Below are 288,358 nucleotides of genomic sequence, written 5' to 3'. Positions count from 1 at the left end.
TCCTTAACTTCTCCTAATTCATTTCTGATCTCTGCATGGAACGTTCTCATTTCTTCCTGATTTTCAGCTATTTTTTCTTGTGTTTGAAGCAGTGTTTCCTGGATCTTTTGAAACATATCTTGTATTACATTAGGTGCCATTTCCAGTTTTTCTTTTTCTTTTTCTTTCCCCATCATGCTATCTATTGTTTTTTGTTGTGAGGGGGAGGGAGTCATTACTAACGTACTAGTTGTAGGTTTTTTCCCTGTCTTTGTTATGGTGGATGTTGTATACATTTTTAATATTCGTGTAAAGCTTTCCAACCTTAGCATCAATTATTAAGTTATTCCTTAATATCTCTTTTCCCCTCCAAATACTACTTATACACCACACAACTTATATATAGTTATATTATATTATATTGCCAGTTATCCCGATTAAGCAATTAATTCTTGTTCACAGTATAAATCTATTTACTTATCAATCAAGATTTTAATTTAATTTTCTTATTTTCCTAATTAGCAATCTTTTCAATTACCCCCTTTTTCAATCAGTCTATCTCAGAGATACAGTCAACTCATCTGTTATTTTATATAAAAATCAGTCTTTCGCTTTAACAATAATTCTTTGTCTAACTACAATTCCACAATACAATTTATAGCTATAAAAATATTGTCAACTTATATATTTCTTTCAAATATTAAACTTATTAACTAATTAAACAGTTCAAAATTAATAATTCACTTAATTTTTATTTTCTTTAGTCCTTATTGTCTTCTTGTTTTACCTCTCTCAGTCTGTTCTTTCACAATCATGAAAAACGCAATCTGTGTTGTCTCAGTCTTTTTTTTTTAATTTCTTCTCCCAGTAATCGGATCTCTGCATTCAATTTTCAAATCTTTTTTTTTTAAACTTAAGTTCTTATTATCCAAAGTTATTTGTAAATCCAGAGTTCGAAATCCCGACAGATCTTCTGTATCCGTGAAATTCACCACTTAGTCCGGTATTTCAGTCTCTGTATTCGGTTTCCGATGTTTGGGGTTTGAATCAGTTATAATTCCCAAGATCAAACAGCTTGTCTCTATATCCACAAAGTCCACAGGCTGCTCCCTTTGATCAGCTGTAAAGGTCCGCAGTCAGACCGCTTCGAGCGCTATTTCTCCTTTTCTGATGTTTTGCTTAGTCATTCTATGGGATTCTCTCTTCCGCGCTGTAGTTATTTCCCCTTTTTTCCTTCTCCTCTTGTATCGCCGCTGTTGTAACTCACTTGTCTTTCTCTGATTCGATCGCGCGTCCCGTTTGCTGTCTCTATTGTAGGTGATCTATCTGACAGTCACTCGGAATTGCTTCCACTTTTTGCTTCGATCTAGGCGGGCGCCATCACTCCTGTCTGCTGATAAGGCCGACTTCTTCTCCACCAATTTAAGAGGTTGATCATTCGACCTCCCTGATGACAGCGCAACACCAGGGGGCTTCGCGAATTCCTCTTTCGTTTCCCGATCCCTCCAAGTTCGGGAATGCCCCTAAAGAGCAATTAATGAGGAAATTTGGGTTTCAGAGACGGAGCCTCCGTTTCCTCACCCGTTCGTGATGATGTCACCACCAGAAGTATATAGATTTTATAAGAAATAATGGATAAATTAATAATCTAATATTGGCAACAAATTTGTCCTGAAATATCTAATCTATATCAGTGAGGTAAAACAAGGTTTGCTGATTTCTAGATGTTAGTGCAGCATTTGACTCAATAAACAGAGAAATATGATGGAGAAAATGGATGACCCTCAAAATGAAGCTCAGACAGTTGCAAAACAAAATGGCAGCTCAGAGCTGAAACTCCGAGGCTAGGAGGGAGATGTTTTGACATTTTCAAGAGTGTGGGGGTCAATTAACCATCCACAGACCCCCCTCCCAGCAAGCTGAGGTATTTTCAGCTCAATAGAGCTGTGGATGGAGCCCAAGGATAAAACCCGAGCCGAGCCCGAAGATCAGCTGTTTGTTGGTAAAAAGACTGAGGGCGGTGCGGAGGATGTCAACATCAAAGCCTGGCTGTCACGACCGGGTCAACCACTGAGTCTAATACAGCTGATGAAATGGTTGGCGAGACGGTGGCAACATCAACTCAGGATAGGGTGTTGATAATGATGCCTGGGCTAATAGGCGCTGCATGTAGCAACACGGCGGCGATGATGTCTACGGCAAGGGGGGTTACCACAATGGCGAGGGGAATGGCGCTAATGGCAGCGACGGCAACACCAGGAGGCTACAAGGAAGCCCTCGTTGTTAATAGAGGAGAGGGCAATGCTGCAAAGGCTATAAATGTTAGGATCCCTTCAACCTCTAGGGATCTGTTGCACTCCTCTTTCTTGAAACTCTGAGGACTTATTAAACTAATTGAACTAAGTAGCCTGAGTAAGGTGATGGATAGGGACTGAGGATTACAAACTGGAGATGATGACTTACTCTCCCCCTCAACTGTCCCTCTCTCCTTTATCAGATCTAGGTCTATTACGACCACTCAGCGTTAACTTGCAATCTTAGATCGATCTGCAGCTTTATTTACCACCTATTCCCCAAGATTACCCTGATTATTTAACCCTAAATACTTTGTCCAGTGGCTCTGCCTTACTTTTTTGATCTAATCCTCGGCCATCGCTGGTATCAGGACTGGAGGAGATACAGACATCGAGAGTCTTGGATTATGGGGAGATAGACCACCTTCTCTTTGTTTGTTTCAAATGGTTTGGTCGCTGTGAGAGGACAACCCTTTGAGACCTTTACCCCCACCTCCTTTGGATGGACTTACTACAACCACAAGACTTCCCATCGTCGTGAGAGGGTGATGATGTTCCGATGTATTGACATTTGTAACATACTGGTCTTCCTTTAACATCTATTTCCTCCCTTATTTTAAATTACCTGTCTTAACCATCTCTAACACTCTTAGAAGAAAATGATCCTTCATCTCCTTCAACTCGCTCCTATCTTTGATGTATTCAACTGCGGAGCTCCTTGCACTGCGAGATTCCCCCCTCTCGCATGTCTGGCCCTCTCAGTTATCAAGGGCCGCCCTTGAGGACGGGTTTTGGAACCCCGAGAGGTGGTTTGCAAAAAACCGACGGCTTTGGGGGTTTTTAGATAAATCTTTAAGTTCTATTTTAAGGGGTTCTGGGAGGGATTGTGGGAATGGATCTGTGGGGATCCATAAATCCACTGAAAGGGGTAATGGGTCTGATGATCATGGTGGGGAGGATGGGGACAGAAATCTGACAAGGATGCAGGGGGATGAAGCGATGGGCATTAGTATAGTAAGTGGGAGGGGCAGATATGACGGCTGCAGGGGGCCATATTATGTTTCGGGAGTGCGCACTCGTTGTTTACGAGCGATTGCCCACTCCGACCTCCAAAGCACTGCTCGTTTCCCGGGTTGTTCAGAGTCTCAGACCCTGGGTCTACGGCTGATGTTATATAATGCCAGGTCAGTGGTAAATAAAGCCCCCCTCATTCATGATCTTATTTCAGAGGGGGGTGCTGACCTGACAGGGATTACGGAGACCTGGTTAGGCCAGGAGGGAGGAGTTCCCCTTGTGGAAATGTGCCCACCAGGTTTCCGTGCATTCCATCAGCCAAGGACTCAGGGAAGGGGTGGGGGAGTGGCAGCAATCATTAGAGAAAGTCTTTGCCCGAGGGAGGCCACTGTTCCTCAGATAGCCGGATGTGAGTCCCTCCTTGTGAAGTGGGGTCAGGGGATTCAGATGGGCCTACTGATTGCGTACCTGGCTCCCTGCCACGTAACAGCGGTCCTGCCTGAGCTGCTCGACATTATAGCCGGGGTGGCAGTGGAAACCCCCAGACTTATTGTTATGGGGGATTTTAACCTGCCATCCGCTGGTGAGATGTCGGAGACGGCTCGGGAGTTCATGGCTTCCATGATGGCCATGGACCTGACCCAGGTAGTTCAAGGCCCCACCCACTTGGGGAATCACACTCTGGACTTGATTTTTGTCCCTGATCAGTGGCTGAATGATCTAAGAATAGGGGATATAGACATCAAGCCCTTGTCATGGTCTGATCATTCTCTCCTTCACATGGACTTTCAAGTCACTTCCACCCACCGCAGGGAGATGGAACCAACCAAATGGTTCCGTCCCAGGCGCCTGATGGACCCTGAAAGGTTCCTGATGGAGCTTGGGCCATTTCCTGAGACTCTGGCTCACGACTCGACTGAGGACCTGGTGGTCGCCTGGGACAGGGCGGCTACTGCGGCCTTGGATCGCGTCGTGCCTTTGCGGCCTCTGACCCGATGCTGATCTCGTCTAGCTCCTTGGTTTTCCGAGGAGCTGAGAGAAATGAAGCGTCGGAAAAGACGCCTGGAGAGCGATTGGAGGACAAGCCGATCTGAATCTGACTGAACACAGGTGAGATCTTATATTAAGACCTACCTAGTGGCGATAAGAGCGGCGAAGTCTAGCTACTTCTCCGCTCTTATTGCATCTGCAGAGAACCGCCCAGCCGCGCTGTTTAGGGTGACCCGCTCCCTACTTCAGGTGGGGGTACGGGAAGATCCCTTAAAGGGTCGAGCTGAGGATTTTGTACAATTCCTGCATGATAAAGTCGCTCAGATTCGGGAAGGCCTGGACTCTGATTGGGTAGATCCAGGGGAGGAGACAGGGGCAGGTCTTGAGAGCGTTATCTGGGAAGAGTTTGACTCTGTGACTCCTGAGGACGTGGACAGGATTCTGGGCAAGCTTAACGCTGCCACATGTTTATTGGACCCGTGTCCCTCCTGGTTGGTACTGGCCTCCCGGGAGGTTACACAAGGCTGGCTCCAGGGGATTATAAATGCTTCTCTGAGTGAGGGTGTCTTTCCCTCTGCCTTGAAAGAGGCGGTTGTGAAGCCCCTCCTCAAGAAGCCTTCCCTGGACCCGGCTATATTATCAAATTATCATCCAGTCTCCAATCTTCGCTTTGTTGCGAAGGTTGTTGAGAGTGTGGTGGCGCGACAACTACCCCGATACCTGGATGAAGTTGTCTATCTGGATCCGTTCCAGTCGGGCTTCAGGTCACGATACAGCACGGAAACGGCATTGGTTGCGTTGGTGGATGATCTCTGGAGGGCTTGGGACAGAGGTTGCTCCTCTATCCTGGTCCTATTAGATCTCTCAGCGGCTTTTGATACCATCGACCATGGTATCTTACTGCACCGGCTGGAGGGGTTAGGAATAGGGGGCGCCATGCTTCGGTGGTTCTCCTCCTTCCTCTCTGACCGTTCGCAGTTTGTGTTGGCAGGGGGGCAGAGGTCGACCTCGAGGCACTTTATTTGTGGAGTGCCGCAAGGGTCAGTCCTCTCACCCCTTCTGTTCAACATTTATGTAAAACCGCTAGGCGAGATCATCCGTGGTTTCGGGGTGAGTGTTCATCAGTATGCTTCAGAGAGTGCCAGTGGCTCTGAGTGATAAAAGTCAATTCCCCTTTTTCCACCGGATACTCCCCAAAGAAGGATTCCAGTACCCAGCAATTGTCCACCTGCTTCTCCATTTCAGATGGACCTTCATTGGCCTCTTTGCTTCAGACACAGAGAAGGGAGAGAATTTCATGAGGATTTTTCCTCCTATGCTTGTCAGGAGTGGAATTTGTGTTGTTATATCACAAATATTCTCAACAACTGGATACACAACAGCCCTCAGGGATTCCCTCTGTAACTGGAGACAAGTCAACGTCTTTGTTCACTTCATGGAATATGAGTCCATTTGGGAGAGAATTCTTCCTTTCCATTTAACATTAATGCGTCTGCCAGGACCCATTGAAGGGAAAATCTGGATCCTCACAAATTTTGCAGGGTATCCAATGAAGAAGCGTAGACTTCTCAAATACATCCATAGTGTTTGGATCTATGGTTTTCTGGGGAAAAAAAGGCCAAAAGATTCTGCCTTTGAATCCTATTTGTTTGTGGAAGAAAAGTTTCAAGATCTTTATTTTCTCTGTTCTCTTTCAAATAACGTCTTTTCTGTCAAAGGCCGCAGAAGATGCACCCAGAAAGCCCCACTGGAGACCCAGGAGAAAAAGAACAGGATCCAGGCCCCAAATTACTATCATCATTACAGTATGATGAAAACTCTGGCCCAGGCCTTGAATGCCGCTTATTCCTCCAGATCGAGGAGGAGAAGAAGGAAGGAGGGAGAAAAGACTTTGTGGTCTCCAAGGTTGCAGCCATGGCAGGTATGGGGGTCCCAATATGGATCCATTAATTTTAGATCCTTTGGAGAAGGAATTCAGAGGAGAAGGAAGGGAATAAACTCAACAGATCTGGCCAATTCAATTACTCAGGGAATAATGGTTGCAAAGAGTAGATACCATGGCATTTTAATAGTAAACTCTGTTGATTTGAAAAGGCTGTATTCTTTCTTAAATGAATTCCTGTATTTGTGGGTTTGTGATGAGCATGGTGGAATTTCCCCTTTGTTCAGTCCCCACTGCAGGTGGGTCTGTGTGCAGCTCAACAGGCAGCTAACCCCCCCTATTCTCCTCCAGTGAAAGGGAGCCTGGGGTGGATCTGGGTGTTTCATTGGGAGAAAAGGGCACGGAGAAACTGAGAAAATGCAGAGTGAGACTCAAATATAAATAGGAGATAGGCAGCATTAACTATCAGCCAACAAAGAAGCAGCTGGGACCTCTCCGGCGATGCTCCATGTGAGGGACGGAGGCCTCTGGATGACCATGTGTCTCGGTCAAACCGGCTGCTTCCGTCTCCTCCAAAGGCTGAGAGAAAAGGGAGTCTGGCTTCAGACCATACAGTTAGGCTTATCTGCCCCCGGCCACTAGGTGGGGCTAGAGCAACAACAGCACAATAGCTACATATTGTGGCATGACAACCTTTATAAAGGGCCATTCCCCTGCCCTGTGGAATGAACTGCCCCTGGAAATGCATAAGATCTCCGACCTCCGTGTATTTCGCTGTGCCCTCAAGACCCTGCTGTTCCGCCAGGCTGGGCTATCAACGTAATGATTTTAAATTAGGTCTTTTAAATTTTTGGGGTTTTAAATCTGAGCCGAAACTATTTAATTATTTTAATTATTTTTAATTGATGTCTGTCTTTCTGCTTTTAATAGGCTGTACACTGCCCTGAGTCCTTTGGGAGAAGGGCGGTATAGAAATAAAATTATTATTATTATTATTATTATTATTATTATTATTATTATTATTATTATTATTATTATTATTATTATTATTTAATCTTTAGTGAGATTCACAGCCTTTGAGGCTGGTTAATAGCTCAGCAGCTCGAGTCCTAACCAAGGACCTAGGAACTGTTAAGGTATCGTCGGAGGATGTAAGCTGTTCCGAGTAAGGTGGTTTTTTGTAGAGTCAAAATGTTCAAGTCCGGCAATTTTAGAATTTCTAAATAGCGGGGTAGCCCTTTGGGTATTGCTCCAAGGGCTCCAATTACAATCGGGACAACACTCAATTTCTTTTTCCACAGTCGCTCAACTTCAATTTGCAAATCCCGGTACTTTGTGATTTTTTCTTGCTGCTTATCTTCAATCCGTGCATCACCAGGTATTGCAATGTCAATGAACCATACTTTTTTCTTTTCAACTATTGTTATGTCAGATGTGTTGTGGACCAAGTGCCTGTCAGTCTGAATCCTAAAGTCCCACAAGATCTTGAGTTTCTCATTCTCTAAAACTTTCTCAACCTGATGTTCCCAGTGGTTTTTGCTGTACTCAAATCCAAACTTCTGGCACAATTTCCAGTGAATGATCTTAGCAACACGGTCATGGTGTTGTAGGTAGTCAGTTTGTGAAATTTTGCTGCACCCACTGATCAGGTGGTTGACTGTCTCATCTTTCTCATTGCAGAGGCGGCATTTGCTGTTGGTGGTAACATGTTGAATTTTTGCCTTCATGCAGTTTGTGGCTAGGGCTTGTTCTTGAGCTGCCAAAATAAAGCTTTCTGTTTCTTTTTTCAGTACTCCTGATTTTAACCAGTTCCAAGTTAGTTTCTGGTCAGCTTTGCCTTCAATATTTTTCAAGTATTGGCCATGCAGAGCTTTGTGTTTCCAATTTTCAGCTCGCTGCTCAATTACTTCTTTCTTATATTCTGCTTTTGTTTTAGTTGTCTTTAAAAGGCCTCCTTTATTTACTTCCTTAATCATTGGTTCTGTTATGTCCTTATAAGGACATCCGCCCTGATTGGCTGCCAGCCATCGGGTGGGAGATTTGAATCCCTGTCTAGGGGCGGTGCGTCTGCCGGGAGCGAATATAAGGAGAGCTCCGGCAGCGCGCCAGCAGTCTTCTTTTACTTGTTACATTGTAAATAAAGCTATTACTTGTATCGAGCTGGTCACGTCTTCTGTTCCTGCGCCTGATCTAACACTGGCGACGAAGGACTAGAGAAGAGAACCTGAGAAAGACTCACGGCACGATCGCCCACCGAGCTGAAGTCACTACACCACAGCGACTTCCAGAATGGCTACCCCGCAAGCCCCAATGACTGCGCTGAACCCGTTCGACCCATCCCGGGAGAAGTGGAGATCATACATGGTCCGATTCCGACAGTTCCTGCGAGGCAATGGCTACCAGAACCTCGACGATGAGCGGAAAAGAGCCCTCTTCCTGGCTCATTGCGGATCGGACGTCCTAGAGATGGCGATTGACCTCGTGGCACCCAGGGACATTGAGGAGATGTCCTGGAACGACCAGCAGGAAGTCCTACAGGAGCACTACGCACCTACAGGCACCCCCATCGCAAACAGGTTCACCTTCCAGCAAAGAAATCAGCGGGAAGGTGAATCCATCAAGGAATTCGTGGCAGCGCTTCGCCAAATCGCTGCCAACTGCGAGTTCGACAACGTTGATAACGCAATCCGAGACCGCGTTGTGTTTGGGATGCGAGATGTGGGGCTGCAGAAGAAGTTCCTCAACCGGAAGAGGATCCCGCTCAAAGACGTCCTCGACGAAGCAACGGCGGCTGAAACATCTGAGCAAGCAGCCGCCGCGATGGTAAAGGCAAGAGGGATCCATAAGATCCACAAGTCGGGCCTGACCTCATCAGACGAGGCAACCACCCAATCCGAGTCGGATGAGGAAATGGCCGTCCACAAGGTCTCCCGCCCCCCCAGGCGGGAAAACCCACAGCATGGCGACCGGGGAGAACGATGCGGCAGCTGCAGAGGCGACCACCCCAGGGCGACCTGCAGATGGAGGGACGCGACCTGCCGCCGATGCCTGAAGAGGGGGCACATCGCAGAGGCCTGCAGAGCCACCGATCCAGCCCCGGAACCGCCCAGACCACGATTCCGGGAGAATCGCAAAGACAACCAGAGGACATCCAAACGGTCCTCAAACCAGTCCCGGCGTGGGGAGGAGGACTATCCCCGAAGCAAAACGGTGCATCAGACTACCATCGCTCACACAAGCGACGAGGGGACCACCAAGTTCCACGTGACGCTGATAGCAGAGGGGGCACCGTGCAAGATGGAGGTAGACTCCGGATCCGCCTACTCCATCATGGACTGGCAGCACCTACAGCAGCTGAAGCCCTCCTACAAAAAGACCCAGCTGAAAACCCCGAAGGCGAGGCTTGTGGACTTCAATGGAAACCCCGTCGAAATCCTGGGCAGAGCCACCATCCACGTGAAGTACAACGACTTCAACGGAAAGCTGCCCATCACCATCGTGGAGCACAGCCGACCGAACTTGTTAGGCGTGGAGTGGTTTAAGCCGCTGGGACTTTCAATTCAGGGTATCCACGAGATCCACAGGGACGAACTCGACACCATCATCGAAGAGTTCAAGGAAGTCTTCGATGGTAAGCTGGGGAAATTTGTGGGGAGGCCAATTTCCTTTAATCTGGACAAGGGAATCACCCCAATTAGGCTTAAGCCCCGCCGAGTTCCGTTTGCCCTGCGGCCTAAAGTAGATGAACAGCTGGATAAGCTGATCGCCCAGGGCGTCCTGGAACCGATCGATCATGCTTCATGGGAAACCCCCATTGTGACCCCACTGAAGCATGATGGGTCTGTGCACATCTGCGCCGACTACCGTTGTACCATCAACAAGGCGTTGGCACAAAGCGCATACCCAGTCCCAGTGGTGCAACACCTGTTGCATTCCCTGGGGTCTGGCTCAATTTTCGCGAAACTGGACCTGGCCCAGGCTTACCAGCAACTGCCAGTGGATGAAAAAACGGCGGAGGCACAAACAATTGTCACGCACAGGGGGGCATTCAAATGTAACCGCCTCCAATTTGGAGTCAGCGCTGCCCCCGGCATATTCCAATCTATGATGGAACGCCTTCTCCAAGGCGTTCCAGGGGTGGTGCCTTACTTCGACGATGTGCTCATCTCCGGTGACTCAAGAGCTCAACTCCTTGAAAGGCTCAGGCTTGTCCTGCAGCGATTCAAGGCCAAGGGCTTGAGGGTCAGGCGGGACAAGTGCATCATAGGAGTACAGGAAGTCGAGTTCCTGGGCTACCTCATTGATAGCACAGGCATCCACTCCACCAAATCAAAAGTGGAAGCAATCCATGAAGCTCCAAGCCCAAAAAACAAAACGGAGCTTCAGGCTTTCCTTGGGTTGCTCAACTTCTACGCCATTTTCTTAAAACAGAAAGCCACAGTTGCTGAGCCACTCCACCGCCTGCTGGGGAAATCGGCTGCCTGGAAGTGGGGCCAGGAAGAGGAAGCAGCGTTCCGGGCCATCAAGGGACTATTGACGTCCAAAAGCGTCCTCATTCAATACAGTGAGACGCTGCCCATCAAGCTGACCTGTGATGCGTCGCCATATGGGGTGGGGGCAGTCCTCAGCCACGAACTGCCCAACGGCACGGAAGCCCCCATCGCCTACTTCTCAAAGACCATGTCCGGCGCAGAACGGAACTACAGTCAGCTGGACAAAGAAGCCCTGGCCATCGTGGCTGGAGTGAAGCGCTTCCACGAATACCTCTACGGAAGACGCTTCACCATAGTCACCGACCACAAGCCACTCCTGGGACTCCTCGCAGGCGACCAACCCACCCCGACCTTCATGTCTCCACGGATGACGAGATGGGCCATCTTCCTAGCCGGCTACTCCTACCGGCTCGTGCACCAGCCAGGCACAGCCATAGGAAACGCCGACGTGCTCAGCAGATGCCCGTCGAAAAATCCAGTCGAAGACCCAGCCCCCACGCTCCACCTATTCCATATTGATGACGACGCCAGCTGTCCGGTGTCATCCGCAGATGTGGCCGTTCACACCCAAAAGGACCCCACACTCCGTCAAGTGAAGTCCTGGATCCTCAGAGGGTGGCCATCGGAAAAGCCAGAGGAGAAGTTCAGCCCATTCGCCAGGAAACAGAAGGAGCTGTCCACCATAAAGGGCTGTTTGCTATGGGGAGACAGAGTGCTGATCCCAAGCACTCTGCAACGGCGGACGCTAGAGACTCTGCACAAAGGGCATCCGGGCATCGTCCGCATGAAGGCCCTGGCACGGAGTTACGTCTGGTGGCCCTCCATGGACAGAGACATTGAACAATGGGTCTCCAGATGTGACCCGTGCCAAGAAGTTCGCCCAGCGCCGCCGCAATCCGAAGTCGCAAAGTGGGAGACCCCCAGCAACCCCTGGTCGAGAATCCACATCGACTTCGCGGGTCCGATGCAGGGGCGACACCTCCTCATCGTGGTAGATGCCCTCTCCAAGTGGCTCGAGGTGATACCCATGGCATCTACCACAACTGAAGCGACGATCCGAGCCCTGCGCCGTCTGTTCGCCACACATGGACTTCCGGATGTGCTAGTCTCGGACAACGGCCCCCAGCTCACATCCCTGGCCATGGAGTCCTTCCTGGCAGGACTGGGCATCCGCCACGCCCTATCCGCCCCCTACAGGCCGGCCGGAAACGGACAAGCGGAACGTATGGTCAGGCTGACCAAAGAAGCCCTCACCAAGATGGGCCCGGGAGACTGGCAAGAACGCATTGATAACTTCCTCCTCACCCAGCACATCACGCCACATGCCACCACCCACAAGAGCCCGGCCGAACTGCTGATGGGCAGAAGGTTGAGGTCACCTTTGGACCGGCTGCACCCCCGATACAGCCCAGAAGTTACCGCAACCGCCAGCCGCCCGCTTCGCGCCTTCAGCAAGGGAGATTCAGTTTTCGCGCTGAATTTCAATGGCTCTCCTAAGTGGCTGAAGGGGAAGATTGCCAGTACAACCGGCCCCAAATCCTACACCGTCGAGTTGGAAGATGGACAGGTCTGTAGACGTCACATCGACCAACTCCGGAAAAGGTGGGGGGGAGCACACGAAAACCAGCCTGACGAGGGAGGCCTACAACACCCAGACGAGGTAGGCCTCCAACACCCCGGCGAGGTAGACCTACCACACCCAGACGAGGTAGGCCTACGACACCCCGACGAGGTAGGCCTACCACACCCCTGCGAGGCAGAGCAACGCCATCCCGACGAGGTCGGCCCAGCACACTACCAGGTACTGTCACGTCGGCAGTCCAGCGAGGTAGACCGGGGCCAACCGCACGGAGGATGGCAACACCAACCCAGCCAGGTGGGCACCGGGCACAACAGGGCCAGGGGCCACCAACCCAGCCCTCAAGTAGACCGGTACCTGCCCAGAGGAGGAGCAGCGCACCCCACCAGTGACGGCAGCCTACGCCAGCCCAGCCAGGGAGACCGCAGTTCCAGGCGAGTTGACCGGGACCCAGCCAAGACGGGCACCCCACTACCCATGGGTGAGGGTGGCACATGACTCCCCGGCGAGAGGGACCCCCGCCCATCACAAGAGGCAGCCAGAAAACAACAACCCGACCCGGATGACCCCAGGCTCCACCCGACGGTAGACCAGGGACTAGGGGGAAGGGAAAGCCGACAACAACCCGGCCAGGGAGACCTGCACCACCCCGGCAGGGGAGACCTCCGCCGCCCCGCAGAGGTAGTGCCGCAACAACAGCCCGGCCAGGTTGACCACCACCAACCAGACGGGATAGACCAACGCCAGCCCGACCTAGCAGACCAACACCACCCCTGCGAGGTCGGACAACACAACACAGGCCAGCACCACCAGCAGCCGGCGGGCCGGTCCAGAGGGCACCGAACAGAACCACCACCCACCCGGCACCAGGCCGAACCGCAACCGAACCGCAGCGCCCAGGAGACCAGGGAGGAGCAAACGATGGACTTACCGAGACTCAGACGCTCTTCCCGGGTCGGAACCGAGCCACCGAGACGAGGCGATAGATCCACAGGCCAGGAGGAACACCATCAGAACCAGCCATCCAAGGTCTGCGGTCCGGCCGGAGGCGCTGGGGGTGACCCCGCTCACTCGACAGCCGAACCAAGCCCGGTTCCGGAGAGGGAGCCGGGAGACGACAGAGCCCCGTCCACCCAGGCCGGAGACGGAGAACAAGTGAGACTGCGCAGGTCAGCTAGGGTGCCGAGGCGTCCTACGTACCTGCGTGATTACGTGACTTTTGTGGACGAGATTTGACGGTCCAGACTAAGGGGGGAGGAGTGTTATGTCCTTATAAGGACATCCGCCCTGATTGGCTGCCAGCCATCGGGCGGGAGATTTGAATCCCTGTCTAGGGGCGGTGCGTCTGCCGGGAGCGAATATAAGGAGAGCTCCGGCAGCGCGCCAGCAGTCTTCTTTTACTTGTTACATTGTAAATAAAGCTATTACTTGTATCGAGCTGGTCACGTCTTCTGCTCCTGCACCTGATCTAACAGGTTCTTCACTTTTCTGGATGTAACCATTCAAGCTGCATTTTTCTTCTTCGACAGTCTGCTTTACTTGTAGGAGTCCTCGACCACCCTCTGCTCTTGGTAAATATAATCGGTCAACATCACTTTTAGGGTGCAAGGCATGATTCATTGTCATAAGCTTCCTTGTTTTTCTGTCCAAATTGTCTAACTCCATCTGGGTCCAGTCAATTATTCCTGCAGAGTATCTAATCACAGGTATAGCCCAGGTATTTATGGCTTTTATGATGTTTCTTCCACTCAATTTGGACATTAATATTAATATTAAATTAATAATTAACATTATTATTATTATTATTATTATTATTATTATTATTATTAAATAATTTTAACCAGCCTTTGAGGCTGGTTAATAGCTCAGCAACTCAAGTCCTAACCAAGGACCTAGGAACTGTTAAGGTATCATCGGAGGATGTAAGCTGTTCCGAGTAAGGTGGTTTTTTGTAGAGTCAAAATGTTCAAGTCTGGCAAATTTAGAATTTCTAAATAGTGGGGTAGCCCTTTGGGTATTGCTCCAAGGGCTCCAATTACAATCAGGATAACACACAATTTCTTTTTCCACAGTCTTTTTGCAGCTGGAGATCTCCCTAAACCAGAGGTCTTCAAACTTGGCAGCTTAAAGACTTGTGGACTTCAACTCCCAGAATTCTCCAGCCAGCTACTGTACATGTAGCTGGCTGGAGAATTCTGAGAATTGAAGTCCACAAGTCTTAAAGCTGCCAAGTTTGAAGCCCCCCCCCTCCGGCAGCCCGTTTTTGCTTCCAGGGGGCTGCAGGGAGTCTTCCTATGCACCCCCCCTCATGCCCCATTTTGCCCTTAGCAAGCCTCCCTGCAGCCCCTGGGAGCCAAAACGGGTTGCAGGAAAAAAGGCATTTTCTCCTCACTTGAGTATAAGCCGAGGGGGACTTTTTTCAGCATAAAAAGAGCCTTGATAGTACAAGGGTTTAGTGCACCCTGTTATTAACACAGCTGCCTGCAATTTCTGCTGGTTCGAATCTCTCCAAGGCTCAAGGTTGACTCAGCCTTCCATCCTTTCTAAGGTAGGTGAAATGAGGACCCAGTTTGTGGGGGCAATAAGCTGACTTTGTATAAAATATACAAAAGAATGAAGGCTATTGCTTAAAGCATTGTAAGCCGCCCTGAGTCTCCGGAGAAGGGCGGCATATAAATCAAATTAAAAAAAAAAAAATGTGCTGAAAAACTCGGCTTATACTCAAGTATATACGGTAACTACGATTCTGAGATCATTTTCACAAACATAAATATTAAGTTTGGTATCCCTCATCTTTCTTCCAGTCCATCATTCATGTTCTTATACTGTATGAGACGCTATTGTTAGTCAAGTCGTAATTGCTAAAAATCAGATATTTTTCTACTGCTTTTTACATATGCACCCTTCTGTGTGTGCTGATGATAAATATTGTTTCTCGAAACTTGATATTCCTCTCATTAAATTTTATTTTATTCAGAAAGGTAAAATGCAAACTTCAAAAAATAAAACTATTACAAAGACAAAACAAAATTAGATGAAACATTTTTTTAAAAAAATTGTGCACTAAAAACAGATAAAACCACGTACGCATATATTGTTCCCCAGTTGAATACTGACAGATATACATTTCTCCCCCTTGCAAAATAGGCCCACAATTATAAACTTCTACCGATATATTTGCAACCACTTGACTTGTCATCTGTCTACTGTATATAAAAAATGTATTTAACAGGCAATCCAATAAATAAATAAATAAATAAATTTCAAAACTTCAAAACTGTCTGTTATCTGCTATTATATTTAACCCTCAGACAATTTGCAGGGGCTTATTATGTACCACAAACCACCACAATCATTATCTCTGATCCATCCTGAATCTGTTCATGATTCAATATCCTTGTTTGATTCTTAATAATAATTCATTTCCTGACTTCCGGTGGCTCCGCAGATCGTCGAGGACGGTCTTCATAGACCGCCAGCCACCCGATCTGTTAAAACCGCCCTGACAGCGCTAAACAGCTGTCCGGCGGTTTGAAAAAACTCTCCTTCGGGCAAAGAAGGAGAGGAGAGCCGGAGGGGGTGGGTAGAGCTCCCCGAAAGTCACTGGATTAATTCCAGGGACTCGGAGGGTGAGAGCTCCCCAGCTCACCCCTCCCATCGCTCCGGATCGCTGGTGCCTCTGTCTTCAGAGCAAGACGTCTGCGTCCAATTCTGCCGGCAAACAGTGAGTTTTAATGATTTCCAACAAGGCAGACAGAGCGGAAGCAAGAGTGCAAGCTTTTTAAGAGAAACAGAACTTAACTCTGTGAATACATTGTTGCAAACGGAGCTCTCTGGAGCTGGAGGCTGGGAGGAAGCCTTTGTTATGGGCGGAAGGGAAAGTGAAAGTTAAAAGGAAACTGCTTGTTAATAGCCCTCTGCCTGAAGAGAAAACTACTGGGTTTTGAGTATAGTTTGAAGAGAGGATTGTTTATTTTGGAAAAACTTTGGAATATACTTTCTAAGACTGTTTACAAGATTTTTTGGCTGTAAAAGGAAAACTTTTCTTTAAATAAAATGGCTGCTAAACAACTAAAGCCACCAACTTCTAAAGGGGGAGGAGGTTCCCCTGTAGTGACTCAAAAACAACAACTTCCGGCTGATACACAGTCACAAGACCTTAAAGAATTTATAATGGGTGCCCTGAATAATCAGACAGAAATGATGAAAGGATTCTCAGAGGAGTTAAAGAAACTTACAAGTGTGGTGGAGGAAAAACATGATGAAATAAGAGATGACATTGTTTATGCAGTTTCAGGATTGGCTACTCACATGTTAAAAATTGAGGAGAGAGTGCGGGAAATTGATGATGCTAATTTGGAGATTGCAACTAAACTGGGAGAGGTTATGATACAGACAGAGAAAGTGGATGACGAGATGGTTATGTTACAGTACAGGTCAATGGAATTTGCCCTGAGGCTGAGAGGTTTGAAAGAAAAGAGTGGTGAAAATTTAAAAGATGTTTGCTCCAATGCTTTAGCAGAGCTGATTCCAGAAAGGCCAGAAGATGTGGCAATTCAAATGGACAAAATTTACAGGGTCAATTCCTGGCTGGCAAAACAAAAGCAGCTACCAAGAGATGTGGTGATCTACTTTACAACAAGGAGAGTTAGAAATGACATTTTGCAAGCGTCTTATAGAAATAAGATTAAAGTGGAAGGACAAGAGCTGGTGGTCCTGAAAGAGCTTCCTCCTAAAATGTTAAGAGATAGAAAGCAGTTTGGCTTTTTGGTGAATGAACTAAGAAACCAGCAAATTCAGTACAGATGGGATGTCCCATTTGGGATAATAGTGCCATACGCTGGGCAAAGACATCGTTTAAACACAGTTGGAAAAGCAAAAGATTTTTATGCCAATGTTTTAAAGGTTGGAAGGCCACCCTCACCAGGGGGTGCTAGAAAGCAATTGGAAATTACTCAACAAGAGAAAGATGGAGGGCAACCACAAACCTATGCTCAAGTGTTAGCTGGAGGAGCTATTCTGGAAGAAGATCCATTACTGACTGGGGGTCCACCACCAACCTTGGAGTCATTAACGATGATTCAGCTGCCAAAAGATCAACGACTGACAAGGGCTACCTATAAACAACATATGGCACAACAGCCTCAAGATTCAACTCAACAAGCCCAAAAAATGCAAGCAGTGGGAGGAGCTAGGCCGAAGTCTAAAATGGCGGAGGAGGTTCAGCTGATGCTCTCGAAGCTTGGAACGCCCAGAGATGGCAAATAAATTTCTATCTTGGAATGTTAACGGTTTAAATTCTCCACAAAAAAGAAAGAAAATATTTCATTATTTGAAGCAATTTCAGAACGATGTTATTTGTTTGCAAGAAACGCATATTAAATCTTCAGATCAAAAGTACTTGATAAATTCGAAATTAGGTACACACTTTGTGGCATCAGCACCAGAAAAGAAAAACGGCCTAGTAATATATGTTAAAAGAGGCTTAGTGGCCAATTTAATTGAGGCTGATACTCAAGGTAGATATATTGCAGTTGAATTAACAACACAGAGTGGGAAGCTGCTTGTAATTGGGGTATATGCACCTAATCAACAACAAGATAAATTTTACAAACTTTTACATACTAAAATACTACAATGGGATTATAGATCCTTATTTTTAATGGGTGATTGGAATGGGGTATTAGATACCCAGAAAGATAAGAAAAGTCTTTCCAAGATCTCAATGCGTGCTAAGTTGCCTAAATCTTTTTTTGATATTTTGGAGGATATGGAGCTTAGAGACATTTGGAGAGAAAGGAACGTATTGGAGAGAGATTTTACTTTTTTCTCAGATAGGCACCAATCTTTTTCAAGGATTGATTTTATATTAACTACAAACGATCTTTTTTCTAGGGTGAAGAGTACGAAGATATGTCCAAGAACTTTAACTGATCATAGCCCGGTTTGGGTGGAACTAGAGCAGGAGAGAGGGGAAAGGAGGTCTTGGAGGCTAAATGAGAATTTATTCAGATATGAAGACAATTTGTGTGAGCTTAAAAAACAAATGAAAGAATTTTTTATTAATAATATGAACAAAGGAACTTCGATGGAGATGGTATGGGATGCGTGTAAGGCTTATATGAGAGGAACATTAATTTTTTTGAATAATAAACATAGATTAAAACAACAAAATAGACGGAAAGAGATAGAGGAGGAAATTAAAAAGAAGGAACAATTGCTTATAATTAATCCGGGAGATAAAAAGGCAAAAGATATGATTAATATTTTAAGAGAGCAATTTAATATGTTAATGGCGGGGCAAGTCGCAACTAGCATACAATATGCCAGACATAATACATTTTTTAATGCTAATAAACCTGGGAGATGGTTGGCTTACACGATGAGGAAAAAACAGAAATCACGTATTATAGACAAAATAGAATTTAGAGGTAAAGAGATTTATCAACAGAATTTAATAAAAAAGGCTTTTTTGGAGTTTTATACAAAATTATATGCTAAAGATGCAATTCAAGATGTTGATATTGATAGATATCTAAAGATGGAGATTCCTGAATTAACGTTGGAACAGAGAGATAGATTGAATCAACCTATAACTTCTGAGGAAATTGTTGGAGCAATTAAACAATTAAAAATAGGTAAGGCTCCGGGAACAGATGGACTAACAGCTGTTTATTATAAACATTTACAATCCGAAATGTTAGAACCATTAAAAATTTTATTTAATAAAATACAATTAGGAGGAGGAGTACCACCTTCTTGGAAAACAGCCTTTGTTTCACTAATTCCAAAGGAGGACCGAAATTCCATTAAGCCGGAGAATTATAGGCCAATTTCACTTCTGAATACTGACTATAAGATTTTTGCTAAAATATTAGCTAATAGACTAATGCCAGTTATGCAACAAATAATTCACAATGATCAATCTGGGTTTATAAAAGGTAGACAAATGAGATATAATGTTAGACAAATTGTAAACTTATTGGAATATTTGGAAAAACATAATCAAGTCCCTGCAGCGTTTATATTTTTGGATGCAGAGAAGGCATTTGATCGTTTGAACTGGCAATTTTTGTTTAAAATAATAGAGAAAATGCACTTTGGGGAATATTTTACACAATCAATTAGAGCGATATACCAGCAGCAATCAGCACAAATCATAGTTAATGGAGGTTTAACAGAGGCTTTTAAAATTGAGAAAGGAACAAGACAGGGGTGTCCTCTGTCCCCACTATTATTTATTTTGACTTTGGAGGTATTACTGAATAAGATACGTGATTCACAAAAATTGAAGGGTATTGTAATTAGACAACAAGATTACAGATTAAGAGCCTTTGCAGATGATTTGGTTATTACCTTATCTCAACCTATAGAGTCGGCTCCATACATATTGGATATAATTAATCAATATGGGAAAGTATCAGGATTTAAAGTTAATTCACATAAGACAAAGATGATAGTTAAAAATATGACTACATTTGAAAGAGACAAATTAGCAAGATTAACAGATTTTGAAATAGTTAAAAAAGTTAAATATCTAGGGGTATACATAGCAGCTTCAAATACAAAATTATACAAAAACAATTATGAGGTACTTTGGCAGAAGGTACAGAAGGATATGGTAAATTGGAAAAAATTACAGTTGTCTTTATTGGGAAGAATTGCAGCAATTAAAATGAATGTTTTACCTAGATTTTTATTTCTGTTCCAAATGATACCTGTGCTTAAGAAAGATGAAAATCTGAGAGAATGGCAGAAAGGTGTTAATACTTTTATCTGGGCTGGGAAAAAACCCAGAATAAAAATGAAAATTATACAAGATACACGTGAAAGAGGGGGTCTTAAAATGCCTAATTTAAGATTATATTATGAAGCAGCGGTTTTATCACAAATCAGTGATTGGTTTAATTTAACTGAGGGGAGAATTTTGAATTTAGAAGGTTATGATTTGTTATATGGATGGCATGCCTATTTGTTATATGACAAAAAAGTGGATAAAGTATTTAAGGTTCATATATTAAGAAATGCTTTGTTAAGGGTTTGGAAAAAATATCAATATAAGTTAAATTATAAGATACCTTTATGGGCAAATCCTAGACATGCAATAGAAAATATAAGTATAGAACAAAAACAGGAGGTGATTACCTATAAAGAGCTTCTTATTATGGAAAGGGGGGTAATGTATTTGAAATCTTTAGATATACTGAGAGAAGAAGGTATAACTTATACATGGTTTCAGTATGGTCAACTTCAAGCTAGATGGAAGGAAGATCAAAAAATTGGCTTTGTGCAAAATGAGGAGAATCTGGTAAAACAAATTAGAGATCAAAAACAAATGCATATTAAAAGGTTGTATAATGCTTTATTGGAAATAGATTCTGAGACGGAATTGGTTAAAGACTGTATGATTAAATGGGCACAAAATTTTCAAGAGCCAGGAATGATGGAAACTTGGGAAAAGATTTGGATTAGAAATGTGAAATTTACACAAGCACAAAATTTAAGAGAAAATTTTTATAAAATGTTTTATAGATGGCATTTAGATCCTAAAAAATTATCATGTATGTATTCTAATGTGCAAGCTAAATGTTGGAGATGTGACTGTGATGATGCAACTTATTATCATATATGGTGGACTTGTAGAAAAATCAAAGCATTTTGGATAAAGATTTGGTGGGTGATGCAGAATATTCTCAAAAAGAGACTGAAATTTACTCCACAGTTGTTTTTACTGGGTATAACTACGGACTGTACAGTTGCAGAGACTAAATTGATTTTGAACTTGATAACAGCAGCAAGATTGTTGGTAGCACAACACTGGAAGAAGGACTTTTTGCCTACTATTGATGACTGGATATTGAAAGTAACTAATTTAGCTGAAATGGCTAAAATTTCAGCATATCTGAAGGATCACACACAAGAAAGGTACATACAGGACTGGAGAAGATGGATTGATTATATACAAAATAAGTATCAGACCAAAAAATATCAAATAGCTTATGAATGATTTCTTTTATTTGTATAAGCGTTATATAAGTGACATTAGAAGTATTATGTTTAAGAAATAGGATTTTATATATGGGGGGTTAAGAATTTTTTTTTATAGGGATGTTAGTTTAATGATTGGTTATGCAATTTAGATTATTGTTAAAGATCAATAGAAATACCTTGTGTTCTGCTCTGGGAAGTCGGGGAGGGGGAGGGGGGTTGGGGGGGGTTGTGGGGAAAATATGTTTGTTTTTAAAACTTTTTCAATAAAAAAAAAAAAATAATTCATTTTGTTAGATCAGGCGCAGGAACAGAAGACGTGACCAGCTCGATACATGTAACAACTTTATTTACAATGTAACAAGTAAAAGAAGACTGCTGGTGCGCTGCCGGAGCTCTCCTTATATTCGCTCCCGGCAGACGCACCGCCCCTAGACAGGGATTCAAATCTCCCGCCCGATGGCTGGCAGCCAATCAGGGCGGATGCCCTTATATGGACATAACACTCCTCCCCCCTTAGTCTGAACTGTCAATCTCGTTTACAAAAGTCACGTAGTCGCGCAGGTACGTAGGACGCCTCGGCACCCTAGCTGACCTGCGCAGTCTCACTTGTTCTCCGTCTCCGACCTGGATGGACGGGGCTCTGTCGTCTCCGGGCTCCCTCTCCGGAACCGGGCTTGGTTCGGCTGTCGAGTGAGCGGGGTCACCCCCAGCGCCTCCGGCCGGACCGCAGACCTTGGATGGCTGGTTCTGATGGTCTTCTTCCTGGCCTGTGGATCTGTTGCCTCGTCTCGGTGGCTCGGTTCCGACCCGGGAAGAGCGTCTGAGTCTCGGTAAGTCCATCGTTTGCTCCTCCCTGGTCTCCCGGGCGCTGCGGTTCGGTTGCGGTTCGGCCTGGTGCCGGGTGGGTGGTGGTTCTGTTTGGTGCCCTCCGGACCGGCCCGCCGGCTGCGGGTGGTGCTGGCCCGTGTTGCGTTGTCTGACCTCGCAGGGGTGGCGTTGGTCTGCTAGGTCGGGCTGGCGTTGGTCTACCCCGTCTGGTCGGTGGTGGTCGACCTGGCCGGGCTGTTGTTGCGGCACTACCTCTGCGGGGCGGCGGAGGTCTCCCCTGCCGGGGTGGTGCAGGTCTACCTGGCCGGGTTGTTGTTGGCTCTCCCTTCCCCCTAGTCCCTGGTCTACCGTCGGGTGGTGCCTGGGGTCATCCGGGTCGGGGTGTCGTTTGTTGGCTGTCTTCTGTGATGGGCGAGGGTCCCCCACGTCGGTGATTCGTGTGCCACCCTCGCCCGTGGGTCGTGGGGTGCCCCTCTTGGCTGGGTCCCGGTCTACTCGCCTGGAACTGCAGTCTCCCTGGCTGGGCTGGCATAGGCTGCTGTAACCGGTGGGGTGCGCTGCTCCTCCTCTGGGCAGGTCCCGGTCTACCTGCGGGCTGGGTTGGTGGTCCCTGGCCTTGCCGTGGCCGGTGCCCACCTGGCTGGGTTGGTGTTGCCATCCCCCGTGCGGTTGGCCCCGGTCTACCTCGCTGGGCTGCCGGTGTGACAGCATTTGGTAGTGGGCTGGGCCAACCTTGTCGGGGTGGTGCTGCTCTGCCTCGCAGGGGTGTGGTAGGCCTACCTCGTCAGGGTGTTGTAGGCCTACCTGGTCTGGGTGTGGTAGGCCAACCTCGCCGGGGTGTTGGAGGCCTACCTCGTCGGGGTGTTGTAGGCCTCCCTCGTCGGGCTGGTTTTCATGTGCCCCCCCCACCTTTTTCGGAGTTGGTCGATGTGGCGTCTCGTGAACTGTCCATCTTCCAACTCAACGATGTAGGATTTGGGACCGGTTGTGCTGGCAATTTTCCCCTTCAGCCACTTAGGGGAGCCGCTGAAATTCAGCGCGAAGATTGAATCTCCTTTGCTGAAGGCGCGGAGCGGGCGGCTGGCGGTTGCGGTCACTTCCGGGCTGTATTGGGGGTGCAGCCGGTCCAAGGGTGACCTCAACCTTCTGCCCATCAACAGTTCGGCCGGACTCTTGTGGGTGGTGGCGTGTGGCGTGATGTGCTGGGTGAGGAGGAAGTTGTCTATGCGCTCTTGCCAGTCCCCCGGGCCCATCTTGGTGAGGGCCTCTTTGGTCAGTCGGACCATGCGTTCGGCTTGTCCGTTTCCGGCCGGCCTGTAAGGGGCGGACAGGGCGTGGCGGATGCCCAGTCCTGCCAGGAAGGACTCCATGGCCAGGGATGTGAGCTGGGGGCCGTTGTCTGAGACCAGCACATCCGGTAGGCCATGTGTGGCAAAAAGGCGGCGCAGGGCTCGGATGGTTGCTTCAGTTGTGGTAGATGCCATGGGCACCACCTCGAGCCATTTGGAGAAGGCATCTACCACGATGAGGAGGTGTCGCCCTTGCATCGGACCCGCGAAGTCAATGTGGATCCTCGACCAGGGGTTGCTGGGGGTCTCCCACTTCGCGACTTCGGATTGCGGCGGCGCTGGGCGAACTTCTTGGCACGGGTCACATCTGGAGACCCATTGCTCAATGTCTTTGTCCATGGAGGGCCACCAGACGTAACTCCGTGCCAGGGCCTTCATGCGGACGATGCCCGGATGCCCCTTGTGCAGGGTTTCCAACGTCCGCCGTTGCAGAGTGCTTGGAATCAGCACCCTGTCTCCCCATAGCAGGCAGCCCTTTATGGTGGACAGCTCCTCCTGCTTCCTGGCGAACGGGCTGAATCTTTCCTCTGGCTTTCCTGCTGGCCACCCTCTGAGGATCCAGGACTTCACTTGGCGGAGTGTGGGGTCCCTTTGGGTGTGGACGGCCACATCTGCGGACGACACCGGGCAGCTGGCGTCATCATCAATGTGGAGTAGGTGGAGCGTGGGAGCTGGGTCTTCGACCGGCTTCTTCGATGGGCATCTGCTGAGAGCATCAGCGTTCCCTATGGCTGTGCCTGGCTGGTGCACGAGCCGATAGGAGTAGCCAGCTAGGAAAATGGCCCATCTCGTCATTCTTGGGGACATGAAGGTCGGGGTTGGTTGGTCGCCTGCGAGGAGTCCCAGAAGAGGCTTGTGGTCTGTGACTATGGTGAAACGTCTTCCGTAAAGGTATTCGTGGAAGCGCTTCACTCCAGCCACGATTGCCAAGGCTTCTTTGTCCAGCTGGCTATAGTTCCGTTCTGCACCGGACATTGTCTTTGAGAAGTACGCGATTGGGGCTTCCGAGCCATTGGGCAGTTCGTGGCTGAGGACTGCCCCCACCCCGTAGGGCGACGCGTCGCAGGTCAGTCTGATGGGGAGCGTCTCGCTGTATTGGATGAGGACGCTTTTGGACGTCAATAGTCCCTTGATGGCCCGGAATGCTGCTTCCTCTTCCTGGCCCCACTTCCAGGAAGCCGATTTCCCCAGCAGGCGGTGGAGTGGCTCAGCAACTGTGGCTTTCTGTTTTAAGAAAATGGCGTAGAAGTTGAGCAACCCAAGGAAAGCCTGAAGCTCCGTTTTGTTTTTTGGGCTTGGAGCTTCATGGATTGCTTCCACTTTTGATTTGGTGGGGTGTATGCCTGTGCTATCAATGAGGAAGCCCAGGAACTCGACTTCCTGTACTCCTATGATGCACTTGTCCCGCCTGACCCTCAAACCCTTGTCCTTGAACCGCTGCAGGACAAGCCTGAGCCTTTCAAGGAGTTGGGGTCTCGAATCACCGGAGATGAGCACATCATCGAAGTAAGGCACCACCCCTGGAACGCCTTGGAGAAGGCGTTCCATCATGGATTGGAAGATGCCAGGGGCAGCGCTGACTCCAAATTGGAGGCGGTTACATTTAAATGCCCCTCTGTGCGTGACAATCGTTTGGGCCTCCGCCGTTTTGTCATCCACTGGCAGTTGCTGGTAAGCCTGGGCCAGGTCCAGTTTCGCGAAAATTGATCCAGATCCCAGGGAATGCAGCAGGTGTTGCACCACTGGGACTGGGTATGCGCTCTGTGCCAACGCCTTGTTGATGGTACAACGGTAGTCAGCACAGATGCGCACAGACCCATCATGCTTCAGTGGGGTCACAATGGGGGTCTCCCATGAGGCATGATCGATCGGTTCCAGTACGCCCTGGGCGATCAGCTTATCCAGCTGTTCATCTACTTTAGGCCGCAGGGCAAATGGAACTCGGCGGGGCTTGAGCCTGATTGGGGTGATTCCCTTGTCCAGATTAAAGGAGATTGGCCTCCCCACAAATTTCCCCAGTTTACCATCGAAGACTTCTTTGAACTCTTCGATGATGGAGTCGAGTTCGTCCCTGCGGATCTCGTGGATGCCCTGAAGTGAAAGTCCTAGAGGCTTGAACCACTCCACGCCCAACAGGTTCGGTCGGCTGTGCTGCACAATGGTGATGGGTAGCTTTCCATCGAAGTCGTTGTATTTCACATGGATGGTTGCTCTGCCTAGGATTTCAATGGGGTTTCCGTTAAAGTCCACAAGTTTGTCTTTCGGGGTTTTCAGCTGGGTTCTTTTGTATGCCGGTTTCAGCTGTTGTAGGTGCTGCCAGTCCATGATGGAGAAGGCGGATCCGGAGTCTACCTCCATTTTGCACGGAGACCCCTCTGCTAGCAGCGTCACGTGGAACTTGGTGGTTCCCTCGTCGCTTGTGTGAGCGATGGTGGTGGTCTGGTGCACCGTTCTGTTTCGGGGATATTCCTCCTCCCCGCGCCGGGACTGGTTTGAGGACCGTTTGGATGTCCTCTGGTTATCTTTGCGATTTTCCCGGAATCGCGGTCTGGGCGGCTCCGGGGCTGGGTCTGTGGCTCTGCAGGCCTCGGCGATGTGGCCCCTCTTCAGGCATTGGCGGCAGGTCGCGTCCCTCCATCTGCAGGTTGCTCTGGGGTGGTCGCCTCTGCAGCTGCCGCATCGCTCTCCACTGTCGCCATGCTGTGGTGTTTCCCGCCTGGGAGGGCGGGACACCTTGTGGACGGCCATTTCCTCATCAGACTCGGATTGAGTGGTTGCCTCGTCTGATGAGGTTGGGCCCGACTTGTGGATCTTATGGATCCCTCTTGCTTTTACCATTGCAGCGGCTGCTTGTTCGGACGTCTCCGCCGCTGTTGCCTCGTCGAGGACGTCTTTAAGCGGAATCCTCTTCCTGCTGAGGAATTTCTTTTGCAGCCCCACATCTCGCATTCCAAAAACAATGCGGTCCCGGATGGCGTTGTCCACATTGTCGAACTCACAGTTGGCAGCGAGTTGGCGGAGCGCTGCCACGAATTCTTTGATGGATTCACCTTCCCGCTGGTTTCTTTGCTGGAAGGTGAACCTGTTTGCGATGGGGGTGCCTGTAGGTGCATAGTGCTCCTGTAAGACGTCCTGCAGGTCGTTCCAGGACATCTCCTCGATGTCCCTAGGTGCCACGAGGTCCATCGCCATCTCTAGGACGTCCGATCCGCAATGAGCCAGGAAGAGGGCTCTTTTCCTCTCATCATCGAGGTTCTGGTATCCATTGCCTCGCAGGAACTGCCGGAATCGGACCATGTATGACCTCCACTTCTCCCGGGATGGGTCGAACGGGTTCAGCGCGGTCATCGGGGCTTGCGGGGTAGCCATTCTGGAAGTCGCTGTGGTGAAGTGACTTCAGCTCTTTGGGCGATCGTGCCGTGAGTCTTTCTCAGGTTCTCTTCTCTAGTCCTTCGTCGCCAGTGTTAGATCAGGCGCAGGAACAGAAGACGTGACCAGCTCGATACATGTAACAACTTTATTTACAATGTAACAAGTAAAAGAAGACTGCTGGCGCGCTGCCGGAGCTCTCCTTATATTCGCTCCCGGCAGACGCACCGCCCCTAGACAGGGATTCAAATCTCCCGCCCGATGGCTGGCAGCCAATCAGGGCGGATGCCCTTATATGGACATAACACATTTCCTTAAAACTTTAATTAGGATCTTTCCCAGCAACTGCTTTCCATTCCCCAAAGTCATAGGACCTCCTGTAAATTGAAACTCAGTGACTTTTAAGATTTGTTTTCCAGTTAAATATGACAAGTCCATTCCCCAATCTCCCTCAATCTTCTTGAAAGAATCCATTTCTTCAGTCATCCGTTCTGTCCACTTTGAGTCTTCAGGATCCATGGCCTCTCCAGCCATCTCCAAGCAGCCTGCCTTCAAACCAGACTCCTCCTTCAGGGATGCCGGCAGCAAATTCAGTTCCAGTCCATACATCCAATCCATCCGATTCAAGAATTGTTGCTTGCTTCTGATTATCGTCTTTAAGTTGATTTAAAACCATTGTTATTTTATCAAATTTTTAAAATGAAGTTTCAAATAAGGTTTTTAAGTAGAAAAACTTTATATTCTTTAAATTAAATGACATCAAATTAGCTTACTCTAGGATCTACATCCTAGATCAAATCTTGCGTGAAGTGGATTTATCAACTTGACCGTATTAATGATAACATAGAAAAATATATGTCCAGTAGCAAAAAGTTATCCCTAACCTTCAATCCCTGGCCCATTAATTAAAGTATATAAAGTATATAAATTAAAGTATATGCTCTTGTATGGAGCAGAAGTTTGGGATTTATACTCAACCACAGTACTAGAACAAACACAGTCCCAGCACCTGAGCTGTATTGTGCGGGTAGATCTAAGGACATCTGCTGCAGCAGTTAGAGCTGAATTGGGAATGTATACAATTCATCCACTATCCAAGATCAAAGCATATAACCACTGGCACAAAGTCAATGAAATGGAGACTGATAGACTCCCCAAGTTATGCTTACTCAAGCAGATAAACTCACAATCACAAACCTCTTGGATCACTAAACTGATTAATTTTGGAAGTAGCTGTGGCCTTCCTGTCTCTTGCGTAACAGGAGAACAAATCAAAAAACAGCTGCCCAAAGAATTAAGGATGTAGAAGCACAAAATGACATGGCTATTCTCAGTAAGGTGGGTAAGTTGAAATGGCTGAGCAAATACAAACCTACTTTTTAACTAGACAACTATTGAAAGTTACAACTGCCAAAACATCTTAGGGAGAGATTTACGCAAGCGAGATTCAAACAGCCGGACACAATGGTCAGATATGGGAGATTCCACTCTAGACCTTATAATGGACGTCTCTGCATTTGCAGAGTGGCAGAGGCAGAAGACCTGGCTCACATCCTATTTGATTGCTGCCTGCATAAGAGGGTGAGAGGCAGGTACCTTGGTCCATGTTGCAATATTTTCGGGATCAGACTCAATAAGATTAGTGAGAGTTAGAGGTTTGAATATATTTTCTTTTATTTACAGCAGGCATTCTATATTCACTGAATATTCACAGATAGAAGCAAGGAAAAAGATGCAGACAGCTCCTTATATATACAATGGGAGGAGCTAGATGTGGGAGTGGTGAATTATGAATACATTAAGGAGTGAAGAATAAATTAACCCCTGATACCCCGTTCATATACTATTTACACATTGGAGAATAAGGCATTTACATCTGACAAATCCCCCTCTAAATGCCGATTCGTTATGCAACACCAATTACATTCAGATTCGGGACAATACAAAACATGCAATTTAGAAGTTAAATATTTGTGCTGCTTAGAAGGTAAAGGCTTTGTCAATATGTCAGCTAATTGTTCTGAAGTATCACAATGCACTGCTTTAATAAATCCATCCTGAGATAATTGCCTCACATGTTTAAATTTTATATCTATGTGTCTGGACCTTTGTCCAATGGCGTCAGATCTAGATATTTCAATGGCTGCTTTGTTGTCTTCATGCATAACAAAAGGCAAAGCAGGTTTTTTCCAAACATCTGAAATTAAATCATTAAACCATACAAGGTTATTTGCAGCTTTGGATAAACAAACATATTCTGCTTCTGTCGTTGAAGTGGCCACTAGTTCTTGTTTACCAGTGTACCAGTAAACTGGACAGTCATTTAAGAGGAATATATAGCCAGATGTGCTTTTTCTACATGAGGTGTCTCCAGCCCAGTCCGCATCTGCGTAACATGTGAGCTTTGGTTCTTTATTATCGTTAGGTTCTAACATTAAACAAAAGTCTAGTGTACTTTTCAGATATCTTAAAATTCTTTTAACAGCTTCCCAGTGATACATTGTTGGCTTGCTGACATGTCTGGATAATAAATTGAGTGGTAAAGCGATATCTGGTCTTGTCCAATTAGATATATAAAGAAGTGAACCTATGATTGATCTATAAAATGTGTTATCTTTGAATTCGGGAGAAGATTCATCAGTATTTCTTAGAAAGTCAGTTTGCATAGGAGTATCACAAGGTTTGGCATTATTTAGATTGCATTTATTTAAAAGTTCTATGATCTTATCTCTCTGAGTAAGTTTGAATCCTCTTTTAGTCTTATTAATTTGAACACCAAGATATTTGTTTACTTTGCCTAGAGATTTTAACGAGAAATGTTCATTTAGCTTAGTTACAAAAGTTTCTCTTCTCTCTTTATGTTTTCCTATGTATAAAATGTCATCCACATAAATCAATACAAATTCTATGTAATCATCACCCTTTTTGACAAAGAAACAGTTATCAGCAGTGGTAGCATTGAAGTCCATGGTTTTAAGTACTTTTACTAAACAATCATACCATTGTTTACCAGATTGTTTTAACCCGTATAAACTCTTGTTTAACAACCAAATCTCATTTTTGTTTGTGTATTGACTGTGAGGTGCTCTTACATATATTTCCTTATCTAGTTTTGCGTGTAGATACGCAGTCTGTATGTCATATTGGAATACATCAAGATTGAGTGCTGATGCTACCACTAGAGCTGTTTTGACACTCTCTGTTCTTACTGTGGGGGAATACGTGTCAGTATAGTCCTCCGGATATTTCTGTGCATAACCTTGTGCAACTAGTCTAGCTTTGTATAGGGTATTGCCTCCCTCTAAGTTCTTAATTTTATATATCCACCTGGTACCAATAATTGTTTTATCTTTAGGTGCAACTGCAGGTGTAAATACATTTAGTCCTTGTAAACTTTCCATCTCTTTTTTCATCGCTAATTCCCATTTTTCTTTTTCTTTACTAGGGAGTTTTAACACTTCCTCATATGTATTAGGTGTTGTTGGCTCACCATCCATATGCATTATATAATCCTTGTATTTATTTGGTATTTGATTTCTGGTGTTTCTAATAGTTTTTTTAGGTTTACTATCGTTATCATGCAAATATCTTGCTTCCTTTTTTGTTAGTGTATCTGTTTTTATTTTGTGTTGGCTATTTGTCCATGTTTTGGTTTTGTTTTTATATTTGTTGATATCTTGATTTTCTATAGTCTCTTCCTCATGAGATTTTGTATCTTTGTTGTTATTTGGAAATATTTCATTAAGATGTATTTTAGACCAGTTGGCCTGTTCATGGAACACAGCTGTTCTGGAGACTATAAATTTGTTATTATTATCAATGAATCTGTATCCTTTAGTGCCTGTCTCGTAACCCATAAATCTGAGTCTTCTGGATACGTTTTCTCCCTTTCTTCTTAATTGCTTAGGTATGTGTACGTCTGCAGTGACTCCAAATATGTGCATGTGTGCTAATTTTGGTTTCCTATTATACATCACTTCATATGGTGTCTTATTTACAATGCTGGACCTGGTTCTATTCTGTGTGTAATTTGAATAATGTAAGGCTTCTGACCAGAATTGTTTGCTTAAGCCAGCATCTTCCAATGTGCATCTAATCATGGTTTGTAATGTTGAGTTCTTCCTCTCCGCAATCCCGTTCTGGAACGCAGAAAATGGGCTAGATGTGTAATGTAACATTCCTTTGTCTTTTAACCATTGGGAGAATTCTTTAGACATGAATTCACATCCCCTATCTGTCATAATTTGTTTTATTTTGATATTGTGTTGTGTTTCTATGCGTTTGTAAAATTCTTTAAATTTTTGAAAGGTTTCATCTTTGTGTTTTAATGTATAAACAAATCCATAGCGGCTATAATCGTCTACTATTGTCAAGAAGTAACGTTTTCTATAAGTGATTGATGGAGTTAATGGACCAACTAAGTCCATGTGTACTAAATCAAAAATTTTGTTGGTTGATCTAGTAGATTTTCTTGGTCTGGGACTAGTTTTTAGTTTTGTAGATTTACATACTGAGCATTCCAAATAGTTTTCACAATTTTTTATTTTAACACCTTCTGCGTGTTCAGTCATTTTTTGTACTACAGGAAAACTGGCATGTCCTAACTTCCTATGTAAGATGTGAGCACACTCATCATGAATTGGCTTACCTATTTTTGGTTTTTTTTCATTGTGTGTATCTATGTGATCATGAGATATTTTACATTCATCATTGTCACTGTTGCTAATATTTTCATTATCTACTTCAATACAATCTTCCATATTTGAATCAATGTTATGCAACCATTTTTCCTTTGTTATCAGATAAGGTAGGCCTCCTTTAATCATCACAGTGCCTATATTTATTTTATTCTTCTCCAAAGTCGCTTTTCCTTTAGAAAAAACAATGTTAATGTCAGAATCTCTACTTAGTTTTATGGCACTTAGTATGTTATGAGGTATTTCAGGTATTAACAATACCTCCTCTATTTTTCCTAGACCAGGCAGGGTTACATTCCCTCTACCTAATACTTGAACCTTTTCTTGGTTAGCTACCTTTATTACAAATTTATCTTCTATAAATGAAGACAATATATTTTTGTTATTAGTGGTGTGATTAGTTGCTCCAGAATCAATAAGCCAATTATTGTTCTCATTTTGCTGTATGTTAGTGTTGTCTTGTTTATTTAATCCATTTAGTGAACCAGATTTTTTATCCTTTGAATTATCTCTGCCCCCTCTATTCTCTTTGTAATTTGGTGGGCTTCTATATCTATGTCTATCTATGGAAGACTGTCTATAATTGTATTTGTTTCTATATTCTGACCTATGTCTTTCTTTTGAAATCTTGGGGCAATCTCTCCTATTGTGTTCCCTGGATCCACAGTTATGACATTTAAATGTTTCATTATATTTTTCTTGGAAAGCTACTTTCCTATATGGTTTGTGTTCTATGTGATTGTTAGAACGATTCCTTCTTGAATTGTCTTCTGCTATTAATTTATTGGATAGACTTTCTATGGATAAGTATCCTAGATTGATTGTGTCTAAATGTGTTATATAATTGTCCCATGATGGATCAAGTGAGTTGATAATAACACTTTTCATTGTTTGGTCTGAAATCACCTCCCCCCTCAAATGCAGCTCAGCTCTTATTTTGTTTAAAGATATTAAGTGCTCACTTATGGAAACCCCTGGTTTTATCCTAGAAGAAAAGAAATCTTTAGACATCCTTGTGGTGGTAGCTACACTGTCACTGTGAAACAAATTAAACATGCATTGAATAATTTCTGAAACAGTCAGATTTGGCTTAATGCTGTAATACATTGCAGGAGACACACTAGATATTAATAAGAAAAATGCTCTATGGTGTAAACAATCTATTTTTAGAGTCCAAGGTCTTTTTGGGGGACTAGTGATAAAAAACAGTAAGTTTTCCTTCATAAAGACAACCTGGAGCTGTTGATACCTTTCTTGCAAATTAATGCCATCTACCCTTAGCTTTGGGAAGTCACTGGGTAAATTTCCGACATTATTAGGTCCATTACTTACAACCTGAGGTAGTCCGTGGTCTCGTAAATGCAGAAAGTTACAAAACGGCATGGGGATGCTCGCAACGAGCCTGCACGGTCTCCTCGCCAGTTCATGTCTTCCCGGGCCGTCTGCGTAGTCTTGCGCATGCGCGTTGTCCATTTCTTCCTTGGAGTCGTCGTGAAAGGTTCTCCTCACCGCGGCTCGCTCGTTCCGCTCCTCCTCAGATGAATCGGTCTCTGGTTCGATTTTGGGAGTCCTGACGACGGCGGCTGTTCTTCCTTTTCTTCTGAGGGCGTTGGTGCTTGCTTCGGTCTGTGGCGTGGGGCGGTATCGGCAGGGCTCTCTGGGTTCGGGCGTCGGCGCTCTCGTAGTCAGGATGGGAGCGGGCAGGTCTTGAGGCATTGGCTTGCTCGCTCGCTTCTTCGTTAGCTTTTTAGTAATTTTTAGTTTTGGCCCAAATGCAGCAAAAAGCGTTTTCATTGCTGATTTTATTTGGTAGTTTGTTGAATCACCTTCACTTTCTGATTCTGATTCTTCTGAGGAGTTTGAATCTTCTTTTTCATTTTCGTTGTCTGATAACGTTTTTCGCGCCAGAAATTTTGAATTGAGCTTTTTGATTGGCTCTGCTTCGCTCACCTTGGAGGCCTGTTGAAACCAAGATGGCTGCCATTCAAAATTTCACGCTGGATCACCGTTTTTCTTCTTCACAATATTTTTTTCTGCAGTCATATCACTCACTGTTTTTGGGTCTTTAGACTTTTCATTAGTGATGTTTTTCTCTCTCGCTGCTCCGCTGTTCTTCAGCATATCTTGGAGGTTCGCGATGAGGCTTTCATCGTTCTTCTGGCTCTTTAATAGTTTTAATATTTCTGACCTGAGTTCGTTATTCTCTATTTCGATTTCCTCCTGGTCATCATTTTCATCTATAATTTCTTCGTCTTCAGTGGTGTATTCTTCGGATTCTCTCGAAATTGCGTTTGTGGATTCGTTGATTATTTCTTGTTCTGTTTCCATTTCTTTGCTGTATGCCCTGGTGTTGGGCCTATCTTTCTTAGACATTTTTAAGTTTTTATTGAGTCAATTAACCATCCTCTGCTACCAGCTTGTTGCAATATTTTCGGGATCAGACTCAATAAGATTAGTGAGAGTTAGAGGTTTGAATATATTTTCTTTTATTTACAGCAGGCATTCTATATTCACTGAATATTCACAGATAGAAGCAAGGAAAAAGATGCAGACAGCTCCTTATATATACAATGGGAGGAGCTAGATGTGGGAGTGGTGAATTATGAATACATTAAGGAGTGAAGAATAAATTAACCCCTGATACCCCGTTCATATACTATTTACACATTGGAGAATAAGGCATTTACATCTGACAGTCCATATACCAAACGAAGGATCCATTGGGAATCCCATATCAAAACGACTCACCTTATCTGCAGCCAGAATTTGAAAACAACATTTAATACAGCTCAGTACTTGAGCAAAATGGCTCGGTTGAGATCGGCATATGTGGGGCTGATTGGGGTAGGCTGAAGGGGTGATATTAAAATATAATTTTATCCTATTTTATTTATCCACATATTATTGTATTCTATTCCAATCTCATTTTAAATTGTTTTTATCGGATTTTAGTAATAATTTGTGTTTGGAACTCTGCACTTTGATTTGGCCCATGGACTAATCAATCAAGTAAACAAACATAACCTTCAGGTGTCGTAGGAAAAATTTAAAAAGATTAAAAATTATTGAGTTTTAGATCGGCGCAGGAAATGGAAGACGCGACCAGCTCGTTACATTAATAACTTTATTTAGAAACAGTAGCAAGACTGGCTGCGTGCTGCCGGAGCTCTCCTTATATTCGCTCCGGGAGTCGCACCGTCCCTGACAGTGATTCAAACTTTCCCGCCCGATGGCTAGCAGCCAATCTGGGCGGATGTCCTTATAAGGACATAACACTCCTCCCCTCTTAGTCCGAAAACAGTCAATGTTCATTAATAAACGTCACGTAATCACGCAGGTACATAGGACGCCTCGGCACCCTAGTTGACCTGCGCAGTCTCACTTCTTCCTCGTCCCCGACCCGGACGGACGGGGCTCCTGTGTCTCCTGGTTCCCCCCCCCGGAACCGGGCTCGGTTCGGCTGGCGAGTGTGCGGGGTCACCCTCAGCGCCTCCGGCCGGACCGCAGACCTTGGATGGCTGGTTCTGGTGGTCTTCCTCCTGGCCTGTGGATCTATCGTCTCGTCGAGGCTGCTCGGTTCCGACCCGGGAAGAGCGTCTGAGTCTCGGTAGGTTCCAGGCTGTCACTTGCTCCTCCCCGGTCTCCCGGGCGCTGCGGTTCGGCTGCGGTTTGGCTCGTTGTCGTCTTGGGGGTGGTTCGGATTGGTGCCCTCGGGTCCGGTCTGCCAGCGGTGGGTGGTGTTTGCTCGGGTCGTGATGTCCGACCTTGCAGGGGGGGCGCAGGTCTCCTTGGCCGGGCTGGCGTTGGCCTACCCCGTTTGGTTGGCGGTGGTCGACCTGGTCAGGATGTCGTTGTGGGGCTACCTCTGCGGGTCGGTGGAGGTCTCCCCTGCCGGGGTGGCGCAGGCCTCCCTGGCCGGGTTGTTGTCGGCTTTCCCTTCGCCCTCATCCCTGGTCTACCGCAGGTTGGTGGCTGGGGTCATCTGGGCTGGGTTGTTGTTGCCGGGTTGTCTTCTGTGCTGGGCGGGGGTCCCACTCGCCGGGGTGTCGTGTGCCACCTTCACCCATGGGCTGTGGTGTGCCCGCCTCGGATGGTCCCCGGTCTACTTGCCTCGAGTGGAGGTCTCCCTGGCAGGGCTGTCGCTGGTTGCCTTTGCAGGGTGTGTGCGATGCTTCTTTTCGGGGTATGTCCCGGTCTACTCGTGGGCTGTCTTGGTGGTCCCTCACCCTGTTGTGCCAGGTGCCCACCTCGCTGGGTTGGTGTTGTCATCCCCCATGCGGCTGGCCCCGGTCTACCGCTCTGGACTGTCGGTGTGTTAGCGCCTGGTAGTGTGCTTGGCCGGCCTTGTCGGGGTGGCGGTGGTCTGCCTCGCCGGGGTGTGGTAGGCCTACCTTGTCGGGGTGTCGTAGGCCTACCTCGCCGGGGTGTTGCAGGCCTACCTCGTCGGGGTGTTGCAGGCCTACCTCGTCGGGGTGTTGCAGGCCTACCTCATCGGGGTGTTGCAGGCCTACCTCGTCAGGTCGGTTTTCTTGCGCTCCCCCCCCACCTTTTTCGGAGCTGGTCGATGTGCCGTCTACAGACCTGTCCATCTTCCAGCTCTACGGTGTAAGACTTCGGGCCGGTCTGGTTGTCTATCTTCCCCTTCAGCCACTTAGGAGCGCCGTGGAAATTTAGCGCGAAAACTGAATCTCCCTTGCTGAAGGCGTGAAGCGGGCGGCTGGCCGTTGCTGTCACTTCTGGGCTGTATTGGGGGTGCAGCCGGTCCAATGGTGACCTCAACCTTCTGCCCATCAACAACTCGGCCAGGCTTTTGTGGGTGGTGGCATGCGGCGTGATGTGCTGGGTGAGGAGGAAGTTGTCTATTCTTTCCTGCCAGTCGCCCGTGCCCATCTTGGTGAGTGCCTCCTTGGTGAGTCTCACCATCCGTACCGCTTGTCCGTTCCCAGCTGGCCTGTACGGGGCGGACAGGACATGGCGGATGCCCAGTCCTGCCAGGAATGCCTCCATGGCCAGGGATGTGAGTTGGGGGCCGTTGTCGGAGACCAGCACATCCGGCAGTCCATGGGTGGCGAAAAGGCGGCGCAGGGCCCGGATCGTCGCTTCCGTTGTGGTCGATGCCATGGGTACCACCTCAAGCCACTTGGAGAGGGCATCTACCACGATGAGGAGGTGTCGCCCCTGCATCGGACCTGCGAAGTCGATATGGATCCTTGACCAGGGGTTGCTGGGGGTCTCCCACTTCACTGTTTCGGTTTGTGGTGGCACTGGGCGTACTTCTTGGCACGGGTCACATCTGGAGACCCATTCTTCGATATCTCTGTCCAGTGAGGGCCACCAGACGTAACTCCGTGCCAGGGCCTTCATGCGGACGATGCCTGGGTGCCCTTTGTGTAATGTCTCTAGCGCCCGCCGTTGCAGAGTGCTTGGGATCAGCACCCTGTCTCCCCATAGCAAACAGCCCTTCATTGTGGACAGCTCCTTCTGCTTCCGGACGAATGGGCTGAACTTTTCCTCTGTCTTCCCAGATGGCCACCCCCTGAGGACCCAGGACTTCACTTGGCGGAGTGTGGAGTCCTTTTGGGTGTGGACGGCCACGTCTGCGGATGACACCGGACAGCTGGCGTCGTCGTCTATATGGAAGAGGTGGAGCGTGGGGGCTGGTTCTTCTACTGGATCTTTCAATGGGCATCTACTCAGCGCGTCGGCATTTCCTATGGCTGTGCCTGGCTGGTGTACGAGCCTGTAGGAGTAGCTGGCTAGGAAGATGGGCCATCTCATCATCCGCGGGGACATGAAGGTCGGGGTGGGTTGGTCGCCTGCGAGGAGCCCCAGGAGTGGCTTGTGGTCGGTTACTATGGTGAAACTCCTCCCATAGAGGTATTCATGGAAGTGTTTCACTCATGCAACGATGGCCAGGGCTTCTTTGTCCAGCTGGCTGTAGTTGCGTTCCGCGCCGGACATGGTTTTTGAGAAGTAGGCTATTGGGGCTTCGGAGCCGTTGGGCAGTTCGTGGCTGAGGACTGCCCCCACCCCGTAAGGTGACGCATCGCAGGTTAGCTTAATGGGGAGCGTCTCATTGTACTGGATGAGGACGCTTTTGGAAGTTAAAAGTCCTTTCACGGCCCGGAATGCTGCTTCCTCTTCTTGGCCCCACTTCCAGGAAGCCGCTTTCCCCAGCAGGCGGTGGAGTGGCTCAGCAACTGTGGCTTTCTGTTTGAGAAACATTGCATAGAAGTTAAGCAACCCAAGGAATGCCTGAAGTTCCGTTTTGTTTTTGGGGCTCGGAGCTTCATGGATTGCTTTCACTTTTGATTTGGTGGGGTGGATGCCAGTGCTATCTATGAGATAGCCCAGGAACTCGACTTCCTGTACTCCTAGGATGCATTTATCTCTCCTGACTCTCAAGCCCTTGGCCTTGAAGCGCTGCAGGACAAGCCTGAGTCTTTCAAGGAGTTGTGCCTGTGACTCTCCGGAGATTAGTACATCGTCAAAGTAAGGCACCACCCCTGGAACGCCTTGGAGAAGGCGTTCCATCATTGATTGGAAGATGCCGGGGGCAGCGCTGACTCCAAACTGGAGACGGTTGCATTTGAATGCCCCCCTGTGCGTGACTATTGTTTGTGCCTCCGCCGTTTTTTCGTCCACTGGCAGTTGCTGGTAAGCCTGGGCCAGGTCCAGTTTTGCAAAAATTGAGCCAGTTCCCAGGGAATGCAGCAGATGTTGCACCACTGGGACTGGGTATGCGCTCTGTGCCAACGCCTTGTTGATGGTACAACGATAGTCGGCGCAGATGCGCACAGACCCATCATGCTTCAGTGGGGTCACAATGGGGGTCTCCCATGAGGCATGATCGATCGGTTCCAGGACACCCTGGGCGATCAGCTTATCCAGCTGCTCGTCTACTTTAGGCCGCAGGGCAAATGGAACCCGGTGGGGCTTCAGCCTAATTGGGGTGATTCCCTTGTCCAGATTAAATGAGATTGGCCTCCACACAAATTTCCCCAGCTTACCATCGAAGACTTCTTTGAACTCTTCAATGAGGTTGTCGAGTTCATCCCTGCAAATTTGATGGATGCCTCCGATGGATAGCCCCAGCGGCTTAAACCACTCCACTCCTAGCAGGTTCGGTCGGCTGTTCTCCACGACTGTGATGGGAAGCTTGCCTTGGAACTCGTTGTAGGAGACTCGGATGTTGGCTCTTCCTAAGACTCCGATGGGGTTTCCCCCAAAATCGATGAGCTTGGAGTGTAGTGGCTTCAGGTCTCGCTTGCTGATGCTGGGTTGCAGGCGCTTCAGCTGGTGCCAATCCATAATGGAGTAGACTGAGCCCGAGTCTACCTCCATTGAGCAGGGTGAACCTTCCACGTGGATGGTCACGTGGAACTTGGTGGCATTGTCCGAGTTTGTGTGGGCGATGGTCGTCTGGTGGACCGCTCCGCTCCGGGGAAATTCGTCGTCTCTGCGTCTAGATGGGCCAGAGGACCGTTTGGATGATCTCTGGTACTCTTTTCGATTTTCGCGGTGACGGTGGCTGGAGGGTTCTGGGGCTGGTTCCTCGGGTCTGCAAGCTTCGGCGATGTGACCCCTTCTGTTGCAGCGTCTGCAGGTCGCATCTCTCCACTTGCAGGTTGCCCTGGCATGGTCCCCTCTGCAGCTGGCACAGCGCTCCCCCTTGTAACTTCTTTGAGCGGTTTCCCACCTTGGGGGTCTGGATACTTTGTGGACGGTGGACTCCTCGTCCGACTCCGATCCAGCTGTGGAATCCTCAGTTGATGATTGCTTTGTGGTGCGAATCTTGTGGATTCCCTTTGCTCTGCTTACCGCGGCTGCCGCTTTCTCTGAGATTTCGGATGCGGTGGCTTCCTCCACCACATCCTTGAGCACGAGTTTCTTCCTGCTCAGGAATTTCTTTTGCAGGCCTCTGTCCCTCATGCCGAAAACCACGCGGTCAGCAATGGCGTTGTCCACATGGTCAAATTCGCAGCTGGCTGCGATTTGGCGCAGGGCGGCCACGAATTCTTTGATGGTCTCACCTTCCTTCTGATCCCTCTGATGGAAGGTGAAACGGTTCGCCACTGGTGTTCCTGTTGGGGCATAATGGTCCTCCAGGATCTGCAGCAGGTCCGTCCATAGTACTTCTTCGATGTCTCGTGGTGCTACGAGATCGATGGCCATGTCGAGAACTTCGGAGCCGCAGTTGGCCAGGAAGATGCCCTTTTTTCGGTCATCATCAGCATCCCTGATGTTTTTGCCTCTCAGGTATTGCCAAAATTTGACCACGTAGGATTTCCACTTGTCCTTCCCTGGGCGGAAAGGAGCAAGGGCTGGCAAAGTGACTTCAGCGGATGCCATGCCTTCGGAAATGCCTACTGGTGGTTTCAGGTGCCGGTGTCTTGGTCTTGTTGGCTTGGCACCACGAGGTTCGTCGCTTGCTCTAGTCCTTCGTCGCCAGTGTTAGATCGGTGCAGGAAATGGAAGATGCGACCAGCTCGTTACATTAATAACTTTATTTAGAAACAGTAGCAAGACTGGCTTCGCGCTGCCGGAGCTCTCCTTATATTCGCTCCGGCAGTCGCACCGCCCCTGACAGTGATTCAAACTTTCCCGCCCGATGGCTGCCAGCCAATCCGGGCGGATGTCCTTATAAGGACATAACATTGAGTATCATTTTGAAGACAGTTTTTATCCACTTAGTTATCATACCATCCGCCCCTCAATTTTCTAATCACATCACACAATTGTTTGGGAGTCCATTACTGAAATCCAGTGATATCACCAGTCTTCCCATAATCTAATTAGGAAGTGGAATGATGTGTGAGAATGACTTTTGGGATGAGGAGAAGAGAGGCTGCCTAGGGAAGGATCAGAGAAGAGGGGAGAATTCAGGGGTATAATTCACTTACCTTCCTTACCAGTTCGCGAATGTGTGCGCACTACCACAGAGCCCTCATCAGAGCCTCCCCCAGACTCTAGGACTGGCCCATGTCCCTCCCCAACCTCCTCACTGTCCGAATCTGCTGCCAGCTCCACTGGCCGCTGGTGGGCCACAACAGCTATACGGATTCTTGCTTTGACTTCTGTCAATCCTGTCTCCAGGCGCAGAAGTGCGACACAATGTGGCATCTGGAGAATTGATCTAGTGAATTTGGATTGAACTACTTCTAATGATGTAAAACATGAAGCTGATGGTCTGAGCAACGTCCCATAAAGGAGCTGTGCTAGCGACTTGGGCACAAAAAGCTTAATAGCAGCAGGGACATAGTATCCTCCCTTTGTGCGGAAACAATTAAGAATGGTGCTCACTGATCTTTGGCCCAGGGCAGCTGCATGTTTCTTGAACCCTTGGCCTGAATGGCCACCCCCAGGGATTTGAAGGTGCTTATCTGCTCTATTTTGTGGCCATTTAGATACCATGAATCAAGTTTTGGCCTTTTTGATCTTTGTTTTCTCATCATTTATGCCCAGTTGATTGTAATTACAGTACTGGAGAAGGGCTCGCAAGGCTCTTTTCAGGCCTACTGGGGTCCTGGAGAGGATCACAGGGGCATCTGCATAGAGCAGGAGGGCGATGCTTCAGTCACCTATTTTTGGGGGGGGGGATGATTTGGTTTGTTTAGCCATTTTACCATGCCAGTTATGTAAAAGTTGAAAAGCAGGGGGGCCAAAATGCCCCCGTTTAACCCCCTTTTGAGTTTTAACTGACTTCCAGAGGGACCCCTGCATATCACACCTCACCTTGAGGGATGTTTTAGTATGTAGGGCAGGTAACACATGAAGAAGCCTGTGGTCAATTGAGGCAGCTTCCAGCTTCTCCCATAACTTAGTCCTGAGAACCGTATCAAAGGCTGCCTTGAGATCTATAAAGCAGGCGTAGAATGATGCAGGTCTATTTGATATGTATTTTTCAATCAGTTGATGAAGAACTAAGCACTGATCGGTAGTGCCTCTCCCCTCTCTAAACCCGGCTCCCTCTTCAGTGATCAAATTCTCCAGAGCCAGCCACTCTCCATCTGGAGGTGTTTTCCATCAGGATGACCAGGGAGAAGATTAGCCTGACAACTTTCTTCTTGATCAACCCATGCTTTCTGGGAATCAACCTCTTGTTTTCAAAGAGTTTGTGAATCATCTTCTTTTCCCTCTGCTCATTTTATTTTCATCTGCTCTAGAATGTTCCCTATAATTAAACAATTGTATCAAGTATATTTTCTCTATGCTTTGTCAGTATATGATGGACAAATATTTCTCAAAGTTTCTCATTCACTTATGAAGATAATGATAATATTTGTATCCTAATTAAGCATACTTGCAGATCAGACAATTGTAGAAGAAAGATTCAACGTGGGATAAAAAACAAAGTTTTCTACTTTTCAAATTCCTGGATGTTCCCATTCTAGTTTCATCCCTTTCTGGAGAAGAATGAATTTTGGAATATTTCTGATAGAAAACTGTACTTGGACCAAAATGGAGAGATAACAGGAGATCTGGGCTTTCACGGCTTCTTGGTGCTCCCCAAGGAGGATGTCAGGAGAGAGATTCTGGCGTATTTTGAAAGACAGAGACTTTCTATCAACCAAGATGCTCTTTCACAGCTAAAGTTGCTCAATAAGGTGGGAGAAATTTTGGTGTCTTTTCTCTGTTTTCCAAAGCCTGAGGTCCCATTTCAACTGGGCAAAGCCGAGAGTCTCCAGGGTGGTTGGCCTCCCATGCCAGGTGGTGTCATCTAATGGAAGTTCTTCAACAGACGGGACCTAAGTGGAGTGGCTTTGCCATGTTTTAGGAAAATCTTTGAAGATCTTACTGGTCAGAGGTTTCTTTCTCCATCAATGTTTAATTTCATATTAAAAAACCTAATAGAATAAAATTTCCTAAATCTTTTACAGTAAACTTTATTCTCAGTTTTAATATGAATAGATCATCATATTTAAATCTTTTTTCAATTCCATCCCTCTAGACTACATTAAATAGAAAAGTACTTCATTGTAATGTTAAATTCCGAAAGCAAAAGGAACTAAATGAGTGAATCTGCCAGTTACTATACCTCCTGCATCTGTTTAGAAGTAGTCAGAGGTTTCATATTTACCCCAATTAAGACCAGAGGCTACTTATCTCAATCCATTTCTACCTCCGTTTTCCATGGACTGAGAGTCCTAACATATTTTCTTTGGCATTCCTTTTCTTCTGCTCAGTCCCTGCCTCAGTCCAAATGTGTGGAAAGTTGTCATCCTGGATTTGACAGGAGGGCTCGAGAAGGAGAGCCAGTTTGCTGCTATGACTGCGTTCCTTGTCCGGAGGGACCTTCTCCACTCAGGAAGGTGGGTCACACTGAGGAAAATGGGAGGCTTTCTGGAACTGGATCCAAATTAAAAAACAGATTGAAGCTCACCTGGTTTTTTATTTTTAACCTGAACAATTTCTTATCTAAATGGAAGTAAATCAAAAAGATTTGGAAGGAGGGGCTGGGAAAGAGATGGGAGGAGGGGGTGGCAGACTGAGCAAACTTTACTAACAGCAGAGGAAATATCTCTTCTGCTTTTTAGTTTGGATATGTGCTGCTAAGTTCACCTTTCTAGGAACATCTTTGAAACTTGATGAATTGTTATACGTCCACCTTCTGAAAGGCCTTCAGAAGTTGTGGGAGCTTCATCACTGGAGGCTTTCAAGAAGAGACTGGACTGCCATCTGTCAGAAATGGTGTAGGGTCTCTGCTTAGGCAGGGAGGAGTGGACTAGATGACCTATAAGGTCCTCTCCAACTCTGTTGATCTGTAATCTGTATATTGGCCTCCCCTTGAGGATCACTGAGAAGGTGTCACTGGTCCATAATGTTGTGCTGTGGATAGTTATGGGGGGAACTCATTACACAAATAGTCTGCCAGTCATGTAGATCAGGGGTGTCAAACTCAATTTCATTGAGGGCCACATCAGGATTATGTTTGTCCTTGGGGGGCCGAGGTGGGCATGGCTGGGGGGCTGGCTAGCTCGATATCACTCGTGTCGAGGGTGCCTGTGGTGGCCTGAGTGCTCTGCCAGTGAAAGTGGAGCTCAGGAGGGCTGCGTGGCCTTGAGTTTGACATCCCTGATGTAGATCAATCAATCAATCAATCAATCAATCAATCAGAATTGAGCTAGAAGGGACCTTTAAGGTCTCTTAGTACTACCCCCTGCTCAAGCAGGAGACCCTATACATTTCAGACAAGTGACTATCCAGTCTCTTCTTAAAAACTTCCAATGTTGAAGCACTCACAACTTCTGGAGGCCAGCTGTTCCACTGGTTAATTGTTCTCCCTGTTAGGAAGTTTCTCCTGAATTCCAGGTCGCTTCCAGATGTTACAAGATACAATTCCCCTTTTTCCACCAGATGCGTCCCAAAGAAGGATTCCAGTACCCAGCAATTGTCCAACTAGTGCTCCTTTTCAGATGGACTTTGATTGGCCTCTTTGCTTCAAACACAGAAGAGGGAGAGAATTTCAATAGGACTTTCCTTCCTGTACTTGACAGGAATTGAATTTGTCTTGATATATCATAACAATTTTCACCATCTGAACACACAGCCCCCCCTCAGTGATGCCCTCTCTAAGTGGAGACAAGTCAATGTCTTTGTTCTCCTCGTAGAACATGTTTCCCCTTGGACCAGAATTCTTCCTTTCCATTTAACACTTAGGTGTTTGCCAAGACCCATTGAAGGGAGAGTCCAGATCCTCATAAATTTTAAAGACTATACAATAAACAAGTGCAGTCTTCTCAAATCCATCCATAGTATTTGGAAGTTTGGTTATCTGTCAAAACAAAAGGCCAAAAGATGATACTTTTGAACCCCATTTCTTTGTGGAACCCTTGTCTCCATCCATTTCTACCTCCATTTTCCATGGATGGAGAGTCTTAACATCTTTTCTTTGCCATTCCCTTTTTTCTGTTTAGTCCCTGCCTGAGTCTAAATGGAGGAAAATTGTCATTGTGTCGGTTTGCTGCTAGGACTGCGCTCCTTGTACACAGGGGACCATCTTCATTCTGGAGGGGTTGCGAAGACATGGGAGGAGGGGGTGGCAGACTGGGCAAGCTTTACTAATAGCAGATGAAATATCTCTCCTGCTTTTTAGTTTGGACTTAGGAACATCTGAATTCTTTGAAACTTGATGAATTGTTTCAGGTCCACCTTCTGAAAGACCTTTCAATCCACTGTATATTGGATCCTCCCCTTGAGGATCACTGAGAAGGTGTCACTGGGCCATAAACTGGTGCTGTGGATAGTTATGGGGGAACTTATTACACAAATAGTCTGCCAGTCATGTGCATCAATCAATCAGAACAGAGCTGGAAAGGAGCTTGGAGGTCTTTTAGTCCTACCCCCTGCTCAAGCAGGAGACCTTATGCCAGGGGAAGTGATAATTATCCATCCATCTTGCTCTTCCCTGGGGTCTCTCCCTCCCCCATTTTTTGCCCCCCCCCCCCCCCGGACTGTTGCCTGCCTGGTTCGGCCTGTTTGTTTTACTCATCTTCAGTTGTCTGTTGGGACTTTTGTCATCTCCCCTACTTGAACTGCTATCTGACTCCTGGCTCCTCTCACACCGTAAAGTGTTACATCTTATCTTTTCACCCCTATTACTGCCTTATTGGTCTCGTTGTATTGGTCAGAGTTATGGAGTTACAGACTGATGAACTATGAATCCTGGTGGACTGCTGCTGCATCATGTTCCTAGGAACTGCTCTATGACTCCGCCGGTGGATGTTCCCCACCTAGTCACCGTGAGAGGGTGGCTGCGGCTGGTTCCGCGGGACTCATTCATTGCAGCTTTGGATTCTCCACCGCTGTGAGAGAGCGGTGGTTATGCCGGCCTGGGTTGACTCCTATTTTACCATCATTATCCCTCTTGTTTTTCATCTCGGTTTCCTGTTGCTATTTTCCATCCACTTCTCATATTTATTATGGCTTACACTTCGGCGACCCTCCTTGCTCTGCGAGATGCCCCCCTCTCGCAGACATGGCCTTCGAATTTATCGAAGGCCTACCTCAAGGACGGGTTTTGGAACCCCGAGTGGTGGCATGCTTCTAAGCGTGGTTTGAGGGGTTTTTTAATTAATGTTTTTAATCAAATTTTAAGGGGACCCGGGAGGCGGGTGGTAAGGGTTGAGCCGGGGGCGGCTCCTACGGTTCAGCAATTGGGCCCGTCGGATGGTTGTGGGGGGAGGGAGGGAGGAGGAGGGAACAAAGAGGCTCAGCGGAGAGAGGGTCTTCCAATCCTTGTGACAGTTGGGAGACGCAGAGGTCGGGAGAGGGGGGGGCTAGGAGGGCGCCGCCGCTTCGTTCAAGCGGTGGTGCCCTCCTGCCCCCTCAGCTCATCCTGCTCCCCCGACGGCGACAGAGTGCGGAGCCCTGGACTCCGACTGGTGTACTTAAATGCCAGGTCCGTGGTGAACAAGACACTCCTCGTCCGAGATCTTATAGACGAGGAGGACGCGGACCTGGCTTGTATCACTGAGACCTGGCTGGGGCCGGAGGGCGGTGTCCCTCTCATGGATTTGTGTCCCCCAGGTTTCCAGATACTACACCAGCCACGACTCCAGGGGAGGGGCGGAGGAGTGGCGGTAGTTATTAAGGAAAGTCTTAGGCCTAGGGAGGTCACTGTTCCTCAGGTTGGCGGGTGTGAATCCCTCCTTTTGAGATGGGACCCTGGAGTTCAGTCTGGGCTGTTGATCATGTACCTCTCCCCCAGCTGCGTGGCCTCAGCCCTGCCCGCACTACTAGATGTCTTAGCCGAATTGACGGTGGAACTCCCCAACCTTTTGGTTGTGGGAGATTTCAATCTGCCATCGGCCGGTGAGTCATCTGAGTTGGTGCGGGAGTTCATGACCTCCATGACGGCCATGGACCTGACTCAGATTGTACAGGGCCCAACTCATATTGGAGGACACACACTCGACCTTATTTTTCTCTCTGGACAGTGGATAAATGATCGTGGGGAGGGGACTCTATCTATTGACCCTCTGTCATGGACCGATCATTCCCTCCTTAGACTCGACTTTTCCTCCGCCACCCCCCGTCGCAGGGGTGTGGAACCAGTAAGATGGTTCCGCCCCAGGCGCCTGATGGAACCCGAAAGTTTCCTGATGGAGCTTGGGTCATTTCCCGCCTCCTTAGCCCACGATTCATCTGAGTCCCTTGTCGCGGCCTGGGAACAGGCTGCGGTGGGGGCCTTGGATCGAATCGCGCCTTTGCGGCCTCTGATCCGACGCAGATCCCGGGCGGCTCCTTGGTTTACCGTGGAGCTCAGGGAAATGAAGCGTCAGAAAAGACGCCTGGAGGGTGGTTGGAGATCCTCCCGATCCGAGTCCGACCGAACACAACTAAGAACCCATATTAGGTCTTATCTTGTGGCGATGGAAGTGGCGAAACGTAACTATTTCGCCACTCTCATTGCATCTGCAGAAAATCGCCCAGCAGCCCTGTTTAGAGTGACCCGCTCCCTCCTTAATCAGGGAGCGAGGGAGGACCCCTTACAGGGCCGTGCTGAGGATTTTGCACAGTTTCTGCAAGATAAAATCACTCAGATTCGGACCGGGTTGGACTCCGACTGGACAGAGTCCGTTGAGGTGACAGGGCCTAGTCTCGGTGGAGACATCTGGGTTGAGTTTGAGCCTGTTTCATTGGATGACGTGGACAGGATTATGGGTAGGTTGGGGTCTTCCACATGTTTACTGGACCCTTGTCCCTCCTGGCTTGTTTCGGCAGCCAGGGAGGTGACTGGAGACTGGATCCAGGCTATTGTCAACGCTTCACTAAAGGAAGGGGTCTTTCCCGCTGCGCTTAAAGAGGCGGTGGTTCGACCCCTCCTTAAGAAGCCTAACCTGGATCCTGACATACTTAACAACTACCGTCCAGTCTCCAACCTTCGCTTTTTAGCGAAGGTTGTTGAGTCCGTGGTGGCACAGCAATTCCCTCAATTCCTGGAGGAAACTGACTACCTGGATCCTTACCAATCTGGTTTCAGGCGTGGCCACAGCACGGAAACGGCATTGGTCGCCCTAGTAAATGATCTCTGGCGGGCCAGGGATGGGGGTTGCTCCTCCATCCTGGTCCTTCTTGACCTCTCAGCGGCATTCGATACCATCGACCATGGTATCCTGCTGCAGCAGCTCAGGGGGATAGGGTTAGGAGGCACTGTTTTACAGTGGTTCTCCGCCTATCTCTCGGGCCGTCTGCAGTCTGTTTGGGCGGGGGGTCAGGGATCCTCCCAGAGGCCTCTCACTTGTGGGGTGCCTCAGGGATCTGTTCTCTCCCCTCTGCTCTTTAATATCTATATGAAACCGCTGGGTGAGATCATCCGTGGTTTTGGGGTGAGGTATCATCAATATGCTGATGATACCCAGCTTTACATCTCCACCCCTGACCACCCTAGGGATGCCCTTTCCGTGATGTCCCACTGCCTGGAAGCGGTGCGGGTTTGGATGGGGAGGAACAGGCTTAGACTCAACCCTTCCAAGACTGAGTGGCTGTGGATGCCGGCATCCCGGGATCTGGAGGTTCCATCCTTAATGATCGGAGGTGAAATCCTTGCTCCCTCCGACAGGGTCCGCAACTTGGGTGTCCTCCTGGATTCTCGGCTGTCTTTAGATGACCATCTGACGGCCGTAACCAGGGGGGCCTTCGCACAGGTCCGTCTTGTGCGCCAGTTGCGCCCGTTCCTAGACCGGGATGCCCTCGCCACGGTCACTCACGCCCTTGTTACCTCTAGGTTGGACTACTGTAACACCCTCTACATGGGGCTGCCCTTGGGATGTGTCCGGAGGCTTCAGCTAGTCCAAAATGCAGCCGCGCGGGTAGTTACGGGGGCGTCTAGATACTCCCGTGTAACACCTCTCCTGCGTGAGCTGCACTGGCTACCGGTGGCACTCCGGATACGTTTCAAGGTGCTGGTGCTCACCTATAAAGCCCTTCATGGCTTAGGCCCGGGGTACTTGCAGGACCATCTCCAGCCGTTCTCCCATCGTCCTGTGCGCTCTCACAGAGTCGGCCTCCTCAGGGTGCCGTCGGCCAAACAATGTCGGCTGACGACCCCCAGGGGGAGGGCGTTCTCTGTGGGAGCCCCGACCCTCTGGAATGGATTGCCCACTGAGCTCAGGACAGCCCCCGACCTTCTTTCCTTCCGTCGCGAGCTGAAGACGTGGTTCTTCCGCCAATTAAACTGATCCGTTTGGGGGTACACTGGTATAATTTTAAATCATTTTTAATTGGGTTACTGATTTTAATTTGGTATTGTATTGTGATTTGTATTGAAGTTGTCATTTTGTAAGCCGCCCTGAGTCCCTAGGGAGAAAGGCGGCATATAAATCGCAATAAATAAATAAATAAATAAATAAATTTCAAAGGAGTGACTGTTTAATGAAATTGTTAAGAAATACTTCTTGGAAAATGCCTGGGGTATCAGCTGTTATCCAAAGAAGGTATTTTCTGTAAGATAAAAGGATAGAATATTAAAGAAATATTGCTTTTTTTTGCTTTCTCAAATACTGAAAAATGCACCAAGTACCCAGATTATAAATACCCAAATAAGGACCGAGTTCAGTGTTTCCTCAAAGTTATAACCTTCCTGTCTTATGAAGAACATCTGGGCATCATCCTGGTCTCTTTTGCTCTACTCTTCTTCCTAACCACAGGCCTTGTTTTAATCATCTTTATTAGATATCGGGAAACTCCCATTGTCAAAGCCAACAACCGGGACCTCTCCTACATCCTCCTGGTCTCCCTCCTGCTTTGCTTCTTGTCTCCTTCTCTCTTTATTGGTCAACCAAGGAAAGCCACCTGCCTTCTCCGACAAACGGTTTTCAGCATCATCTTCTCAGTAGCCATTTCTTCTCTCTTGGCCAAAACCATCATGGTGGTGTTGGCCTTCCTGGCCACAAAACCAGGAAACCGAGCGAAGAGATGGTTGGGGAAGAGCTTGGCCAACTCCATCATCCTTTCTTGTTCTGCTGTCCAAATTATCATCTGCTCCACCTGGATGGGAGTTTCTCCCCCCTTCCCTGTGGGAATGCGGTGGCCATAGTACATGTATAGACCAGTCTAACTGGTTGGACACTGTATGGAGCTTAGCACCGAAATAATCTGACTATGAAAAGCGGGTTCATATGGATACTCTCTGAAGGGCCCTATTCGTTCTCTCTTTGTTCATAACATAGACTGTATTTGCAAAAGTAGAGACATCTCCTTGAAGAACGGGGCCTCTCTGTTGGCAGGTGATGGGATGCTGGGAACAAAGCCAAATATGATAACATAGCCAGAGTTAAGTTTTGTTTTTACCTTTGGTATCGCTTTCCTAGAATTCACGTGATTTACTGTAATTGGTAAGAATGTGAAACTTATATGGAGAATATATGGATGCTTTTCTATTTCTTGTATGTAATATGAGATGTGTAGCCATAATAACGCCTTCTGATGACGCTGTATTTGGATAACTAATAAAAGAGATGGTAGCCTTTTGTTCACTGCTTCCTCATCCCGAGAAAACACTTGTCCTGTGTTTTTTCTAAACTGGACCTCCCATGAGAAGCCCGCCAGGATGAATGCAACATCTGGTGACCCCGACGTGATAACCCTGGTGGCTATATGTCTCTTGGCATTCTCATACTCATTCGGCTGGAAGAAGCCTCTGCAAACCAGGGCCGGTCGTCTGCGGACGAAGCACCCTCCCATAAATCGTAAGTATGGGGGCAGAATTGCCAAGTACCCCGACATGATAACCCTTGAGGCTATACGTCTCTTGGAACCCCTGTTCTCACTGCCTGGAAGAGGCTGTGCACCTCGATTTCGCCTGAAACACGGCGACAATCTTTCGTGAGTATGGGGGGGAGGTCTTTCCAAGCAGCAGATGCAGTATCTGAAGAGCTTGGTGAGATATCCAAGACTAATATTATTGTTTTTAAAAGATAACGGGAAAGTTCTGCCCGTGATAAAAAAGAATTTGATTTACCTTCTAAAATACTTTTGGCAACCGGAAAAGGGCTCTTTAAAAGTGAAAATGGAAGCAGATGGGAACATGCCTCCACAAACCTCCCCAGCCCTGAAAAATTTTTTGCACTCTGGAGATTAGTTATAGAGTGTTTAATGATACATTAAAAAAAAAAAAAAAAAAAGCCTTCAGGACACTGTTAATAGTTCCTTTTCAGACTTTGTTGAGAGACTGCAAATTGCGCTCTCGCGTTAAATCACCCACGCAGACGCACGGCATGAAATTAAACATCAGCTCATTCTGAAGGAGTCAGTTACACCCCCACTAAGCAGAATTTAAAGAAACAGTCAGACAAAAAAGGGGGATGGAATATAGAATAAATTGCTGAAATGCTTTCTGTGTGTCTACCAGCTGCAATTTTGCAAGTTTCTTCTGGTGTGTCAGGATATAGGAACATCGTATAAAACTAATTTGTTAGCACTGCTTTATCATCAGGCAGCAAACCTTAAGGAAAAGTATTAAGACATTTTAAATGGAGCACAAAAAATACAATCTAATTGGCCTTTTGAAATACAAAATGATTTATGTGTAAATGAATTGCACATTGCCCCAGAAAAAATACAGCTGTACGCTTCTTATCTGTATGTAGGGCATAAATTATTGCAATCTTTTTCTACTTCAGGCTTTTCCTTGTTTAAAGTTACCCAAAGTTAAATTTGCAACAATTACTGGGTACTATTAATTGGGACTGCTCATATTTTTCTTTACCTATGCATTTACTTAGCCCATTATTTGAGTTATTGACCAAAAGAAAAAGCCAGGAGATTTAATTCTGTTTTAGAACAGCAAAAAGTACATTGCTTTATTTGTCTCATTACCATCTAAAAATGTTTTACCCTTTATTTAAGCTATTGCTGAAATTATAACCTTGGGGCGTACGCCAGACTGTCGAAGAAATGGAACTGATCTAATAAATATTATTCTTTCTATCTCAAAATCTGACTTTCACTTTTATCTTCAGAATAATTCATCTCTTCAGTGTGCTCTAACTGACTATGTAGGCTGTATTTCATATCATTTGCCTAAAGATCCTAGGTTTACTTGCTTAATGATTTCCTCCAGAGGAGCCATTGCTTACAAGGATACTCATGACGACATCTGGAAAGAATCTTACACTAATTGTCTGCGACTATCTTAGCTTTCACACTTTTTCTCAACAAGCTTTTAATCTAATCTATGACTCTCAGTATTTGAACTAATCAACTTGAAGTGATTTCTGTTAAAAATATTTTGTTGATGTGCATCTATAATGATAGTGTGTGGAATTGTATGTGGTTGAAATAATTTTAATTATGATATTTTTGGCTGGCCAGCAAAAATTGACTGGGCTTGAACTTGAAACTGTGGAAAACCGGACAGTGGTTATGGGCCCATGTCACCTTTTGTGATTATGACTCCTGCCTATGTTTCCACGGTTTTTGGGAATAAACTAGTTCATTGAAATAATTTGAATGACTGATTTGCATGAAGGACGTATTATACAAAAGGTCTGATTGCAGTACAGATGTGAATGGGTGTGTATTGGATTGCATGAAATGTAATTTTGTGTATAAGCACCTTTCTTGTCTGTTTTAAAAAAAATTTCCTTTCCCTCACCCCCTCCTTTTTTCCCCCTGGGAGATGAGAGGCACGAAAAAGGGGGGGGGTACGGGTTTTTTGTTACTTTTTTGTTACTTTTTGTTACTTACCATTTTTTTTTCTCTCAGAGAACCAGCCAGAGAAAGGCGGGAGTGAAAGGGTGATATCTGATACCTGCCTTTGCAGAGCACTGTCTTGGCTCAGAATGCAATATCTTCTTTTTCCTTCTGGAAATTTTTGACATTTCAAATACTTTCATACCCAATTCTATTTCAGAGTATTGACTCAAAATACTCCTTAATGTTTTTATGTCTGCGTGCATTTTGCATACTTAACAGATGGCATGTTTGTTCTTTGTTTGTCTGTTGTTTATTTGTTTGTTTGTTTGTCAGCAGCCTAAGCTGCTGCCTTTTTAGGAATTATCACAGAGATGAGTTAGAAATTACAATATGTAGACAGAGAGATAAAATACATAGGACATTTAATTAATGAAAGAAGATAACACCTGAAGAGTTGAGGAAATTTTTAGGATTGACTGGATATTGTAGGCTGTGAATAGATAATTGTGCTATTTTGAATAAAGACTGGTATGCAAAGAACCCAGTGTTACAGGGAATGTAAGAGAGAGTTAGTGAAGGAAAGCAGAAAGTTGACTTTTGGAAGTATGCTTGTTTACAAGGAGATTTAGAAGGACGATCAGATATTGGTGCAGAGAAGGAGTTGAATTGTTTAAGAGAAAGTTGGTTTGCACAGACTTGGGCTGGAAATCAGAATAGCAGTGGGAGAAGGACTTGGATGTTTAGTGTTATAAGGAGATTTGTTTATTGAAAGGTTATAGATGTTGTGGGTAGCAGAGACAGAGATTGGAAGAGGGAAATGACAAAGCTGCAACTGCGCTCATGGTTATATCTTCCATCACACCATGGGACAGTCATGCCTATTTTCATCAAAATAAAAAAGCATTAGCGAAACAATTTGGTCTCACGGCAGCCGAAGCGACTGCCATCATACAACAATGTCCTACCTGTAGTCAACAAGCTCATTCTATCCCTATGGGTGTAAACCCTAGAGGACTCAAAGCTTGTGAAATTTGGCAAATGGATGTGACTCAATACCTTTCCTTTGCCCCATGGAAATATTTGCATGTTTCCATGGATACTTATTCAGGATTTATTAAAGCATCCCCAAAAAGGGGGGAAGCAACCAAACATGTAATAAATCATTGTATTCGGACTTCTGCATCGATGGGATGCCCAATTGAACTTAAAACTGACAATGGACCTGCGTACACCAGTACTGCCTTTGCAGACTTTTGTAAGAAGTGGTCCATCACACACAAATTTGGCTTATAAAATTGAAAGAGGAAAAATGCCTCGGCCTCCCAGCCATGCAAAACAAACTCAATCTTTGTTTATATACTTTGAACTTCCTTAACCTGACTGGACAGCCTCCCACATCGGCTGCGACCCGTCATTTTTCTGCTTATCCATCAGCTGCCCTAAAACCGAAGGTCTATTTCCACCAACTACCTGATCCTGCATGGAGAGGGCCTGCTGACCTTATTACCTGGGGCCATGGATATGCTGCTGTCCAGGACAATGATCGCATCATTTGGATCCCCAGAAGACACGTAAGACCATTTCATTTACAACAAAAAGAAGGAGAAACCCCTGGTGCTGAGATTTAAGAAGAAAACAGCCTTGCTGAGTCCTCCTGGCAACAGACTCTTAACGCACGGTGGTGACCATCAGCTTTGCAGGACTACACCGGAAGCTAGTCCCCTGTGCACAGTGGAAGATTCATCAGGAGAAAAACCACCTTCACATTGTACATATACATTTTAACACTTTCTTACACATACTAATGTTAGTAGAATTGTTTTTCTAATTTTGCTAGTAATTTTGTTTCACACGTATAAGTGACTATGATTTGTTTATGACATTGTTAGCTTTGGGACTCTCAAGTGACTATGTAAGGAACATCAAATCCCCACATACATACACTTCAAGTCAAGTACGCTCCCGCCACAAACGCATTGTCTATGCACAAGGTCCTTACTTTCTACCTAAGTCTACTCCACCACCTAAGGTTCCCATATTGACATTTCCAGCTGAGAGGGGAGTGGATAAGAACAATGGGCCTCTGTAACAATTACATAGAGGAGACTATATATCACGGATTCTGGAATTAAGTCACGATTTTGCATCTATTGCCCCAACATCTCATGATCCTTCATGTCAGCAACCTCTACATTCAATCATGATGGGACAGTAATAAAAGACATTCAAATAGCTGCTAATCAGACAAACTCCACTACTCCTATTTCTCAAACCACACCCACCACTGACACCAGGTGGCTCAGTAAAAACTCAGATATCCAGAGACATATTGCCCAATCTCGGGTGGCAATGAACTATCGGGATCTTCATTTATTAAATAACTGGACAGTACATATGTTCAACGAGACTATCAAGGTGCTGAAGCTGATGAACAAAGAACTGGTTGAAATCAGGGAGGTAGTCTTACAAAACCGATATGCCTTAGATATTATGCTAGTAGTTAAAGGAGGCGATTGTGCCCTCATGCACTCACATTGTTGTACCTATGTATCTGATTATCAGTATAACATCACTCACACCATAGAACATATGGAAAACTTGATAAAAAAACAATCCCTTATCATCCAATGGATCTGGCGCCATTGACATCTGGGCTGCTCTTTGGTCATGGCTCCCGGATGATTCTTGGTTGAAATCAATTATGCCAATTATTGTATCTATAATTGTACTGCTTGTTTTGCTTTGTTGCTGTATCCAATGTCTCCCCTCCCTTCTGCAAATGTACAAAGGTTTTATTCCCTCCAATAGGAAGGACGTCCTGAAAAGTGAAACCAAAGCCCTTCTGGAACTGGAGGAACAAATCAGGTGTGGTCAGAGAAGGTGCTCGGGACTTGCAAGATAGGGCTTCCAAGATAACTCAGAGGTTACAAACTCCTGACATGTGGTTTTCTTGGGTGCCTGAAACCGGATGGATTTACAATTTGTGTGAGCGATTTGTGGAAATGTATAACTGGAATACACCTCAGAAACATGATGGCCTACCTCGCTTGACATCTCCTGGCCACTTTTCCACTAACTTTGTTCACCGTAATAAAAGGATGGGTGAGCTAAAAACATTTGCAGAAACCAGATGGCTGAAGAACATATTGTCTACTGTACTCATGATCATTGCTTTGCTTATTTCTGTATGTTGTAGTATTCAATATATTCCTGCTTTGTTTGCTATGATGATAGGCATGTTTCCCAGGCATAAAGAGAACATCATAATAACAACACAGCTGAACCCTGTTGCAAAAAACAAAAACAGAGGAAATGTGGGAATGCGGTGGCCATAGTACATGTATAGACCAGTCTAACTGGTTGGACACTGTATGGAACTTAGTACCGAAATAATCTGACTATGAAAAGCGGGTTCATATGGATACTCTCTGAAGGGCCCTATTCGTTCTCTCTTTGTTCATAACATAGACTGTATTTGCAAAAGTAGAGACATCTCCTTGAAGAACGGGGCCTCTCTGTTGGCAGGTGATGGGATGCTGGGAACAAAGCCAAATATGATAACATAGCCAGAGTTAAGTTTTGTTTTTACCTTTGGTATCGCTTTCCTAGAATTCACGTGATTTACTGTAATTGGTAAGAATGTGAAACTTATATGGAGAATATATGGATGCTTTTCTATTTCTTGTATGTAATATGAGATGTGTAGCCATAATAACGCCTTCTGATGACGCTGTATTTGGATAACTAATAAAAGAGATGGTAGCCTTTTGTTCGCTGCTTCCTCATCCCGAGAAAACACTTGTCCTGTGTTTTTTCTAAACTGGACCTCCCATGAGAAGCCCGCCAGGATGAACATTCCCTGACTCTGACCTCCACTCCCAGCCTGGAGAGATCATCCTGCAATGCAACGAAGGGGTCGTTTTCATGTTCTATGTCACCCTCAGCTACATGGGCTTCCTGGCTGCCATCTGCTTCACGGTGGCTTTCCTGGCCAGGAATCTGCCTGGGGCCTTCAACGAAGCCAAGCTGATCACCTTCAGCATGCTGGTCTTCTGCAGTGTCTGGGTGACTTTTGTGCCCACCTACCTGAGCACCAAAGGGAAATCCATGGTGGCTGTGCAGGTCTTCTCCATCCTGGCCTCCAGTGCTGGTCTGCTGGGCTTCATCTTCATCCCCAAGTGCTACATTATCCTTCTGAGGCCAGACCTCAACACAAAGGAGCAGCTTACAGCCAGAACAAATGTAAAAACATGAGATATAAGACAAATATGATAGTGGAAGAATTATTAAAGTTTCTTTTATTTGAAAGGAGATATTCTTTCCATTTAGATAGTATGCAGGAAAAGAAAATCATATCTCTATGTTTCAAAATGGGAAATTGTTGAATGACTGGAATTCTTCTAGCTTTCTTCCCTTTCAGCTCAATAAAGAGAACTCTGTAAGAGTCATTCAGCGAAATTTGCTGTTCAGCAACAGCTTCTGAATGTGACACCTTATAAAAAATAATTAGGGCACTTGTTCCTACAGCTAAAAGTGTGTGTGAGAGAGAGTGAGCAGGAAAAGAGGCCAGGAGGAAGCTGCGGGAACCAAGCACCCGCCTGGTTGCCTGATCACCTCCGTCAGAATGCCGGAATGATGTGAAATGCCATGTTTGACCGGCTCTCAGCTGGGGAGGGAAATCTTCATCCCTCTTATATAATTCTTTGTTGATTTGCTGATTAAAACCTCCTTTGCAGAAAGTGTTCATCAGAAAAGCTTCTGGGATTTCAGTTTGGGATTGGTTTGGGCTTTTTTTTTTTGTTTTGGTATGTGCTTCACACCAAAATAATAAATAAATATTAAAGTGTATTAAGAAATTGCTACTGTATTTTTTTTTCTTTCATCAACCGTAGAATTATGTAAAGCCGCTGGGCGAGATCATCCGTGGTTTTGGGGTGAAGTACCACCAGTATGCTGATGACACTCAGCTGTACATCTCCACCCCAGACCACCCCAACGATGCCCTTGAAGTGATGTCCCTGTGTCTGGAGGCCATGCGGATCTGGATGGGGAGGAACAGGCTCAGGCTCAACCCATCCAAGACCGAGTGGCTGTGGTTTCCGACGTCCCGATATAATCAGTTGATGCCATCGCTGACTATTGGGGGCAAATTGCTGGCCCCCACGGAGAGGGCTCGCAACTTGGGTGTCCTCCTGGATTCACGGCTGTCTTTAGAAGAGCACTTGACGGCCGTGACCGGGAGGATTTTTCATCAGGTTCGCCTGATACGCCAGTTGTGTCCCTTTCTGGATTGGGACTCCCTACACAAAGTCACTCATGCCCTCGTCACTTCCTGCCTGGACTACTGCAACGCTCTCTACATGGGGCTCCCCTTGAGGAGCACCCGGAGGCTCCAACTGGGGCAGAGTGCGGCCACGCGGGTGGTTATGGGAGCAACATGGCGCTCCCGTGTGACACCTCTCCTGCGCGAGCTGCACTGGCTCCCGGTGGTCTTCAAGGGTGCGCTTCAAGGTTTTGGTCACCACCTTTAGAGCACTCCATGGCTTAGGACCTGGTTATTTATGGGACCGCCTACCACCACAAGCAGCCTCCCACCGGCCGGTACGCTCTCATAGAGAGGGGCTCCTCCGGGTGCCGTCAGCTAAACAATGTCGACTGGCGGCCCCCAGGGGGAGGGCTTTCTCTGTGGGGGCACCCACTATCTGGAACGAGCTCCCCCCAGAGATACGTGCTCTTAAGATTCTCCTATTCCAGCAAGCCGGCCTGGCCTAATTTTCTCCCCTGTTTTAAAATTCTTTTAAATCGAAATTTTAATCTGTTTTAAATTATTGGGATTTTTTAATTGTCTCAGGCTAAATTATTTAATCTGGTTTTAATTATGTCTTTTAACTTTTGTATTTATGTATTTTATTTTGTGCCTGTTCACCGCCCTGAGTCCTTTGGGAGTAGGGCGGTATATAAATCTAATAAAACAAACAAACAAACAAACAAACAAACAAACAAACAAAATAGCAGTTTTAGCAGAAATTATAATTTCTACCTTAAAGCAATTTCTCTGCTCCTCTTCCAAGATTGTCTTGTCTGTGAAAGGCTGGAAAAGATGTCCAGAGAAAGGGGACCTTGAGACTCTCCCCAGGAAGAGGTTGAGGGGATTCTGTCTAAAGGCAGCCGCATCATTGACCAGGTCACAAACCTTCAATGCTGCATAATATTCATCCAGGTCCAAGAAGGGGATGAATAGGGGGTGGGGGGACTTCCAGGTTTCTAGGAAGAGGCACCCATGGAAGCTGTTCTGCTCTCCAACCACACAAATTGCTGATCAATTGGGAATCAATTTTTATGTCTTATAATGGCTCCTAATTGCAAACAGGATCCCTTTGCAAATTCCATTCTAAAGAGATAAGAAAAGCTCTGATGGATCAGACCAAGATCAGTCTAAGATTCACAATGACCACACAAATTCCTCTGGTTTTCTCACAAGCAGAAGGCAGAGAGACTTATGGCTTTGCCCAACATGGAAGTGGCGTTTTCCCACAATTTCACTTTCCTCCATCACACCACACAATATTGGACACTCAGCCATCTCACATTCTAGGAATCCCCAATTCTGATATCCCACATCAATCTGAGAATATTTTTCCAAGTTTCACACCCCAATCAAAAAGTACTAAGGCAGGACTGGAACAGAGGTGGGTTTCAGCAGGTTCTGACCATTTCTGGAGAACCGGTAGCGGAAATTTTGAGTAGTTTGGGGAACCGGTAAATTGCACCTCTAACTGGTGCCACCCCCATTTATTCTCTCCCTCTGGAGTCCCAGCTGATCGGGAGGAAATGGGGATTTTGCAGTAACTTTCCCCTGCCACGCCCACCAAGCAAAGCCAACTCTGGTAGCATTTTTAAGTTAAGTCTTGCTCTCTTTCCTTGCCACACATATTTCCACGTTATTTTCTTCAGCTTTTCAAAGTATTTTTTTCTCCAGTTTTATTGGTATAATTTGAAATAAAAATAATATTTTTGGTAATATATTCATTTTTATTAATGCTATTCTTCCCATTAGTGATAACTGCAAGTTTCTCTATTTCTCCAGGTCTGTTTCGATTTGTTTTTTCAGTTTATAATAATTGTCTTCCTTGAGCGTTGCACATCTTGATGTCAGATGGATGCCCAAATATTTCACTTTCTTCACAATTTGGATGTCCAGTTTCTCCGTCATCTCCTTCTTTTGATTTTCTCTCATACTTTTAACTAATATTTTTGTCTTATCTTTGTTGATTTTCAGTCCTGCTACTTTCCCATATTCTTCTATTTGCTCTAATAGTTTTGTCTCTATTGGAGCTTCCATGATAAACACCAAATCATCCGCAAATGTTTGTAATTTATATTCTTCTTTTTTGATTCTCATTCTTTTTATTTCCTTTTCCTCTCTCACTTTTCTATTTAAAATCTCTAATGTCAATATAAATAATAACGGAGATAAAGGGGATCCTTGTCTTGTTCCTTTTCTCATATCTATTTTCTTTGTCATTTCACCTTTGCCGCTTGGTCTCTCTATATAGTTTGGATCATATTTATGAATCTGTCTCCAAAATCCATTATTTTCAACTGTTTTATCATAAATTGCCAATTCACGTTATCAAACACCCTTTGTGCATCTAAAAACAGCAGCGCTATTTGCTTCTCTGAGGGTAATTCATAATATTCTAATTCTGGGGAGCCAGGAGGGGATCTGCGGGGAGAAGCTCTGGCCTTGGGACTCAGGGGCTCAGCCGGCCTGAGGGGGAGACAGGGAGGCCCTGAGGAAACTCCGGGGCTTAAACCAAGATGGACTTTATTCAAGGAGCCAAAAGAAGAGATTAAGTTCCACACACAGAACAGAGTCTGAAAAGGGATGAAAAAAGCCACGAAGAGAATTCTAGCTACATCCATTTTCCTCCTTTCCCTCTTTCTACTAGAGGTTCCCTCCACAAAATGGAGGAGGCTGCGCTTTAGCTGTCCCTCTCACTGCCTGTAGGGGGCAGTCTGTGGTCTGGACTTTAAGTCACACCTGGCCTCCGCAGGCAGCGAGAGGGACAGCTAAAGCTGGAAAAGACCCCGCAACCTCCATTTTGTCGCCCAAGTCCCTTTTTGGAGAGGATTCTTTTGCCCTCCGTAAAGAGGGAGGAGTTAGAATAATAGACAAATGGAGTCGAAAGAGACCTCAGAGGTCATCCCTCCAACTGCCCAGTGAAGGGTTTACTAGAGCATCTTTCTCAGCCTTAGCAACCTGAAGAGGTGTGGACTTCAACTCCCAGAATTCCAGTCAGCACTCAGGGTCCTTCCTCCACCGGGTCCTTCCATGAGTTAGCGGTCCCTCTCACTGCCTGTAGGGGGCAGCCTATACTCTGGTCTTTTAAGCCATACTTGGCCTCTGCAGGCAGCGAGGAGAACACCTAAAGCTGGCAAAGACCCCTGTGTTCCTTTAGGTACATTTTCACAAGGCCTTTTGGATACGAATAATATTTAATCTTTTGTGGTATTTCCCTCTCACCTCCCCTTCATCATCTGGGCCTGGAGAGGAAAACCTGGACTCTCTGGAGCTTTCATTCCAGATCCAAGGGGCGACATTTCAATCTGGGCTCCATCCCCACAGAAGGGGCAGAATCTGGGGCTCCCCGACCTCTCCAGGTGGCCAAAGTTCCCCCTTCAGAGGGAGCCGCTCTGGCTGAAGGGAATTCAGGGCTTGAAGCCCCTTCAGGATTGGCTCATCTGTGGATAAACCACACCCCAGGTGAAGGCAGCCGTTGGTGGTTATTTTTCAAATCTCAAGTCCAGGCCAATCAGAGCCTTGGCTTGTGACGTCAGAGGCTCCTCCTGAGCTCATTGGCTGGAGCTCACCATGGCAACCGCCAGCATCCATGGGGAGTCTGGACCACATAATGGAGGCTCTGCTCAACATCCCTGGAAAGTGGCTGGATTGGATGGCAGCACTGGGGGCATCGCAGGGCCTCCCTTGCCTGGGTTCCTCAGGAGGGAGAGACCCTCCCCTTTAAGGCAGAATTAAGGGGGGGAAAGAAATGAGTGAAATGGGGTTCAACCAAACACGACAGACGTGCTGATACCTGCCGTGTCTGCAGCCTCCATACCTGTCACCAAACTCCTCATCCACCATGTCGAAGGTCCTCGTCTCAGGAAAGGGGCTGGGGCCGGGTGGCTGGCAGTGAAGTGCGCTAGAAAAAATCTGCAAGGCTTAAGGCCCAAAAATTGGCTCCAGGCTGTCCCATTTGGATGGAGATTGTGACCCCAAAGCTAGAGGTTGACCTGCTTAATGATTTGGGGAAATTAACCTAAACTGTGATTCCGTTGGCCAGATAGCAGTTATTTCCCAAACACACTTGGCTTGGCAACTGAAGTATTCATTTATTTTCATTTTTTATTACTTAGGTTTTTATACCGCCTTTATGATTTCTCTAAATAGCTCAAGGCAGTGAACCTATCTAAGATTCCTTCATCCCCACAAGAACAACCATGTGAAGGCTGAGAGAGGGAGGGGTTCCAGGTCACCCACCTGGCTTTCGTGGCTGAGATGGGACTCGTAAGTACTTGGGGGGGGATCTGTCTTAATTCCAATGGTCATCACCTTTTCCTGGTATCAGAAATCATAGCAATACAAAGATGGCCAAATTGATGGAGCGCCAATACCGGCTCCTTTGGAGGATTTTGAGCAATGACATGCCTTGAGTTGGACTTGGAATCAAATAGGAAGTCAGGAGAGTTTGAAGAGAGATCAGTACTGAGGGATTCTGTTGGTGTTTCTTTAAAATATGGGGGGAGACTTCAACTCCCAGAATTCTCCAGCCAGTCAGCATGCAGAATTCTGGGAGACCATCCATGTGTTAAAGGGGCCAAGACTGTGGTTTTTACACAAAGTTGTTATACTGTAATTTAATGACTGCTTTAGGCTATTGTCATTTGATTGTATTAACCCTCATCTGTTCCCTATTTGCAGGTTAAGGTGACAAGGAAAAGGAAGTAGTCAATAGAAGCCTACAGCTGAAAGGGACCTTGTAAGTCAACTGCCTGCCTGCCTGATTGATTGACTGATTGATGGATTAATTCTATGTCATCAAGTTGAATGTTGATGCCTAGCAGCCCATAAATGATTTTCTCCATGTAGATCTGCCCCAACCTGGTCCTTTGGGTCTCCCAACCTTCTCCCATCCCCACTATAGCTGCTTACTAGTGATCCTTCCCTTCTTTTCTTTCCTTCACCCATGCCAGCATTACCAACTTCTCCAGGGAGCTTCATCTGCATTGATTGACAGCATTGAAACTGTGTGGACTCTGAGTGGCCAAAGAGGTAGATGGATGACCTGTCCCCAGTCTGGATTTTCAGGTCTCCCTAAAGTTCACCCATCCACACAATAATCAAATCCACTAACCTTACCCCAAATTGTCTCCTTCTTCTCTTCCCTTCCACCTTTCCCAGCATTAGGAACATCTCCAGAGAGCTGGTTTTCACTTGATGTGCCTCAAATATGATATTTTGAGAAAAAATGGTCATACGGTCAATATCCTTGGGCGATCTCTCAGCAACCACTGATGGTTCCAACCTCCAGGTTGATGAACTGAGAGACTCCTTTGACTTTCAGTCCCAGAAATTCCAGAAAGAAAATCAATGGATGAAAGATCAGCACAGCTGTCTCCAGGAGAAAGTGGATCAACTTAAGATCACAACGGAAGATTTGGAGAAAACCTGAAGAAGATCATGCCATCAGTTAGAGCTAGAGAACAAATCTTTGGTGAAATACATTGAAGAATTCCACAAAGAACTGCATGAGGTCACTAGCCAAGTGTCCATCTCAATGAAGAAAAGGCTGACTCAGAAAGACCTCCAAGAGGTGAGGAACCTTCTGCCAGAAGGTAAGAAATTCCTCCAGAGTCTGCAGCATGAACTGGCTGAGATGGACCACAGTTACCATGTGGAGAAAAGCCACTACAACCAACTGAGAAAGCCAACTGAGAAAGCGTGCTTCAGAATATGAGGGAAACCAAGAAGAAGCACCTCAAAAGTCTGCAGCAACCACATCTGACCTCCCAGATCCGGCTCTGGCCAGACTCACCTGGCACAATAGATAGCAAGTCCCCCCATCATCTCCTAGGTACACCAGATGAGAAACATGATGTAACTCTGCTTTATTGGAAGGGCACATAAGAGAACCTTGCATGTCTGAAAGTACAAATCTCCCACCAATGCTTTTGAAAGCCTGAAAAGTGAGGGAGGGTCCTTTCTGAGGTTCTTTCTCTGCCAATTATGCACCTGGGGGCTCCCCTCCCCCCTTATCTGATTATTCCCTGTGCAGCATCTTCTCCATCTATTCTTCTATATTGTCATTAATACAGGTGGGATAGTTGAAGAAATAGGATTTTTTCAGGATGCAACATTTATATCGACTCTTAGACAAAGCTCCTTTGATGTTGTTTTAAAAATACCACCCAGTTTTTAGAACAATATCTATGATTTCCTAATAGAGTGCATAAGTAAAATCCAGTAGAAAAATATACAATTTTTAGCAGGAGGACTTAACAAGCTCTCCTATTTTATATAAGAACAAACGAATGGCAGCTACAATGTGAATCTTTCATTAAGATTTCATTTGTATTTTTTCTCATATCATTTCTTTTTTTTAAATCAATTTTTTATTTCATTCAAAACCTCCAAAAAATGAAAAAAAAAAAAGACAAACAAGCCTCCAAAGCTAAATAAAACTAGATTAAAAAGTGCATAAAAAGAAAAAAGGGAAGAAAAGAACCAGTTCAGGTGAGGAAACCAGGAGCAGGGGAAAAACCCCTGTTGACTCTGGCTGCCATCTTGGGGAGAGTCGGAAAAGCACTTTCCTTCCAGTGGTTCAGCAGCTGCCACCCCTGGATGCTCAGCCAGCAGTCTTGAGTCCTGCAGGTCATTTGCCACCAGATGTCCAGGAATTTGAACCCCTGGCACGGTCCTTCCTGACCTGGGCAACTAGGGAGCCAATCTGGGTTTCTGTCATGTGTGTTTTTCCCTATTGTTTATGGGAGAGACATTCTTTGTCCAGTTCCTCTTATAAGGATAAAGGATAAGGATAATTTTATTTCTATACCTCTCCCGAAGGACTCGGGGCGGTGTACAGCCAGGTAAAAACACAATACAAATATCACAATTTAAATTTAAAAATTATTAAAAGTATTACATTCAAGGCCAATTAGCTAAAAAACCCCAAAAATTTAAGAATTCCGAATTTAAAACTCAATTATGAAGCTAGCCCTGCCTGTCGGAAGAGCAGGGTCTTAAGAGCACAGCGGAAAACTCAGAGGTCAGAGATCTTGCGTATGTCCGGGGGCAGTTCATTCCAAAGGGCAGGTGCCCCCACAGAGAAGGCTCTCCCCCTGGGTGTCACTAGCCGACATAATTTGGCCAACGGCACCCTGAGGAGTCCCTCTCTGTGGGAGCGAACTGGTCGGTGGGAGGCTATCGGTGGCAGAAGGCGGTCTCATAGATACCCAGGTCCTGAGCCATGGAGCGCTTTAAAGGTGGTAACCAACACCTTGAATCGCACCCAGAAGACCACTGGGAGCCAGTGCAGCTCGCGCAGGAGAGGTGTTACATGGGCGCAACAAGTTGCACCCATAATTACCCGCGCGGCCACATTCTGGACCAGTTGGAGCCTCTGAGTGCTCTTCAAGGGGAGCCCCATGAAGAGAGCATTACAGTAGTCCAGCCAGGAGGTAACAAGGGCTGAGTGACTGTGCGCAAGGCGTCCTGGTCCAGAAAGGGATGGAACTGGCGAATCAGGCGGACCTGATAAAAGCCCCCCCTGGCCACGGCCGTCATGTGCTCTTCTAAAGACAGCCGTGCATCCAGGAGGATGCCCAGATTGCGAGCCCTCTCTGTGGGGGGTAGAGCTTCACCCCCTATAGACAGCGATGGTGTCAGCTGACTATACCGGGATGCCGGTAGCCACAGCCACTCGGTCTTGGAAGGGTTGAGTCGGAGCCTGTTTCTCCCCATCCAGGCCTGCACGGCCTCCAGGCAGCGGGACATCACATCAAGGGCATCATTGGGGTGGTCTGGGATGGAGATGTACAGCTGAGTGTCATCAGCGTACTGATGTACCCTCACCCCAAAAACACAGATGATCTCGCCCAGCGGCTTTACATAAATGTTGAACAGAAGGGGCGAGAGGACCGACCCTTGCGGCACCCCACAGACAAGGCGCCTCGGGGTCGACCGCTGCCCCCCTGCCAACACAAACTGCGAGCGGTCGGAGAGGAAGGAGGAGAACCACCGCAACACGGTGCCCCCTATTCCTAACCCCCTCAACCACTGCAGCATGATACCATGGTCGATGGTATCAAAAGCCGCTGAGAGATCTAATAGGACCAGAACACACGAGCAACCTCTGTCCCGAGCCCTCCAGAGATCATCCACCAATGCGACCAATGCCATGAGTCCTGACAGTATGGTTGAATCTCATGTGTAGCCCTCATCTTCCTCTGAGCACACAAGCCCCACAACCACGTCAAGGTCCTGCCTCATGGGAGGATTGCGGTTCTTAACACAGTCAGCCAGATGTTCAGACTGGATATCAGCTCTTCCAAGGAAAGCTGCCTTTGGCAATTGACTGATATTGACATTGTCAATGCCATGGGTGTCCAAATGGGGATCCAGTTGTTCTGGGATTTCACCCCAGCTGCCAGTTAGTCCTGGGGCAAAACAAGCACCAACTTAATATTTTAATAATAAAATAATAAATAAGCAAGAAGCAAACTTAGCAACCAAATTAGTATTTAAAATTACCAGGCTCCCACTCTTCTTTCTTTTTAGCTTCCAAGGCCAGCCATCCCCACCCAAAAACCCAAAGCAGGAAATGCAAAGCAACCAAGGACACCAGGTGACCTCAAGAGACCCCAAATCCTCTCCCTTCAGCTAGGACTCTTCTTTCGGACAAGTCCTTGGTCCACTCACTTCTTGCCGCCTCCAAGGTGTCCACTGACTGCAGTCACCTGGGGTTTTCTGCCTCTTGAATGGAATCCATCTAAGAATTAAATAACAATAATATCATCATAATGGGAAAAACCTGACAACCAAATTAGTACAAACACTTACCAACCATCACATTGTCGTGCAAGGTAGAAAGTCTACAGACCCCATTAAAATCCTGGGACGTTTCTGAGGTTTCTGAGACACCAAAAAAAAAAAAAAAAAAAAAAAAATCAGACCAAAATAAATCTGAAAGAAAGAAGATCTAAAAGAAGAACCGGTAAGAAATATTTAGAGAGCAATCTTGAATTTAAAATTAATTTATTGCAGCCTCAAATACACAAACAGAAGAAAAGGTATATTACATAGTTATATATATTACATGTATAATACATATTTACATACAGAACTGCTGCGGCCATCCAGACAGAAACCCCCAAAGTTCCTTGGAGACCCTGGAAAGTGACCTTGTTCCTCTTTGGGGTCCATGCTTGGTTTGGCCTCTGCGTTGAAGGTGTTGCAAGCGTCATCAGAAGCACCAGCTGAAGATGAGGAGGCGGCTTCAATCACTGTGGAACCTCCATACCGGAATCCATCAATTCCCACATCACCATCATTGATGAAAGACGATGCCAGACGTTCAGCCCTAGTCAACAATGCGATGGTTGGCATCTCAGCCATGGCCGCTGTTTGTCCTGGGGCAAAAGAAGCACAGATTGAATATTTTAATAACAATGAAACAGTAAGCAAGAAACAAAACAAAACTGAGCAACCAAATTAAGATCAAAGGCTCCTAGTTTTCTTTCCTGTTGGCTTCCATGGTCCAACCACCCCCACCCAAAACCCCAAAGCAAGAAATGCAAAACAAAAGGCATTAAGGATTAAATAATGTTAGATCAGGCACAGGAAATGAAGACGTGACCAGCTCGATACATTTAGTAACTTTATTAGCTACAGTAACAAGACAAGACAAGACTGGCTGCGCGCTGCCGGAGCTCTCCTTATATTCGCTCCGGCAGTTGCACCGCCCCTGACAGAGATTCAAACTTTCCCGCCCGATGGCTGGCAGCCAATCCGGGCGGATGTCCTTATAAGGACATAACACTCCTCCCCTTTTAGTCCGGGAACAGTCAATGTTCATTAATAAACGTCACGTAATCACGCAGGTACGTAGGACGCCTTGGCACCCTAGTTGACCTGCGCAGTCTCACTTCTTCCTCGTCCCCGACCTGGACAGACGGGGCTCCTGTGTCTCCTGGTTCCCTCCCCTGGCTCGGTTCGGCTGGCGAGTGCGCGGGGCCACCCTCAGCGCCTCCGGCCAGACCGCAGACCTTGGATGGCTGGTTCTGGTGGTCTTCCTCCTGGCCTGTGGATCTATCGTCTCGTCAAGGTTGCTCGGTTCCGACCCGGGAAGAGCGTCTGAGTCTCGGTAAGTCCCAGGCTGTCACTTGCTCCTCCCCGGTCTCCCGGGCGCTGCGGTTCGGCTGCGGTTCGGCTGCGGTTCGGTTTGTTGTCGTCTGGGGGGTGGTTCGGATCGGTGCCCTCGGGTCCGGTCTGCCAGCGGTGGGTGGTGTTGGCTCGTGTCGTGCTGTCCGACCTCGCAGGGGTGGCGCAGGTCCCCTTGGTCGGGCTGGCGTTGGCCTACCCCGTCGGGTCGGCGGTGGTCAACCTGGTCGGGATGTCGTTGTGGGGCTACCTCTGCGGGTCGGCGGAGGTCTCCCCTGCCGGGGTGGTGCAGGTCTCCCTGGCCGGGTTGTTGTCGGCTTTCCCTTCGCCCTAGTCCCTGGTCTACCGCCGGTTGGTGACTGGGGTCATCTGGGTTGGGTTGTTGTTGCCGGGTTGTCTTCTGTGCTGGGCGGGGGTCCCTCTCGCCGGGGAGTCGTGTGCCACCCTCACCCATGGGCTGTGGTGTGCCTATCTTGGATGGTTCCCGGTCTACTCGCCTGGAGTGGAGGTCTCCCTGGCAGGGCTGGCGTAGGTTGCCTTCACTGGCGGGGTTCTTTCCTGCCAGTCGCCCGTGCCCATCTTGGTGAGTGCCTCCTTGGTGAGTCTCACCATTCGTTCTATTTGTCCGTTCCCAGCCGGCCTGTACGGGGCGGACAGGGCATGGCGGATGCCCAGTCCTGCCAGGAATGCTTCCATGGCCAGGGATGTGAGTTGGGGGCCATTGTCGGAGACCAGCACATCCGGTAGTCCATGGGTGGCAAAAAGGCGGCGCAGGGCCCGGATCGTCGCTTCCGTTGTGGTCGATGCCATGGGTACCACCTCGAGCCACTTGGAGAAGGCATCTACCATGATGAGGAGGTGTCGCCCTTGCATTGGACCCGCAAAGTCGATATGGATCCTTGACCAGGGGTTGCTGGGGGTCTCCCACTTCGCTGTTTCGGTTTGTGGCGGCGCTGGGCGAACTTCTTGGCACGGGTCACATCTGGAGACCCACTCTTCGATGTCTCTGTCCAGTGAGGGCCACCAGACGTAACTCCGTGCCAGGGCCTTCATGCGGACGATGCCCGGGTGCCCTTTATGTAAAGTCTCTAGCGTCCGCCGTTGCAGAGTGCTTGGGATCAGCACCCTGTCTCCCCATAGCAAACAGCCCTTCATGGTGGACAGCTCCTTCTGCTTCCTGGCGAACGGGCTGAATTCCTCCTCCGTCTTCTCAGATGGCCACCCCCTGAGGATCCAGGACTTCACTTGACGGAGTGTGGGGTCCTTTTGGGTGTGGACGGCCATATCTGCGGACGAGACTGGACAGCTGGTGTCGTCATCTATGTGGAAGAGGTGGAGCGTGGGGGCTGGGTCTTCTACTGGATCCTTCAATGGGCATCTGCTCAGCGCGTCGGCGTTTCCTATGGCTGTGCCTGGCTGGTGCACGAGCCTGTAGGAATAGCCGGCTAGGAAGATGGCCCATCTCGTCATCCGCGGGGACATGAAGGTCGGGGTGGGTTGGTCGCCTGCGAGGAGCCCCAGGAGTGGCTTGTGGTCGGTTACTATGGTGAAACGTCTCCCGTAGAGGTATTCATGGAAGCGTTTCACTCCTGCTACGATGGCCAGAGCTTCTTTGTCCAGATGGCTGTAGTTGCATTCTGCGCCGGACATGGTCTTCGAGAAGTATGCTATGGGGGCTTCTGAGCCGTTGGGCAGTTCGTGGCTGAGGACTGCCCCCACCCCGTAGGGCGACGCATCGCAGGTTAGCTTGATGGGGAGCGTCTCATTGTACTGGATGAGGACGCTTTTGGAAGTTAAAAGTCCTTTTACGGCTCGGAATGCTGCTTCCTCTTCTTGGCCCCACTTCCAGGAAGCCGCTTTCCCCAGCAGTCGGTGGAGTGGCTCAGCAACTGTGGCTTTCTGTTTGAGAAATATGGCATAGAAGTTAAGCAACCCAAGGAATGCCTGAAGTTCCGTTTTGTTTTTTGGGCTCGGAGCTTCATGGATTGCTTTCACTTTTGATTTGGTGGGGTGGATGCCAGTGCTATCTATGAGATAGCCCAGGAACTCGACTTCCTGTACTCCTAGGATGCACTTATCTCTCCTGACCCTCAAGCCCTTGGCCTTGAAGCGCTGCAGGACAAGCCTGAGTCTTTCAAGGAGTTGTGCCTGTGACTCTCCGGAGATTAGTACATCGTCAAAGTAAGGCACCACCCCTGGAACGCCTTGGAGGAGGCGTTCCATCATAGATTGGAAAATGCCGGGGGCAGCGCTGACTCCAAATTGGAGGCGGTTGCATTTGAATGCCCCCCTGTGCATGACAATTGTTTGTGCCTCCGCCGTTTTTTCGTCCACTGGCAGTTGCTGGTAAGCCTGGGCCAGGTCCAGTTTCGCAAAAATTGAGCCAGTTCCCAGGGAATGCAGCAGATGTTGCACCACTGGGACTGGGTATGCGCTCTGTGCCAATGCCTTGTTGATGGTACAACGGTAGTCGGCGCAGATGCGCACAGACCCATCATGCTTCAGTGGGGTCACAATGGGGGTCTCCCATGAAGCATGATCGATCGGTTCCAGGACGCCCTGGGCGATCAGCTTATCCAGCTGCTCGTCTACTTTCGGCCGCAGATCAAATGGAACCCGGCGGGGCTTTAGCCTAATTGGGGTGATTCCCTTGTCCAGATTAAATGAGATTGGCCTTCCCACAAATTTCCCCAGCTTACCATCGAAGACTTCTTTGAACTCTTCGATGAGGTTGTCGAGTTCATCCCTGCGGATTTGGTGGATGCCTCCGATGGATAGCCCCAGCGGCTTAAACCACTCCACTCCTAGCAGGTTCGGTCGGCTGTTCTCCACGACTGTGATGGGAAGCTTGCCTTGGAATTCCTTGAAGGTGATGTGGAGGGTGGTTCTGCCCAGGACTCCGATGGGGTTTCCGCTGAAATCCACGAGCCTCGACTTCAGGGGTTTCAGCTGGGTCTTTTCGCAGGATGGCTTAAGGCGCTTCAGATGCTGCCAGTCCATGATGGAGTAGATGGACCCGGAGTCTACTTCCATTTTACACGGTGACCCCTCTGCCAGCAGTGTCACGTTGAACTTAGTGGCACCCTCGTCGTTTGTGTGGGCGATGGTAGTCTGGTGCACTGCTCTGCTGTGGGGATATTCCTCATCTCCGCGCCTGGACTGGTTCGAGGACCGTTTGGATGTCCTCTGGGTTTCTCTGAGGTTTTCGCGGAATCTTGGCCTGGGTGGTTCCGGGGCTGGATCTGCTGCTCTGCATGCCTCGGCGATGTGTCCCCTCTTCAGACAGCAGCGGCAGGTTGCGTCCCTCCATCTGCAGGTTGCCCTGGGGTGGTCGCCTTTGCAGCTGCCGCAGCGTTCCCCCCGGTCGCCATGTTGGGGGTTTTCCCGCCTGGGAGGGCGGGAAACCTTGTGGACGGCCATTTCCTCATCGGACTCTGATGGCTTGGTCGAGTCATCTGATGAGTTCGGGCCGGACTTGTGGATCTTGTGGATCCCTCTGGCCTTTACCATCGCGGTGGCTGCTTTTTCGGACGTCTCGGCAGCTGTGGCTTCTTCGAGGACTTCCTTGAGTGGGATCCTCTTGCGGCTCAGGAACTTCTTCTGGAGACCCACATTCCGCATTCCGAAAACAATGCGGTCCCGGATGGCATTGTCCACGTTGTCGAATTCGCAATTGGCAGCGATTTGGCGAAGCGCTGCCACGAATTCTTTGATGGATTCACCTTCCCGTTGATTCCTCTGTTGGAAGGTGAATCTGTTGGTGATTGGGGTGCCTGTGGGTGCGTAGTGTTCCTGTAGGATTTCCTGCAGGTCATTCCAGGACATCTCCTCAATGTCCCTGGGCGCCACGAGGTCAATGGCCATTTCCAGGACGTCGGTCCCGCAGTGAGCCAAGAATAGGGCTCTCTTTCGCTCGTCGTCGAGGTTCTGGTATCCGTTCCCTCGAAGGAATTGCTGGAATCTGACCATGTACGACCTCCATTTCTCTCGTGCCGGGTCGAATGGGTTCAGCGAGGCAATCGGTGCTTGCGGATTTGCCATTCTGAAGGCAGCTGCGGTTGAGTGACTTCAGCTCGGTTGGGGCGATCGTGCCACGAGTCTTGCTCAGGTTCTCTTCTCTAGTCCTTCGTCGCCAGTGTTAGATCAGGCGCAGGAAATGAAGACGTGACCAGCTCGATACATTTAGTAACTTTATTAGCTACAGTAACAAGACAAGACAAGACTGGCTGCGCGCTGCCGGAGCTCTCCTTATATTCGCTCCGGCAGTCGCACCGCCCCTGACAGAGATTCAAACTTTCCCGCCCGATGGCTGGCAGCCAATCCTTATAAGGACATAACAAATAACAACAACAATAATAACAGAATATCTTTAAAATAGAAAAATAAAGAAAAACTGACAACCAGATTAGTTCAAACATTTACCAACCATCACATTGTCGTGTAAGGTAGAACATCTGACATCCTCCTTTGTTCATCAATGATGGTGATGTTGGGGTTGATGGGTTCGGGTATGTAGGGTTCCACCGTGATGATGGCGGCCTCCACATCTTCAGCTGGTGCTTCTGGTGATGCTTGCAACACCTTCAATGCAGAGGCCAAACCAAGCATGGACCCCAAAGAGGAACAATGTCACTTTCCAGGGTCTCCAAGGAACTTTGGTGCTTTCTCTCTGGATGGCCGCAGCAGTTCTGTAGCCCTTTTTCTGGGGATTGAAGAAGAAAAAGAATAAAATATAACTGACGGGTAAATTGTTTCTTTAACAATGATAATAAACATATTCTTTTTTTTTTTATTGAAAAAGTTTTCAATTACAAATTTTCCCCCCTTTTTTTCCCCCCTCCCTAACCCCCCCCACCCCATCCCCCCTGTGACTTCTTCAGAATAAAAACCTAATACATAACAGATTATGTAATATTTTAACATCCCCTTACTCCTCCTCCAAGTACTGACCCCTACTTCTAGTGATATTATTAATATTATTACTTCCCCCTCTTACCATACACTTCAAAATAACATTCCATTACAACACTATATAATAACTTCTGATTTAACACAATAATATTATTATTATAACTCCCAATTTATCAATAATCTGCCTTTTTTTCTCCTCCCCCTTACTTATGTCTGTGTATTAATATATAAAAACAACCTTCCACTTTAGAACTATATAATAAATCCTACTTTAACATTTAATCTTTTGTGTATATTAACATGACATTTCAAAGCAGCCTTCCCCATAAATTCTAGTTTTACATTTATTCTACTCTATCCATTTCCTCCACTCCCATAAATATATCTCTTAAGCATCCCTTTTCTTAATCTATACAATCAGCACACTAGCCTGTCACCACCCACTTTCCTACAAAATTACCATACACAACAATTCTTAATATCTTTGTTCTTCTGCCCATCCTACTAAAAAATATTCCCTTATATAAACAAAATCAATGACTTTAAACTTATAATCCATATAATATCTTCTTTGATGTCTTTCCACTGGATTGCTGACTCCATCATCCGGATTAGGGTAACATAACATCCCAATTGCAACAGAATATTCAAAATCCTCAATTATCATCTGCCCCCATCAATAATGAATATCTTCGTATATATATATATATATATAAAAAAAAAACCACCCGAGTGACTTTATAATTGTAATCCATATAATATCTGTAATAGTGGGTTTCTTCAGGATTAATAATTCCCATCGTCATAATGGGGTAACAGCCAGATCTTCTGCATGCCCCAGCATGACTCTCTTGCCTTATAGCTCAGCATAGATATAATACGTTAATCAATGAAAAGAAAACCAAAAATAGATAATTCCAATCCAACAATTTAAGGCCCTTTTCACATCCCAAAATTACGGTATTGCAGAGGTCTGTCACTCTCCTCAGGATGATATTAACCACTACTTCGCCTCAACCATCTTTTCATATATTCAGTCATGTATTTTTTAAAAATAACTGGCTTCGCTGTTGCTTAATTTAGAAATTTTTATTTTTGTGAGACCTGTTTCTCTTTTTCCTTTCTTTTTGTGGGTTTGATCTCCATCCTAATTTCCTTTCTACAAGTTGTGTATCCACTGATCGGTTTTCCTTCTGATTTATAACTTGATCTTGTTGGTTTTGCTTTTGTGAGTCATATTTCTTTTCTGTAAGTTGTGTATCAATTAGTTGATTTCCATGGTTGCCTGTATCTTGGTGAGTCGTCACGTTGGGATCCAATGCCACATCTCTTTTATTTGTGGATAGTCCAGCTGAGGTACCTAAAGAATCCAAAGGCAATTCATCTACAGAGGCCTCTGTAGCTCGATTTTTTTCCCTTATTTCCAACTCCTTCTGCTTATCTTGTGTTGTGCATAAAAATGTTGAACTCATTTTCAAAAATTTTTGGTAAAATTCTTCCGCTTTTTCAACAGTATTTAATTGATATCTTACTCCTTGATATCTCAATATTATACCAACTGGAGTGTCCCACCTGAATATAATATTTCTCTTTTTAAGCTCAGTCACCAGAAAACCAAATTTCTTTCTTTCCAATAACATCTTAGGTGGCAGCTCTTTGTATATCCAAATCTTTCTTCCAAACAAATGCAGAGTAGAATTAAAAGATTTTTGTACAATATTATTTCTTATTTCTTTGTCTGTAAAATAAATCACCACATCTCTTGGTAATTGCCTTTGTTTTGCAATCCAGGAGTTTATTCTAAAGACTCTATCGATCCTACAAAATACCTCCTCAGGTTGGATTTTTGTGGAGACTTCCGGGTTGGCTCCGCAGCACCATTGACGGTCTTTTTAGACCGCCGCCCCCGTGATTCCGTTGAGCCGTTCTGACAGCGTTAATCAGCTGTCAAACGGCTTGAAAATCTCCCCTTCGGGAAAAGAAGGGGAGGAGAGCAGGTGGGTGAGGGTAGAGCTCCCTGAAAACCCCTGGATTAATTCCAGGGGTTAGGAGGGTGAGAGCTCCCCGTTCAGCCCACTGAAGCTCCGGATCCGGGGGGACTCTGTTTTTTTTTTACAGAGCTAGGTGTTGCGTCCAATTTCTGCTGTCAAACAGAAGATTAAATGATTTCAAAAAAGCAGGCGGAACAGAAGCAGGAGGACAAGCTTTTTGCAAGTATAACACTTAACTCCGGGGATACAATGTTTCTAATTGGATTTTCTGAGCTGGAAGTTAAGATGGCGTTTCTTTGTTGCGATTTTAAAAGGGAAAGTTAGAAAAAGTTTTTGCTAACAGACTCGTGCTCAGAGACTGGCTTTAAGTTGCTGGAATAGATTTTGAAGAGCTGTTTGGGAAAAGATTGTTTATAAAGAAATTGCTGAATGCTGCTCAAAAGGATGGCTCTGACTTTATGATTTTATGGTTGTGGGAAGAAAGAAAATTTCTTTAAAATAAAATGGCTTCTAAGAAAGGAGATCTTGAAAGTGCTGGATGCTATTTGGAGGTGTCAGAAACGAAACAGTTGTCTGATTTACAGAGTTGTAAGGATTTTGATGCAGAACTTACAGAATTTATAAAAGAAGCCATGAATAATCATACTGCAGCTATAAGTAACCAAATAGCAATTCTTAAAGGGATAACAACAGAAATGACTGAGGAAATCAAAACAACTACGGAGCATGATGACAACTCAGGAGATATTGCAGCAGAGAGGGTGGAAGAATTTTCTCAAGAATTTTCGAGCTTACTCTCTGCTCTTTTCGGAAAAATTGATAGAATCCTTCAAAATTATGACTTGGTTTGGAAAAAAGTAGTAAATGACCAGACTTTCGAAGTTTCAGAAGATGAAGGAGACTTGTCAGTGGCATCTATACATTTAATAGAAAAGAAACAATTGAACTTTTCTTCACAAACTCTTGACAAACTTTGGTTTTACAGACGAAGGAATGAACTGATTTATATAAGCATGAAGAGGCGATTTGGGGGCTCTAAATCAGAGGAAACTTTTTTAAAAAGGGGACAATTTTTGCAGTTATATCAACCTCAAATTAAAATGAAAAACCTCCTCAAAATAGAAGTAGGAGGGATGCAGAAAGATTGGAAAAAATATAAAAAGAAAGCAAGAATGGAAGATTAACCTTTTCTTTTGGCTTTGTAGTTGTTCTACTCATGGTTAAAAATGATTATGTTGTAGGTATTATAACTACTGAGGGGGGAAAAAGTATAAAGTTAAATATTGATTTTTAAATATGATGTACTAATGGTTGATTAATCCTTTTTGGTTTTTTAGTTTATGTATTAATGGTTAATTATGTTGTTGATTATCTTTTAAATTTTAAAAATTGGAGGGAGGAATAATGAAGGGGGGAAATTTAGAAACTTAAAAAATGTAGAAAATGGTTGATTAATCTTTTTTGGTTTTCTAGTTAATGTACTAATGGTTAATTATAAAAATGTAGAAATTTAATTAGTGAATATCTAAGGTTTATTTTTTGTTATGAGATTTCAAAATATCTGAACTTTGAGAAAAATAGGAGGGGGAAAAATGTTTTTAGGTTTGAATGTTTAAGATTTGTTAATGGTTTTAAAATTCTTAGAGTTATTGGATTACATGTTACTTTGTGTTTATATAAAGGGAGGTTGATGAAATTGTAAAAGGGGAGTTAAGGGGTCTTGGGAGTTATTAAATCTTGCAGTTAGCTAGTTTATTTTAGCGAATGTTTGGTGAAATCTATGCCCTGTTTTTGTTCTGGGAAGTCGGGGGTGGGGGGTGGTAAGGAGGGGTTGAAGATTGAGTTTACCAAATTGATTTTTTTTTCTTTTTTTCTGATGATAGTATGAATGATTGTTTATATTGTATACTTGTTTGATCAGAAAATAAAAACTTTTTTATTAAAAAAAAAAAAAATACCTCCTCAGGTTGAACCTTTAAAATCCCAGCCAGAACTTCAGAAGATATTTTCCTTAAGTCATCTCTGTTATTTTCTTGTAATCCTCTCAGTCTAATCGCATATTCAGTAAAATTATATTGCATCATTAAAACTTCCTTTTCAATATGTTGTTGTATATTTTCTACATTACAAATCTTTGGATCAGCTTCCATTTTGGGTTTTTCTTCTAGACTATTGTCTTGAGTGTTTATCAAATCATTTTCAATTTTCTCTATTTTATTTTCCAAATTGTCCTCAGTTTCCTCCATTTTAGACTCTAATAGATTAATATTTGTATCCAACTTGATCATAAATTCTGAGAAACCATTAGCCATTTTTATGATCTTTTGTTGCAAAAAATCAAACTTTAATTGCACCAATTCTTTAGTTTCCTGCTTAAACTTCTCAAAGTTCTGATTCATAATCTCATCCCTTCTTACAATCTCCTCCAAAAGAAATTCAATTATATTAAAATCAGCTTTCTGAGACTGTCAGTTAAGAACTTGTTCATATAGTTTGTGGATGGGGGAATCCCCCCCCCGCTTGTTTGTCCGGCTTTGTAAGCCTAAACACCATATTTCCACACAGGCAAACTGTTTTAGAAAAGAAAAAAAAAAGCAAAGCTTCTTTCCAAACGAGATCAATATCAAATCAAATCTCCAGGAAGGAGAAAACACAAAAGTGGAGCTTTTTCTTCAATTGTAGCCAGGAGCATTTATTCCGCTACTTTGTGGCTTAATAAGAAACGGAAGGACTTTCCCTTTTCAGCTTCCCTGCTCAAATTTCGGCAGTCGCCATTTTAAAAGTCCTTTTTTACTTTATTCAATATCCTTTACAAAATAAGTATAAATACTTGCAATTTAGGGTCACAGGTCCAGATCCAGATCTCATCCACTTTGCTTAATCTGTTAGTTATCTTGAAAAGCTTGTTTTCGTAGCCTTGCTCTGCATTTTGCAGAGGTCTCCCAACGCCCGGAGCAAACGGCAAGTGATATAGGGAGCCTCATCCGCTCGCCCCCAAGAGTAAAAAAAAAACTCTGGGGGCTACGCGGAGAGCTCTACCTACACTCACCTGCTCTCTCTCACATTTCCTCCTGGAAATGGCGGCCTCCACATCTTCACTTCGTTGCTCTGGTGACACTTGCAGACACCTTTTCCTGGGGATTGGAGAAGAAAAAGAGAATAAAATATAACTGACTGGTACATTCTTTTCTTAACAAGGATAATAAACATATTCTTAATGGGGGCTCCATTAGTGGAGATTTTCAAGGAAAGGTTGGGGGTTGGACTAGAAGACCTCCAAGGCCCCTTCCAGCCCAGAGGGATTCTATCCTTTCTCCTGTTAGTCCCACCAACATTTTGGGAGGCTTTCAGTGCCCCAGGGCTCCCCAGGTTGTGGTGAGGCCACTCCCCTGATCAGGAGCAACTTACCTGCACTGGTGGAAGAAAACGCAGAGGCCAACCAATGCATAGACCCCAAGGACAAACAAGGTCACTTTCCAGGGGTCTCCAAGGACGTTCTGGGGTCTGTCAAGGGTTGGCCGCAGCAGCTCATTTGGGTCCATCTCTCTCTCTCTTTCTCTCTCTCTCTTTCTCTGATCCACTTAAGCTTTCATAGCCTGCATGGCCCCACCCATCAACGGAAAAGAGTTCAACAAAATCCAGCAGGGGTGAGATTCAAATAATTTAACAACTGGTTCTGTGCCCTAATGACCATTTTAAGTATAAAAAAATGGATATTAGCCTTATTTTGGGGAGATATCTTACAGGCGGGGGGAGGGAGGCTGCACAGAATTCAGCACCTGGTGCCCAGATTGCTTCTGTTTCTGTCCATTTGACTCATATGATGGACAGTAGAAATCTTATGATCTGTGTGAAGGTTATAGAGAACAGCAGACTTAACAGTATCAGAATGAGGATGGTATATATTTTATACAGTTTGTCCTGAGAGCATCAACCAGGCAGGGCAACTGTGCAGTGTTGAAAAACGAATAAAAGTAGTAAAAACAGTAAAAGTCTGGCTCTAAAGAGACTCATTATCATCTGAAGCATAAAAAAAACACCCTGTAATTCACTTAGTAATGGCCGAATCAGAAACCTACGGCTGGCGGAATCCAACTTCCCTTCCCGATATAAATTGACCTTTTGTGCAGCACAAGATTCAAAGATTGAAAGAGTCTTTCAAAGGTTTTCAAAGGTTTCAAAGGTCAAACTGGTGTTGAACTAACACACTCCATGCTCTTTTTCATGACCAGGAAGCCTACATTGAAAAGGAGCTTCTCAAGGGGTTTAGGAAGCACCGGGGAGGCTTCCATCCACAGACCCCTCTGGAAAAGCCAGGCCTTGGCTCTTCTCTGCCCCTCCAGCCAGAAGGACCTTGGGAGGAAAGCATCCAAGGGGGGGGGGTGGAGAGATCAGTTTGAGGAACTAACAGGGGCTGCCAGATCCCCCCCTCCCCATTGACTATGTCAGCCACAACGGAGGGTGAAGGAAGGAATGGGGTTATCAGGAGACGAGGGAAATGGTGGATATCAGAGGAGACTTTAGGCTGAGTTCATAGCTGGGATGAGACAAAGATCAGACACCAGGACATTGCATGAAAAGGAGTTACAGGTAGTCCTTGACTTACGACCACAATTGAACTTCAAATTTATGTTATTAGGGGAGATGTTTGTTAAGTGAATTTTGTCCCATTTTATGATCTTTCTCACCACAGTCATTAAGTGAATAATTGCAGTTGTTAAGTGAATTACCACAGTTGTTAAGTTTGTATCATGGTTGTTAAGTGAATCTGGCTTTCCCCTTGATTTTGCTTGTGGAAAGGTTGCAAAAGGGGATCCCGTGACCTTGGGACACAGCGACGGTCATAAGTCCGAACCATTTGCCAAGTGTCTGAATTTTGATCAAACGATCATGGGATGCTAGAAAGGTCGAAAGTGTAAAAAATGGTCATAAGTCACCTTTTTTCAGTGACGCCGTTGTAACTTTGAACGGTCACTAAAAGAATTCCTGTCAGTCGAGGACTTACCTGTACTATATTCATTAGGGGAAACTAAGGAAGACCCCTGTATGAACCCGTACCTGCCTGGTATTTAACCCAGAAGGATTTCTAATTTCTAGATCAAAGGAGGGGGAATCCTTTGGATTCTGTGCAAGATCAGTAGGATCTTGCCAATCTCAGGGAAGAGATCTGCTGGGTCCTCAGCTGGGAGAATCCGAAGAAGAAGGAAGAGGGAAGCCAGCAGCTCAAAAAGAAGCTTGAAGCCACCACAGCCTTCGATTCTCGGTTCGGTCAGGACGGGGATTTGGATGCAGTTTCTTCTGCAGCATTTTGGAATTTAGAGGCTGGTTTTGTGCATTTTGTGATTTGAATTAGTTTGTCTCGCAAAGGCCGGCAAGGAGTCTGAAAAGTATATAACTGTCACATGACCATCAAGCCATGCCCACAAAATAAGCCACGCCCGCAGAACCGGTAGTAAAAAAGTTTAGAACCCACCCCTGCCCCACTGGTGCCCCCAAAGGCTGCAAAAAAGGGAGTGAGTGAAATTGGAAGGGATGATTAAAAAAAAACTCTTCGTCCTTGTGAGAAGAGAAATTCCTGTATCTGTACAAGGCTAGGACAGATTCCATGCAAACAGAAACAGGAAAGACAGTTTTTATTTTTGTTAGATTTTCCCCCAGGGTTTTATTATTTTTTCAAATAACTAAAAGAGGTGAACATGTCCAATTCTTCTTCCTCTTCCTCTTTTCCCCACAACAATCACCCTGTGAGGTGGGCTTGTCTGAAAGAGAGTGTCTGTCAGCAAAGAGGCTTTCAGGGCTAAGGCAGGACTTGAACTCAGGATCTCTTGCTTCCTAGCTGATGCCTTAACCATTGTCAATGTTAAGGCAGGGCGGATTTTGGGCAAAGGCCCTGCTGGTCCCCACTGCCGCCTCTTCTTCCAGCAGGACCCCAAGTCCCCCCCCCGGGTCTTTCTGGGGTAGAGCAGCCCCATCCGAGAGCAAAGGAGAGAACCTCCTGGACACAGAGAGCCCCCCCCCCCATCAAAGCCCCTCCCTCTTGCCAGGGTTCAGCTAAGACTCACTGCCTGTAGGGGGCAGCATAGAGTCTGGCCCTGAAGTCCTAGCTGGGCCCTGGGGATTGAAATCGGGGCCTCCTGGTGATTGGCTCACAGCCCCCAGCCACCTTTGACGCCTAAGGCGGGACTAGAACTCAGAGTCACTTACTGATTGGCTCAAAGTCACTAAAGCCCCACCTTTTCTTGATAGCAAGATAGGTTGGCCACTGCCTTCTCCTCAACCTACCCCTGGCATTTCCTGGTGGTCTCCCAGCCCTGCTTAAGCTTTTCCAAATGAGACTGCTGCTGCATCCTACAGCTAGTCCTCCACTTACAACCAGAATTGGGACCAGAAATGGCATTGCTAAGCTAGGCGGTTGTTAAGTGAGTTGTGCTGAATTTTACCATGTTTATTGCCACCGTTGTTAAGCGAATCACTGGGGTTGTTGAGTGAATCCTGCAGCCATGAAACAAACGCCGTTTCGCCCACTGATTTTCCTGGTCATAAATCCATGTTGATTGCCAGGCACCCAAATAGTGACTTTGTGACTATGGGGATGCTGCACTAGTCGTAAGTGCGAGGACCCATCATAGATGGCTTTTTTCAATGGCCGTGGGACTTGGAACTGTCGCCAAATGAATGGATATAAATCGAGGATTCCCTGTAGGATACTTGGTTAGGGACTGTACCAGTGGTGAAATGTAAAATTTGTTACTACCAGTTCTGTGGGCGTGGCTTGGTGGGGGGGGGGGGTAATGTGACTGGGTGGGCGTGGCCAACTTTTTTTTTTAAACTTTTAAAAGCATTTTTCAGGTTGTAGAAAAAATGTTTTTAAAAGTAAAAAAAAAATAGCCTCTGCTGATCACACAGCTGACCTGGCCTTTTGAGGGGGGGGGGCACAGAGATTTTTGCTACCGGTTCCCCGAACCACCCGCCGCCATCGCTACTGGATCAGGAGATCCGGTCAGAACTGAGAGCATTTCACCCCTGCCTTGGGGGGAGGAGAAACAGGGTCAGAGCCTGTTATATTTATACATTCCAGGAAAGAAGGAGAAAATGACAACCATACATATGCATATTTCATTTAATAGATGTTGTAAGCATGAATATTCAAAATTAGCAAACTCAAGTTACCTCCCCAGCCTTGTATTGTTGCTACCCTCAAGAAAGAGTTATTGTGTAAACAAAAAGAAACGTCTCAGTTGTGTTGCCATAGCAGTTTGGGTGAAATGTATTGAGAAATGAGGGCATCAACGTTGCTCCATACATTCCTTCTGTATTTCTGTCTTGCTAACATGCTCCCATTTCTCCAAGAAATTTGTCTCCTCACAATATTCCACACACCCTTTATTTATTTCAAGAAAAATAGTTGGCCCACTCATGCTTGGAGAAGAGCTTGGACCATTTTCTATGTTTGGACTGTGGAAAATGTTAAAGGTTGAAATTCCTCAGTCTCACATTTACACATTTCTTCTGGCTGTAAGCTGCTCCTTTGTGAAGAATTCAATAATTTCCAAATTTGAAACATATACATATGATTTTCTTTGACTCCTGCATACTATCTAAATGGAAAGAATATCTAATTTCAAATAAAACAAACTTTTAACAATTCTTCCAATATCACAATGGTGTTATATCTCATGTTTTTACATTAGTTCTGGCTGTAAGCTGCTCCTTTGTGTTGAGGTCTGGCCTCAGAAGGATAATGTAACACTTGGGGATGAAGATGCAGCCCAGCAGACCAGCACTGGAGGCCAGGATGGAGAAGACCTGCACAGCCACCATGGATTTCCCTTTGGTGCTCAGGTAGGTGGGCACAAAAGTCACCCAGACACTGCAGAAGACCAGCATGCTGAAGGTGATCAGCTTGGCTTCATTGAAGGCCCCAGGCAGATTCCTGGCCAGGAAAGCCACCGTGAAGCAGATGGCAGCCAGGAAGCCCATGTAGCTGAGGGTGACATAGAACATGACAACGGTCCCTTCGTTGCATTGCAGGATTATCTCTCCAGGCTGGGAGTGGAGGTCAGAGTCAGGGAAGGGGGGAGAAACTCCCAACCAGATGGAGCAGATGATAATTTGGATAGCGGAACAAGACAGGATGATGGAGTTGGCCAAGCTCTTCCCCAACCATCTCTTCACTCGGTTTCCTGGTTTTGTGGCCAGGAAGGCCAGCACCACCGTGATGGTTTTGGCCAAGAGAGAAGAAACGGCAACTGAGAAGATGATGCTGAAAACCATTTGTCGGAGAAGGCAGGTGGCTTTCCTTGGTTGACCAATGAAGAGAAGAGGAGATAAGAAACAAAGCAGGAGAGAGACCAGGAGGATGTAGGAGAGGTCCCGGTTGTTGGCTTTGACAAGGGGAGTTTCTCGGTATTTAATAAAGATGATTAAAACAAGGCCTGAGTTTAGGAAGAAGAGTAGAGCAAAAGAGACCAGGATGATGTCCAGATGTTCTTCATAAGACAGGAAGGTTATGACTTTGGAGATACATTGGATTCTGGCTTCATTTGGGTATTTATCATCTGGACACTTGATGCATTTTTCTGTATCTGAGATAGCAAAAAAGCAATATTTCTTTAATATTCTGTCCTTTTCTCTTGCAAGAAAAACCTTCTTTGGATAACAGCTGATACCACAGACATTTTCCAAGAAGTATTTCTTAACTATTTCATTAAAAGGAGCATAAGAAGGATTTTTTTTAATTAAAAAATATAGCTAGTTATATGAAGTTGAGGGAAGTCCTAGGATGTTAATTATTTGTGTAATGTGTAGAATCTTCATAGGAAACTACATTATTAGAGGTAAATATTGAATTATATAATCTTTTTAGGCAAACATCCTGAGTCCTGCCACATGGCAGTTAATATCCTGGACTTGGAGGATACCTTGTAACATCTGGAAGCAACCTGGAATTAAGGAGAAACTTATTAGTGAGAGCAATTAACCAGTGGAACAGCTGGCCTCCAGAAATTGTGGGTGCTTCTACATTGGAGATTTTTAAGAAGAGACTGGACAGTCACTTGTCTGAAATGGTCTAGGTTCTCCTCCTTGAGGAGGGGGTAGGACTAAAAGACCTCTAAGGTTCCTTCTAGCTCTATTCTGATTGATTGATTGATTGATTGATTGATTGATTGATTGATTGATTGATCTACATGACTGGCAGACTATTTGTGTAATGAGTTCCCCCCATAACTATCCACAGCATCAGATTATGGACCAGTGACACCTTCTCAGTGATCCTCAAGGAAGGCCAATAAACAGTGATTTGCAAGGTCTTTCAGAAGATGGACCTGAAACAATTCATCAAGTTTCAAAGAACTCAGATGTTCCTAGAAAGGTAAAATTAGCAACACATATCCAAACCAAAAAGCAGGAGAGATGTTTCCTCTGCTGTTAGTAAAGCTTGCCCAGTCTGCCACTCCCTCCTCCCATCTCTTTCCCAGCCCCTCCTTCCAAGTCTTCTTGATTTACTTCCGTTTAGATAAGAAATTGTGCAGGTTAAAAATAAAAAAACCAGGTGAGCTTCAATCTGTTTTTTAATTTGGATCCAGTTCCACAAAGCCTCCCATTTTCCTCAGTGTGACCCACCTTCCTGAGTGGAGAAGGTCCCTCCGGACAAGGAACGCAGTCATAGCAGCAAACTGGCTCTCCTTCTCGAGCCCTCTTGACAAATCCAGGATGACAACTTTCCACACATTTGGACTGAGGCAGGGACTGAGCAGAAGAAAAGGAATGCCAAAGGAAATATATTAGGATTCTCCATCCGTGGAAAATGGAGGTAGAAATGGATGGAGACAAGTAGCCTCTGGTCTTCACTGAGGTAAATACGAAACCTCTGAATACTTCTAAACAGATGCAAGAGGTACAATTAGCAGATTCTTCATTTATTTCCACCCTTTTGCTTTTGGAATTTAACATTATAATAAGATACTTTTCTATTTAATGTAGTCCAGAGGGATGGAGGTGAAAAAAAAGTTTAAATATGATGATATATTCTTATTAAAATTGATAATAAAGTTTACCGTAAAAGATTTAGGAAATGTTGTTCTATTAGGTTTTTTAATATGAAATTAAACTGTGATGAAGAAAGAAACCTCGGTCAAATAAGATCTTGAAAGATTTTCCTAAAACATGGCAAAGCCACTCCACTTAGGTCCCATCTGTTGAAGAACTTCCATGAGATGACACCACCTGGCATGGGAGGCCAACCACCCTGGAGACTCTAGGCTTTGCCCAGTTGAAATGGGACCTCAGGCTTTGGAAAACAAAGAAAAGACACCAATATTTCTCTCACCTTATTGAGCAACTTCAGCAGTGAAAGAGTATCTTGGTCGATAAAAAGTCTCTGTCTTACAAAATACGCCAGAGTCTCTATCCTGGGAGACTTCTTGGGGATAACCAAGAAGCTGTCAATCATCAGATCTGCTGTTATCTCTCCATTTTGGTCCAAGTACAGTTTAATGCTGGAAATATTGCAAAACTCGTTCTTCTCCAGAAAGGGATGAAACTAGAATGGGAACATCCAGGAATTTGAAAAACAGAAAACTTTCTTATTCCACACTGAATTTTTCTTCTACAATTGTCTAATCTCCAAATATGCTTAAATAGGATACAAATGCTGCCATTATCTTCAAAAGTGAATGAATGAAAATATAATTGACACAATTGGTCAATTATAGGGAACATTCTAGAGCAGATGACAAATAAAACGAACAGAGGAAAAAAAAGATTATTCACAAACTCTTTGAAAACAAGAGGTTGATTCCCAGAAAGCATGGGTTGATCAAGAAGAAAGTTGTCAGGCTAATCTTCTCCCTGGTCATCCTGACAGAAAACACCTCCAGATGTGCTAATTCTATTTAATTTTAATGCAACATTAACAAAATGTTGCAGATCTCAAAGAACAAATCTCCCACCAACTCTTTTCTCAGCCTGAAAAGTTAGCCAGGATCCTTTCTGAATTTCTTTCTCTCCCATTATGCAGCTGCAGGATTCTCCCCTCTTCTCTGATCCTTCCCTAGGCAGCCTCTCTTCCCCTCATCCCAAAAGTCATTCTCACACATCATTCCACTTCCTAAATAGATTATGGGAAGACTGGTGATCTCACTGGATTTCAGTCAAGGACTCACAAACAATTGTGTGATGTGATTAGGAACCTGAGGGGCGGATGGTATGATTACTAAGTGGATAAAAACTGTCTTCAAAATGATACTCAAATAGTTTTTAATACTTTTTAAACTTTCCTGTGAAACCTGAAGGTGATGGATAACAATTTGCTATTACTCATCAATTATTCTATGTTGTCATTAATACAGTAATTAATACGATCTTAGAGTAAGCTAATTTGATGTGATTTAAAGAATATCAAGCTTTTCAATTTACAAGCCTTATTTGAAACTTCATTTAAAAAATTTGATAAAAGTTTATCAAAGGCGATAATCAGAAGCAAGCTACAATTGTTGAATCGGATGGATTGAATGGATGGATGGACTGGGACTTAATTTGCTGCTGGCATCCCTGAAGGAGGAGTCTGGTTTGAAGGCAGGCTGCTTGGAGATGGCTGGAGAGGCCATGGACCCTGAAGACTCAAAGTGGACAGAACGGATGACTGAAGAAATGGATTCTTTCAAGAAGATTGAGGGAGATTGGGGAATGGACTTGTCATATTTAACTGGAAAATAAGTCTTAAGAGTTCTCATGTTTCAATTTAGAGGAGGTCCTATGACTTTGGGAAATGGAAAGCAGTTGTTGGGAAAGATCCTAATTAAAATTTTAAGGAAATGCATTATTATTAAGAATCAAACAATGATGTTTAAACCTGGACAGATTCTGGATGGATCAGAGATGATGATTGTGGTGGTCTGTGGGAGATAAGAAGCTCCTGTAAATTTTCTGTGAGTTAAATAGAATAGCAGATAATAGATAATTTTGAAGTTTTGAAATGTAACTTTATTGTTGGATTGCCTGTTAACTACGTTTTTTATATACAGCAGATAGATGACAAGTCAAGTAGTTGCAAATAGATGTGTAATTTATAACTGTGGGCCTATTTTGCAAGGGGGAGAAACTATTATTGCTGTGTTGTATTCAACTGGGGGGACAATATGCATGTTTTTGTCTGTTTTTAATGCACAATTTAAAAAAATGTTTCATCTAATTTTGTCTTTGTAATAGTTTTATTTTTTGAAGCTTATATTTTACCTTTTTGAATAAAATAAAATTTAATATGAGGAATATCAAGTTTCCAGAAACAATATTTATGATTAGGACACAGAGAAGGGTGCGTAAGTAAAAAGCAGTAGAAAAATATCTGATTTTTAGCAACTAGGACTTGACTAACAATAGAGTCTCATATAAGAACATGAATGAGGGATTGGAAAAAAGATGAAGGATACCAAACTTGATATTTATGTTTGTGAAAATGATCTCAAATTCATAGTTAACTGGAAACAGAATCTGAGTCAGCAGGGAGATGTTCATGGAAAGAAGGCAAATGCAGCCATAAGAATCTCAGGAAGTGAACGTTCTAGTTTGGGGAGACCTCAACTCAAGGACCAGGTCCCCTTGCAGGCACCACGCTTGGAGGAGAATTTGCACAAAGTCTACGTGAACTTCAAGGAAGGAGAAATAAGCCAAGGCAGAGATCAAAGGAGCTGCTCTTAGCCTTGAGGAAAGAGAACAAGGAGAAGAGCTGAAGATCAGGAGGAGTCTGGGAGCCCCTTTTCCAACTGACACAATCTCTCGGTTGGAGAAGGGAGGATGCAGCCCTCTTCCAATCACTGACACAGGTTACACACGAGTGTAAGTTCTGCTTACTGTTATTCCAGAGTGTCAAACATGGAAAAATGAATTCAGTTACAAGAGAGGAGATTTTAGCTGAAGGAGAGAAAAAAATATGATAAAAGGATGAGCTGTTTTAGAGCTGAGCCAGTAAAGCAGAGAAGTTCAGTCTCCTCTTCATGGATTGTCTGAATGCAAAGACTGAGCAGCCATCATTCAGAGAAGCTTTAACTGGGATTCCTGCAGAGAGGAGGGGTTGGGCTAGATGGTCTCAGGGTCTCCTCCAAATTTATAAAGGTTGTCATGCCACAACATGTATCTATTGTGCAGTTGTTGCTCTAGCCCCACCTAGTGGCCGGGGGCAGATAAGCCTAACTGTATGGTCTGAAGCCAGACTCCCTTTTCTCTCAGCCTTTGGAGGAGACGGAAGCAGCCGGTTTGACCGAGACACATGGTCATCCAGAGGCCTCCGTCCCTCACACGGAGCATCGCTGGAGAGGTTGCAGTTGCTTCTTTGTAGGCTGTTAGTTAATGCTGCCTATCTCCTATTTATATTTGATTCTCACTCTTTGCATCTCCTCAGTTTCTCCTTGCCCTTTTCTCCCAATGAAACACCCAGATCCACCCCAGGCTCCCTTTCACTGGAGGAGAAGAGGGGGGTTTAGCTGCCTGTTGAGCTGCACACAGACCCACCTGCAGTGGGGACGGAACAAAGGGGAAATTCCACCATGCTCATCACAAACCCACAAATATGGGAATGTATTTAAGAAAGAATACAGCATTTTTAAATTAGCAGTGTGTAATATTAAAATGCCGTGGTATCTACTCTTTGGAGCCATTATTCCCTGAGCAATTGAATTGGACAGGTCTGTTGAGATGTTTCCCCTCCTTCTCCTCTGGATTCCTCCTCCAAAGGATCTCAGATTAATTGATCCATATCAGGACCCCATACCTGCCACGGCTGCAGCCTTGGAGACTCCAAACTCTTTTCTCCCTCCTTCCTTCTCCTTGTCGATCTGGAGGAATAAGCGGCATTCAAGGCCTGGGCCAGTCTTCATCATACTGTAAAAGTGATCATCATTTGGTATCCTTTTTCTGTTCCTTTTCTTCTGGGTCTCCAGTGGGGCTTTCTGGGTGCATCTTCTGCGGCCTTTGACAGAAAAGACGTTCTTTGAAAGAGAACAGAGAAAATAAAAATTTTGAAACTTTTCTTCCACAAAGAAATAGGGTTCAAAGGCAGAATCTTTTGGCCTATTTTTAAACACATAACCAAAGTTCAAAATACTATGGATGTATTTGAGAAGTCTGTGCTTTTTTAGTGTATACAGTATAAAATTTGTGAGGAGCCAGACTTTCCCTTCAATGGGTCTTGGCAGACGCATAAACATTAAATGGAAAGGAATAATTCTCTCCCAAATGGAATCAAGTTCCATGAAATGAACAAAGACGTTGACTTGTCTCCACTTAGAGAGGGCCTCCCTGGGGGCTGTTGTGTATCCAGTTGTTGAGAACAGTTGTGATATAACCACACAAATTCCACTCCTGACAAGCATAGGAGTAAAAATCCTCATGAAATTCTCTCCCTTCTCTGTGTCTGAAGCAAAGAGGCCAATCAGGGTCCATCTGAAATGGAGGAGCAGGTGGACAATTGCTGGGTAGTTGAATCCTTCTTTGGGATTCATCCGGTGGAAAAAGGGGAATTTGCTTTTATCACTCAGAGCCTCTGAAACAATTGTATGACTGATCTGAAAAAGCAATGAAGAATGCTGTTATATTTGGGGTCAGATCAAGTCAAAAATATTAGATTTTAATAAATCCAACCTGGTTCTCATGAATGTATTAGAATAGTTTGTTAATCAGACATTGTTTAAAATATTAAAGTTTGTCTTAACTTTTAATAAAATATTAAGATTTGTCAGTTGCATAATCCAAGTTTGGTCTTTAATTGAAGTTTTGTCTGTTCCAACAGCCACAATTTTCAGAGTCTGTCAGTTTCCATATGTTAAATTTAATGCCAATGCCCATATTTTCTGAATTTAGACAAAGCAGAAGTTGTGTAAATTCCCAAATCAGCTCTGAGGGCAGCAGCTGGAGTCCTTTTACCCACCCCAAGATCCTCCTCAGAGGCTGAGATTGGGTTGGTTCTGCTGGTGGTTTCTCTGTGAAGCCCCAAACATCAGATTGATGTAAGAACATGGGGGGAAACTGCGCCTCCGATACTTTAATAATTGGGGCTGAGGAAGCTGGAGAGCTATGAGGTTTTCATTTAAGCACCACTTTCACTCCTGCCCTTTCTCTAACTGAGCTCCTTGGATGATGAGGGAGCCAAGATTCAGGCTCAGAGAAAACAACCCCAGGTAAGGAAAGGTGTTACTTGCTCTATTGTCTGACCATCTATGGCTATGATGTCATTTCACAAAGATCATAACTTTTGAACTTGATTTATAAATTATCAGATAATTATTAAGACAAAACAATCCAAGTCTATACAATCCAATGTGTAAGTATGATAATTGTCGAGCGTCAAGAAGCACTCGACATCATGTCCATGCACCGGCAGAACATGGATACCCGACTGGAAGGGGGGGGGGTTGAGCCACATGGGTGATGGTGGTGGAATAGGCTTCCGAGTAGGCGTTTATGTGCACGGGTGCCTTATGGGGTCGCGTGGGGTTAGCTTACTACTCTGAGAACACTCTAGAAAAATGACGGCATCCCAGTACGTCCGAAGGAAATGAGGAAGTACGAGACCTTCCAGCTGAATGTAATCTGGAAGGAACTATATAAGGACTCGCTTGCAAGGGCGTGACAGCTGCGTCTTTGTTTTGCTAGCTTTGCATTCCGGTTTCTGTAAGCGCTGATTGCCACGATTAAATGAAGATACACCAGCTTGCCTTTAAGCGTGTTCTTTGAGCGTGGACACGGTCCTAGGGGAGCCGAGAGGAAGACGCAGCTCTCCCTTTTCACAAGCCGTTTTGGAGCCGCCCCCCCCGTGAAGGAAGGAACGGGATGGCAGAGGGCGTAGCGGCCGACGTGCTGCCGGAGGATACAGCGGAGACCGTGGGCGAAGCGGAGGAGGAGGTTGACGCCGGGATGGATGGGGCGGCCAGCCCGCCGGTGGTGCGGCCGAAACAGCATGAGCCCGGGGTCGACGGCGCCCCTAGTGAACGAAAGGAACGCGAACGCAACGCCCGGGAGACGCCCGGCCCAGAGACAGGTGGGATGCGTCTTCAAACCCCGCCCTATGCCGGTTCCCAGTTCCAGGATTGGAGGGAACGGCGATGGCTGGAAGACGAGGAAGGGGACTGGAGCCACTCCACTGGCCTGGGGCCTTCCACCCTAGAGATCCTACGCGACCGTTTTGGCGAGGCGAGCTTTCGCGACGCGCCCTCCTGGCAGCCATGGGCGCCCAGCATGGAGGGAGCCACCTCCTGGTCGGGAGGCGGTACGGCGGGTGGGAGTTCTGACAGCAAATTCCGCCTTGCCAGCCCGAAGCTGAAGTTGGAGGGGCGTGAACAACGCTGGGTGAGTGGAGAGCGGAGACAGGCTGTACATTCATACGGTGGGGGCGAGGGCAGCCACGCAACTTCCGGTGCCGCTACACAGCCCGGGAGAGAGAGGAGAGTAGATCCCGTGAGAGACGCCCCTCGACAGCTACCCGGCACAGGAGATAGGCCACCACAACAGCGTTACAGAGACCCGCTACCGGCATGGGGCCACGGTCCCTGGGCACCCCCCCTCCAGCAACATCCCTGGGGATTACCGCCTGTGCAGGCTGCATTTGATGGAACTGCAGGAAAGGTGGCACTGTTCCTGAGTCAGGTAATAAGCCATATGGACCTTTATGGCAGATTATATCCTTCGCAGTGGTCCATGGTCGTGGCGGTCACAGCAGTGCTCACGGGGGAGGCAGCTGAATGGGTTGCCGATTTGCATAGTGAACACGCCCGCGAGTTAACAGATCTGGGCCTGTTCCTTGAAGCATTACGCAATAGGTTCGAGGATGAAACTCGGACCCAGGTCATCGAAGGTGAATTGGTCAACCTACGACAGCGTGGTCGCCCTGCCAAGGATTATGTCAAGGAGTTCCGTAATCTGGCAGGAAAACTCCATTCGTGGCCAGAGCGATTACTTATCCACCAATTCCAGGCAGGGCTAGATAGAGAAATAAAACAGGCCTGTGTATACCGGGGTCTAGGCCCACGATTGTCCGAATGGTACAAGGCAGCGGTGAGCCTAGACGTTGGTTTACGAGAATTCAGGCCTCGGAACACACCACCGTTCCAGTCCCGTCGTGGTCCAAGTGGCAGATCCAGTGACCGCGGGGCGTTTAGAGGAACCCCGGCATTCGGGCCGACCGCTACCGAGGCGAACAGACGCCCGTTCCGGTGCTTTCGATGCAACCAAGAGGGTCATAGAGCTGCGGACTGCCCCGTCGCAGCCCCGCGACTGTCAACTTCCCGGCCATCCGTTCCGACTACCACGCCACGTGACTGACCCCTACGAACACCAGAACGCTCTAGGGCAGCCACGCAGACGCCCTCGTTAGAACCGACAACCCGGTCCAGTAATACCATGCCAGGGACGGCTCGTGTCCCCGACGCATCCGAAGAAAGCGACAACGGAGATGAGTTGCAGGATCCTATGGTAAGTGACCCTGTACACCCCTTCCTGATACCAGTGACCCTTAGACATCCTGTCACTAAGAAGGAGTGTGAACAAAAAGCCTTAATTGATACAGGCTGTACTCGATGCCTTATGCGGCAGTCGGTAGCTGAGGGCTTGGGCCTTCGGATCCTGACTCTTCGTACCCCCATTAAATTCGAGCAGATGGATGGGTCCATCCTGGGAGGCACACCTACTGCCAGTGTTACAGAACCCGTATTCCTGCAAATAGGAGCCCATCAGGAAATGATCCGGTTCATTGTAGTAACCCAGATGATCGAACCCATCATTCTTGGGCTCGCGTGGTTGGACAGGTGGGAACCACACATATGGTGGGAGGGGGGTTATCGTAGGCTCAGACTGCCATGTACAAAAGAGAGGGTGGCTCTCCAGCAAGAAACAACAAGACAAGGTACATACCCCCAAGCATATAATGACCTCGCCCGAGTATTTAGCGAGGAAGAATGTGACATCCTGCCCCCCCATCGGGATACGGATTGTGGTATCGAAATACTTCCCGGAGCCCGGTTGCCAAAACCCCGTATGTACTCGATGACACCACAGGAACTGAAGGAATTGCGAACGTATATAGATAAAAACCTGGCCCGGGGATTTATTCGTCCCAGTCGTTCGCATTTAGCGGCACCCGTCCTCTTTCGAGGTAAGAAGGATGGTGGCTTACGTTTATGTGTTGACTACCGGGGATTGAATGCTGTCTGCGTAGAACCGTTGTACCCCCTGCCGCTGATAACTGATTTGTTGGCTACCCTGGCGTCAGGGAAAATCTTCACGAAATTGGACCTCCGCGAAGCCTATTATCGGGTACGGATACGTCAGGGAGACGAGTGGAAAACCACATTTAACACTCCCCTCGGCAGCTACCAGTTCCTGGTGATGCCTTTCGGTCTACAAGGGGCACCAGCGGTGTTTATGCAGCTTATAAACGGTATTTTACATGAACACCTATATCGGGGCGTCTTAGTCTATCTGGACGACATTTTGATCTACTCTGATACAATGGAAGAACACGTCCAGCTGGTTAGACAGGTCCTGACCAAGTTGCTGGACGCACATCTTTTTGTAAAACTCTCAAAATGTGAGTTCCACCGGGAGGAGATCGATTATCTAGGTTTTCGAATTAGTCGTACTGGTATCCAGATGGACCCGAAGAAAGTAGCTGCGGTCTTAGAGTGGAAAGCTCCGCAAACCCGTAAACAACTGCAAAGTTTTTTAGGTTTTGCAAACTTTTATCGACATTTCATTCCGTCCTTTGCAACAACAGCATTACCATTAACGGAGCTATTGCGAACAAAAGGTGTGGTGGCCCCTGGGAAAAAGCCTAGGCCGGGATACAAACTACAATGGTCATCTGAATGCCAACAAGCCTTTGAAAATCTTAAACGGGCTTTTGCCACTGAACCCGTATTAATACACCCTAACACGTCACAACCGTTCGTAATACAAGCGGATGCTAGTGACGTGGCAGTAGGAGCTATTCTAATGCAGAAAGATGCGAACGGTATGTTAAGGCCTTGTGCATACACCTCCCGAAAATTTACAACCGCAGAAAGGAACTGGGCAGTGTGGGAGAAAGAGGCCTATGCCGTAAAATGGGCATTACAGACATGGCGGCACCTACTGGAGGGTAATCCCATACCGTTCGAGGTCTGGACAGATCACAAGAATCTACAGGCCCTCCAAACACCTCGGAAACTGTCCCCAAAACAGGTGAGATGGGCACAATATTTTCAGCGGTTCCGTTTTGCCCTCGTGTATAAGCCAGCTAGAGGAATGTTTTTAGCGGATGCGTTGTCACGGATGCCGCAATATCACAGTAAACGAGATGAGGGTTTACAAGCAGTAATCTCACCCCTAAAAGCGTATGTATTGACAGCCCCGCAGACCGAGGATTGGCTCACGCTTTTACGGAAAGCCATTCGGACGGACGCATGGGCACAAAACAATGCAGCATCCCTAACCCACCATGATGGCCTAGCGTGGTGGGGAGATAAACTCTATATTCCAGCAACATTGAGACAACGAGTGTTACTCCAGTGCCATGATAGGAAAACCGCCGGACACTTCGGGTTCCTTAAAACCCTACATCTGACGCGCAGACAATTCTGGTGGCCTAAAATGAGGAAAGACATTGACCAATACGTCCGGGGATGCCACACATGCGCGGTATCCAAGCCACAACCAGGGAAGCCACTGGGCTTATTACAAACCGTAGCCGAACCAAACAGACCATGGGAGGAAATAGCCATGGATTTCATTGTAGACCTTCCCAGTAGCAGAGGTTATACCGTTATTTGGACAGTAGTCGATCTTTTCTCAAAGCAAGCCCACTTTATTCCATGTAAAGGCTTACCCTCTGCCCGACGCCTGGTACGTTTATTCCTACAACATATTTACCGTTTGCATGGAGTGCCTAAGAGGATAATATCAGACAGAGGGGTACAATTCACCGCCCGATTCTGGAGAGGGTTTCTCCGTGATATAGGGTCAACCCAGGGCCTTAGTTCAGCCTATCACCCTAGTACGAACGGTGTTGCTGAACGCACGAATGCCATGATAGAACGATACTTACGCTCCTACGTTACCTACCAACAAAACGATTGGGTTGATTACCTTCTATTTGCTGAAACGGCATACAATAACGCAGTACATCGGAGTACCGGATTTACTCCGTTCCGGGTAGTCATGGGGAGGGACTTCCCTGCTATCCCGGAGTTAGACCTTTCCCTCCAAAAACCTATGACTCCCAACGACTGGGCTACTAACGTGAATGCTGTGTGGCCTCACGTAAAAACCGCTTTGACACGGGCAGCCGATGAATACAAGCTCCAGGCAGACAAAAGGAGGGCTACATGTCCATCTTTTCAGATCGGAGACCTGGTTTATTTGTCAACAAAATACTTAAAGCTACGATTACCAAGTAAAAAACTAGGACCCAAATATATAGGCCCATTTCCTATCATTAGAGTAATTAACCCCGTAACATTCATGCTAAAACTACCCCCCTTATTGGGAAAGACCCATCCGGTTTTCCACTCTAGCTTGTTAAAACCGGCCACTACACCCACTACAACACCAAAACCACCTCCTGGCCCGGTAACCGGTGCCCACTATGAAATACAAGACATCATCGATTCCAAACTACGTAGAGGCCAGTTATACTATTTAGTCCACTGGACAGGGTATCCTGATAGTGAAGCATCCTGGGTACCTGTAAAAGACATAAACGCCCCCAGATTACTGAGAAAGTTCCACAAAGCAAACCCCCAGAAACCACATCCCTTACCTGACCATTAATATCATCTCTTTTTGTCTCCTCCTCTTAGACGGACGCCTGGTAGGGGGAGCCGCCTGTCGAGCGTCAAGAAGCACTCGACATCATGTCCATGCACCGGCAGAACATGGATACCCGACTGGAAGGGGGGGGGGTTGAGCCACATGGGTGATGGTGGTGGAATAGGCTTCCGAGTAGGCGTTTATGTGCACGGGTGCCTTATGGGGTCGCGTGGGGTTAGCTTACTACTCTGAGAACACTCTAGAAAAATGACGGCATCCCAGTACGTCCGAAGGAAATGAGGAAGTACGAGACCTTCCAGCTGAATGTAATCTGGAAGGAACTATATAAGGACTCGCTTGCAAGGGCGTGACAGCTGCGTCTTTGTTTTGCTAGCTTTGCATTCCGGTTTCTGTAAGCGCTGATTGCCACGATTAAATGAAGATACACCAGCTTGGCTTTAAGCGTGTTCTTTGAGCGTGGACACGGTCCTAGGGGAGCCGAGAATAATATCACATTATCAGTGTAAATCAGTGTATTCCAATAGGAATTTAGCAGCCTAAACATGTGTACCTATAACAGAACTTATAACAAAATAAAAGGGTTGGAAGGGACCTTGGAGGTCTTCTAGTCCAACCCCCTGTTCAAGCAGTAAACCAGGCATAATAGCAGTAACTGTGAGAGGGATCCTGGAGTCTTAGTGGACAACCAATTAAATATGAGTGAAGAGTGTGCAGCGGCAGCCAAAAAACACAATGCAATCTGTTAGATCAGGCGCAGGAAATGAAGACGTGACCAGCTCGATACATTTAGTAACTTTATTGGCTACAAAAGTAACAAGTCAAGACTGCTGGCGCGCTGCCGGAGCTCTCCTTATATTCGCTCCCGGCAGACGCACCGCCCCTTGACAGGGATTCAAATCTCCCGCCCGATGGCTAGCAGCCAATCAGGGCGGATGTCCTTATAAGGACATAACACTCCTCCCCCCTTAGTCCGAACTGTCAAATCTCGTCCACAAAAGTCACGTAATCGCGCAGGTACGTAGGACGCCTCGGCACCCTAGCTGACCTGCGCAGTCTCACTTCTTCTCCGTCTCCGGCCTGGATGGACGGGGCTCTTTCGTCTCCTGGTTCCCTCTCCGGAACCGGGCTCGGTTCGGCTGTCGAGTGAGCGGGGTCACCCCCAGCGCCTCCGGCCGGACCGCAGACCTTGGATGGCTGGTTCTGGTGGTCTTCCTCCTGGCCTGTGGATCTATCGCCTCGTCTCGGTTGCTCGGTTCTGACCCGGGAAGAGCGTCTGAGTCTCGGTAAGTCTGTCGCCTGCTCCTCCCTGGTCTCCCGGGCGCTGCGGTTCAGTTGCAGTCCGGCCTGCTGCCGGTTGGGTGGTGGTTCCGCTCGGTGCCCTCGGGTCCGGTCCGCCGGCTGCGGGTGGTGCTGGCTTGCGTTGTGCTGTCCGACCTCGCAGGGGTGGCGTTGGTCCCCTCGGTTGGGCTGGCGTTGGTCTACCCCGTCTGGTTGGTGGTGGTCGACCTGGTCGGGATGTTGTTGCGGGACTACCTCTGCGGGGCGGCGGGGGTCTCTCCTGCCGGGGTGGTATAGGTCTCCCTGGCCGGGTTGTTGTCGGCTTTCCCTTCCCCCTAGTCCCTGGTCTACCGTCGGGTGGTGCCTGGGGTCATCCGGGTCGGGTTGTTGTTCCCTGGCTGTCTTCTGAGATGGGCGGGGGTCCCTCTCGCCGGTGAGTCGTGTGCCACCCTTGCCCATGGGTAGTGGGTTGCCCTTCTCGGCTGGGTCCCGGTCTACTCGCCTGGAACTGCGGTCTCCCTGGCTGGGCTGGCGTAGGCTGCCGTCACTGGTGGGGTGCGCTGCTCCTCCTCTGGGCAGGTCCCGGTCTACTTGTAGGCTGGGTTGGTGGTCCCTGGCCCTGTTGTGCCGGGTGCCCACCTGGTTGGGTTGGTGTTGCCATCCCCTGTGCGGTTGGCCCCGGTCTACCTCGCTGGACTGCCGACGTGACAGTACCTGGTAGTGTGCCGGGCCGACCTCGTCGGGATGGCGTTGCTCTGCCTCACAGGGGTGTGGTAGGCCTACCTCGTCGGTGTGTTGTAGGCCTCCCTCGTCTGGGTGTGGTAGGTCTACCTCGCCGGGGTGTTGGAGGCCTACCTCGTCTGGGTGTGGTAGGCCTCCCTCGTCAGGCTGGTTTTCGTGTGCTCCCCCCCACCTTTTCCGGAGTTGGTCGATGTGACGTCTACAGACCTGTCCATCTTCCAACTCGACGGTGTAGGATTTGGGGCCGGTTGTGCTGGCAATCTTCCCCTTCAGCCACTTAGGAGAGCCGTTGAAATTCAGCGCGAAAACTGAATCTCCCTTGCTGAAGGCGCGAAGCGGGCGGCTGGCAGTTGCGGTCACTTCCGGGCTGTATTGGGGGTTCAGCCGGTCCAAGGGTGACCTCAACCTTCTGCCCATCAGCAGTTCGGCCGGGCTCTTGTGGGTGGTGGCATGCGGCGTGATGTGCTGGGTGAGGAGGAAGTTATCTATGCGTTCTTGCCAGTCTCCCGGGCCCATCTTGGTGAGGGCTTCTTTGGTGAGTCTGACCATGCGTTCAACTTGTCCGTTTCCGGCCGGCCTGTACGGGGCGGACAGGGCGTGGCGGATGCCCAGTCCTGCCAGGAAGGACTCCATAGCCAGGGATGTGAGCTGGGGGCCGTTGTCCGAGACCAGCACGTCCGGTAGTCCATGTGTGGGGAACAGACGGCGCAGGGCTCGGATCGTCGCTTCTGTTGTGGTAGATGCCATGGGTACCACCTCGAGCCACTTGGAGAAGGCATCTACCACGATGAGGAGGTGTCGCCCCTGCATCGGACCCACGAAGTCGATGTGGATCCTCGACCAGGGGTTGCTGGGGGTCTCCCACTTTGCGACTTCGGATTGCGGCGGCGCTGGGCGAACTTCTTGGCACGGGTCACATCTGGAGACCCATTGCTCAATGTCTCTGTCCATGGAGGGCCACCAGATGTAACTCCGTGCCAGGGCCTTCATGCGGACAATGCCCGGATGCCCTTTGTGCAGAGTCTCTAACGTTCGCCGTTGCAGAGTGCTTGGAATCAGCACCCTGTCTCCCCATAGCAGACAGCCCTTTATGGTGGACAGCTCCTTCTGTTTCCTGGCGAACGGGCTGAACCTCTCCTCTGTCTTTTCCGATGGCCACCCCCTGAGGATCCAGGACTTCACTTGGCGGAGTGTGGGGTCCTTTTGGGTGTGAACGGCCACATCTGCGGATGACACTGGACAGCTGGCGTCGTCATCTATATGGAATAGGTGGAGTGTGGGGGCTGGGTCTTCGACTGGATTCTTCGATGGGCATCTGCTGAGCACGTCGGCGTTTCCTATGGCTGTGCCTGGCTGGTGCACGAGCCTATAGGAGTAGCCGGCTAGGAAGATGGCCCATCTCGTCATCCGTGGGGACATGAAGGTCGGGGTGGGTTGGTCGCCTGCGAGGAGTCCCAGGAGTGGCTTGTGGTCGGTGACTATGGTGAAGCGTCTTCCGTAGATGTATTCATGGAAACGCTTCACTCCAGCCACGATGGCCAGGGCTTCTTTGTCCAGCTGACTGTAGTTCCATTCCGCGCCGGACATCGTCTTTGAGAAGTAGGCGATCGGGGCTTCCGTGCCGTTGGGCAGTTCGTGGCTGAGGACTGCCCCCACCCTGTATGGCGACGCATCATAAGTCAGCTTGATGGGAAGCGTCTCGCTGTATTGGATGAGGACGCTTTTGGACGTCAATAGTCCTTTGATGGCCCGGAATGCTGCTTCCTCTTCCTGGCCCCACTTCCAGGAAGCCGATTTCCCCAGCAGGCGGTGGAGTGGCTCAGCAACTGTGGCTTTCTGTTTCAAGAAAATGGCGTAGAAGTTGAGCAACCCAAGGAAAGCCTGAAGCTCCGTTTTGTTTTTTGGGCTTGGAGCTTCATGGATTGCTTCCACTTTTGATTTGGTGGGGTGGATGCCAGTGCTATCAATGAGATAGCCCAGGAACTCGACTTCCTGTACTCCTATGATGCACTTGTCCCGCCTGACCCTCAAGCCCTTGGCCTTGAACCGCTGCAGGACAAGCCTGAGCCTTTCAAGGAGTTGAGCTCTTGAGTCACCGGAGATGAGCACATCGTCGAAGTAAGGCACCACCCCTGGAACGCCTTGGAGGAGGCGTTCCATCATAGATTGGAAAATGCCGGGGGCAGCGCTGACTCCAAATTGGAGGCGGTTACATTTGAATGCCCCCCTGTGCGTGACAATTGTTTGTGCCTCCGCCGTTTTTTCATCCACTGGCAGTTGCTGGTAAGCCTGGGCCAGGTCCAGTTTCGCGAACATTGAGCCAGATCCCAGGGAATGCAGCAGGTGTTGCACTACTGGGACTGGGTATGCGCTCTGTGCCAACGCCTTGTTGATGGTACAACGGTAGTCGGCGCAGATGCGCACAGACCCATCATGCTTCAGTGGGGTCACAATGGGGGTCTCCCATGAGGCATGATCCATCGGTTCCAGGACGCCCTGGGCGATCAGCTTATCCAGCTGTTCGTCTACTTTAGGCCGCAGGGCAAACGGAACTCGGCGGGGCTTAAGCCTAATTGGGGTGATTCCCTTATCCAGATTAAAGGAGATTGGCCTCCCCACAAATTTCCCCAGCTTACCATCGAAGACTTCCTTGAACTCTTCGATGATGGTGTCGAGTTCGTCCCTGTGGATTTCGTGGATCCCCTCGATGGAAAGCCCCAGCGGCTTAAACCACTCCACACCTAACAGGTTCGGTCGGCTGTGCTCCACGATGGTGATGGGCAGCTCTCCGTTGAAGTTGTTGTATTTTACGTGGATGGTAGCTCTGCCCAGGATTCCAATGGGGTTTCCGTTGAAGTCCACAAGCCTCGACTTCGGGGTTTTCAGCTGGGCCTTTTTGTAGGATGGCTTCAGCTGCTGTAGGTGCTGCCAGTCCATGATGGAGTAGGCGGATCCGGAGTCTACCTCCATCTTGCACGGTGACCCCTCTGCCAGCAGCGTCACGTGGAACTTGGTGGTCCCCTCGTCGCTTGTGTGAGCGATGGTGGTCTGGTGCACCGTTCTATTTTGGGGATATTCCTCCTCCCCGCGCCGGGACTGGTTTGAGGACCGTTTGGATGTCCTCTGATTGTCTTTGCGATTCTCCCGGAATCGTGGTCTGGGCGGTTCCGGGGCTGGATCTGTGGCTCTGCAGGCCTCGGCGATGTGCCCTCTCTTCAGGCATCGGTGGCAGGTCGCGTCCCTCCATCTGCAGGTTGCCCTGGGGTGGTCGCCTCTGCAGCTGCCGCATCGTTCTCCCCGGTCGCCATGCTGTGGGTTTTCCCGCCTGGGGGGGCGGGAAACCTTGTGGATGGCCATTTCCTCATCTGACTCGGATTGCGTGGTTGCCTCGTCTGATGAGGTCAGGCCCGACTTGTGGATCTTATGGATCCCTCTTGCCTTTACCATCGCGGCGGCTGCTTGCTCAGATGTTTCAGCCGCTGTTGCTTCGTCGAGGACGTCTTTGAGCGGGATCCTCTTTCGGCTGAGGAACTTCTTCTGCAGACCCACATCTCGCATTCCAAAAACAACGCGGTCTCGGATGGCATTATCCACGTTGTCGAACTCGCAATTGGCAGCGATTTGGCGAAGCGCTGCCACGAATTCCTTGATGGATTCACCTTCCCGCTGGTTTCTTTGCTGGAAGGTGAACCTGTTTGCGATAGGGGTGCCTGTGGGTGCGTAGTGCTCCTGTAGGACTTCCTGCAGGTCGTTCCAGGACATCTCCTCAATGTCCCTGGGTGCCACGAGGTCAATTGCCATCTCTAGGATGTCTGATCCGCAATGAGCCAGGAAGAGGGCTCTTTTCCGCTCATCGTCGAGGTTCTGGTAGCCATTACCTCGCAGGAACTGCCGGAAGCGGACCATGTACGACCTCCACTTCTCCCGGGATGGGTCGAATGGGTTCAGCGCGGTCATCGGGGCTTGCGGGGTTGCCATTCTGGAAGTCGCTGTGGTGTAGTGACTTCAGCTCGGTGGGCGATCGTGCCACGAGTCTTGCTCAGGTTCTCTTCTCTAGTCCTTCGTCGCCAGTGTTAGATCAGGCGCAGGAAATGAAGACGTGACCAGCTCGATACATTTAGTAACTTTATTGGCTACAAAAGTAACAATTCAAGACTGCTGGCGCGCTGCCGGAGCTCTCCTTATATTCGCTCCCGGCAGACGCACCGCCCCTTGACAGGGATTCAAATCTCCCGCCCGATGGCTAGCAGCCAATCAGGGCGGATGTCCTTATAAGGACATAACACAATCCTAAATCACATTAATAGAGGGATATTAATTAATTAATTAATTAATAGAGGGATATTAATAGAGGGATATGTAGCGAACAAAAAAGCTCTACAGAAAATCATTAAAACTGCCCAGAATATTATCGGACTCCAGCTACCAGCCCTGGACAACATCTTCGAATCTCGCTTTTTGAGAAAGTTGCATAACATTCTCCGAGACTCTTCCCATCCTGCTTACAATCTTTTTGGACTGTTGCCTTCTGGCAGAAGATACAGAACAATTAAAACTCAGACCACACGTTTTCTGAATAGTTTTTATCCCAGAGCTATAATTGCACTCAACAATGAACAATGAGTTGTTGGACAGTATTACTTGGTCTGTTGTGTGGATGTTTGGGTGGTTTGGGGGGGGGGGGATTATGGTGGGTGGGAGTGTGTTTGGGAATTATGTGTGTGGGATCTGGTCTTTGGGTGTCAAGTAAATTTTGTTGTATGTGTATACTGTGTATACACAAAACATGACAATAAAGTTTATTTATTTATTTTTTATTTTATATAATCAAGATCAAGAAAGGTACTAATACCACCCTATAAAGCCTTAGTAAGACCACACCTAGAATCCTGCATCCAGTTTTGGTCACCACACTATAAAAAAGATGTTGAGACTCTAGAAAAAGTGCAGAGAAGAGCAACCAAGAGGATTAGGGGACTGGAGGCTAAAACATCCAATGAACGGTTGCAGGAACTGGGCATGGCTGGTCTAGTGGAGAGAAGGACCAGGGGAGACATGATAGCCGTCTTCCAATATTTGAGGGGCTGCCACAGAGAGGAGTGGGTCAAGCTATTTTCCAAAGCACCCAAAGGCCGGACAAAGGCCGGACAAGTAATAATGGATGGAAACTGATCAAGGAGAGATTCAACCTGGAAATAAAGAGATAAAGTTGCCTTCAGAAGTTGTGGGAGCTTCATCACTGGAAGCTTTCAAGAAGAGACTGGACCGTCATTTGTTAGAAATGCTGTAGGGTCTGCTTGGACTAGATGACCTACTAGGTCCCTTCCAACTCTGTTAATCTGTATCTATCTATACTATTCCAGACAAGTGGCTGTCCAGTCTCTTCTTAAAAGCCTCCAGTGATGGACCACCCACAATTTCTGAAGGGGAGACGTTCCATTCCTCACCATTAGGAAATTTCTCCTTAGTTCTAGGTTGTTTCTCTCCTTGATTAGTTTCCCTCCATTGTTTCTTGTCTTGCCTTCTAGTACTTTGGAAAATAGGAGGACCTCCTCTTCTCTGTGGCAGCCCCCCAAATATTGGTACATTGCTATGATGTCACCCTTAGTCGTTTTCACTAGACTAGACATACTGAATTACTGCAACTGTTCCTCATTTGTTTTATTCTCCAGGCCCTTAATCATCTTTTCTGCACTCTTTCCAGAGTCTCTACATCTTTTTTATAATATGGAGACTAAAACTGGATGCACTATTCCAAGTGTGGTCTTGCCAAGGCATTATAAAGCAGTACCAATAATTAATGTGATCTTGATTTTATCCCTCTATTAATGCAACCTAGAATTGCAATGGCTTTTTTGGCTGCTGCCACAGATTGCTGGCTCATATTTAAGAGATTGTCCACTTTCACTCCAAGATCCTCTCACAGTTACTGCTATGGAGCCAGGTTTCACCTCATCTGTAAGTGGACATTTGGTTTTTCTAGCCTAAGTATAAAACTTTACTTTTCTCTACATTCAATTTCATTTTGTTAGATAGGCCCAGGGTTCAAGTCTACCTAGATACATCTGAATCTTCAGCCTATCTCCTGGGGTGTTGGCTATTCCTGCCACTTTAGTGTTGTCTTCAAATTTGATGATTTCCCCATTTCTCCCCTCATCCAAATCAGTCATGAAGGTGTTGAAGAGAAAATGGAACCTTGTGGTCCCCCACTGCTTGTTTCCCTCCATGCAGAAGTAGTTCCACTGAGGACCACAGGCTGACTCCATCTGGGGGTGATGCTGTCTCTCCCACATATTTTCAGCTTCCCAAGAAATAGGTTGTGGTTTACTTTGTCAAAGCCTTTCTGAAATCCAAGTACTGTATACTACGTGCACTGCATTTCATTGGTCCACTAATTTAGTCATTTTTGTCAAAGAATGAAATAAAGTTTATTTATGATCTGTTTTTTTTTTATAGAAACTTTATTGAGTTTTTTTACAAACAAAACAAAAATTAAAAAAAAAGAAAAAAAAAGAAGAACAAAACATTCAAACAAAGACATAAAACATATAAGTATAATAATATTTTCAGTTACTATCAGATGTACAGTGTTTTAACTATTTACATAAATAATAGTTGGTGATATTTCAGCTCACTTTTAATCAATATTTAGCACACCTTTAGGTCTTCCTTTCATTTTATCATGCAACCACTTATACCACCTTTCCCACACCAAGTAATAAACTATCTTCTCATCATTTAATTCATAGGTTAATTTAGTCATCTCTGCGCACTCGAGTATTTTCTTAATTGTAAGCTCTTCTGGTGGTTGAGTTTTCTCTTTCCAGTACTGTGCATATGCCAATCTGGCGGCTGTAATTATATGGATCATTAAATGTATCATTTCCTTTCTATATGGCTTCTTTATTATTCCCAGGAGGAAAATCTCTGGTGTTAATTCAATATCTTCATCTATTATTTCATTTAACCACCTCCTAATTTTATTCCAGTATCCTTTCACTTCCTGGCATGTCCACCACATGTGAAAGAAGGTGCCTTGACCATGGCCGCATTTCCAACAGTTGGGGTGTATATTGGGGTATATTTTTGCTAGTCTGGCCGGGGCTAAATACCATCTATGGAACATTTTGTACTGATTTTCCTTGTATGTCACCGCTCTGGTCAATTTAAGATTCCTGTTCCATGCCTCCTCCCATTCTCCAAAATTTATATCACGCCCTGTATTTTTCTCCCATGCAATTATTTGGTTCTTTGTGACATCTTCAAACTTATCGTCGCCTAGTAAGTAATTGTATAGTTTTGCCAGGATCTTTTTATTTGTTCCCAACAGGACTTTATCCAATCCATTTGGTCCAAATTCTAAACCGTATTGTTCTTTATCTCTCTGGTATCTGGATTTCACTTGTAAGTAAGTCCACCAATCTAAGATTATTCCTTGCTCTCGTAAGGTATCATTTGATTTAAGCCTCCCTCCTTCGTCTAAAATATCTTTATATCTGCCCATTTTCTCCCTCTCCCTTCTATTGGGGTGGATCAGGGCCTCCATCGTTGAGAGCCAATTTGGGTTTTTTTTATATTTTTGCCTGATCTGGATCCATGTTTGTATCAGGGAGCCTCTGATTTTATGTCTATGGAAATGTGTCTTCCTTTTCTTCTCCATGTCCCAAATGTGGGCGTGCCACCCTTTTTGCAAGTCATGACCTTCTAGGGTAAGTATCCTCTCATTTTCCAAGGTGATCCAATCTCTTATCCAAATTAGCTTAGCTGCCCTGTAGTATGTTTGCCAGTCCGGGAGTCCAAATCCACCTATGTCTCTTTTGCCCCTTAAAATTTTAATGGAAAATCTCGGTTTTTTCCCTTCCCATATAAATTCTCTGATAATTTTGTCTAGTTCTAGAAAAAAATTTTTATCTAAATATATCGGTATATTTTGGAATAAGAATAATATTCTAGGGAGGATGTTCATCTTAATTGTGGCTATCTTGCCCAATAGTGATAATCTTATTTTTTTCCATCTGTCTAGGTCTTGTTTCATTTTTCTGATTAGGGGGGTATAATTATCGTCTTTCAGGGTCGAACATCTTGATGTAATCCAAATTCCTAGGTATTTAATTTTTTTGGCAACCTGTAATCCTAATACTTCTTCTATCTCGTTTTTCTGGCTCTCTGTTGTGTTCTTGATCAATACTTTGGTTTTAGTTTTATTCAATATGAAACCTGCCACCTCTCCATATTTACTTAGTTCCTCTAATACTTTTGGTCCCGATTCTATGGGATCTTCGAGGATTAGAGCTACGTCGTCCGCAAATGCTTGCATCGTGTAGGTCTCCTTCCTGATCCTCAATCCTTTTATTTCCTCATTGGTTCTGATTTTCCGTAGAAGAACTTCTAGGGCCAAAATAAACAATAGTGGGGATAGGGGACAACCTTGCCTTACTCCTTTACTAATTTGGAATGTTTTGGTCCTATCCCCATTCACCAGAATACTCGCCTTTTGGTTATTATATATAGATTTGATCATCATTTCAAAATTTGTTCCGAATTTCATAATCTCAATTTGTTTAGTCATAAATTTCCAATTTAGATTGTCAAATGCCTTTTGAGCATCAACAAAAATCAGGGCCATCTGTTTCTCGGGGTGTTCTTCATAGTACTCTAAAGTGTCTAGCACGATTCTCAAATTGTCCCTAATTTGTCTCCCTAGAAGAAATCCATTCTGATCTTTATATATCCAATTATTTAAAATCTTTTTCATTCTTTCTGCCATTATACCCATGAATAATTTATAGTCAGTATTTAGGAGCGAAATTGGTCTATAGTTTTGAATTTGTTTTGGGTCGGCACCTTCTTTCGGCACAAGTGTAACATGCGCCTCTTTCCATGACTCTGGAATTTTATATTCTACCAGTGCATCATTAAAAATTTCTACTAATTTCGGTTGGAGTGTTTCTTCTAATTTTTTATATATTTCCCCTGGGAATCCATCGGGTCCTGGAGCTTTGTTATTTTTCAATTTGGAAAGAGCTACTTTTAATTCTTCAATTGTAATCTTTCTATTAAGCATTTCTTTCTCATCATCAGTTATTTGTGGGAGCTCTGCTTTTGTCAAATATTGTTCTATTTTGTCATCCGGTACCTCCTCTTCTTTATATAGGGATTCATAGTATTCTCTCACCCTATCCAGTTTTTCTTCCTCATTTGTCAATATTTTGCCCTTAGAGTCTTCTAAGGTATGAATTATTCCCCTTTCGTTTTCCTTTTTTAATTTATAGGCCAGCCACCTGCCCGATTTGTTAGTATTCTCAAAAAGATATTGTTTCGTTCTTTTCATTCTTTGTGCCAGCTCTTCTTGCTCCATGATATTTACTTTATGCTTCCACATCATCCAATTTTCTTTGGCTGTTTCATCTTCTGGGTTATCTTGAAGTTTTCTTTCTGATTCACCTATATGATTTAAATATTCTTCCAAGGTCTTCCTTTCTTCTTTATTTTTGTGTGCAGTATATGAAATCACGACTCCTCTCAAATAGGCCTTCATTGTATCCCAAACTATTGTGCGAGGTGTGCCTTTGTTTTCATTTTCCTTAAAGAAAAAATTTATTTCATCTTTGAGTTTTTGTATACAGTCTCTATCGCCCAGTAATTTAGCATTAAACCTCCACCTCCGTTGGTGTTTTCTCTGAACAGGCTTCCATCTGATTTCTAGTGGATTGTGGTCTGCCCAATCATTTGGATTGATTACCGCTGTTCTAATTTCTAACCCCAAATTTCTGCTGACCCATGCCATGTCAATTCTGGACCACGACTTTTGTGCATTTGAAAAGAAGGTGTATTGCCTATCGTTTGGGTGCAGGGTACGCCAAATATCAATTAGATCTAATTCATCAACTAACTCAAAGAAAGCTCTCGGTAGATTTGTCCTTTTATTTTTTTTTACTTTATTGCTCTTATGGTCCTTCTCCGAATCCACAATGCCATTAAAATCCCCTATCATACAGATTTCATTATATGCCATTTTCACTAATTGTTCATGAAGTTTCTTGAAAAATTCTCCCTGTTTTTTATTTGGGGCATAAATACCCACTAATAATACCTTAGAATTCCCTCTCTTAATTTCGATCATGAGGATTCTACCCTTTGTATCTTTAAATTTTAGTTCTGCTTCAATTCCTTTTTTAACATAGATTACCACCCCCCTCTTCTTTTTCTCTGCCAATGAATCAAATGTTTGACCAAATTTTTTATATTCTAAACATTTACTCTCTTCTTTTTTTATGTGCACCTCTTGCAAACACATTATATCAACATTTTGTTTACCTAGTTTTGTTAATATTCTTTTCCTCTTTTTATAGTCATTTAGACCATTGACATTTACAGATATTAGTTTCAAGTCATTCATCGCTATACCCCTATCTGGTTGTTGGTTCTTGTTTGTTTCTTACGGCCCTTACTGGTCTTACTTTCTTCTCTTTGGCTTCTTCTTCTTCTTCTTCTGTCTTCTCCTCTACGGTTGCTTCGTTCGTGTTCTGTTGGTGTAGGGCTTCCTCCTCCACAGCTCCTGTTTCTAGGTCTTCCTTACTACCCTGCTCTTCTTCCACACCTCTCAGCTGGTCAAGGAAATCTTGTGCTGTACTCAGGCTTTCTATTTTAATTTTCCTTCCTTGCCAGGTTATTAGCATCCCTTCTGGGAGAAGCCACCTAAATAATATCTTTCTTTTATTCAGCTGTATGGCCAAAAATCTATATCCTTTTCTCATCTCCCGAACCCTTCTTGGTATCTGTTTTAGGATTATTATTTCTTTTCCTCGGTACATTATCTGTTCGTCTCTTGCCATATTGTATAAGATATCTTTAACTTTTTTCCTTGCGAAGCGAATATGTACTTCTCTAGGAAGCTTATTCCTTCTTGCATAGTTAGTCTGGACCCTGTATACGTCGTCCAACTCCCTAATTATCGCCTGTTTGTCTTGGTGGAGTGCATCAGCTATCAGCTCCACCATCTTTTCACCTAGGTCTTCCTCTTTATCCTCGACAACGTTCTGAAATCGCAAATAAAAGGAAGCCCGGTCCATCTCCAATTGGATAATTGAATCTTCTAGCTCTTTATTTTGACTTGTCAATGTTTGATCCACAGTATCCAATTTCTTTTCAGTTTGGTCAATTCTTGTTTCAGCTTTTTGAATTCGTTGTTCATTATTAACTATTGATGTTTGGATTTCATTCATTTTCTGGTCCAATGCATGTATGTCTGATTTTAATTCAACATGATTATTTAACAGTTTTTCCTGCATTGCCATCATCGTTTCTTGAATCAGGGTTAATGATGCTTGCAAGGTTTGCATTGCCAGGCTTTCTGTTGATTTTTGTGTCGCCGGAGAAGTTGTCGCTATGGTAGGATTTGAGGGAGTCTTTTTTCCTGTTTTCCCCGCTGTATATGACATGCTTGTCATTTCTTTCAGAATTTTTTTTTGTTCTCTAATTATCCTATCAATATTACTCCAAATTCTCATTCGCCAGTTAGCGCCTCTGTTGTCTCCTTTTTTATAAATATTTATATATCTATAATTCTATATCTAATTTTTTCTTCTAAATTTATAACCAAATTTAGCTAATTTTCCGATAGACAATCAGTATCAATATCTATGGGGTGATTCAAATTTGTCACAATGCCTTATACTCAATGTACCATTTAAATATATTAAATATTAGCTTAGTGGATATAAGTTAAACAATTCAATGATATGGAATCAATATATCAATTAATCAACAATTCACACTCAATGTATCAATATAGCAATTAATTTGGCTAAATATTGTACTTTTTAAATACTATAAAAATAATATAAATACTGTAAATACTGTAAATGCTAAGCAGCGGAATATATATAGAAAAATTTAAGATATCATAATTTGAGGGTATATTATATATATCTAGTCCAAGCAAAAACAATTTATCGAGATATTTACAATTTTAACAATCAGAATACTGAGGACAGAATATCTAGAGGTTCAAAAGCCTTTTTTTTTTTTCTTTCAAATTTCCCTCCTTGGGATATACTCTAGTCTCTTTTTTTTTTTTTTTTGCTCAGTCTCTGTTCTTCTGCAAGCTTAGGACATTCCTCCAAGTTCAGCACTCTATCATGTTTCTTGCTGCTAGACTGTCCACCTCTAAGCAGTTTATTCCTCTGTCAAGTCACTCTAATGGCTGAGCTTCCTGTTCATTACAAAAGAAAAAAAGAAGCCAGACTCGATCCACCCAATTTCAGCCTCCGCTAGGTCTAGTTTTATCACAGTAAAAAGGGGAAATAAGTGCTGGTCTTGAATTTCTCACCGATCCTCACTTGGCACGCACACTGTCAGTGGAAATTTATTTCTTATTTCAATGCCGGCTTGTCAGGCTCTCTCTCTGTCAAGGAACTTCGGAAACTTTCAATCGCCGCTTCTCTCGTTAGTGAGACTCTCCACCCGACTTCACCGACCCCTTTCCTGATGTCCTCTTTCCGCGATGCTGGGAAGGTGTGTATTGATCAGCACTGCAACATCCGATCTTCCTTGCTTCCAATCTGGTTGCTGGTTACCGCGGCTTCATGTCGGCCATTAAATTGGCCGACTCACGCGTGCTGGATTTGACAGAGCCGCCCGGTCTTGCGATCAGCGTTTTGCCCCCCGCTTTCACGCTCACCCGGCTCGCTCTCTCGTCCGTGGGGCTCTCCGGGCTCCACGCCCCTCAAGGGGACCCCAAAACACAGTGACTAATGGTATTGAGGAGCAGCGGTCACTCACTCAACGCCATATCGCCGCAGGTCACCAACCGGAAGTCCAATTTATGATCTGTTTTTTGACCTGCATTAGTCCTAGTAAGTCATTCGTATCTAGACTGAAGAACAAAGGTTCAAATATGCATCTTTCCCTTCCCCCTTGGTAAGCATAGATCCTTCTTCTCATGGCTCCATTGAGCCCAAACCTCCCTCTCAAACAAGGGCTTGGATCAGGGCCAACAGGCTGAGCTCCATTTTGAGGGCCATCCATTTTCTCCATCATATTTCTCTGTTTATTGAGTCAAATGCTGCATCTAGAAAGCAGCATATCTTGTTTTACTTTACATATAGATTAGATATTTCAGGACAAATTTGTTGCCAATATTAGATTATTAACATGCATAATTTCTTATAATATCTATATAGCTTTTAATTCTACCTAAAATCTTCTGCTTCTTCTGCAAGGAATGCATTTTTCTCAAGTTTAACTAAGAGGATCATGGCATAAATTTTAGCCACAATATCTGCTAGTCTACTTGGCCTATAATTGCTAGAGTAATTTTCATTCCACATTTTAGATAGATAAAATGCTACAATTGCCAACTTCAATCCAACTGGATAGGGCAGGCATCATTTATGTGTGAAAATGAAGATGCCAATAAAGGCCCCAACAACCAGGGATATTTTTTGATCAGTTAAATAGTTGGTAGAATAGAGAGAAGCCATGGAAATCAAAATCATTCAGGAAATTAGACATATTCCCCAATATAGGAATAAATGAAAAATAAAAAACAGAAAAGAAGGAGTGTTAGAATGGAGGGATAGCAACTCCATCACCCTGAATGACTTACCAATCATGGAAAACAAACTGAACAGAAGGAGCCAAGGCAACTTTGTATGCAATATTTCATTTCCACTGATGACTATACTGATTAGATGGTCTCCTAGTCTGTAGTAGCTCCATGGTTTTCCATCCTGGTTCTCCAAACTCAGTGGGCATTTCATTCTCAGCTTCCCAGAGACTGGATGGGACAAAAGCAGCATCAGAAGCAGAAGCAGGAGGTCCATAATTGATAGTGTGAATCAATGAATCCCTTTCCTGTTTCTAAAGAAGAATTAGAAGAATCAAAGGACTCTCACAAGGTGGAATATCCAGTTGCTTTTTCTCAACACAAAGAAACACTCAGCTTCACCTGGAAAGGAGAGAGATGTAGATTCAAGAGCACAGACTCTGCCTGTCCCAAAACTCCATATTTCTCTGTCCAAAGTCTCTCCTGGAGGATTCGGCCAAACAGCAGAGCTGAAACTTTTACCATAATTCTCCCTCTCAGGAGGGATCCCTGGATAATTCAAGTAGTTCTTGCAGTCAAAGATTGTTTGGAAATTCTCTGGAGGGAAATGAAAGAGAAATAATCCCCATGCGATTCAAAATAACAGGGGCAGAGATGGAATTAAATTGGTCATCTAGAATTGAGAGTTTTGGGGGCTCCATGCAGGGAATACACGGTACCTGTGGCTGAAGAAAGAAAGAAATCTGATATTTGTTTGTATAGTGATGAAAGACAAAACTCCGGGGACCGGTTAATGCCAGAGCCTGCCACAGATCTGAAATAGCTGCCAGCTGAGTTGGAGCCAAAATTTACTTTATTTTGAAAGTTAATGCTCAAGGGCACCGCACAAAAGGGCTGATGCAATAGTGCAGCCAATCTCTAAGACCCATTGAGAAAACCCAGTATGGCCAGGGAGGAGGAGGAGATCTGGGGCATTCCTGGGAAGATACTAACCTGGTTTATAGATCCCAGGGTTGAATGTTGGGGGGGGGACGCAGCCCCTGGGGTTTCTCCAGCCTCACTTGGGCTCTGTGTCTTTCCAGGAGAGGCTCCTGTGGGGGAGAAGCCATGCAGGGCTGCATCTTCCAAGGGAGATCCGGAAGATGGGGGTCCCCTGTGGCCCCTCCAGAGCCCCCTGCTGAGGAGACCCTCTTCATTGCAGCCTTTTCTGGGGAAGGGGCTTAAGCCCCCCTCCCTCTGCAATTCTGGGAGCTTTTGCCTCTTTCTCATCCCCTCCCCCCCTTTGGCTTGGCTTCTTCAGCCACTTCTCCATCAGGCTGAGGGCAGGGAAGCTCCCAGGCAATCGTCTCTTCCCCCTCTTTGATTGGCTACAGGGTTGTCATGATGAAGGGGGCGGGCCAGGAATAGAAGCAGCCAGTAGAGAGAAAGAGAGGCGGGACTTTTGTCGTCCCTGAGAACTGGAGGATTTGAAAGCAAAATCTGCTTTCTTTTAGGAAACCCTTTATATTATTATAGAAAAGTAAAAAGTTGAGATTCGATTTTAATGCTTTATATTACTGCAACAGAAGAAGTCTGAAGTCAGCACTTTTTTTCTTTTCTCCCTCCCCCCCACTTCTCTTTCCTCTCCCCCCATTTCTTCCTCTTTGTTTTTTGTTTTTTTGTTTTTTTGTATTTTATTCTATAATCTAATAAAATGTTTTTTTTAAAAAAAAGAACTGGAGGATTTGAATGCAAAATCTGCTTGGACAGATTGTTGGACAGTCTGGTCATTCAAGACTTTCCAGGACTAATGAAGGATCCTGAAGGAATCAGGTCCAAAGAGCCATTCAATTCAAATTAATTCAATTCAATTAAACTCAACATTTATTATGGTCACATGCCAAAAGCATTAAAGAGAACAAGAAAAATTAAAATACTGACAGTTTGTGCCCCCAAGAATTAACAACTAAAAAAAACAACAAATCTCTTAGGATTAAAATCAACACCAAGGCACATTAAAAAGCAGGAACCAATAGCAGAATTGAAGGAATTAAAAAAGATCCTGAAGGGTATTCCAAATCCAGATCTCTATTTACATTACAAAATTAATTTCAAAGGATCAAATCGACTTTACAAAAGCATTCTCTCTTCAGTCCTTCAGTTCTTTCCTCTTTGCACCTTCTTACAAGTTATCCAGCAGCAGAAGAATGAGGGAGGGTCTCCTAGGGCCTACAGACCCTCTGGAAGTTGTGTGAGGGGACTATGATCCTGTAAAGGACCTCCAAAAGTCATGGAAAAAATGGGGTGCACTTTTTGCCTGGTTCTCAGAGGCTTTTCAGGGTTGCCTGGATGTGGTGGAGATGGACTTCCGGTGGCACTGTAGGCGCTGAAGACGCTCCTTTTGTGAGCGCCGGCCCCGCGATTGCGTTAAGCCACTAGAACAGCGCAAATCAGCTGTCTAGCGGCTTGAAAACTTTCTCCCCGGGAAAAAGGGAGGAAGAGAGCAGATGGGTGGAGGTAGAGCTCCCCAAGAAGCCCCAGGAACAATTCTGGGGCTCGAAGGGTGAGAGCTCCCTGGAAGCCCGACAGAGCTCCGGATCCGGGACGTTTCTGCTTTAAGCAGAAGAAGACGCTGTGACCACCCCTGAAAACAACGCTTGGAATAAAACATCATTCGGAAGCAGGCTGAGCAAACTCAGGAGAGATCAGATTTGCAAGTACTAAACTTTAACTCCAAATGTGTATTACTTCCTTCTGATTTATTAAGGGGAGAAAGTGAAACCAAGATGGCGATTGAGCTTTAATGGGGCGTGAAAGTGAAAGTTAAAAAGGAAAGTTTCATTTAGCGCTGGCAGCCCCGGTCTAAAATTAGAGATCTTTGCTTGGAAAGAAAGAAGATTAAAGGTTAAAAAGACTATAGCAATGTTTTTTAAAAAAAGGATTGATATCATTTAAAGACTGGAAATTTCTGGATTTGGTGGATTTGTTGTTCTGGTTGCTGAATAAATTTAAATTGGAAACTAAAAATGGCTTCAAAACAAATAAAGACTATTGTTCCTAAAAGTGCTGGGAGCTCACCAGCTCAAACGTCCAAATTGCAATCTCTCTCTCTTCCAACGGAACTACCAATATTAACACTTGAAATGTTGCAGGAAGCCCTTAAAACACAAGCCTCTGTTATAGAAAAAAAATTACTTCGGTGTTTGAGGATAAAATTCGAGATGTTGCTGAGGATACGGCTCAAATTAAAGAGTTCATTCAAAAACAAAATCAGGAAATTAGAGAAGATATTATCATGGCAGTCCAAGGTCTGGCAAGCCATATTGAGGCAATAGATGAAAAAGTGGAAGAAATTAAGCAGTCTAATGAGAATTTGGAAAATAAAATGGGAGATGTCCAGAATAAGATGGAAAGAGCTGAGGCCGAGGTGATAATGATACAATATAGAGATATGGAATTTGCTTTGAGAATAAGAGGTCTCAAAGAAAATAAGCAAGAGAATTTGAGAGAGATTTTTTCAGAAGCATTTGCACAGATAATGGGAGATCAAAAAGCAAATCTTGAATGGCAAATTGACAAAATTTACCATGTCAATTCATGGGTGGCCAGACAGAAACATCTACCAAGAGATATTGTAGTTTATTTTACAACAAGGAGAATACGTAATGAAATCCTACAAGTCACCTTTAAAAATAAACTTCAAGTGCAGGGGCAGGAGGTTTTAATACTGAAAGAAATCCCCCCCAAAATGTTGAGAGCCGGAAGGGATTATGCCTTTCTGGTGGAAGAACTGAGGAACCGTCAGATACAGTACAGATGGGAGGTTCCAGCTGGACTAGTGGTGAACTATTCAGGAGAGAGATATCGTCTTAACTCAGTGTGGAAGGCAAGAGATTTTTACACCAATGTACTAAAGGCTGGATGCCCACAGTCCCCAGAAGCTAGAAGGAAGACGGAAGCAGAGGGGGCAAGAAAGGTGGAGAAAGAAGAATTGTTGGTAGAGGCCCAAAAAGGAGCTTTGATTACTCAAGAAGATTTAATACAACTTTCGACTACTGTTCAAGCCTTGGAGATAGAAGAACCTAAGGATCAAAGACAGACCCGAGCGGCAGCCAAGCGTCAAGAAGAATTAAGAGTGCAGCAACTTCAGATGATTCAAGAAACTACAAAAACAGAAGCAGTGGGAGGAGCAAGGTCAAAAAGTAAAATGCATGGAGATTTCCAGCAGATGCTCCAAAAGCTTCAGGGGGCCAAGAATGGCAACTAGATTTCTGACTTGGAATGTTAATGGCCTAAATTCACCACAAAAGAGGAGAAAAATATTTCATTATTTGAAACAGTTTAAAAATGATGTAATCTGTTTACAAGAGACTCATATTAGAAGCAAAGATCAAAAATATTTAATAAATGCAAGGTTAGGTATACATTTTGTTTCATCGCTCCCGAGAAGAAGAATGGTATAGTTATATACCGTATTTTCCGGCGTATAAGATGACTTTTTAACACATGAAAATCTTCTCAAAAGTCGGGGGTCGTCTTATATGCCAGGTGTCGTTCTCCTGTAACCAGGCAGACCAGCCCGAAAGGCTCTGACGAGCCTTAAATGGCTCTGGCGATCCAAGCTCTGACGATCCCAGCTGAGTTGCCTGCTAATCAGGCAACGCAGGTGGGATCGCCAGAGCCATGTAAAAGGAAAAAAGTTTTCCCCCTCCAGCTTGCTTACCTTAGCTGCTAGTCCCAACACTTGCCTTGCTTCGCTTGCCTGAATCCATTCCATCAGCAAGCCACTCCCTGCCTGCAATCAAGCAGGCAGGGAGTTGTGGACTTCAACTCCCAGAATTCCTCAGCCAGTAAAACAAAGCTGGCTGAGGAATTCTGGGAGTTGAAGTCTACAAGTCTTAAAGTTGCCAAGGTTGGAGACTCCTGTTCTATTGGGTAAGTTTTTTCCCCTTTGGGAGCTTTAAAAAAAATAGTTAATTGGGGGTTTTTTTAGTTGTTCTTTTTTAGACCTAGCCATTTAAAGTTTAGGAAGTTTTAAATTTAGTTTTCATATAAAAATAAAAATAAAATAAAATAAAATAATATTTGTGCAGCTTTCTGAGATTTAGTGTGTTTCTGTAGTGTTTCACTCTAACTACACAAACAAACAAAATCTCACAAAGCTGTATGTGGATTTTTGTGTGTGTAAAGTGTGAAAATTGGTTTTTTGGGCTTTTTGTGGCTGTGTGAGGTTCCTGCTTGTTGCAGGGGCCATTTTGGGTCTAGCACAGCTGCTTTTACATTGTGGGTGAGCCAGTTGTGTTGCGTTGTATTGTGTGTGTGTAAAGTGTGAAAGTTGTTTTTTGGGGCTTTTTGTGGCTGTGTGAGGTTCCTGCTTCTTGCAGGGGCCATTTTGGGTCTAGCACAGCTGCTTTTACATTGTGGGTGAGCCAGTTGATGTTTTTTAATTTTTATTTGGTGTGCGTTGGAAGAGGGGTAGTCTTATATGGCGAGTATAGCCCAAACCCTATATTTTAACAGGAAAAGTCAGGGGTCGTCTTATACACCCAGTCGTCTTATACGCCGGAAAATACGGTACCTAAAAAAGACTTAATTGCCAAATTAATTGAAGCAGATGATCAAGGAAGATTTATAGCAATTGAACTTTTAATAAAAGAAGAAAAAATACTTTTAATTGGAGTATATGCACCGAACCAACAACAGGAAAAATTTTATAAGCTTTTACATTCCAAGTTACTACAATGGGATTACAAATCATGTATTTTATTGGGCGATTGGAATGGAGTTTTGGACCCTAAAAAAGATAAGAAGGGGCTCTTGCAAAATATCTCAACGCGTGCTAGATTGCCAAAATCATTTTTTGAAATGATGGATGATATGGAGTTGAGAGATATCTGGTGAGAGAGGAACTCTGAAGAAAAAGACTTTACTTTTTTTCTGATAGACATCAATCTTTCTTTAGGATTGATTTCATATTAATTACTAATGATCTTTTTTCTAGGGTGAAGAAGATGAAGATCTGCCCAAGAGTTCTAATGGATCATAGTTCAGTTTGGATGGAACTAGAGTATGGAATGGGATTTAAGAGGTCTTGGAGGTTAAATGAAAATCTGTTTAGATATGAGGAAAATGTAAAAAAAATGTAAAAAATTTATGAAAGAATTTTTCATTATAAATATGCATAAGGGTACATCTATGGAAATGGTTTGGGATGCAAGTAATATATGAGAGGTATCTTGATATATTTGAATAATAAATATAGACATAAACAGGAAAAAAAAGGAAGGATTTAGAAGAGGAAATTAAAAAAAAAAGAACAAGCTTTGATATTGAACCCAGCAGACAAGAAAACAAAAGAGGCAATTAACTTATTGCAAGGGCAATTTAATATGTTAATGGAAGATCAGGTCGCAACTAATTTGCAATATGCTAAACATAATACTTTTTGCAATGCTAATAAACCAGGGAGATGGTTAGCATATCTGTTAAGGAAAAAACAAAAGTCACGGACCATAGAGAAAATAGAATATAAAGGTAAAGAGGTTTATCAGCAAAACATGATTAAAAAAGCATTTTTAGAATTTTACACAAGGTTGTATACTAGTGATAAAATTCAAAGTATAGATGTAGATAGATACTTACAGAAAGAGAATATTCCTATAATTACAAGAGAGCAAAGGGAGGGTTTAAATCAACCAATAACCTCGGAAGAGATCATGCTTTCAATTAAGCAGTTGAAAGTGGGTAAAGCCCCTGAGACGGATGGTTTGACAGCTGCTTATTATAAACACTTGCAGTTAGAAATGGTGGGACCACTCAAAGATTTATTTACCAACATACAATCTGGAGGAGACGTACCCCCATTCTGGAGGACTCTTTGATTCCAAAGGAGGAGCAAGACCACACTCAGCCAAAAAATTATAGGCCTATATCACTTTTAAATACAGATTACAAGATTTTTGCTAAAATACTAGCAAATAGGTTAATGACAGTCATGCAACAAATGATTCATAATGATCAAACTGGTTTTATAAATGGTAGACAAATGAAGAGTAATGTAAGGCAAGTGGTTAACTTATTGGAGTATTTGGGGAAGAACAACCAAATCCCTGTGGCGCTAATTTTTCTCGATGCGGAGAAAGCATTTGATCAATTGAATTGGCATTTCTTATTGAAAATAATAGAAAAGATGCAGTTTGGAGAATATTTTACACAATCTATTAAGGCAATATATCAGAAACAAACAGCGCAAATAATAATTAATGGTAGTTTAACAGATACTTTTAATATAGAAAAAGGAACAAGACAAGGATGTCCTTTGTCTCCATTATTGTTTATCTTGACTTTGGAATTTTTGTTGAGCAAGATACGTGGGTCGGACAAAATAAATGGAATTAAAATTAGACAGTATGATTACAGAGTACGAGCATTCGCAGATGATTTAGTTGTTACTTTAACCCAAGCATTACAGTCAGTTGTAGGTTTAATGGATATAATTAAGCAATATGGGCAAGTATCTGGATTTAAAATAAATGCAGGGAAAACGAAGATAATAACTAAAAACATGACTACAAATCAAAAAGAGGAATTAGAAAGATTAACAGGATTTGAAATAGTTAAAAAAGTTAAGTATTTGGGGGTTTATATTATGACATCAAATGCGAAACTATTCACGCATAACTATGATCCGTTGTGGCAAAAAATACAGAGAGAGATGGAAAGTTGGAAAAAATTACAGTTATCCTTGTTAGGAAGAATAGCAGCAGTAAAAATGAATGTTTTGCCTAAGTTTTTGTTTCTTTTTCAAATGATACCAATACTTAAAAAAGATGAAAATCTGAAGATATGGCAGAAGGGTATTAATAATTTTGTCTGGGCAGGGAAGAGACCGAGAATAAAACAAAAAATAATGCAGGATATACGTGAAAGAGGAGGTCTCAAAATGCCCAATTTAAGACTATATTATGAGGCAGCTGCTCTGTCAGCAATTAGTGACTGGATGAATTTAACAGAAGAAAGAATATTGAATATTGAGGGATATGATTTGGTTTACGGTTGGCATGCTTATTTATTATATGATAAGAAAGTGGATAAGGCTTTTAAAAGTCACATATTAAGGAATGCTTTATTGCGTGTCTGGAAAAAGTATCAGTATAAATTAAACTATAAGTTACCAATGTGGGCAATACCCAGACACGCGATAGAGAATATAAGTGTAGAGCAAAAACAAGATGTGATTACTTATAATGAGCTTCTTAATAAGGAAGGAGGTATACAATTAAAATCTTTGAATCAACTACGAGAAGAAAGGATAATTCAAACATGGTTTCAATATGTACAGTTGCAAGCTAGATGGAGAGAAGATCAGAAAATTGGTATTTTGCAAAATGAGAAGAATTTGGTAAAACAGATTAGAGATCAAAGTCAAATGCACATAAAAAGGTTGTATAGTGCATTGGTAGAAATAGATTCAGAAATGGAGTTAGTTAAGGACTGTATGATAAAGTGGGCACAAAATATTGTTGTAATGATTGTTAAAACTTTTTAAATTAAAAAAAAAAGATGAGTGCCTGGCGGAGAAGTATGTGTATTGTCTATCTTCTGGATGTTTTTCCCTCCAAATGTCTTTAAATTCAAATTCCTCTTGTATTTGATGGCAAATAGTAGGCAATCTTTTCTTTACAGAGATCTTTTTCCCCTCCTGTTTCCTGTTTCCAGATATATAGTCTTTATCTTTATCATCTATGGCGTTAAAGTCCCCCACTACACAAATGTGTGAGTAATCATATTCTACCAATTTACTATAGAGATTCTGGAAAAAGTCTTTCTGATTCCCATTGGGTGCATAAATACAAACCAGTAAGCATTTTTACAGCAAATTTCTACTTCAATCATTAGAAGTCTCCCTTCTTCATCTGCAAAAATTAATTTCGAGTTTATATGCCTTTGGACATAAATTGCTACTCCTCTTTTTTTAGTTTCTGCTAAAGATGTATATAATTGACCCAGTTTGGTATAATTCAATAAATAAAGATGATCCCTTTTCACATGTACTTCTTGAAGGCATATTATGTTCAGCCGTGCTTTTATTAATTTATTAAAAATCTTTTTTCTCTTATTTAGGCTATTCAGCCCATTGATGTTAACTGACAATAGACAAATTTCCTCCCCCATCCCTTCTCCCTTCTGTTGCCCTTACTTGCCTTCTGCTTGGAGTTTCTTTTTTTGTTTGTCTTGTTTCTCTCTGGCTCAGTCCCTTGACTCCTATCTCTGCCTGTATTTGCGTCTGTCCTCTTTCTTTCTTTCTTTCTTTCTCCCTCCTAGCTGTTCTGGTTCTCCTCTCTCTTCCTCCTCTAATAATTCTTCCCCGCTCTTGCTCTCTGACTCTTCTCCCACATCCGATTCTAAGGGGTTCATATATCTGATAAGAAAATCTCTGGCATCTTTAAGGTCGTCAATTCTCACTTTTTTATCTGCCCTCGTAAATTGTAACCCTTCCGGTAATAGCCATCTGTATAGCACTTTGTGTTTTCTTAGTTGAGCAGTTAAGAAATGATAATTTCGCCATAGTTCCCATACCCGTCTGGGGAGTTGTTTCAGAATTATCAGTTGTTTGTCTTTATATGTTACTGTTTTGTCTTGGGACTTCAAAATCACTTCTTCCCTAAGTGCTTTCTTGGATAACCTAACATGGACCTCTATCGGGAGTTTCTGCCTCCTGGCGTAACTCGTATGTACACGGAAAACATCATCAATATCTCTCAGAACATCTTCCTTAGCTATCTCCAGAATCCCAGCCAGAATGTCTGCCACTATATCTCTTAGAGGCTCCCCCCGTTCTTCCACCACATTTTGTATCCTCAGGTAAAAAGCTGATTTTTCCATAAAAATAATTTCTTCTTCGAGGGTGCACACCTTCCAGTCTCTCGTTCAACATTTTAATATCATTTCTGACAGCTCCCAGCTCCCCTTTAAGATCTGATGTTAAGTCCTCTAAGTTTTTGGAGATAACTTCTTGGTTTTTTATCATCACCTCATACATTGCCTGCAACATGTTCTGTAGATTTGATAACGATGGAGATTTCCCTGCAGCAGCTAGATGATCCAAAGATTTAGAGGATGAGGATGATGATGTAGGTGTGACAGGAGTAGCAACCGTTGGGAGTGTCAAAACTTTTTTCCCCGCTTTTGTGGTTGTCACGATTGTTGCACTCGACATCTTGCTTGTAGAAATACGACCAATTGCTTTCAAATTTAATTATGATAATTATGTAATCAGTTCTGCTTACAGGGATTCGCCAAAATAATTGATCACCAAACAAAATAACTTAATCCAATATTTAGTCTATTTCAGTATTAATTTAGTTAATTACCTAATCAAAAAAACCCCACAAAACTTTAAATTAGCCAATTCCAGAAATAAATTATATTCTGAAACCTTTGAATCAAATTTAGTCAATAAGGGTGATAATCAATGGGGGTAATTCATTCAGTCAAATGTAAAAGCAAATTCAGATCTCTCCTCTTCTGGAGACTCAGTGTGTATTGTAATCTTAAAGTTCACCACTGGAGGGAGGCAGGTTGCTATTCCACACGCTCAATAGTGATCAAACAGAAAGCAGGAAGAGAAAAGCTCTGGAGAGGGATAAATCCGCCTGTTCAATCACGATTCTTAATCCACAAAGAAATCAAGAGTAAACACCATCCATCAACGAGAGGAAGGGGGGTGATCCACCCAAAAACTTTCCAGCAATCAGATACAAATCCTTTTCCACGATGTTTCTTTCGATCAACTCAGCTCAGTAGTGGCCAAAGAGTTCATGGTACAATAAACAAACAGCCGCTTTCCCCGTCTCAGCTCCAATCGAAAGAATGGCACTCAAGTTAACTCTTTTTCCGCCACCACGAACACTCAAAATAGGGGGATCAAAGGAATCAAAGATCCGTCTCAAAGTAAAGTAATTTAAATTAGAAAGAGACTCCTTGCCCACCTGCGATTGGGTTTCCCTTCCAGTACCGGGTAGTCATCGTTTTGGGACCGCCATGACTGGCGCCGTCTTCCCAGCCTGTGACAGGAGAGATTCACCTTCGCGTGCCAGGTCGCCACTCCACACATGCGCTATTGCTCCTCTCCGTTTATGGCCGCCTCTCCGGGGCTGCCGCCGGCATAAAAGCCACCCAGGCTAAGAAGTTTGCAAGAGTGAGGCAGGAGCAGTCTCCATGCTCATCTTGCTAGCACGATGACGTCAACTGGAAACCAACTATGCAAAGTTCTGATAACTACTTTTTCATTTAAGTGTAATCTCTTCATCTCTTTTTCTTTTTTTTTCTAGTTAGTTTTTTTTTTTTTTTTACTAAAGTTACTCAAAATAAAGTAAATTTTGGCTCCAACTCAGCTGGCAACTATTTCAGATCTGTGGCATGCTCTGGAATTAACTGGCCACCGGAGTTTTGTCTTTAAGCACTATGCAAACAAATATCAAATTTATTTTTTCTTCAGCCACAGGTGCCGTGTATTCCCTACATGGAGCCCCCAAAACTCTCAATTCTAGATGACCAATTTAATTCCATCTCTGCCCCTGTTATTTTGAATCACATGGGGATTGTTTCTCTTTCATTTCCCTCCAGAGAATTTCCCAACAATCTTTGACTGCAAGAAGTAGCTGAATTATCCAGGGATCCCTCCTGAGAGGGAGAATTATGATAAAACTTTCAGCTCTGCTGTTTGGCCAAATCCTCCAGGGAAGACTTTGGGCAGAGAAATATGGAGGTTTGGGACAGGCAGAGTCTGTGCTCTTGAATGTACGTCTCTCTCCTTTCCAGGTGAAGCTGAGTGTTTCTCTGTGTTGAGAAAAAGCAACTGGATATTCCACCTTGTGAGAGTCCTTTGATTCTTCTAATTCTTCTTTAGAAACAGGAAAGGGATTCATTGATTCACACCATGAATTATGGACCTCCTGTTTCTGTCTCTGATGCTGCTTTTGTCCCATCCAGTCTCTGGGAAGCTGACAATGAAATGCCCGCTGCGTTTGGAGAACCAGGATGGAAAACCATGGAGCTATTACAGACCAGGAGACCATCTAATCAGTATAGTCACCAGTGGAAAGGAAAGATTGCATGCAAAGTTGCTTTTCAAAGTGGCTCCTTCTCTTCAGTTTATTTTCCATGATCCGTAAGTCATTCAGGGTGATGGAGTTGCACTCCCTCCCTTCTAACACTCTCCTTTTCTGATTTTTTTTTTAATTTTTCATTTATTCTTATATTGGGGAATATGTCCAATTTCCTGAATGATTTTGATTTCCATGGCTTCTCTCTTTTGTCTGATTTTGTGAAAGAGACTTAAAAAGGGGTCTGAAAAAAAGCTGAAAGGGCTGCAGATTATTTTCGTCTCTCTGTTCAATCCTTAATTTATCACTTGGATAATGAGTTTTATTTAAAGTAGTGGTGGAATCAGTTGTAGTTGCTGTACCTCAGCCCATTCCCATATTTGTGTAACTGATCATTGCTTTTGGATCAATGCTGGTTTAAGGCTCAGTAGGCTTGTGGAGGATTATATATATTATATATAACAAAAGTATTTGTTGTGGCTGTTGAATATAATAACTTTTTTTTTCAATAGGACTTCTTACGATTTTTATTATTGCTTACTATACATTTTCGCCACTCAAACGTTAAACAAGAATTCCCATCTCTTGCACAATCTCACACTGGGCTACAACATCCATGACAACTATTTGCAGTCCCTCCATTCTAACACTCTCCTTCTTTTCTGTTTTTTATTTTTCATTTATTCCTATATTGGGGAATATGTCTAATTTCCTGAATGATTTTGATTTCCATGGCTTCTCTCTTTTGTCTGATTTTGTGAAAGAGACTCAAAAAAGGAGTCTGAAAAAAAGCTGAAAGGGCTGCAGATTATTTTCCTCTCTCTGTTCAGTCTTTAATTTATCACTTGGATAATGAGTTTTATTTAAAGTAGTGGTGGAATCAGTTGTAGTTGCCATACCTCAGCCCATTTCTATATTTGTGTAACTGATCTTTGCTTTTGGATCAATGTTGGTTTACGGCTCAGTAGGCTTGTGGAGGATTATATATATTATATATAACAAAAGTATTTGTTGTGACTGTTGATTATAACAACTTTTTTTTTCAATAGGACTTCTTTTTTTGCTGACTATTCATTTTCAACACTCAACTGGCCAACAAGAATTCCCATCTCTTGCACAATCTCACACTTGGCTACAACATCCATAACAACTATTTGAGCACTTGCCACACTTCAGATGCCTTGCTGGACATTCTCTCCACTGGAGAAGCCAATGTTCCCAACTACGGCTGTGGAAGGAAGGAGAACCTTCTGGCTCTTCTTGATGGAGCTAGAAGGGGCATCTCCATCCAGATGTCAACATTAGGAGGTTGACTTGAACCCTGGGCCTATCTAACAAACTGTAATTCATTGTAGAGAAAAGTAAGGTTTTATACTTAGGCTAGAAAAACCAAATGTCCACTTACAGATGAGGTGAAACCTGGCTCAATAAGTGTAACTGTGAAAGGGATCTTGGGGTCCTAGTGGACAATCACTTAAATATGAGCCGGCAGCAGCTAAAAAAGCTAATTCAGTCCTAGGTTGCATTTATCCATTATTTCTTATAAAATCTATATAGCTTTTCACTCTACCTAAAATATTCTGGTTCTTTTGCAAGGAATGCATTTTTCTCAAGTTTAACTAAGAGGATCCTAGCATAAATTTTAGCCACAATATCTGCTAGTCTAATTGACCTATAATTGCTAGTGGAATGTGTGGGAGTAGGAATACAGATGAGAAGCCAAACTTCTAGCAGCAATGTTTATAATTATAATGATAATTATAATGATAATGACTCAGTAGAACCAACATGCAACTTCCAGCTGATAGCCCCTTTTAAAGGAAAACTATCAGCTTTAACCAATAACATTAAAATATGTCCTGCACCTATGTGGCAGAAGAAAAATCTCTGCTCACGCCTGCGCGGACATAACACCCCTTCCCCCTTCCTCGGGGAAACTTCATATACCACAAACTGGTGGCTCTCCTGTATTTCTGCCGGGCCCTCACACGTCGACTGCATTCTCGACAATTCTTCAACTACATCAGATGGCTTACACATAACTTTTCTCCGTGTGAAATGACGTTTTCTGGATGAATGGAATTCTAACGTCAATTCTGAAATACCCCTTGATCTAACTCCTCAGGGAAATCTCAGATTTGAGTATGTTTTGGTCGTTGCAGACCCTGGGCAATGCGAATATGTGTTTCTTTTTTAAATCTTTGTCATAATGACGTTTTCTGGCTGAATTGAGTTCTATCACCCATTCTGAAATACCCCTTGGTGTAACTCCTCAGGGAAAGCTCGGATCTGAATATTGTGTTTTTGGCTTTCGAGATCGGGGATCATGAATATGTGTTTGTTTCAATATCTGAGCTCTGTGTCAAAAGTGACATTTTCTGACTGAATGAAGTTTTACTGCCAAATCTAAGATATGCCTTGGGGTAACACGTGAGGGAAAACCCAGCTCTGGAATGGAAGTGGTTCTAGGGTAATATGAAGCTGTTATCTTTTTTCAAATTTATTTCTCTCAAAATTCAAGTTGAACTGCATTGAGTTCTAACACCAATTTCTAGGTATGCCTTGGGCAAACTCCTCAGGGAAACTTCGGATCTGGGAAAAGTGTTTTTTCAATTTTCCCCAGTTAGGGTGAGATATGTTTTTCAAATTTGATCTCTGTCTCAAAATTCAAAGTTTCTGGCTGAATTAAATTTTATCACCCTTTCCAGGGTATGACATTGGCTAACTGCTCAGGAAAACTTCAGATCTCAAAATGAAGAGGGTTTTGTACCCCCGTCCAGGGGAACATGAATATGTGTTTGTTTTAAAAATTTGAGCTTTCTCTCAAAATTCAAATTTTCCAGTTAGTTGAGTTCTATGTCAGATTGGAAGGTAGCTTCTGAGGAATGAGCTTGGGCTCATTCCTTAGCAAAACTTCGGATCTGGAGGTAGTTTTTTAGCTTCCACTAGCTAACTCCTGAAGGAAACTTTGTATATGGAAAAGAAATGTTTTTTAGCTTCCCACTGCCAGGGCAACATGAACTTCTGTTCATTTTACAATTTTCTGCTGTGTCTCAAAATTGATTTTTTTCTGGCTGAATTCAGTTGTAACACCCATTGCAATGTAAGTCATGGGCTAATTCAGATTACCTTCCTGTTTCTACCAGAACTCTTTTACTCAATAGCAGGAACCTCAATATCCTTCAGTATCATCTATGAGACACAGTCCTGGGAAGCATGACAAATCCACCTGATCTGGATGCAGTGCATCCTTTGCTAAGAGTTTTCAGACCCACTGGTTTGCCCTATTGAGAAGGTCACAGCATCGTGGCTTCCCATGCCAGGAGGACCTGGACAAGCAGAGAAGATATGCGAGCTCCTGGAGATCCATCATTGTAAAGGCTGGTAACAAGACATAAGCAACTGGGGATATATTTGTCTCCATGGTTTGTGTTCTTGGTTTGATACTTGAAACTGTTCCAAAGGACGTTTTAAATCAATGCCTAGATTAAAAGTCTCTGCTATCAGAAAGAAAGTCTGACACTGAGCCTGGATAAACAGTGGTCGGTACATTTATTGGGCTCACTTCTTCTGAAGGAGGTTGAGGCCACTGGGTGACCTTTTGCTTGGAGCTGTATGTGCCAGGGTGGAATGTAATGTTATGACACTTATAGTTGTTGCCAATGTGTGTCTCGATGCTGTGGGAAAATGTGGGACAGATATTAAAGGAGAACAGCCAAGGAGACACCATAAATTTTGAGGCAGTTGATTAAAAAAACTTCCCTGAATATACTGGAGCTGATGGGGAGGGGAGTGTCTAGAACACCTCACCATGGCCAACTTACTGTGGGACAACTTACTGCAAGACAAAAGTTACATAATATTGAAGAAATGGTAGAATAGGATGATTAAAGAAAGGATGTAAAAGGAAAGACAAAATGAAATGTGAATGGCAAAAATTAAATTAATTTTAAAATTATTTTTTATTTTTTATTTTTTTTATTTGATTTATATCCCTCCCTTCTCCGGAGACTCAGGGTGGCTTACAATGCGCTAAGCAATAGCCTTCATCCTTTTGTATATTTTATACAAAGTCAGCTTATTGCCCCCACAACTGGGTCCTCAATTTATCTACCTTAGAAAGGATGGAAGGCTGAGTCTGTCAAGTATTTGCAAGCCATTGGCACATATATCATACAGACACTAGTGGAGGCAGAAAGTGCCCCCACCCCTATGTGGAGAGGAGGGGCTTACACTGAGTATAAAACCCCCTCTAACCTTTCCACCTTGCTCTCTTTTACGTTTGTTCTCCATGAGATATGATCTTTGATAGGGGTGGTCACACACGCTGTGTGCCTCCTATCCTAATGGATATTAAGACAGCCTTTGTATATAGTTAATATGTTTTGTTATATGAATAAATACATTTATCACATTTATTCATGCATCTGCCTTTGGACTCTTCTATGCTCCTGGGTGTTTCTACGATCCCAATTTCCACAGAATGGTAGCAGAGGGAATGGTAGCAGAACTCCACTCCAGGAGCTGCTGAAAAGGCGAGATGCCCTCCAAAATAACCTGTGAGAGAAGCTCCCCTGTTGTGACCAGAGGCCTTCAACGGAGGAGAACTTCACAGCAGCCCCAGACTGAATCAACGATGGAAAACATTGAAGGGGGTTTCCATCCAGCTACACCCTGGCGGCCAGAGGCCACCCAGATGCAGCAAGAGATCCCAGGGGCCGAGCCAAGCGATGCTGGAGAAGGCTTCTTCAGCACTGACGAAGAGGGGGCAGAAGGACCAGATGAAAGCCTGGACAGGCAAGTGGCTGAGATGTCAGAAGAGGAGTGCAGAGCAGCGCTCGCCTGCCTCCTGAAGACAAGGGCAGCAGCCAGAAAGAGGCCTGAGGAGGCAGCACCAGAGATGCCTGCCATCCCGGTAAGGACTCCCCTGCCTGATCTCTCCAAGATGGCGCCTGCCGCCAGAGAGACTGCCCCCCCACCCAGTTTCCCGCCAAACAAAATGGCCGCCAGGCCACTTCCGGAGGCAACTTCCTCCAAGATGGCTGCTCCCCTGGGCACTTTGCCAGCACCACAAGCCAGGCCATCCCCAGCTCCACAGCCCAGGCCTACAACGCCAGCCAGTCAGTTCAGCATTCCAGCGGCCCAGAGGACCACTCCGAACCCACAAGCCCCTTGCCAGGCCCCGCCTGCCATGGCAAACATCAAAGAGGCCATAGAGGCCCTGGTCGCTGCCCTGGAACTTATGGAGCAACCACCCACTGGCCCCCCCGAGGTCCCAGACCCAGCTGCCCACTTAAGGAGGGCCCCAAATCCAACCTCCCACCCCCGGAGGAACCCAGATGGACCTGCAGCCTCCCACCCCCCACTGCAGAGGCGCTCACCATTCACTGAATGCTCCAGGGAGGCCCAGGCTGAGGCCTCCGCACCTTTCCGGCCCTGCTGGGATGATCCGGAGCTGCAATCCTGCTCCTCTGATGGAGAAGAGGAGATCCAGAGACATTTCCAGGCCTATCCAGCCCATGGACCTCATCTGATGGGCCTCCAGTCTCCAGAAAGATCTCCAGGCCTTCTTCCGACTCCTCCAAGGCTTCCCCGCCACATCGCTGATGTCCGGCCCTATACTGAAGCTCCAGCCAGACCTGACTTCAGAGCTCAGAGAGGGAGATTGGAGCTCCAACAAGAAAAGGCTTTGGAGCATGCTCCATTTCCTGCACGTGCCCAGTTGCTTCAAACTACAGAAGGACTACAAAAAGGAGCCAGACCTAAGCAATCGAGCCCAGGCTTAGGGATCCCAATGCCATTCACAACAGGCTCTTTTCAGCCATTTGAACAACTCCCCATGCAGTTTAATGGCAATAATTTTGTAACTTTGCCAAATAATTTTGAAAAATTACATTTAAGTGGTCAGAATTTTAAAAAATGGTGTAAAGAGATTCAGATAATTCTCTTAAGAGAAAATACTCTGGACATGATCAAAAGACCACCCCCTTTACCTTGGAGCCCTGAAATTGAGTTCCTGCATAAAAGAGCTTAAACAACCCTGTTAAGTTCTATAGACACAGCTCTGTATGCCAGTCTTTCAGATGGCCTCACAGCTCAGGAAGTTTGGACTGCCCTATATAATTTGTTCCATAGTGACAATATGGCTGCAACCAGCAGATTGTCAAGAATTTTCCACAACTATAAACTCAAACCTGGTGTCAAAATGGGGGAACATTTGGCAACGCTTAAAGCCATGAGGGATGAGCTTATACAGAGGGGGGAGCCTGTTTCTGAATCCACTTTAATTAGCGTGATGTTGAACTCCCTAGACAAATCCTGGAGTCCCTTTATTATTTCTCTAGAAGGGGTTTCTAGGGAACAAAGAAATATAGAATACTTTTCTGGCCGCTTTATTGAGGAAGACTTAAGGCGCAGAGATGAGGAACAACAAGAAATGAAGGAGGCATATCACAGACCTAGGCCTCAGAGGAGGCGCCAGGACACAAGTGAAAGGATTAATACCCTTCCCACCTGCTTTGACTGTGGCATACAAGGTCACTTTAAAAGGGAGTGCCCTCGCTCTAGGGCCAACACGGCTGGACTTAAGTACAATAAAAATAAAAGAGGCTGTGGAAGAGGGGGAGGTGGTCATAAAGGATACCAATTCTGTAGTGTTACTAGTGACAATCACACCTCCCAGGTAAAGGATACTGAGGGGCTGTGGCTTCTTGATTCAGGTGCATCAACGCATATAGCCAACACGAAGCCACGATTTAAGGTTTTACACCCACTCAAGTCCTCAGTAAAAGTTGCCACTGGGGACAAGGCAGAGGTAACTGGGGAAGGCGTGATCAATGTGCCTGGTATAGGAGATGTCACAGGGGCACTGTATGTTCCCTCAATCAAGAACAACCTTTTAAGCATCTTAAAATTGACTGAGGATAAAAATGTAAAACTGGTTTTTGAGAAGGGTGGAGGTTATGTTTCCGAAAATGGGGGTGTTGTTGGCGATATTGTAAAAATCAACAATTTGCCTTATTTTTCCCCAAAAGCAAAGGTCAAAAGGCACAAGAAACCTAACAAGAGGGCTCAGGGAGCTAATGCCCAGATAGAGCAGAAAGGTTCTGTGCCAGCCCCCAGGTGGTCCAAACCCAAGGACCCTGGACCTAAAACCAATGAAGCTTTTAAACCAGTTCCTAGGACATCCAAAGCCATTAAGGCTGAGCCCATTAAGGTCACAACTCCTCAGCCAACCCTGAGGAACTCTAAGGTGACCATTAATCCAGTGCCTACTCTCATTACTGAACAGACCAAGGCTTGTAATGGTAAGATACATAAGGTTGACAAAGTATGCATGGGTAAACCTTTACATTTGGATTGTGCTCATATATTACACCGCAGGCTCGGCCATGCCAGCTTCCCGGTTATTAAGAAAATGCAAGATTTTTCTGATGGGCTTAAGATAAAGAATTGTAATACCTATTTGGAATGTGCCATCTGTAAGGCAGCAAAATCTAAAACTGCTGCTATACCTAAGGTCTCTTCCCGTCGTGCAAGGTACCCTTATCAGCTGGTACACATGGATTTGGTTGGTCCTTTTAGACCCTCCCTTGGTAGGGGGCGTTATTTTTTAACGGTAGTAGATGATTACTCTCGTTATGGCCATGTATTTATTTTAAAGGACAAAACTGAAGTCTTTACCAACTTCAAATATCTTTACAATCAGATCCAAACGCAACACAAGGTGTGCATCGCTCAGGTGCAGAGTGATAGGGGGACTGAGTTTACATCCAAGATTTTTGAAAAGTGGATGAAGGAGAGAGGTATCCTCCATTTTAAATCATCCCCTCGAACTCCGTCCGAGAATGGCATTGTAGAAAGGAGAAATGGCGTGCTGCAGAATGTCATGAACTGCCTACTTGCAGATGCTGACATGAGCCAAGTTTTTTGGGCAGAAGCGGTCAAAATGGCTAATTATCTAGTCAACAGGACGTGGAGTAGTGCCATTAACCAAACCCCATACTTCCTGGTCCATGGAAGGAAACCTAGCCTCTCACACCTGAGAATTTTTGGTTCCTATGCCTGGGTCCATATTCCCAAGCACCTCAGAAGAAAGGGGGGCAAGGCATCAAGGAGGCTCAGATTTATAGGTTATGCAACCGGCAGCAAGGCCTCTCGGTTTGTAGACAAAAATAACCTTGTCATTGTCTCTAGATCAGCTTCCTTTGAGGAGGGGTCAAATTGGTCAAAAATTCATTCCAATGAACCCGGTTATTCCCCTATTAGAAGCGACACTGAACAAGCAGCACCACCTGAAGAGGATGAACCAACAAACTCCAAGCAACTGACCAGCGAAGATCCAGATGGTGATGAATCCCTACCTGACTCTGACGATTCAGACAAGGAATCCCTGGGTGACTTCACACCTCCTGCCTCACCTAAACTACCATATCTTCACAGCGCCTGGGACAGAGGCCCACCCCATTTTGATTGGAAAGATACTTCCGGCAGCTCCAATTCTGACACCGATGCTCCGGATGACAATGATGATGGTGAGTGGCAATTTCCCAGACGGTCAAAACGCTCCAATAAAGGGGTGCCACCCAAAAGGTTGGACATTGGCTGTGTTGCCTCGGTCAACAGCGTTACCATGGCCCCTAAAACGTACTCAGATGTCCTTCAGCTTCCCGAGGAAGAACAGCGCAGGTGGAGGGTGGCAATGGAGCGGGAAATGGATAGTCTCAAAAAATTGAAAGTCTTCATCCTCATGGAAGTCCCCAAAAAGAGGAAAACAATTGGCACCCGTTGGGTCTACAAGGTCAAGCCAATGCCCAACAACCAACTCCTCTATAAGGCCTGGCTGGTAGCACAAGGCTACGCACAGCGCTACTTGCAGGACTTTGATGAAACATACTCTCCCACCGTGAGAGCGGAAAGTGTGAGGGCTGCTTTGGTCACCGCAGCAGCACATGGGGAACACATTTTTCAATTTGATGTGCAAACTGCTTATTTACACGCACATCTAAAACAAGAAATTTACGTCAGAGGTGCCCCCAGATTTCAACGGCAGGAAGGCCACACCTGGCTTCTGAAGAAAAGTTTGTACGGCCTCAAACAATCAGGCAGACTGTGGTACAAATGCCTGACTAAAACTCTCAAATCACTGGGTTTCCATCCATCTCCAGCTGATAAATGTACCTTCACAAGGGATACCAAAGGGGGGCTGGAGAAAGTCCTAGTGTATGTCGATGACCTTTTATATATAGGGCCTGACAAGGGGGGAAGTATTATATTTGCCAGGACCCTACAAAAAAAGTTCACTCTAAAGTCTTTAGGATATGTGGACAAGTACCTAGGCGTACAAATCATCACTACACCAAAAGGTTTTGCTCTCTCCCAAAAGGAAAAGATAGAGGAACTCTTGGTGAAATGTAAAATGGAAGATAGCAAGCCAACGGCTATCCCAATGCAGACCGACTATTACGGATTGGCACACAAGGATAGCCCAGAGTTCCAAAATAATACTCTATTTAGGTCAGTGATCGGCTCATTACTATATATAAGTAACTGGAGCCGTCCAGATATTGCCCTAGCCGTAAATCTGCTATCTAGACAAGTGGAACATCCTACCCAGTTCCACTGGTTGGCCATTAAAAAGCTATTAAGGTATCTCAAGACCACAGCAGATTACGTGCTTCGCTTGGAACCTGAGAATAGAGACAAGGCCCAATTAAAATGCTTCGCGGATGCGGACTGGGCCGGAGATACCAAGACACGTAGGAGTACTTCGGGCTTCTTGGTACTATTAAATGAGGCACCCATCCATTGGCATGTGGGGCAACAGAAATTTGTTTCGTGCTCCACCGCTGAGGCCGAATATGCATGCTTATCAGAGGCAGGGAACGATCTGATATGGTTTGATGCCTTAATTTCTAGCATCTGGACACCACCGACTTTGCCCATCCAAATTATAGAAGACAACACCGGGGCCATAGGCATTGCCAAAGCCTATGCGGTGGGAAAAAGGTCCAGACATATTGATATCCGCTATCAAAATGTTAGGCAACTAGTAGAGATGGGGTTTATATCTTTATCACATTGTCAGACCAAATATCAAACAGCTGATATTTTCACAAAACCTCTACCAGCAGATAGGCACAAAGATCTGTGTAAAAAGTTATGTCTCACAGGGTAAAATCTGTTGTGCATTGCATTTGTATGTTTGCATGCCATTGGCTCGCAAGGAGGGGAACTGTCAAGTATTTGCAAGCCATTGGCACATATATCATACAGACACTAGTGGAGGCAGAAAGTGCCCCCACCCCTATGTGGAGAGGAGGGGCTTACACTGAGTATAAAACCCCCTCTACCCTTTCCACCTTGCTCTCTTTTACGTTTGTTCTCCATGAGACATGATCTTTGATAGGGGTGGTCACACACGCTGTGTGCCCCCTATCCTAATGGATATTAAGACAGCCTTTGTATATAGTTAATATTTTTTGTTATATGAATAAATACATTTATCACATTTATTCATGCATCTGCCTTTGGACTCTTCTATGCTCCTGGGTGTTTCTACGATCCCAATTTCCACAGAGTCAACCTTGAGCCTTGGCGAGATTCGAACCTGCAGTAATTGCAGGCATCTGGTCTTAATAACCAGCTTAATAACAGGGTGCCTTAGACCACTGTACTAAAATTAAAATAAATAATTAAAATTTAATTATTTTAAATAATTAAATAAAATTGTTGGATTGTTTCAGGGCGAGTTGTCCTGTGGTGATTTGGCCAATATTAGGACTGCCATCCTGCTTTGTCATACCTTGCTTGTTGTTAGCCTGCCATACTCAGTGGGGGAAGGGACTGCAAGGTAAGTGGGGAGTAGCAGGAGAGGAATTAAAACTACATGCAGTCCCATGAGAGCCAACGGCCATACCAAGGTCACACCATGAATGCAGAAACATCCAGTCCATGAAGATAGTGACTGTTACCCAAACAATTTATCAACATTTAATTGGACATTCAAAGATAAACAGAGAGAAGGTGAGAATAAGGGGAAAGTTAACCATATGCTTTGGGCACGAAAATCTCTGATCCGGCTTTGCTTCTTTTACAACCACTTGGCTTTAGTAAAGTATACTTTTGCTAACAATGGATTCAAGAGTCTTTCTTGTCCCATGGCAACTTGGCTGTGGCAAGCTGGCCATGGTGAGTTAGCCAAGCCAAATTGGCAGTGGTGAGTTGGCTGCAGGAAGTTGGCTGTGACAAGTTGTTCCATTCCACTGGTGGCAGGAGGGGGGGGGCTTTCCTCAATCAGCTGCAGGTAGGCAGCCATAGGGGCTTTTTCCCGGGTCCTGCAACCTCTCCTTTCTCCTCTACCCCAAAGTGGTTAATTTAGGTGCCAGAAAAGGAAGCTGCCCTGAAGGAAAAGCTATGCTGGATGTGCCTGATGCAGGAACAGAGAAGGCACAGTGCTGTTCCACTTTAAAAACATAGTTTTTTTTGTTTGTTCTTAATCTTTTGCAACTGTAATGTGTTTTAATATTTATAATTGTGTTTATATCTGTATTTTGTTACAGTGTAAGCTGCTCAATGTTGCTTCGTAGAGATGGACGTAATATAAACTTAATAAATGATTGAGCCTCTAACACGCACCTGCTAGGACAAGAGGGAACTAATTATCTGATAGGATAATTAATAGAATAACAGACTTGGAAGGGACTTTGGAGGTCTTGTGGTCCAATCCCCTGCTAAGGCATTCCAGACAAGTCTCTTCTTGATGGAACATCCACAACTTCTGAAGGCAAGCAATTAGTTTAGATTAGAAGTTTGTTATCTCCCAGCTAGCAAGAATAATTAGGAAGAGCTAGCTTGTCTGAGGAGCCTCTCTTCCAAGTATTAATTTAAAATGCAGGTCAGTCACAGAACACTTGCCAAGATGTTTTTAGAGAATTTACTAACTTGGATACTAATTTTTAGCCAGGTGAAGAGCAGCTGAAATCCTTAAGACTTGGGAGGCAGAATTAAATAAAAATTGTGATTTTCAGAGTGGGCACAAAATATGGTTGTTGCTCAAGGTAAAATTAAATTCTTGTTAATAATGGAGTGTGTTGACAATTGTTTGTGTGTGAGTCAGTGTTGAGTGTGGCAATCTGGCCATGGGGACACCGGGAAGGCAGCGTGGAAGGCAGGCAAGCATGGCAGGGAAGGGAGAAGACTGCTAGCTCCCTTCCCGGCAGCCCTGTTATGTTTGCCTGCCTTCCACGTGGCCTTCCGCTTGTCTGCCTTTGCAAGCTGGCCACAGGGATGCCGGGAAGGCAGTGTGGAAGGCAGGCAAGCATAGCAGGACTGCCCAGCTGTGGGGAAGGGACCTAGCATCCTACTTTCTTCCCCACAGCCCTGCCAGGTTTTTCCACTAATAAAAAATTGATGCAATATTGACACAGTTGGCACAGTTTTTACAATAGTTTTTTTTCCCTGAATGGAAGGTTCAGATTGTGGATGGCTCCCAGCCCACTTTTCAGAGATGGACATTTGTTTCATTATTGTAAGCACTGTCACATCTCAACATCCCAGCATTTTACAAAATTATAGCATTAATTGTATTAATTGAAATAATACACTATAAAGCGCCTGCATCACTGTCTCTGGCCATAGGGTAACTAGGCAATCAGCAGAACTCCCTATTAGATACCTGGGAAACTCCCAAGATCTCAAGTGTCCTCCCAAAGCTTTAGGATCCATCATCCCCCTGCAGTGTGTGCCTTTCAGAAGTTTGACAACTGCAGAAAGGACCTAGATATCTGTCAATCTCAACTGAAGCAAGACATTATCCAACCATTATCCATTAACCGACAAGGGATTCAATATTATACTCTCCATATCCAGATCACAAAGTTCAGGGATGAAAATGCTGTAAACTCAGACCTATGTCTGCTTATCTACATCAGGCCAGAAATAACTTGGTTATTTACATCGGCCTGGTTATGGGCGTGGGCGGGGCCGTGGCCATTTGATCTGGACCTTATCTGCACCGGCACTGGACTGCATTGGACTTATTGGACCCCTGACCTGACCTGACTATAATTGACCCCCGGTTTCCGGCTATATCATCAGTCCCAGTCACATTTATAATGCCTTGCTGTGAGGAGAGGCTTAAGCCTGGGTGTGGTCACCGAGGGAGTCACCTTGCTGTTATTGCCACTGAATTAGACCTGTCGATACCAGCCGCCGTGAGAGGGTGGCTTGGTCATTGCTTTTCAGGGCATCGGCTTGAGACTCCTCTCCACTGCCGTGAGAGGACAGTGGAGCCCCGGTTCTGATCCGCGCCAAAATGGTGAACTGTCTCTCCTGGACCTTTAAATGTACCATCATTGAATCCTTAGCCTGACTCTATTTCCCCAAGCGAACTTGCAGGAATGTATTCACCGGCTGAGCTCTTTGCCTTGCGAGACTCCCCCCTCTCGGAAGCCTGGCCTTCCATGTTATCGAAGGCCTACCTTGATGAAGGGCTTTGGAACCCAGAGAGGTGGCATGTCACGAAGAGGGGGTTGAGGGGTTTTTTAGATAAAGTTTTAGCAAATGTCTTAAGGGGTTCTGGGGGGGGGAGGGTTGGATCAGAAGTAAGGCCGTGGGTATGGGGGATAACCCACTAAGGGGAGGGCCAGGTAAGGCTGTGGAGCACGGCATGGGGGGTGGGGGGCCCGGGGTCAAGAGGGGGGATAAAGTTCATCCAGATAAGGTTTTTACCATCAGTACCGTGGGTGGGAGGGGTAGATATGGCGGGAGCAGGGGGCCATATCATGTTAGGGGAGCGCGCGCCCGCTGTCTTCGAGCGGTGGCGCGCTCCGGCCCCCAAAGCTCCACTCGTTTTCCAGGTGGCGCAGATCCTCAGGGCCCTGGCCTCCGTCTGATGTTATGCAATGCCAGGTCTGTAGTAAATAAAGCCCCCCTCATTTGTGATCTTGTTCAGGAGGGGGGAGCGGACCTGGCAGGTATTACGGAAACCTGGTTGGGCCAAGAGGGGGGGGGTCCCTCTTGTTGAAATGTGCCCACCAGGTTTCCGCGCATTCCATCAGCCGAGGTTGCAGGGTAGGGGCGGGGGGGGTAGCGGTTATTATTAACGAAGGTCTGAGACCGAGGGAGGCCACTGTTCCTCAGACGGCCGGCTGTGAATCCCTCCTTGTGAAATGGGGCCACGGGGTTCAGATGGGTTTGCTGATCACATACCTGGCTCCCTGCCATGTGGCAGCAGCCCTGCCCGAGCTACTCAGTGTCATCGCCACGGTGGCGGTTGAGACCCCTAGGCTTATGGTCATGGGGGATTTCAACTTGCCGTCCGTTGGTGAGGCATCTGAGGTGGCTCGGGAGTTCATGGCTTCCATGACAGCCATGGACCTGACCCAGTTAATTCATGGCCCTACCCACACGGGGGGAAACATGCTGGATCTGGTTTTTGTCTCTGGACAGTGGTTGAGTGATCTCGAGATAGGGGATATAGTCACCGAGCCCTTGTCATGGTCTGATCACTCTCTCCTTCGTCTCGACCTTCGAACCGCTACACCCCGCCGCAGGGAGGCGGAGCCGGTAAGATGGTTCCGCCCCAGGCGCCTGATGGAACCGGATAGGTTCCAGATGGAGCTTGGGCCATTACCTGAGGCTCTGGCACACACCTCGACTGGAGACCTAGTGGCCGCCTGGGATAGGGCGGCCGCTGGAGCTCTGGATCGGGTCGTGCCTTTGCGGCCTCTGACCCGGCGCCGATCTCATTTAGCTCCTTGGTTCACTGAGGAGCTGAGGGAGTTGAAGCGCCGGAAAAGACGCCTAGAGAGTAGTTGGAGGGCCAGTCTTTCTGAATCTGACCGGACACTGGTAAGAGCTCATATTAGGAATTACCTAGTGGCGATAAAAGCAGCGAAATGTAGCTATTTTGCTGCTCTTATTGCGTCATCAGATAATCGCCCGGCCGCCCTCTTTAGGGTGACCCGCTCCCTGCTCCACCAGGAAGCGCGGGAGGACCCCTTGGAGGGTAGAGCCGAGGATTTTGTCCAATATCTGTATGACAAAATCGCTCAGATTCGGGAAGATCTGGACTCCGACTGGATAGTCTCAGGGGGAGGGACTGGGGCAGGTCTTGAGAATGTTATCTGGGATGAGTTTGATCCTGTGACCCCTGAGGACGTGGACAGGATTCTGGGTAGACTGAACGCGACCACTTGTTTATTGGACCCATGTCCCTCCTGGTTAGTGCTGGCTTCTCGGGAGGTGACACGAGGCTGGTTCCAGGGGATTATAAATGCTTCGCTGGGTGAGGGTGTCTTTCCTGCCGCCTTGAAAGAGGCGGTGATGAGGCCTCTCCTCAAGAAGCCTTCCCTGGACCCGGCAATGTTGGTAAATTATCGTCCGGTCTCCAACCTTCGTTTTGTGGCAAAGGTTGTTGAGAGTGTGGTTGCGCAACAGCTTCCCCAGCACCTGGATGAAACGACGTATCTGGATCCGTTCCAGTCGGGCTTCAGGCCCGGGTACAGCACGGAAACGGCATTGGTCGCGTTGGTTGATGATCTCTGGAGGGCTCGGGACAGGGGGTGCTCCTCTGTCCTGGTCCTGTTAGATCTCTCAGCGGCTTTTGATACCATCGACCATGGTATCATGCTGCACCGGTTGGAAGAGTTAGGGGTGGGAGGCACTGTGTTGCGGTGGTTCTCCTCCTTTCTCTCTGACCGGTCGCAGTCCGTGTTGACAGGGGGACAGAGGTCGACCCCGAGGCCCCTCATATGTGGGGTGCCGCAAGGGTCGGTCCTCTCACCTCTCCTGTTCAACATTTATGTGAAGCCGCTGGGCGAGATCATCCGTGGTTTCGGGGTGGAGTACCATCAGTACGCTGATGACACCCAGCTGTACATCTCCACCCCGGATCACCCCAACGATGCCCTTGAAGTGATGTCCCGGTGCCTGGAGGCCGTACGGATCTGGATGGGGAGGAACAGGCTCAGGCTCAACCCGTCCAAGACCGAGTGGCTGTGGTTTCCGACGTCCTGATATAGCCAGTTGACGCCATCACTGACTATTGGGGGCGAATCATTGGCCCCCACGGAGAGGGCTCGCAACTTGGGTGTCCTCCTGGATTCACGGCTGTCTTTAGAAGAGCACTTGACGGCCGTGACCGGGAGGATTTTTTATCAGGTCCGCCTGATTCGCCAGTTGCGTCCCTTTCTGGATCGGGACTCGTTACGCACGGTCACTCATGCCCTCGTCACCTCCCGCCTGGACTATTGCAATGCTCTCTACATGGGGCTCCCCTTGAGGAGCACCCGGAGGCTCCAACTGGCGCAGAGTGCGGCCCGCGCGGGTGGTAATGGGAGCGACATGGCGCTCCCATGTAACACCTCTCCTGCGCGAGCTGCACTGGCTCCCAGTGGTCTTCCAGGTGCGCTTCAAGGTTTTGGTTACCACCTTTAAAGCGCTCCATGGCTTAGGGCCTGGTTATTTACGGGACCGCCTACTACCACCAATAGCCTCCCACCGGCCAGTACGCTCTCATAGAGAGGGACTCCTCCGGGTGCCGTCAGCCAAACAGTGTCGACTGGCGGCCCCTAGGGGGAGAGCCTTCTCTGTGGGGGCACCTACCATCTGGAATGAGCTCCCCCCGGAGATACGGAGGATCCCGGATCTGCGCTCCTTCCGCCGTGCTGTGAAGACCTTTTTATTCCATCAAGCGGGCTTGGCCTGATCTCTTCCCTTTTTAAATATGTAAATTTTAATCTGTTTTTAAATTATTGGGGTATTTTAATTTGTCTGGGCCAAAAAGTTTAATTTGATTTTATCGGGTTTTTAAATTTTGTGTATTTATGTATTTTATTGTTGGCTGTTCACCGCCCTGAGTCCTTCGGGAGTAGGGCGGTATACAAATCAAATAAATAAAATAAATAAATAAAATAAAATAAACTTGAGACAAGTCCTTGATTTCCATATATTTCCTAAATTCCCAAACATTTTCTGACCAGAACCAGCAAGCAGATGTGACCCTGCCCCCAAAGCTGAGAGACTCCAACACCAGGTCAGATTAGCTCAAGGAACTTGGGAGAAGAAACCAACTGAGCGGCAGGGGAGCTGAGTGACACCCAGCTTGTCACTTTTACAGGCAAGTGTTTGAACCATCATCCCCAGAGCAGAACTCCTGGTGAGAAATAAGGTGACTTGTAAAATCAGGGTCGCACACAGCTTCCTCCAGCACAGCCTGAAGCCAAGAGTGGAGACCTCTGGCAGTGCTGCACCCTCAAGTGATTCATGATCACCTTTCAAAAATACAGTAAGTAGTGCCAGGGCTACCCCCAACTAGGTTGTCAGTGAATAGGGCCTAACCACATTACAACATGAGTGGCTACATCTAATTCATTTCTATATTTTTAATTCTGGAAGACTGTGTTTTTATCCTGTGGCTGTTCACCGCCCTGAGTCCTTTGGGAGTAGGGCGGTATACAAATCAAATAATAAATAATAAAAGACTAAATATCAAGAAGATCCCACTTTTTCTTTGAAAAAAAAAGGAATGCCATTTAGTTCTGATGCAGCTCTACATCCTTTGGAGAAAAGCAATAGTCAACAGTGTTGCTGATGTTGTGGTTAAGGAGTTAGACTACATAGGAAAAGGGAGATTCAGGGTAAGCCAAATTAGAAATCAGAAGATCTCAAGTTTAAGTGTATCATGAGGGATATGATGATTGTTTATTAATATTTGTGGCTTTCAGAAATATGTCTGCATTTGAAGAGTTTAAATGCTGCAGATTCCTGATGTTTCTTATGCTTAAAATATGCCTGATTTTTTTTTTAAAGACTGTCAGTTGGAACTTGAATTTGTTAGGCAAACAAGAAGAAGGTGACATTCCAAGTATTCTTCAAAGCAAGTATGTTTTGCTGGTACAACCTGCAACCCATTGTTTCCCTTTATTGACAAAGGAATGGTACTGTGTGATGTGTGATTGGGATTTGTTTTTTTAATTAAGTGAGCAAACAGGAGGACTGCGATATAAGGTGGCTGAGAGTCCAGCTGCCCTATAGCTTTAGGATGGCCAGCTGCTGGTATGCCGTCTTCTGTGCCATCCTTGGCCTCTGCCTCGGGCAATACACACCAGATCTTGTCTCTTCTCTGCCAGGATTGTCTGAAGTCCCAGCCTTCCGACAATGGTCAGGCTACCTCCCAGCAGGCCCTGGCCAGTATTTCCATTACTGGTAAGTAAGAGAACAGGGGTACTGGAGAACAGATGCTTCCTAAACAGAGGGCTTCTGCTGCAGAAGGGCTCTTTACCACATGCCAGTTTATTTTCAGAAGAAATATCATCTCCCTAAGAACTGCAGATAAGGTAGAGCTGAAAAAGTCAAGAGCTGTACCCGTACTAGCCAATTATGTGTGGAAATTCTGCTTTCTTTTTTTTTTTTTATTGTAAAAGTTTTACAATTACATTTTCACCCCATTTTCGCCCCCCTAACCCACCCCGAACTCCCCAACCCACCCTCCCTAACCCCCCTTAACCCTCCCCTCCCCCCCGGACTTCCATAGAGTATACCCCATCATTATCCCCTTTATATAAAAAAACCTTGAGCTTTAAACCCCCCCAACCCCCATATCATTTTTCATCTTCACATAGTTCAAATATTTCTATCTTAATATAATATAATACTATCAATAAAAAGCTATTTGATACTTCCTAGTTTGATATTTGTTCTGCACATAATCTATCCACTTTTTCCATTCACATTCATAAGTCTCTTGTGAGCGGTCTTTTAAATATGCTGAAATCTTCGCCATCTCAGCGAAACTGGCCATCTTCAAAATCCATTCTTGAACGGTAGGCAAAGCTTCATTTTTCCAATATTTACCTATCAACAATCTCGCTGCTGTAATCATATACAAAATCAACTTTGTTTCGTCCACTGTAAAACCCTTAGCTATACCCAATAGAAACAATTGTGGAGAAAATTGAATTTTTTTCTTCAAAACATTCTGCATGACCCACCAAATTTTTATCCCAAAAGCCTTAACTTTCTTACAGGTCCACCAAATATGATAATATGTAGCATCTGTACAATCACACCTCCAACATTTTGGCTGAACATTAGGGTACATACACGACAATTTCTTAGGGTCTAGATGCCATCTATAAAACATTTTGTAAAAATTTTCCCTCAAATTCTGCGACTGTGTAAATTTAACATTCTGAACCCAAATTTTTTCCCATGTTTCCAACATCACTGATTCTTCAAAATTTTGTGCCCACTTAATCATACAGTCTTTAACTAATTCAGTTTCTGAGTCCCTTTCTAACAAAACATTATATAATCTTTTAATATGCATTGGACCTTTCTCTTTTATATGTCTAACCAGTTCTTCCTCATGCAACATAATACCAATTTTTTGGTCCTCTTTCCATCTCAATTGTAGTTGATTATATTGAAACCAAGTTAAATTAATCCCTTCGTCCAACAGTGTCTGTAATGTCTTCAACTGCCATCTGCCCGCATCTGTAAAAAGAACCTCTTTGTATAAAAAACCCCCGAGTGACATTATATTTGTATTCCACATAATATGACCAAGATCCAGCCATAGCGGTATTTTATAATCCCATTTGAATCGGTGCTTCTTCCAAACTCTCATCAAAGAATCTCTAAGTATATGGCTTTTGAATACTTTATCCACTTTGTTATCATAGAATAAATAAGCATGCCATCCAAATTCAAGATCAAAACTTTCTATATTCAGTATTCCAGTCTTTTTCCTTCCAAACCAATCACTTGCTAAAGTCAAAGCTGCTGCTTCATAATATAACTGTAGGTTTGGAAGTTTAAGACCTCCCCTTTCTGGAACATCTTGCATGATTTTCAATTTCACTCTCGGTTTTTTCTCGTTCCAGACAAACTTATTCACTCCAGTTTGCCAGACTTTCAGTTGTTTATCACTTTTAAGCACCGGAATCATTTGAAACAAAAAAAGAAATCTTGGCAAAATGTTCATCTTAACTGCTGCTATTCTCCCAAGTAAAGACAGCTGCAGTTTTTTCCACATCTCCATATCTTTCTGTACAGCTCGCCACAGTACTTCATAGTTATTTTGAAACAATTTAATATTTGATTCTGCAACCTGAACTCCTAGATATTTAACCTTTGGTACAATCTCAAAACCTGCCTTGTTTTCAAATTCATATCGTCGATCTTGTGTCATATTTTTAACTATCATCTTAGTTTTTTTCTGATTCAATCTAAAACCTGATACTGTACCATAATCTTGTATAATGTCTTTCATCTGGATTATTGATTCCATCGGCTGTGTTAGGGTAACAACCAGATCATCTGCAAATGCCCTTATTCTGTAATCCTCTTGCCTTATCACTATACCTTTCAAGTTATTCGAATCCCGTATTGTGTTCAACAAGACTTCTAGTGTTAAAATAAATAACAATGGGGATAACGGACAACCTTGTCTGGTCCCTTTTTCAATATTGAACTCTGATGTCAAACTTCCATTAATAATAATCTGTGCCTTTTGTTCTTGATAAATTGCTGAGACCGCCTGTATAAATTGGTCTCCAAATCCCATTTTTCTTAAAGTCTTTAGTAGAAAATTCCAATCCACTCTATCAAAGGCCTTCTCCGCATCCAAGAAAACCAGCACTGCAGAGATCTGTTTATTCTTCTCAAGATATTCCAATAAATCTATAACTTGCCTTACATTGTCCTTCATGTATCTACCCTCTATAAATCCCGCTTGGTCATCGTGAATCACCTCTTGGATTACTGGCATCAATCTGTTGGCTAATACTTTTGCATAAATTTTATAGTCATTATTTAAAAGATTATTGGTCTATAATTTTCCGGTTTTTTAGGACCTACTTGTTCTTTTGGTATCAAAGTAATATATGCTGATTTCGATGACGGGGGTATTTTACCCCCTTGTTGTATATTGCAAAATAAGTTTCTAAGTTGTTCCACCATTTCTGCTTGTAAAGTTTTATAATACACTGCAGTCAATCCATCTGTTCCAGGAGCTTTAGCTGTTTTCAATTGTTTAATTGCTGCGATTATTTCCTTGACTGTTATAGGATAGTTCATTCTTTCTTTTTGTTGGCTAGTAATTTTTGAGACTCTTTTCTCTTCTAGATATTTTTCTATAAGTCCATTCTGTATATCATCTTTAACATATAATTTAGTGTAGTAGTCTACAAAGACTTCTTTAATCAGTTTTTGTTGAGAAATTTCTTTCCCTCCAATATCAATACTCTCAATAGTCCGTATACTCTGCTTCTTCCTTAAGGTGTAAGCCAACCATCTTCCCGGTTTATTAGCATTACAAAACGTATTATGCTTCGCATATTGTAAGTTTGTTGCAGCTTGCTCCGCCAAGAGCATTTGAAATTGATCTTTCAAAAGTTTTATAGCACCAGATATTCTTTCATCTGTTGGGTTTTTAATGAGTAACTGTTCCTTATTCTTTATTTCTAGTTCCAATTCGAGTCTTTTCTTTTCTCGATTCTGTTTGTGTTTAGAGTTCATATAAATGAGTACCCCTCTCATATATGCTTTACTCGCATCCCATACAATTTCAATTGGGGTGCCCTTATTCAAGTTCATCTCAAAAAATTCTTTCATCTGTTTTTTAAGTTCTGTTATATTTTTTTCATATCTAAACAAATTTTCATTTAATCTCCATGACCTTCTCTCAGTTTTTCCCATCTCAATTTCTATCCATACAGAACTATGATCAGTTAAAGTTCTTGGAAATATCTTTGTTCTTTTTGTTTTAACAAGTAAATCATCTGATAACAAGATAAAGTCAATCCTGGAAAAAGATCTATGTCTATCAGAGAAAAAAGTATAGTCCAATTCTTTTGGGTTATAAATTCTCCAAATATCTTTTAATTCCAAATCTTCTTTCATATCAAAAAAAGTCTGTGGTAGTCTGATCCTTACTTTCGCCAAACTCTTTTTATCTAGTTTAGAATCAATTACTCCATTCCAATCTCCCATTATTAAAATAGATCTGTAATCCCATTGCAATATTTTATTATGTAAAGTCTTATAAAAATGATCCTGTTGTTGGTTCGGAGCATAAATTCCAATCAAAAGAATTTGGCCGTTTGCTGTATGCAATTCAATTGCGATAAACCTACCACCTTCATCTGCTTCTATAATTTTAGCAGACAATCTTTTATTTACATAAATAACCACACCATTCTTTTTTTCCGAAGCTGAAGCTATAAAATGTGTTCCTAATTTAGAGTTTATCAGGTATTTGTGATCTTGAGTTCGAATATGAGTTTCTTGTAGACAAATTATGTCATTATTAAATTGTCTCAGATATGTAAATAACTTCTTCCTTTTTTGTGGTGAATTTAATCCGTTAACATTCCAAGATAAGAGCCTAATTGTCATCTTGACCTTTCTGAAGCGATGAGCTGCCTTGCCTCGCTTCTTCTGAGGTCTTCGGCCTTGCTCCCCCCATGGCTTCACTTTGTGTGGTGCTTTTAGCTCCCCTTTTATGTTGACTTTCTTGTTGTTGTTTTTCTTTTATTTGCTTGGAGACTGCACGAGTTATACGCTGGTCCTTAACTTCAGGCATCCGAGCTAGATCCAAAGCAGCATCTCTTGTTGACAAAATTGGTGAAGATTCTAGCAGGGATTCCTCCATAAGGCCTCCTCCTCCTACAGCTCCCTGCATTTCCACTAATTCCATCTGCTTGGACTGTTGTTCCCTCTTATGCTGAAATTGCTTTTCCTTATCACTTTTTATCTCCAACATTGTAGATGTACGTGGGGATGATGATCTTTCTTTAAGAATATTATAGTAAAAATATTCCGCCTTCTGAAAAGTATTCAATCGGTGTCTCTCTCCATTATATTTCAGAATTATACCAGTTGGGGCATCCCACCGGAATGGTATTTCTTGCTTTTGCAATTCATTCACTAGAAACCTATATTCTTTTCGATCTTTTAACATCTTAGGTGGTAATTCCTTGTAGACTCCAATTTGAGCTCCCTCCACTTGCACAGAGGAAAGAAAGGATCTTTGCAAAATATCATTTCTTATTCTTCTGTCAGTAAAATATATCACCACATCTCTGGGCAATTTTCTTTGTCTAGCCACCCATGAATTTACTCTATAAATTTTGTCTATTTTATAGACCACATCTGCTGGATCAATTTTTAACAATATAGCCAGGGCATCAGAACAAATCTGTCTCAAATCTTGCCTATCATTCTCTTTTATTCCTCGAAGCCTAATAGCGAATTCCATGGATCGAAACTGTATCATTGTAATTTCATTTTCAACTCTCTGCACTTTATTATCCACATCAACAATTTTAAAATCAGTATCCTTCATTTTAACATTAACTTCTGATTTAAATTCTTCCAGTTTGGAATCCACTTTGGTAATGGTTTCTGCCAAATCAGAAACCACATTTGACAATTTGTCAGACACCTTGTCATAATTCTCTTTCATTGCCTCTTTAAATTCATTAATTTCTTTCTTCATTTCCTGTTGTGATTTTTGAAATTTATCATCCAGAGCCTGGGTAATAAAGTCCTTCAAACTTTGAACATCAAAGTCCTTTCCCTCACTCTGCTGGCTGGGAGGGGGCTGCTGTTCCGGTTTGTGAGTGGGAGATCCCTCCCCTGCAGCCTTTCCTTCCTGTTTCTTTGAAGCCATTCTGCCACGTAAATTAACTTTTCTGAAAAAAGGAAGTCTTTTTTTTTTTTCCTTTGCACCTCCACAAAGTCCTTTGAAAAAGTCCCCCAGATTTAATCAAATTAGAAATTGAATAAGCTGAAGCAAGCTCAGGTTTATTTTAAAAGGAATTTTTTCTTCCACTCTTCTCTGTTCGCTTGCTACAAGCAGTGCTACAATGTAGCTTATTGAAATAGCTTTGCAAGATCACTCTCCCTTTCAGCTCGTTAACGCTGGAACGGCGCCATTTTTTTTCAAGCCGTTTCCGCTCACTCTAGCCTTTTCCCAAATCAGAAGTTCAAAAACAAAGAAATACTTGCAGTTTCTTGGTTTAGGGGTTGAGGTTGTTTTATAGCAAAGTTATTTTTCCATCAATTTAAATGTTTGCTGCAGCCGGCTTGCTCTGACAGGCAGAGTCGTCCCACGCCGTCCGGAGTCTCCGCAAGTTGAAAGGGAGCCGCGCCCATTTCCTCCCCAGTAGCAGACTTCTGGGGGTTCACAGGGGCTCGACCTGCCTCTTGCTTCACTCTTCTCCTCAAATCCTCAGGATTTAGGAGTTTTCAAGCCGCTCCCCTCACTCGGAGCGGCTCTACAGGCGGCGGGGCTGGCGGTCCTTCAAAAACGACCGTCTTCGCCGGTGGCAGACAAACCCGGAAGCCTCGAAATTCTGCTTTCTGATATGGTCAGCATGAGCCATATAAATGCCAGGGCAGAAAAGCTACCTAGATGTGCTCCTCGTATTCATTATAGTTGTCAGTTGCAGACGTCCACTGACTCCTTTAAAATAAACACTAGATCATCTGCAAATGCTTGTAGTTTATATTCTTTTTTTAATTTTCATCCGTTTTATCTCTTCATTTTGTCTTATATTTCTATTTAACACCTCTAATGTCAACACAAATAGCAATGGGGATAGAGGACATCCCTGCCTTGTTCCTTTCATAATATTAACCTTCTCTGTCATATCTCCATTTATTATCACCTTTGCAGATTGCTTACTATAAATTGCGTCAATCATATTTATAAATCTTCTCCCAAAGTCCATAGTCTGCAATTGTTTTATCATAAATTGCCAGTTCACATTTTCAAAAGCCTTCTGTGCATCAAGAAACATCAATGCCGCGGTTTGCTGTTTGTCCCCGCCGGACGCTCCTTCGGGATCGTCGAACCCACTGCCTGTAAGAGCCGCCTTTTTCAGCGGAATGGCGGCTCAAAAAAACTCCGTTTCCATTAGGAAATGGAGATAGAGCCGGCTGGGGTGGGTAGAGTCCTCTGCCTAATCCCAAAAGTTTTTTATTTACTTTTGGGAGGGAGCGGAAGAGACTCCCCGTATCCCCAGCCGATGCTCCGGGCTCTGGGAGATCTCTGCTACATGCAGAGCTAGGGGGCAAAAGCAAGCCTGTAAATCTGTTAAATTAATTAAAGAAGACGTGAGCTGGACCTCTGATCCTGAAGCGCAAGTATTCTTATTTTAGAAAAGTTATTGAAGTTGTTTAAGAAGTGAAAGGAAAAAAGATTTTTAAAATGGCGATTGCTGCTGTGACTGCTGCGGCTTGAAGAGAGGCTGAAGGGGAAAGTCCTTCCGTTTTCTATTACAAAGTAGCGGAGTGAATACTTCTGGCTGTAATTGAAGGCAAAACCTCACTCTCACTCTTGTTTTTTCCTTTTTTTTTTTTTTTTCCCCCTGGGGATCTGATATTGATCTTGGTTGGAAAAAAGCTTTTTTTTTCTCTTTTCCAGTAAATCTTGTCTGTGTGGAAAAATGGCACTGAGACTTATAAAGTTAGACAAACAGGCTGTGGGGGGGATTCCCCCATTAACAAATTACATCAACAAGTTCTAACTCTCCAGTCTCAGAAACCTGACTTTAATATAATAGAATTTCTTCTTGAGGAGATTGTAAGAAGGGATGAGATTGTGAATCAGCAACTTGAAAAATTTAAGCTGGAAATTAAAGAAATTGGTGAATTGGTGAAATCTAAGTTTGACTTTTTGGATCGAAAGATTTTAAAAACAGCTAATGGTTTAGCAGACTTTGTGATTCAGTTGGATGCAAATACTAAATTATTAGAGTCTAAAATGAAAGAAACTGAGGAGAATTTGGACGACAAGATCCAAAAAATTAAAAAGGATTTGGCAAACACTCAGGATAATAGTTCAGAAGACAAACCTAAAATGGAGGTTGACCAAAAGATTGGTAATGAAGAAAATGTATAACAGAGGATTGAAAGAGAAGTTTTAATGATTCAATACAATTTTACAGAATATGCAATTAGACTGAGAGGTCTGCAGGAAAATGACAGAGATGATTTAAGGAAGATATCTTCTGAAATTCTGGCTGGGATTTTAAAGGTTCAACCTGATGAAGTGTTTTGCAGGATTGACAGAATTTATAGAATAAACTCCTGGTTGGCAAAACAAAGGCAATTGCCTAGAGATGTGGTGATTTATTTTACAGATAAAGAAATTAGGAATAATATTGTGCAGAACTCTTTTAGTTCTACTTTGCAATTTCGTGGAAGAAAGATTTGGATTTTTAAGGAGCTCCCGCCCAAGATGTTAATGGAGAGGAAGAAATTTGGTTTTCTAGTGTCTGAGTTAAAAAGAAGAAATATCCTATTTAGGTGGGATGTTCCAGTTGGTTTAATATTGAGACACCAAGGAGTAAGATACCAACTGAACACTGTTGAAAAAGCGGAAGAATTTTATCAAAAAATCTTAAAAATGAATTTAACATCTTTAGGCATAATACAGGACAAACAAAAGGAGTTGGAAACAAAGGGAAAATATCAAATTATAGAGGCTGTGGTAGATAAATTGTCTTCGGACTCCCTGGATACCCCAGCTGGACTGTCTATAAATATGAGAGCAGTGTTATCTGATTCCAATGTGATGAATTATCAAGTTACAGACAAGTGCGTAAATCAACCTGTTGATATGCAAGTGATGGAAAAGAAATATGAGATAATAAAACAAAACCAACAAGATCAACTTATAAAGCAGAATGAAAATCGATCAGCTGATACACAATTTGTAGGAAGGAAACCAGGATGGAAATTCAACCCGCAAAAGAAAAAGAAAAGAAACAGATCTCATAGAAATAGCAGTTTCTAAACTAAGCAACAGTGAAGCCAGGGACTTTAAAAAAATGAACGAATATGTGAAAATAGTGGAGGCGAAGTATTGTTTAATACTATCTTGAGGATAGTGGCAGACATCTGCAATGCCGTGATTTTGGGATGTGAAAAGAGCCTTACATTGTTGGATTTGAATTATCTATTTTGGATTTCTTTTACCGATAAATATATTATAACTATTTCGAGTTACAAGGCAAGAGAGTCATGCTGGGGCATGCAGAAGATCTGGCTGTTACCCACTAGGATGATGGGAATTAATAATCCTGATGAAAACCAATTACAACTATATGGAATATAATTATAATGTCACTCGGGTGGTTGTTTTTACTTTTATATATATATGAGGATATTCATTACTGATGGGGGCAGAAAATGATTGAAGATCTTGAATAAACTGTTGCACCAGGATGTTATGTTACCCTATTATGGATGATGGATTTAACAATCCAGTGGAAAGACATCAAAGAAGATATTATATGAATTATAAATTTAAAGTCATTGTCTTTTTTCTTTTTATAAAATGGAATGTATACATAGATATATGTATATTTTAGCAGAGTGGGCAGTGGTTCATATTTAGAATTGTAGTGCATGGTAATTTTGCGGGAAACTGGGTTGAAATAGGTTAGTTTACTGATTGATTAGTTTAAGAAAAAGGATTTTTAAGTCATATATTTAGGGGAGTGGAGGAATTGGATAGAACTGAATAAATGTTAAATTTGGATGTGGGGAGAAGGCTGCTTTGAAATGTTATATTAATATATATAAAAGATTAAATGTTATGTTGTTGTAATAATATACTATAAGTTTGGGGGAGGAGAAAAAGGGCAGATTATTGCGAAAATGGGAGTTATAAGAATATTATGCTAAGGGTCAGTATTTTGAGGAGGGAGTAAGGGAATGGTAAAATATTATGTAATTAGTTATGAATTAGCTTAATGTTGTGAAGAAGTCACAGGGGGGGATGGGTGGTGAGGGGGGGTTAGGGAAGAGGGGGGGGAAATGGGGGAAAAACTTGTATTTGAAAACTTTTTCAATAAAAAAAAAAGAAACATCAATGCCATTTGCTTTTCTGGGTGTACTTCATAATATTTCAAAGTATTTAAGATTGTCCTCATATTGTCTCTGATCTGTCTCTTTGGAAAGAAACCATTTTGATCTGTGTGAATAAATTCATTTAACAATCTCTTCAATCTATTTGTCATTATTGATGCAAATATTTTATAATATGCATTTAACAAGGAAATTGGTCTATAATTTTTAACTTGTTGTAAGTCTGTGTCTTCTTTTGGTATAAGAGTAATATATGCTTCTACCCAAGAGTTGGATATTTTTGCATTTACTAAAAGTTTATTAAATACTTCCAACATTGTATTGCTAATTACATGCTGTAATATTTTGTACAACTCTGCTAGCAAACCATCTGGACCTGGTATTTTACCGTTCTTTTGTTTTTTAATCCCCTCTGTTAATTCCATCATCGTTATTCTTTCTTCCAAAGCCTTCTTGTATTTTTCTGGTATTTTAGGTAATTCAGACCTTTCTAAGTATTGCTTTATCTTTGTTTCAGATACGCTTTCTATCTCTGCTTGTCTGCTTGCAAGCAGCTATCTTCTCTGCTTCTCTTGGGACACTGGTGTGGGCACCATGCATCGCTTGTCAGGGCTGAGCAGGGAAGCCGCTGTCACGCCATTCCCCCTTGCTTCCCTGAGCACAGAGCCAAGGCCATGCGCTTCTTCACCAGGCTGGCCACTGGCAAAGAGCCGCGGAGCTGACAGCTACTTAATGCTCTGTGCGCAGCATCGCCCAGCCACCTGTGGGGATGGAGCAGCCAGCCCAGTTTGGGCTTGGGCTGGCTGGTTGGAGCAGCACTGCAGCCAAGGCCCCCGCGCCAACATTCACCAGTGAGCACAACTTTAGTTGTGCCATTCAAGCTGCCACTGTAGGGCCATCCCTCTGGCACAAAACCTCATGGTTTTTCTCCTCCTCAGCGTCATCCTCCCTGCTCAAGCAACAGTGGGGTCTGCAGGAATCATTCCTGCCCACCCAGTTGGCCACGCCCATACAGTCACATGACCACCAAGCCACGCCTACCAAGCCATGCCTAACCAAGCCACATCCACAGAACCGGTAGGGAAAATTTTTGGATTTCATTACTGGTATGTCTAGTCTAATGAAAAGAAAGACTAGGGGTGACATGATAGCAGTGTTCCAATATTTTGTTCTGACCCAGCTCCCAAACATGACAAACCATCTGTAGTTACCTAAATATTAGGAGCCCCAGCAGCCCCGGCAAAAAATCTCTCTGTCTCTCACAGCAGGTTAACAAGTCTGTCCGGCAAGGAGATGAATAGTTATCTGCCACATCTATTCATCTCCGCCCTCTGCCTCTTATCCCCAGAGCTAGGGTGGGGCTTCGCTAAAGAGCGGTGGCTCTTCTGTCCCAAGGATCGGCCCACAGATTTCCACTGCTTTCCTCTCCTCTGCCTTCTGCACATCCACGCATCAGGCTCTGGACCTAGCTGCTCCTCCTCTTCCTCCTCAGCCACCTCCAGACTTGGGGACTGTTAACTTTCCATCTGAGAGCTGATGGACGACCCAGGCTCCGCCTCTGTCTCTCTCTCTCTGACAGCTCCATTCCCTCTTCTCCCTTGGAGCTTTCAGATTGTCTTGATGCTGGCCCTGACCCCCACGCCTCCTCCTCACCTGATTCGGCTGCTAGAGGGGCCGGCGGCCAGCAGGCCACAACATATTTGAGGGGCTGCCACAAAGAAGAGGCAATCTACCTATTTTCCAAAGTAGGCAAACAAAAAACAATGGATTGCAACTATTCAAGGAGTAGCAATCTAGAACTAAGGAGAAATTTCATGACAAATGAGAACCATTAACCAGTGGAATGGCTAATCTTCAGAATTTCTGGGTGGTCCATCACTTGGAGGCTTTTAAGAAGAGACTGGACAGCCACTTATCTGAAATGGGATAGGATCAGTGGTGGGATTCAATTTTTTTAACAACCAGTTCTGTGGCCGTGGTCGTGGCCGTGGCTGTGGCATGGCTTGGAGGTCGTGACCGGGTGACCGTGGCTATGTGTATAGGGACTACTCAGAGGGCTGAAAAAAGTCATTTCTGACCAGTCCTCGCACTTTTGACTGGTCCTCACACTCATGACTGGTCATCATTTATGCCCATTGCAGCATTCTTAACAACCGTGTCACTCATTTCACAACTGCGGTGCTTTATGTGACTGGGTGGGCGTGGCCAGGTGGTCATGTGGCATCGCTTCTTTGCCCTAATGACAGTTTGCTGCAATGGTCATAAGTGTGAAAAATGGTCATAAGTCACTTTTTCCAGGGCCATTGTAACTGTTGTAAGGAGCAAACAGAGTATCTGTTGCTTGTTAAACCAATTACCAGAATAAATAGACACAGAACTAGTCAGATTTCCAAAGCTGCTTCTTTTCAGGAACAGAGATTAACATTTTTCCTTCCAAACAAAGCTGAATAGGGAAAATTATCCCATCACTAAACACAGGATTAAACATCACCAAGCACAAAATTAAACTTCACCAAAAACCAGTTTTAGATCAAAAGTCAGAAAGGGTATGTAGACTCACGTTTGAATGTCAATCTTTCTAGCTAGTCAATAAGCCTTGCTGAATTGGCTAGCTAGAACATCTTGGTTCTTGTCATTAAAAGCTTCTGCTTCGTATTCAATTATTTCTTCAAAGTGCTGATCATTGCACCCTGGCTGGAAGAACTCCAACAGGGGAGTATTTCTTCCCAACAGCAGTGTAAAAAGCTTAAAGCAACCCTTCCCCTTTAAGAAAATCAAGCAAAAAAAAAACCTCAGAGAACCTCCGGAACCGGAAGTGACAGTAAGTCTAGGCTAAACAATGCCGGCTGGCGGGCCCGCAGGGGAGGGTCTTCTCTGTGGCTGCCCCAGCTCTCTGGAACCAGTTACCTCCTGAGATCCGGACTACCCCCACCCTATTGGCCTTCCGGAAAGCGGTGAAGACCTGGCTTTTCTGGCAGGCCTGGGGCCATTGATCTCGCTGTTGCAATCTTGCGAGATCCAGTCATGAATGGTGTGCATGGGCTTTTAATGTTTTTAAAATGTTTTTATAATGTTTTTAAATAATTTTTCTATGTTCATTGTTCGCATTATTTTTGCTGTAAGCCGCCTTGGGAGTTGGGCGGCATAGAAATGTGATAAATTAAATTAAATTAAATACTGCCAGAGAGGCAGTTTCCATAAGCAGGGCAATAAAGATTAGGCTAGGAAGCAACACAGAATGTTGTAATTCCTTACAGGATTAACCTTGTAAAGTGGAAAAAAACAAGAGGAGATTTCTTTTAACAACCAGTTCTCCGAACTGCTTAACTACTTAACTACTTAACAACCAGTTCTACCAAACCGGTGCAAACCAGTAGAATCCCACCACTGGATAGGATCTCCTGCTTGAGCAGGGATTGGACTAGGAGACCTCCAAGGTCCCTTCCAACTCTGTTATTCTGTTATTCTAGGTTTGTGGAGTCTCAGGGCAACCCTGCTGCTGATCCCGTGGTGCTCTGGCTGAATGGGGGTCCTGGTTGCAGCTCGATGGAGGGCTTTCTGGCTGAGAACGGACCTTTCCATGTGAGTCTGGCTGGGAGAGGCATGCTGGGCTGTGCTCTAGAGAAAAGGGGCCGAGAAGAAATCACATCTGCTACAGGTCCTTACTTCTGTCCTTGAAGCCCTGCCTGACCCAGATGCTCCAGTTATTTGGGAGCCACTCAGCTCCACTAGTACTCCAAAATAGATGGCCTTTGCTTGGACTTCACAAACTAGCTCTGGCCCTTTGGAAATAGTGCAAGACCTTGCAAGGTAGACCAAACAGGAAACACAGCCAGATGAACTTAGAAAAAGTTACATTAATAGAATCATGCAAGTCTGAAAGTGCATCTCCCTCCCCTCTGCTCTTATTTCCTTTACAGCCCAAGAAACTGGGGGGGGGGGGATCCGCTCCTGAGCCTCCTGCTCCATTCACGTGCTTGACATGGGCTCAGCATCCGACCACGAGGTGTGTCTCTTCACCCTCTTCCAAGGCCATTTCCGCATTTTGTTATACTTTCTCCCTCAAGATCTGTGGGCTGCCTTCACACAACTTCATCCTGTGGTGATCATAACCAGAGTTTTTTGAGTGAAACCCTGCAGTAGGATGCCCCCTCGCCAGAGCAAGCCCTAAGTCAGCCAACCTCCTTTCATGGAGAAAGCAAGCAGGCAGGGCAAGGCCTTGGCAGCTATGCCCACTTCACCAGGGCACAGCTAAGGGCCAGGGCCAGAAAGAAACACACAGGAAGCCCCAAGGGGACCAGGGCATGCTGTGCTCCTTGGGCCTTTCCTCTCCCCCCATGCCATGCCTTCCTTTACAAGTGTCATGGACGTTCCCTTTTTTCCCATATTAACAACCCCCCCCCCCCTCCAGTTTATAGCTGATTCTTCACAACAGATTTCTCTGTTGAGTTGTGAAGATGTGTAGTATCAACAAAAGATTGGGTATTCCGGGGGTGGGGGGGAACTTTGTTCTACCTCGTCCTTTGGCTGCTAAGCATTTTCCTGGTCATGAGAATAGTTTTCAAAGGAAGTTGTAGAACTGGCCACAACAGCACACCCATTGTGGGCAGTTTGTTCTCAGGGAGATCCTAGGAAGGATCTGCTGCCCAGCAGTCTCTGTCATGGACGCGTACGGGGGGGTGGGGGGGGAGGCTGGCAACTTTCACCATGCAAAACGTGATGACCATTTGCAAGGGCACCTTCCTTTCCTCTTCTTTACAGCTGCATGACAATGGCACGCTCTACTTGAACCCCGACAGCTGGAACAAGGTGGCCAACATGCTTTACGTGGAGTCTCCTGGTGGAGTGGGCTACTCCTATGCCACAGGCTATGGAAATCCTGTCAGCGACAGCCAGGTGAGCCCCTTCCGATTCTGTCTGCCCAAGTGGCTGTGTGAAGGCTGCCCCACAGCAAACCAGCAGAGACATGGGGTCTAAAGGATCTGTCAATGAGGGGCAGCCTGTCCGGGATGCCCCAGTGGCAGAACCAGCATCTTGGTAGCTGGGACACGTCTCACTTGTTTGGTGGCTGAGCTTGGCCTGGCATCTACCTAGCCAGTTTGTGTGCAACTCTACGGGGAGGTAGGAACTGATGTGTCTTCCTGGTCTACCCCCTCATCCCTTGGTCTCGTCCCAAGCCTTGCTTGTGGGTCAACCTGTGTGGTGGTCCTTCTCAAGCTGACCCCTTGGGTTGTGGTTTCTTTTGTTGGGAAACACCCAGTCAAGCAGGACCGACTCCCCTTAAACTCTATAGAATGTTATTTATGTGTTACCTGATGATGTTACCTAGTCTAGGTAAGGAAACGTCTGCAAGAACACCACCAAGCTCAGAGAGCACCAAGGAGCCCTCATTTCAACCCTGAGGTACAAATTCTCCTTTCTTGGTTATCTATCTGTTCCCAAGGAAAGCAAACACTCTGGAATTCCTATATTATAGGCAGAATAGGCATGTGCTGCACCTGACATCTTTCCCTTTCAGGTTGCTGAAGAGAACTACCAAGCTCTCCGGAGCTTCTTTACCAAATTTCCAGATTTTGCTCAGAATGACTTTTATGTGTTTGGGGAGAGCTATGGTGGAATCTATGTTCCCACTCTGACTACCAAGATTGTGGAGGGGTCAGCAGCCATCAATCTGAAGGTAAAAATAATCGCACTCCAAGAAGTTCTTCTCACCAGTCAACTGGGGTCAGGATTAGAGTTCCTGGTGATTAGGAAATGCCTTCTCTATTCAGAAACGCAACTCTTGGGATGTCACTCTACTTCCTTTATTTTCACAAACAACAGAGCTTGCAAGGATGAAAACAAGTTGAGGTCTTTTTTCACATTTAACCAGCCACCTTGGAAGACCCTAGAGCTGTGAAAGAAGTTCTGGTTTTGGTGGCTTCCTCTAAAGGTAGCCTCTTGCCTTTTGTCCCCCAGGATCTGAGAATAGAAAAGGATAGGACAGGACAGGATAGAATCTGGAAGGGGCATTGGAGATCTTCTAGTCCAGCCCCCTGCTCAAGCAGGAGAACCTATGCCATTTCAGACTGTCTAGTTTCTTCTTTAAAACCTCCAGTGATGGAATGTCCACAATTTCTGAAGGCAAGCTGTTCCACTGGTTAATTGTCCTCACTGTTAGGAAGTTTCTCCTTAATTCTTAATGTGATCTCCTTTTGTGACAAGCGAAGTCAATGGAGAAGCCAGATTCATTTAACTGTGTACTAACTTAACAACTACAGTGATTCACTTAACAATCGTGGCAAGAAAGGTCGTAAAACAGGGCAAAACTCACTTAACAAGTGTCTCACTTAGCAATTGAAATTTTGGGCTCCATTGTGGTCGTAAGTCAAGTGCTACCTGTATAGTCACAATCAAACAGCCAAAGTAAGATGTCAAAATCTAGGAAAAGCCAACTTGCTTCATGACATACAATCTGTTCTGTGAAGCTACTGATTGCCATCACATCTGGGGGACTCTATCTTGGAGAACAGAGCCCCTCCAAAATGACAGCCTGAAGGGCAGACCCCTTCTGACTCCAGCCCAGTCCTAGCAAAGTCTGCCCTCCCTTCAGCTGCTTCCTCAGGATAACCTTTTGCTCTCCCATTTCTCAGGGATTTGGGGTTGGCAACGGCATGAGCAGCTATTCCCTCAATGATCAGACCCTGATGGAATTTGCCTACTCGCACGGAGTGCTGGGAGAAGAGTGAGTATGGCAGGGCGGGGGGGGGGGGCAGAATTCAGCCCCTGAATCCCAGTGGTCTGGAGGGGCAAAAGGCCTGCTGGTTTTACCTTGCTCGCGGGAATCCCCTAGTGGTTACCCAGAGAACATCAAGACCAACCCAACCCAGTCTCCTTGCAGTGCCTTTCGCTCACTGTACTTGTTAAGAGTCAGGCACTTGTGTATTGCAGAACAAAACAGAAGGGACCTCGGAGGTCTTCTAGTCCAATTCCCTGCTCAAGCAAGAGACTTGGCTTGATTAGTTTCCATCTTCTCTACTTGCTTCTTGTCTTATCTTATGGTGCTATAACAAATGCAGATAGCCTCCTTTTCTACTAGAATGGTATTTATTCCCAAATAAATTATCAAGCACCAGGGAAATCAGGAGATTCAGCCAGTTCAAATGAATATTTCATTGGAAACTTAAGCTCTCTACAAGAATCTGAGCTACTAATGGTCAAGGGAAACGAGCAGAAATTAAGAAGGCATTCGAGGCTGGACTTAGATCTCTTGTGGGTGCGAAGGGACTTGTGACTTATGATGCGTTTGACCCCTTCCTCAGGCTCAGCCTGGTCCTCTCCTACAATAATTATGCTTTCTGCCAGAATATACCAAACAAATATGTCTGGAGTCAAAATTTTATGCACAAAACCTTTTTCTTTCAATTAAGGTTGGCACACAGGTTTGTAAAATATTAAGATTTTTTTTGAAAGCTCAGTATGATAGGAGGAAAAAGGCGAATATTTATTTATTTACTACCAAGATTTATAAGGCCGACCTCAATCATGACTCCAAAAGAATCCCGCTAAACTTGTCCCTTGTTCCCAAATAGCCCCCAACTTGGAACCAGCAACATGGCTTCCTTCTGGGACAGATGTTGACACCCCACCCCACCCCGGTATTCTAATATTTTGGCAGATTAGAAGAATGCTTCCTATCCCACCTTTAGTGTTAGTTCCTCCTCAGGCAAACATTCCAGGCACAGCAACCCCAGGAGGAATGGCTGGGAAGTTGCAGAATTTCCTTTGAGCAAATTGGGTATTTTTGGTAGGTAGGAGGAGAGGAGGTTGTTTTACGGGTTCCTCTGCCTGATCGCTTCTCTCCACTTTTCAGGCCTGCAGCCTGTGGTCCTCTCTTGTGGAAAGCTGCTGCACTAGAGGAAACTGCAATTACGCCAGCAGTGACAACAGGGACTGCATTACAGCAGTAAGTGATTAGGTTGAATTCATATTTATATTTTTAATTCTCAATGTCTGAATCTCAAGAACAGCCCATTTCTTCTTTGCCACAAAGGGAACTCTGTTTTGTTCTGAAAATAAATAAGCAACAGTGTTGGTAATGCAATGTTGTGGTTAAGGGACTGGATTAGGAATGGGAAGATGCAGGGTCTGCCCTACCTTCAGCTATAGCTCTCTGGCAGACTGCAGGCAGACTGGCCAGCTCAGGTGGGTGTGGGGGGGGGGGGAACATGGGGGAAGCAAGTGGGTCCAAGATCCAGTACTGGAAGGTAAACCTAAAGACTGGACACCAGGCTTGCTTTCAAGCCAAGCTTGGAGGTCCCCAAATACAACCTACCTGTCAGCGTTCCAAATTAGGCTCTCTTCCAATGCTGACATGAACGGGAGGAAGCAGAGAGCAGGAGCTTGATTTATTGCTGAGATGAACTTTTACCTATTTTTTTGTATGTTACAGATAGTGTTTCCTGGGTGACGAGGTGGGGGCCACATTCCGGTGAAAAGAACATGCCGGGATGTAGAGATGGATCTGCATGATGTCCAATGGGACATTGGGGTTGGAGAGCGGAAGAGGAGGGGGTTGGAAGGAGGGGCCAGTTTGGCTGCAATTTGAATCAGAAATGTCGGATTCTGCTATTCTTAAAATAAAAGTGATTCATTAGAGACTTTGTGCTTGAGAATGAAGTTTATTTAAGATAGCACCGAAACCTGAGAGACAGCCAAACTCTCCTCCAAATCCAGGCTGTCTGAGTTTAAATCATCCCGTTCCCTCCCAGACATCTGGTCGGACGGATTATGGCTGAAGACAAGCTCTCGGAGGAAAGCCTGCTTCAAGAAACGGGAGGAGCAGAAGCGGTCGTGATCCCAGCCAACTTGGAAAATACAAAGGTTCAACTTTCTCCGCCTTCCCTCCCTGCAGAACTTCAAGCAAAGAAACGTGAGCCAGATAAGTACCTGGGGACTGTGCCAAAAGCCTTAGAGGCGGAATTTCCTTTTGCAAATGTAAAAGATAAAGAAAAACCTCTAAGGGAATTGGGAAGGGCGAGCTGGGGATGGGAATGGCAGCGAAGCCCAGACAAGGCAGCACCTCCCCACCCCAGGATGAGAGATGAGGAAGAGAACTATCAACACCAAGGCCGGCCCTCCAGAGCTCAGCACAGAGAGGAGAGGGCAGAGAGGGAGGAGCCACCCCAGTTCAGAGGGAAGTTCGATGGTGACCCAGACAACCTCGCCCAATTCCTCAATTCAGCTGAGATATACATAGAGCGGTTCGGACACCTCTACCCTTTCCCCAGAGCCCTAGTGAATGCTATCTCGGAAGGGCTGGAGGGAGAAGCAAAGAGGTGGTCAGCATCACTCTACAAATACAGGGCCCCCCAGCTACAAGATGCGGATGGGTTCTTGCAACTATTGAGAGCCCGTTATGAGGAGGAGGAGGAGGACCCCTATGTGGAAGACGAGCTCAGAAACCTAATGCAGAGGGGGAAGCCTATCAGAGAGCATATCCGTGAATTCAGGAGAGTCATTGGGACACTGCCTACCCTGCCAGAGCGATTGCTGGTGTATTTTTTTAGAACAAGCCTAGATAAGAGAATTTCCCAAGTGACTGCCTATCGTGACATCCCAAACCGACTCGCTGAATGGTTCCGGGTAGCGATAAAAGTCGACAGAGGGCTGCGGGCGAGTGACACGTCAAAACCACCAGAGGGAAAGGAGAGAGGCCGACCAGACCAGGGGCCACTCAACAGACGAGAAACCCCAACATCACAGCCCTCCTACAGACCAACTGCCCCACGGAGCCCACTGAAATGCTACAGATGTGGAGGAAGCGGCCACATAGCAGCAAGATGTGGAACGCCTAGACCGGGACCAGCTCCACCGCCCAAAGCACGACCGGAACGAGGTCCCAAGCACGTCACCCACGTACCACGGGAAGCTCCCCAAATCCCGGAGTTTTTCGCTCATCTGACCGAAACCAGAGGAATCCCAGATGAGGGAGATCAGTCCCCCGAACCCTATGACACGGAGGACGAAGGCGAGGATGACCCGATGGTGAGTGGACCCATCCATCCTTTTCTTTTCCCCATACGCCTAACAGCCCCCAAAACAGGGGCCCAAGAGACTTTCCAAGCCCTAATAGACTCGGGTAGCACACGGTGCCTAATCAACCTACCCACAGTTCTAAAATTGGGAATCCGAGCTAAACAGCTCAAACAACCAATTCGCTTCAAGCAAGTTGATGGGTCCCTAGTGGGAGGAGCGTACGCCACACACTTGACTGAACCTGTGAGACTAGAACTCGCAGATCACTGGGAGACGATCCGCTTCATAATAGCCCCCAAGATGACAGAACCAGTCATATTGGGACTCTCATGGCTCGACAAATGGGGCCCAATCATTTGGTGGCAAGAGGGAACCCGCAGGCTGAGAATAGCAAAGGGGCCCCAACCCCTGCCGCCCCGACCAGAAGAATTCCCTCCCACGCTGAAACCCCAAAGCAGCCCTCCACTACAGAAGAAAACACCACCAACACAAGGGTCCCTCCCAGAAGGTACAGCAAAGCAATTGGCAGCCGCACCCACCACCGCTTGTAACGCAAACCAGATCCCAAGGGAGTACCAAGACCTTGCAGGGGTATTCAGCGAGGCCGAGTGTGACATTCTGCCCCCCCACCGCGAGACTGATTGTGCCATCGAGATTATCCCAGGAGCGAAACTACCCAAACCTAAAATGTATGCCATGACACCCCGAGAAATGCAGGAAATGCGGGACTACATAGACAAAAACTTACAAAGGGGATTTATTGAGCCAGTGAAACCAAGGGTAGCGGCGCCGGTCATGTTTAAAGAGAAAAAGGACGGCTCCATGAGACTGGTGGTCGACTTTCGAAGTATTAACGCTGTTTGCGTACACAACTTCTACCCCCTCCCCCTCATGAAAGACATGTTAGCCCACCTAGCTAAAGGGAAGGTTTTCACCAAACTAGACCTTCGAGAAGCTTATTACCTTTGCGCATGTCCAAGATGGCGGCGCCCGCTGGGATCACGATCTGAGGATGGGGCGCCGACCTACCCTTTGGGTCCTTTGGGGGTCGTTTTGAAGATCCTCGACCCCAGGACCTGTCAGGGGAGCTCCCGGCCAGCACGGAGAGGGTTTTCTTTCCCTCCGTGACTGAGCCGAGGGGAAGGGGCGATGCGTGGAGCGCCAGGCTGATCAGCTGGGCGTCGGCAGCGTCGGCAGCGTTTTTTTCACAGCCGGAGCCATCAATTAGTTGGAGCGGCGCTGTGCCGGGGGGGCGCCCGCCGCGCGGCAAGTTTCGAAGCCCGGGGGGGTTGCCCGAAGTGCTACACGATGTGTCGGGCACCCCCTGAAGACCTCTGGGACGTCGCCAGGCTCTTTGGGGGCTGGCAACGATGGCGCGGTGGTGGCGGCGATGGCGGTTGCTGTGGAGGCTAGCTGGCGGTCAGACGGCGCTGGGGACCCCCCCCTTTGGAGTAGGAGCTGGGGGGGCAACAAACCAACAGGCCTGGGAGACCTGCAACCACGGTTGGGCGGAAAAGACCCGGAGCGATTTTCTGGGCCTCGGGAGGCCTCAATTTGTGGTTGTGCGGGGGGCGGGGGGCTTGAGAAAGCCGCCCCATTTCTGCCCCATTTCTCTCTCCTCCAGCGTTCCCTTTTAGAACTGGGCCCACCTGGACTAACTGTCAGCCTGTGGGACTCATTGGCGCTATGCTCTATTATTATTACTATTCTGAATCCCCCTGACTCTGGAGAGGGCTATTTCCATCTGAACGGGAGACCGGTACATGGCTGCATCCCGTTGGCTGAGGGGGCTAGACATTTGCCTCACCACCGTGAGAGGGTGGCCAGGTGTCAGAGCCCCTGGGGGCTGAACCGGGACGCTTTCTACATATATGCACTTTACCAGCTTTTTACACATATGCACTTTACCAGCGAGGGGACTTTACCAGCGAGGGGACTTTACCATCGGTCTTTACCACCGGACAAAACGCCGTGAGAGGGCAATTTTTGGACCTGACCCCCGGACGCTGTCTATATGCATCGGTTCATTGCTGCCACCCCACCACAAGAGGGGGTTGTCCAGCTGACCTAACCACCGTGAGAGGGTGGTTAGATCTATTTCCCCCTTGGAACTGTGGTCGTCCTGGCTTTGGACTATGTCCTCTGTTGTGAGGGGACAGGGGACTTGGTCCTGCAAATATGTCTCTGAGATCCCCCATTCCTTTGTCTTCTCCTCGGTCCTTTATATACACCCTCAGGATATGGTCGTGTTACCCATTATGATTAATGTACTCAGCAGCGGAGCTTCTTGGTCTGCGAGACTCCCCCCTCTCGCAGGCTTGGCCCTCCATTCTATCGAGGGCCTACCTCGATGACGGGCTCTGGAGTCCCGAGAGGTGGCATGCCGCAAAGAGGGGGCTGCGGGGTTTTTTAAAATTGTCCTTGTTTAAACTTTTAAGGGGTTCTGGGAGGGGGGAGGGGGGTGGGATTGGAATTAGGATTGTGGGTTTGGGGGATAACCCACTAGGGGGAGAGTCGGGCTTGGCCAGGACGTTCGGTGGGGGTGGTGGGGGATCCGGAGGGGGTCGAGCTGGTCCAGACTATGTTTTCACCATCGGTACTGTGTGTGGGAGGGGTAGATATGGCGGGAGCAGGGGGCCATATCATGTTAAGGGAGCACGCACCCGCTGTCTTCAAGCGGTAGAGTGCTCTGGCCCCCAAGGCTCCACCCGTTCTCCAGGTAGTACAGACCTTCAGGGCCCGGGCCTTCGTCTGATGTTGTGCAACGCCAGGTCTGTAGTAAATAAAGCCCCCCCCATCTGTGATCTTGTTTACGAGGGGGGAGCGGACCTGGCGGGTATTACGGAGACCTGGTTGGGCCCAGAGGGAGGGGTCCCTCTGGTAGAAATGTGCCCACCAGGTTTCCACGCATTCCATCAGCCAAGGTCACAGGGGAGGGGCGGGGGAGTAGCGGTTATTATTAGAGAAGGCCTTAGGCCGAGGGAGACCACTGTACCTCAGACAGCTGGTTGTGAGTCCCTCCTTGTGAAGTGGGGCCACGGGGTTCAGATGGGTTTGCTGATCACGTACCTGGCTCCCTGCCACGTGGCGGCAGCCCTGCCCGAGCTACTCAATGTTATTGCCGCGGTGGCAGTTGATACCCCCAGACTTATGGTCATGGGGGATTTCAACCTGCCATCCGTGGGTGAGGCATCTGAGGTGGCTCGGGAGTTCATGGCTTCCATGACGGCCATGGACCTGACCCAACTAATTCATGGCCCTACGCACACTGGGGGAAACACACTGGACTTGGTTTTTGTCTCTGGACAGTGGTTGAGTGATCTCGAGATAGGGGATATAGTCATCGAGCCCTTGTCATGGTCAGATCACTCTCTCCTTCGCCTTGACCTTCGAACCGCAGCACCCCGCTGCAGGGAGGCGGAACCGGTAAGATGGTACCGCCCCAGGCGCCTGATGGAACCTGATAGGTTCCAGATGGAGCTTGGGCCAATCCCGGAGGTTCTGGCTCACGCCTCATCTGGGGACCTAGTGGCCGCCTGGGATAGGGCGGCTGCTGGAGCCCTGGATCGAGTCGTGCCTTTGCGGCCTCTGACCCGGCGCCGATCTCGCCTGGCTCCTTGGTTCACCGAGGAGCTGAGGGAGATGAAGCGCCGGAAAAGATGCCTAGAGAGCTGTTGGAGGGCTAGTCTTTCTGAATCTGACCGAACACTGGTAAGATCTCATATTAGGAGTTACCTAGTGGCGATAAAAGCAGCAAAATGCACTCATTTTACTGCTCTTATTGCGTCATCAGATAATCGCCCGGCCACCCTGTTTAGGGTGACCCGCTCCCTGCTCCACCAGGAAGCGCGGGAGGACCCCTTGGAGGGAAGAGCCGAGGATTTTGTTCAGTATCTGTATGACAAAATCACTCAGATTCGGGCAGGTCTGGACTCTGATGGGATAGATCCAGCGAGGGTGACGGAGACAGGTCTTGAGACTGTTATCTGGGATGAGTTTGATCCTGTGACCCCAGATGACGTGGACAGGATTCTGGGTAGATTGAACGTGACCACATGTTTGTTGGACCCGTGTCCCTCCTGGTTAGTGCTGGCTTCCCGGGAGGTGACGCGAGGCTGGCTCCAGGGGATTATAAATGCTTCGTTGGGTGAGGGTGTCTTTCCTGCCGCCTTGAAAGAGGCGGTGGTAAGGCCTCTCCTCAAGAAGCCTTCCCTGGACCCGGCAGTATTGGCTAATTATCGTCCAGTCTCCAACCTTTGCTTCGTTGCGAAGGTTGTTGAGAGTGTGGTTGCGCGACAGCTACCCCAGTACCTGGATGAAGCGTCGTATCTAGATCCGTTCCAGTCGGGCTTCAGGCCTGGGTACAGCACGGAAACGGCATTGGTCGCGTTGGTTGATGATCTCTGGAGGGCTCGGGACAGGGGTTGTTCCTCTGTCCTGGTCCTGTTAGACCTCTCAGCGGCTTTTGATACCATCGACCATGGTATCATGCTGCACCGGCTGGAAGGGTTGGGGGTGGGAGGCACCGTTTTACGGTGGTTCTCCTCCTTTCTCTCTGACCGGTCGCAGTCTGTGTTGACAGGGGGGCAGAGATCGACCCCGAGGCCCCTTATATGTGGGGTGCCGCAGGGATCGGTTCTCTCGCCCCTTCTGTTCAACATTTATGTAAAGCCGCTGGGCGAGATCATCCGTGGTTTCGGGGTGAAGTACCATCTGTACGCTGATGACACCCAGCTGTACATCTCCACCCCGGACCACCCCAACAATGCCCTTGAAGTGATGTCCCAGTGCCTGGAGGCCGTACGGATCTGGATGGGGAGAAACGGGCTCAGGCTCAACCCATCCAAGACCGAGTGGCTGTGGTTTCCGACGTCCCGATATAGTCAGCTGGCGCCATCGCTGGCTATTGGGGGCGAATCATTGGCCCCCACGGAAAGGGCTCGTAACTTGGGCGTCCTCCTGGACTCACGGCTGTCTTTAGAAGAACACTTGACGGCCGTGACCTGGAGGATTTTTCATCAGGTTTGCCTGATTCGCCAGTTGCGTCCCTTTCTAGATCAGGACTCGTTACGCACAGTCACTCATGCCCTCGTCACCTCTCGTCTGGACTATTGTAATGCTCTCTACATGGGGCTCCCCTTGAGGTGCACCCGGAGGCTCCAACTGGCGCAGAGTGCGGCCGCGCGGGTGGTTATGGGAGCAACATGGAGCTCCCATGTAACACCTCTCCTGCGCGAGCTGCACTGGCTCCCGGCGGTCTTCCGGGTGCGCTTCAAGGTTCTGGTTACCACCTTTAAAGCGCTCCATGGCTTGGGACCTGGTTACTTACGGGACCGCCTACTACCATCAACAGCCTCCCACCGACCAGTACGCTCCCACAGAGAGGGGCTCCTCCAGGTGCCGTCGGCCAAACAATGTCGGCTGTCGGCCCCTAGGGGGAGAGCCTTCTCTGTGGGGGCACCGACGTTCTGGAATGAGCTCCCCCCAGAGATACGGAGGATTCCGGATCTGCGCACCTTCCGCCGCGAGTTGAAGACGCTTTTATTTCATCAAGCTGGCCTCGCCTAAATCTTCTCCCTTTTAAGTGTAAATTCTAAATTTTTAATGTATTTTAAAATATGGGTATCTTAAATTATGGGTATTAATTCAGCCAAATTTATTTAATTCATTTTATTCGATTTTAAATTTTGTATATCTATGTGTTTTATTTCATGGCTGTGCACCGCCCTGAGTCCTTCGGGAGTAGGGCGGTATAGAAATTCAATAATAAATAAATAAATAAATAAATTACCGAGTACGCATAAAGGCAGGAGATGAATGGAAAACAGCATTCAACTGCCCCCTGGGTAGTTTCCAGTTTAAAGTAATGCCCTTTGGATTGCAAGGAGCCCCGGCAGTATTCATGCAGTTAATAAACGAACTCTTACATGAACACCTTTACAAAGGGGTCCTCGTCTACCTGGACGATATCCTTATCTACACAGAGACCATAGACGAACATATACCCCTCGTCCGCCAAGTACTGAAAAAACTGCTACGGGCAAACCTATATGTCAAACTGCCAAAATGCAATTTCCACCAATCACGGCTAGACTACCTGGGCTACCAAGTATCAAACGAGGGGATAGAGATGGACCCAGCCAAGGTCGAATCAGTTCTACAAAGGCAGCCCCCTCGCACCCGCAGACAACTGCAAAGTTTTCTAGGCTTTGCGAATTTCTACAGACAATTCATCCCCTCGTTCGCGAAGATTGCCAAACCTTTGACGGACCTCCTAAAGACAGGAAGCCCAGCGATGAAACCTCGCCCGGGACAACCCCTACAGTGGGACCTGACCTGCCAACAGGCATTTGAGACGCTAAAAGGACTGTTCGCGAAAGAACCCGTCTTAAAACACCCAGATCCGGAACAGCCTTTTGTCATCCAAGCAGACGCAAGTGATGTGGCAGTAGGAGCCGTGTTACTCCAAAAGAACAACCAAGGTGATCTACAACCCTGCGCCTACACCTCCCGCAAACTCACCGATACGGAGAGGCGATGGGCGGCGTGGGAGAAGGAAGCGTTTGCAGTAAGGTGGGCCTTGTTGACCTGGCGGCACCTTCTAGAGGGAGGCCAGAAACCATTTGAAGTCTGGACTGATCATAAAAACCTAGAGGCCCTAAAAACCCCACGAAAACTGTCGCCCAGGCAAGTGCGGTGGGCACAATACTTCAATCGTTTCAATTTCGAGCTTAAGTACATCCCAGGAGGGAGAAATTTCCTGGCTGACGCCCTCTCCCGGATGCCCCAATACAACAGTGAGCGGGAGCAGGTAGTGAATGCCATCATCCCCTCCACCCAAGCTGCGGCCCAAGTGATCACCAGACAGCAACGACGTGACCAGCAAGGCCAACTTGCAAGTGACCTAACTGCAAAATTAAAAAATGAAACGCTGACAGACCCCTGGTATCGGGACAATCAACATCTCTTGACAAAAAGAGATGAACTAGCATGGAGGGGGACAAAACTCTATGTCCCACAGAGTTTACGCATCCTGATTCTCAAGAGGAGTCACGACGTTAAACCAGCGGGACACTTCGGGTTCCTAAAGACTCTGCACCTAGTACGAAGGCAGTTCTGGTGGCCCCACATGAGAAAGGACGTAGACAGTTATGTCAAAAGCTGCACCATTTGTGCCACGATGAAGACAAGACCAGGGTGCCCGCCTGGACTGTTGCAACCAGTAGCTGAGCCAACAAGACCATGGGAGGAGATTGCAATGGACTTTATAGTAGACCTACCGAGAAGCAGTGGAAATACAGTGATCTGGACTGTAATAGACTTATTCTCCAAACAGGCACACTTCATTCCTTGTAGTGGACTGCCTTCAGCCCGTCAGTTATCCAAACTGTTCCTGAAACACATTTACCGCCTACATGGAGTCCCCAGGAGAATCATTTCCGACAGAGGGGTCCAGTTCACAGCAAAGTTCTGGAGGGAGTTTCTACGATCCATAGGTTCATCCCAAGGACTCAGTTCAGCATTTCACCCGAGCACCAATGGGGGGGCAGAAAGACTGAACGCTATGATAGAACAGTATTTAAGATGCTACGTCGACTACCAGCAGTCCAATTGGGCAGACCTCCTATCTTTTGCGGAGGTTGCATATAACAATGCTGTCCACAGCAGCACGGGGCTAACCCCGTTCAAAATAGTGAGTGGCATGGATTTTGTCCCCATGCCAGAGTACCCGAGGGAGCCCCCTTCCTCAGTCAGTTTGACCGACTGGATGGCAATGTTGAGAGAAACTTGGGAGAATGTTAAGAGGTTGCTGGCAAAGGCGGCTCAATCTTATAAGGAACAAGCAGACAAGCACCGAACTCCCCAAAGACCATTTCAGTTGGGAGAGAAAGTTTACCTTTCCACCAAGTACTTGAGACTTAGACTCCCGAGCAAGAAATTGGGCCCAAAATTTATAGGACCATTTCCTATAATAAAAATAATCAACCCCGTTACAGTGCAATTGCAGTTGCCACGGCTTTTGGGGAAAATTCACCCTGTTTTTCACAGTAGCCTTCTAAAACCTGTAGTGGGGTCTACTTTAAGGCCAACGCCACGTGAACCCCCTGGGCCCTTGGTTGTTGGGGGCCAAACGCACTACGAAGTGCAGCAGATTCTTGATTCAAGATGGCACAGGGGGCGCCTCCAGTACTTAATTAAATGGAAGGGCTACCCTTTGTCAGAGGCTTCCTGGGTGAAGAGCGCAAACATCCAAGCTGACCGCCTTATAGCAAAATTCCATGCAGACCACCCGGGAAAGCCGGGAGGGGGGGTGCGCAGCCAAGGAGGGGCTGATACTTATCTTGTTGTGTTTTTTCCCTATGGGATAGGTGATGTCGCAGAAGTGAAGGGAGAGGGGCTGGATGTCAGTGTTCCAAATTAGGCTCTCTTCCAACGCTGACATGAACGGGAGGAAGCAGAGAGCAGGAGCTTGATTTATTGCTGAGATGAACTTTTACCTAGTTTTTTGTATGTTACAGATAGTGTTTCCTGGGTGACGAGGTGGGGGCCACATTCCAGTGAAAAGAACGTGCCGGGATGTAGAGATGGATCTGCATGATGGCCAATGGGACATTGGGGTTGGAGAGCGGAAGAGGAGGGGGTTGGAAGGAGGGGCCAGTTTGGCTGCAATTTGAATCAGGAATGTCGGATTCTACTATTCTTAAAATAAAAGTGATTCATTAGAGACTTTGTGCTTGAGAATGAAGTTTATTTAAGATAGCACCGAAACCTGAGACTACCTATGCTCCCTGCCATCCTTCCCTGAGACTTCCAACAGAGCCACAATGGCAAAGTCCTTCAGCCTCCAACTTCTTGGCCCCCACCTCCATCAGCTGCCCCACCAGTGGTGTCTCCAACCTCAGCATCCCAGGGCTCTGCAGTGGGTCAGCGAGCACCATGATGGTCTCCCACCTCAATGTCAGAGGAGTCACTAGCGGACTGTGGTGGTCTGACACAGCTGACAAAAGCTGTACATCCACACCCACTCCCCACCAGCAAGCAGGCCTGAACCTGAACAGGAGCCAAGAGAAATCAGACACAAGAGGCCCTTGTGCATTTTTATTAGTTGTTCCCTCATATATATGTGTGTGTGTGTGTGTGTGTGTGTGAGGTTTTCAGCACTAAGATAAATGCATCTTGACGTGCTGACATCATATATATATATATATACAGAGATGACTGGTGTCTGTTTCTTCTTCCCTACTTCCATCCCAAGATATCAAAAGCGTACCAGCTTATTTCTGGAACTGGCCTCAACATGTACAATCTTTATGCTTCTTGCTGGGGAGGTGCACTCTACCAGAGCCTCTATGAAGCCGACCTGGCCAACCTCTTCTGTCACTATCAGTTCAATGTCCCAGTGCCGGTGAGTATTTGCTGCCCTGGGGCTGCTTCTGCAGGGGATTTGCTCCATCATTTATAGCTAGCCTGTAGCTAAGATTTGCTCAGCGCGATCAAGCCTTCTCCACACTTTGGGCACCAACTCTGCCATCTTTCATTTTGGAAAGGTGAAGAAGAGATGGCAGACAAAATACAATAAGGGAAGGAGATCCTTCTTCCAAGGTCAAGAATCCCATAGGCAGGAAGGCAAAAACTGACCTATTCTGGTGTTCCAATGGGAACATAAAAATGGGGCTCAAGTTGATGCATGAAAGAAAAAAGCTTTTGGTGCAATTTTATGCTGTAATGCTGTGAAAGCTTACCTACATTTGTTTTATAAATAAATTTAGCATGAGACTGATTTACAAAATAAGAAGTCCTCAAATGGTTGCACGTATAAGATGAATTCAAACATAGTGGATGGACAGAACTTTCCAAACCATGCTTTATGGTCTATAAACCCAAACGTTCACACCACAGGTTTTCTGAACCATACCAACCATACTCCTCCTATTCTTTAGTTTGAAAAGAGAGCTGCATGGCAAAAGTCCAGCCATTTTTTTTTTTAATTTGATTTATATGCCGCCCTTCTCCGGAGACTCAGGGCGGCTTACAATGCTTTAAGCAATAGCCTTCATTCTTTTGTATATTTTATACAAAGTCAGCTTATTGCCCCCACAAACTGGGTCCTCATTTCACCTACCTTAGAAAGGATGGAAGGCTGAGTCAACCTTGAGCCTTGGAGAGATTCGAACCAGCAGAAATTGCAGGCAGCTGTGTTAATAACAGGGTGCACTAAACCCCTGTACTATCAAGGCTCTTTCCTGCCAAAGGAAGAGATAAATCAAACCTTCTATTTAATAAAGGAAAATCTTGGGAGAAAGAGGCTTCCAGCTCAGTAAGCGAGTAATCATTCCAATCTGCATGGTTTTGAGGCTCCCTCTGATCCTCTGCTGCAGTCTTCTGCTTCTCCTCAGGCTCCCCAAGGAGGGTCTGTGGCTGGTGCAGGGAGGCTGGCCTGGATGGGCCAGACTAGCAAGCCCTGGTGGAACAATCACCCCTCCCAAGGATTGGGTCCCTCTCTCCTTTTTTAAAGTTTCCCTTTGACTTCTTCCCCTTTCTTAACCATAGCCTTTCAGGGGTTTAATCCACCTTTTCCCAGTTTGAGAAGTTTTGGCTTTCTCAGAACAAAATTTAAGTCCAAGCAAGAATACCAAATGTGCTGCTTCTGAACTATCCAGTAGCAAAAGCTAGTTTGGAAGTATTACTATTCAGCACTGAAGTTTTCAGCCGAACACAGGCAAAGCAGCAGACCTGAACAAAGGATGAACAAATGATGAGTTGGATTATCCTCAGTGAGGATGGGCTCCGAGGCATTTTTTTTCTGTAACAACTTACCTTTGCTCTCATTTTCAGAACATTGGCTCTATCCCAGGAGTGCCCAAATGCATAAATGCCACTGCCATGTATGTCTGGCTGAATCGAGATGACGTCCGGCAGGCCCTTCACATCCCCCACTCTCTGCCAGACTGGGAGCTTTGCAGGTGACTGGCTCTGCCTCAGATGCTCAAAGGCAGCCAGGGCAGAGGACCTGTTAATGTTAATGTTAATTTTATTTATATACCGCCCTTCTCCCGAAGGACTCGGGGCGGTGTACAGCCAATTTAAAAACATAAATATACAGACATCATCATTAAAAAGTATTTATTTATTTGTTTATTTGTTTATTTATTTATTTATTTAATTAATTAGTTAATTAATTAATTAATTTTTATACTGCCCTTCTCCTAAAGGACTCAGGGCAATGAACAATTAAAATAACATACATATAAAATGTGAATATAAGATGATTAAGCCAATTTGGTTCATCGGTTAAAAATCTTCAGCATAAAGATTTAGAACAATTAGAAGAGATTTATGCCAGCCCGGCTTGGTGAAATAGAAAGGTCTTAAGTGCACAACGGAAAGTACGAAGATCTGGGATCATTCTTATCCCTGGGGGTAACCTGTTCCAAAGGGTAGGTGCCCCCACAGAAAAGGCTCTTTCTCTGGGAACCACCACTCGACATTGCTTTAGTGGCGGCACCCTGAGGAGGCCCACCCTGTGCGAGCGTGCTGGTTGGTGGGAGGTTATTGGTTGCAGAAGGTGGTCTCGTAGGTACCCAGGTCCTAAGCCATGGAGCACTTTAAAGGTAAGAACCAACACCTTGAAGCGCACTCGGAAGACCACTGGGAGCCAGTGCAGCTCACGTAGGAGAGGTGTTACATGTGAGCGCCATTAATTAAAATCAATTAAACAGTTTCGGCCAAAATTTAAAACCCCAAGTTAAAACTCCAATTTAAAACCACTTAAATAGACAGCAGCACTTAGGGCAGCACCAACTAAAGGCTTCAGATGGAAAGATGGAAAGTGCCGTTTGGGGCAAAGGCTCTACCAGAGGAGGGCAGACCTTGACTTTCCAATCACAACATTTCATGGCCATTCATCTCTGCAATTATTAGTGTTACCTGGCCATATGAAGTGGTGCTCCCGATTGCCCTGTTCCACTGCAGGGTGGACAGAAGTACAGCTAGTCCTTGACTTGCAATCACAAGGGAGCCCAACTTTTTTCTTGCTAAGCGAGACAATTGTTAAGTGAATTTTGTCCCATTTATGACCTTTCTTGCTATAGTTGTTAAGTGAATCACTGCAGTCATTAGTAACATGGTTATTAGGTGAATTGGCCTCCCTATTGACTTTGCTTGTCAGTAGGTTGCAAAAGGGGACCCTTGGACACTGCAATGGTCATAAGTTTGAACCAATTGCCAAAGCATCTGAATTTTGATCATCTGACCACCGGGATGTGGCAATAGTTGTGAAAAACAGTCGTAAGTCACTTTCAGTGTAACTTCACTCACTGTTGTAAGTGGAGGACCACCTATGTCAGCCATTTGCCTTATAAATGCTGCCTTCCAGATATATTTTCTGCAAGTCCCATAGGCCCAACCAACTTTAATAGGATTTCAAATGTTTACTTTCAAATCATACTTCCTAGACATGACTAGGTTAATTTATAAAGCCACTTTGCCTGAATATTATATCCCATTCAATAATAGAGCAATTATTTATTTCAATTTATAGGGCCACCTACCTCCTATCATAACTCTGGGCGGCTAACAGTCAAAACCTAACATAATCAAGGTTCCAATTCATTCAAATTCCAATATTCAATTCAAGCTGGGAATGAATTTTTACCTCAGTACATACAGGTGTCTTAACCTCTCGTTCAGTGATTATTTGAACTTGCAATGGTCCTGAACAAGTGGCAGTTACCACTGGTCCTTACACTTGCATTGGTGGCAGCATCCCTGCGACCACGATTGCAACCCAGGGGCCCCATGTCTGATTTGCAACGACAACAGTGCAGTCACTGTTGTCGTTGTGGTCTTCTTCACTGGCTTCTTACAAGCAAAGTCAATGGGATAACCAGCAGGTCACAAATCGAGACCATGTGAAATCCTTGCTTAACAATCTGCAGTGATTTGCTTAATGGTAATTGGGAACACCAGAATTTCCGATGCCAAGGCACAATCACGCCATAATTTATGGTGCTTAGCAGTGAAAATTCTGGTTCCAATTATGATCGTTAAGTGAGTTCTCTTTTACTTTCTCTGAGACATGTGGAGTGCGTAATATTTTTCTTCGTCCAACTTGGCACTCAGATGAATTTACTTCTGCTGGCCTATATGAGCAGGAAAGAGTTCCCTTAGTGGAAAGGCAAGTGAGAACTTCCTGGTCACTCGTACTTAGCACATGCATGCTCATCTAATTTTAATGGTGGGAAGAAAGAAGAGACAGCCCTTTCATGATCTTCTCTTGTTACAGCTCACAGATATCTGCTACCTACCAAAGACAATATACGGATATGGCTCCCTTCTACAAGTTGTTATTGACACAAAATCTTCGTGCACTGGTTTATAATGGTGATGTGGACATGGCATGCAACTTTTTTGGGGGTGAAAAATTCACTGATGCTTTAAATCAGCCTGTAAGTATCTGAGGAAAATGTTTCTTTCTTTTGGGCATAAAAAATCTGATTTAGGAATGGAAGATTTGCAACAAATACAGGTAGTCCTCAACTTACAACATTTATTTAGTGACAATTCAAAGTTACATGGCACTAAAAAAAGTGACTTGTGAATGTTTACACACTTATGACTGTTGCAGCATCTACATGGTCACGTGATCAAAATTTATGACAGTTGCAGCATCCCAGGGTCAGGTGATTCAGTTTTTGTGATCTTCTGACAAAGTCAAAGGGGAAGCCAGATTCACTTAATAGTATTATTAACTGCTGTGATTCACTTAACAAACATTATAAAATGGGGCAGAACTCACTTAACAAATGTCTCACTTAGTGACAGAAATTTTGGGCTGAACTGTGATTGTAAATCGAGGACTACCTGTATTGCAGCTATTTATTTGTTCTTCACATTTCTGAAATGGCTGCCACCCCAAAGAGGGGTGCGTCTCAAAGGCCCTTCAATTATTCTGTTGAAGAAAACAGGCAAGAGACCAGTGGGGAGTGCAGCTTTCTTTTGGGCTATTGGGAGACAAAGGAAGAAGGAACATTCTGGAAATCTTCAGTTAATTCCCTTCTGATAAATGGCCTGCATTTATCAAATAGTGTGAGAAAAACCAAACCTGATAACGGGGTCTAAAAAGAGAGTCTTAAGTTCCAAAATGGTAAGTAACTGTTTTTTTTTTATTGCAAAAGTTTTACAATTACATTTTCACCCCATTTTCCCCCCCAACCCACCCCACACTGCCCACCCTAACCCCCCCAGATCCCCCCTAACCCTCCCCCCCTGACTTCCACAGAGTATAATCCCATCAAAATCCCCTTTTTATAAAACTTGAACCCCTCAAACCCCCTTATAATTTTTTTTATCTTCACAAAATTCATACATTTCTATTTTTATATAATACTTTCAATGAAAAGCTATTTGATACTTCCTAATTTGATATTTGTTCTGCACATAATCTATCCATTTTTTCCATTCCCATTCATAAGTCTCTTGTGAGCGATCTTTTAAATATGCTGAAATCTTCGCCATCTCCGCAAAACTGGCCATCTTCAAAGTCCATTCTTCAATAGTGGGTAAAGCTTCATTTTTCCAATATTTACCTATCAATAATCTCGCTGCTGTTATCATGTACAATATCAACTTAGTTTCATCCAATGTAAAACCCTTTACTATACCCAATAGAAACAATTGTGGAGAAAATTGAATTTTTTTCTTCAAAACATTCTGCATAACCCACCATATTTTTATCCAAAAAGCCTTAACTTTCTTACAGGTCCACCAAACATGGTAATATGTAGCATCTAAACAATCACATCTCCAACATTTTGGCTGAACATTAGGATACATACAGGATAATTTCTTGGGATCTAAATGCCATCTGTAAAACATTTTATAAAAATTTTCCCTCAAATTCTGCGATTGTGTAAATTTAACATTCTGAACCCATATTTTCTCCCATGTTTCCAACATCACTGGTTCTGCAAAATTCTGTGCCCATTTAATCATACAATCTTTAACCAATTCAGTTTCTGAATCCCTTTCTAACAAAACATTATATAGCCTTTTAATATGCATTGGACCTTTCTCTTTTATATGTCTAACCAATTCTTCCTCATGCAACATAATACCAGTTTTTTGGTCCTCTTTCAATCTCAGTTGAAGTTGATTATACTGTAACCAAGTTAGATTAATCCCTTCGTCCAACAGTGTCTCTAATGTCTTCAGTTGCCATCTGCCCGCATCTATAAAAAGAACCTCTTTATATAAAAACCCCCCGAGTGACATTATATTTGTATTCCACATGATATGACCAAGATCCAGCCATAGCGGTATTTTGTAATCCCATTTGAATCGGTGCTTCTTCCAAACTCTCATCAAAGAATCTCTAAGTATATGGCTTTTAAATACTTTATCCACTTTGTTTTCATAAAATAAGTAAGTGTGCCAACCAAATTCAAGATCAAAGCTTTCTATATTCAATATTCCAGTCTTTTTCCTTCCAAACCAATCGCTTGCTTGAGTCAAAGCTGCTGCTTCATAATATAACTGTAGGTTTGGAAGTTTAAGACCTCCCCTTTCTGGAACATCTTGCATAATTTTCATTTTCACTCTCGATTTTTTCTCGTTCCAGACAAACTTATTCACTCCACTTTGCCATTCTTTCAGTTGTTTATCACTTTTAAGCACCGGAATCATTTGGAACAAAAAAAGAAATCTTGGCAAAATGTTCATCTTAACTGCTGCTATTCTTCCAAGTAAAGAAAGCTGCAGTTTTTTCCAAGTCTCCATATCTTTTTGTACATCTCGCCACAACACCTCATAAATATTTTGAAACAGTTTCATATTTGATTCTGCAACCTGAACTCCTAGATATTTAACCTTTGGTACAATCTCAAAACCTGCCCTCCTTTCAAGTTCGTGTTTTCGATCTTGTGTCATATTTTTAACTATCATCTTAGTTTTTTTTCTGGTTCAGTCTAAATCCTGATACTGTGCCATAATCTTTTATAATGTCTTTCATCTGGATTATTGATTCCACCGGCTGTGTTAGGGTAACAACCAGATCGTCTGCAAATGCCCTTATTCTGTAATCCTCTTGCCTTATCACTATACCTTTCAAGCTGTTCGAATCCCGTATTGTATTCAACAAGACTTCTAGTGTTAAAATAAATAACAATGGGGATAACAGACAACCTTGTCTTGTTCCTTTTTCAATTTTAAAATCTGTTGTCAAACTTCCATTAATAATAATCTGTGCCTTTTGCTCTTGGTAAATTGCTGAAACCGCCTGTATGAATTGATCCCCAAAGTCCATCTTTTTTAAAGTCTTTAATAGAAAATTCCAATCCACTCTATCAAAGGCTTTCTCCGCATCCAAGAAAGCCAGCACTGCAGGGATCTGTTTATTCTTCTCAAGATATTCCAGTAAATCTATAACTTGCCTTACGTTGTCCTTCATATAGCTACCCTCTATAAATCCCGCTTGATCATCGTGAATCACCTCTTGAATTACTGGCATCAACCTGTTGGCTAATACTTTTGCATAAATTTTGTAGTCATTATTCAGAAGAGATATAGGTCTATAGTTCTCCGGTTTTTTAGGACCTGCTTGCTCTTTTGGTATCAAAGAAATATAAGCTGTTTTCCATGATGGGGGTATTTTACCCCCTTGTTGTATATTACAAAATAAGTCTCTAAGTTGTTCCACCATTTCTGCTTGCAAAGTTTTATAATACACTGCAGTCAAGCCATCTGTTCCAGGAGCTTTGGCCGTTTTCAGTTGTTTAATTGCTGCAATTATCTCCTCAACTGTTATAGGATAATTCATGCTTTCCTTTTGTTGGTTAGTAACTTTTGTAACTCTTTTATTTTCTAAGTATTTTTCTATAAGTCCATTCTGTATGTCATCTTTAGCATATAATTTAGTATAATAATCTACAAAGACTTCTTTAATTAATTTTTGTTGATAAATTTCTTTCCCTCCAATATCAATACAATCAATAGTCCGCATACTCTGCTTCTTCCTTAATGTATAGGCCAGCCATCTGCCTGGTTTATTGGCATCACAAAATGTATTATGCTTTGCATATTGTAAATTTGTTGCAGCTTGTTCCGCCATAAGCATTTGGAATTGATCTTTCAGAAGTTTTATAGCACCACGTATTCTTTCATCTGTTGGATTTTTAATAAGTAACTGTTCTTTTTTCTTTATTTCTACTTCAATTTCGGATCTTTTCTTTTGTCTGTTCAATTTATGTTTAGAGTTCATGTGAATGAGTACCCCTCTCTATACGCTTTACTCGCATCCCACACTATTTCAATAGGGGTACCCTTGTTCAAATTAATTTCAAAAAATTCTTTCATCTGCTTTTTAAGTTCTATTATATTTTTTTCATATCTAAACAAATTTTCATTTAATCTCCATGATCTTCTCTCAATTTTTCCAGTCTCAATTTCTATCCATACTGGACTATGATCAGATAGAGTTCTTGGAAAGATTTTAGTTCTTTTTGTTTTAACAAGTAAATCATTTGATAATAAAATAAAATCAATCCTTGAAAAGGATCTATGTCTATCAGAAAAAAAAGTATAGTCCAAGTCTTTTGAATTATATATTCTCCACACATCTTTTAATTCCAAATCTTCTTTCATATCAAAAAAAGTTTGTGGTAGTCTGATCCTTGACTTTGCCAGACTTTTTTTATCTAGTTTAGAATCAATCACTCCATTCCAGTCTCCCATAATCAAAATAGATCTATAATCCCATTGCAATATTTTAGTATGCAAAATTTTATAAAAGTGATCCTGTTGTTGGTTAGGAGCATAAATTCCAATCACAAGAGTTTGGCCATGTACAGTATACAGTTCAATTGCTACAAACCTACCACCTTCGTCTGCTTCTATAATTTTAGCTGATAGTCTTTTATTTATATAAATAACCACGCCATTCTTTTTTTCCAAGTTTGAAGCTATAAAATGTGTTCCTAATTTTGAATTTATCAAATATTTTTGATCTTGCGTTCTAATATGAGTTTCTTGTAGACAAATTATATCATTATTAAATTGTTGCAAATATGTAAGTATCTTCTTCCTTTTCTGTGGTGAATTCAGTCCATTCACATTCCAAGATAAAAACTTAACTGTCATGTATACCTTTTTGAAGCGACGAGCAGAATTGCCGGATATCTTCCGAGACCATCGGCTTTGTTCCCCCCATGGCTTCACTTTGTTGTGTAGTACTCTTGGCTCCTTTTTTATATTGTTGTGCCTTAGCTCTTTCTTGCAATTGTTTTTCTTTGAGTTGTTTAGAAACTGCACGAGTTATTCGCTGGTCTTTAGCTTCAACCATACGAGCTAGGTCCAAGGCCACATCTCTTGTAGTCAGAATTGGAGAAGATTCTAACAGGGGCTCCTCCAGATAACCTCCTACAGCACCCTGCACTTCTGTTGGGTCTGATTCAATCTGCTTAGGCTGTTCTTCCAACTCTTGCTGAGGTTGCTTCTCCTTATCACTCTCCTTTATCTCCAACACAGTAGATATACGTGGGGATGGTGATTTCTCCTTAAAAACAGTATAGTAAAAATGTTCCGCCTTTTCAATAGTATTCAATCGATATCTTTCTCCATGGTACTTCAGGATTATACCCGTTGGGGCATCCCACCGAAATGGAATCTCTAATTTTTTTAATTCATTTACTAAAAAACCAAAATCTTTTCTATCTTTCAACATCTTTGGCGGTAGTTCTTTGTAGATTCCAATTTGAGTTCCCTCCACTTGCACAGAAGAAAGAAAAGATTTTTGCAAAATATCATTTCTCATTCTTCTGTCTGTGAAATATATCACCACATCTCTAGGCAATTGTCTTTGTCTGGCCACCCACGAATTCACTCTGTAAATTTTGTCTATTTTGTAAAAAATCTCATCAGAATTGATTTTTAACAACACAGCCAAGGCATCAGCACAAACCTGTCTCAAATCTTGTCGATCATTCTCCTTAATACCTCTAAGTCTTATAGCAAATTCCATAGACCGGAATTGCATCATCGTGATTTCGTTTTCAACTCTCTGCATTTTATTATCCACATCAGAAATTTTAAAATCAGTATCCTTTATTTTGACATTCACTTCTGATTTAAATTCTTCCAATTTAGAGTCCACTTTAATAATAATTTCTGACAAGCCAGAGACCACATTTGATAACTTATCAGTCACCTTGCCATAATTCTCTTTCACCAAGTTTTTCATTTCACTAATTTCCTGCTTGATTTCCTGTTGAGATTTTTGAAATTTATCATCCATTTCCTGTTGAGATTTTTGAAAATTATCATCCAGAGCCTGAGTAATATTTTTTTTTAAACTTTCAAAGTCAAAATCTTTTTTCTGACTCTGCTGAACAGAAGAAAACTGCTCTTCAGGCTTGTGTGTGGGGGATCCCCCCCCTGCTGCCTTGCCTTCCTGTTTTTTAGAAGCCATTCTGCCATGTAAATTAGATTTTCTAAAAAAGGAAATCCTTTTTCCTTTTCCAGCACCACAAAGTCCTCTAAAAAAAGTCCCCCAGTTTTAGTCGGGTTGGAAATAGAATTAGACTAGAGCGAGCTCAGCTTGTTTTAAAAAGGATTTTTTTCTGCTCTTCTCCTGTTTGCTTGCTACAAGCAGCGCAACAATGTAACTTGTTAGAGTAGCTTTAGAAGATCACTCTCCCTTTCAGCTTGTTAACGCTGGAACGGCGCCATCTTTTCAAGCCGCTTCCGCTCACTCTAATTTTTACTCAAATCGGGAAGTCACAAAAGAAGGAAAATACTTGCAGTTTCTTGGTTTCAAGGTTCAGGTTTTTTTCTCTGCTAGTTAATAAGGTTGATTTCAATCAATTTAGGTGTTTGCTGCAGCCGGCTTGCTCTGCAACAAGCAGAGTCGTCCCATGCCGTCCGGAGTCTTCGCAAGTTGGGAGGGAGCCGCGCCTGTTTCCTCCCCAGTAGCAAACTTCTGGGGGCTCACAGGGGCTCGACCTGCACCTTGCTTACTCTCTCCTTCAAATCCTGCAGATTCTGGAGTTTCCAAGCCGCTTCTCACAATCGAAGCGGCTCTACAAACGGCGGGGCTGGCGGTCCTTAGAAAGGGACCGTCTTCACCGGGAGCCAGAAAACCGGAAGTCTCCAAAATGGTAAGTAACTGTTAATTAAGCTTAATTTTTGTGGTGAGAGCCAGTTTGGTGTAGTGGTCATGGCACTGAATTGGAAATGGGAGACTGTGAGTTCTAAGGACTTTGGGTCAGTCCCCCTCTCAGCCCATCCCCTCTGCTGGGACACCCACTCTATCCCTGGGCTTGGGACCTGGCTCTGTCTTTCGTCCTGTCTCCTGGCTGTATGGAGGACAAGGCAGTTACGGGAGGATGGATGGAGCCAGCTCCAGACTTCGTTCGCCACGGATGGGACTCATCTTTCCAGGGCCAGGAAGCCCAAACCACCGTGAGAGGGTGGTTTTCAGACTTTTTCTGACTTTTCCCATCTTGCCTTGATTAGGATGGCCAACCACCGTGAGAGGGTGGTTGGATGGTTTCCCTCAGCTGGACTGAACGTGAGGACTCCTACCCATTACCGTGAGAGGGTAATGGTGACTCTTCCGATTAACTTAGTCTTGCTTCCTGGACATTTGAAACCATCATTAGAAACCCCTAGGCCATGTCTAGGCCAAACCTGTATTATCACTCTAGTGTTAAAATGTATTCTAGGGCAAAGCTTCTTGCGCTGCGAGATTCCCCCCTCTCGCAGCCCTGGCCCTCTATGTTATCGAGGGCCCACCTTAATGACAGATCTTGGGACCCCGAGAGGTGACATGTCGCAAAAAGGGGATTGAGGGGTTTTTTAAAGACTTTTTTAAATAGACTTTTAAGGGGTGCTGAGGGTGGGGGAGGTTATGTGGGTTTGGGGGAAAACCCACGGGGGTTGCAGACCAGTCCGGTTGCTATTAATGGTGCCGTAGGGGGTGCGGACTCTGGGGGAAAGGGGAAAGAGAAGTGAGGGCTTCTCTATTAACACGCTGAGTGGGAGGGGCAGGTATGGCGGGAGCAGGGGGCCATATCATGTGGTGGGGGCATGTGCTCGCTATCTCCGAGCGATTGCGTGCCCCGGTCCCCTTAGCTCTTCCCCTTCCCCAGGCTGCTTAGAGTCTCAGCGCCCGAGTCTCCGGCTGATGTTATGTAATGCCAGGTCCGTGGTAAATAAAGCCCCCCTCATTTGTGATCTTATTCTGGAGGGGGGAGTGGACCTGGCAGGTATCACGGAGACCTGGTTGGGCCATGAGGGGGGAGTTCCCCTCGTGGAGATGTGCCCATCAGGCTTCCGTGCATTTCATCAGCCGAGAGCTCAGGGCAGGGGCGGGGGGGGTGGCGGTCATTTTAAAAGAAGGTCTTGATCCGAGGGAGACCACTGTACCTCAGATAGCCGGATGTGAGTCCCTTTTTGTGAAGTGGGGTCGTGGGGCGCAGATGGGTCTGTTGATCACGTACCTGGCTCCCTGCCACGTGGCAACGACCCTGCCCGAGCTCCTCAATGTTATAGCCGAGGTGGCGGCTGATACCCCCAGACTTGTGGTCATGGGGGATTTCAACCTGCCATCCATCGGTGAAACATCTGAGGTAGCTCGGGAGTTCATGGCTTCCATGACGGCCATGGACCTGACCCAAGTAATTCACGGCCCTACTCATATGGGAGGACACACTCTGGACTTAGTTTTTATCTCTGGTCAGTGGTTGAGTGGCCTTGATATAGGGGATGTAGATATTGAACCCTTGTCATGGTCTGACCACTCGCTCCTTCGACTTGACTTTCTGACCGCCGTACCCCGTCGCAGGGAGGCGGAACCGACCAGGTGGTTCCGCCCCAGGCGCCTGATGGACCCTGATAGGTTCCAGATGGAGCTTGGGCCATTTCCTGAGACTCTAGCTCATGACTCGGCTGATGACCTGGTGGCCGCCTGGGATAGGGCGGCTGCCGGGGCTTTGGACCGGGTCGTGCCTTTGCGGCCTCTGACCCGGCGCCGAACTCACTTAGCCCCTTGGTTTTCCGAGGAGCTGAGGGAGATGAAGCACCGGAAAAGACGCCTAGAGAGCGGTTGGAGGGCCAGTCGTTCCGAGTCTGACTTGACACTGGTAAGGTCTCATATTAAGACCTACCTAGTGGCGATAAAAGCGGCGAAATCTAGCTATTTTGCTGCTCTTATCGCGTCATCAGATAACCGTCCAGCCGCCCTGTTTAGGGTGACCCGCTCCGTCCTCCATCTGGGAGCGCGGGAGGACCCCTTGCAGGGCCGAGCTGAGGATTTTGTACAGTATCTGGATGATAAAATAACTCAGATTCGGGAAGACTTGGCCACCGACTGGGTTAGTTCAGACGAGATGACTGAGGCAGTCCTTGAGAGTGTTATCTGGGAGGAGTTCGATCCTGTGGCTCCCGAGGACGTGGACAGGATCTTGGGACGACTGAACGCAACCACATGTTTATTGGACCCGTGTCCCTCCTGGTTGGTGCTGGCTTCCCGGGAGGTTACACGAGGCTGGCTCCAGGGGATTATTAACGCTTCTTTGAGCGAGGGTGTCCTGCCGGCCGCCTTGAAAGAGGCGGTGGTGAGGCCTCTCCTCAAGAAGCCATCCCTGGATCCGGCTATTTTGGCTAACTATCGTCCAGTCTCCAACCTTCGCTTTATTGCGAAGGTTGTTGAGAGTGTGGTGGCGCGACAGCTTCCCCAGTACCTGGATGAAGCTGTCTATCTGGATCCGCTCCAGTCCGGCTTCAGACCTGGGTACAGCACGGAAACGGCATTGGTCGCGTTGGTGGATGATCTCTGGAGGACCCGGGATAGGGGTTATTCCTCTATCCTGGTCCTATTAGACCTCTCAGCGGCTTTTGATACCATCGACCATGGTATCATGTTGCGCCGGCTGGAGGGACTGGGAGTGGGGGGCACCGTTCTGCGGTGGTTCTCTTCCTATCTCTCCGACCGGTCGCAATCTGTGTTGACAGGGGGCAGCGGTCGACCCCAAGGCGCCTTGTTTGTGGGGTGCCACAAGGGTCGGTCCTCTCGCCCCTCCTGTTCAACATTTATGTGAAGCCGCTGGGTGAGATCATCCGTGGTTTTGGGGTGGAGTTCCATCAGTACGCTGATGATACTCAGCTGTACATTTCCACCCCAGACCATCCCAATGATGCCTTGGAAGTGATGTCCCAGTGCCTGGAGGCCGTGCGGGTCTGGATGGGGAGAAACAGGCTTCGACTCAACCCTTCCAAGACCAAGTGGCTGTGGCTGCCGGTGTCCCGGTATAGCCAGCTGACGCCATCGCTGGTTATTGGGGGCGAATCATTGGCCCCCACGGAGAGGGCCCGCAACTTGGGTGTCCTCCTGGATGCGCGGCTGTCTTTAGAAGGGCATATGACAGCTGTGGCCAGGGGGGCTTTTTGTCAGGTTCGCCTGATACGCCAGTTGCGCCCCTTTCTGGACCGGGACTCCCTACGCACGGTCACTCAAGCACTCGTCACTTCTCATCTGGACTATTGTAACGCTCTCTACATGGGGCTCCCCTTGGGGTACACCCGGAGGCTCCAACTGGTGCAGAATGTGGCTGCGCGGGGGATTATGGGAGCGACGGGGCGCTCCCATGTGACTCCTCTCCTGCGCGAGCTGCATTGGCTTCCGGTGGACTTCCGGGTGCGCTTCAAGGTGTTGGTGATCACCTTTAAAGCGCTCCATGGCTTAGGGCCAGGGTACTTACGGGACCGTCTTCTGCCACCAATAGCCTCCCACCGGCCGGTTCGCTCCCACAGAGAGGGCCTCCTCAGGGTGCCGTCAGCCAGACAATGCCGGCTGACGACCCCCAGGAGGAGAGCCTTCTCTGTGGTGGCACCTACCCTATGGAACAATCTACCCCCAGAGATACGAGTGATCTCCGACCTCCGGATTTTTCGTCGGGCCCTAAAAACTTATTTTTTTCAGCTAGCCGGTCTGTCCTGATTTTAGGGTTAGTTTTAAAAATTTTAATATTTATTTTAATTGACAAGTTTTAAATTATGGGCCAAATTTATAAATTATTTTAACTTTATTTTTAACTGTGATGTTTGTATAGATGTTTTTTATCTGGCTGTTCACCGCCCTGAGTCCGAAAGGAGAAGGGCGGTATAGAAATTCGAATAAATGAAATAAATGAAATGAAATGGGCCCAGGAATTAGATTAGCTCCCTCTTTTGATAGTCCAATAGGCACTCAAGACTTGCTTGTTACCAAACCTAGGGCACCCAGAGATCTGTTTAGCCATCTATTCTTAAAGTGGCCATTCTTATCCTTTCCAATTATGGTTTCTATTTGGTTTTTGTAATATTTAGTAATATAATATGTTTTATATGTTTCTTTTTTACATTTGTTGTTTTATTTGTTGTGTACTCCCCAGAGTAACGTTTGGTGATATGGGGAGCAATTTAAGTTTGATAAATAAATAGATAGATGGTTTTAAGTAGAACATAGAGAAATCTGGTTTTAAGCTCTGGAAAATGATGTGGCAATTACCAGAAGAAAGGATGTATCTGATACAATCAAATCTTGCTTTACTCTTTTTTTTTTAAGGCTAGGAAACGTCCCTAATAAAATTGTGGAAAATGCCCTAAAGTATCTTAACTTCAGTCAAGAATTTCTCAAACTATCCCACAATGTAATTAATGTAAGGCAGTTTAGTATGGGCTGGATGTCCCAAAGATGCTTTTTCAGGAGGCAACTGGATTTTCTTGTTTTTTCTTTTGAAGATGTTTCGCTTCTCATCCAAGAAGCTTCTTCAGCTCTGACAGGATAGTGGAGAATGGAGCTGAAGAAGCCACTGTCAGAACTGAAGTTCCTTGGATGCAAGTGAAACGTCTTCAAAAGAAAAAACAAGGAAGTCCAGTTGCCTCCTGAAAAAGCATCTTTGGGAAAACCATGACCTGGATGACTGAGAATCTCTACAGACCTATGGGCTGGATGGTTAGTTAATTAATTAGGCAAACTGCAGCTAAGGAGGTAATTATGTGATCCTGGAAAAAAAAGCAGCAGTTTCTACATGAGCATCCATGATATGCTCTGAAGCATCTTTTCTCCTTTGAATTCCAAACACACAGCCCAAATATTTAGTATTGAGAAAAGATGATGAGAGAATATGGTTACACAACCAGTACCTGAACAGATGCCATACAGATGGTTAAAACCTATCCAACAAGGATAAAGCCTTGTTCCACAGGGCATGACATCAAACAATGGATTTAAATTACACAAAAGTAGCTATCAGCTAAAAGTTAAGCAGAAATCATTAGGAGTCTGGTAACACCTTTTCTGACTAACAAATTGGCATAAACTTTTGTGAGGTAAGGGTGATTTCATCAGATATATGTAGCTCACAAAAGCATACACCTTTAATTGTTGGAAAAAGTGCTATCAGACTCTTGATTTTGGGCTACCATAGACTAAAAACGGGCTCTACTGGATATTAATAGTTAACAGGAAAAGCTATTTGACAGTTGAACCGTTCTCCAGGGAGGCTAAAAGAAGTGGCAGAAAAAAAACCTCATGAGTGTTTTCTTTTTTAAAAAAGTTTTTTAATTTTTAGACAAACAAACATTTAGTACATCAATTATCTCTTCTGTTGCATTCATCCTGGCGGGCTTCTCATGGGAGGTCCAGTTTAGAAAAAACACAGGACAAGTGTTTTCTCGGGATGAGAGAGCAGCGAACAAAAGGCTACCATCTCTTTTATTAGTTATCCAAATACAGCATCATCAGAAGGCGTTATTATGGCTACACATCTCATATTACATACAAGAAATAGAAAAGCATCCATATATTCTCCATATAAGTTTCACATTCTTACCAATTACAGTAAATCACGTGAATTCTAGGAAAGCGATACCAAACGTAAAAACAAAACTTAACTCTGGCTGTGTTATCATATTTGGCTTTGTTCCCAGCATCCCATCACCTGCCAACAGAGAGGCCCCGTTCTTCAAGGAGATGTCTCTACTTTTGCAAATACAGTCTATGTTATGAACAAAGAGAGAATGAATAGGGCCCTTCAGAGAGTATCCATATGAACCCGCTTTTCATAGTCAGATTATTTCGGTGCTAAGATCCATACACGTGTCCAACCAGTTAAACTGGTCTATACATGTACTATGGCCACCGCATTCCCACATTTCCTCTGTTTTTGTTTTTTGCAACAGGGTTCAGCTGTGTTGTTATTATGATGTTCTCTTTATGCCTGGGAAACATGCCTATCATCATAGCAAACAAAGCAGGAATATATTGAATACTACAACATACAGAAATAAGCAAAGCAATAATCATGAGTACAGTAGACAATATGTTCTTCAGCCATCTGGTTTCTGCAAATGTTTTTAGCTCACCCATCCTTTTATTACAGTGAACAAAGTTAGTGGAAAAGTGGCCAGGAGATGTCAAGCGAGGTAGGCCATCATGTTTCTGAGTTGTATTCCAGTTATACATTTCCACAAATCGCTCACACAAATTGTAAATCCATCCGGTTTCAGGCACCCAAGAAAACCACATGTCAGGAGTTTGTAACCTCTGAGTTATCTTGGAAGCCCTATCTTGCAAGTCCCGAGCACCTTCTCTGACCACACCTGATTTGTTCCTCCAGTTCCAGAAGGGCTTTGGTTTCACTTATCAGGACGTCCTTCCTATTGGAGGGAATAAAACCTTTGCACATTTGCAGAAGGGAGGGGAGACATTGGATACAGCAACAAAGCAAAACAAGCAGTACAATTATAGATACAATAGTTGGCATAATTGATTTCAACCAAGAACCATCCAGGAGCCATGACCAAAGAGCAGCCCAGATGTCAATGGCGCCAGATCCATTGGATGATAAGGGATTGTTTTTTGATCTAGTTTTCCATATGTTCTATGGTGTGAGTGATGTTATACTGATAATCAGATACATAATATCTAAGGCATATCGGTTTTGTAAGACCACCTCCCTGATTTCAGCCAGTTCTTTGTTCATCAGCTTCAGCACCTTGATAGTCTCGTTGAACATATGTACTGTCCAGTTATTTAATAAATGAAGATCCCGATAGTTTATTGCCACCCGAGATTGGGCAAGATGCCTCTGGATATCTGAGTTTTTAATGAGCCACCCAATGTCAGTGGTGGGTGTGGTTTGAGAAATAGGAGTAGTGGAGTTTGTCTGATTAGCAGCTATTTGAATGTCTTTTATTACTGTCCCATCATGATTGAATATAGAGGTTGCTGACATGAAGGATCATGAGATGTAGGGGCAATAGATGCAAGATCGTGACTTAATTCCAGAATCCGTGATATATAGTCTCCTTTATGCAATTGTTACAGAGGCCCATTGTCCTTATCCACTCCCCCCTCTCAGCTGGAAATGTCAATATGGGAAACCTTAGGTGGTGGAGTAGACTTAGGTAGAAAGTAAGGACCTTGTGCATAGACAATGCGTTTGTAGCGGGAGCGTACTTGACTTGAAGTGTATGTATGTGGGGATTTGATGTTCCTTACATGGTCACTTGAGAGTCCCAAAGCTAACAATGTCCAAGGCCATAAACAAATCATAGTCACTTATACGTGTGAAACAAAATTACTAGCAAAATTAGAAAAACAATTACGCACAAAACCTACTCCTAAACTTCTACTAACATTAGTATGTGTAAGAAAGTGTTAAAATGTATATGTACAATGTGAAGGTAGTTTCCTCCTGAATGAATCTTCCGCTGTGCTCATGGGACTAGCTTCCGGTGTAGTCCTGCAAAGCTGATGGTCACCACCGTGCGTTAAGAGTCTGTTGCCAGGAGGACTCAGCAAGGCTGTCTTCTTCTTAAATCTCAGCACCAGTGGTTTCTCCTTCTTTTTGTTGTAAATGAAATGGTCTTACGTGTCTTCTGGGGATCCAAATGATGCGATCATTGTCCTGGACAGCAGCATATCCATGGCCCCAGGTAATAAGGTCAGCAGGTCCTCTCCATGTAGGATCAGGTAGTTGGTGGAAATAGACCTTCGGTTTTAGGGCAGCTGATGGATAAGCAGAAAAATGACGGGTCGCAGCCGATGTGGGAGGCTGTCCAGTCAGGTTAAGGAAGTTCAAAGTATATAAACAAAGATTGAGTTTGTTTTGCATGGCTGGGAGGCCGAGGCATTTTTCCTCTTTCAATTTTATAAGCCAAATTTATGTGTGATGGACCACTTCTTACAAAAGTCTGCAAAGGCAGTACTGGTGTACGCAGGTCCATTGTCACTTTTAAGTTCAATTGGGCGTCCCATCGATGCAGAAGTCCGAATACAATGATTTATTACATGTTTGGTTGCTTCCCCCCTTTTTGGGGATGCTTTAATAAATCCTGAATAAGTATCCATGGAAACATGCAAATATTTCCATGGGGCAAAGGAAAGGTATTGAGTCACATCCATTTGCCAAATTTCACAAGCTTTGAGTCCTCTAGGTTTTACACCCATAGGGATAGAATGAGCTTGTTGACTACAGGTAGGACATTGTTGTATGATGGCAGTCGCTTCAGCTGCCGTGAGACCAAATTGTTTCGCTAATGCTTTTTTATTTTGATGAAAATAGGCATAACCATGAGTGCAGTTGCAGCTTTGTCATTTCCCTCTTCCAATCTCTGTCTCTGCTACCCACAACATCTATAACCTTCCAATAAACAAATCTCCTTATAACACTAAACATTCAAGTCCTTCTCCCATTGCTATTCTGATTTCCAGCCCAAGTCTGTGCAAACCAACTTTCTCTTAAACAATTCAACTCCTTCTCTGCACCAATATCTGATCGTCCTTCTAAATCTCCTTGTAAACAAGCATACTTCCAAAAGTCAACTTTCTGCTTTCCTTCACTAACTCTCTCTTACATTCCCTGTAACACTGGGTTCCTTGCATACCAGTCTTTATTCAAAATAGCACAATTATCTATTCACAGCCTACAATATCCAGTCAATCCTAAAAATTTCCTCAACTCTTCAGGTGTTATCTTCTGTCATTAATTAAATGTCCTATGTATTTTATCTCTCTGTCTACATATTGTAACTTCTAACTCATCTCTGTGATAATTCCTAAAAAGGCAGCAGTTTATGCTGCTGACAAACAAACAAATAAACAACAGACAAACAAAGAACAAACATGCCATCTGTTAAGTATGCAAAATGCACGCAGACATAAAAACATAAAGGAGTATTTTGAGTCAATACTCTGAAATAGAATTGGGTATGAAAGTATTTGAAACGTCAAAAATTTCCAGAAGGAAAAAGAAGATATTGCATTCTGAGCCAAGACAGTGCTCTGCAAAGGCAGGTATCAGATATCACCCTTTCACTCCCGCCTTTCTCTGGCTGGTTCTCTGAGAGAAAAAAAAATGGTTAAAAGAACAGAGAAACCGTAGCCCCCCCCTCTTCGTGCCTCTCATCTCCCAGGGGAAAAAAAGGAGGGGGTGAGGGAAAGGATTTTTTTTAAAAAAACAGACAAGAAAGGTGCTTATACACAAAATTACATTTCATGCAATCCAATACACACCCATTCACATCTGTACTGCAATCAGACCTTTTGTATAATACATCCTTCATGCAAATCAGTCATTCAAATTATTTCAATGAACTAGTTTATTCCCAAAAACCGTGGAAACACAGGCAGGAGTCATAATCACAAAAGGTGACATGGGCCCATAACCACTGTCTGGTTTTCCACAGTTTCAAGTTCAAGCCCAGTCAATTTTTGCTGGCCAGCCAAAAATATCATAATTAAAATTATTTCAACCACATACAATTCCACACACTATCATTATAGATGCACATCAACAAAATATTTTTAACAGAAATCACTTCAAGTTGATTAGTTCAAATACTGAGAGTCATAGATTAGATTAAAAGCTTGTTGAGAAAAAGTGTGAAAGCTAAGATAGTCGCAGACAATTAGTGTAAGATTCTTTCCAGATGTCGTCATGAGTATCCTTGTAAGCAATGGCTCCTCTGGAGGAAATCATTAAGCAAGTAAACCTAGGATCTTTAGGCAAATGATATGAAATACAGCCTACATAGTCAGTTAGAGCACACTGAAGAGATGAATTATTCTGAAGATAAAGGTGAAAGTCAGATTTTGAGATAGAAAGAATAATATTTATTAGATCAGTTCCATTTCTTCGACAGTCTGGCGTATGCCCCAAGGTTATAATTTCAGCAATAGCTAAAATAAAGGGTAAAACATTTTTAGATGGTAATGAGACAAATAAAGCAATGTACTTTTTGCTGTTCTAAAACAGAATTAAATCTCCTGGCTTTTTCTTTTAGTCAATAACTCAAATAATGGGCTAAGTAAATGCATAGGTAAAGAAAAATATGAGCAGTCCCAATTAATAGTACCCAGTAATTGTTGCAAATTTAACTTTGGGTAACTTTAAACAAGGAAAAGCCTGAAGTAGAAAAAGATTGCAATAATTTATGCCCTACATACAGATAAGAAGCGTACAGCTGTATTTTTTCTGGGGCAATGTGCAATTCATTTACACATAAATCATTTTGTATTTCAAAAGGCCAATTAGATTGTATTTTTTGCGCTCCATTTAAAATGTCTTAATACTTTTCCTTAAGGTTTGCTGCCTGATGATAAAGCAGTGCTAACAAATTAGTTTTATACGATGTTCCTATATCCTGACACACCAGAAGAAACTTGCAAAATTGCAGTTTTTCTATTTCTTGTATGTAATATGAAATGTGTAGCCATAATAACGCCTTCTGATGACGCTGTATTTGGATAACTAATAAAAGAGATGGCAGCCTTCTGTTCGCTGCTCTCTCACCACGAGAAACACCTGCGTTTGTGCTTTCTCTAATCTGGACTACTCGTGAGAAGCCCACCAGGATGAATGCAACATCTGGTGACCCCGACGTGATAATCCTTGAGGCTATATGTCTCTTGGCATTCTCATACTCATTCGGCTGGAAGAAGCCTCTGCAAACCAGGGCCGGTCGTCTGCAGACGAAGCACCCTCCCATAAATCGTGAGTATGGGGGCAGAATTGCCAAGTACCCCGACATGATAACCCTTGAGGCTATACGTCTCTTGGAACTCCTGTTCTCACCGCCTGGAATGAGGACTGCGCAATCGATTTCGCCTGAAACCCGACGACAATCTTTCGTGAGAATAGGAGAAGGTCTTTCCAAGCTACAGACAGAGCATCTGAGGGAGCTTGGTGAGATATCCAAGACTAATATTATTGTTTTTAAAAGATAACGGGAAAGTCCTGCCCGTGATAAAAAAGAATCTGATTTACCTTCTAAAATACTTTTGGCAACCGGAAAAGGGCTCTTTAAAAGTGAATATGTGGAAGCAGATGAGAACATGCCTCCACGAACCTCCCCAGCCCTGAAAAAATTTTTGCACTCTGGAGATTAGTTATAGAGTGTTTAATGATACATTAAAAAAATAATAATAATAAAAAGCCTTCAGGACACTGTTAATAGTTCCTTTTCAGACTTTGTTGAGAGACTGCAAATTGCGCTCTCGCGTTAAATCACCCACGCAGACGCACGGCATGAAATTAAACATCAGCTCATTCTGAAGGAGTCAGTTACACCCCCACTAAGCAGAATTTAAAGAAACAGTTAGACAAAAAAAAAGGAGATGGAATATAGAATAAATTCTTGAATTGCTTTCAGTCTGTCTACCGGCTGCAACTTTGCACGTTTATTTGGCAGATATGATTAAAGTGTGTCAGGATATAGGAACATCGTATAAAACTAATTTGTTAGCACTGCCTTATCATCAGGCAGCAAAACCTCAAGGAAAAGTGTAAAAATCCAAAAAGTGGGGGCATGTCTGTAACATCTAGCCCTCAAAACCCTGGTTATCATCGTATAGATGACATTTTAATTGGAGCACAAAAAATACAACCTAATTGGCTTTTTGAAAATACAAAATGATTTATGTGTAAATGAATTGCACATTGCCCCAGAGAAAATACAGCTGTACACTCCTTATCTGTATGTGCAATCTCTTTCTGCTCCGGCTTTTAACGTTACCCAAAGTTAAATTTGCAACAATTACTGGGTACTATTAATTGGGACTGCTCATATTTTTCTTTACCTATGCATTTACTTAGCCCATTATTTGAGTTATTGACTAAAAGAAAAAGCCAGGAGATTTAATTCTGTTTTAGAACAGCAAAAGGTAAATTGCTTTATTTGTCTCATTACCATCTAAAAATGTTTTACCCTTTATTTAAACTATTGCTGAAATTATAACCTTGGGGCGTACGCCATGTCAGGGCATTTATTAATCCCATGTTTGGCTCTGGGACTAATTATCCTGGTTTAGATTAGAGGAGATGAATCGAGGCTTATTCCAAGTTGCAATATTCTGAAAAGAAACGCGAGAAAGGTTTCTAATAAAACTCATTTATTTGTTATAAAGAAAATAAAACACCTCACTAACTAAGAAAAGTTAATTGTTACATTTTGGCAAGCAAGGTCTCCTGCCGGTCCAAGCCGGACCTTGCTGGCAGGAGAACAAAGGAAAGAGTGAGTGAAGCAAGTGAAGGAATGCGGAAGCACGTAGCTTACTGATAACAATTCTTGGCAAGATACGGAGAGTCAGATAGTCCAGAAATAATGAAGCTCAGCTGGTAAATAAAAAAACGCAGTGACATGCCAGACTGTCGAAGAAATGGAACTGATCTAATAAATATGATTCTTTCTATCTCAAAATCTGACTTTTACTTTTATCTTCAGAATAATTCATCTCTTCAGTGTGCTCTAACTGACTATGTAAGCTGTATTTCATATCATTTGCCTAAAGATCCTAGGTTTACTTGCTTAATGATTTCCTCCAGAGGAGCCATTGCTTACAAGGATACTCATGACGACATCTGGAAAGAATCTTACACTAATTGTCTGCGACTATCTTAGCTTTCACACTTTTTCTCAACAAGCTTTTAATCTGATCTATGACTCTCAGTATGTTTGACAGGCTGAAACAACTTGATTTCTGTTAAAAATATTTTGTCGATGCGCATCTATAATGATAGTGTGTGGAATTGTATGTGGTTGAAATAATTTTAATTATGATATTTTTGGCTGGCCAGCAAAAATTGACTGGGCTTGAACTTGAAACTGTGGAAAACCGGACAGTGGTTATGGGCCCATGTCACCTTTTGTGATTATGACTGGGAGACGAGGATGGGGGCTACATTCCTGTGAAAAGAACGTGCCGGGATGTAGAGATGGATCTGTATGATGGCCAATGGGACATTGGGGTTGGAGAGCGGAAGAGGAGGGGGTTGGAAGGAGGGGCCAGTTTGGCTACAATTTGAATCAGAAATGTCGGATATTGCTATTCTTAAAATAAAAATGATTCATTAGACAGTTTGCACTTGAGAATGAAGTTTATTCAAGATAGCACCGAAACCTGACACTGCCTATGTTTTTCACTGTTTTGGGAATAAACTAGTTCATTGAAATAATTTGAATGACTGATTTGCATGAAGGATGTATTATACAAAAGGTCTGATTGCAGTACAGATGTGAATGGGTGTGTATTGGATTGCATGAAATGTAATTTTGTGTATAAGCACCTTTCTTGTCTGTTTTAAAAATTTTTCCTTTCCCTCACCCCCTCCTTTTTTTTTCCTGGGAGATGAGAGGCACGAAAGAGGGGGGGGGGGCTACGGTTTCTTTGTTACTTTAACAATTTTTTTCTCTCAGAGAACCAGCCAGAGAAAGGCGGGAGTGAAAGGGTGATATCTGATACCTGCCTTTGCAGAGCACTGTCTTGGCTCAGAATGCAATATCTTCTTTTTCCTTCTGGAAATTTTTGACGTTTCAAATACTTTCATACCCAATTCTATTTCAGAGTATTGACTCAAAATACTCCTTTATGTTTTTATGTCTGCGTGCATTTTGCACACTTAACAGATGGCATGTTTGTTCTTTGTTTGTCTGTTGTTTATTTGTTTGTTTGTTTGTCAGGAGCCTAAGCTGCTGCCTTTTTAGGAATTATCACAGAGATGAGTTAGAAGTTACAATATGTAGAAAGAGAGATAAAATACATAGGACATTTAATTAATGACAGAAGATAACACCTGAAGAGTTGAGGAAATTTTTAGGATTGACTGGATATTGTAGGCTGTGAATAGATAATTGTGCTATTTTGAATAAAGACTGGTATGCAAAGAACCCAGTGTTACAGGGAATGTAAGAGAGAGTTAGTGAAGGAAAGCAGAAAGTTGACTTTTGGAAGTATGCTTGTTTACAAGGAGATTTAGAAGGACGATCAGATATTGGTGCAGAGAAGGAGTTGAATTGTTTAAGAGAAAGTTGGTTTGCACAGACTTGGGCTGGAAATCAGAATAGCAGTGGGAGAAGGACTTGGATGTTTAGTGTTATAAGGAGATTTGTTTATTGAAAGGTTATAGATGTTGTGGGTAGCAGAGACAGAGATTGGAAGAGGGAAATGACAAAGCTGCAACTGCGCTCATGGTTATATCTTCCATCACACCATGGGACAGTCATGCCTATTTTCATCAAAATAAAAAAGCATTAGCGAAACAATTTGGTCTCACGGCAGCTGAAGCGACTGCCATCGTACAACAATGTCCTACCTGTAGTCAACAAGCTCATTCTATCCCTATGGGTGTAAAACCTAGAGGACTCAAAGCTTGTGAAATCTGGCAAAATGGATGTAACTCAGTATCCATCCTTTGCCCCATGGAAATATTTGCATGTTTCCGTGGACACTTATTCAGGATTTATTATTGGCATTCCCAAAAAGGGGAGAAGCAACCAAACATGTAATAAATCATTGTATTCGGACCTTCTGCATCGATGGGACGCCCAATTGAACTTAAAACTGACAATGGACCTGTGTGCATCAGTACTGCCTTTGCAGACTTTTGTAACAAGTGGTCCATCACACATAAATTTGGCTTATAAAATTGAAAGAGGAAAAATGCCTCGGCCTCCCAGCCATGCAAAAAAACTCAATCTTTGTTTATATACTTTGAACTTCCTTAACCTGACTGGACAGCCTCCCACATCGGCTGCGACCCGTCATTTTTCTGCTTATCCATTAGCTACCCTAAAACCGAAGGTCTATTTCCACCAACTACCTGATCCTGCATGGAGAGGACCTGCTGACCTTATTACCTGGGGCCATGGATATGCTGCTGTCCAGGACAATGATCGCATCATTTGGATCCCCAGAAGACACGTAAGACCATTTCATTTACAACAAAAAGAAGGAGAAACCCCTGGTGCTGAGATTTAAGAAGAAGACAGCCTTGCTGAGTCCTCCTGGCAACAGACTCTTAACGCACGGTGGTGACCATCAGCTTTGCAGGACTACACCGGAAGCTAGTCCCATGAGCACAGCGGAAGATTCATTCAGGAGGAAACTACCTTCACATTGTACATATACATTTTAACACTTTCTTACACATACTAATGTTAGTAGAAGTTTAGGAGTAGGTTTTGTGCGTAATTGTTTTTCTAATTTTGCTAGTAATTTTGTTTCACACGTATAAGTGACTATGATTTGTTTATGGCCTTGGACATTGTTAGCTTTGGGACTCTCAAGTAACCATGTAAGGAACATCAAATCCCCACATACATACACTTCAAGTCAAGTACGCTCCCGCTACAAACGCATTGTCTATGCACAAGGTCCTTACTTTCTACCTAAGTCTACTCCACCACCTAAGGTTTCCCATATTGACATTTCCAGCTGAGGGGGGAGTGGATAAGGACAATGGGCCTCTGTAACAATTGCATAAAGGAGACTATATATCACGGATTCTGGAATTAAGTCACGATCTTGCATCTATTGCCCCTACATCTCATGATCCTTCATGTCAGCAACCTCTACATTCAATCATGATGGGACAGTAATAAAAGACATTCAAATAGCTGCTAATCAGACAAACTCCACTACTCCTATTTCTCAAACCACACCCACCACTGACACTGGGTGGCTCATTAAAAACTCAAGATATCCAGAGGCATCTTGCCCAATCTCGGGTGGCAATAAACTATCGGGATCTTCATTTATTAAATAACTGGACAGTACATATGTTCAATGAGACTATCAAGGTGCTGAAGCTGATGAACAAAGAACTGGTTGAAATCAGGGAGGTAGTCTTACAAAACCAATATGCCTTAGATATTATGCTAGTAGCTAAAGGAGGCGATTGTGCCCTCATGCATTCACGTTGTTGTACCTATGTATCTGATTATCAGTATAACATCACTCACACCATAGAACATATGGAAAACTAGATCAAAAAACAATCCCTTATCATCCAATGGATCTGGCGCCATTGACATCTGGGCTGCTCTTTGGTCATGGCTCCTGGATGGTTCTTGGTTGAAATCAATTATGCCAACTATTGTATCTATAATTGTACTGCTTGTTTTGCTTTGTTGCTGCATCCAATGTCTCCCCTCCCTTCTGCAAATGTGCAAAGGTTTTATTCCCTCCAATAGGAAGGACGTCCTGATAAGTGAAACCAAAGCCCTTCTGGAACTGGAGGAACAAATCAGGAGTGGTCAGAGAAGGTGCTCGGGACTTGCAAGATAGGGCTTCCAAGATAACTCAGAGGTTACAAACTCCTGACATGTGGTTTTCTTGGGTGTCTGGATTCGGATGGATTTACAATTTGTGTGAGCGATTTGTGGAAATGTATAACTGGAATACAACTCAGAAACTTGATGGCCTACCTCGCTTGACATCTCCTGGCCACTTTTCCACTAACTTTGTTCACCGTAATAAAAGGATGGGTGAGCTAAAAACATTTGCAGAAACCAGATGGCTGAAGAACATATTGTCTACTGTACTCATGATTATTGCTTTGCTTATTTCTGTATGTTGTAGTATTCAATATATTCCTTTCTTTGTTTGCTATGATGATAGGCATGTTTCCCAGGCATAAAGAGAACATCATAATAACAACACAGCTGAACCCTGTTGCAAAAAACAAAAACAGAGGAAATGTGGGAATGCGGTGGCCATAGTACATGTATAGACCAGTTTAACTGGTTGGACACGTGTATGGAGCTTAGCACCGAAATAATCTGACTATGAAAAGTCTAATCTGGACTATTCTCTAATCTGGACTACTCGTGGGAAGCCCACCAGGATGAATGCAACAAATGAGTCCAAAGGAAGAGAATATTCTTTCAACGCCTGCAGAAGAAGCTACTGCTGTTAATAGTGAAATCATTACTTGAACAGTCTCTAAATCCAAGTGCTTAAGTGACTTCCACCAGTTTCTGGTGTGACTTTCTTTAAAATATGCGTGTTTGCAGTTTGCACGCATGTCTGCCTTACCGATAGGTAAAGGAACTTCATTAAAATATTGCCAAACTGGGTCTCTTTTACGGCCTGCTGCCATTATAGGTTTTTTCCTCCAAGGAAAGAATGTGATAAACCTCAGGTCATACACACAAAAAGATCCAAAGACTTGTCTGTCTGTGGCTGTGCAGTATTGTGCTCAGAAAGTTTCACTTTCATTTTGTACTGCTTGTCTGCTTGCCCCTTCCTCCTCACACTTAGTTTCACTTTCTTCTTGTGCAGATCTATTCCACTCCAAACAATCAGAAAAATATTGTTTCTATTCTATTCACTGAACTTCTTGAAACTTAGCACTGAAGGGGTTGATTCTGTATTCATAGGTTTGTAGAACAATAGGATTAAGGTCTTTTTCTCAACTCTGTTCATGTTATAACATTTTTGCTGTGAAGGAGAGGCATGTGATCTCTGCTGAGTCAAATTCAGTTTTGAGAACTGCAAAAGTAAACCAAGCATCTGTGATAATATCTTGTAGGCAGAGAAACTGCCCAATAATCTTACAAAAACCTCTGGAAGAGCATGACATTGTGAATGGATTAATGGAATTTATTTACCAAAAAAATTAAACATATACAGCCTTATTCTACATAATTAAAAAACTAATCTTTATTTCATGATGGAATAACCTTTGGATGGTAATATATTTTCCTCAAAAAGCATTTTAAATCGATTTAAATCAAAAAAATCTGATTTAAATCAAAAAAATCCGATTTAAATCAAAAAAATCTGTTTTTTTTTTAAATCATTGATTTTTATCCACCCTGGTGGGTGCTTTGTTGCTTGGGTAAGAAGGAAGGAAATGGAAAAGATGATGTACCCTGTTTCCCCAAAAATAAGGCATCCCCTGATAATAAGCTCAATTAGATCTTTGGAGGGCTCGGGACAGAGGTTGTTCCTCTGTCCTGGTCCTATTAGATCTCTCAGTGGCTTTTGATACCATCGACCATGGTATCTTACTGCACCGGCTGGAGGGGTTAGGAATAGGGGGCACCGTGCTTCAGTGGTTCTCCTCCTTCCTCTCTGACTGTTCGCAGTTTGTGTTGGCAGGGGGTCAGAGGTCGACCTTGAGGCACCTTATTTGTGGGGTGCTGCAAGGGTCAGTCCTCTCACCCCTTCTGTTCAACATTTATGTAAAACCGCTAGGCGAGATCATCCGTGGTTTCGGGGTGAGTGTTCATCAGTATGCTGATGACACACAGCTATACATCTCCACCCCGGACCACCCCAATGATGCCCTTACTGTGATGTCCCATTGCCTGGAGGCCATGCGGATCTGGATGGGGAGAAACAAGCTCAGACTCAACCCCTCCAAGACCGAGTGGCTGTGGCTTCCGGCGTCCCGGTATAGTCAGCTGGTACCATCACTGACAATTGGGGATGAGACCTTACTCCCCACAGAGAGAGCTCACAACTTGGGTGTCCTCCTGGATTCACGGCTATCTTTAGAAGAGCACATGACGGCCATGGCCAGGGGGGCCTTTTATCAGGTTCGCCTGATCCGCCAGTTGCGTCCCTTTCTGTATCGGGACACCTTGCGCACAGTCACTCATGCCCTAGTCACCTCCTGTATGGACTACTGTAATGCTCTCTACATGGGGCTCCCCTTGAAGAGCACCCAGAGGCTCCAGCTGGTCCAGAATGTAGCCACGTGGGTGATTATGGGCGCAGCTTGTTGCGCCCATGTAACACCTCTCCTACGCGAGCTGCACTGGCTCCCGGTGGTCTTCCGGGTGCGATTCAAGGTGTTAGTCATCACCTTTAAAGCACTCCATGGCTTAGGACCTGGGTACCTACGAGACCGTCTTTTGCCACCAATAGCCTCCCACCGACCAGTTCATTCTCACAGGGAGGGACTACTCAGGGTACCGTCAGTCAAATTATGCTGACTGGCAACTCCCAGGGGGAGGGCCTTCTCTGAGGGCTCCAACCCTTTGGAATGAACTGCCCCCGGAGATACGGAATATCCCTGATCTCCGTGCTTTCCGCCGTGCCCTCAAGACCCTGATGTTCCAACAGGCGGGGCTAAACATATGAACATGTGAATGATTTTTTAAAAAAATGTTTATCTAATTCTGGGTTTTATTTAATTGGCCAAATTTAGTAATAATTTTAATTAGCAATTTTATGATGTTTGTATGTCTATATTTTTCTTGGCTGTACACCGCCTTGAGTCCTACAGGAGAAAGGCGGTATAGAAATATAATTAATAAATAAATAATAATAAATAAATTGGGTTTTTGAGCGCACGCACTAAAATAAGCCCTCCCAAAAAATATTTAAACGCATGCGTAGCCGGTCCCTGCCATTTCCTCTGTTAGGGTTAGGGAGACAGAGCTGAAAATCAGGTAACACGACAAGAGGAGCCCCGTCTTGCTCCATGTGCCCCAAAATAATAAGACCTCCCCGAAAATGAGGCCAAGCACTTATTTCGGGGTTCAAAAAAATATAAGACAAGGTTTTATTTTTGGGGAAACACGGTATATGTTGGGTATCATAAAGATAGTGTAAGCCTGAGCATGAGAATCTGAGTAGAAATTCATATTTTCTGGTTTAAGGCCTTTCATTCATAATTAACCTTATACCTTCACTTCTCTGCATATATCATAAACCCTGCTCCACAAAGGCAGACCACCTTATACATTCCCATAGTTTCATAAATACATAGCACATCTATCTTTCACATTATTTGGTAATTCATGCTCTTCAAATTTACTCCTCTTCAAGCCACAATCTTCCATTTGCCATGGATGAAGTCTTGAAGTGGTAAGAGAAAGTTTGTGAATCTTTGAACTCTATAAAATTCCAGTATTACAGTGAGATCAGAACTCAGTTTAAGTCTTATTAACAGAGAAAGAGGTTCTGGTGGAACAAATAACATAGAAAACAGTTTTCTATGACATCTCTTTACAGCAGAGGTGTCAAACTCGTGGTGTCATGTGACATATTGGGACTTCCCCCTTTCGCTAATCTGGATGTGGGCGTGGCCAGCACTTGATGCATCCGGCCTGCGAGCCGTGAGTTTGATAGCCCTGCTTTACAGGTAGTCCTTGACTTACAACCACAAGCCCAACATTTCTGTTGTTAAGCGAGACACTTAAGTGAATTTTGCTTCATTTTATAACCTTTCTTGCTACAGTTGTTAAGTGAATCACTGCAATTGTTAAGTTAGTGACATGATAAGTGAATTTGCTTTCCTCATTGTCAGAAGGTTTAAGAAAGTGATCACATGACTCTGGGACACTGCAACCGTCATAAATATGAGTCAGTTGCTAAGCATCTTAATTTTGATCACATGACCATGGGGATGCAGCAACAATTATAAATGTGAAAAATGGTCATAATTTTCAGTGCTATTGTAACTTTGAATAGTCACTAAATGAACTGTTGTAAGTCAAGGACTACCTCTTGAACATTTTCTGTCACACTTATATTTGTTGGAAAAAGTATATGAAATGTTAGATTTAGTAATTGGTAGCACCTCCTTTTAGCAACAGTGAATTTAACTGACAACGAGTTTTAACAGTTTAACATTTTCCCCATACGTTGGCTTGGAAGTATTTGACCTTTCTTCTTTAACAGAATTACTTTGTCTCTTATTTTAGGGCTATCTTGTTGAAGATACTAACCATTTATGACCATTATTTATTTATTAAATTTGTTTACAGTATTAATTGTATCTGTGCATTGCTAATATGAATCACAGGACTGGAATGGACCTTGGAGGTCTTCTAGTCCAGCCCCTTGCCCAAGACAGGAAGACCAAACAAATGGTTATCCAGTCTTTTCTTGAAAACCTCCAGCAATGGAATAGCCCTGCACAGGAGCTAAGCTGCTCCATTGATTAATCATTCTTATTGTCAGGAAATTCCTCCTTATTTCCAGGATGAATCTTCCTCTTGACAAGCTTCAACTCATTGCTTCTTGTCCTGCGCTCAGATGCTATGGAGAATAGACACCCTACTCCCTGTGTCAAGTATTGGAAGACTGCTATGTTGTTTCCCACTTTATTAAGCTAAACATGCCTATTCCCTTAGCCCAGGGGTATCAAACTCGTGATGACACGTCGTCACGGGACATATTGCAACTTTCCCCTTCTTCGCTTAAAATGGGGGTGGGAGTGGTCAGCACATGACACATCTGGCCCATAGGCTGCAAGTTTGACACCCCTGCCTTAGCCAATCATTTTGGCAGCTGCAGCACATTGCTGGCTCATACTTGTGGTCCACTAGAACTCCTAGATCCTTCTCATAGTTACAGCTGTTGAGCCAGGTGCTTCCTATTCTATACCTGTTTTTCCTGTCTAGGTGCAGTACTTCAGGGAGAATATATTACAAAGGTGGAGCTATTAACTGAGAAGTCTGCCATGGACTTTTGAGAGAAGGAACTATCAGCACGTCCAATCTTGATGGACAAATTTGGTTCCGGCAAGGCTTTACTGGATATACCTTAGTGTTGAATTGAGGTAATGACTAGCAGTTTTAACTGGGTCTTAGTGGTCCTGAAATGACTTCACTAGACAGGTAGTCCACACTTAACGATAACAGTTGCAACAGGCAACTCCGTCATTAAGCAATGTGGTTGTTTTGTAAGACATTATAACTTGCAATAGACTTATGACTTCTCTTCCACTGTCGTCACTAAGTGAGACACCATGTAACTGCAACTGGCGATTATACAGCCAGATTCTGCATTAATTCTGCTTATTGGAAGCTGACTCTGAAGCACAGAAATGGCAGTTGTGATTGTGGGAATCTGCAATGATCCTAAGAGGAAGGACTGGTTTTAAAGTTACTTTTTCAGCACTGTCATAACCTTGAATGGTTGATAAACAGCAGTTGTTAAGTGAGGACTACTGGTAGATATAATTCTATATTGGTGAGCTATTGTGCCAGTAGTCAAGCTGCTGCAAGACTGCCCCACATATGGTACATTTCAGTAGTCTAATAGAGTAGTGGTGACGCTGTGTGATTCACTGTAGCAAAATCCTCCCACTCCAGGTAGCATCATAGGCAGGACATCAGCCAAAGCTTTCCTGGCTATGAAGCATATAAGTACCAATAAAGAAGAATATTTGTAGCTCAAGAGTTGAAATGAGAGGTCCTTGATGCTCTCTTGATCTTGGTTGTTCTCATTGTTCGTGGGTCCGGTGGTCATCTCTGTGGGGCACGCTCCTCCGATGACCCAGGGAACCTCAATAACTCCTGAGTTAGTGGCTTTCATTCATCAGGCAATTCAGCAAGGTATTCAGGCAGATAGGCAGCGCAGGACTGCCACATGGGTTTCAGAATCTCCCTCGCAAATTGATGTTGAGGGTTCCTGTTTTTCTGAGGACAGGGCCCAGTTGCCCGCTAGGGCCCATTCCACAGCCTCCTCAGTGCAAGGCTCCTTGGCGGGGGAGGATTTGAAGGAAGCTGAATTATCTGAGGATGAGGATCTGTCTCCAGATCAACCTTCCTTCATCGGTCTCTTTAAGCCACAGATGTTCAGGTCATTGTTACATAAGGCCAAGCTCACCACAGGCCTAGGGACACCCCGTCCTAATCAGGCAGGGGAAGGAACGTCAGCGTCAGTGCCATTATTTGAGGAACCAATTGTTGAGTCTGAGGAGATTCCTGGCCCCAAGTTGTTTAGAGAGGTCCTCACCAAGCAATGGCTAGCTCCTTCCTCGGGGCCTAAACCCAATGCGCTGGACAAGCGCATTTATAATATGGCCCCGGAGATTTCTTCCCTTCTGCAGGTGCCTGCGATCGATGCTCTGATAGTGCTCTTTCGGCTTCGTCTTATACCACTGGGCCTCCAGAAGACAGCCTCCGGCCCGAGGACCGTCGTCTGGAACATACACTGGTCAAGTCTCATCAGGCGGCTGCGTGGTCTGTGAAGTCTTCAATGGCGGCTTCTTTCTTCAACCGAGCCTCCATTTTGTGGCTTAAACAACTTCAAGATCGCCTCCCTCTTTCTGACTCTCGCTCTCAACAGGACATTAACAAGGTATTGGCGGCCTTGGAATTCTCGGCTGATGCCACCCTGAATTCATCCAGGTTCTCGGCTAAGGCCATGGGAGCTTCTATCTCAGCCCGTAGACTCCTTTGGCTCAGACAATGGCAAGCTGACGCCAAGTCTAAATGGCGTTTGGCTTCCTCCCCCTTCGAAGGCTCTCAATTATTTGGGGCTCCCTTGGAACCTCTCTTAGTAGAATCCAAGGACAAGCGCAAGTATTTGCCTGCTACCTCTCGTAGGTCTGACCCTAGAGTTTTCCAGTCCTTTCGTCCCTTTCGGGGGACAGAGGGCAATTTCTCCAGCCGCAGGAGCCAGAGGGCCTTCCAGTCCAGCGATTCTGGACCTCAAATCCCTGAACCAGTCTAGACAGTCCCGTCCTTCAGACCGTCAGGGGTTCCAACCTCAGCGGGGCCAATTCAGACGCCCATTCCGTGGGGATCGTGGGCGTTCCGCCCGCAGATCCCGCTGACGGTGCGACCGGCCTTCCCATCGGGGGCCGCCTGGCCTTCTTCGCCAGCCAATGGGAAGCCACGTCCTCGGACGTCTGGGTCAGGGAGACGGTCAGGGTGGGCCTCTCCCTCGAGTTCCTCTCCAACCCCCCGACCCGATTTCTCAGGTGGCCCCTCTCTCGAGATCGGGCCCGCCAGCTCCTGATGGTTTCGGCCATCCAACATCTTCTCGAAATTCAGGCCTTCGAGCCTGTGCCTCGGGAGCTGCACGGACAAGGCTTCTATTCCCGCCTGTTCGTAATCCAGAAGTCATCGGGGGGCTGGAGAGCGATTCTGGACCTCAAATCCCTGAACCGACAAATCGTCTATCGTCGGTTCAAGATGCAGTCCCTCTCCTCCATCTTGGAAGGCATCAGACCCGGGGATTTCCTCTCGTCATTAGATCTGACAGAGGCCTACCTGCACGTCCCCATTCATTTAGAGTTCAGGAAATTCCTTCGCTTCTGTTATGCGGGTCGTCATTATCAGTATCGAGCCCTCCCATTCGGCCTATCCTCGGCTCCACGAGTTTTCACCAAAATCATGGCCGCGCTAATGGGCTACCTCCGGACTCTTCCCGTAAGGATCCAGGCTTATCTGGACGATCTCCTCGTCCAGTCGACTTCGGAGGTTCTAGCGCGCCGGGACTTGGACACCACCCTCCAAGTCCTGGAGAGTCACGGGTTTTCCATCAACATGGCCAAGAGCCAGCTGATACCCACGACCCGCATACAGCACCTGGGGGCCATTATCGACTCTGTGGAGGGAAAAGTGTATCTTTCTCAGGAGCGCCTCTCCAGCCTGCGGTCTCTGGTCAGGGCAGTGTCATCAGGGAGGCCGGTCTCCCTGGAGTCGCTGTCCCAGCTCCTGGGAAAGATGATCTCCTGTATAGGGATCGTCCCTTGGGCGCGTCTCCACTGCAGGGACCTGCAGTGGTTTCTGCTCCCATACCAGAAACAACAGTTGGGCACATCCAGCCGCAAGGTCCTTCTTCCCCACAAGTTGCTCCGGTCCCTCCTCTGGTGGTCCTCAGCAGCAGTCCTCAAGGGAAGGGAGTTCGGGGTCTCCCAATTCCTGATTCTGACAACGGATGCCAGTCTTCAGGGCTGGGGGGCTCACCTGTCATCACACATAGCCCAGGGCAGTTGGTCTCAGTCCGACCTGTCGCACAACATCAACTGGTTAGAGCTCCGGGCCATCCACCTAGCCCTCCGGGTATTTCAGGACAAAGTGACGGACAAACACATTTTGATTCGGACCGACAACATAGCCGCCAAGGCTCATGTAAACCGCCTGGGGGGGACCCGGTCTCGACACCTCATGGAGGAGGCCGAGAGTCTGGGAGCCTGGGCGGAGACTCACCTGAGGTCCCTTCAGGCATCTCACATATCAGGAGTGTCGAATTCCCAAGCAGACTGGCTCAGCCGGAGATCAGTGGACCAAGGGGAGTGGACTCTGGATCCGGAGCTGTTTCGAATGATCACCACTCACCTGGGCTCTCCGGTGGTGGATCTGTTCGCCACTCGAGCCAATCGTCAGACGGAGAGGTTCTTCTCTCATTACCCGGAACAGGGGGCAGAGGCCGTGGACGCTCTCCACAGCGATTGGCTGTCCGGCCTCCTCTACGCCTTCCCGCCTCTGCCTCTCATTCCCAAGGTCGTCAGGAGGATGCTGATGCTCCGGGCGGAATTGCTGCTGATCGCCCCATTCTGGCCTCATCGGCCTTGGTTCGCAGATCTCCAAGCACTGTCCGTTCGTCATCCCTGGCGTCTTCCTCGAGACAAGGTGGTTCTTCGGCAGGGGCCTCTGCTACACCCGGACCCAGCGTGGCTTCAGCTAACCGCCTGGCGGTTGAGCGGAGCTTGCTGAGAGTGGCCAGAGTTCCATCGCGGGTTGCCAGCACCATCCAAGCAGCCCGCCGGCCATCAACGACCCGAATTTACGACTCCACCTGGCGTTCCTTTGTCTCATGGTGCAGCCGCCGGTCCATAGTCCCTACGGCGGCCACCACGGTGCAGGTACTGGTCTTCCTTCAGGACGGGTTCGAAGCGGGTCTGGCCCCGAACACTCTCCGCAGACAGGTCTTGGCCCTGTCCACCATTTTGTGCTGTGGTTCCAAGGGTTCCCTCTCAAGTCGTTCCCTTATCCGCCTCTTCCTCAGGGGGGCTACAAACCTTCGCCCGGGGCCAATTCATAGATACCCTTCCTGGGACTTACCCCTAGTGCTGGATGCCCTTACCAGAGCTCCCTTTGAACCTCTTAGGACGGTAGGACTCCGCTTCCTTTCCTACAAGGTCTCCTTTTTGCTGGCCATTACATCGGCCAGGCGGATTTCGGAGTTGGCAGCACTTTCCATTAGGGCTGACCTTTGTATTTTCCATACGGATAGGGTGGTGCTTAGGTTAGACCCCACGTTCCTCCCTAAGCTCAATTCCCCGTACCACTGTTCACAGGAGCTAGTCCTTCCAAACTTTTGTCCACGTCCCAACCGGCCCTTAGAACAGGCCTGGCATACTTTGGACGTACGTAGAGCACTGAGGATTTACATCCGTCGGACCTCCGACTTTAGAAGGTCGGAATCCCTCCTAGTTTCCTTCCAGCCATCCTCCATGGGTCAAAAGGTCTCCTCCATTACGGTGGGACGTTGGATCAGGGCCACCATAGCCACAGCTTACGGGTCCCAGGCCTTGCCAGTTCCTCCTAGGATCACGGCCCATTCCACTCGTAGTGCGGCCACTTCAGCTGCCTGGGCTACCCAAGCTTCCTTGGAGGAGATCTGCCGGGCTGCGGCCTGGGCATCCCCTACTCCCTTCATACGTCACTATCGCCTCGACCAGTTCGCATCGGCTGATGCAGCATTTGGGCGTAGGGTACTCCAACAGGTCCTCCAGCGGACCACACCATCGGCCAGGGCGGCTCCCTCCCTATAGGTCCCTGCTTTGGTATGTCCCACAGAGATGACCACCGGACCCACGAACAATGAGAATGGGCTTTGACTTACCCGAAAGCCCTTCCTGATTGCGGTGGGTCCGGTGGTCAGCCCCACCCTGTTGAGGCCCAGGGCCGATTCGGTGTGGTCCTGGTGTCCTGTTTCCTTCCTTGCAGCTCACCGTGTGGGTCTGCCACAAATCGTCTCTCATCGGAAAGCTGGGAAGCAAGAGGAAGGGGAGGAGCTTCTTAGCTTGCAGACCGGATCCGTCATCATCGGAGGAGCATGCCCACAGAGATGACCACCGGACCCACCGCAATCAGAAAGGGCTTTCAGGTAAGTCAAAGCCCATTTTCTTGCAGACATTACATTATCTGAACTAGGTAATGTACCTAATGAAACATCTGCAAGAAAACAACCAAGCACAGAATACGAGGGACCCCTCAAAAGTATAAGTCCAGAAAAATCACAAGTCTGTTTTGTAGGTAGTGTTGCCCTTCAAGAAAAACCACTGGAACAGAGAGAGAATCTTGATGGACAAACTGACTTGCTAGGAATTCACTTTAAATCTGTTATCTCACATCCAGACCTTTGCAGTTTCTAGGCTGGAACAGGACTTCAACATCATCACCAGTGTGGCCTGGGGTAACAATGTAAAGAGCAACCTATCCCCCTTTATTGCAGACCCCAGGTCAAAAAGAATCCCAACAAGATGATGCCCCAATCATTTTTCTGGATCCTATTGGGGAATCTGAGTGACTTTCAGTGAAATGTGCTGTGTAGAGATATTGTGGATATTGGTTGTTTCCAAACAAAACAGGAAATTCACTACACAAAATGTCTCATGGAATAGTAATTTGTTGCAATAGAAATGCATAAAAGGGAAGAAATAATGCTGTTCATTATTACAGAAATTATATAATTCATTATAGAAATAATGAAGTGAGAGAAGTGATGTCTAGAGCACTATGAAATGTTATTGAGCACAAGTGTATGCCCGCATTCATGCATATTTTACGGTGATAGTAAACAGGGTGGATTTGATTTAAATCGAGTTGATTTAAATCACAATTTAAATCATGATTTAAATTACTAGTAAAAAGGCTTGATTTAAATCAACTCGATTTAAATCATAATTTTTAAAGAGCAACTGTCATCTCTGCTACTCCTTTGACCCACTGTTGACTCACCGATAGTCCCAGTGTTGCAGAATATACAGCCTCATGCTACATAACTAAGCTCCATTTCATGCTGAATAAACTAAATTATTTAAGTATCTTAAATAGAAAACTATCTTACGATAGATTTTTACCCCAAAAGTTTTTTATTAAAATAGATTCGATAAAAATAAAAAAAAATCCGATTTAAATCAAAAAAATCTGATTTTTTTGATTTTTTTAAAAAAAATCATTGATTTTTATCCACTCTGATAGTAAATCAAGAAGCTATCAGGATCTGCCAGTGAAAAGTGGTCACTTGAAAACAGCAAGGAATCAACTGCCAGATTGTCAGGAAACTCGTCAGGCACCCTCTGAAAATCGTCCATTAGGCGCTTCTTGGACTAGGAAGTGATCTGACCATGGCAATGGGATACTTATAGTGGCTCCCACATCCAGATCACACATCAACTGTTCCAAAGTAATGGCAAGCTTCAAGTATTTCCATCTAGATACATTGGTTCTGAAATCACTTGATCACTTGGGACAAGCTCATGCAGGCCATGAACCTCTTGGGCTAACTAACCAGTATGATGGTTGAAGTCCCCAATCCCCAAAAGTGGGGGTAGGTGTCTCTACCAGGTAGGTCAGTCAGTTAGGTGCAGAAGACCAGAGAGGAGTATTGTACTGATATACTGATGCCATCAGGATTTCTAGCTTGTCTCTATAGTTCAATTTCCCTTGAAAAGGAGATTGCCACCAAGCTGGAGATTGCCCTTCCCCTGGAACAGTGTATCTGACAGCCTGCTTTGTATCTCCAGAAGCCTAATATTGCTGCGATAGTATCCTTTATCTCCCAAACTCCATATTTTTTTGCCACATGGGTGTTACTTGCATAGTGCAGTGACACTTCTTTTTTTTTTTTTATTGCAAAAGTTTTACAATTAGATTTTCACCCCTTTTTTCACCCCCCCACCTCCCTCCCCAAACCCTCCCTAACCCTCCCCCCCCAGACTTCCCTATTATATACTCATAACTAATAACACTAGTAAACAAGCTTAAACCCATCCCTCCCCCTGTATAATTTTTCCTCTTTATCTCTTTACATTAAAATATTTCTAATACATTAAAATATTTCTAATACATTATTTTCAAATAAAAGCTATTTGATACTTTCTAGTTTGGTATTTGTTCTGAACATATTCTATCCACCTTTTCCATTCCCATTCATAAGTCTCTTGTGAACAGTCTTTTAAATATGCTGAAATCTTCGCCATCTCAGCAAAACTGGCCATCTTCAAAGTCCATTCCTCGATAGTGGGTAAAGCTTCATTCTTCCAATATTTACCTATCAACAATCTTGCTGCTGTTATCATATACAATATCAGTTTTATCTCACCCCGTGTAAAACCCTTAACTATACCCAATAAAAACAACTGTGGAGAAAATTGAATTTTTTTCCTCAAAACATTCTGCATGACCCACCAAATTTTTATCCAAAAAGCCTTAACTTTCCTACAGGTCCACCAAACATGATAATACGTAGCATCCAAACATTCGCATCTCCAACATTTTGGCTGAACATTAGGGTACATACATGACAACTTTTTAGGATCTAAATGCCATCTATAAAACATTTTATAAAAATTTTCTCTCAGGTTTTGCGACTGTGTAAATTTAACATTCTGAACCCAAATTTTTTCCCATGTTTCCAGCATCACTGGTTCTTCAAAATTCTGTGCCCACTTAATCATACAGTCTTTAACTAATTCAGTTTCTGAATCTCTTTCTAGCAAAACATTATAAAGCCTTTTAATATGCATTGGACCTTTCTCTCTTATATGTCTAACCAATTCTTCCTCATGCAACATAATACCAGTTTTTTGGTCCTCTTTCCATCTCAGTTGTAATTGATTATATTGTAACCAAGTTAGATTAAGCCCTTCATCCAACAGTGTCTGTAATGTCTTCAGCTGCCATCTGCCCGCATCTGTAAAAAGAACCTCTTTGTATAAAAACCCCCCGAGTGACATTATATTTGTATTCCACAAAGTATGACCAAGATCCAGCCATAGCGGTATTTTGTAATCCCATTTGAGTCGGTGCTTCTTCCAAACTCTCATCAAAGAGTCTCTAAGTATATGACTTTTAAATACTTTATCAACTTTGTCATCGTAGAATAAGTAGGCATGCCATCCAAATTCAAGGTCAAAACTTTCTGCTTTCAATATTCCAGTCTTTTTACTTCCAAACCAATCACTTGTTAAAGTTAAAGCTGCTGCATCATAATATAACTGTAGGTTTGGGAGTTTAAGACCTCCTCTTTCTGGAACATCTTGCATAATTTTCAATTTCACTCTCGGCTTCTTCTCGTTCCAGACAAACTTATTCACACCAGACTGCCAGACTTTCAGTTGTTTATCACTTTTAAGCACCGGAATCATTTGAAACAAAAACAGAAATCTTGGCAAAATGTTCATCTTAACTGCTGCTATTCTTCCAAGTAGAGACAGTTGCAGCTTTTTCCAAGTCTCCATATCCTTCTGAACCTCTCGCCACAACACCTCATAATTATTTTGAAACAATTTCATGTTTGATTCTGCAACCTGAACTCCAAGATATTTTACCTTAGGTACAATTTCAAAACCTGCCCTCCTTTCAAGCTCATGTTTACGATCTTGTGTCATATTTTTAACTATCATTTTAGTCTTTTTTGAATTCAGTCTAAAACCTGAAACTCTACCATAGTCTTGTATAATGTCGTTCATCAGGATTGTTGATTCCATTGGTTGTGATAGGGTAACGACCAGATCATCTGCAAATGCCTTTATTCTATAATCCTCTTGCCTTATCATTATGCCTTTCAAAATTTTAGAGTCCCGTATTGTATTTAACAAGACTTCCAATGTTAAAATAAATAAAAGTGGGGACAACGGACATCCCTGTCTTGTTCCTTTTTCAATTTTAAACTCTGTCGTCAAACTTCCATTAATAATAATCTGTGCTTTTTGCTCTTGATAAATTACTGAGATCGCCTGTATAAATTGGTCCCCAAAGCCCATCTTTTTTAAAGTCTTTAGTAGAAAATTCCAATCCACTCTATCAAAGGCCTTCTCTGCATCCAAAAAAACCAGCACTGCAGGAATCTGTTTATTCTTATCAAGATATTCCAATAAGTCTATTACTTGCCTTACATTGTCCTTCATATATCTACCCTCAATAAATCCCGCTTGGTCCTCATGAATCACCTTTTGGATTACTGGCATCAACCTGTTGGCTAATACCTTCGCATAAATTTTATAGTCTGTATTCAAAAGAGATATTGGTCTATAATTCTCTGGTTTTTTAGGACCAACTTGTTCTTTTGGTATCAAAGATATATAAGCAGTTGTCCAAGATGGGGGTATTTTACCCCCTTGTTGAATATTGCAAAATAAATCTCTAAGTTGTCCCACCATTTCAGCTTGTAAAGTTTTATAGTACACTGCAGTCAAACCATCCGTGCCAGGAGCTTTGGCTGTTTTTAGCTGTTTAATTGCTGCTGTTATCTCCTCCTCTGTTATAGGATAATTCATTCTTTCCTTTTGTTGATCGGTAATTTTTGTAACTCTCTTATCATTTAAATATTTTTCTATAAGTCCATTCTGCACCTCTTCTTTGGCATATAATTTAGTATAATAGTCCACAAAAGCTTCTTTAATTAATTTTTGTTGAAAGATTTCTTTCCCTCCAATATCAATACGATCGATAATCCGTGCACTTTGTTTTTTCCTCAATGTGTAAGCCAACCATCTGCCCGGTTTATTAGCATTGCAAAATGTGTTATGCTTCACGTATTGTAGGCTTGTTGCAACTTGTTCCGCCATAAGCATTTGAAATTGATCTTTCAAAAGTTTTATAGCACTTCGTATTCTTTCATCTGATGGGTTTTTAATAAGTAACTGTTCTTTATTCTTTATTTCCATTTCCAACTCAGATCTTTTCTTTTGTCGGAGCAGTCTATGTTTAGAATTCATATAGATAAGTACCCCTCTCATATAGGCTTTATTTGCGTCCCAAACAATTTCAATTGGGGTACCTTTATTCAAATTTATTTCAAAAAATTCTTTCAAATGCTTTTTAAGTTCTATTGTATTTTTTTCATATCTAAACAAGTTCTCATTTAATCTCCAAGAACGTCTCTCAACCTTATCCATCTCAATTTCTATCCATACAGGGCTATGGTCAGTCAAAGTTCTTGGAAAAATCTTTGTTCTTTTTGTCTTAACAAGTAGATCATTTGACAACAGAATAAAATCAATCCTAGAAAAGGATCTATGTCTATCAGAAAAGAAAGTGTAATCCAATTCATTTGGATTATGTATTCTCCAAACATCTTTTAGTTCCATATCTTCTTTCATATCAAAAAAAGTCTGTGGTAGTCTAATTCTAGACTTTGCCAAGCTCTTTTTATCTAGTTTAGAATCAATTACTCCATTCCAGTCTCCCATAATTAAAATAGGTCTATAGTCCCATTGCAATATTTTAGTATGTAACATCTTATAAAAATAGTCCTGTTGTTGGTTGGGAGCATAAATTCCAATCAAAAGAATTTGTCCATTTGCTGTAAGCAATTCAATTGCTACAAACCTACCATCTTGATCTGCTTCTATAACTTTCGCTGTTAATTTTTTATTTACATAAATAACCACACCATTCTTTTTCTGCGAAGTTGAAGATATATAATGTACTCCTAGTTTTGGATTTATCAAATATTTTTGATCTTGAATTGTGATATGCGTTTCTTGTAAACATATTATATCATTATTAAATTGTTTCAAATATGTAAATAATTTCTTCCTTTTCTGTGCTGAATTCAACCCATTAACATTCCAAGATAGACATTTAAAGGTCATCAGCCTCTTTCTGTAACGCAGAGCAAAATATTTGAAGTTCATCCGAGAGCTTCGATCTCGCTCCTCCCATAGCGCCACTCTCTTGTACGGTACTCTTAACTGCCTTCTTGTCTTGTCTTTCCTGTTGTTGTTGTTGCTTTTGTTTAAGTAGCTTGGATTGAGCTCTAGTTATACGTTGATCTTTAACTTCAGTCAACTGAATCAAATCCAAAATTGGAGAAGAATCCAGCAAGGGCTCACTCAGAAAACCTCCTTCTGCACCTTGCACTATTTCTAATTCCTGCTTAGACTGTTCTTTCAATTGCCTCTCTTCACTCTCCTTAATCTCCAAAACTGTAGATGTACGTGGAGATGGTGTTCTTTCCTTAAGAATAGTACTATAAAAGTGTTGTGCCTTCTCCACGGTATTCAATCGATATCCTTCTCCCTTATATCTAAAAATTATCCCAGCTGGTGCGTCCCACCGGAAGGGTATCTGTAAGTTTTTCAATTCCTTAACAAGAAAACCAAATTCTTTTCTAGCTTTCAGCATTTTAGGAGGTAATTCTTTAAAAATTTCAAGTCGTGAACCCCCCACTTGTACAGAGGTGTGAAAAGATTTTTGCAGGATATCATTTCTAATTTCTCTATCAGTAAAGTATATGACCACATCTCTGGGCAGTTGTCTTTGTCTGGCCACCCAAGAGTTCACTCTGTATATTTTATCTATTTTATGAAATACCAAATCAGGGTTAGCTTGTAAAATCTTAGCCAAGGCTTCAGAGCAAACTTGTCTCAAATCCTGTCTCTCCTCCTCTCGAATTCCCCGAAGCCGTATGGCGAATTCCATCGCCCGGAATTGTATCATAACAATCTCATCTTCAATTCTCTGCATTTTATTGTCAACCTCATCAATTTTATAATCATTGTCTTTCATTTTAACATTAACTTCTGATTTAAATTCTTCAACTTTAAAATCAACTGTCCCAATAAATTTTGCCAGGCCAGACGCCACTTCTGAAATTTTTTTGGTCACCTTATTTTGATTCTGTTTCACCATGTCTTTAACTTCATTAATTTCCTGCATAAATTCCTGATGTGATTTTTGAAGTTTATCATCTATCTCCTGTTGAGATTTTTGAAATTTATCATCCAAAGTTTTAGAAATAAATTCTTTTAAATCTCCCACATCAAATTCTTTTTTCTGAGTTTGTAACTGTTGAGCAGGGGGAAGTTGCGTTTCATGTTTGTGTGTGGGGGATCCCCCCCCTAATGCCTTCCCTTCCTGCTTCTTTGAAGCCATCCTGGCTCGTGATCTAGTTTTTCTAAAGAGGGAAGTTCCTTTTCCTTTCCCTCCTGCACAAAGACTTCTAAAAAAGTCCCCCAGATTTGTTCAATTAAAAGCTAAGGTAGAGCAAAGTCCAATATTAGAAAGGGAGAAATTTTTCACTTGCTTCTCTAACAAACAAGGCAACTTTGCAACAACTTGAAGACTTGTAACACAAAATAACTTCACCAATCCACACTCATTGGCTCGTTAACTTTAAGGCTAAGCGCCATGTTTTTTCCCAAAGCACTTTCACTCACTCAAATGTCTCAGTTTGAAAATCAGCAAAGCGCTAATACTTGCGTCTCCAAATTTGAGGGTTCCGATAGGTTCGCTGTTTATTAAAACTTATTCTTTTCAAATTACGTTTCCTGCAGCCGGCTTGTTTTGCGAGAGCAAAGTCGTCCCACGTCGCCCGGAGTTTCCGCAGGTTGGGAGGGAGCCTCGCCCGTTCTCACCCCAGAAACAGTTCCCTGGGGGACAACGGGGGCTCAACCTGTGCCCTGCGATCTCTACTTCTTCAATCCTTGGGATTTTGAAGCTTTCAAGCCGCTTCTGAGTAGCGAAGCGGCTCTACGGGCGGCGGGGCTGGCGGAGCTCCAAAAGGCACCGCCGTCGCCGAAGGCAGAGAAGCTGAATTTTCGACACTTCTTAAACATGGTACAGTCAAGAGGTTAGTAATCTGGCAATTCAAATTTTAATTGGGTTTTTTTAATCAGTGTCTTTTTACTTTATCTGAGTGACTGAGCATTTACAGATAATGAGATGGGTGGTGTATAAATTTCAGAAATAAAATAAATATGCCTACTTTGGTTAACCTCTGCTCTGTTCACATTCTTGCATTACATCCCCAATCTCAATCTCCCACATGATGAGTCACCCTTAAACAAATCATAGGGGTGAGAGAACTAGTCCAGAGGGCTGTCCCTTTTTTGCCCACCTATTGGTCAGTCTTCCTCCCCCCATCCCTTGCTTTCAATACTGCCAAAATGTAAGTTCTTCTGTAGTAGAAGACGTGATTGGAAATAATGGAGACAAACTTTTCTCTATGAGGTGCTGACCTCACAGGGAATCTTTCTCCACCAACTACAGTAGCGGCCAAAATTGTGGAAACCTTTTGGGAAAAGTATATTTTTAAGGTTTGATCGCTAATAACACCATTTTATTTATTTATTTATTTATTTATTTATTTATTTATTTATTTATTTATTTATTTATTAAAAAGTTTTACAAACATCAATTTTTCCCCCATTCCCCCCCCATCCCCCCCTAACCCCCCCAAACCCTCCCTCCCCATGACTTCCCCAAGGTGAAATCTATCCACATTGTATTATATCATACTTTACCACCCCTCTATTCTCCTCCCTGTGCACTATACATTTCTACATAGCAGTAAGCTATTTTGCCCCCTATAAACTATACATTTCTATGCAACATTTAGCTAAAAGCTATTTAATACTTCCTAGTTTGGTATTTATTCTGCACATAATCTATCCATTTCTTCCACTCCCATACATAAGTCTCTTGAGTCCGGTCTTTTAAGTATGCTGATATCTTCGCCATTTCTGCAAAACTGGCCATCTTCAAAGTCCATTCTTGAATTGTAGGCATATCAACCCTTTTCCAATATTGACCAATCAATAACCTAGCTGCTGTCACCATATACAATATCAATTTTGTTTCACCCACTGAAAAACCCTTAACTATACCCAGTAAAAACAAATGAGGAGAAAATTGAATTTTTTTCTTTAAAACATTTTGCATAACCCACCAAATTTTTATCCAAAAAGCCTTGGCTTTCTTGCATGTCCACCATATATGATAATATGTAGCATCTAAGCAATCACATCTCCAACATTTCGGTTGAACATTAGGATACATGCATGACAATTTCTTAGGATCTAAATGCCACCTATAAAACATTTTATAAAAATTTTCCCTTAAATTCTGCGACTGTGTAAACTTAACATTCTGAACCCATATTTTTTCCCAAGTTTCCATCATAACTGGTTCTCCAAAATTTTGCGCCCATTTTATCATACAATCTTTACCCAATTCATTTTCTGAATCTCTTTCTAACAAAACCCTCTTAATATGCATTGGGCCTTTCTCTTTTATCTGTCTAACCAATTCTTCTTCATGCAACTTTAAACCAGTTTTTTGATCTTCTCTCCATCTCAATTGAAGTTGATTATACTGTAACCAAGTTAAATTAATCCCTTCTTCCAACAGTGTGTTCAATGTCTTTAGTTGCCATCTGCCCCATCATTAAAAAGTACTTCTTTATATAAAAAACCCCCGAGTGACTTTAAATTTATATTCCGTATAATGTGACCAAGATCCAACCACAATGGTATTTTATAATCCCATTTGAGTCGGTGCTTCTTCCATACTCTCATCAAGGAGCTTCTAAGTATATGGCTATTGAATACTTTATCCACCTTGTTTTCATAAAATAAATATGCATGCCAACCAAATTCAAGATCATGACTTTCTATATTCAATATTCCAGTCTTTGTCCTTCCAAACCAGTCACTTGCTTGTGTAAACGCTGCAGCTTCATAATACAGTCGCAGGTTTGGAAGTTTAAGACCACCCCTTTCACGAACATCTTGCATAATTTTCAGTTTAACTCTTGGCTTTTTCTCATTCCAAACAAACTTGTTCACTCCTTTTTTGCCATTCCATCAAGTATTTGTCACTTTTAAGCACCGGAATCATTTGAAACAAAAATAAAAATCTAGGTAGAACATTCATTTTAACTGCTGCTATTCTACCAAGTAGAGACAGCTGCAGTTTTTTCCAGGTTTCCATATCCTTTTGTACCTTTCGCCACAACACCTCATAGTTATTTTGAAACAGCTTTATATTTGAATCTGCAACTTGAACTCCTAGATATCTCACCTTTGGTACTATTTCAAAGCCTGCCTTCCTTTCCAGTTCCTTCTTTTGATCAACTGTCATATTTTTAACTATCATCTTGGTTTTTTTCTGATTCAGTCTAAATCCTGATACCATACCATATTCTTCTATAATGTCTTTCATCTGGATTATTGATTCCATCGGCTGTGTTAGGGTAACAACCAGGTCATCTGCAAATGCCCTTGTTCTGTAATCCTCTTGCCTTATCACTATTCCTTTCAAGATACTCGAGTCCCGTATTGTATTCAACAAGACTTCTAAAGTTAGAATAAACAACAACGGGGATAACGGACAACCTTGTCTTGTGCCTTTTTCTATACTAAAATTTGTAGTTAAACTTCCATTAATAATAATTTGTGCTGTTTGTTCTTGATAAATTGCTGCAACCGCCTGTACAAACTGATCCCCAAAGTCCATCTTTTTTAAAGTCTTTAATAGAAAGTTCCAATTCACTCAATCAAAGGCCTTCTCCGCGTCCAAAAACACCAGCACTGCAGAGATCTGTTTATTCTTCTCAAGATATTCCAATAAGTCTATAATTTGCCTCACATTATCCTTCATATATCTGCCTTCTATAAATCCTGCTTGATCATGATGAATCACCTCTTGAATAACTGGCATTAATCTGTTGGCTAATACTTTCGCAAAAATTTTATAATCCGTATTCAGGAGAGATATTGGTCTAAAATTTTCCGGTTTTGTAGAACCTGCCTCCTCTTTCGGTATCAAAGAAACAAAAGCTGCTTTCCATGAAGGGGGTATTTTTCCCCCTTGTTGTATACTACAAAATAAGTCTTTAAGATGTTCAATCATTTCTGCTTGTAAAGTTTTATAATACACCGCAGTTAAACCATCCGTTCCTGGAGCTTTAGCTGTTTTCAGTTGTTTAATAGCAACAATAATCTCCTCAGATGTTATTGGTAAACTTGTTCTTTCCTTTTGATCATTAGAAATTTTTATAACTCTCTTTTCTTCTAGGTATTTATTTATAAATTCATTCTGTATATCATCTTTAGCATATAGTTTGGTATAATAATCTAAAAAGACTTCTTTAATTAGTCTTTGTTGAAATACTTCCTTTCCTCTATACTCAATACTCCCAATAGTCCGAGTACTCTGCTGTTTCCTCAATGTGTAAACCAACCACCTGCCCGGTTTATTGGCATTACAAAATGTATTGTGTTTCGCAAATTGTAAATTGGTTGCTGCTTGTTCCGCTGTAAGCATATGGAATTGATCTTTCAAAAGTTTTATAACTCCTTGTAATTTTTCATCTGTTGGATTTTTTATAAGCAACTGCTCTTTTTTCTTTATCTCTCCTTCCAATTCTAATCTTTTTTTTTTGTCGATTTGATTTGTGTTTAGAGTTCATATAAATCAGTACCCCCCGCATATACGCCTTACTCGCATCCCAAACAATTTCAATAGGAGTACCCTTATTCAAATTCATTTCAAAAAATTCTTTCATTTGTTTCTTAAATTCATTTACATTCTTTTCATATCTAAACAAATTTTCATTTACTCTCCAAGATCTTCTCTCATTCTTTCCCATTTCTATTTCTATCCATACCGGGCTGTGGTCTGATAAAGTTCTCGGAAATATCTTTGTTTTCTTTGTTTTTGAGAGTAAATCAACTGTAAGTAAAATAAAATCAATCCTAGAGAAGGATCTGTGTCTATCTGAAAAAAAAAGTAAAGTCCAGTTCTTTTGGGTTATGCACTCTCCAAATATCTTTCAGTTCCAAATCTTCTTTCATATCAAAAAAAGCCTGTGGTAGTTTGACACATGATTTTGCCAAGCTCTTCTTATCTATTTTAGGATCTATTACTCCATTCCAATATCCCATAAGTAAAATAGATCTATAGTCCCATTGTAGTATTTTAGAATGCAATAATTTATAAAAATTTTCTTGTTGCTGATTAGGAGCATAAATTCCAATCACCAAGATTGGGCTAATAACACCATTTTAGAGTAGTACCACAAATTATATATCAATGGAAGGATAATTTAATCAAGAATGTAATGCATCAACGTTTGTTCAATTATCTGTATTTTATGAAAAGCTATAGCCAAATAACCAGCCAAAAAAGCACAACTTGCTTAGGATGGTATCCAGTAGTGTTCCTTCATCTGATTGTAGCCAATGAACATGAGTGTTTAGAGAGCCAATCACGTGTCATCTTGTTTTGGCAATGAGCCAATCAGATCACAGTAGGATTCAGTTATTGATGTCATGTATTGAAACAGAGGAGGACAGTTGTCAGTGTGTTATGTGACTGCGATCAAGTTGGTTGGGGTTTTTTGTGTTCTTTCATTTTAGTGAGCTTGTGAAACGTAATAATTTTTATTTATTTATTTATATGCCGCCCTTCTCTGGAGACTCAGGGCGGCTTACAATGCATTAAGCAATAGCCTTCATACTTTTGTATATTTTATACAAAGTCAGTTTATTGCCCCCACAAACCGGGTCCTCATTTTACCTACCTTAGAAAGGATGGAAGGCTGAATCAACCTTGAGCCTGGTGAGAATTGAACTCGCAGTAATTGCAGGCAGCTGGAAGCTAAATACTATCTTTAACAGTAGCATTAGTCTGCTGCGCCACTCAGGCTCATTAAAGTAATGGTGCAAAGAGTTGACTGGTTGCCCAGAAAGCAATGTAAAATAGTACAGTGCTCAAAAAAATAAAGAGAATACAAGCAGAAGACATCTGAGATCTGAATGAATGAAATAGCCTTATTAAATACTTTGTTCGTTACATACAGTAGTTTTGTGTTCCCTTTAGTTGTCTGAGCAGTGTATAAACTACTGTATGTAAAGAACAAAGTATTTAATAAGGCTATTTCATTCATTCAGATCTCGGATGTCTTCTGCTTGTGTTCCCTTTATTTTTTTTGAGCAGTATATTATTAAGTGAACAGGGCTACAGTTATAAAAAAAATTAGAAGAAAAATTGATGGAAACTTAACCAAAGATGGCATTTCTAAGTTTTTGAAAAGGTATAAGGAGACTCAGTCACTACAAAACCACACTGGTAAAGGCAAGAAAAGGTGCACAACAGCAAGTGATGAGAGATGAATTAAGAGACTGTGCCTATGTGACAGAAGAAAATCATCTGGGGGTATGCAAGATGAAATGGTGCAATGCAATGTGAAGTTGTGCAAGGACTGTTCGGCGCAGACTGCAGGAATTTGGCCTAAAATCTAGAATTCCATGAAAAAAGCCACTTTTATCTCTCAAACAAAGATTGAAAAGACTAAAACACTTAAAATCCATGTTACCTGGACAGAGGAACAATGGGACGGTGTTATTTGGAGTGATGAGACCATGATCACATTTTATGATGGCATAAAATACATAAGGAAAAGAATCGGAGAAGATTTGCATCCTGATTGCATTACATGTACTGTGAAACACCCAGTCAGTGTTATGATCTGGGGTTGTATAACATCAAAAGGTGTGGGCAGAATTTGTGTGATTAATGGGAATAAAAGGTAAAGGTTCTCCTCGCACATATGTGTTAGTTGTTCCCGACTCTAGGGGTGTGTGTGTGTGCTCATCTCCGTTTCAAAGCCAAAGAGTCAGCGTTGTCAGAAGAGGTCTTCATGGTCATGTGGCCAGCATGACAACACCAAAGGCACACAAAATGCTGTTACCTTCCCACCAAAGGTGGTCCCTATTTTTCTACTTGCATTTTTTACGTGCTTTTGAACTGCTAGGTTGGCAGAAGCTGGGATAAATCACGGGAGCTCACTAGGGATTTGAACCGCTGAACTGCCGACCTTTCAATCGACAAGCTCAGCATCTTAGCCACTGAGCCACCATGTCCCTTAATGGGAATATAAATGACCAAAAATACATTAATGAAATCCTTGAGCCCAAACTGAAGCCTTCCGCACATGATCTTTTCCAAGACAATGAAGCATTTATATTTCAACAGGATTCAGCTCCATGTCATGTTGCTGCTATGTGCAAAAAGTGGTTTCAAGATAATCATATTCCACTGCTGGAATGGCCTGGGAATAGCCCAGACCTTAAATCTATGGAACTAACAAAAGAAACTTGTTCATCAGAAACAACCCAGCAATAAAACCCAGTTAATAGAAGCAATCATTCAATCTTGGTTTCACATTATAACAGTTGCAGACCTAAAAGACTTGGTTCACTCCATGGGAAGACGTAAGGCCATAATTCATGCTAAAGGTTACCCAACTAAGTATTAACTGACATGGTAATAATTTTTGTGTTAAGTTGGGTGAATGAGGACGCAGCAAGCCAGAGTAGTGAGTGACAACAGTTCTTTATTGTATAGTGAGAATCCAGCAACTAACCCAGGGAGCCAGCTCCCTTTATATACCTTGCAGCTGTAGTGGTCAGCCAATCAGCTGAAGGTCAGTTAATTCGAACTTCCCGCCAAACAAACCTATTTACATAACACTCCTCCCCTCCCAGAAGTCACTTGGGGTGTTATTTGCATACAAAGTCTCTCAGGTGACTAGGGCGTGTGCGAGTCCTAGTTGACCTGCGCAGTTCAGTCGGAGGGGCGTCGTCGAGCAGGTCGGAAGGACTTTCTGTTTCTCCCTGCTCCGCCAATGAGGCCTCCGGGACTTCCTTGTGGGCGGCAACTTCTCCGGCGGCTTGGACTACCTCGATGGGCCGGCGCTGGATACCAGAATCCTCAGCTAAGTCCTCCGCTCTACTCGGGCTTGTAGTTTGTGTTTCTGGTTGGTAGTCATGGTCAGGGATTGGTTCGTTGAATCTGTCGTCGGTGTCTGCGGTTACTCGTTTTCTCAGTTGGTCAATGTGTCTGTGCCAAACTCTCCCGTCCCCCATGTCTACCCTGTATGATTTGGGCCCCGTGATTTCTGTGATGGTCCCTGCCTCCCAGAGTGGGCCCTGTCCGTAGTTTCTGGCGTGTACTGGTGTTCCTATGGTAAACTCTAATCTTCCTCCCCCCCCCCTTGAAAACTTCTGGGGAGTAATTGGGATTAAGCCTGTCTAGCATTCCTCGGAGTTTCCGCCCCATTAATAGCTCTGCCGGGCTTCGGCCTGTGGCTGTGCAGGGTGTGGAGTGCTGTGCTATTAGGAATTTGTCTACCCTTTCCTGCCAATCTCCGGGGCTTAATCGTGACAGGGCCTCCTTTGCTGACCTCACAAATCTCTCAGCCTGACCGTTACTAGCTGGATGGAACGGGGCCGAAAGGACATGTCTGATCCCTAGTCCTGCTAAGTAACCCTCGAATTGTGTCGCGGTGAATTGTGGCCCGTTATCTGACACTAGGATGTCCGGTAACCCATGGGTGGTGAATAACTGTCTTAGCTCCCTGATGGTTGCGTCGGTGGTAGTGGCCTTCATTAGCTTGATCTCCAACCATTTGGAGAATGCATCTACAACGACCATGAAGGTCTGTCCGTGAAATGGGCCAGCAAAGTCAATGTGTATCCTGGACCAGGGTCCCTGGGGTCTTTCCCACTCCCTCACGGGTGCCGTTGGTGGATCTGATCTGGACTCTTGGCAGGGCTGGCATCTCCCCACCCACTCGGTAATGTCTGTATCCATGCTGGGCCACCAGACGTAGCTCCTGGCTAGCCCCTTCATTCTTACAATCCCAGGGTGCCCCTCATGCAACAATGTTAAAACTTTTTCCCGTAGGCGCAAGGGAATAACAACCCGATCGCCCCATAGCAAACAACCCCCTTGCATTGTTAACTCGTCCCGTTTTCCCACGAACTGTTTAAATTCCCCGCTCCCAATCTTTTCCGGCCACCCCCTCATGACCCAACTTGCAACTGTCCGGATCACGTGGTCTTTGGTTGAGGCTCTCGCAACCTCGGCTGATGTTATGGGCCCGGAGTCCAAAACGTCTATCAGCAAGATGGGGATGCCGGGTGTGGGGTCTTCTAGGCTGTCGGGTAGTGGGCATCGGCTGAGTGCGTCCGCGTTGCCCATGTCCGCCCCTGGTCGATGTACCAGGCGATAGGAGTATGCTGTGAGGAAAATGGCCCAGCGTGTCATCCTGGGTGATAGTGCTGCCAGTGTTGGCCGATCTCCCGCGAGGAGACCCAGGAGCGGTCGATGGTCGGTGATTAGCTCAAAGTCTCTTCCGAACAAGTACTCGTGGAATTTCTTTACTCCCGAAACGGCGGCGAGGGCCTCCTTGTTGAGCTGACTATAATTTCGCTCGGCGCTTGACAGAGTTCGGGAGTAGTATGCGATGGGCGCCTCTAGGCCATTCGGGAGTCTATGGCTCAGGACAGCTCCCACCCCGAACGGGGACGCGTCACATGCTAGAACAAGGGGAAGCGTTGCATTGTACTGGATTAGAAAACTCTCAGCTGATAGCAGTTTTTTAATGCCGGCGAATGCCCTGTCTTCAGCCTTCCCCCATTTCCAAATGGCTTTCTTAGTTAACAGTTTATGTAAGGGTTCTGCCACTGTTGCTTTGTCCTTAAGGAAAATGGCGTAAAAGTTTAATAGTCCCAGGAAGGCCTGTAATTCTGCCTTGTCTTTGGGGGTGGGTGCTTCTTTGATTGCTCTGATCTTGCTCTCTGTGGGGTGTATGCCAGTGCCATCTACCCTGTATCCTAGGAATTCGACTGAGGGGACTGCGATCATGCATTTGTTTCTTTTTACTCTGAGTCCCGCGTCCCTGAATTTCCTTAGGACCTCCCTCAGCCTTTCCCCTAGCTGTTGCTCATTGTCGGCGGTAATGAGCACGTCGTCAAAATAGGGCACCACCCCGGGGATTCCCTGTAGTAGCCGCTCCATGGTGCTTTGGAACAGTCCGGGTGCTACGCTTACTCCGAATTGCAGGCGGGTGCACTTGAAGGCCCCTCTGTGGGTTACGATTGTCTGTGCCTCTGCGGTAGCGCCATCTACCGGCAGTTGCTGGTACGCCTGCGCAAGATCGAGTTTTGCGAAGATCTTGCCGGGACCCAGGGAATGCATTAAGTGATGGACGATGGGCACTGGATAGGCGCTCTGCTGCAGGGCCTTATTAATTGTGCATTTATAATCAGCGCATATGCGCACTGATCCGTCCGGCTTTACCGGTGTAACAATTGGGGTCTCCCATTTGGCGTGGTTGACTGGAACGAGCACCCCTTGTTTGATTAATTTGTCCAGTTCAATGTCAATTTTGGGCTTCAGGGCGAACGGTACCCGCCTAGGCTTTAAACGGATAGGTGCAATATTGGGGTTGAGGTTAAATGAAATCGGGGTCCCCACATACTTGCCAAGCCTTTCGTCGAACACGTCTTGGAACTCCTGCATCAGGTCGTCTTTCAGGGCGCTTCGAACGTTCCTTACTCCGGTGAATCCCATGCCTAGGGCTCTAAACCAGTCCATGCCCAGGAGGCTTGGGAGGTTGTCGCTGACGATGGTGAGGGGTAGTTTCTCGGTAAACTCCCCGTACTGTACTTGGAACTCACCTCTTCCTTCGACGGGTATGCGGTTCCCTTGGTAGTCCTTCAGTCTGCGTCGCTGTGGCTGGAGCTGTCGCTTGTGTATGCTGGGGATGGCTTTCTTCAGGTTATCCCATGACATGATGGATATTGGCGATCCCGTGTCGATCTCCATCTGGCACTCCCGTCCCTCGATTTCGACCGTGGTGTAGGTCTTTTCTCCGGGCAAGGTGCAGGTCTGCCCGATGCGTATGGTGTAGGCCCCAGCGTCTTCGAATTTCGCGCCCTTCCGGCTGCCGCCATCTTTGTTGGGCCTCCGGTGTGGCGCTGGCTCGGATTGGAAGGTTTGGCCACGTGGTTTGTAGCTCTGGTGTGTTTTGGATCTGCAGACCCGAGCGATGTGGCCTCTTTTCTCGCAGGAACGGCAAATGGCGTCCCTGAACTTAGTTTTGTCCTGAGTGGGACCCTCCGCAGCTGGCGCATCCGTCTCTGGGCTCCCTCCGGGCTGTGCGGGACTGCTCGGTGCGGTAGACCTCCTCTTCAGACTCCCCCTCGCTCGCGGTGCTTACGGCCTCTCGGTGCACAGGCGCCGTCTTCTGCGTTGTTCTGGTTAGGTGGGAGCTCTTTAGTTTCTCTGCAGCCTTTACTGACGATTCCTGCGCTCTTGCCTCGTCCAGGGCGATGTGCAGGGTCAGGTTTGACCTCGCGAGCAGTCTTCTCTGGAGCCGGCTGTCCCTCACTCCGCAAATTAGTTGCTCTAGGAGCATTTCATCCAGGTCTTGGTACTCACACTGGGTTGCGGCCTTACGCAGGGCAGCGACATACTCGCTGATCTTTTTTTTTTTATTTTTTGTTTTCTTTTTTTTAATATTTTTTTCTTTTTTTTTTTTATTGAAAAAGTTTTCAAATACAAATTTTTCCCCCTTTTTTCCTTCCCCCCCTCCTCCCTAACCCCCCCTCGCCACCCATCCCCCCCGTGACTTCTTCACACCAAAAACCTAATTCATAACAGATTACATAATATTTTACCATCGCCTTACTCCCTCCTCTATATACTGACCCTTACTTACTAAAAATATTATTAATATTGTTACTTTCCCCTTTTACCATACATTTCAAAAAAAAAAAGCAGTCTGCTATAACATTGTATGATAACTTCTAGTTTAGCATAATATTATTATAACTCCCAATTTAGCAATAATCTGCCCTTTTTGTCCTCCCCAAAACTTATATCTATGTATTATTACAACATTTCAAAGCAACCTTCCACTTTAAGACTGTATAATAGATCCTGCTTTAACATTTATTCTTTGTGTATATTAATATAACATTTCAAAGCAGCCTTCCCCATAAATCCTAATTTAACATTTATTCAACTCTATCCATTTCCTCCACTACCCTAAATATATCACTTAAACATCCCTTTTCTTAAGCTAATCCATCAGTAGACTAACATATTTCCACCCACTTTCCTACAAAATTACCATGCACAACAATTCTTAATATCTTCAATCCACTGCCCACTCTGCTAATATATATATATATATATATATATGTATATATTCCGTTATTTAAAAAAAAAAAAGACAATAACTTTAAATTTATAATCCATATAATATCTTCTTTGATGTCTTTCCACTGGATTGTTGAGTCCCTCATCCATAATTGGGTAACGTAGCATCCTGGTGCAACAGTTTGTTCAAAGTCTTCAGTCATCATCTGCCCCCATCAGTAATGAATATCCTCATATATATATAAAAGTAAAAACAACCACCCGAGTGACATTATGATTGTATTCCGTATAGTTGTAATTGTGGCTTTCATCAGGATTATTAATTCCCATCATCGTAATGGGTAACAACCAGATCTTCTGCATGCCCCAACGTAGCTCTCTTGCCTTGTAGCTCAGAATAGTTATAATATATTTATCAATACAAGAAAAAAATCCAAAATAGATAATTCAAATCCAACAGTTTAAGGCTCTTTTCACATCCCAAAATTACGGCATTGCAGAGGTCTGTCACTGTCCTCAGGATGATATTAACCAATACTTCGCCTCCACTATCTTTTCACATATTCATTCATTTTTTTAAAATCACTGGCTTCACCGTTGCTTAATTTAGAAATTTCTGTTTTTATGAGACCTATTTCTTTTTTTCTTTTCTTTTTGTGGGTTTAATTTCCATCCTGTTTTCCTTTCTACTAGTTGTATATCAACTGATCGGTTTTCATTCTGCTTTATATGTTGATCTTGTTGGTTTTGTTTTTGTATCTCATATTTCTTTTTTGCCAATTGCATATCAGCTAATTGATTTCCATACTTGTCTTTAACTTGGTGAATCATCACGTTGAAATCAGATGCCGCTTCTCTCATATTTGTAGATAATCCAGCTGAAGTATCGAGAGAATCCAAAGACAATTTGTCTACCGCAACCTCTGTAATTCGATGTTTTCCCTTTATTTCCAACTCCTTCTGCTTATCCTGTATTGTGCCTATAGATGTTAAGTTCATTTTCAAAATTTTTTGATAAAATTCTTCCGCTTTTTCAACAGTATCTAATTGGTATCTTTCTCCTTGATATCTCAATATTATGCCAACTGGGGCATCCCACCTAAATGGAATATTTCTGTATTTTAACTCAGTCACCAGAAAACCAAATTTCTTCCTTTCCATTAACATCTTGGGGGGGAGCTCTTTGTAGATCCATATCTTTCTTCCATACAATTGCAAAGTAGAATTGAAGGAATTTTGCACAATATTATTCCTAATTTCCTTATCTGTAAAATAAATCACCACATCTCTAGGCAATTGCCTTTGCTTTGCAATCCAGGAGTTTATTCTGTACACTCTGTCAATCCTACAAAACACTTCTTCAGGTTGAACCTTTAAAATCCCAGCCAGAATTTCAGAAGATATTTTCCTTAAATCATCTCTGTTATTTTCCTGCAAACCTCTGAGTCTGATCGCATATTCTGTAAAATTGTAATGCACCATTAGGACCTCTCTTTCAATCCGTTGTTGTAAATTTTCTGCATTACAAGACTTTTGTTCAACCTCCATTTTAGATTTTTCTTCTGAGCTATTGTCTTGAATGTTTGTCAAATCATTTTCAATTTTTTGTATTTTATTATCCAAATTGTCCTCAATTTCTTCCACTTTAGACTCTAATAAGTTAGTATTTTCATCCAACTTAATCATAAATCCTACAAAACCATTAGCCATTTTTATAATCTTTCGATCCAGAATATCAAACTTTAATTGCACTAATTCTTTAATTTCCTGCTTAAATTTTTCAAAGTTCTGATTCACAATCTCATCCCTTCTTACAATCTCCTCCAAAAGAAATTCAATTATATTAAAATCAGTTTTCTGAGACTGGAGCTTTAAAACTTGGTCACGTAATTTGTTAATGGGGGAATCCCCCCCCCATTGCTTGTTTGTCCGGCTTTAATGCCATGTTTCAACACAGACAAACTATTTTTTAAAAAAAAAAGAAAAGAGAGGCAGTAGAGAAAAAAAAAAAACTTCTTTCCAACCAAGATCAATATCAAATCTCCAGGAAGAGAAAAAACACAAAAGTAGAGCTTTATTTTCAAGTGTAGCCAAAAATATTTATTCAGCTACTTTGTATCTCAATAGGAAACGGAAGGACTCTCCCTTTCAGCCCCTTCTCAAGCCTCGGCAATCGCCCTTTTTAAAGATTCTTTTTTCCTTTTCCTTTTCCTTCTTCAATAATTGTTATAAAATAAGTGAGATACTTGCGATTCAGGGTCACAGGTCCAGCTCAAATCCCTTCAAATGTAACCAGGAGCATTTATTCTGCTACTTTGTAACTTAATAAGAAACGGAAGGACTTTCTCTTTTCAGCTTCCCTGCTCCAGTTTCAGCAATCGCCATTTTAAAAGGTCTTTTTTACTTTGTTGAATATCCTTTGCGAAATAAGTATTAATACTTGCAATTTAGGGTCACAGGTCCAGATCCAAATCTCATCATCTTTAGTTAATCTGTTAAATATCTTAAGAAGCTTGTCTTCGTAGCCTTGTTCTGCAAAAAGGCAGAAGTCTCCCAACGCCCGGAGCGGGCGGCGAGTGCTATAGGGAGCTTCCTCCGCCCGCCCCCAAGAGTAAAAAAAAAACCCTGGGGGCTACGGAGAGCTCTACCTACACTCACCTGCTCTATCCCACATTTCCTCCTGGAAATGGGGTTTTTCGAGCCGCCTTTGCGCTGTACAGGCGGCTCTTTACAGGCGAAGGGGCTGGCGGTCCCGAGAGACCGTCTGGTGGCTACGAAGAGCAAACCGGAAGCTCTCGCTGATCGATTTGCCCTCCTGCTGGAGCCGTTGCCAGAAATCATACCGCTGGACGTACTTCGATGGCGTTGGTGCATAGTGGTCTTTTAGCAGGGTCTGTAGCATCGACCAGGAAATGTTGTGGACCGAATTCGTCTCCGACAGTGCTTCGGCTGTGTCAAAGACCCGTGGTCCGCAGTGGCTCAGGAACAGGGCTTTCTTTCGAACGTCCGGTAGCCCTTGCATGTCGTTTGCCACCATGAAGCACTCGAACCGGGACATGTAGGATGCCCACTTCTCTTCCTTGGGGTCGAAAGGCGCTGGCGGGGTGTAGGCAGACATCGTTTCGGGATTCTCCTGTGCTCCACTCGCTCGCCTGGCTGGATTCGGATGCGGTCTCTGGTCCCCTCTCTGAACGTGGCTTCAGCTCTTTTTCTCGAGTGTGGCTTCAGCTCTCCTCTGCTTCTGGCCTCAAAATCCCACCTTCGTCACCAATGTTAAGTTGGGTGAATGAGGACGCAGCAAGCCAGAGTAGTGAGTGACAACAGCTCTTTATTATATAGTGAGAATCCAGCAACTAACCCAGGGAGCCAGCTCCCTTTATATACCTTGCAGCTGTAGTGGTCAGCCAATCAGCTGAAGGTCAGTTAATTCGAACTTCCCGCCAAACAAACCTATTTACATAACATTTTGTATATCTTTTTTTTTTCCTATGGTGATAATTTTTGTATATCTCTATGTGTTTCACTTTTCTTCTTTATAACTGCTATTCTAATAGCAAATCCTTCATAAAAGTTATTGCATTACATTCTTGATTAAATTATCTTTCCATTGATATATAATTTTATGGTACTACTCCAAAAAAGGTGGTTATTAGCCATCAAACCTCAAAAATACACTTCTCCCAAAAGGTTTCCACAAATTTGGCCGCTACTGTATGCAACCTCCCAAATTTCAACAAGATTGTGCTCATTTAGGATACCTTGTGAGTTGGTGTTAAACCTCAGGATCCCATCCCTCTTACACTTCACTTGGTTGTCCTGCTTCCCTCATTTTTTCACTCAATCTCCCTTCCCCAGCATTCAAAGGTCTGCAGTCTAACCCGGCAACTAGTCTTGCTCCCAAGTTCACTACTTCCTATAGGTGTCATTGCCACGGATCCCAGCTGCAGTGGCTGCCTACATCACTCTCTCCGCTGCCATTTTGTCTCTCATTAGAAGTGGTTTGTACTTTGCCACTTCACCAGCAATCCAGCTTTGACCCTGTGCCTGCTATGCCACGTGCAGCCCTCTCTTGTTGGTCTCAGCCATTGTGACACCACTCACAACAATGATTGTCATGTCCAGATGTCGCAATGTCACTGTCATTCTCACCACCATGCCAATATTTCCTGGTGAATCAATAAAATCAATCCAATAAAGGCATAATATAGAAAATCACAATCCAGAAATACATGCCTCAAATTGTTAGACATTCATCTTCTGTCATTTTTGTTTCATATTTCTGTTCCTCTTCTCTGCAGTCCTCCTTATCCAGATCATTTTTAGGACTGAGCAAAGGTAGTCAAAGTCTCCAGCTGGCTTTGTGCCTAAGCTAGAACACAGTCTCCCAGTTTCTGACTTGTTGCCTTTAACCACTACACCAGACTCTAGAACAGTGGTTCTCAACCTTCCTAATGCCACGGCCCTTTAATACAGTTCCTCATGTTGTGGTGACCCCCAACCATAAAATTATTCCTAAAACCATTGAAAATATGTGTTTTCTCATTGTTCGTGGGTCCGGTGGTCATCTCTGTGGGCATGCTCCTCCGATGATGACGGATCGGGTCTGCAAGCTAAGAAGCTCCTCCCCTTCCTCTTGCTTCCCAGCTTTCAGACTCGATCCGATTTGGATCTAGTCATGGTTTGAGCTGCTCCATATCCTTTTCTGAGTCCTGACAGTTTAAAATTTCTATTTTTGGCTAATTGGATATTCTAAATTAATAAAAATTATTCTAAATTGTTCCTGCCTCGCTCCCATTGGGTTGAGCACGCCAGCGCGAACGGCTTAGGCCCAAGACCACTGAGGACCGCTCTGCGGTGGGACAGGTTACCTTTAACAAGGGGCCTTCCCAGCGGCTCTGCAATTCGCTGCCAAAGCAGCCGTTCTGCAGGACTTCTCTTCCCGGCCGTTTGGCTTAGCAAACTGCTGGGCGGCTCGGAGCTAATCTGCTCCGATCGGCTGCGCAGCGCCGGAAGGCGCAGGAGCCCTGGTGAGCCCTTTAGGAGGATGGAAGAGCCGCGTTTCAGCGTGCGGCGCGCTCCCAGGCTCCTAGGAAACCGCGTGGCAGGGCGGTTCGGCTGCATCGGCAGCGGAGAGTCCGGCGTTTCCCTGGGCTTCGCCCACACGCCGCAGGAGATTTCGGAGGTGCACTGAGAGTCGGAGGCATGTAAGTTGCTGGGAGAAAGGGGGGTGAGATGCCCTTCTCCTGACTCCCTTTTTTCAATCTGTTGGCAGGCCTCCTGTAAGGGTCCCTGGGTTCTCCTCGTGGCGGGCGCCATTTTGGGAGGCCTTGATTCAGCTTTTGCCTCGCCCGCCATTTTGGAATTCTTCTCTCGTGGGGATTAGAGGCCTACCTTCCAGGATGACTTCCAGGCACTCCAGGCCTAAGAAGCAGGCCTCTGTTTCTGACCTACCTGAGATTCAGGCAGCTCCTCCAGCTAAACGAGCTAAGAAATCCTCTGCAAAGGATTCTGACTCTAGATCTAAGGAGGAGATGAGGCTGCACCAAGCCATTGAACGTTCTATCCAAAAGGCGCTGAAGGATGCCTCCATTAGGGAGACTGATACCTCTGCTTCTGCTCCAGTGCAGGCCTCTTCTCCTACAAGACCTTCTCCAGCCCATCTGCCTCCTACATTATCTCCTGATGGGGATGGGAATTCTTCTCAAACCTCTCAACAAGTGAATGAATCTTTATTCGGGACACAAGGGGATCCAGCCTCTGGGGCCCTTACCCAAGGGGAGACCTCAGCCCCCCCTGACCCAGTTCCCCAGGTTTCAGGGGAGGTACCCAGGGAACCTCAATAACTCCTGAGTTAGTGGCTTTCATTCATCAGGCAATTCAGCAAGGTATTCAGGCAGATAGGCAGCGCAGGACTGCCACATGGGTTTCAGAATCTCCCTCGCAGATGGATGTTGAAGGTTCCTGTTTTTCTGAGGACAGGGCCCAGTTGCCCGCTAGGGCCCGTTCCACAGCCTCCTCAGTGCAAGGCTCCTTGGCGGGGGAGGATTTGAAGGAAGCTGAATTATCTGAGGATGAGGATCTGTCTCCAGATCAACCTTCCTTCATCGGTCTCTTTAAGCCACAGATGTTCAGGTCATTGTTACATAAGGCCAAGCTCACCACAGGCCTAGGGACACCCCGTCCTAATCAGGCAGGGGAAGGAACGTCAGCGTCAGTGCCATTATTTGAGGAACCAATTGTTGAGTCTGAGGAGATTCCTGGCCCCAAGTTGTTTAGAGAGGTCCTCACCAAGCAATGGCTAGCTCCTTCCTCGGGGCCTAAACCCAATGCGCTGGACAAGCGCATTTATAATATGGCCCCGGAGATTTCTTCCCTTCTGCAGGTGCCTGCGATCGATGCTCCGATAGTGGCTCTTTCGGCTTCGTCTTATACCACTGGGCCTCCAGAAGAGAGCCTCCGGCCTGAGGACCGTCGTCTGGAACATGCACTGGTCAAGTCTCATCAGGCAGCTGTGTGGTCTGTGAAGTTTTCAATGGCGGCTTCTTTCTTCAACCGGGCCTCCATTTTGTGGCTTAAACAACTTCAAGATCGCCTCCCTCTTTCTGACTCTCGCTCTCAACAGGACATTAACAAGGTATTGGCGGCCTTGGAATTCTCAGCTGATGCCACCCTGAATTCATCCAGGTTCTCGGCTAAGGCCATGGGAGCTTCTATCTCAGCCCGTAGACTCCTTTGGCTCAGACAATGGCAAGCTGACGCCAAGTCTAAATGGCGTTTGGCTTCCTCCCCCTTCAAAGGCTCTCAATTATTTGGGGCTCCCTTGGAACCTCTCTTAGTAGAATCCAAGGACAAGCGCAAGTATTTGCCTGCTACCTCTCGTAGGTCTGACCCTAGAGTTTTCCAGTCCTTTCGTCCCTTTCGGGGGACAGAGGGCAATTTCTCCAGCCGCAGGAGCCAGAGGGCCTTCCAGTCCAGCGATTCTGGACCTCAAATCCCTGAACCGACGAATCATCTATCGTCGGTTCAAGGTGCAGTCCCTCTCCTCCATCTTGGAAGGCATCAGACCCGGGGATTTCCTCTCGTCAATAGATCTGACAGAGGCCTACCTGCACGTCCCCATTCATTTAGAGTTCAGGAAATTCCTTCGCTTCTGTTATGCAGGCCGTCATTATCAGTATCGAGCCCTACCATTCGGCCTATCCTCGGCTCCACGAGTTTTCACCAAAATCATGGCCGCGCTAGTGGGCTACCTTCGGACTCTTCACGTAAGGATCCAGGCTTATCTGGACGATCTTCTCGTCCAGTCGACTTCGGAGGTTCTAGCGCGCCGGGACTTGGACACCACCCTCCAAGTCCTGGAGAGTCACGGGTTTTCCATCAACATGGCCAAGAGCCAGCTGATACCCACGACCCGCATACAGCATCTGGGGGCCATTATCGACTCTGTGGAGGGAAAAGTGTATCTTTCTCAGGAGCGCCTCTCCAGCCTGCGGTCTCTGGTCAGGGCAGTGTCATCAGGGAGGCCTGTCTCCCTGGAGTCGCTGTCCCAGCTCCTGGGAAAGATGGTCTCCTGTATAGGGATCGTCCCGCGGGCGCATCTCCACTGCAGGGACCTGCAGTGGTTTCTGCTCCCATACCAGAAACAACAGTTGGGCACTTCCAGCCGCAAGGTCTTTCTTCCCCGCAAGGTGCTCCGGTCCCTCCTCTGGTGGTCCTCAGCAGCAGTCCTCAAGGGAAGGGAGTTCGGGGTCTCTCAATTCCTGATTCTGACAACGGATGCCAGTCTTCAGGGCTGGGGGGCTCACCTGTCATCACACATAGCCCAGGGCAGTTGGTCTCAGTCCGACCTGTCCCACAACATCAACTGGTTAGAGCTCCGGGCCATCCACCTAGCCCTCCGGGTATTTCAGGACAAAGTGATGGACAAACACATTTTGGTTCGGACCGACAACATAGCCGCCAAGGCTCATGTAAACCGCCTGGGGGGGACCCGGTCTCGACACCTCATGGAGGAGGCCGAGAGTCTGGGAGCCTGGGCGGAGACTCACCTGAGGTCCCTTCAGGCATCTCACATATCAGGAGTGTCGAATTCCCAAGCAGACTGGCTCAGCCGGAGATCAGTGGACCAGGGGGAGTGGACTCTGGATCCGGAGCTGTTTCGAATGATCACCACTCGCCTGGGCTCTCCGGTGGTGGATCTGTTCGCCACTCGAGCCAATCGTCAGACGGAGAGGTTCTTCTCTCGTTACCTGGAACTGGGGGCAGAGGCCGTGGACGCTCTCCACAGCGATTGGCCGTCCGGCCTCCTCTACGCCTTCCCGCCTCTGCCTCTCATTCCCAAAGTCATCAGGAGGATGCTGACGCTCCGGGCGGAGTTGCTGCTGATCGCCCCGTTCTGGCCTCGTCGGCCTTGGTTCGCAGATCTCCAAGCACTGTCCGTTCGTCATCCCTGGCGTCTTCCTCGAGACAAGGTGGTTCTTCGGCAGGGGCCTCTGCTACACCTGGACCCAGCGTGGCTTCAGCTAACTGCCTGGCGTTTGAGCGGAGCTTGCTGAGAGCGGCCAGAGTTCCATCGCGGGTTGCCAGCACCATCCAAACAGCCCGCCGGCCCTCAACGACCCGAATTTACGACTCCACCTGGCGTTCCTTTGTCTCATGGTGCAGCCGCCGGTCCATAGTCCCTACGGCGGCCACCACGGTGCAGGTACTGGTCTTCCTTCAGGACGGGTTCGAAGCGGGTCTGGCCCCGAACACTCTCCGCAGACAGGTCTCGGCCCTGTCCACCATTTTGTGCTGTGGTTCCAAGGGTTCCCTCTCAAGTCGTTCCCTTATCCGCCTCTTCCTCAGGGGGGCTACAAACCTTCGCCCGGGGCCAATTCATAGATACCCTTCCTGGGATTTACCCCTAGTGCTGGACGCCCTTACCAGAGCTCCCTTTGAACCTCTTAGGACGGTAGGACTCCGCTTCCTTTCCTACAAGGTCTCCTTTTTGCTGGCCATTACATCGGCCAGGCAAATTTCGGAGTTGGCAGCACTTTCCATTAGGGCTGACCTTTGTATTTTCCATACGGATAGGGTGGTGCTTAGGTTAGACCCCACGTTCCTCCCTAAGCTCAATTCCCCGTACCACTGTTCACAGGAGCTAGTCCTTCCAAACTTTTGTCCACGTCCCAACCGGCCCTTAGAACGGGCCTGGCATACTTTGGACGTATGTAGAGCACTGAGGATTTACATCCGTCAGACCTCCGACTTTAGAAGGTCGGAACCCCTCCTAGTTTCCTTGCAGCCATCCTCTACGGGTCAAAAGGTCTCCTCCATTACGGTGGGACGTTGGATCAGGGCCACCATAGCCACAGCTTATGGGTCCCAGGCCTTGCCAGTTCCTCCTAGGATCACGGCCCATTCCACTCGCAGTGTGGCCACTTCGGCTGCCTGGGCTACCCAAGCTTCCTTGGAGGAGATCTGCCGGGCTGCGGCCTGGGCATCCCCTACTCCCTTCATACGTCACTATCGCCTCGACCAGTTCGCATCGGCTGATGCAGCATTTGGGCGTAGGGTACTCCAACAGGTCCTCCAGCGGACCACACCATCGGCCAGGGCGGCTCCCTCCCTATAGGTCCCTGCTTTGGTATGTCCCACAGAGATGACCACCGGACCCACGAACAATGAGAATGGACTTTGACTTACCGGAAAGCCCTTTCTGATTGCGGTGGGTCCGGTGGTCAGCCCCACCCTGTTGAGGCCCAGGGCCGATTCGGTGTGGTCCTGGTGTCCTGTTTCCTTCCTTGCAGCTCACCGTGTGGGTCTGCCACAAATCGTCTCTCATCGGAAAGCTGGGAAGCAAGAGGAAGGGGAGGAGCTTCTTAGCTTGCAGACCCGATCCGTCATCATCGGAGGAGCATGCCCACAGAGATGACCACCGGACCCACCGCAATCAGAAAGGGTTTTCAGGTAAGTCAAAGCCCATTCCGATGGTCCTAGGCGACCTCTGTGAAAGGGGTCGTGACCTACAGGTTGAGAACCACTGTTCTAGAAGATTAAAATGGACTGAGTTCATGATTGTATCTTTGAGATACATTCATTGTTTTTTAAAATCAGGTTTCTGTTATTATTTATATTATCTGTCATTCACCCTTATCCACCCTGCTCTAGGGTGTACTAATGATCCATGGAATTTTTCTGCAATATGCAAAGTAAAGAGGCACTTACCATAATTCCTCTTGCAGAATTAGAATTGTTTATTGGAGTTTTGAGGCAGGGAGGGAGTGTGAACATATGGTGGTAAAAAAGTAGCCAGTGCCCTTTAATGTTTGTCATATAGTAAATGGGAGGAGAAGAATGGTTGGACCAGATGGCTGAGTATGTTTGAGGTCCCTTCTCCATTCTGAAAAAACCTTTCGGGAGACTAGTTTCCAGGCTGTGTATTGGCTGTATCTGAAATCATATTTGCTATAGTTGACTCAGAATTCATGTATTTAGCATGACAGTAAACCATTTTATTGCATGATTAATAGAATGTTCAGTGAATGAACAATGAAATATAAAAAAATTACCCTCATATTTTAGGAAGTTTCTGTGCATTGGAAATGATGTTATGGATTGGGTGTCCAAATGTGCCTTCTCTCAGCTTTGGTCTATGTTTTTGGGTGTTAAGCTTAAACTTTGCAGCTCCTACCATTTTTCAGAATACAATGGAAGGTAGTATTTATTAATGCTAATGTAAAAATGTCTGCTTTATTTTCCAGGTGCCATGTTTCAGGACATAGTGGGAGTATTGGGAAAGAAGAACTAAAGATACAACATAACTTTAGATATAGGCTAAGTGGAAAAAAACTAACCTGTCTCTGAGGTGACTAAAGGGGAATAATGGTGATTTTGCACCGGGCTCGGCCGCCTGCTTCCGCCCCAACCAGCAATGAATCTTGACTCGCTCTCGCTGGCCTTGTCTCAAATCAGCTACCTGGTGGACAATTTAACTAAGAAAAACTACCGAGCCAGCCAGCAGGAAATACAACATGTAAGTGGGGAGCGTAGCACTACTTTGAAATTGTGATGGAAAGAAGATAAGCTTATTCTCAGCTTATTTTATACCACTGTTTTCCTACTCCTTGAATTTCTTCATATAACAACCATGGGTCTTATTGTAATCCATTTGGTGAAAGCTGTGTTTCATCTAGTGAAATCAACTGACAGTTTGCTGTTTCCAGATTAGTATCGAAATTGTGTTAGATGGCTTGGGCTAAATTCATTTACCACTTATTAAAATTCCTGTGCTTAATTTTGTTTGCTGTCAGAAGTGTCAAAAGTGCTGAGTCAGAGTTCAGTCAGTGTCAATAAGTACTTTGTTACAGTTTTTTTTCCTGTGCGCTGCTCCCACTATCCATGAATGGGTTAATGCTTCAGCCTTTGGCAAACAACTGAGTGTTAAATAAAGACAAAAGACAAAAGGACTTCCCCCTTTCCCCACTGCTCAGCCACACACCCCAATCCCATGATACCCCAGTCTTCGCTCAGTTGTTTGGCAAACTCTGAAGTGTTTCCCGGGAGCTCCTGCCTTAAGGTATTGCTTTCCCTTTTTTCTCTCCTTCCCTTCTCAGGGACGCCTAGGTTTTTATTTTATTTTTGAGTATTTCCTTCCCCCGGGGATTTTCTTCTAGTTCGCTGCTTTATTTAATTTTTTTCCCTTTTTTTCGCTAATCGCCGCTCTTAGCGGCAGTGCTGATCAGCTGGGCGTCGGGTTCGGGAAGCTGAGCCGCCCATGCAGCGCTTTCGCCCGGCGCTATCGGCGCCAATTTTCAAAGCTGCTCGAAGCCGCGCGGGGCAAAGAGGAGAGCGATCGGCTTGGATCCACGCCGATCGCGCCGGATTCAGCAGCGTGCAGCCGCGGTTCGCCCCGCTAGCCCTGCCAGCCACTGCAGCGCCTCAGAAAGGGCCCCCGCCGAGCGGATAAGAAGCACGGCAGCTGGCTGGACCCCCGGGCCTCCAGCATAAGTCCTGTGCATACAGAAGGCGCCCGAGCCGCATCCCACGTGGCACCCGCCATCTTGGAGACCACATGGACCACCATCTTGGGCAATCATTTTCCTGCGGCTCCGACAGGCCCACCAAGCCCTCAAGTGGGGTGCCTGCGATAAGAAGAGTTAGCTGGTGAGACCTTCGGGCTCTCAGCTGCTGTTACTCGTCGGGCGGGGCAGAGCGCTCAAGTCTCGCCGGAATCACACAGCGGAGAGGGGGAGCCTTGCTCAGGGAACAGAGCACAGCCCCATCGCGCCATGTCTGACTCCCCTATCTCCTCAGACCCGGAACTGGAACTGAGCCCACCTCGCAAGGGGGCTAAATCATCCAAATAGAGTTCCAGGAAGCAGTCTGAAAACCCTAGCCACAGGTCAAAATCTGGGACGGGGCTAACCTTCCAGGACAAGGACGCGCAAAGACGCCATCAGGCGCTCGAGAGACAGTGCGTCAAGGCCCAAAAGGCGCTGGCTATGTCCCCCACCAGGGGGCCAAGACCAGAAAGCGCTACGCTTTCCACGCCTAAGGAGTCAGCCTCCGCAATGGCCACCTGGACGGATCTAGCGCAGACCCCGGCGACCCCAGTCCTGACAGAGAGGGGGCTCCAGCAGGTCGCTTCCCCCGCCCCTGTCCGGAGTGAATCTGCGCCCCTCTCACCAGCGGGGCCTTCGCACAGCCCTGCCCCATGCGCAGAAGCGCAGGGGGGGCCGCCACCCGCCATCACATCTGGACTTCCAAGCCATGTTCTCCACGGTGCTATCATCCTTCTTAGCTGCCAGCTGGCAGCAGGCGGCCCCACCTCCTCAACCAGCTCAGGTCCAGGGGTCTCACCAGCAGGTCCGCAACAAGACCTTGGCCCCCTTGGCACCAGAGTCCTCCTCCGAGGAGTCAGATCAAGCGGACGAGGCCCCCGAGGACGTCGAGTTCTCAGAAGATGAGGGCCTGAACCCAGACACGCCTGCTTTCACTGGCCTTTTTCGACCAGCAGTATTTAGGTCGCTCCTCCACAAAGCGCGACTCACAACTAACCTGGGAGTGCCAGGGGAGGTGAAGTCTACACCAACCTCCACAGTGGGGCCCCACGATGCCCTGTTCAAGTTGTCCAAACAGGAAAAGGACTGCATCCCCTGTCCACAGCTGTTCTCTGATGTCATCCAAAATGCCTGGGGGCAACCGGCTTCTCAAACTACACCAAGCAGCCTAGACAAGAAGCTCTACTGTTCGGCCCCGGAGCTGGAGGATCTACTACTCCTCCCTACTGTGGACCAGCCGGTCGCAGCTCTGTCATCTCCATCACTGGTCTCCACAGAGGCACTGGATGGGCTCAAAGCGGAGGAGAAGAGAACGGAGTGGGCCTTCTGCAAAACACACCAAGCAGTAGCCTGGGCGATCAGGACATCCACAGTCACGTCCTTCTTCAATAGAGCGGCCCTCATTTGGCTGCGCCAGATGCAAGAAAGACTCCCTCCGGAGGACACCAGGCTACCACAAGACATCAACAAGATTATTGCTGCCACCGAGTACGCCTCTGATGCTTCCTTAAACTCGGCAAAATTCGCATCAAGGGCCCTAGCCTCCACCGTCACGGCTAGGAGGCTCTTCTGGCTGCGCCCCTGGAAAGCGGATCTTAAGGCCAAATGGAAGCTGGCTGCAGCTCCCTACAAGACACCGAACCTCTTTGGAGCAGCCCTGGAACCGGTCCTGGTCGAGGACAAGGATAAGAGGAAGATCCTGCCATCGTCTTACCGCCGCCAGGAGCGGAGGTACTTCCCCTATCAGGTTCAACAGCCCTTTCGGCCTGGCTCAGGGCCCAGGGGGTCCTTCTCGCACCGCTCCAATTACATGGGAGGTGACAGACCACATGACAGGCAGCAGTCACGGGACCGGGGCAGGAATCAGCAATCCAGAAAGCCCTTCCGCGGGGCAGGCTTCAAACCCGCCAGAAGGGGGAAGTGACTCCAAGACCGAGGGGCCCATAGGGGGAAGACTGCTCCTCTTCCACCACCAATGGGCCCGGTCGACCTCGGACTCGTGGGTAAGGCGCACCATCTCATTTGGACTATCAATAGAATTTGCAGGTCCGCCGCCTCAGCGCTTCGTGAGGTGCCCGGTCCCTCAGTCCTCCGAACTTCGGGCCCTAATGTCCCAAGAACTGAACCACCTTCAGGAGGTCAGAGCCATAGAGATGGTACCTCCAACCCACCAGGGCTCCGGGTTCTATTCAAGCCTCTTCCTCGTCCCCAAGAACTCAGGGGGATGGAGGGCCATCCTGAATCTAAAGAAGTTGAACCTGTCTGTGCGATACCACAAGTTCAAAATGCACTCACTTCAATCGATTCTAACGGGGGTGAGACGAGGAGACCTTCTCCAATCAGTCGATCTTCGGGAAGCCTACCTCCATGTCCCCATTCACCCAGACCACAGGCAATTCCTGAGGTTCGAATACGCAGGCCAACACTTTCAATACCGGGCCATGCCTTTCGGACTATCATCGGCACCCTGCACCTTCACCAAACTTGTGGCGGTGGTGGCAGCCAAACTGCGAGCCATCCCGGTCCGGGTCCTCTGCTACCTAGACGACATCTTGATACTCTCGACAACTCACGATCAGGCGGTCAGGGACTTACACCTAGTCCTCGAAACGTTTCAGAACCACGGGTTCACAATCAACCTCGAGAAGAGCCACCTTCAACCCTCCACTCGGATCCTCCACCTAGGGGCAGTAATAGATTCCTCCAGAGGACAGGTCTTCCTATCACCGGACAGGGTCCAGAGTCTCCAGCAACTGGCCCTTCATATCCTGTCAGGGAGGAAGGCCACCCTCCTCCAACTATCATGCCTCCTGGGGAAGATGGTCTCCTGCTTCTGCATCGTTCCGTGGGCACGCAAACATTCGAGGGCTCTCCAATGGCTATTACTCCCTTACCAACGTTTGTGGAGGGCCAACTCGAAACGCAAGGTTCACCTCACCCCCAAGGTGCGTCTCTCCCTCAGATGGTGGACATCCACTGCGCTCCTCAAGGGCTCAGAGTTCCTAGACCCGGACAGACTGATCCTCACAACGGACGCAAGTCTTTGAGGATGGGGGGCGCACCTGCACAACGGGGTGGCACAGGGCCAGTGGACCAAGGCTGAACAACGCAACAGCATCAACCTGCTGGAACTCTGGGCGATCAGATTAGCCCTGCGCCACTTCCGGTCCACGGTTCAGGGCCGGCACGTTCTGGTCCTGACAGACAATATCTCGGCCAAGGCCCACGTGAACAGGGAGGGAGGCACGAGATCTCGCACCCTGATGCTAGAATCCGAAGTCCTATTCGAGTGGGCGGAAAAAACACCTGCTCTTGATCAGGGCAGACCACATTTCAGGGTCAGCCAACGCAAGAGCAGACTGGCTCAGTCGGACAACGATAGATCAGGCGGAATGGCAACTCCACCCCCGCCTCTTCAGGGAGCTCGCCTCCAGGTTCGGGAGACCAGTGGTGGACCTATTCGCGTCTCCAGCCAACGCCCAGCTCCCCCGATTCGTGTCACGCTACCCGACACCACAAGCAGAAGACCACAACGCCCTTCACTGCAAGTGGCCAGCAGGTCTCCTATATGCATTTCCGCCAGTCCCGCTGATCCCTCGCCTGGTGCGGAAGTTACTGGCAGAGAGGGCCAAGCTACTCCTGGTAGCCCCAAATTGGCCGCGAAGACAGTGGTTCGCCGACCTGGTGGCCCTGTCAGTGGAGCAACCGTGGGTGATCCCGCCACACCAGGTGGTACTGTGCCAGGGCGAGGTCAACCAACCAGAACCGCAGTGGCTCCAATTAGCCGTCTGGCATTTGAACGGGTCATCCTGAAGAAAGACAACTTGCCAGATTGCATTGTCAGCACTATTCAGGCAGCCAGACGTCCGTCAACAACTTGGATTTACGAGGCATCCTGGAAGGCCTTCTGCAGCTGGAGTTCCGAGCACCACGTGGATCCCACCACAGCAAGGATTCAAGACATCTTACTGTTCCTTCAGGCAGAGTTAGAGAAGGGGCTGGCCCCAGCGACCCTAAGAGGTCAGACCGCAGCCTTATCGACCATCATCTCCTGTGCACCATACCAGTCCCTATCACATCACCCGCTGATCAGAGGGTTCCTCCATGGGGCAACTAACCTACACCCACCTGCAGTGTACCGTTACCCATCCTGGGATTTATCACTAGTGTTACGGGCCCTGACAGGCCCTCCTTTCGAACCACTGGACTCGGCCTCCCTCAAACACTTGACCCTCAAGGTGACCTTCCTCATAGCGATCACTTCAGCGAGGCGAGTCTCAGAGTTAGCGGCCCTTTCCGTCCATAAAGACCTCTGCATTTTTAAGGATTCCTCCGTGGTTCTCCGTCTGGACCCGACCTTCATCCCAAAAGTGAACTCTTGGTTTCACCGGGCCCAGGAACTTATCCTGCCGGACTTCTGCCCGTCCCCAAAGGACCACAGGGAGAAGCATTGGCACACTCTAGATGTCCGTTGGGCGATTCGGACATACATACACAGAACTGCCTCCTTCCGTCACACAGAAGCCCTCCTAGTCTCGTTCAACCCTGCGTCCATGGGGCAGAAGATCTCGGCCCCCACGGTCAGCAGATGGATCAGGGCCTGCATTGCATTAGCCTACGACTTGAATTCCAGTCAACCACCAGGCAACATCCTTCCCCACTCAACCAGGAGCGCGGCCACATCTGCAGCCTGGGCTACACAGGCCTCTAGCTGATATTTGCAGAGCAGCAACCTGGTCCTCTGTGTCGCCCTTCATCCGGCACTACAAGATAGATGTTTATGATTCAGCCGAGGTGGTGTTTGGCCGCCGGGTGCTCCAGCGAGTTGCGACTGGAGAGGACTCTGCGGGCAGTCAGCCCCCCACCAAGGGGACGTAAGCTTGGGTATATCCCATTCATGGATAGTGGGAGCAGCGCACAGGAAAATGGACATTGTCTTAACTGAACGTCCCTTTTCTGGGCGCTGCGTACACTATCCATTCCCGCCCGTATCTTTGGGCTTCCTGCCCGGCGGTGATTTTTTCTCCGTTATCTAGTTCTGGCCATGTTGGAGCTGGTCTGTTAATAAAGTTTTGGTTGTTTCTACATCCTGGCTCTGTCAATTATTCTGCGCCACACCTTCGCTCAGACTGGGGTATCATGGGATTGGGGGGTGTGGCTGAGCAGTGGGGAAAGGGGGAAGTCCTTTTGTCTTTTGTCTTTATTTAACACTCAGTTGTTTGCCAAAGGCTGAAGCATTAACCCATTCATGGATAGTGTACGCAGCGCCCAGAAAAGGGACGTTCAGGTCGGACAACGTCCATTCTCTGAAAGTAAGAGTAGAGGTTTTGTTTTGTTTTGTTTTTGTTTTTTTTTACACTTTATTGATTTTTTTAAGACAAATAAAATATAATAACAATTTTGTTTGACATCGGATTCGCAGTGTTTGTACATATATACATGAAAAAATATCTGGTGTCATTTATACTATACATTTCTAATTAATTTCTGCACCTTTAACTCCTTCCTTGATTCTATCATTTATCCATTCGTACCATCTTCCCCATACCATATCGTAATCTGAATTTTCATCATCACTTATCTCGTGTGTTAATTTACTTATCTCTGCACACTCTAATATTTTGCTAATTATAAGGTCATCTGGTGGTAGGTCTTTCTTTTTCCAGTATTGAGCGTACGCCAGTCTGGCAGCTGTAGTTATGTGTATTAGGTTGTGGACCTTTTCCTTTCCATGCCCTTTCTTTACCATTCCCAGGAGAAATATTTCTGGATTCAAATCAATTTCTTCTTTGAGTATGTCTTTCAACCATCTCCGAATTTTGCTCCAGTATCTTTTTGCTTCGGGGCATGTCCACCACATATGAAAGAAGGTGCCCTGACCATGACCGCATTTCCAACAATTTGGGTGTACATTGGGGAACATCTGTGCTAATCTTGCAGGTGCTAAATGCCACCTATGAAGCATTTTATAATGATTTTCCTTGTATGTGGCTGCTCTAGTTAATTTATAATTTTTATTCCACGCCTCTTCCCATTCGTTAAAGTTCATGGCTTAGGCCCGGGGTACTTGCAGGACCATCTCCAGCCGTTCTCCCATCGTCCTGTGCGCTCTCACAGAGTCGGCCTCCTCAGGGTGCCGTCGGCCAAACAATGTCGGCTGACGATCCCCAGGGGAAGGGCGTTCTCTGTGGGAGCCCCGACCCTCTGGAATGGATTGCCCACTGAGCTCAGGACAGCCCCCGACCTTCTTTCCTTCCGTCGCGAGCTGAAGACGTGGCTCTTCCGCCAATTAAACTGATCCGTTTGGGGGTACACTGGTATAATTTTAAATCGTTTTTAATTGGGTTACTGATTTTAATTTGGTATTGTATTGTGATTTGTATTGAAGTTGTCATTTTGTAAGCCGCCTTGAGTCCCTAGGGAGAAAGGCGGCATATAAATCGCAATAAATAAATAAATAAATAAATAAATAAATAAACTATGCCCGATATTTCTCTCCCACGCTCTCAATTGGTTTCTGATTATGTCCTCATCTCTATCCTCATCCAATAAGTAATTATACAGCTTGGCCAACGCTTTTTTTCCTGGTCCCATCAGAATTTTGTCTAATCCGTTGTATCCTAATTCTAAGCCAAATTCATCCTTATCTTTCTGGTATCTTGATTTTATTTGCATGTAAGTCCACCAATCTAAGATTATGCCTTGATCTCTCAGGGCATCATTTGATTTAAGGTTTCCCCCTCCGTCGACGATGTCTTTGTATCTGCACAGTTTCTCCATTCCCCACCTGTTGGGATAAATCAATGCCTCTACCGTAGAGAGCCAATTTGGGACTTTTGTATAATGTCTCTGTCTAATCCCCGCCCACGTTTGTATTAGGGAGTCCCTGATTTTATGCCTGTGGAAGTAGGTTTTCTTTTTCTTATCTTTGTCCCATAAATACGCATGCCACCCTCTCTGTAAATCATGGCCTTCTAACATTAGGATTCTCTTATTCTCCAAAGTGATCCATTCCCTTATCCATATCAGCTTTGCTGCTCTATAATACATTTCCCAATTCGGGAGTCCAAATCCTCCCACGTTCCTTTTTTCCTGTAAGATTTTGAGTGAAATCCTCGATTTTTTTCCCTCCCAAACGAAATCCCTAGTGATCTTGTTTAATTCTAGGAAAAAAATTTTCTCTAAAATCACTGGTAAGTTTTGGTATAAAAATAGGATCTTGGGGAGGATGTTCATCTTGATTGCCGCAATTTTGCCTATAAGTGACAATTTAATCTTTTTCCATCTATCCAAATCTTGTTTTAATTTGTTAATTAATGGAGTATAATTATCTTCTCTTAGAGATGAACACCTTTTGGTTAGCCAAATTCCTAAGTATTTTATTTTTGGGACAACCTGTAGGCCCAAAGTTCCTTCTATCTCTTTCTTCTGCGCCTCAGTTACATTCTTAGTTAGTATTTTGGTTTTAGATTTGTTCAATTTAAAGCCAGCCACCTCGCCATATTTACCCAATTCCTCTAATACTTTTTGTCCAGATGTTAATGGGTCTTCTAGTATTAGTGCCACGTCATCCGCAAAGGCTTGCATTTTATAGATCTCTTTTCTAATTTTTAGGCCTTTGATTTCTTTGTTATTTCTAATCTTACGTAGCAGAACTTCTAGAGCCAGAATGAATAATAGTGGTGACAGGGGGCAGCCCTGCCTTACTCCCTTCTTGATTTGGAATGTTCTTTTCCTATCTCCATTAACTAGAATGCTCGCCCTCTGATTGTCGTAGATAGTCTTTATCATCTTTTCGAAGTTTTCCCCGAATCCCATTATTTTAATTTGCTTGGTAATAAAGTTCCAATTTAAATTGTCGAATGCCTTTTGGGCATCCAAGAAAACTAAGGCCAACTGCTTTTCTGGGTGTTCTTCGTAATATTCTAAAGTATCTAATACGATTCTCAAATTATCCCTAATTTGTCGCCCCGGGAGAAATCCATTTTGATCTTTATGAATCCAATTGTTTAATATTTTTTGATTCTTTCTGCCATTATACACATGAATAGTTTGTAATCAGTGTTTAGAAGCGAAATCGGTCTGTAATTTTGGATTTTTTTTTGGTCGGCACCTTCTTTCGGCAGGAGTGTAACATGTGCTTCCCTCCACGAGTCAGGAATTTTTGAGCCCATCAAAACCTCATTGAAAATTTCCATTAATTTAGGTTGTAGGATTTCTTCAAATTTTTTGTATATTTCTCCTGGGAATCCGTCTGGGCCTGGCGATTTGTTGTTTTTGAGTTTGGAGAGAGCCTTTTTAAATTCTTCAATTGTTATCTTAGCGTTTAGCATCTCCTTTTCTTCCTCCGTTATTTGTGGGAGCTCCGCATTTGCCAGATATTGGTCTATTTTTCCTTCCGAGGCCTCCTCTTCTTTGTATAGGGATTCATAATACTCTCTCGCCCTTTCCATCCTGGGATTTATCACTAGTGTTACGGGCCCTGACAGGCCCTCCTTTCGAACCACTGGACTCGGCCTCCCTCAAACACTTGACCCTCAAGGTGACCTTCCTCATAGCGATCACTTCAGCGAGGCGAGTCTCAGAGTTAGCGGCCCTTTCCGTCCATAAAGACCTCTACATTTTTAAGGATTCCTCCGTGGTTCTCCGTCTGGACCCGACCTTCATCCCAAAAGTGAACTCTTGGTTTCACCGGGCCCAGGAACTTATCCTGCCGGACTTCTGCCCGTCCCCAAAGGACCACAGGGAGAAGCGTTGGCACACTCTAGATGTCCGTTGGGCGATTCGGACATACATACACAGAACTGCCTCCTTCCGTCACACAGAAGCCCTCCTAGTCTCGTTCAACCCTGCGTCCATGGGCCAGAAGATCTCGGCCCCCACGGTCAGCAGATGGATCAGGGCCTGCATTGCATTAGCCTACGACTTGAATTCCAGTCAACCACCAGGCAACATCCTTCCCCACTCAACCAGGAGCGCGGCTACGTCTGCAGCCTGGGCTACACAGGCCTCTAGCTGATATTTGCAGAGCAGCAACCTGGTCCTCTGTGTCGCCCTTCATCCGGCACTACAAGATAGATGTTTATGATTCAGCCGAGGTGGTGTTTGGCCGCCGGGTGCTCCAGCGAGTTGCGACTGGAGAGGACTCTGCGGGCAGTCAGCCCCCCGCCAAGGGGACGTAAGCTTGGGTATATCCCATTCATGGATAGTGGGAGCAGCGCACAGGAAAATGGACATTGTCTTAACTGAACGTCCCTTTTCTGGGCGCTGCATACACTATCCATTCCCGCCCGTATCTTTGGGCTTCCTGCCCGGCGGTGATTTTTTCTCCGTTATCTAGTTCTGGCCATGTTGGAGCTGGTCTGTTAATAAAGTTTTGGTTGTTTCTACATCCTGGCTCTGTCAATTATTCTGCGCCACACCTTCGCTCAGACTGGGGTATCATGGGATTGGGGGGTGTGGCTGAGCAGTGGGGAAAGGGGGAAGTCCTTTTGTCTTTTGTCTTTATTTAACACTCAGTTGTTTGCCAAAGGCTGAAGCATTAACCCATTCATGGATAGTGTACGCAGCGCCCAGAAAAGGGACGTTCAGGTAGGACAACGTCCATTCTCTGAAAGTAAGAGTAGAGGTTTTGATCCACCCCGTGTTTTTGGCCAGTCTTTTCCGATATTTTCCATGTTTGATTGCATTGCTACAACAAAAACCTTTGACATTTCTGGATTAGACTGTAGGATGAAGAAAATGTTCTCTGGAATATATTGCTACTCTAAAAGGCACCTTTTCTTATATTTAGCATTTATGGTAAGTATACAGTTAATTTTTAGTTACACGTTTTTGTTAGTATGTTCTATTTTTCAGGTTAAAAACATAACTGGCTATATAAAACCATTCTAGTAGAGGAATTGAGGCAGGTAATTCAGTTTTTATATTAGGCTGCACACATTTTGAAAGCAAATTGACTCATTTTCCTGACTTTAATCCTTTTTGACCTGAAGAAGTAGATAAGGTTCTGGTTGTTAGCTATACCAGCTCTGTAATAGATGCATGTCTCCCCTAGTTGGCTAAGGCCTCTTGGGAGATAACGTGGATGCATCATAGTGGTGGTTAAATCCTCTTCGAGAGATGGTTCCATTGTCTGATGAGGCTCCTCCCCTAAGCGGCCATCACGGACACAACAGTACTCTATGTGAGGCTGCTGTTGGAAAGCAGTTGGAACATTGCACTGTGCAGTAGCACAGGCAGTTATGAGTGTCAGTCACTTGTTCATGGACACCATGCTCCATGAGCTGTATTGAGTGTTAGCGTACTTCAGTGTGAAATTTGGAGGTGGGCTGGTTAAAGCCCTTCATGTCTTGGGACTGTGTTACATCTGGGATCCTTTCATTCTAGTGATGTCTACCCATCCTGTTAGAGCTGGCAGGCAAGGTATGCTCTGACCCTGTCCCCAAAGAGTGCCAGCTGCAAGAGGCAGGAAGAGAGCTTGTCTGCCCCAGAACCGATCCTCTGGAACATTCTTTCCCCAGAAATTAGACTTGGCCCACTCCTGCTGGCCTTTTGAAAGGCATTGGAAATCTGGCTTTGACATCAAGCCTAGGGTCCTGAGAGTTCTTGCCTGCAAAGTTGGTTTAAGTTATCTCTTGTTTTCGATGGGATTGTCGTTCGGGGGTTTTTTCTTCCTGTTTTTTAACTGTTTCAGTGGCAAAGTCATGTCAGTGGGACAGGTGGCATATGAATGTATCAGATATATTCCAAATGCCCTCTGACAGAACTTAATTTCTAGAAGGATCCTTCTTGATGACACTAATTAACTTCCAGGGGAGACTGTTGCGGACTTCAGGAGCCTGTATTGCCTTAGCCCCCCTCCTTCTTGGAAAACAAGATGTATTGGGGGAACCCTTTTCTGGTGGGGGAAATGATCCTGCAGATATCTAGTTGCCTAACTAAAGCTTCAATCTTGGCTTATATTTTATCTGGAGGCTATGTCTATACATTTCAGCTTGGCTCTTGAAGGTAATTGGAGGTTATTTTCTACATCTTAGATTGTGAACCGGCATGGACCTGAAGCAGACAGGCATTTGCTACACTGTCTCTTTTCTCATGTGGATTTCAGTGGCGATGGTAAAAGTAGCGGGAAAGATTTCCACCAGGTAAGTTGAAGTGAAGAATTTTCTATTATTATGTTTGTCTTGAAGTTTGACTACTATACTATTCGCTACATAACGTTGCCCTTGAATACAACTTAGACACTTCAACCAGAACATACGAGCATGCCTTAGTGTACCCATGTAACAGCTTTACAAGCTGCATTGGTTGCCATTTGCTTCTGGGTGCAATTCAAGGTGCTGATCTTTACCTGTAAAGCAGTGGTTCTCAACCTTCCTAATGCCGGGACCCATTAATACAGTGGTGACCCCCAACCAGGGGTGGGTTCTAATTTTTTTTACTATCAGTTCTGTGGGCGTGGCTTATTTTGTGGGCGTGGCTTGGAGGTCATGTGACTGGGTGGGCGTGGCTAGCTCGTCATGTGACCGGGTGGCCATGGCTATGTGTATAGGGACTACTCAGAGGGCTGAAAAAAGTCATTTCTGACAGATCCTCGCACTTTTGACTGGTCCTCACACTTATGACCATTTTCACATTTATGTCCGTGCAGCATTCTTAACAACCATGTCACTCATTTCACAACTGCTTCTCTTCACCATGGTGATAAGATAGGGCAAAAAACGTAAAATGTGAGGACAGTTGTAAATTCGAGGACTGGTCAAAAGTGCGAGGACCAGTTAAAAATAACTTTTTCAGCCCTCTGAGTAGTCCATGTGCACAAAAGGACTACCCAGAGGGCTGAAAAAAGTGATTTCTGACAGGTCCTCGCACTTTTGACCGGTCTTCGCACTTATGACTAGTCATCATGCCTATTGTAGCATTCTTAACAACCGTGTCACTCATTTCACAACTGCTTCTCCATTGTTTGGTGGAGACAGCAGCCAGCATGGGTAGCACTCGCCCAATCAGCTGAATGACTGAGTCAGCCAATTATGTTAAAGTCTGCCCTTGTTGCCGGGCAGATCCAGCTTTTGGCTCAGTCCTTTCAGTTGATCGGGCGTGTGGGTTATAGGCTCTGTCTTCTTATTTCTATTTCTATAGCTAAATATTGGATTCTCCTGCTGGTTTTTGACTTCGGATTGTTAGACAACGCTTTTCACTTGTGTATATTGGCTTTGGACCTTGGACTGTGTGATTACGACTTTTGGACATTGTGAGTGAACTCTGCCCCTTTATTTGACCGCTACTGGAAAGAAGCCCCGTTTTCTCTGGATCTCCCCTCTGGGGGTTGGGGGGGGATTGTTTCCCCTTCGTTGTTTGCTGGAAGGCTTTTTCAGCCCCAACACCTTCATTTCTCAGTGTCTCCTGCCTCTGATCGGTGTTTTTTCACCTCAGCGAGGTTGCGGCGGCCATTTTGGGGCTCGTTTTCGCGCCTTTGCAACTGCGGCATTAAATGAGCTCTCCGGCCATCGGCTGAGGATTTAAACATCGGCTGACAGTTTTGGAGCGGGGAGGCTTGCTTTCACCCCCCCCTTGCTTGTTGGTTCCGTTTTTCTTCTGGAGGACTTTCTCACTGCCTTGCCTGCTTGGCTGCTCCTGTCAATCAGCGACTCAGCGTGGAGAGTTTTCTTTCGGCTGGGAATTTGGACCGTATGCCCTTGTCAGCTGCTTGCTGGACTTGTTCTTAACCTTCTCTGCCTTTTGCCTTTTGCCTATTGCCTCCTGTTGATGACATCAGTGGCCTATTCAACTGATAGTGACATTCATCCGGAGTAGTAATTTGGACACATATTGTGGAGCGTTAGCGCCCCCTATCCTTGGCCATACTGCTCTCTGGTGGACATTACGCTGCCTGTTTGTTTCTGACATTATTGAGGAGCTTTTACGCCCCCTGTGGAATTGCTGTGTTGTCTGGGGCTAATTGGTGGAGCTTCGCGCCCCCCCCCCCCCATTTCTAATTACGGCCTTCTGTGTCAGTGCAGCTATGCCAAAGGCGTTGGCAAAGTCTAAACATGGCCGTTTGGCCAGTGCTGCTGCTCAAGACCAGTCTCGTTCTGGCTCATATGACAAATCTGCGGAAACTGCGGCTTCAAGAGGCTCATTAACATCGCCTGATTCTTCGCAGTCTCGTCAGAAAGGCCTCAAACACAGCAGTGTTTCGAAATCTGAGCAGCGCAGAGACAAAGTTCTACAGAAGCTCTGCGAGAAAGCGAGCTCTAATGTTGCTACTAAGAGTGTGGTTCCCGCTCCAGTAGCTGATAACCTTCCTCAGGAGCCTCTGCCTAGACCAGATACACCTGACCATTTGTCATTGAGAGATTGCCCGGTGACCATCTCGACTTCGGATTTGTGGGGCTCTTCTGCTTCTCATCCTCCAGCTGTCTCTGTTCCGGAGGTTGTGCAACCTGTCGCTTCTGCTCCTGCGACATCTTCTCCGGTGGCAACGGTTTCCGGGCAATTGCTTCCAGAGCATCTTCAACTTGAGCACCTTCAATCTCTTATTGACGCCGCGGTGCAGAGATCCTTAGCCGCACGCGATCAATCACGCAGTCGTCGGGAATCTGTCCATTCGACTTCCTCCGCTTCTCCGGAACGACAGATCACTGAGGAGTCTTGTATTCGGGCTCCCGATTCTCCTACTGGTTCCCATTCGAGCCATCCCTCAGCTTTGACTGATGTAGACTACTGTGATTCTGCCTTGTCTGACGACGAGAACTTGCCTCAAGACCAACCGGCCTTCACTGGACTTTTCCCACAAGCCTTATTTAAGTCCTTATTATTTAAGGCCGTCAACACTGCTCGTTTGTCTTCACCTTCTGTGGACCCCTCTCCGGCTTCTGAGGTTTTGGATCCCATGTTTGCCGAGCCGGCCAGACCGGTTACCTCTATTCCGACTCCTCCCCTCTTTGTCGATGTGGTGAAGCGCCAGTGGTCTTCTCTGGGGTCGGCCCCTTCGTTTTCTTCTAATGATCGCAAGAACTTTCAGGTCGCCTCTGAATTGGACTCTATACTTCAAGTGCCTTCGATTGATGCCCCCATTGCCGCTCTATTGCCCAACGCCAATGTTCCAGGTGATCCGAATGAAGGCCTTCGCCTGGATGAACGTCGTTCGGACCTGGTACTACAACGGGCTCATCAGAGTTCCGCCTGGGCTATTAGGGCGGCTACCACCGCTTCGTTCTTTAATCGCTCTACCTTGCTTTGGCTGCGCCAGCTCCAAAAGAAGTTACCCCCGGAGGACACTCATGTCCGGCAGGACTTGAATAAGATTGTCGCAGCCTTGCAGTTCTCGGCCGACTCCACTTTGAACGCGGCTCGCTTCGCTTCCAAAGCGATGGCTTCCTCGGTTGCTGCCCGTCGTCTGGTCTGGCTCCGGCACTGGCAAGCTGACGCCCGCCATAAGTGGCGTTTGGCTTCTGTTCCGTTTGGGGGGTCCCGCCTCTTTGGTGATGCCTTGGAGCCTTTCCTCACCGAAACAGGGACAAAAAGAAGATCTTGGCTTCGGTTTTTCGACGGGGAGACTCTCGTTTTGCCCCTTATGCCCCTCGCTCTCACTTCCGAGCTGCTGATGGTGCGGGCCCGTCTCACTTTTCTTCCCCTAGGCCCGACAATAGTTTTAGTAGGCAGTGGGGTTTCCTAGACAGGTCATCACGTGGAAAGCCTTTTGTGTCCAAGCGGCCCTTTCGAGGGGGAGGAGGTCGTTCCTACCGGCGCCGGCGCTGATTGCATCGCAACTCCCCCCATTGGCGGCAGATTAGCCCTCTTTGTCGCCGCATGGGAGAAGTCTACTTCTGATAATTGGGTCTTGGCTACTTTAAGATCTGGGTTGGCCATCGAATTTCTTTCCCCTCCCCCGAGTACCTTTGTTTGCTGTCTGATTTCTCGTAATCCTGAGAAGAGAGCCCGTATGGACGCTGCAGTACAGCATCTCCTTTCCATCAGGGCTATACAACCCGTCCCTCCCGATCAGGTCAGGTTGGGGTTCTATTCCTGGGTTTTCCTAGTCCCTAAGTCCTCGGGGGGGTGGAGACCCATTCTGGACCTAAAACGGTTAAATCGGTATGTTGTATACCGTAAATTTAAGATGCAATCGTTGAAATCCATCCTTGACGGTGTTAGGAGGGGCGATCTCCTTTCTTCAATCGACCTAACTGAAGCCTACTTGCATATCCCTATTCTCCCTTCTCATAGAAGATATTTGAGGTTTTGTTACGGGGGGGTTCACTATCAGTATAGGGCATTACCCTTTGGGCTCTCGTCTGCCCCCCGTACCTTTACAAAGGTATTGGCTGCTTTGGCTGCTTCTCTCCGGGTTCAGTCTGTTAGGCTTTTATGTTATTTAGATGACATCTTGGTGTTGTCTTCTTCTGCTCATCAAGCTGTGTCGGATATTAAGTTGACTCTGGGGACGTTAGCTGCCCATGGTTTTTCTGTTAATCTAGAAAAGAGCAACCTTGTTCCCTCCACTTCTCTAGTTCATTTAGGGGCCCTAATTGATTCGGTACAGGGTAAGGTGTTTCTCTCCCCTGACCGTCAGAAGAGCTTAAGGGACTTGGTTTCTAGGATTGAAAGTTGCAGGTCTACTTCCCCTTATATTCTTTCTCAGCTATTGGGAAAGATGATTTCGGCCATTTCCATTGTTCCCTGGGCTCAGCTCCATGCCCAGGAACTTCAATGGTTTCTCTTGCCTCTACAGAAATCGGGCAAGGGCACATCAACCAGACCGGTTCCCGTTCCCTCCTCGGTACGCCGTTCCCTTCGGTGGTGGCGATCCCCGGCGATATCAGCAGGCTGTCTCTTCCTGGAACCTCAACGGGTGGTGGTAACCTCCGACACCAGTCTCCGGGGCTGGGGTGCCCATTGCCAAGGCCAACTTGCCCAGGGAACGTGGAGCGTAGCGGACTCTCTTTGTCCAATCAATTGGTTGGAACTGCAAGCTGTCTTCCTGGCTCTCCGGGCGTTTCGCCATCTGATCTCCGGATCTCATGTGCTTGTGCTGACGGACAATGTGACTGCCAAGGCACATCTCAACAAGTTGGGCGGCACCAGATCCAAGGCCCTGTTATCTCTGGCCATGAGACTCGGCCTTTGGGCGGAACATCATCTCGAGTCTCTACGGGCGGAACACATTTCAGGTGTCGCCAATGCACAAGCAGATTGGCTGAGCCGTCAGGAGGTGGACAATGCGGAGTGGCGGCTTCATCCCAGGATCTTTCAATCCCTGGTCCATCGGTTCGGGATGCCAGTGGTAGACTTGTTTGCAACTCATGCCACTACTCAGCTGCCCCGTTTCTTTGCCCGGTTTCCGGAGCCTCAGGCAGAAGCCATCGACGCACTTCAGGCTCCGTGGCTGAAGGGCCTGTTGTACGTTTTCCCACCAACCTCCTTACTACCCAGGGTCATCCGCAGGATCCTGGATGAACGGGCAGAGGTGATTCTCTTGGCTCCTCATTGGCCGTGCAGAGCATGGTTTGCGGACTTAGTCTCCCTCTCTGTCGCCCCCTCCTGGCGCATTCCCTTCGAGGCGGACGCTCTGACGCAAGGGGCACTGAGCCACCCGGACCTTCCTTGGCTCAGCTTGACCGCCTGGAGATTGAGCAGCTCACCCTGAAGAGTGCTCTCGCCCCGGAAGATGTGATTCGGACAATCCAGGCGTTGAGACGCTCCTCCACTGACAGAATATATTCTGCGACTTGGCGGGGCTTCTGCTCATGGTGTGACCGGACTGGTGTGAATGTCCTCCAACCCTCTATTATGGACATCCTTGTCTTTCTCCAACGGGGTCTCTCTGATGGTCTCGCCCCTAACACATTACGTCGCCAGGTGGCCGCCATTTCATCCGTACTTACCTGCGGTTCACTGTCGTCTCTGGCTCTACATCCTCTGATTAGGCGTTTTCTTCAGGGCGCAACAAACCTGTCTCCTCCGGTCCTGCATCGTTACCCGACCTGGGACCTTCCGTTGGTGCTTGAGTCCCTCATGGGTCCTCCGTATGAGCCTCTACGGACGGCTTCCCTACGGCTGCTGTCTTGCAAAGTCGCCTTTTTGGTGGCAGTGACCTCAGCTCGCCGCATTTCGAAGGTAGCGGCTTTATCCATCCGAGCTGACCTCTGCGTGTTTCACGCGGACCGTGTTGTCCTCCGATTGGATCCTACTTTCGTGCCGAAGGTGAACTCCATCTTCCATCGCGCACAAGAACTTATTCTGCCAAATTTCTGCCCGCGTCCTTCTCATCCCCGTGAGTGCCGTTGGCACACTCTGGACGTCCGGCGGTCTCTGCGAATTTACATCAAGCGGACTACTACTATTCGTCGTTCGGAAGCGTTATTTGTATCCTTCCTCCCAGTCTCGTTGGGTCTCAAGGTGTCTTCCTCTACTATAGGCCGCTGGATTCGTCAGACCATTGCTTCAGCTTATGACCTTCGTTCCTTGCCGCGGCCTTCTCGGGTAACGGCCCATTCCACACGTAGCGCGGCCACGTCGGCAGCCTGGGCTACGCAAGCCTCGTTGTTGGAGATTTGCCGTGCGGCTACCTGGACCTCGCCTGCACCATTCTTACGGCACTATAAACTGGACAAGTTTGCTTCGGCTGAAGCCGCCTTCGGTCGTCAGGTGTTACAACAGGTTGTGGCCAGTGATGTAGTTTCGGACCAGCCTGGCCCCTCCCAGACTTGGGGACAGTGAACTGGGGTATGTCCCATGCTGGCTGCTGTCTCCACCAAACAATGGAGAAGGGGCATTGGTCCTACCTGACACGCTCCTTCTCGTTGTGTGGAGACAGCAGCCAGACCCTCCCTTTGCCTGTCTGGTCCTATTGGAGTCTTTCTTCTTGGTCTTTCCTTTCTGCCTACCCACACGCCGAGTCTGCCATTATAGTCCTTCACCAAAAGCTGGATCTGCCCGGCAACAAGGGCGGACTTTAACATAATTGGCTGACTCAGTCCTTCAGCTGATTGGGCGAGTGCTACCCATGCTGGCTGCTGTCTCCACACAACGAGAAGGAGCGTGTCAGGTAGGACCAACGCCCCTTCTCTTCACCATGGTGACAAGATAGGGCAAAAACAAGATAACTGGGTGGACCTATTGCCATTTGCGGAGGTGGCATACAACAACTCTATCCATAGCAGCACCGGGTTCACTCCGTTTAAGGTAGCATCTGGTCAGGAATTTGTGCCAATCCCCGAGCTACCACAAGACACCCCACAAAACCCATCTTTGATTGAGTGGATCGAACAGTTACGGAGCACTTGGGCTGTAACTCGAAAAGCCCTAGATGAGGCTCACCGAGCACATAAGACCCAAGCAGATAAAAAATGGTCCCCGGCACATGTGTATAAAGTGGGTGACAGGGTTTATCTTTCCACCAAATACTTACAGACTTCACAGAAATCAAAAAAGCTTGGACCCAAGTATGTGGGTCCTTTCCTGGTCTCTAGATTTATTAATCCAGTAACAGTTGAATTGGAGTTGCCAAAAACTTTGAGACGAATCCACCCTGTGTTTCATGTTAGCTTGTTGAAACCAGAACATTTGTCCCCTTTACGACTGGACCAAGATTCCCCTCCGGTCCCTATACTGATAGAAGGGGAACAACATTTCGAAGTCAAAGAAATTTTAGACTCTAGGAAGCACCACGGTAAGGTGCAATATATGGTGGCCTGGAAACATTTTCCTCTGTCTCAAGCTGAGTGGGTGAACAAACGTGATGTCCGGGCACCAAAGAAAGTACAGTTGTTTCATACCAAATATCCTGATAAACCTTAATGCCTATATTGCAATTTTTCTTTTCTTCCTTTCTTTTCCCTGTTTAGGACTAACGTCTTTTCTCTGGAGGGGCCGAATGTCAGCCTCTGACTTACTGCTTTGGCTGCCATAAGAAACGGGTGGGAGAGAATTGGAGAGCGTGGGGGGGGAAGTGTGCTGGAGGATTTTGAAGAAACGAAACCTAATCTCCGAAGTGGCTATCGGGTCAACCGTCATCGCGTTCCTGATTGATGACGATGCCAGACGTGCTTCCATCTGACCTCTGGGAGACCTTTGGATTGGGTGATTGATGATGGACAGTGGGAGGGGATGCTTTCTATATGCAACTTTCGCGCCTATTGCTTTAGTTTCAGCTTTTCCTTGGTAGCGTTCATTTCATTTTCCAGTAAAAGTACATTACTCTATAATAATGGAGTTTGGCTCATTCTTTCCTGGACTTTGAAGGAAGCACACCTGACAATTTCTTATAAAACTTTTCAATTAAAACAAAAAAAAAAGAGGGATCCAGCAGGACGGCCAGTCTGAGAGGTTTGATGGAGGAAGGGAGGGGGAAGGGGCCTCTGCAGATCCCCAGAGCCGGAAGGTCTGGAGGGGAGGAACCAGGTCCACCTGAACTCGAACAAAAGGAGGATTTCTGCCCCCCCCTCCCCATTGGACAGCTGCATTTTTTCTCTCCTCCCCCAAAGCAGAGGAAGCCCCTCCTTCTCCAGATGTTGCTGTCTACAGTTGTGGGAGTGAAGAAGGGCCCAGTTGTCTCAATCGTCTCCCCTCACCAGCAACTTATACACCTGACCCTAAGATCGGGCTGGGAGGGGAGGTTCAGGAGCCCCCAGGCCTCATCCCAGATGTCGCCCACAAAGGCAGAGGGGGAAAGGGGGGGTCTGGCCTTGGGCATAGGTCCCCTTGCCCCTCCCTCCATTCGCTTCTCAAGGTCTCCAAGGTAGAATCGCCCAAGTCTGTGCTCCATTGTCCAAAGGCATCGGAATGCAACGGGCTTTTGAGGGGCCTGGAGCCTCTCTGGAGATTGGAGCTGAGATGGGATTCTTTAGGAGGATGAAAAGCCCTTTTCTGAAATTGTCCCTTCCTTGTCTCTCTTTCCTGCCTGATGTGGGCAGCAGGAACTGGCATGGTGGTCAGTGACGGGTGAGCCATTGGCCCTGCGCCCACCTGGCTGGACCCTGAGCTGAGAAGCTGGCAGGTCATCAGGGAAGGACCTCCCCATCGCTCAAACCTCATGACCCCCTGCCTCCCTCCCTCCCTTCCTTTGGGGCAGGGCTGGTTAGCTGACTTTTTTTCAAGATGGAGGCTAAGAACTCTTCAGCCACATCTTCATTGTTGACCTTTTGCGGAGGGTTGGAGGGTTCTTCTGAGTGGCTTGTCCAGAGCATCAAAGGCAGGAGAAGACACACAAGTGGGAGGCCGCCACTCAGGATGACTCATTGCAGGGGATTCTTCCTCTTTCCTGGAACTGAGGAGGGAGGCAGGAAGTGGGAGAGGGGAAAGAGCTCCTGGGTGCAAACATAGAGTCCATCTCCAGGAGGGGATCCAGGAGACATCTTAATCTGTCCCTGGGATGGATTTCCTTAGCTTGGCAATTTCAGATAGGTTCAACTACAACTCCCAGAATTCCCAGCAAAGCTTTGATTGCATCATTGTGGATGCTTCTGACCTATGGGCCACCCAGCCCTGGGCCGCCTTGGAGTTGTAGTCGATGGACCTGCAGGATGATGGAAGGGAGAATGGGGCTCTTGGAGGCCATCCACTCATGTGCGATTTGCAGACTAGATTCAGGCAAGACATGAGGACGTAAACCATGAGGACGTAAACCCAAAGGAACCAAATTGTGGGCTTCCTATACTGTTTAATCCAGTGTTTGTCATCTCTAGCAACTGAAATTTATTAATTATTAGTTTTAAATTTCTTGAATTAAGCTGGAGTAGAAAGAAGAAAAGATGAGTATAGAAAAAACACCATTGTGCCACAAGACACAAAGACACACACACAGAGTTCACAAATCCTTCATCTATGCAAGATATAAAGGTTTAGGCAAGAGTTTCCGTAAAGGATACCCATAGTTATAACAGCCAAAGCCCACTTGACATCTTGAAGTAACTGTTCAGAAGCTGCAAGTAAGAGCAGGATTTCCTTGAGGAAATCAGGCCCACAAATTTTTCCTTCCAAGGTTGGAGATCAAAAGGCAGAGAGGCCATTTCTGTGCTCTCTCCATCAAGATCCAGAGAGCTGAGATGCTCTTCAAGAGGAGAGGGGCCTGGGCAATTCCTGGGAGCTACCGGTCCAGCTGAAAGTACAAGGACCTGCTCACAATGTTGAGCTCCGCTGTTATTTTAGGTGTCCCGGGGCTGCAGCAGCAGACACAACATCAAAGGTTCGGTCTCCGGTCTACAAACAGAGCAGCACCAGTGTTGGCAAATACATCTGGGTCCTCCTTGGAGGAAGATGGACTTGTTGCCAAGCATGAATCAGGAGCAGGCATTAATTCACATCTGGAGGCCATCAGATTTGGGCAGGCTGTTCTAAGTCATTATCAGCAAGTAACAGATTTAACAGCAATGAATGAACAGGCCCCTGTCCAGCAATTAAAGGTCGGTTCTGTCCTATTTATGAAATATGATCACTGCAACCTCAAAGTGATGGTGCATTTCTTTAAGACATAAGAATTGTTCCTTTATCTGAGGAAAGTATTCATTATATGAGGAACAGTCAACTCTATCATATGTCTTTTTAAGTACCCTTCTTGATAAATTGAATTGCATCAAATCAAATCAAGTTTATTAAAATCAAGGACCAGAGATCAGAACAAATAAAAACACTCAAGGAATATCCAGTTAAAAATTATAGAATGAAATAATAAACAACAGATAAACTCTAAATTAAAATCACAATTTGGCATCCAATGTCAGTTACACATGGCCTAACGATATTATAATATCACTCCTTAAACTGTGAGGCTCATAGTCATTAAATACAAAGGAATAGTAATGCAAAAGGGTTTGCTACTTTAGTTGTGTGAAATAGCTATGGTGGATTATTCACGTGTTTCCCATGAATCCCCAGCGCTGCTGCAGAGAATCTAGCCACCTTTGCTGTAACCATAGTCTGTTCCTCCTTAAGCAGCCACTGGAGCTAAGCAGTGTCGGAATGGCCAGGATGCCTATTGGTTATTGGGTTTAAGATATCTCCATAGAAAGAGCATCGAAGAAGCTCTCGGGGAAGCAAGAGGAGGAGGAGGCCATGCCTAACATCTACCTCCACTTTTGCTCCCCTACATCCTCATGCAGACACCCCGTACCACCCCATAGATGGCCTCTCCCACCGGTCAGACCAGCACATCCACACCACACCAGACCCAACTCTCAGCCCATAAAGAAACTGGCAAACATCCCATTCAGCCCCTCTGGCTCTAAGCCTCTGGGGAGCCCCCCAAACATACTTCATCAAGCACAGGGAACCTAACCAACAGAAACAGTCCAAGAGGGTTGGAAGGGACCTTGGAGGTCTTCTGGTCCAAGCACAGCTCCAGCAGGCTAAGAGTTGAGTCTTTAAGAGAGCTGACTCCAACAAGCTAAGAGAGATCTAACACAATGAAATTCAAAGTAGAGAAAAGTAAAGTCTTACACTTGGGTAAGAAAAACCTAAAGTACACATATATACTGGGTGAAACTAGACTTAATAGCAGTAACTGTGAGAGGGATCCTGGAGTCTTAGTGGACAACCAATTAAATATGAGTGAAGAGTGTGCAGCGGCAGCCAAAAAAGCCAATGCAATCCTATATTGCATTATCAGAGGGATACAATCAAGATCAAGAGAGGTACTAATACCACTTTATAAAGCCTTAGTGAGACCACACCTAGAATCCTGCATCCAGTTTTGGTCACCACACTATAAAAAAGATGTTGAGCCTCTAGAAAAAGGGCAGAGAAGAGCAACCAGGATGATGAGGGGACTGGAGGCTAAAACATACGATGAACGGTTGCAGGAACTGGGCATGGCTGGTCTAGTGAAGAGAAGGACCCGGGGAGACATGATAGCATCTTCCAATATTTGAGGGGCTGCCACAGAGAAGAGAGGGTCAAGCTATTTTCCAAAGCACCCAAAGGCCGGACAAGGAATAATGGATGGAAACTGAACAAGGAGAGATTCAACCTGGAAATAAGGGGAAATTTTCTGACAGTGAGAGAAATCAACCCATGGAACAGAAGTTGCCTTTGGAAGTTGTGGGAGCTTCATTCAAGAAGAGACTGGACTGCCATCTGCCAGAAATGGTGTAGGGTCTCCAGCTTGGGGGGAAGGGGGTTGGGCCAGATGACCTACAAGGTCCCTTCCAACTCTGTTAATCTGTTTCTAGTTTCTAGAGAGACTGGGAAGGATTCCACGTGTGAATGACCTAAACGGTGAATGCAGAAATGCTGAAATCCTTCTTTCAATCTCTTTTTAGGCAAAAAGAAAAAAAAACAAAATATGAAAAGAACACTGAGAGAGATAGAATCGGTATACAATTCCAAATAATCCAGTTTGTTGTTCAGCTGACCCAGAAATGAACTGCTGAATGTCACTTTGCTTCTGCAAGCAAAAACTTCCCTCTAGCAGTTGCTTCTTGGCTTGTCAATTTAAAGATGGCATCTTGATTTTTTTCCCCTCTTCTTTCTCAAGTGAGCCCTGATTTTTTCCTTCTAGCTGATCAGCTGGGAGTCGGGAGGCAGCGACTAGGTTGGGGGCGTGGCCAGGCAGAGGTGGTATTTACCGGTTCTCCAAACTACTCAAAATTTCCACTACTGGTTCTTGCGAACCGGGGAGAACCGGTAGCAACCCACCACTGCAGTGGGGGCATCAGACACCCTCCCAGCCCTGGGACACAGCAGGTTTCTCTGTTTCTTTGGGAAAGATTCCTTCCCCAATCAGAGTCTGCTGGAGCCCCATCATCCACTTCCCTCCCTGCCTAGGATCAGATGAATTCCTCCATTCAGACAACAGAAAAAAGGGAGTTTGCACAGAACCTCTGGGTCAGCCTCCATTCTTCCACACAGAGGGTCCCACTCACTCTGCAAAGCAAAATTCCCCCTCAGTTCCTGGATACCTCCAGACATCGCTCGGCTGCGCTCACAGCAGGGCCAGGGCGGCTGAGAAATAGGGACGGAAGGGACCACAAACCTTTCCAGCCACAAGAGACTCTTGGACACAGACTGTGGTCTCACACACACTCCTAAACGGTGCCTTTATGTGGCAGTGGGAAAGTTATGGGCTCAATCTCACAACAGTCACCCTATAGGGCTGTCCCATCTGTTGTCCCTGGTGGCAGGTTGAAGATTGTGAATCCCACTCCTGACACCAGTTTCTGTGGAATCAAACACAGGACCCTAAAACTCCAATAATCCAGGCTCACTGCAGTTGTTATTTATTCAGTGTCCATTGGAGAAATTTCTCCCCAGAAAATAGTGAGAGGAAATCTTACAGACAAAAGGATACACTCATATTTATACATTCCAGGAAAGGAGGAGAAAATGATAATCGTACATATGCATATTTCATTTAATAGATGATGTAAGCATGAATATTCAGAATTAGCAAGACTCAAGTTACCTCCCCAGCATTGTATTGTTGCTACCCTCAAGAAAGAATTATTGTGTAAACAAAAAGAAACGTCTCAGTTGCCACAGCAGTTTGGGTGAAATGTACTGAGAAATGTTTCTCCATACATTCCTTCTATATTTCTGTCTTGCTAACATGCTCCCATTTTTCCAAGAAATTTGTCTCCTCACAATCTTCCACACCCTTTACTTATTTCAAGAGAAATAATTGGCCCACTCATGCATGCAGAACAGCGTGGATCATTTTCTACATCTGGAGTGTGGAAAATGTTAAAAGTTGAAATTCCTGTCTCACATTTACACATTTCTTCTGGCTGTAAGCTGCTCCTTTGTGAAGAATTCAATAATTTCCAAATTTGAAACATATACATATGATTTTCTTTGACTCCTGCATACGATCTAAATGTAAAGAATATCTCCTTTCAAATAAAATAAACCTTTAACAATTCTTCCAGTATCATAATGGTGTTATATCTCATGTTTTTACATTAGTTCTGGCTGTGAGCTGCTCCCTTGTGTTCAGGTCTGGCCTCAGAAGGATAATGTAGCACTTGGGGATGAAGATGCAGCCCAGCAGACCAGCACTGGAGGCCAGGATGGAGAAGACCTGCACAGCCACCATGTATTTCCCTTTGGTGCTCAGGTAGGTGGGCACAAAAGTCACCCAGACACTGCAGAAGACCAGCATGCTGAAGGTGATCAGCTTGGCTTCGTTGAAGGCCCCAGGCAGGTTCCTGGCCAGGAAAGCCACCATGAAGCAGATGGCAGCCAGGAAGCCCATGTAGCTGAGGGTGACGTAGAACATGACAACGGCCCCTTCGTCGCATTGCAGGATGATCTCTCCAGGCTGGGAGTGGAGGTCAGAGTCAGGGAAGGGGGGAGAAACTCCCAGCCATGTAGAGCAGATGATAATTTGGACAGCAGAAGAAGAAAGGATGATGGAGTTGGCCAAGCTCTTCCCCAACCATCTCTTCACTCAGTTTCCTGGTTTTGTGGCCAGGAAAGCCAGAACCACCGTGATGGTTTTGGCCAAGAGAGAAGAAACAGCAACTGAGAAGATGATGCTGAAAACTGTTTGTCGGAGAAGGCAGGTGGCTTTTCTTGGTTGACCAATGAAGAGAGAAGAAGACAAAAAGCAAAGCAGGAGGGAGACCAGGAGGATGTAGGAGAGGTCCCGGTTGTTGGCTTTGACAAGGGGAGTTTCTCGGTATTTAATGAAGATGATTAAAACAAGGCCTGTGATTAAGAACAAGAATAGGGCAAAAGAGACCAGGATGATGCTCAGATGTTCCTCATAAGAAAGGAAGGTTATGACTTTGGGGATACATTGGACTCTATCCACATTTGGATATTTATCATCTGGACACTTGGTGCACTTTTGTGTATCTGAGAAAGCCAAAAAGCAATATTTCTTTAATATACTGGTTTTTTTACATGTCAAGAAATACCATTTTTGGATGACAGCTGTTACCATGGGCATTTTCCAAGAAGTATTTCTTAGCTATTTCATTAAAAAGAGCATAAGAAGGATATTTTTTTAAAAAATGTAGCTTGGTATATGAAGGTGAGGGAAGACATAGGATGTTAATAATTTCCTGTGTAATGCATAGAAACTTCATAAGAACCTGTGTGATACCTACAGTATCTTGTAACATCTGGAAGCAACCTGGAATTAAGGAGAAACTACCTATCATTGAGAACAATTAACCAGTGGAACAGCTGGCCTCCAGAGGTTGTGGGTTCTTCAACCTTGGAGGTTTTTAAGAAGAGACTCGACAGTCACTTATCTGAAATGGTATAGGGTCTCCTGCATGAGCAGGAGGTAGGATTAAAAGACCTGCAAGGTCGTTTCCGGTTCTGATTATTGATTGATTGATTGATCTACATGACTGGCAGACTATTTGTGTAACGATCAGCTTATCCAGCTGAGCGTCTACCTTGGGCCGCAAGGCGAAGGGAACCTGGCGGGGCTTCAGCCTAATTGGGGTGATTCCCTTGTCCAGATTAAAGGAGATTGGCTTTCCCACAAATTTACCAAGCTTACCATAGAAGACTTCCTTGAACTCTTCGATGAGGTTGTCGAGTTCGTCCCTCTGGATCTGGTGGATGCCTCCGATTGATAACCCTAGTGGTTTGAACCACTCCACTCCCAGCAGGTTCGGCCGGCTGTGTTCCACGACGGTGATGGAAAGGTTGCCTTGGAATTGCTTGAAGGAGATGTGGAGCGTGGTTCTGCCCAGGACACCGATGGGGTTTCCGCTGAAGTCCACTAGTCTCGACCGCAGGGGCTTCAACTGGTTCTTTTCACAGGCTGGCTTCAGGCGTTTCAGGTGCTGCCAGTCCATAATGGAGTAGATGGAGCCTGAATCTACTTCCATTGTGCACGGTGACCCCTCTGCCAGCAGCGTCACATTGAATTTAGTGGCACCGTCATCGCTTGTGTGGGCAATTGTGGTTTGGTGCACCGCTCTGCTGCGAGGATATTCATCGTCTCCGCGCCTAGACTGATGCGAGGACCATTTGGATGTCCTCTGGGTATCTTTGCGATTTTCGCGGAATCTTGGCCTGAGTGGTTCGGGGGCTGGATCTGCTGCTCTGCAGGCTTCGGCTATGTGTACCCTCTTCAGGCAATGATGGCAGGTTGCGTCCCTCCATCTGCAGTTTGCTCTGGGGTGGTCACCTTTGCAGCTGCTGCAGCGTTTCCCCCGGTCACCATTTTGGGAACTTTCCCGCCTTGGTGGGCGGGAAACCTTGTGCACGGCCATTTCCTCATCAGACTCAGATGGTGTGGCGGAGTCATCCGAGGAATTTTGGCCCGACTTGTGGATCTTGTGGATCCCCCTCGCCTTTACCATTGCGGCAGCCGCTTTCTTGGATGTTTCAGCGGCTGTCGCTTCCTCGAGGACTTCCTTGAGTGGGATCCTCTTGCGGCTCAGGAATTTCTTCTGGAGGCCCACATCCCGCATCCCGAAGATGATGCGGTCTCGGATGGCGTTATCCACATTGTCAAACTCGCAGTTTGCGGCGATTTGACGAAGTGCGGCCACAAACTCTTTGATGGATTCACCTTCCTATTGGTTCCTCTGTTGGAAGGTGAATCTGTTTGCGATCGGGGTTCCTGTGGGTGCGTAGTGTTCCTGCAGGACTTCATGCAGGTCACTCCAGGACATCTCTTCAATATCTCTGGGCGCCATGAGGTTGATGGCCATCTCTAGGACGTCAGAACCGCAGTGGGCCAGGAACAGGGCTCTCTTGCGCTCGTCGTCGAGGTTTTGGTAGCCGTTCCCTCGGAGGAATTGCCGGAATCTGATCATATACGACCTCCATTTCTCTCTTGACGGGTCGAATGGATTCAGCGAAGCGATCGGAGCTTGCGGGGTTGCCATTCTGTAGGATGCCGCGGTTGAGTGACTTCAGCTCGGTTGGCGATCGTGCCACGCGGTCTTGCTCTGGTTCTCTTCTCTAGTCCTTCGTTGCCAGTGTTCGATCAGGCACAGGGAAAAGAAGACATGACCAGCTCGATACATTTAGTAGTTTTATTGCAACAGTAACAAGACTGGCACTGCGCTGCCGGAGCTCTCCTTATATTCGCTCCGGCAGATGCACTGCCCCTAAGACAGCTATTCAAACTTCCCGCCCGAGGCTGGCAGCCAATCCGGATGGATGTCCTTATAAGGACATAACACCCACCTCCCCTCCTTTCCGATTTTGTCTCGGTGAGAAAAGCTTCCCACAGCAGTCCCACCACCCTGAAGCCCTTTCCCTGTGGGAATCAGGTGGCCATAGTACATGTGTAGACCAGTCTAGTGGTTGGACACGTGTACGGAACTTAGCACCGAAATAATCTATGAAAAAGCGGGTTCAGCTGGATACTCTCTGAAGGGCCCTATTCGTTCTCTCTTTGTTCAGAACATAGACTGTATTTGCAAAGGCAGAGACATCTCCTTGTGCTACATTCCTGAGGGCTGAGGTAATCTCTGATAACGGGGAGACGGGGAGATGGGCCTCTCTGCTAGCAGAAGGCAGAAGCTGGGAGAATTGAGTTTAGTTTTTCCTTAACTTTTGCTTTCCTAGAATTCATGTGATTTACTGTAAATTGTAGAATGTGAAACCTATATGGATGCTTTCCTTTTTTCATGTATGTAATATGAGATATGTAGCCATAATAACGCCTTCTGATGACGCTGTATTTTGATAACTAATAAAAGAGATGGCAGGCTTTTGTTCTCTGCTCTCTCATCCCGAGAAACACCTGTCCTTGTGCTTTCTCTAATCTGGACTACTCATGAGGAGCCCACCAGAATGATCGCAACATCTGGTGACCCCGACGTGATAACCCTCGTGGCTATACGTCTCTTGGCACCCTCATACTCATTCGGCTGGAAGAAGCCTCTGCAAACCAGGGCTGGTCGTCTGTGGACGAAGCACCCTCCCATAAATCGTGAGTATGAGGGCAGAATTCTCTAAGCCTCAGGTCGCGTACCTCCACAAACTTAGGGAATTGGCCAAGTACCCCGACGTGATAACCCTTGAGGCTATACGTCTCTTGGAACTCCTGTTCTCACCACCTGGAATGAGGCTGCGCACCTGATTTCACCTGAAACATGACGATAATCTTTCATGAGAATGGGGGGAGGTCTTTCCAAGCTACAGATGAAGCATCTGAGGGAGCTTGGTGAGATATCCAAGACTAATATTATTGTTTTAAAAAGATAACGGGAAAGTCCTGCCCGTGAAAGAATTTGATTTACCTTCTAAAATACAGTTGGCAACATTATCCGGCTTATCCGGAAAAGGGCTCTTTAAAAGTGAAAACGTGGAGACAGATGGGAAACATGCCTCCACGAACCTCCCAGCCCTGAAAAAATTCCTGCACTCTGGAGATTGGTTATAGAGTGTTTAATGATGCAAAAAAAAAAAAAAAAAGCCTTCAGGACACTGATAATGGTTCCTTTTTAGATTAATGTCATCAAGGAATAGAAACTATAGCTCTGATGCCTTGGAAGGGCAACAATTAACGACAAGCCCTCCACCTGATTATAAAGTTAAAATTGTCACCTCAAAACCATCTTTAATTGAATCATCAGTTCCTTCTGAAGGAGCTGGTAACACCCCCACTAAGCAGAATTTAAAGAAACAGTTAGAAAAAAGGAGGGGGTGGAATATAGAAGAAATTCCTGAAATGCCTTCTGTCTGCTGCATGTTCCTTATCTGTATGTAGGGCATAAACTATTGCAATCTCTTTCTGCTAAAGTTACCCAAAGTTATTTCCTTAGTAAATTTGCAACAATTACTGGGTACTATTAATTGGGACTGCTCATATTTTTCTTTACCTATGCATTTACTTAGCCCATTATTTGAGTTATTGACTAAAGGAAAAAAGCCAGGAGATTTAATTAACATCTTGAGTATTCAGTTTGTGGATTGGATCCCTCATAGAAATTGTCAGTTTGTTAATATTTCCTACTAGTAAGCTACCCACAGGAGTATTGGCTGCTTTAGAACAGCAAAAGGCATACTGCACTACTCATGAGGAGCCCACCAGAATGATCGCAACATTTCCCCCGCGGGATTCAGCCCCCTCCCCACTCCCCCCCACTATTGGGCGACCCCTGCCCTATTCGGAGGCGTTTGTGCTTTGATGGGGTCCCTAAAAGGAAGCCTCTTTCTCTGGGCGAGGTGCGGGGGGAGGGGAGGAAACGCGGGGGGGGGCTGGAGGGGCGCCTGGGAGAGGAGGCTCCCCTGCAAGGAGCAGCGAGGGGGGTCGGCAGTGCGGGGCAAGGACCTAGGGGGGGGGCTGATGCGTGGCTGGTGCGGCTTCTTCCTGCTGCCCCCCCCCGGCGCAAGGGAGCGGGGCGGGCGCGGGGGCTGCGTCTACGGGGGGGGGGGGAGGGAGGGAAGCCGGGAGGGGCAGGAGAAGGAGGCGCCGTTTCTGTGCAATCCTCCCCGCCTCCAGGCTGAGCCCAACGACCGGGGCCTTGGCACGACCTCTGCGGCGTCTGGAAGGGAAGGGAAGCGGCCAAAGGGAAACGGAGGCAGGAAGGGAAGGAGGGAGCCGGAGGGGCGGGGAAAAAGGAATGCCAATCATCCCTTCACCTGCCCTTCGGTTGCAATTCTTTTGTAACCACAAATAACTGAACGTCAGCCTGACCTGCTCAGAGATCCCGTCAGTGAGAAGGTTTCCCTCTTCAGAAGAGATCCCGAGTCTTCCATTCCGGCCATTCCTTCATCTCCCCTCCCTCTTTCTCTCCCTCTTTCTCTCTCTCTCTCCCGTCTTTTCCTTCCACGGAGGTTCCCTCCCTCATCAGCTGCCCCAAAGTCTCTGGAGACGCCCTCTTATTCCGCAGCCCTTCCACAGCGGAGCAAAGCCCACCCAGCCCAAACTCCCCGGGAGGCTGGAGGTCCCAGTGGCCGAGAAAGGGACCCAGAGGGGCCGCTTGGAGACGTTGGACCGGAGGCAGGAGGCGCTTCCTAGGGCGGCGGAGCTGTCTGAATGGCCCTCACGAAGGGCCCCCTGCACCTCCAGCTCCGCCCGGCTGCTCGGCTGAAGTCCGGAGGGCGCTGGACCCGGAGCGTCTCCGGGGCTTCAGCAGGGGCAGCGGAGAGGCCGTCGATTAACCTTCAGCTAATGGGGAGGAAGGGCGCCCCCTGTGGGAAGGAGGCAAAGAGGCCTGGGAACCGGCAGAGTTTGGGGACCGTCGGGCAGAGTGAAGAGAAAGGGGGGCGGGGCTTTTGAGAATCCTCCCCTGCCGGCTGGCTTTTCCGCAGCGCTCGCCCTAGTCGCCCATCCAGGTGAGACCCTCAGCATTCCTGCTTAGCACCGGAGATGCTCCAGGCGCGCTGCCGGCCGAGCCGTTGAAGTCGCTCGGGGAGAATCTCCGCGGTTCTTTGGCCTCTTTCACTCGCTCCTCTCGCAGCTCCGCCGCCGCTTTTCTCGGGCGCTTTGCTCGCTCCTCACCCGCTGCTCCCCCTTTCCCTCTCCTTCCCTCCCTGGCTTTAAGCCCCCCCTCCTCCTCCTCAACCGCTCCCCTTCCCCCACCCACAACACGCACCCACAAAAACACCCCCCACACCCGACCTCCCATCCACAGCCAACCAACCAACCAGCCACTCTCCCGCCAAGATCACCCCCCAAAGACTCTGCCCTTCGCAAACCAACGCCACGCCCCCTTCCCACGCACACCTCGCCCCCTCCCCAAACGCTCCTTTTCTGTGGTTGCAGCTCCCGGCTCCCCCCTCGCCTCGCCCAAACGAGGCTCCACCTCCACCCCCCCATCCTTGATCTCAGAGGGGTCCACTTTTATGTCCCCCCCCCCCCAAGGGAGACCAACTCTCACCTTCTCCAGATGTTCTTTTCTACAGTTGAGGGAGCGAAGAAGCGCGGAGTTTTCTCCTTCCCCCCCCCCGGGACTTTCAACTAAGCAGAAGATCCGGCTTCGGGGTCTCGGGAGCCCCTCGGCCCCCACCCAGCTGCCCTTGACAAAGGCGGAGGCAGAAAGAGGGTTTAATTTCTTGTCTTGGGGGGCCCTCTCTTGCCCCTCCACTGGCTTCTTAGGAAGCCCCTGCCAGGTAGAAGGACCGCCATCCTCGGGTGCTGCTTGGGACAAAGACGGGGGGGGGGGGGGGGGCTGACTAACGGAGGGCAATGAAATCCGGGGCCTCCTTTCAGGTCATTCGGGGGAAGAACGGAGAGAGCTCAATTCTGCAGCTGCATTAAAAGCTCCGCAGTGATGCCGGCGCTCTTGGAACCTCACCTGGACACAGGTAAAAAAGGGGGGCTGGGACCCTCTCCGGGGCCAAGAGAAGATCGGCTTCCCTCCTGCCCTCCCCCTCCCTTCCTGGCGCTGCAGCTGCTCCAGACCTTCCCCAACCGCCAACAGCTGAGCGCGGAGCCGGCCACCGTTTGGCCCCAGCCAAGGGAAAGGAATAGGTGAATAGGAGCTGGAGCCTTGCTTTGGATTACAATTCTCACAATCCACATTGTTGCTCACATTGGCTGGAGTTGATGAGATTTGTAGTACAAAATACAAGGGGGCGCAATCTGCTTTACCTGCACTGCGCAAATCCTACTCCCTTCCCTGCATTGCTTGAGTGGAGAAATACTTCAGAGCCACCTCTAGGACTACAAAACCAATTCCTGAAGAGGAAAGAGGAGCCTGTAGGATTGTAGAGGAAACATCCTGATTGGCAGAAGCTGTTGATCCCTCGACCCCCAGGGGAGGCATTGCAGTCGGAGAGGAAAGGAAGAACCAGAAATCCACAAACGATGTAGATCCTAGACGGAAGGCAGGACTCAGAATCCCTGGGTGGCTTTCAAGGACCCGGTCTTATCCGTCCTCGGATGCTCAGAGGAAGTTTAAAGGGCTTCACTGACCGGGATTGAGTAACGGTTGACTCTTCCTCCTCTGCCTGGGATGGAGGCTCTCCTTCTCTGGCGGAATGGAGCCTGGAGCGCAGGAGGCAGGAGCTCTTTCCCAGAGAGCCCAGAGACGGGGGAGCTGGGAGAGTCTGGAGGGCAGGAAGAGACTCTGCTCTCTTTACAGTTATGGCAGAGAATTGCTTTAGTCTGGGGAGAGGTTTGTTGGTAAGTGAATAAGAATAAAGGAACTACTCAGGAGTAACTTCCAGGGCTGGGATTCAGCTGGTTCTGAGAACCGGCTGAATTGCCTCGGCCTGGCCCCTCCTCCTGGCCTCCCTTGCCTGGGCCTGCCCCGCCCCTCCTGAGGGTTCCCCCCCCCAGAAAATGACCTGTCTTGAGATCCCATGGACCCCTTTGGCTCAGGCTGTTGAATATTAATGAGGGAGAAGTCGTGACGTACGACTTCCCCCTCATTGGTCCAGACTCCAAAGCGGGAGAAAGGGCCGACATGAGTGGCTGAAGTGCTGGGCAGCTCTGGGGGTTTAAAAGGAGCTGCCGGCGCGTCTGCTGTAGCTTTTTTTAAACTGCAGGAATAAACCATTTTACTGCCCCATGCCGCGTCCTGCCTCCTCTCTCTTACCCCACATCCAACACTGGTGACGAAGGTGGGTTTTCTAGAGGAGAACAAAGGACAATCACTGCGTGGCGAGGACGGCCATTTCCCCCCCTCCAACCGGATTGCCTTCTCTTCCAACACCGGCCGGCAGAATGACTCCCTACGCTCCCCCCAAGCTTTTCAACCCGAACCAACACGACTGCCTCGCATATATGGGACAATGCAGGATGTTCCTGGAAGCTAATGGCCTGCGAGGAACTGGGGGCGAAAGGAAGAGAGCCCTGTTCCCCAGCTATTGTGGCAACCGCCTGTACAAGACGGCTGAAAGCCTGGCTGCCCCAAAGAATGTCAAAACCATGGAATGGAAGGAATGACAAGAAATGCTGGAGGAACATTATGCCCCCGCAGCATCCCCATTCGCCCACCGACTCGAGTTTTACTGTAGAGAGCAACAACCAGTGAGACCATTAATGACTAAGTTACCAAGTTGAGGGATATAGCAGCTGGTTGCAAATTCGAAAAGGTAGATCAAATGTTACTGGAAAAGGAGAAGGAGAAGGAGAAGGAGAAGGAGAAGAAGAAGAGGAAGAAGAAGGAAAAGGAGAAGAAGGAGAAGGAGAAGAAGAAGAAAAGAGATCTATAGACTCAAAGCAGAGAGAAAGCTGAGGCAAAATGAGGCACAACAGGGAACCCCGTGGTGTGCAGGATGCAAAGGGAATCACTCCAGGTTGGCGTGTAGGTTTAAGGATACCATATGCCAATGGTGTGAAAAGAGGGGGCACATTGCAGAAGTGTGCAGAGCGAGCCTGCCTGCATATCCCAACCACAGGCAGCCTCCCAACAAAGGGGATTCCAGAGGGCACCAAACTCAAACTACAGGCGGGAAGGAAACAGAACCGCAAGAGAGAGAGCCTTTTTTTTCCCCCAAATCATTTTTTATTTTAAAACAAAAAAAAAAAGAAAAAGAAAACATACAAACATCATTCATTCAATCAAGTACAGACAGTACATCGGTCGGTTTGCATCCCTAGTGCCCTCTCCTCTCTTCACAATAGTGCTACATATCCAAAATTTAATCTTACATAAAATATATCAGTTGTATCATCATTTAAGTATTTCTACATTTGCTTTCATATCACCATTTTTTGTTATCTACCCAGTGGTAAAATAAATCCCATATCAAATAACATTGTTTTTCTTCCTGCTCTCTTATTTCAAATGTCAGTTTACTCATTTCGGCACAGTCCAACATTTTCCTAATAATTTCTTCATCCGAAGGTATCATTTCTTGTTGCATTCATCCTGGTGGGCTTCTCATGAGTAGTCCAGATTAGAGAAAGCACAAGGACAGGTGTTTCTCGTGATGAGAGAGCAGAGAACAAAAGCCTGCCATCTCTTTTATTAGTTATCAAAATACAGCGTCATCAGAAGGCGTTATTATGGCTACACATCTCATATTACATGCATGAAGAAGAGAAGCATCCATATAGGTTTCACATTCTACAATTTACAGAAAATCACGTGAATTCTAGGAAAGCAAAAGTTAAGGAAAAACTAAACTCAATTCTCCCAGCTTCTGCCTACTGCTAGCAGAGAGGCCCATCTCCCCGTTATCAGAGATTGCCTCAGCCCTCAGGAATGTAGCACAAGGAGATGTCTCTGCCTTTGCAAATACAGTCTATGTTCTGAACAAAGAGAGAACAAATAGGGCCCTTCAGAGAGTATCCAGCTGAACCCGCTTTTCATAGTTTGGTGCTAAGTTCCATACACGTGTCCAACCAGCTAGACTGGTCTATACATGTACTATGGCCACCTGATTCCCACAATTTCTTCTTTCCAATTTTTAGCAAATACAATTCTAGCTGCTGTTAGAAGATTCACAGTTAAATACTGCAGTTCTTTGTTATATATTTCTGGTAAGATCCCTAATAAAAATATCTCTGGTTTAAAATCTATGTGTCTCTTGATCATTTTTTCCAACCACATGTGTATCTTAATCCAATATCTCCTTGCTTCTAGGCATGTCCACCACATGTAGTAATAGGATCTTGGGGTCTGATGACATTTCCAACACTTCTCCGATTTGTTCTGGAACATTCTGGCGATTCTCGATGAGGATAAGTGCCACCTGTAAAACATCTTATACAAATTTTCCTTATATGCTGTAGACATTGTCATTTTATAATTATGAGACCACAATTTTTGCCATTTTTCTATATTAATCCCATAACCAAAATTTTTCCCCCATGCTACCATCGAGTTCACCCTTTTCATCCAATAGTTCACTATACCTGATAGTTTGTTCCCTTCTAAATATTACGGGATAAGAAAAATCCTCTGCTGTGGATAGCCAAGCAGGTATTTTCAAATAATGAAGTTTTTTAACCTTCTCCCAATTCAACCATAAAGCTTCACGTATTTGATGTCTTCTAAAATACCCTTGTATTTTTGTTCCTTTATACCATAAGAAAGTATGCCAACCCATCAACAAATCATGTCCCTCCAAATTTAATAGTCTAGTATTCCTCAGAGTTATCCATTCTTTTATCCACGTTAAACTTGCAGCTTAATAGTACATTCAAAATTGGGCAGACCGAAGCCCCCCCTTGATTTAGCATCTTGTAACAGCTTTAACTTTATTCTCGCCTTTTTCCTTTGCCATATATATCTCATTATCACTTTATCTAAGTCTATAAAAAATTCTTTATCCAACTTAATTGGAATTGACTGAAATAAGTACAAGATTCTGGGCAAAACATTCATCTTAATGGTTGAAATCCTGTCAATCAAAGACAATTGCAATTTGCCCCATTTCAACAACTCTTGCCCTATCTGTGGTTTAAGCTTGTTGTAATTGTTTTCTTTCAGAGCACTACATCTTGGTGTTAAATGTATCCCCAGGTATTTCACTTTGTTTGTGATCTGCATTTTTGAAATCTCCATCAACTCTTCTTTCTGTTTTTTCAACATATTTTTAGTCATTACTTTCGTTTTATCCTTGTTAATTTTCAAACCAGCTACTTTTCCAAAATCTCCAATAATTTCTATTAATTTACTTATTGTTGTTAATGGTTCTTCAATAATATAAACCAAATCATCTGCAAAAGCTTGGAGCTTGTCTTCTTCCTTTCGAATCTTCATGCCCTTTATCTCTTTTTCTCCTCTGACACGCCTGTTTAAAGCTTCTAATGTCAATATAAACAACAATGGGGATAAAGGACATCCTTGTCTCGTGCCTTTTTCTATTTCAATCGCATCCGTCAATTCTCCATTTATCATTACTTTTGCCGTTTGTTTAGAATAAATAGTTTCAATGGCCTGTACAAATTTCCTCCCGAAGAGAGCCTTTGAGCACAGAATAATAGGTCATAGAGAGGAAAAAAATGCACATCACAGTACAGATTGGGGAAGAGCCGTGTAGTGTGGAGATTGATAGTGGATCCTATATCTCCATAGTCTCCTGGGCAACTATAAAGAAGGCAGTCCCATGATCAAGGAAACAGCATCCCAGTCCTGGGAAGAGGATTTTCCCCTGTGAAATTCAAGACGTTCAGGGGCCACCTGCCACTAACAATCCTGGATAAGGACCTGCCCAGCCTGCTTGGGGTAGAAAGGTTTAAAGACATTGGCATAGAAGGAACCATACATACCCTACAAGGAGAGGACTTTCATGTGTGTGGCTGGTGCATTGTGTGGCTGGTGTCCTTGTTCCAACTTTCCCCGGGTGCAAAGGGAGTGGGACACGCAAGGGGCGGGCGCCACGGCTGTATCTTTGGGCAAGGCAAGAGGGGGGTGAGGAGGCTCTTTACTGTCCATCCATCCATCCATCCATCCATCCGTGTGTCTACTAGGTTGAGTGTCCACCTCTCCGCTAAATAAATAAAGAGAAGGTGGCATTTCTCTTGGATCTCCTGTCCAACAGCCACATCAAGGCTATCCTGGAGAATTAGGAATTTGCATGAAGTCTGCGTGAGCTGAGGGGAAATGGAAGGAAAAGGGGGATTGAAAGAGGAGGGGGAGGGGAAAGGAAAGGGGGATTAAAAGAGGGGAGGGGAAGGGAAGGGAAGGGAAGGGAAGGGGAAGAAACCCCATCAGTTTTCTTTGTCTTTGGATGATTTTGTAACTACAAATAACTGAAGAAGAATCAGCCTGACCTGCTGAAAATTTCTGAGATCAAAGCAATCCGAAGACTGCCCTCTTCAGAAGGGACCCTGTGCAGCTCTCTTGGCTTCTGGGCATTTCTTGATTTCCTTCGCTCCTTCCCTCCCCCCTGACTCCGTCCTGTCTTTTTGGTCCATGGACTTTTCCTCCAGGGGTGAAATGTAAAATTTGTTACTACCGGTTTTGTGGGCATGGTTTGGTGGGGGTGGGGGTGGGGGTAATGTGACTGGGTGGGCATGGCCAATTTTTATTTTTTTTAACTTTTCAAAGCATTTTTTCTGCAAATGCAAAAAAAATGTTTTGAAAAGCCTCTGCCAATTAGGCAACACAGCTGGGATCGTCAGAGGCTTTTCAAAGCATTTTTTAAACCACCTCTTCAGATGAAGAGGTTGCAGAAAAAAATGTTTTAAAAGTCCCTCTGACGATCCCAGCTGAGTTGCCTGATGGTCAGATATTTTTTAAAAGCCTATCTGACCATCAAGCAAATCAGCTGGGATCGTCAGAGAGACTTTTAAAGCATTTTTTCCTGCAACCTCTTCATCGGAAGAGGTGGTTTAAAAAATGCTTTGAAAAGCCTCTGATGATCCCAGCTGAGCCGTGCGGTCATCAGAGGCTTTTTTTTTTACTTTTAAAAGCATTTTTTCGGGGAAGAAGTTGTAGAAAAAATGCTTTTAAAAGTAAAAAAAAAAGCCTCTGATGATCGTGCGGCTCAGCTGGGCATGGTGGGGGGGGGGAGGGCGCAGGGATTTTTGCTACCGGTTCTCCGAACCGCCCTCCTCCATCACTACCGGATTGGGTGATCCGGTCCAAACCGGGAGCATTTCACCCGTTTTCCTCTCTCCTCACCTCCCACCAGGTGTCGGCAGCATATTTGTGACGTTCCCTTATGCAGCTCTTACGCAGCAGAGCAAACCCCACCCAGCCAGGCTACCTCAAAACCAACCCAAAATACCCAGGAGCTGCCAATCATCCCCAGCCAGATCGAGGTCTCTGCCTCAGTTGAAGAGGAAGGGATCCAGCGGGACGGCCAGTCTGAGAGGTTTGACGGAGGAAGGGAGGGTGAAGGGGCCTCTGCAGATCCCCAGAGCTGGAAGGTCTGGAGGGGAGGAACCGGGTCCACCTGAACTCGAACAAAAGGAGGATTTCTGCCCCCCCCATTGGGCAGCTGCATCTTTTCTATCCTCCCCCAAAGCAGAGGAAACCCCCCCTTATCCAGATGTTGCTGTCTACAGCTGTGGGAGTGAAGAAGGGCCAAGTTGTCTCAATCACCTACCCCACCTGCAACTTCCCAATAAACCTGACCCCAAGATCGGGCTGTCAGGCTTCGGTGCTATCTTAAATAAACTTCATTCTCAAATGCAAAGTCTCTAATGAAACTCTTTTATTTAAGAATAGAAAAAACACGACATGCCTAAACTCTGGTTGCAGCCAAACTGGCCCCTCCTTCCAACAACCTCCCCTTCCGCTCTCCAACCCCAATATCCCATTGGGCATCATGCAGATCCATCTCTTTGTCTCAGCACATTCTTTTCACAGGAATTTGCCCCCACCCTCTGTCACCCAGGTAACACTATCTGTTGCATGCAGAAAACTAAGTAAAAGTTCATCTCAGCTATAAATCACCGCTTCTGCTCTCTGTTTCATTTCATTCATGTCAGCGTTGGAAGAGAGTCTAACTTGGAACGCTGACATCCGGCCCCTCTCCCTTCACTTCTGCGACGTAACCTACCCCATAGGGAAAAGCACAACAAGATAAGTATCATTAGCCCCTCCTTGGCTGCGCACCCCCCCTCCCAACTTTCCCGGGTGGTCTGCATGGAATTTTGCTATAAGGCGGTCAGCTTGGATGTTTGTGCTCTTCACCCAGAAAGCCTCTGACAACGGGTAGCCCTTCCATTTAATTAAGTACTGGAGGCGCCCCCTGTGCCATCTTGAATCAAGAATTTGCTGCACTTCGTAGTGTGTTTGGCCCCCAACAACCAGGGGCCCAGGGGGTTCACGTGGCGTCGGCCTTAAAGTAGACCCCACTACAGGTTTTAGAAGGCTACTGTGAAAAACGGGGTGAATTTTCCCCAAAAGCCGTGGCAACTGCAATTGCACTGTAACGGGGTTGATTATTTTTATTATAGGAAATGGTCCTATAAATTTTGGGCCCAATTTCTTGCTCGGGAGTCTAAGTCTCAAGTACTTGGTGGAAAGGTAAACTTTCTCTCCCAACTGAAATGGTCTTTGGGGAGTTCGGTGCTTGTCTGCTTGTTCCTTATAAGATTGAGCCGCCTTTGCCAGCAACCTCTTAACATTCTCCCAAGTTTCTCTCAACATTGCCATCCAGTCGGTCAAACTGACTGAGGAAGGGGGCTCCCTCGGATACTCTGGCATGGGGACAAAATCCATGCCACTCACTACTTTGAACGGGGTTAGCCCCGTGCTGCTGTGGACAGCATTATTATATGCAACCTCCACAAAAGATAGGAGATCTGCCCAATTGGACTGCTGGTAGTCGACGTAGCATCTTAAGTACTGTTCTATCATAGCGTTCAGTCTTTCTACTCCATTGGTGCTTGGGTGAAATGCTGAGCTGAGGCCTTGGGATGACCCTATGGATCGTAGAAACTCCCTCCAGAACTTTGCTGTGAACTGGACCCCTCGGTCGGAGATGATTCTCCTGGGGACTCCATGTAGGCGGTAGATGTGTTTCAGGAACAGTTTGGATAACTGGCGGGCTGAAGGCAGTCCACTACAAGGAATGAAGTGTGCCTGTTTGGAGAATAAGTCTATTACAGTCCAGATCACTGTATTTCCACTGCTCCTCGGTAGGTCTACTATAAAGTCCATTGCAATCTCCTCCCATGGTCTTGTTGGCTCAGCTACTGGTTGCAACAGTCCAGGTGGGCACCCTGGTCTTGTCTTCATCGTGGCACAAATGGTGCAGCTTTTTACATAACTGTCTACGTCCTTTCTCATGTGGGGCCACCAGAACTGCCTTCGTACTAGGTGCAGAGTCTTTAGGAACCCGAAGTGTCCTGCTGGTTTAACGTCGTGGCTCCTTTTGAGAATCAGGATGCGTAAAGTCTGTGGGACATAGAGCTTTGTCCCCTTCCATGCTAGGTCATCTCTTTTTGTCAAGAGATGTTGATAGTCCTGATACCAGGGGTCTGTCAGCGTTTCATTTTTTAATTTTGCAGTTAAGTCACTTGCAAGTCGGCCTTGCTGGTCACGTTGTTGCCGTCTGGTGATCACTTGAGCCGCAGCTTGGGTGGAGGGGATGATGGCATTCACTACCTGCTCCCGCTCACTGTTGTATTGGGGCATCCGGGAGAGGGCGTCAGCCAGGAAATTTCTCCCTCCTGGGATGTGCTTAAGCTCGAAATTGAAACGATTGAAGTATTGTGCCCACCGTACTTGCCTGGGCAACAGTTTCTGTGGGGTTTTTAGGGCCTCTAGGTTTTTATGATCAGTCCAGACTTCAAATGGTTTCTGGCCTCCCTCTAGTAGGTGCCGCCAGGTCAACAAGGCCCATCTTACTGTGAACGCTTCCTTCTCCCATGCCGCCCATCGCCTTTCTGTATTGGTGAGTTTGCGGGAGGTGTAGGCGCAAGGTTGTAGATCACCTTGGTTGTTCTTTTGGAGTAACACGGCTCCTACTGCCACATCACTTGCGTCTGCTTGGATGACAAAAGGCTGTTCCGGATCCGGGTGTTTTAAGACTGGTTCTTTCGCGAACATCCCTTTCAGCGTCTCGAATGCCTGTTGGCAGGTCAGGTCCCACTGTAGGGGTTGTCCCGGGCGAGGTTTCATCGCTGGGCTTCCTGTCTTTAGGAGGTCTGTCAAAGATTTGGCAATCTTCGCGAACGTGGGGATGAATTGTCTGTAGAAGTTCGCAAAGCCTAGAAAACTTTGCAGTTGTCTGCGGGTGCGAGGGGGCTGCCTTTGTAGAACTGATTGGACCTTGGCTGGGTCCATCTCTATCCCCTCGTTTGATACTCGGTAGCCCAGGTAGTCTAGCCGTGATTGGTGGAAATCGCATTTTGACAGTTTGACATATAGGTTTGCCCTTAGCAGTTTTTTCAGTACTTGGCGGACGAGGGGTATATGTTCATCTATGGTCTCTGTGTAGATAAGAATATTGTCCAGGTAGACGAGGACCCTTTTGTAAAGGTGTTCATGTAAGACTTCATTTATTAACTGCATGAATACTGCCAGGGCTCCTTGCAATCCAAAGGGCATTACTTTAAACTGGAAACTACCCAGGGGGCAGTTGAATGCTGTTTTCCATTCACCTCCTGCCTTTATGCGTACTCTGTAATAAGCTTCTCGAAGGTCTAGTTTGGTGAAAATCTTCCCTTTAGCTAGGTGGGCTAACATGTCTTTCATGAGGGGGAGGGGGTAGAAGTTGTGTACGCAAACAGCGTTAATACTTCGAAAGTCGACCACCAGTCTCATGGAGCCGTCCTTTTTCTCTTTAAACATGACCGGCGCCGCTACCCTTGGTTTTACTGGCTCAATAAATCCCCTTTGTAAGTTTTTGTCTATGTAGTCCCGCATTTCCTGCATTTCTCGGGGTGTCATGGCATACATTTTAGGTTTGGGTAGTTTAGCTCCCGGGATAATCTCGATGGCACAATCGGTCTCGCGGTGGGGGGGCAGAATGTCACACTCAGCCTCGCTGAATACCTCTACAAGGTCTGGTCGGCCTCTCTCCTTTCCCTCTGGTGGTTTCGACGGGTCGCTCGCCCGTAACCCTCTGTCGACTTTTATCACTACCCGGAACCATTCAGAGAGTCGGTTTGGGATGTCACAATAAGCAGTCACTTGGGAAATTCTCTTATCTAGGCTTGTTCTAAAAAAATACACCAGCAATCGCTCTGGTAGGGGAGGCAGTGTCCCAATGACTCTCCTGAATTCACGGATATGCTCTCTGATGGGCTTCCCCTTCTGCATTAGGTTTCTGAGCTCATCTTCCACATAGGGGTCCTCCTCCTCCTCCTCATAACAGGCTCTCAATAGTTGCAAGAACCCATCCGCATCTTGCAGCTGGGGGGCCCTGTTTTTATAGAGGGATGCTGACCACCTCTTTGCTTCTCCCTCCAGCCCTTCCGAAATAGCATTCACTAGGGCTCTGGGGAAAGGGTAGAGGTGTCCAAAACGCTCTATGTATATCTCAGCTGAATCGAGGAATTGGGCGAGGTTGTCTGGGTCACCATCGAACTTCCCTCTGGACTGGGGTGGCTCCTCCCTCTCTGCCCTCTCCTCTCTGTGCTGAGCTCTGTAGGGCCGGCCTTGGTGTTGATAGTCCTCTGCCTCGTCTCTCATCCTGGGGTAGGGAGGTGCTGCCTCATCTAGGTTTTGCTGCTTGCTGGGAGGGGGGGGACCCATGGATGCGTCGTTGGGCTCCTCCTTCTCCTGCTGTGGAGGGGGGAAGGGCTGCGCCTTGGCCTACGGCCTCTCGGGTCAACAGCCCAGACTGGTTCTCTCTTTTCTTTGGGTCTGCAGCATGGCCCCTCCCCCTGAAGGGTGGCACGGTCAAATTCCTCTTTCAACTCATCTATGGGGCTTTCGAGTGGCTTCCTTAGAATTTCTTGGCGCTTAGTTTGTTTTCTGGCTTGTTCCCATTCCCATAGCCAGGATGCCCTGCCCAATTCACTTTGGGGTTTTCCCTTGTCTTTTACGTTCGGAAAGGGAAATTCAGCCTCAGAGGCTTTTGGCACAGTCCCCGGGTACTTATCTGGTTCACTCTTCTTTGTTTGAAGTTTTGCCGAGGGAGAAGGCGGGGAGAGTTGAGCCTTTGTACTTTCCAAACTGGCTGGGATCACGACCGCTTCTCCTCCACTCGTTGCTTGAAGCAGGCTTTCCTCCGAGAGCTTCGCTTCAGCCATAACGTCGGGGGACAACCTCCAGTCCGACCATACATCTGGGAGGGAACGGGATGATTTAAACTCAGCCAGCCTGGCTTTGAGGGAGTTTGGCTGTCTGTCAGGCTTCGGTGCTATCTTAAATAAACTTCATTCTCAAACGCAAAGTCTCTAATGAAACTCTTTTATTTAAGAATAGAAAAAAACACGACATGCCTAAACTCTGGTTGCAGCCAAACTGGCCCCTCCTTCCAACAACCTCCCCTTCCACTCTCCAACCCCAATATCCCATTGGGCATCATGCAGATCCATCTCTTAGTCTCGGCACATTCTTTTCACAGGAATTTGCCCCCACCCTCTGTCACCCAGGTAACACTATCTGTTGCATGCAGAAAACTAGGTAAAAGTTCATCTCAGCTATAAATCACCGCTTCTGCTCTCTGTTTCATTTCATTCATGTCAGCGTTGGAAGAGAGCCTAACTTGGAACGCTGACACGGGCTGGGGGGGAGGTTCAGGAGCCCCCAGGCCTCAGCCCAGCTGTTAGTGAGCGGCTGCTGGGCAGAAGGAGTGCAGGTGAGAAGGGTGGAGTCGGGGAAGGGGGATGATGGACGGTCTTCCTCTCAGGCTGGCTGCAGGACTGGGGACCAAGGGCAGTCTGTGCCTCTTCCTTCCCCCAACCCCAAAACCCCTCGGCCTCAGTTGCCAAGGGTGACTCCCTGGGTGGGCAGACAAGAGTGAGAAGGGGGGGGCGTCTGAAGGCTGAACCAGGGGATGACGGATGAATTGGATGGGGAATGTCCAGTCTAAGGAAGAGAAGGACTGCAGGGGATGGGACAGCATTACCCAATACGTGGGTGACTCTCACGGAGAAGAGGGGCTCCATTCATCCTCCGGAGCCCCTGAAGGCAGGAAGAGAAGCAACGGAGAGAAGAGAAATACTAGAAGCCAGGAGACATTTCCTGACAGAGAAAAACTATTCAGTCAGTGTAGAAGAAATTATGAGCTGGGATAGCCATAAAAACAAGTCAGCCAATGGGAACCATTTGGTGTCTAAGAAACAGTATCTGTTGTTGCTGTGTCAGGGGGCTTGGAGCCTGGGCCTGGCTTAGCCTAACTGACCTGCTTCAAATTTAAGTTCTATGCTTAGAGATTCTTGTGTTTCTGTAAAATATGTGCTTCTGAATTCTGGTTCTGGTTCTGCTACTACATGGAAAGAACTGCATGGGTATTGTATACATGCATCATGTTATATATTGCTGTATGTAAAGAAGTTTCTCCTATAAATGAATCCTGCTGAATTATTTACTTGTGTGCTACTACGTTGAAAAAGCTGCAAACTAACAAAAAACCTATTCATCAGTGGAACAGTTTGCATCCTGGAAGTTATGGCTGCTCCATTGATGGAGGTTTCCAAGAAGAGATTGGACAAGCCTTTCTCTGAAACCCTTTAGTGCTTCCAGCTTGAACAGGAGGTTGGTCCAAGGTCCCTTCCCTATTCTATTCTATTCTATTCTATTCTATTCTATTCTATTCTATTCTATTCTATTCTATTCTATTCTTATTCTTATTCTTATTCTTATTCTTATTCTTATTCTATTCTAATTTTAATTCTATTCTATTGTAATTCTATTTCTATTCTATTTCTATTTGTATTCTATTCTATTCTAATTTTAATTCTATTCTATTCTAATTCTATTCTAATTCTAATTCTAATTCTATTCTATTCTATTCTATTCTATTCTATTCTATTCTATTCTATTCTATTCTATTCTTATTCTTATTCTTATTCTATTCTATTCTATTCTATTCTATTCTATTCTATTCTATTCTAATTCTTATTCTATTCTAATTTTAATTCTATTCTATTCTAATTCTAATTCTTATTCTATTCTAATTTTAATTCTATTCTATTCTAATTCTTATTCTATTCCATTCCATTCCATTCCATTCCATTCCATTCTATTCTCAGGCCTGAGGAGAGGGGGTGCAGCCGGTACATTGTTCTGGGACCCATGGACCTCAAAGGGGGCCCATGAATGGGAAATTTTAAAAACCAATTTTTACAAAACCAAATTTTTAAAAAGAAAAACAATATTGGGTATATTCTTCATACTCTATACTTGCAAGGCCTAGCAGCCTTGTTTGACATAATCTTTATTAATCTGAAACTCAGTCAACAGTTATTTAAGTAATTTATTGAATTTTAATTTCATTACTTATATTTAAGTTTGCAAGTTTAGTTTTATTTCTTTTTTAAAAAAGTTTTTTTATTTTAAACACATTAAAAACCAAACATAGACATACAACATTTATAGAAAAATAAAAAAGAAAATATCACTTTTCTCTTCAGCTGGGTGAAGCAGTCTGTTCTTTCTATACATCAATATTTACAGATATTTTGCAACTTTAGTTTTATTTCGTTTATGAATATATTTTATATTTCATTTCCGTTTATGAATGGTTATGAAACGTCATTGTTAGCATTAGCTCGGCATCTAAGTCTACGGTTGCATCAACAAAAGGATGGTCAGCAGCTAAAAAGTGGCGAAAATTATGTATTCGCATCCCAGAACATGAGAGAAGCAATAGTCATAGCACCAAAGGGAATTCTCCCTGTTTGAGCGTCATCGGTCTCCGGCCAGGAGTCCTTTGTGACCACCTGAAGGAGGAGGGAGGTCGTAGCAGAGAGAGAAGCTGAGAAAGTAGGGGGTGGGGTGGGGGAGTGCAGCCCAAGGACTCCCCAGCCAGCCCTCTCAGAGACCCCCAAGGCCTCGCTGGCTGTGGGGCTGCGCCTCCCCTTCAGCCATCCACTGCAGCCCCACTCCACGCCTGATGGGGGAAAGGGGGCATGTCAGGAATAAATGCCTTGCCTCTGATCCAGAGCTAGAGGCAGGGGGGCTGGACAAGCCAGCCCCCAAGGTCCACCCTAACCCAATAACCCCTCCTTACCTTAGCCACGCCCAAGGGGTACTTAAGGGTCAGCCATGCGGTCCTGCTTCAGTTCCAGACTTGTACCTGTAATGATAAGATGCCTAATTAATAAACAATATCTGATTTAATGAATACCTGCTTATGGAGTTATTGGGCACGATCCTTGAACACATTTAACAATATGGTAGCAGAGGATGGTTTGACAGCCCAATTCTAATACTCCACAACATGCAAAGGACCACGACAGACAGGGTGAATACCAGGGCATTCACCAAGAAGATGGCAGGACGGCCTGCCCAACCCGAAACCACACAAGGAGAGGCATCCGAGGCGAGCGGCCTACTCCAACACCCATGCACCCCGGCCAGAAGCGACGAGGGGTGGAAGAAACACGAAACCTCAAAAGGAGAAAAACACGACCTAAAAGTAAAACTTCTGGAGCTGATAGATTCGTCACAAAGCAACACCGACCTCATCGCGGAACTCCGAAGCCTGGTCAAAGGCTGCGAAGCAGCGAGTGAGGAAGATGAAGACGAATCCGACCACAGCGACGAAGATGCGGTAAGGGGGGACTTCCCCCACCAGAAACCCACCGAAAAGGCCGAAGGAGACTTCGCGCCCTTTTTACGGTGGCCATCTTGGGAGGCGGCGTCATCAAAAATGGCCAACCATCCACCAATAGATTCCCGAGATTTAAATCTCATGGCGAGAATCAGGGCCTACTCGAAAGTAGCCGACCAAAACTACTACAAAAAACAAAAAAGCCAAAAGCCAAAACCTACAGGCCCGCCTACCGAGCCCGAGGTCAACCAAGCCATCGAACTAATCACCGCGGCCCTAGGGGAGAAGATGAAATTACCGAACACGCACCCCGGTGCTAGGCCAAAACGCAAAGGGGACCCTAGCGCGAAGAGGGCTGACACCGGCACCTACCCTGGGGAACTGGCCGCTACCCGCATGGGCCCAGGGCCACCCAGAGCCCCCAAGGAGCCTCCCCATAAAAACGGGACACCGAAGGCGATGGGACTACTCACCGGACCGACGACCGGGACCAGATCCATGGCCCACGGGGCCATCCGCAGGCAGGGGACGTCCATCGGCGGGCAGGGGACTCGGCCCGACACCCGGAGGCGACACCCACACAAGGCTGGGCCATCCGGGACCATTCGCGGCCCCAACGGGACTTCCGACCTCCACCGACGATCCTCACCGCTTCCCGAGGCTCCAGACGACGATCCGCGACGATCCCGAGCAAACGAGGCCGACCAAGAAGGAACTGAAGGCCCATCCGGAAGGTTGGGGCCTTCACCCGAGAGCTGCGGGGACGAGCTCCTCACTCCACGGCGGCTGGGCAGAAATGAACCTCACGCATGCGCAATGCATCCCTGTAAGAGAAACAGAACAAGACATAGAGCTACACCGACGCAAGCACATAGAGACAAGTCAGTTCAGACTTGACACAGTCGTTCCTCTGCCTTATTGTGAGTACCCTTACGTGAGGAACCATGGACAGCGACATAATGTAAGTAATTTAACTTACAATTCAGGGACTTTGCCAAGTGACTTTCCCAAACTAAGACTAGATGGGGAGAATTTCCTGGACTGGAACCAGCAACTCCAGGTCACCCTGCTAAAGGAAGATCTATTATCCCTAGTCATAGACCCCCCAGAAAAACCCTGGACTTTTGAATTAGATTGCGTCCACCATAAAGCATACTGTATTGTCATTGCCAGCATTACCCCCAGTATCTACCCCAGCATTAACCACCACTTGACTGCTCTGGAGGTAATACAGAGGATGCACAAACTATTTTACTGCCAAAGCGTAGCAAGCACCACCAGGTTATCCAGGGAATTCTACGCCACCAAACTTAAAGCAGGAACCCCAATGAGCGAGCATTTATTGTCTTTAAATACCACCAGAGCTCAGCTGACACAAAGGGGGGAGGTCATAAGTGAGAGGACTATGATAAGCATCATTGTAAATTCCTTAGACCCCAGTTGGGACACATTTATCATGCAGATAGACAACCTAGGGTCAGGGAAACTCTCACTGGAATTACTAACAAGTAAACTAATAGCTGAAGACAGCATCAGGAAAGACCGCTTACTAAGCCGCAGGGAGCAAAGACCCAGCAGAAAGGCTGAGCCACAGGGTAGGAACTACAGTAATGCAGAGTGCTACATATGCGGGTCAAGAAATCATTACAAAAGGGACTGTCCTAGAAACACAGGGGACAGGGATAGGTCACATAGAAGGGACAGACCAGAACAAAGAGCAAGGCACACTAGCGGACGCTCACCAGAGGACAGACACAGGCGTAGGGATTCCCCTAGCCCAAGGGACAGGAGAAACCACAGGGACAGCTCCAGGGAGAGCCAGACTGGATCACTGTATGGCATAGGAGATCAAGAGCGACACATAGGCCAGGACAGGGAGGAAGGCACATGGCTGCTGGACTCAGGGGCCACAAACCATACCACTTATGACCGTAACTCGCTAACCTCATTTACAGAAGAGAGTTTTATAATAAAAGTGGCTAACCAGAACAATGTGCAAGTAACAGGTAAAGGTAACGCATACGTGCCAGGGGTAGGAGTAGTACAAGGAGTACTATTAGTGCCAAACATACCCTATAACATCCTTGCCACTCTAAAACTAAGCAAGGACAACAATGTCGAGGTGACATTCAAGGAAGGAAAGGCGCAGGTAACTAGAGGGGGCAAAAGAATAGGGAAAGTAGTAATCAGTGGGGAACTGCCATTCTTCCAACCAGTCAGGGACAAACAGCCAGAGGTAAACAATCACCAGAAGGTCAAACCCGACAACCCAGACTACACAAGTGGGGAAGTAGAGGGGGTTAGTCACACACACACCACTGATGATACAAGTGAGCAGGGGACTCCCAGGGAAGGAAAGCCAGCGATAGGGAAGCCAATGCACGACAACTGTGCCCACCTGCTACACAGAAGACTAGGACACATTAGCTTCCCTGTGGTGCAGAAAATGATGGAATGCTCTGAAGGTGTAAAAATAAAAGATTGTGAGAACTATCTCGTGTGTTCTATTTGTAAGAGCTCAAAATTAAAAACAAAACCAAGGCCCAAAAAGTCAGTACGCACAACTAATTCAATCTTCCAACTCATACATATGGACCTAGTGGGACCACTAAGACCCTCCATCAAATAT

This window comes from Pituophis catenifer, unplaced genomic scaffold (genome assembly GCF_029215685.1).
Source record: "Pituophis catenifer annectens isolate HBS135680 unplaced genomic scaffold, rPitCat1.0.hap2 SCAF_5, whole genome shotgun sequence".
NCBI lineage: Eukaryota > Metazoa > Chordata > Lepidosauria > Squamata > Colubridae > Pituophis > Pituophis catenifer.
The sequence above is the reverse complement of the archived record's forward strand: the minus strand, read 5'-3'. Positions refer to the sequence as shown.